General features: G+C 41.4%; 4 protein-coding genes and 1 long non-coding RNA gene across 11 annotated transcripts; 2 read left to right on the top strand and 3 right to left on the bottom strand.

Moving 5' to 3' along the window:
- Positions 1-54,061: 54,061 nt before the first annotated feature.
- Positions 54,062-54,958, bottom strand: LOC119533258 (homeobox protein NANOG-like). Its single transcript, XM_037835332.1, has one exon. The coding sequence runs from the start codon at positions 54,956-54,958 to the stop codon at positions 54,062-54,064; it is 897 nt and encodes a 298-aa protein (XP_037691260.1).
- Positions 54,959-68,678: 13,720 nt separating this feature from the next.
- On the top strand, positions 68,679-81,977 carry LOC119531584. Of its 2 annotated transcripts, none has more exons than XR_005216354.1 (5): positions 68,679-69,042; positions 71,294-71,360; positions 71,930-72,025; positions 77,052-77,121; positions 81,607-81,977. It is a non-coding gene; the product is annotated as an uncharacterized LOC119531584 (long non-coding RNA). The 2 variants fall into 2 exon arrangements; XR_005216355.1 differs by lacking the exon at positions 68,679-69,042 and adding an exon at positions 69,141-69,357.
- Positions 81,978-84,139: 2,162 nt separating this feature from the next.
- CHD2 (chromodomain helicase DNA binding protein 2) lies at positions 84,140-207,201 on the top strand. Of its 2 annotated transcripts, none has more exons than XM_037832959.1 (39): positions 84,140-84,699; positions 85,051-85,183; positions 102,877-103,108; positions 108,763-108,849; positions 110,564-110,625; positions 116,417-116,524; positions 117,526-117,666; positions 119,759-119,892; positions 123,787-124,012; positions 125,358-125,458; positions 126,531-126,575; positions 126,791-126,969; positions 129,097-129,221; positions 131,851-132,067; positions 133,591-133,680; positions 134,545-134,735; positions 144,966-145,154; positions 147,650-147,812; positions 148,126-148,278; positions 150,785-150,856; positions 154,771-154,920; positions 155,714-155,862; positions 157,898-157,994; positions 158,417-158,509; positions 162,536-162,706; positions 163,623-163,798; positions 167,671-167,712; positions 169,017-169,156; positions 178,781-178,919; positions 179,114-179,264; positions 180,397-180,519; positions 181,799-181,927; positions 182,895-183,035; positions 184,571-184,705; positions 189,333-189,511; positions 191,279-191,378; positions 193,561-193,774; positions 200,451-200,697; positions 206,020-207,201. In XM_037832959.1, exons 2-39 carry the CDS (start codon positions 85,122-85,124, stop codon positions 206,351-206,353), a joined length of 5,487 nt encoding a protein of 1,828 aa, XP_037688887.1. In that variant the 5' UTR covers positions 84,140-84,699; positions 85,051-85,121; the 3' UTR covers positions 206,354-207,201. The 2 variants fall into 2 exon arrangements, with proteins under 2 accessions (XP_037688887.1, XP_037688888.1); XM_037832960.1 differs by lacking the exon at positions 84,140-84,699 and adding an exon at positions 97,603-97,741 and having other exon boundaries at positions 84,706-85,183; positions 206,020-206,353.
- LOC119531583 (40S ribosomal protein S4, X isoform-like) lies at positions 152,670-153,542 on the bottom strand. Its single transcript, XM_037832961.1, has one exon. The coding sequence runs from the start codon at positions 153,505-153,507 to the stop codon at positions 152,716-152,718; it is 792 nt and encodes a 263-aa protein (XP_037688889.1). The 5' UTR covers positions 153,508-153,542; the 3' UTR covers positions 152,670-152,715.
- Positions 207,202-221,342: 14,141 nt separating the features above from the next.
- Positions 221,343-265,142, bottom strand: RGMA (repulsive guidance molecule BMP co-receptor a). 5 transcript variants are annotated; one of them, XM_037832955.1, is made up of 4 exons: positions 264,847-265,142; positions 249,372-249,487; positions 231,211-231,725; positions 221,343-223,802 (listed from the first exon to the last, which is right to left on the bottom strand). In XM_037832955.1, the coding sequence occupies exons 1-4, from the start codon at positions 264,858-264,860 to the stop codon at positions 223,122-223,124; spliced, it is 1,326 nt and encodes a 441-aa protein (XP_037688883.1). In that variant the 5' UTR covers positions 264,861-265,142; the 3' UTR covers positions 221,343-223,121. The 5 variants fall into 5 exon arrangements, with proteins under 5 accessions (XP_037688883.1, XP_037688884.1, XP_037688882.1 ...); XM_037832956.1 differs by lacking the exon at positions 264,847-265,142 and adding an exon at positions 250,593-250,728; XM_037832954.1 differs by lacking the exon at positions 264,847-265,142 and adding an exon at positions 249,974-250,169.
- Between the last annotated feature and the right edge of the window lie 23,216 nt (positions 265,143-288,358).

Below are 288,358 nucleotides of genomic sequence, written 5' to 3'. Positions count from 1 at the left end.
GATGTTTACATTGCAAAAACCAGGAGCATCATGTTATTTATTTGATCTTTCAGAAAAGAAAGACAACAGTAAACTACCTCTCAACGTGTAAATCATAAAAGCTTCTACCCTTAAGAAAAGCTTTTTGTACTGAGAAGCAGGAAAACATCTCATAGATTATTGAGTCTACTTAAAAAAAAAAAAGGCTATAAAGTGGATTAAATTTTCTGATGCACGCTAAACCCATCTTAAGTGTTTATACCTAATTTTTCATATGCTATAATCTATCAATATATCTGCCCAAACTGAGGAGTTTTCTTTGCTTCAGAGCCCATTCATTTTTAAATCTGTTGCATTTTCAGTGGGACTTTATTCATTAAGTTTATTCCTTCTGTCCCGTTCCTGGATCCAGTAGCTCTTGGCACCAGAGTCGACATTTGAGTTGCCCCCACCCCCGCCCCCACTCCCACCCCCACATTAGAAATGAGGAAGCCTATTCATTCCAGTGTTATGTATGTGTTAAATTATAGACTGGTCCTGCTCTATGAATTGACTTCGAACTCAAGGAAGATAAAATGGAGACCCGGTTTCACATTTTGGCTTCTCAAGCATCGGGACTTCAGGCAGAAAATGTGCCCTGTGCCTTTAAGAAAAACTCGCGGTAATTTTCCACGGCTGTGCTATGGCTGGGCGCGGCTAAGTGCGCCTGCGCGGCGCGGAGCGCGCCTCCCGTTGCTTAGTTACCATCCCCCCTGTAGCCAGGCTTTTTTGTTTCCAAGATGGCTTCTGGATCTTGTTTTCTGTTTTTGTGCAGCAGGAACAAAGCCAATTGCACAACATTGACCTTAACAGGAAGCAAAAGTTGTAGGACTGGTTTTTAAAGTGTCACTGTCAATATTTGTTTACTATTACAACTTCACAAAAATCCATCAGGTTGTCTAGATGGGAGAAAAATCAGAGGAGTGCCTCAGGGTGTGTAAGCTGGGGTCTTTTGGCTTCAAAGTTGGTGGTACATTCATTGCTTCTTTTAATAAGAATTTCTGGGTTTTCTTGTTAAACTCGCTCAGGAAGAAATCTTTTGAGATTTAAAATTGACCGTGATGCTTAAACTAGAGACCGCATAATTATGCCGCCCTCCATTCGTTACCTTTTCTTTTTATGTGGAGACTGTCCTCTCAGTTAGAGTAATGACAGTCCCTGCTCCTGTCTTCCCCCCTTTGAAAATACTTGTTGATTTTTTTTTTCTTGAAAGACTAGTTTGTAACCAGATCTGATCTTACGATACTATTATTAGATGGTAAATTTTCTGGGGATAGAACTGTTTTATTCATCTTTGCATCCCATAAATGTTTGTGCCTGTAACAAACCTTCAAATAATGTTGCGAATAATATTAACATCTATTGATTTTTACTCTGCCAAGCACTGTGCCAAGAGCTCTAAATGCATTCCCCTCCCTTAATCCTCAAAAGAACACCACGGAGTAGGTACTCCCATTTAATCCCTCATTTTAAAGATAGAGAAACCAAACCAGCCGGAGTTTATAAATTGCCTAACACGCCACAGGTAATAAATGGTAGAATCAGGATTCAAACCCAGACAGTCTGAGGAGAGCCTGTGGTAGGCTGCCATTGTTTACTGCCTCGTTAACTACTACAGGAAGTACATGAGGTCACTTTCAGGGAGGAGTGTGGAAGTTTCCTTGAAATATGCCCTTCTTCGTACCAATTATTAATGGTGGCAGGGCATTTATATGCTTACCATACTCTGAAGTGAAAGATCCAAATCTAGGCGGCAGGATACAGAGTCAACTCTGTCCAGCTCTTCTAATGAAAATGTCTGCTTGTACTCAAATTTTAACCTCACTGGCCCACCCTTTCCACAGACATAATAGCAAGTCAAATAATAGGAAGCCAGGAAAAGTGTATTACCACATGCTGAAGGTTAAATTGTCTATACAAATTTTTACTTCCTGATTTCTTTGAAATTGAATCTTAATTTCTAGCAGATGCTGAATGAGTTTACATGCTTCACCAGATCATGCAAATGTGTCTAAGAACTGCCAATTGGCAACTGGTCTTGATGTTCTTTTGAGTTCAGTCTCGACTCTTTATCCTCCTCCTTCATCTGCACAGCCTGGAGATACCTGACAGGGACGACCTCTTCCTTCCACTAACCTCCTAAGCCTAAGACTGTCACTTCTGGCATCCTACCTTAGCTTCTTCTCCAAGACTTGGACTCCTTGTGGCCTCTGTGTCTTACCATGTATTGATACCACCTTTCTCCACCGTTTTTGCTTGCTTGGTCCAACTAGCAAGACAGCTTAGCTATACCTTCTTTCTGAAATCCTTCCCTGAGTCACCTCCCTGGTCACCCACCCATATCTGATTTGGTCTCCCCTGGGCTAATTTCTCCTATTACAACACAAACAATATATGGGGTGTGTTTTCATGTTTAATATACTAGTCCGTAAACTTCTTGAGAGCAAAGAAATCATTTTCAGTCTTTGTATTCTCAGTACCTCTCAGCAGAATGCATAGAGGAATAGATCTGTGATGTCAAACTGGTGACCACATGGCTAATACGGCCCTCCAAATTATTTTGTTTGGCTCTTTTTTTTTCTTTAACTTGAGGCCACTTATTAAAATCTTGGGTGCTTACATACAAATCAGGATCTTCAGCCACCCTGGGCTTGTTTCCACATGGCAGCAGGTGCCTGGTGTGGAGAAAAGGTGGCCCCACTAGATGGGGACAGGAGCTGGCCACTTTGCCACAGCCCCTGCCACCCCTGTTGCTTCCCCATGGAGGCAAATTATGAGTTGTCATTTATACTGTGTCTATACCATGTTTTTCTTGGGGTACACTATTACTCAGAATCAAAAGAGTGAAAAGACCAAAGCATCTTGCAAGAATAATGAAACAGAGCCTGTTTCTTGGTGGAAATGAAGAATTGCCTCTTTGTTTATTAAGCATGAAAAATGTGTCTGTCTCCATTTCTCTTAAATTCACTTGCTTCACTTATTGCAGTTATCTTTCTGGCCCCTGTAGACAATCTAGGGTAGATACTTAAAAAACTATTGAGAAAGAGAGGAAAGAAGGAAAGTAGGAAGAACAAGTTCAGCAAATGGTTACGATTCTAAACCTTTATAATTCAGTCACTTAAATGGATTTTCCAAGTTACCAGATTTAGCCAATCCTTCAATTTCACCTTGAATATCTCTTCTAACATTTGCTGCATTTTAGTAGGGAATATGTGTGTTATTCAGTTTCCCATAGGTGCTTCCTTAGCAAAAACCAGTGAGATAAGTTGATTTATATGCCATTTGTCCTGAATGAGTCCAAAGACATGGGATGCACAAATGAACTGGTTCCCCTCATGCAGGTAATAGTTTCTCAGAACATTTTCTACAGCACTTTATATATGATAGTGTTTGCTGAATGGAACTGAGAACTGTTTTGCAAAACTTGCAAACAAGAGAAAATTGTTAGTCATGTCACTGTCAATGTTTATATATCAAAATGAGCATTTATCTTTCCTATCTTTCCTTCATAAACACCAGTGAGATAAGTGAGTACTGATGATGCACATGTAAAATAAAAGGATAATGTTGTTCTGTCTCACATAAAAATCAGCCAGGATATAGACTATAGGGTACCTTGATACAGAGAGAAACTAGTGAAGGTAGAATGATAATCTAGTTATGTACAGATATGATAATAAGGGTGAACTTAATGGTATGGGAATGGTCAGCTGTGACTATGGTTCATAACTGGGGTTGTAAGTATCATTTATGCATTGAAAGAGAACATGTTCATAAATGCTTGTTTAAAGGCATGTAACCTACAGAGTAGCACCACAAACCTAAATAAGTGTTAACATGATACACTTATGAGATATGACACTGGTGCAGAGAGTTAACACCAGAGTGGTATATGGAAAAACCACCCATTACATATTATAGACTGTATGTAATAGGAATATCTTACCAACACTATACTAATACTAGGGATGAATCATTAGCAGCTGATAAGAGCTCTGGGATGTTTTATGTTATGATAATTGTTTAAAGTTGAAAGTGATGATGATTGTACAACCAAGTAAAGATAATGTAAGAAACTGTTTATCTTGGGATAGTATATATATTAACTGAAATTAGGAACCCACTAGTTAATAAATTAGTCCCTTGACTTGAGGCTTGCTCTTATGAAACTTGTGGGTGTAAATCAGAGGCTGAGCCTTCCTATAATTATGCCTAAGAGGCACTTCCAGGGAACTTCTTTTGTTGCTCACACATGGCCTTTCTCTCTCTCGGCAAATAAATTCATTGACCTTCCCCCCACTAGGGACATGACTCCCAGGGGAATTAATCTCCCTGGTGACATGGGATGTGACTCCCAGGAACAAGCCTGGCCCTAACAGTGAGGAACTAAAAATACCTACTTGACCAAAAGGGGGAAAAAGACAGGTAACAAACTGATATTACAGTGGCTGAGAGATCCCAAATAGAGTCAAGAGACTATCCTGGAGGTTTCTCTTATGCAAGCTCCAGCTACACATCCCAAATGGCCGCAGTATGCCATGCCCTCACCAAAAGTAGTCCCTAAATACCTAAGTCCCTACCTGAGATTCTATAAAAGATTCACTCACTAAGTTTTATCTCTCAGAAATTTAAATCCACCAGAGTGTTCCTATGCCAAACAAGTCCTAAAACCCAGAGGCAACAGCATTTTTAAGAACAACAATCAGATGCAGCCCTCTTCCCCATACTGTCAACACCGCCCTTTCAATATGAACAAGTTAGGGTGTTCACTGTCTAGACACCCCTGAAGATGCAGAAAGAAATTAAGTGAGAGGAAGTGGTAGCAACAAACAAGATAAGATTTAACAAGGGTATACGAATACTGAAACTTTATATGAAAATATACATATTTTTAGATGCTGGGTGTTGGAATAGCTGGAAGGGGGTAAATGACACGGTAGAACTGTAGCCTACAGCATTCTTTGAAATTTGCTCTGTAGTTAGGCATTGAATTGTGCTTTGAAAGTCTTCAACTTTATGTTTATACCCTATATTGCATAATAAGGAAAGAATTGAAACTGTGGAACTGTAACCCATAACAATTTTTGAAATTACCTATATAACTGCTTGTTGAGCTGTATATCGAAAGTTAACACCTTTATGTGTGTTATATTTTACAATAATGGAAATAGCTGAAGTTGTAGAACTGTAACCCATGACATTCTTTGATATTTGGTCTCTAGCTTCTTGTTAAATCATACTTTGAAAGTTATCACTGTTACTTATATATGTTAAAGTTCATAATAAAATGCATTTTAAAAAATCAGCCAGGGTAACAAAACCATATTAGCTTCAGAAGTCATAAACATTGTTTTTATTTCCAGAGATTTGTTTAGTGGAGCTTTCGTTTTCAAGAAAGGATTTTAAATTATTCCTTTCTCCTAAATTCTCATACTTTACATTTACATTGTGAACAAGAACCCTATCTGGGTTAATGCACTAGACAATCTTTCTGAAAAACCTGAGTGTGCATTGTCCTTTAATGACATTAGTGACGTTAATATCCCTTTCTGCTTCAAGCAAGTGTGACATCATGAAATAAAACTCAAGTCATCTGTCCCCTTCTCCTTGCCTGGGATTTTAAAGTGTTAAATTATAGTGTTTGTTTGTTTGTTTTTCTGGCTAGATTCATCCTTTCCAAACCTGTAAAACTTGGGCAGTGGTTGGGGCTGTGGGTCAATTAGAAAAAGCCTCACAGTTGATCCTGACATCCTCTGTCCTTAATTTCCACTAGTTTTCCTCTTAGGCCCACTTACAGACAACTACAGGTATACAACAAGGATTCTCAAGAGAAAGGCTGCATCATCAGAATCTTCTAGGGCTTTGAGAATTTTACATTTATTAAACTGGTGGTAAACAGACTTCTAGGCAATTGGAAAAAGAACCGCCAGCTATGTAAATTGCCTTTATTTTGCACTTGATAAAAATGGAATGAACCAAATCACCCACAAGAAAGGACTTGAAGCAAAGCTGGAGTCCTGAGACTCTGACTTTGAGCAAAAGTCTCAGTAAGCACGAGGGGAAGGTGGCTGTCTCAATGAGAAATGGAAATAAGGTCCCTCTCTCAGAGATATCCAGAAATTTTAGCTCTAGTCTCTTTTGGAAGACCCAAACCACAGTGCACATAATTGGGTTGTGATTATTATGCTTGTCTCAAGTCACAGTCCTCCAGGTGTTTGAACCACCATGCTTGATTGTGTTGTTGGCACAAGGACCACAAAATCTTTGGTAGTTTGTAGGCTCTCTGGCAAATAGATCTCCATATATGGTATAAAATGGGCTCATTCAGAAAACTACAAATTATTTGTAGTTAGATGTTAGAAACTGAAGCTTTGATTATTGCCATTTCTTAAAGCATGCTGCAATAGTTGTGTCCTGTCTACAAAAACGGAGAAACACTTCATCTTTGCAGGTTTTCATTAGCTTCGGAAAGGGTAATGCAAATATTTTGATACCTGACTTTATTTTAAGGATATTGGCAATCAAAGAAAGATACTTAATTTGCTAAATTATAGCATAGGTTTGAAAGAGAGGGAAGTTTTTTTTTTTTTTTGATGATGATTTCTAATTTGAAATCTGCATGAGTTTCCATCCATGGGACAGAGTAGCCACATAGATCACACAAAACCAGCCAAAGTGAAACAAGTCTCCTATTATCTGCAGAAATGTAAAGGCTACATTTGCTGATTGATATCAATTAAAATAAAGGCACATGCTGCCATTTCATTAAGTGCCCTACTTAATTTCCATGCCCAGTGCCCATTCCCCCTTCTTCAATAACAACTGTCTTTGTCCCTATTCAAAGTCAGCCCTACGTGTAATCCATTCAGGGCCCTTAAGTTGATGAGAAAAACATTTTGCGGCATGTTAACCACCTAGCTTTGAATTAGAATCTGGGACCTGAATTTGCACAGGACTGTTTTCCTTTCCTTTCTATATTTCTTTTTTCCATGTCTTCTTTTTGAATATCTTCCTTTAAACACCTAAAATGTCAGTAAGTAGAAACAAGGGGCCAAAGAAACAAGAGATCATAATGTGTGGTCTATGACATGCTCACAGAAAGGTAGTAAAACATCTGTATAGTTCTGACTCGCAAGCTTTTGGACTGAGATGCGCTTAAGCAAGGCAGATCTCACAGGCCAGGAGTATCAACCAGTCCAGTTTCCCAAGGCCTGTAAAACTCGCTGAAAACAAGGAATGGTGACATACAGGAAACTTTGAGGTGGGAGATAATTAATACATTGCTTTAGAAATAGGGGTGTAGAAAGTTCATACATGGACTAAATTGCATACCTGTCTTAAATTTAACGATGGGAAAAAAATTCCATTTATATAAATCATGGGTGACATAAGTAACAGCTTGTACCATACACTGTCAGACTAGGAGTTTAAAAGAAGTTTGCTTCAAGTTTATAAGACTGTCACACAAGCTATAAATGAAAGGACCCTTAGCTTTAGGCCTCTTTCTGTTTGTAGACAGTAAATTTAAATCCTTTGTCCCTGCAGACCAACACAAAGGCAGTAACCGTGGCTACCATGGCTGCAGAAGAAACACACTCTCCAGATTTCCAGCTCTATATTCAGTTTTAGAAAATGGGTTGTGTTGAAAGGGAAAACACAGTTTTACTTTGCCTCGGTTTTTGACACCAAGCAGCACCCCTCAGACTGTTCAGAGGGGAAACAATAAGTCAGTCCTGCTGTCAGCCCAGGTGGCCCGCGAATTGCAGCCCGGAGGAGGCCGCGTTAAACCTCGTCCCGCGACACAAAGAGGGAAGCCGGGCGGCCCCGGAGCAGGTCTGTGCTCGCAGCCACCGCGAAGCCTGTAACCAAGGCTGCACCTCCGCAGTGCCAGTCCCTGGGGGCCTCTGAGCTGTTTGTCACCGTGTGATTGGCTCGGGAGAGGGGTGGAGAAATGAAAACACTCAGCCCAGGATATATTTAGTTGACGTGCAGCTGGGGAAGTGCTTAAACAAGGGAGCTTTTGTCTTTAGGCTCAAGTGTTTTTCTTAACTCCGCAAGGTTGAAAAACTTAAGCCACGGATGGCTTTTTCTTCCGTTACGTTTTCTCTTCTTTGGGGGAGGTTTTAAATCTGGAATTTTCCGGGATGTGTTGTATGAGAGGAAACTGAACAACTTTGATGCAGAATCGACCCCAAAATTTAAAGCACAAACCTTGCCTGGAAGACACGGTTAAAAAAACCAGATAATTTCTTAACACTATGTGTATAAGTTTGCATTATTGCAATTAATTTTCTGTAGGTTCGAATGGGAAGTTTGGGATTTTGGAATGTTTTTATTTGGACTACTTTATGGAGTTGAGACGTAATTAAGTTTTATAAGCTGACAGAATCCTGTTTCACTTCAGTTGATCCACATTTTCCAGTAATGAAAGGTTTACTTCTGCGCTGATGAGCACAGCTTCTTTGCAACAGATTACTGATGAGCCGTATAATGGATCCTCTTTCCTTCCTCCTCAGAGAATGAGTGAGATCTGCCACCTTGCTACCTTGCTGCAAGGCTCTACAGCAAATATGTAAATGTTATATTTTAGGGGCACATTGTCTACGATTCAGAAATAGCGCAGAGAATATTTTACACGAAAATCCCATTTCCAGCGATGAACCAAGGGCAGAAACTTCTGGACAAGCATCCTGTGGTTTTGATCATACCAGGAAACCAGGCCAACAAAACCCTTTTTAAAAAAATCGCTTGCTAAATTACCAGGTTGCTTACCAGGTTGAAGAAGTTATAAGGGTATAAAAATGGGTCAATGTGATCCATGCCTTTAAAGGGCTTGTAAAGTAAGGAAATTTTCCCTCTTCCAAATATTCAAAGGCTGAAAAGTATTGAAGGTCAAAATCCTCCTCCTACAGATAACGCAGTGGAAGCCAGGGAAATATGTGGTGCCCTGGTTGAGGACCAGGATTTGATGCCCAGGGAGGGTGGCAGGGAGCAGTGGTTAATGGTAAGGGAAGCCAGAGGAAGAGGAAAAGGAGAGACTTTTATGGGCTGTTTTATGGTATTCTTATAAAAGGAATTAATGACATTTTGTCAGAAGACATTCTTGATTTCCTTATTAAAAGAAAAAAAAGAGAAAAGTTTCTTAGAAGTGTTTTGTTTTGTTTTGTTTTACAAACGTGGGAAAGAAATAGAGTATATGAAGGAATTATTTTGAAAGTTTGTATTTTTTGAGGCACTTTTCCAAACATTTTATTTTGAAACTATTAGATTATTTCTAATACTTTATCTACTCATATCTACTCATGAAACAATACTTTTCTAGGCATTTTATTTTTTAATAATTAATTTTTAATTTTTTAATTGTGGTAAAACATACATAACATAAAAAACATTTTAACCATTTTAAATGGACAATTCCTGGATATTAAGTACATTGACAATACCCTATAACTTTTGCCACTATCTATTTCCAGACTGTTTTCATCATCCCGAACCAGAACTTGTACTCATTGAATAATAACTCTCCATTCTTCTGTTCCTCCACCCTGTAAACACTATTCTGCTTTTTGTCTCTATGAAATTTGCTTATTCTAAGTATGTAAAAGAAATAATACAATATTTGTCCTTTTGTGCCAGGCTTATTTCACTCAAAATGATGTCCTCAAGGTTCTTCCATGTTGTAGCATGTACTGGCACTTCACTTATTTTTACAGCTGAATAATATTCCATTGTATGGATATGCAACATTTTTTATCCATTCATCTGTTGATGGACCCCTGGGTTGCTTCCACCCTTTGGCTATTGTGAATAATGTTGTGATGAACATTGAACATTGGTGTACAAATATATGTTGGAGTGCCTGCTTTTATTTATTTTGGGTATATACCTAGAAGTGGAATTGTAGGAGTATGTGGTAATTCTGTTTAACTTTCTGAGGAAACACCAAACTGTTTTCCACAGTGGTTGCACCATTTTGCATTCCCACCAACATTGTAGGAGGGTTCCTATTTCTCCACATCTTCTCCAACATTTATGTTCATTTTTTTTTTTTTAGTAATAGCCATCCTAGTGGGTGTGAAGTGGTGTATTATTGTAGTTTTAATTTGCCTTTAAAAAAAAAAAAATTCAGTTTTATTGAGATATATTCACATATCATAAAATCATCCATGGAGTACATTCAAGTGCTCACAATACCATCTTATAGTTGTTCATTCATCACCCCAATCTATTTTTGAACATTTTCCTTATACCAGAGAGAATCAGAATAAGAATAAAAAATAAAAATAAAAAAAGAACACCCAAATCACCCCCCAATCCCACCCTATTTTTCATTTAGGTTTTGTCCCCATTTTTCTACTCATCCATCCATACACTGGATAAAGGGAGCGTGATCCACAGGGTTTTCACAATCACACTGTCACCCCTTGTAAGCTACATTGTTACACAATCGTCTTCAAGAGTCAAAGCTACTGGGTTGGAGTTTGGTAGTTTCAGGTATTTACTTCTAGCTATTCCAATACATTAAAACCTAAAAAGGTGTTATCTATATAGCACGTAAGAATGTCCACCAGAGTGACCTCTCAACTCCATTTTCCTTTGTTTTTAATGGCTAATGATGTTGAGAATGTTTTCATATACTTATTGGCCATTTGAATATCTTCTTTGTAGAGAAGTCTATTCAAATCATTGGCCCATTTTTTATTTGGGTTGTTTGTCCTTTTTGTGTAGAGTTGTAGGAGTTCTTCATATATTCTGAATATTAAATGCTTATCAGTTAGATGGGTTTCCAAATATTTTCTCCCATTCCATAGGTTGTCTTGTCACTTTCTTGAGAATGTACTTTGATGCATAAAAGTTTTTAATTTTGAAGAAGTTCATTTTATCTATTTTTTCTTTTGTTGCTTGTGCTTTTAGTGTTAAATCTGAAAATCCATTGCCTGCTTAAGTGTCCTGAAATTACTTCCCTATTTGTTTTTTAAGAGTGTAACAGTATTAGCTCTTATATTTAAGTTGTTGATCCACTTCGATTTTAATTTTTGTACATGGTGAGAAGCACAGGACCCCATTCATTCTTTTGCATGTGGATTTCCAGTTGTCCCAGCACCAATTTGTTGAAGAGACTATTCTTTTCCTCTTTGATGGACTTGGCTCCCCTGTTGAAAATCAACTGGCCATACATGTATGGATTTAACTGTGGACTCTCAATTCTTTTCCATTAGACTATGTTTTTCTCCTATGCCACCACATTGTTTTACTTGCAATAACTTTGTAGTAAGTTTTGAAACCAATAAGTATGAGTCCTCCAACTTTCTTCTTCCTTTTCATGATTGTTTTCGCTATTTGGGGCCCCTTGCAAATACATATGAATTTAAGAATCAGCTTTCCCATTTCTGAAAAAAGACTGCTGAATTTTGATAGGACTGCATTGAATATGTAGATCACTTTAGGCAGTATTCACTTCTTAACAATATTGTCTTCCAATCCACGAACACAGGTAGTCTTTCCATTTATTTAGGTCTTCTATAATTTCTTTCAGCAATGTTTTGTAGTTTTCAGTGTATAAGTCTTTCACCTTCTTGGGGTTAAATTTATTCCTAGGGATTTTATTCTTTTAGATGCTATTGTAAATGAAATTGCTTACTTGATTTCCTTTTCAGATTGTTCATTACTAGTGTATAGCAAACCAACCGACTTCCGTGTTATTTCTCTTGTATCCTGCAACTTTGCTGCATTTCTTTTTTATTTCTAATAGCTTCTTTGTGGATTCTTTAGGATTTTCTATATATTGGATTATGTCATCGGAGAATAGGAATAATTTGACTTCTTCCTTTCCAATTTTGATGCCTTTAATTTCTTTCTGTTGCCTGATTGCTCTAGCTAGAACTTCCAGTACAGTGTTGAATAACAGTGGCGACAGTGGACATCCTTGTCTTGTTCCTGATCTTAGGGGGAAAGCTTTCATTCTTTCACCGTTGACTATGATATTTGTTGTGGGTAGTTCCCTTCAATCCCTAATTTTCTGAGTGACTTTATCATGAAAGGATGTTGGATTTACCCAGATGCCTTTTTTGCTTCAATCAAAATGATCATCTGGGTTTTTTCTTCATTCTATTAATGTTGTGTATTACATTGATTGGTTTTCTTATGTTGAACCATTCTTGCATTCCTGGAATAAATCCCACTCTGTCATGGTGTATAATCTTTGTAATATAGTGTTCGATTCGGTTTGCCAGTATTTTAATGAGGATTTTTGCATCTATATTCATAAGGGATATTGTTGTGTAATTTTCTTTTCTTGTGCTGCCTTTATCTGGCTTTGATATCAGGGTAATGCTGACTTCATAGAATGAGTTAGGAAGTAATTCTTCTTCTATTTTTTGGAAGAGTTTGAGAAGAATTGGTGTTAAATCTTTATATGTTTGCTAGAATCCAGCAGTGAAACTATCTTGTCCCTGGACATTTTTTTGTTGGGAGATTTTTAATTACTGATTCAATCTCTTGTGAGATTTTCTATTTCTTCTTGCTTCAGATTAGGTAATTTGTATGTTTCTAAGAATTTGTCCATTTCATCCAGGTTTTCTAATTTGTTAGCATACGCTTGTTCATAGTACCTTCTTCTAATCCTTTTTATTTCTGTAACTTTGGTAGTAATGTCCCTACTTTTATTCCTGATTTTAGTTATTTGTGTCTTTTCTCTTTTTCTTTGTCAGCCTAGCCGGATTTTATTAGTGTTTTCAATAAACCAACTTTTGGTTTTGTTGATTCTCTCTATTGTTTTTCTATTCTGTTTCACTTACCTCTGCTCTAATCCTTACTATTTCCTTCCCTTTTACTAACTTTGAGTAGTTTGGTCTTCTTGTTCTAGTTTCTTTAGGTATGAAGTTATTGATTTGTGATCTTTCTTCTCTTTTAATATAGGCAATTAGAGCTATAAATTTCCCTTGAGGAAATGAAATAAGCTTCAGTGGCAGAGAGATTGCAACAGGAGCCGAGAAATCACTCTGGTGGGCACTCTTATGCACAATATAGACAATCCTTTTTAGGTTCTAATGAATTGGAATAGCTAGCAGTAAATACCTGAAACTATCAAACTATAACCCAGAACCTTTGAATCTTGAATATGATTGTATAAAATTGTAGCTTATGAGGGGTGACAATGTGATTGGGAAAGCCATGTGGATCACACTCCCCTTTGTCCAGTGTATGGATGGATGAGTAGAAAAATGGGGGGAATAAAAGGCACCCAGTGTTCTTTTTTACTTTAATTGTTCTTTTTCACTTTACTTTTTATTCTTATTATTTTTGTGTGTGTGGTAATGAAAATGTTAAAAAATTAATTTTGGTGATAAATGTACAACTATATAATGGTACTGTGAACAACTGAATGTATGCTTTGTATGACTGCATGGTATGTGAATATATCTCAATAGAACTGAATTTAAAAAAAATTTCTCTTGAGTACTGTCTTCACTGCATCCTATAAGTTTTGTTTTATTGTGTTTTTGTTTTCATTTTTCTCGAGATATTTCCTAATTTCCCCTGTGATTTTCTTCTTTGACCCACTGGTTGTTTAATAGTGTGTTGTTTAATTTCCACATATTTGTAAAGTTTCTGGTTTTCCTTCTGTGATTGATTTCTAGTTTTATTCCATTTTGGTCCAAGAAGATACTTTGTATGATTTCAATATTTTAAAATGTATTAAGATTTGACTTGTGGCCTAATATATGGTCTATCCTGGAAAATTTCCCATGTGCTCTTGAGAAGAATGTATTCTGCTGTTGTTGGGTAGAGTGTTCTATATATGGCCATTAGGTCTAAATGGTTAATACTGTTGTTCATGTTACCTATTTCCTTACTGATCTTCTGTTTTGATGTTCTGTCTTTTATTGAAAGCGGTATACTGAAGTCTCCAACTACTGTTGTAGAACTATCTATTTTTTCCTTCAATTTAACATAGAAAGATCATGCTTTTTCATCCAGTCTTCCAATCTCTACCTTTCAATAGAGGAGTTTAGTCTATTGATATTTAAAGTAGTTACTGAGAAGGAAAGATTTACTTCTGCCATTTAGCTATTTGTTTTCTGCATATCATGTATGTTGCTTGTTTGTTAATTACTCCATTTTTGAATTTTGTTGATTTTAGTGGTATAATATTTTGATTCCCTTCCTTCCTTTTCTATTTATTAGTTATTTTCTTAGTGGTTGCCTTTGTAATTAAAATGAACATCTTAAACTAATAAAAACCTATTTCACCAAGTACGAACCCAGTTTCAGTAGTATATCCACTCTCTACTCCTAAATATCGCTGTCCCTCCCTGTTCTGGTTTGCTAATGCTGCTGGAAGGCAAATCACCAGAAATGGATTGGCTTTTATAAAAGGGGTTTATTTGGTTACACAGTTACAGTCGTAAGGCCATAAAGTGTCCAAGGTAAGGCATCAACAATTGGGTACCTTCATTGGAGGATGGCCAATGGTGTCTGGAAAACCTCTGTTAGCTGGGAAGGCACGAGGCTGGTGTCTGCTCCGGAGTTCTGGTTTCAAAATGGCCTTCTCCCAAGACATTCCTCTCTAGGCTTCAGCTTCTCCCCAAAATGTCACTCTCAATTGCTCTTGGGGCATTTGTCCTCTTTTATCTTCTCTAGAGGAAAAGTCTGCTTTCAAAGGCCATCTCCAAAATGTCTCTCTCAGCTTCTGTGCATTCTTCAAAGTGTCCCTCTTGGCTGTAGCAAGCTCGCTCCTTCTGTCTGAGCTTATATAGTGCTCTAGTAAACTAATCAAGGCCCACGCTGAATGGGCAGGGCCACCACTCCGTGGAAACTATCCAGTCAGAGATCTTGCCCACAGCTGAGTGATCACATCTCTATGGAAACATTCAATCAGAAGTCTCCAACCCAATCAACACCAATATGTTTCTTGCCCACACAAGACTGCATCAAAGATAATGGCATTTTGGGGGACATAATACATCCAAATCAGCACACTTCCCCTTTATGTTATTATTGTTTCAGATTACATCTTTATACATTGTCTACCCATTAACATAGATTTAAAATGTTATTGTACACATCTGTCTATTAAGTCATATAGGGCAAGCAAAAGCAGTTATAAGCCAAAAATACAATAATACAGGATTTTATATTTACCTATGTGGTTACCTTTACCAATGTTCTTTATTTCTTTGTATAGCTTCAGTCTACTGTCTAGTGTCCTTTTATTTCAGCCTGAAGGACTTTGTTAAGGATTTCTTGTAGGGAAGGTCTTCTGGTAATAAACTCTTTCAGTTTTTGTTTATCTGTATCTTAATTTCTCCTTCAAAATAAGCCAAAAATAGTACACAGGATTTTATGTTTACCCATGTAGTTGCCTTTACCAATGTTCTTTATTTCTTTGTACATCTTCAATTTACTATCTAGTGTCCTTTTATTTCAGCCTAAAGGACTTCGTTAAGGATTTCTTATAGGGATGATTTTCTGGTAATAAACTCTTTCAGTTTTTATTTATCTGTATCTTAATTTCTCCTTCATTTTTGAAAGATAATTTTGGCAGATATAAAATTCTTGGCTGACAGTTTTTGTAAGGACTTTACCATCCTACTGTCTCCTGGCCTCCATGATTTCTGATGAGAAATCAGCTGTTAATCTTATCGGGGGGGTCCTTGTATGTGACAAGTCTCATCTCTCTTGCTGCTTTCAAAATCTTATTTTTGTCTTTGGAGTTTGACAACTTCACTAGAATGTGTCTTGATGAAGATCCAGTCTGTCCTGGTTGGAGTTCATTGCTATTCTTTGTTGTGTATATTCATGTCTTTCATCAGACTGGGGAGGTTTTCCGCCATATTTCTTCAAATACTTTTTCTGCCTCTTTCTCTCTCCCATGTCCTTCTGGGACTCCAATGATGCGTATGTTGATACACTTGGGGGTGTTCCATACATCCTTTAGGCTCTGTACATTTTTCTTTGTTATTTTTTATTTCTGTTTCTTTCACTGGGTGATTTCAATTCTTCTTGCCTTCAACTTCACCAATCCTTTCTTCTTCCTGTTCAAAGCTGCTATTGAGTCCATCTAATGAATTTTTCATTTCAATTAATCTACTTTGCTGCTCCAAATTTTCTGTTTGGTTCCTTTTTTGTAATTTCCATCTCTTTATTTTGTTCAGACATGTTCCTAGTTTTCTTTTGTTCTTTGTATACAGATTTTTCTAGCTCTTTGAACATATTTAAGGAGGTTGGTAGAAAGTCTTTGAGTAATAGTTCCAATTTCTGAGCTTCTTTGGGTTGGTTGCCGGCAATTGTTTTTTCCAGTGAATGGGCCATACTTTCCTATTTGTGTGATCTGTAATGTTTTGCTGAGAACTGGACATTTGAACATTATGTTTTATAGCTCTGGAAATCTATTTCTTCCACTCCTCTAGGTTCCTAGATTTTTGCTGCTGCTGCTGCTGTTGAGGGCTGGAGCCATCATTTTGTGACTTTCAAACTATTTTTGCTCCCAAATGGGGAATGGAAATAGATAAGAGGAAAGCAATCAGTACTGCTTCTTTAAGATTACTCTGTCACTTTTGTCTGAGGGGGGTTGGAACAATGGCCACCCTCAGAGCTGGTACCCAAGTGATCTGAATTAGCTGATCCAAAGCAGGGATCAGACACACACACACAGATTTTGGAGGACTAGGTCTTTATAGCCCACCCTAGCACCAGCACTGCACTAGGAACCTAGGAACCCAGGCTGCAGTCCCCACTGCTGCTTGCCACAGGGTTGTGGGATGGGGGATGGGGATACTACATGGAGGGTGAAATTCACCAATATTTAATGCATTTTAACACTCTTCCTCCAGCTCTTCCCTGGATGTGTGCAGTGTCCCACTAGACTCTTGGCTCTGTCACTAAGCAGTAGTCCCCTCTTGGGCAAGTCCCTCTCTGGACAAAATTTCCTCTTCATTAAAAATAAAAGTTTGGATTAAGTCCTCATCCAGCTCAAAAACTGCTGTGTGCAGGCACAGTTCTAAGCCTTATGCAACTATTAACTTGATTACATCTCAGAGAAACCCTGTGACATAGGTACCATTATTATGCCCATTTTACAGATAAGTAAACTGACTCAGAGATTAAGTAAACTTTCCCAAAGCCACAAAACCAGTAAATGGCATAGCTGTGATTTAAACACAGGTGGTCTAGCTCCAGATTCCAAGGTCTTACTAAGTGTGCTGGTTTGAATGTACTATGTCCCCCAAAACATCATTATCTTTGATGTAATCTTGTGTGGGCAGATGTATTAGTGTTGATTAGATTGTAATTCTTTAAGTGTTTCCATGGAGATGCGACCCACCCAACTAATGACTCTGATTGGATAGTTTCCATGGAGATGTGACCCCACCCATTTAGGGTGGATCTGAATTAGTTCACTGGAGCACTATATAAGCTCAGACAGAAGGAACGAGCTTGGTACAGCCAAGAGGGACACTTTGAAGAATGCAATTGAACTGAGAGAGGAGCCTCAGTTTACAGAGACATTTTGGAGATGGCCTTTCAAACCAGACTTTTGCTCCGAAGAAGCTAAGAGAGAACAAATGTCCCAAGAGCAACTAAGAGTGACATTTTGAGAAGCTGAAGCCTAGAGAGGAGCGTAGTGGGAGAAAGCCATTTTGAAAGCAGAACTCTGGAGCAGATACCAGCCACATGACTTCCCAGCTAACAGAGGTTTTCCGGACACCATTGGCCATCCTCCAGTGAAGGTACCTGATTGTTGATGCCTTACCATGGACACTTTATGGGCTTAAGACTGTAACTGTGTAACCAAATAAACCCCCTTTATAAAAGCCAATCTGTTTCTGGTGTTTTGCATTCTGGCAGCATTGGCAAACTAGAACACTAAGTCAGGCAATGTTTTTTGAAAGTTCATTTACTCTGTGCTTAATTTTAACAACAACAGATGATATTGTTAGTACTGTCACTCTCTCCCATCCCCACCCCTACTCTCCCTCCTTGTCCCAAGTCCCACATCCAGTCAATGGCAGAATCAGGATGCAAGGCCAAGGAAGCTCGTCTTCATGTTTGTGATCAGGTGTTCCCAGGAGTCAGAGCCCCAGGGAATGTGAGTGCTCACAACCCAACTTGTCCCCAGGGAATCCTGGGAAGGCTGCTCCTTCCCCTCCATCCTCCAACCTGGCTGCCTTTCCCCTCGTTATTTCCTACTCTTTAACCAACCATCTCCAGGTGGCTGAAACCCAGAAATTAGCGCTTCAAATGCCCAATAGAGCCTGCTCTGGGGCACTCAGAAGGACAGCTTGGCTTGGCAGACTAAATGCTGCTACAGGCTGGTTGGACCACCCCCACCCCCCCACCCAAGGAGGGCAGCCACTATCTCATATAAGCTGGTCCCCAACCCTCCAGGATGGTATTGAATAAATTACCTGGGACCCAATGTCGATGAGAAAAGGGAGCTCAAGCAGCCTGAACACTAAGTTCTGAGGCTATTGCATTGAGACTGTGGTTTGCTTCTACTTTTTTTAGGTAGAAAAAAATGTCAATGAGAAAAGGGAGCTCAAGCAGCCTGAACACTAAGTTCTGAGGCTATTGCATTGAGACTGTGGTTTGCTTCTACTTTTTTTAGGTATGTTTATTTTTTCCATAGAAAACGTGTGTGATAAAAAGTCAAAGAAGACAAAAAGTATATTGTATCTAGTGCATATGATTCTTCATTTCACCCCTACCCCAGCCCCAGCTCCAGAGACAGCCTCTTACTGTATATCCAGCCAAAGATATTCTTGCCTATTTAAGCATATAGTTATATTTTTTAATGAAACAAGAGGGCACATACTATACACACTGTTCTGCACCTGCCTTTTGTTTCTAGTTAACAATATATTTGGAAAATTATTCCTTGCTGATACCTGGAGTACTTTCTTGATTTTTAAAGGGTTGCATAGCTGTCCAGTGCAGGTCAGTGCCCTAATTTATCTAACCAGTTCCCTATAAAGGCCATTTAGGTTGTTCTTAATCTGAAGCTCCCAAGTGCCACGTGTAGTGATTTCCTTGTGTCTTTGTGGCAGTGCAGCATAGGCCCCACTGAGATCTCATATATCGTGCCCGTGGGGTGAGGGAGGGGAGTTTACTGCATGCCCTTCCCCAGCCAGCTGGGATTTCCCTGTGGAACTGTAGTCAGAAGACAATTCATATGGCTAAGAGGAGATACAGCTCCAAAAAAGCCTGCAGACGACAGCTCAACCCATTACTGAAGTCTGGAATCTATCGCTCAGCAGCAGCAGCAGCGGCAGTGATGAAAACCCACTGCGAGCTTTTCTAGCATCTCTGGCCAGACGTGCCGCTGCCATCTTTACCCAGCAGGACTTGCCATCCCAGAGTCCAGGCTGGTTCTGTGACTCATATAGCTGGAGGCACTGGTTTATGATACTGGGCAATGGGGACCAACAGAGAGGGAGCAAAGCAGGATGGGATTCTCTGAATTTTGCCCACCAATGGCTGTCTCTCTTGTGAAATGACCTGGGCAACCTAATTCAGCTCAGTTCCTCTTCTTTTCACTGAGAGCAATGCTGTTCGTGAGGCTAATTGTTCCTTCCAGAAAAGCTGACAGCTGAGTGTCTGCCTCTGCTTGACTGGCAGCTCATGGTGAGTCGTTCAGTGATTTCCTTTCCAGAGGAGACGCCCAAACTGTGAAGACTCCACTCCTCACCCACCTAAAAACCCATTGCGCCAGGACTGTGGAAACTTTTCTATATTGAGGCCGTTGTCCCAGCCCGTCCCCACAACAAAAATTCGTTGAAAGTGACAAATAGAAAGCCACTGAGCAGCCCCTCAACATTTTACTATGAAACTTTCCAAATGTACAGAAAAATTGAAAGAATTATGACATGATCACCCATACACCCACCACCCAGATTTTACAATGAACATTTTGCTAGGTTTGCTTTATCACATATCCTACTGTCTATCCAAGCCACTAATTTGTAAGGCTTTTTAAAAGCCTGGCTTAAGCATTCAATTCATTTGCTTCTAAAACTTCAGAATAGGAAACTTAAGACCATGTTTAATAAATACAGAATAATTTAGTTCCATTCCAAATTAGGCTAGTAGGGAGAGAAGAGAGAAAGAAGGTTAGAGGAAAATGGGGAGGAAGGAAAGAGAGGTTGTTCTAGTTTGCTAATGCTACCAAAATGCAAAACACCAGAAATGGATTGGCTTTTATAAAGGGGGTTTATTTGTTTCCACAGTTACAGTCTTAAGGCCATAAAGTGTTGAAGGTAATGCCTCAACAATTAGGTACCTTCACTGGAGGATGGCCAATGGCGTCTGGAAAACCTCTGTTAGCTGGGAAAGGCACATGGCAGGCGTCTGCTCCAAAGTTCTGGTTTCAAAATGGCTTTCTCCCAGGACATTTCTCTCAGGCTGCAGTTCCTCAAAAATGTCACTCTTAGTTGCTCTTGGGGCATTTGTCCTCTCTTAGCTTCTCTGGAGCAAGAGTCTGCTTTCAACAGCTGCCTTCAAACTGTCTCTCATCTGCAGCTACTCTCTCAGCTCCTGTGCATTCTTCAAAGTGTCTCTTTTGGCTGTGGCTCCTCTTCAAAATGTCACTCTCAGCTGCACTGAGTACCTTCTGTTTGTCAGCTCATTTTTATGGCTCCAGTGATTTAATTTAGACCCATCCTGAATGAGTGGGGTAACACCTCCATGGAAATGATCCAATCTGAGTCATCATGCACAGTTGGGTGGGTCACATCTCCAAGGAGACACTCAAAGAATTACAATCTAATCAACACTGATACATCTGCCCACACAAGATTACATCAAAGATAATGGCATTTTGGGGGACATAATACATTCAGACCGGCACAGAGAACAACAGAGGTAAAAGAGGTTGGGGGCCCAACAGGCAGAGGAGGGAGGAGCATGAAGGCACAAGAAAAGTAGAAGTCTTAGGAAGTTTGTAAATGAGTATGGGTAAGGGGCCTGAAAGGCCCTTCACTAGGGGCTGGGACTAGAGGTTTGATACCAGCTAGCAGCTGCTTCATGACTAAGGAAACTCTTGCAGTTCAGACCAGCTCCCAGCACAGAACAAGGCTGATGGTGGCTTCTTTTGAGCCTCCCTTCTGCAGCCAGGAGAGTCACATGCAGTCTTCTGTGGGACTCCCCAGGCAGCTCCCTGTCTGCTTCCTTGCAGGGTTCTCAGAGAGGGGGTCCAGTTCCGTGACAGCTGTATAATGTGGGAGATGTGGAATCGGAACCAGGTGCTGATCTTGAACCCACTTCTGTTACTGCCTGCACATAGGGCTTTGGTTGATTATTTAACTTCTCTGAGCTTCATATTCTCATCCCTAAAATAAGCATATATGCCTCATGGGGTTGTTGGTTATACAAACTGAGATGAACACATCGACAACTGATTCTTGTTATTCATAGTAGTTATATTCTGTAAATGCACTGAACACTGAATTTGCGATATTGAACCATTGCTCCTAGGGGAAATACAGGGTTAGTTCCTCTGAGCCTCTGGTCACATTTTTGTCGATTTATCAGTACATAACCTTGTTTTATGTGTTTTTTCTTTTTAAAGACACATTATTTAATATATATTGTTGATTCATTAACATACTATTAACACACTATGACTCATGTCTGATTGATGCTTAGCCAACACATGTATTTTCTCTGTAAGGCACATTGCAGCCTTCTTGCACTTAGGAACACTAAGACAGCACTTCCTCACTATAGTTGGAAGCATTTTAAGCAGTGAAATCACCAACAAAAAGCACAAAAATATGGAAAACATGGCCCTAACTATACTGTGAAAAGGACACTTGTTTACAGTATGAAAGCTGAAACAAGAAGGCAGAGAGTGGCCTTGTTCAACCTCAGCTGAGAGTGTGTGCACTGGGCAGCTCAAATTTTTTGCAAAAGCACTGTTGGGATTTATTTGGGGTTTACAAAAAAATTTTGGAGAGTAGGCAAATTGGCAAATATGGTATCCAAGAATAATGAGAATAGCTATATGTAATATGGGTGAATTATTGAATGCCAGCTTTCTGCTAGGCATTAAGCTAAACAGCTAAACCACTTCCTCTCATTCCATCCTCATCACAGCCCTAGGAGGGGAATATTATTGGTCTCATTTTAGAAATGTGAAAACTGAAACTCAGGGACGTTAACTTCTGCAGGTGGTACAGCTGGCAAAGTGAAGCCAAGCCCACATGATGTGCTGCCTTCCACCCTATGCCTGGAACGCACCCTATAAAATGGGACCAGTCAGACCTGCTTCAGAGGGTTCTTGCAAGGACAAAGTGAGATAACCCATACTAGGCCCTTGAAAATGATTGTTGAACAAATTAATGAATGACAGTTGTAGACCTCATCAAGTTTTTGTCATATTCTTCAGCTGCTTTCTATAATCATTAATTCATAGAGGCTCCCCTCTGATGGGGATAACCATGGCAAAAAATCTTCCCAATCCTGCACTATACAAATGTCAGGTTTCACGAGCAATTTTCAAGGGAATTCGTAATGTGTGTGTTCTGACCTTACCTGTATCATAGCAGCACTGAAACAATTATGTTTTTTAACTTGTGATCAAACAACACGGCAGTAGGTTATAAATACCTGGATCTAGGGCAAACCCTTCCTTCTCCTGTTTGCTCCAACCTGGCAATGGATTCCTTCTCCAGCATGCCAAGGGCAACCCAACACGCAGGGTGGCCCCAGAGAACACAGCTGGGAGACTTCATCCTCTGTGTCTTTGATAAGGCCTCTAGACAGGCTGATTGCAGAGACAAACTTTAAGCTGCTGTTTTCCACCTTTAGTGATTGACTGTTGGTTTACTCCCCTTCACTTTTCAAACTTGTGAAACAGTAACCCTATGGATTTATCCCTTACTGCAATGAAAAAGACACATAGAATAAAATGAGCTATTACATGTAAAAGTACTTTGAAAGATCCTTTAGCATTTTTTGTAAAAAGAATTTAAAAATCAGTTTATTTGCTTTGCTCAGTTTTATTTGCCTCATTTCTACCTTAGCCAGGTAAGAGGCCACTAACTATATTTTTCACTTTTAATAAGATTCAGGGATGAGAGGCAAGGGAAAGGCAGTAGATGAAGTACAGGGCTTGAAGCCAGGAGTTACGGGTCTTTAGATGCAGCTATGGTCTAAAGATGATTTTAGCAGAGCTCCTGACTGCCCTTGCTGGGGGTGAGATGACAGGGATGACATGGTTGTTTTGGGGACCAAGTGACTGATGCCTAATTTAAGGAAGGTTTAGAATGACCATAGACACCTGGGAAGATTTGGGACCATCATGTTGTCCTCTGTAAAATGAGGAGCTTGATGCTGAATTATATGATGTCTAGGCTCCTTCTAGTGCTGCCATACTAATCAGCACCAAAAAAAGAAATAACTCAGTCCATAAACCTCTGCTTTCAGACAAGACCACACTAAGCCAATACCAAGAGGTATGTGATATCTTGAGAGAGACACTCAGGGGAGACAATTCCAAGGCAAGTGTTTACAATTCACCTCTGTGGCTGTAAACAGCTATACTCAGCTTGGAATCATCATTTTTCCTCTTTTTTTTTGCATGTGTTGATGATTTAAAATATCAGCAAGTCCCTACAGTGTAATTTTTGTGTCACTAAAGACCAGATCTCTTTTCAGCCTTTCATTTCCAGGATAAACTAATCTAGTTTTTTATTATTATTATTATTTTTAGTTTTAAAGGCCTAGACTTTAGTGTGTCATCATGACTGGTTGTAATTTCCATTCCTGTGTATTCAGGATTGATGTAAAGGAGTTAAAAGCTTTTCCATGCCCTTCATTATCTCTTTCCCAAAGGTGAAATTTAACTTACTGTTACAACAACAGTCTTGCAAGTTATGTCCCACATGCTGATTTCCCTTTACACGTTTAGAATGACTGACTGAACCGTAGCTAACAGATGTCCTCTTTGCTGACTTGAAAATTATCATTTGTACCATGGAAAAGAGGGGGACTTTTCGTGGTCAGGTAGACAGAGTTCTAGGCCAGATCTTTGGCTTTGTGCCTTCTGCACCTGTACAATGGGGATGAAAATGCCGCTTTGGGGTTGTAGAGGGGAGGAAATGAGATCACTTCTATAAATGTCAGTTCCCGTCTTTCTCTCTTCCCTTCTTTCCTTCTTATTCTCTGTGAAATGGGAATTTCTTCATACTTCTCCTTTTTCTTTCTTCTTTTCTTCTCCTTTCTTCTTTCTCCTCCACTTCTTCCTTCTTCATTTTTCCTCCCTCTTACCAAGGAAAACATCGCTGAGGCCATAATATATACAGCAAACTATCCCCTTACCCTCAATGGCAAGGCATGGTTTCCTTCTGGATTTAACCTGCTCAGCCACCTTTCCTGACTACCCACCTGAGACTGGCAAGTGGCAATTGGTAATTTGTCATTCGGTGTGCTGGGGTCTAAATGCGTGTGCTACTGTTATCTGCATCTCAACATTCATTTTCTAATTTAATAAATTTTTCTGATTTCCCACCATCTAGGCTTCTATCCAGCAGTTCTGTGGGATTCCTTTCATTAAGGAATTTTATAGCAAAGTCCCCTTCAACCGGCTGGGAGAACTTTAATTGCTCACTATGATTTTTACAGACTTCCATCCTCCCCATTCTTTCCTGAATAGACTTTATTTACACCTTTGCCTCCAATTCTATGTTTTCATACTGGATCGGCGTTTTTTTTCGTCTTTTACCCCAATGGTACCTGGTATATCACTCAACATCAAACCAATTCCTTCTGTGAGTTTCAGAAACAAAAATAGATCCTTTGTTCAAAATCCCTTCATTCCCTTCCTCAAATTTTCCCTCCCTTTGTACCTTGTATCAAAAAGTGGCAGTACCACCCAGGGGAGTGAATCTCCCTGGCAACGTGGAATATGACTCCCGGGGAGGAATGTAGACCTGGCATCGTGGGACGGAGAACATCTTCTTGACCAAAAGGGGGATGTGAAAGGAAATGAAATAAGCTTCAGTGGCAGAGAGATTCCAAAAGGAGCCGAGAGGTCACTCTGGTGGGCACTCTTATGCACACTTTAGACAATCCTTTTTAGGTTCTAAAGAATTGGGGTAGCTGGTGGTGGATACCTGAAACTATCAAACTACAACCCAGAACCCATGAATCTCGAAGACAGTTGTATAAAAATGTAGCTGATGAGGGGTGACAATGGGATTGGGAAAGCCATAAGGACCACACTCCACTCTGTCTAGTTTATGGATGGATGAGTAGAAAAATAGGGGAAGGAAACAAACAGACAAAGGTACCCAGTGTTCTTTTTTACTTCAATTGTTCTTTTTCACTCTAATTATTATTCTTGTTATTTTTGTGTGTGTGCTAATGAAGGTGTCAGGGATTGATTTGGGTGATGAATGTACAACTATGTAATGGTACTGTAAACAATCGAAAGTACGATTTGTTTTGTATGACTGCGTGGTATGTGAATATATCTCAATAAAATGATGATTAAAAAAAAAAAGTGGCAGTACCTTCTGGAACAGTTTTGAACCCTTCTGGAATAGTTTTGAACCGTTCTGGAATAGTTGTGTACCTTCTGGAAGAGTCATAAATTGTCTTATGCTCTACAATATACATAATGCACTTTCTCAAAATCCGAAGTTGCTGGCAGAGCAAAAAGAAACAAATTTTAAATACCCTACAAAAGCTGCACTTCAGGAGTTTCATTTAGTGAAATACACTTCCTCTTGGTAGCTTGCCAACTAATTTCTTTAGCAGACAATGAAATTTTGAAAGTAAATGACTTGGGGGTGGGAGTGACACTGAAGGGAATTGATAGACTAAATCAGATGACGGTTTCAAATGATGTGGTCATTCATTTATGAAACCATAGCAAAGAGATAAATTCACTGGTGAATGCAACATATTACCATCACAACTTTGTTCCCTGTTCCTCACATGGAGAAGAAAAAAGGAAAAAGAAACCTGTACGTTTGAAGATAAATGAATTTTCTGTAAAGTACAAAGTCCTCACAAAGTATATTTGAAAAATCTAATCTCTTACAAATGCACCCAATAGACCCTATGTGAATATTTTTGTGTTTTGTAATAATTAAAACTTTACTTGATATTTAGAGGTCTTTAAATTGATTTAACTTTTAAAGATGGATAAGTGGATCTATGGGAATTAAAAAGTAAGTTTGCAATTGTCTTTCATCAAAGGCTCATAGGTATTGCTAAACTGATTTCCAATGTGCTATTTACTCCCATCAGCACATCACTGTCGTGGGTAGTTTCATTTTTTCCATCTTGCTAATTTGAGAGGTGGAAAATGGAATCTCACCGTTACTTCAGTTTCCATTTCTTTGAATTCATGAGATTGGACTTTTTTTTTTTTTTCCAAATGTTTGCCAGCCATTTATATATTCTGTTTGAGAATTGTCTGATAGAATCCTTTGCACCATCATCTATTGGGACTTTCCTTAATGAATGTTAGGACCTCTTTAGATATTGACTATTAATTTTTTATATAATTAATAAATAGTTTCCCTAATCTAGTGTTAGCCTTTTGAGTTTCCAATTAATTAGTTTATTTTTGGCCCAGAGGTTTTACATTTTTATCTGTTCAGTTCTATCCATTCAGTCATCCACAATTCATTCCATTGCCTTTGAGACTAGAATAACCTACTTATTGTACCTTTTCAAGAACTGTGTAGAGATGGAAGGAAAGTCAAACTTATGCTTATAACTTGGCAACAAGGGAATTTTCTAAGTATATATTTGTAGAGGTGGATTGAGAATTCATTCTACTTTTGGATCTGAGGTGTGTGGATTTAAGAAAACATCTGACCATGTAATATGGTTAAGTGCTAGACACAGCTTTGTTAAAATGAATGTTCACCAATATTTTCCATCATCCGTTTGGTCTTAGCAAATGTCAGTCAAAAGAAATGAAATTTTCCTGTACTTAAGTGAGTCAGGAGGAGAGAGGACTGGGTAAGGTGAGACATGGCATCATAGCATGGGTGCTGGAGACAGACTTTCTGGGTTCAAGTCCTAGCCAACTGCATGACCTTGGGCAAGTTACCTCTCTGTACCTCAGTTTCCTTTGTAAAATGGGGTTGGTAACAGGATCCAATTGATTGGATTGTTGTGAAAAAAAGAGATAATAAATATGAAGTATACAGAAAAGAGAAAGGGAAGGGAAGGGAAGGGAAGGGAAACACCTCTCTAAACCTTCTTGGAAGGACTTTGCCTCTTAGATTCTATTTGTTTCCTATGACTATCATAACAAATTACCATAAACTGGGTGGTTTAGAACAATAGAAATTTATTCTCTATAGTTCTGGATGTTAGAAATCCAAAATCAAAATTTCGGCAGGGCCACAGTCCCTCTGGAGACTCGAGGGGGAGAATCCTTTCTTGACTCTTACAGATTTGGATGGTTCCAGGGATTCCTCTCTTCCTTGCCTACATCACTCCAATCTCTGCTTCCGTCTTCACATGTCCTTCTCTTCTTCTCTCCATGTATCTCCTTTTTGTATCTCTTATAAGGACATTTGTCATTGGATTTAGGGCCCACCTGGATAAACTAGGATCATCTCATCTCAAGATCCTTAAATCAATTACATGTGCAAAGACCCTTTTCCAAATAAGGTCACATTCACAGTTTCCATAAGTTAAGATGTGGACGTATTTTGAGGGGCCACCATTCAACCCACGATAGCTGTGCAATTCCCAAGTGGGAAGCTAATCATCTGAAGTTGTCTGACACCATTATCTTTCTCTTTTTCTCTTTCCATTCTACCCTGAGTGGAAAACTGCTAAGGATTCTGTTTCTAGTCTCTTGGTTACTTCATTGCTAATCCCCAAGTAAAAAAGAACTCATCCTGTTCTCTTGACCACCATTAAGAGAAAGCTTGTCTTCCCATTGGATTGGTTTTTTTCTCCGGTGTCACCCACTCAAGGAGATTCCTATTCTTCTTTTACTTTAAAGGTCCCTCTCTCTACCTGTGCTTCCATGACATTGAAAACTTGTTTGTGAGTATTCACTCCACTGGGTTTTATTAAATATAAGATTTTGTTAGTATTCATCCGTGAGCATAGTCCTTGCTGGAATGTTGCTGTGGCTGGTTGACTGGATATACACATGTACTATTTCAAAACTTGGATTGCAGTGAATTCTATTCTAGGAATTAGGAATAGATCTAATAGGGTATGTGATAGGAGAAATTTTTGAGTGTGGTGGTTAAGCATCTGTTCTCTAGAGGTAGGGAGGCCTGGGTACAAACCTCAGTCTTGGGAGAAAAAGGAAAGGTCTAGGAAAGAGGGAATCTGGAGGCTTTAGTTGGTCAGGGTGGGTTCCAATAAGTCAGAGGAAGAATAAGTGGTCAGATGTGAGAAACTGTGACAGGCTCTTAGGTTCCCAGCTGCTGTAACAAATACCATACATGGTTTGGCTTAACAACAGGAATTTATTGGCTCACAGTTTCAGAGGCTGGAAGACTTGCTCCTCTTGTAGTTGGTAGTGTTCTGGCTGGCCAGCAATCCTTTGGGTTCCTTGGCTTTCCTGTCACATGGCAATGCTCTCACCTTTCTCTTCAGGGTCCTGTTGATTTCCAGCTCCCTGTTCCTCACCCATGGCTTTTATATATATGGCCTTCAGTAATAAGAGTAAGACCCATCTTGATTCAGGGGTCCATACCTTAACTAAAAATAACATCTTCAGAAATTCCTATTTATAGTGGGTTCACATCCACAGGAACGGATTAAGACTAAGACGATGTTTTTCTGAGGTATGTAATTCAACCTACCACAGACGTAGCTGCTCAGATACTGGGAGGAAGAGAGGCAGGAGCTCTGCCATCTTAGCAATGGAGATGGACCTGTGCTGGTAATAAAGGGTAGCTTATATACGAGGATTGCAGTTGAAGGTGCAAAGAACTCATCTGCACTGGGCCTGGTAGTGGGGTGAGCAGAGAGCCCTACTTCTAGGCTACTGTCTAGGTGGGAGAAGTAAACTTGATCCTGCTTCCCTCTCAGCCAGTAGGACAGGTCAGTCTTCCATCTGGTCTTCCAGATCTGTGGGCACAATCATCCTTCATAAACATGAGGACTCTGAAGTTCAGAGAAGCTAGGTTTCTCACTTGCACAATGCCATGTAGTTATGTGAAGATATGTGTACCTCACATGGAGGAATATGTTACTTTATTTTCTTTTATGTGAAGGAAAAGTCCTTGGAAATTGATTCAACTTATGATTTTTAACAGAGAAGTTCTTTTTTTTTTTTTTTGCTTAACAAATACATAAACAGAAGTTCTTATACTTCACAAAAATGATGGCATGAAAATTCAGACACTAAAAATATACTCATCCTATAAAGAAGCCAACAGCTTTCTCAATGAGATCGTTTGAGGGTGTACTTATTTTCCATTTATCCATTCACCAAATGAAGGTGACTAAAGTGCCAGCAGAAAGTGAGGATTGCTGACTTAGAATCACAATGCAGGAATAATCAGAAGTTTCAGAGACCTTCTATGGAGGGGAAACATAAATCCCACACCCAAATTTCTCCCCAGTCTACCCTCAGACTAAACTATGCTTTAAAAATCTTTATCTTAGGAGAGGCTAGGCCTCCCTATGGTTGTGCCTAAGAGCCTCCTCCCGAATGCCTCTTTGTTGCTCAGATGTGGCCCTCTCTCTCTGGCTAAGCCAACTTGAAAGGTGAAATCACTGCCCTCCCCCCTACGTGGGATCAGACACCCAGGGGAGTGAATCTCCCTGGCAACGTGGAATATGACTCCCGGGGAGGAATGTAGACCCGGCATCGTGGGACGGAGAACATCTTCTTGACCAAAAGGGGGATGTGAAAGGAAATGAAATAAGTTTCAGTGGCAGAGAGATTCCAAAAGGAGCCGAGAGGTCACTCTGGTGGGCACTCTTACGCACACTTTAGACAACCCTTTTTAGGTTCTAAAGAATTGGGGTAGCTGGTGGTGGATACCTGCAACTATCAAACTACAACCCAGAACCCATGAATCTCGAAGACAATTGTATAAAAATGTAGCTTATGAGGGGTGACAATGGGATTGGGAAAGCCATAAGGACCACACTCCACTTTGTCTAGTTTAGGGATGGATGAGTAGAAAAATAGGGGAAGGAAACAAACAGACAAAGGTACCCAGTGTTCTTTTTTACTTCAATTGCTCTTTTTCACTCTAATTATTATTCTTGTTATTTTTGTGTGTGTGCTAATGAAGGTGTCAGGGATTGATTTGGGTGATGAATGTACAACTATGTAATGGTACTGTAAACAATCGAAAGTACGATTTGTTTTGTATGACTGCGTGGTATGTGAATATATCTCAATAAAATGAAGATAAAAAAAATCTTTATCTTCATGAGCATTTTCTCAACGAGCTATTTTTAAAGTTATACTGTAATTTCATTTGAATGAGTTTTTTAATTAAGTTTTTAAAAGCCGTGCTGGAGTTTGTTTTAACAGATTGAAAGAATAATTGTCTTTCCATATGTTTGGCATCAGCAGTTGCCCATGAAGATCTCTTTCCCAGATTTCTGAATAGACAAACATTTTTAAAAAATCCATAACTCCACAAGATATAAAAAAGACAACTAACTAAAAGGAAAAGTTTCTTGTTGAAATCTAATTATGGAAAGATTATAGTAACAAAGTAAAGACTGAAGTCCTGCTTTGGAACTTGTTTTGCTTTTGAAACAGCTAATGGTCAATCATAAGTTGAACAAATATAAAAATGCTAAACCAATGATAACTTGAACTATTCAAAACTACTTTGTGAATTTTAGCCTATTTTGTTGTCTTTTAAAAATCCAAGGAAGGAATTTTGTTGACTGGTTTGAGCACTGTTCAGATACAAGAAACAGGTAGTCACTTCAATATTTGTATTTAGGTATTTAATTTATTATCTTAAATTAGGAATAATATTACTGATGATCTTACAGAAAGTAAAAAGACAAATATTTATAGAGCATTTCAAAGCTAATGTATGCCTTTTAAAATTATCTAATTAGATAAATGTACTTGTTCTAAGACATTGTTCGTGAAAATAATTTTCATTACAAATATTTTCTTCATATAATAATTGCTTTTCAGGCTCAAGATAATCTTAGTTGTCATCACTAAAAATGATTGCTAACGTTAGAAAATTTAGATGAAAAGAAAGACCCTTAACTCAATTTTCTTCTTTATAATTTCTCCAGTAACATGGATTAAGTCCTACCCTGATTCAATCTGGTCACCTTTGAATTGGATTTTAGAATTCTATTCACAAATGAGTCTACACCTTAACTGGTAATACCTGTACATCTTCAAAGGGTCCTATTTACAATGGGTTCATACCCACAAGAATGTAGATTAAGATTAAGAACATGCTTTTTGTTGGGATACATGATTCAATTTACTACAAAAACCTAGGCACACAACTGCTAGATCATACGGTAAGCCAATGTTTAGATTTATAAGAACCTGCCAGAGTGTCTTCCAAAGTGGCTGACCATTTTGCATTCCCAGCAGCAATGAATGAGAGTTCCTGTTGCTCCGTATCCTTGTCAACATTTGCTATTATCAGAGATATGGATTTTATTCCTTCTAATAATTATGTAGTGGTATCTAATTGTTGTTTTAATTTGTAATTCTCTAATGACATACATGATGTTGAGCATATTTCATATGCTTATTTGTAATTGTTACCTCTTCTTTGGTGAGGTGTGCAGATATTTTGCCTATTTAAATATTAGGTTGGTTGTTTTCTTACTGTTGAGTGTTAAGAGTTTTTTGTATCTTTTGAAAACAAATCCTTAATCAGATATGTGTTTTGTAAATACTTTCTCCAAGTCTGTATTGTCTTTTCATTTTCTTAACAGTGCCTTTGACAGAGCAGAAGTTTTTAATTTTAATGAAGTACAATTTATCAGTTTTTTCTTTCATGGACCTTGCTTTTGGTGTTGAACTAAGTCATTGACAAACCTGAGTTCACCTAGACTATCACTTATGATTTCTGTTAGAGGGCATATGGTTTTGTGTTTTACATTTAGTCTGTGGTCCATTTTGTGTTAATTTTTGTGAAAGTTGTAAGATCTTTGTTTAGTTTTATATTTTGCACGTGGATGATCGGTTGTTTCTGCACCTTTTGTTGAAAAGACTATCCTTTCTCCATTTAATTGCCTTTGCTCCTTCATCAGATATGTTAGCTAATTTGTGTGGGTCTATTTATGAGCTCTCTATTCTGTTCCTTCCATCTGTTTGCCTGTTCTTTCACCAAAAACAGACTGTCTTGATTATTTGTAGCTTTACAGTAAGATTTGAAGTTGGGTAGTGTCAGTGCTCTGACTTGGTTCTTCTTTATCTTTAAGTTTGTGTTGGCTATTCTTTTGACTTTCCATGTAAACTGTAGAATCTGTTTGTCAATATCCACTAAATAAATTAAAGCCAGGATTTTGATTGACTTGATTTCTATTTCCTTTTAACAGCTGCTTAGTATTGCACTGCATGGAGATACTACAGTTCATTCAACCAATCCCCATTGAGGGATAGTTAGGTTTGTCCAATCTTTTGCTATTACAGATAGTGTGGCAAGGAATAACATTGTACATATGTCATTTGGTATTTTTTACAATGTATCTTTGAGACATATTTCTAGGAATGGAATTGCTATATCCAAAGGCAAATGTATAGGATTTTTTGGTTTTTTTAGCTTTATTGTAGTAGTATATATAGAACATAAAATTTGCCATTTTAACCATTTTTTAAGTCTACAATTTGGTCACATTAATTACATTTACAATGTTTTGCTAATATCAACATCATCCATTTCCAAAACTTTTTCATCACCCCAAACAGAAACTATGTACCTATTAAGCAATAGCTCCCCAGTTGCCCTCTTCCCAGCTCCTGGTAACCTCTAAACTAATTTCTGTCTCTATGAATTTGCTTATTTAGATGTTTTATAGAGGTGAATCATACAATATTTGTCCTTTTGTGTCTGGTTTATTTCACTTAGCATAATGTTTTCAAGATTCATCCATGTTATAGCGTGTATCAGAACTTCATTCTTTTTCATGGCTGAATAATTTTTCATTGTGTGTGTTATATAGGTGTTTTTGCTTGATATTGCCAAAATCCCCTCCAAAGGGGATGTGCGTTTTGCACTAGCAATGTATGATGATGCTTATTTATACAGTCTTGCCAATATTGTATATTGTCAGTCTTCAGGGTTTTGACAATCTGTTAGATGAGAAGTTATGGCTCATTAGAGTTGTATTTTTCATTTCTTTTATTATGAGTTGCTTTGAGCATCTTCTCAAATGTGGATAGGTTGCTTATATTCTCCCCTCCCCTGCCTTCTTGAATTAGAAGTGGGTCCTTTATCTTGTAGACAATTGTATAAAAATGTAGCTTATGATGGGAAACAATGTGATTGGGAAAACCATATGGATCACACTCCCCATTGTCCAGTGTATGGATGGATGAGTAGAATAATGGGGGCAAAAAAAAAAAAAAAAAAAAGGCACCCAGTGTTCTTTTTTACTTTAATTGTTCTTTTTCACTTTAATTTTTATTTTTATTATTTTTGTGTGTGTTGTAATGAAAATGTTCAAAAATTAATTTTGGTGATGAATGCACAATTATGTAATGTTACTGTGATCAACTGAATGTATGCTTTGTATGACTGCATGGTATGTGAATATATCTCAATAAAAATGAATTAAAAAAAAAATGGGCCCTTTAGTAGTTAGCTGGGTGTATTATCCTTGAAACAGAAACATGGCAAGGGGCGTTCCAGTGAAGAACCTGAAGCACAACTTGGTTTTCTAGGAGGTGGTAGCACAAAGTTAGTGTAACGTTAGTCCCAGACCTTCTAAAGTCATTGCAACATCTCTTCCCTACCACTGCTGGGGCAGCTTCCTACCCCGGGGGCTGGTCTTTGTGCATCTATGGTCTTTGTGCATCTCTAGCTTCAGACCCACATGAAAAATCTCTCTGGGTGCCATATCACTGCAGTACCAGTTGGACATCCTCACCTGGTTTTCAATATGGCATAGGCCCAGCATCACAAACAGCTCTTCCATCATAGAAATCACTTCTTCTGTTCTGGTTTTGCTTTGTTTTCACTCAACCTTCTTGTTTTAACTTGGCTCCTTCTCTCTGAAGGCTAAACTGCAGAAACATCACTTCTGTTCTATCATCCACCTCTCATCTCTCTCTTCCCCCATAATAGTAACAGCTAACTTTTTCTTATCACTGTTTCATCCAAGCACTGTTGTAAGGATTTTATATATTTACTCAATTAATCCTCACAGCAACCTGATGAGGTAGGTATTATTATCTCCATTTTAAACATGAGAAAAGGGAGGCACAGAGGTTATTTAACTTCCAAAGGACTTATACATAGTAAGTGGCATAGCCTCAATTCAAAGCCCTGCAGTCTGGCTCCAGACTTAGGCTCTTAACTACTCTGCTATATACCTCTCTTACCAACACAGCCCTTAGCTGCACTGTGTTGTAGACATGATTGCACTGCTCCCAGAATTGGGCTAGTATGAGACTGGACCAGAGCCACTGAAAAAATAGGAACATTATGGAATTATAAATAGTCATCTGCTAACTATTACTCTCCACTTATAGGCACTTCCATATTTCCTGCACAGCCATAATTAAAGTTCACAATAACGACTAAATGAGCCACAAAATCTTGAAGGCCTTCACAAACTCTTAAGAAGCAGATACAATGTCATACAAGAAAGTTTTGGCATATATATATTTTAGTGTGTCACAGATGGACCTTCCTCGTGTGTCTCAGCAAACTTTGGGGGAAAATGTTCTACTTTGGTTGGCTTGACCTTCCACTTCCATCTTCAGCCCTGAACCGTTTTGACTGACTGGCTTGGAGCATTCACCCTCCTAACTTTTCATCTTTGTTGAAAGATTTTTTTTCCCTCAGCCCTAGGCTGTTTGCTCTTGGCAACACAACTTCAGTCCATTGTGGAAGCTACTCAGGACTGTACTTCCTCTATTCTACTTCCCCCTGAAGTATTTAAATATCTACCTCTGCTCTCAGAAACAAAATCCAAACAGGCCTTTCTTGGCTCCAGGGCTCTCTTCCGCTTCCTTCCAGAAAGTCGGGGAATTTTTATTCTGTTGGAGGACAAGTTCATCAGAACCTATCAGTGATCTGCAGCTAAAATGTTTACAAGTACATATTTGAACAAAGAACACTGGGGATCCTCAGTTGTTCTATGATAAGGCTGAGGAGAAAGAAAGGTTGAAGGGTTCCTTTAAGTAGCTTTCTTACCTAAGCTTTATTTTATATAGTATTTGGATGTTAGGTAAATGTGCTACAGCAAATCCCTTTCCCATTTCAATCATTATTTAAATAAATAGACTGAACTGGGAGACTTTTGGTGCAGAAGGGGTTAACATAGCAGCCCTGTGGAATTTCAGTACAACAGCTAAACCGTGCCTGCTGGGAGCTGTAATTCTTACCTAACCCTGCAGTTTTTTATTCCACACTTCTGGCTTTCCCTTCGCTTTCTCTTGTGTCTCCTTACTGAGCAACAATCTTCCTTCCAGCCCTGCCCTTATTTCCTGGACTTTTTATATATATTCCAAATTTTGAGTACACTGGAAAATATTAGCTCCTAGCATTTTACCCTTTCCTTCTTTTTCATAGTTTTACAAAATGTCGAATGTAGCTGGATAATGCCATCAGACTTCACCTTTAAATGCAATCATGTAACACATTATGGATTCTGGTCTCCAAAGACCTGAAGCCTGAAACTGCAGGTTATATAAACTGAGTTCCCTGCTTTACTAGTTCTGTTAATTTTTAAATGCTATACTCTATGCTCAGTATGAAGTATAGCTTATCTTGCAAAGGAAGGCTAATTATCTGTTACATAATTTGCTAGTTTAAGAAAAATTGGGGGCTTATTAGCTAACTTCAGGATTATACAATATACTTATTTTCTCCCTTTTTTATGCATTTTTCTTTTACTGATGAGTGAAAAAGAAAAGGGAGAAAGCAAACAAGTCTGTCAGTCTCATCATTGGTTAGGACAGCTGACAAAATGGGAGAGGTAGGACACCGAGTTTATTGAAAATTCCTGGTGGGATATTAGCAACGGGGAGGGGAAGAGTAAACTGCAAACACTGGACTCTGTTGGGGAGGGGTAGGAACTTGGGAACCTGGGAATGAAAAGGAATCTCAGGTGAGAGGTGTTCCTTCTGCTTGTCCAGGGGTGTGGCCAGGTTCTGGTATCAGGGAGGGAGCCAGATAAGGCTCCTGATTACTGGATGAGTAACCCTTTCTCTACCTGTCGCAGGCTGTCTTTACATCAGTGCTTCTCCTAGTCCCAGTTTGAATCGCTGCTGGTCAACATATTAACTTTAAAAGTATGACTTTTCAAAAAAGGTGTGCTGTAGGAGTACTAATTGCAGCCCTGCTACTCTCAACTGGCATCTACTTCTGCTCACACATGTGCTCACAGCTCAGAAATCCCCTTCTTCAAGAAACTCTTCCATGCAATTTCCACCCACTCTCATCCTTCCAATTCTGGTCCTCATGGAGTGTTCTGGTTTGCTAAAGCTGCCGTTATATAAAATACCAGAAATGGAAGGGTTTCTGTGCCGGTTGTCAGGACAGATTCTCACCTCCACACCCCTGTACTTCTTCTTGAGTCACCTCTCCTTCCTGGATTTTTGCTTCTCTTCTGCCACAGTGCCAAAGCTGCTGGAGAATCTCCTGTCTCAGAGGAAAACCATCTCTGTTGGAGGCTGCCAGGCTCAGGTCTTCTTTGTGTTTGAGTCTGGGGGCACAGAGGCCTGCCTACTCTCAGTGACGGCCCATGACTGCTATGTTGCCATCTGCCATCCCCTGTTCTATGGACAAATGATGAGCAACCAGCTCCATAAGGAGCTGCTGTGGGGATCCTGGGGCTTGTACTTTCTAAACGTGCTCCTCAACATCCTTCCAGCTATGAACTTGGGGACTTCTGTGTGGATGATTCAATCCCCCACTACAGCTGTGAGCTGCCCTCACTCTTCCCTCTGTCCTGTTCTGATGTATCCACCAAATCTCATCACCCTGCTCTGCTCCGGTATCTTGCATGGAATTGGAACCTGCTTCCAAAATGGTTTATTCCTACATCCTCATTGTCTCCACCATCCTGAGCATCAGCTCCAACTCAGGTAGCAGCAAGGCCTTCTCCACCTGCTCCTCCCACCTCATCGTAGTGCCCCTGTTTTTTGGTTCATCCCTTCTCATCATCTAATGCCAGTCTTGGGCTCATCACTGGAGTTGATCTTCTCTGTACAGTGCAGTGTGGTTACTCCCTTAGTGAATCCCCTCATCTAAAGTGCAACTATGAGTATGCACAAATCCACATTCCGTAAGGCAGGCAGCAAATTGGAAACTCCAATGAAGGTGTTTGATGAACTCCCCAGGCAGCAAACTGGGGACTCTGATGAAGATGTTCGATGAATGCCTCAGGAAACTCCTCAGGAAATGCTTCACTGGCTAGCCAAAGAAGAAGTGATGGTCCTCTAACTTTCTTGCTTAAAAGTCTTTAACTGATTGGATTAAATCCAGCTGATCGAATTCTCTCTTTGCAGAAGACACTCCCTTTGTTGATACAACCAGTCACAGCTGCAGCCAACTGACTTATGATTTAATGAACCAGCCTTCTGGTTTATTCACCAGCCACAAATGTCCTTGTGGTAACAGTTAGGCCAGTGCTTGCTTGACCAAACATCTGGGCACCATCACCTGGCCAAGTTGACATATGAACCTAACCATCACAGTTTCTATAAAGGGGATTTGTTAGGTTACAAATTTACAGTTCTAAGGCCATAAAAGTGTCCAAACTAAGCATCAACATGAGGATACCTTCATGAGGAACGGCTGATGGTATCCAGAATAACTCTATCACCTGGGAAGGCATGTGGCTGGCATCAGCTGGTCCTTTGCTCCAGAGTTCTAGTTTCAAAATGGCTTTCTCCAAAATGTCTCTGGGCTTGTATCTCTCTTAGCTTCTCTCTCAGCCTCTGTGCATCCTTTCTTGTTCTCCCAGGGCATTTCTTTCTGAGCATCTGGGGGTCCTCTTTTAGCTTCTCCAAGCAAACTCTGGGCTTCATCTCTTAGCATCTCCAAATGTCCTTCTGTCTCAGCTCTCTTAAGGACTCCAGTGATCTAATTAACATCCACCCTGAATGGGTGGGGGTAACATCTCCATGGAAATAATCTAATCAAAGGTCCCACCCACAGTTGGTTGGTAACATCTCCATGGAAACAACCTAATCAAACAATCCCACCAATAATAAGTCTGCACCCACCAGAGTGGTTCAAAAGAACATAGTTTTTCCTTGGTGTTCCAGTTTGTATATATTGTCCCCCAGAAAAAGCCATGTTCTTTGATGCAATCTTGTGGGGGCAGACATAGTAGTGGGGATTAAGTTGGAACGTTTGGATTAGGTTGTTTCCATGGAAATGTGCCCCACCCAACTGTGGGTGATGACTCTGATTGGATAGTTTCCATGGAGGTGTGACCCCACCCATTCAGAGTGGGTCTGAATTAGTTCACTGGAGCACTATATAAGCTCAGACAGAAGGAGTGAGCTTGCTACAGCCAAGAGGGACACTTTGAAGAATGCACTGGAACTGAGACAGGAGCTTCAGCTTACAGAAACATTTTGGAGATGGTCTTTGAAAGCAGACTTTTGCTCCAGAGAAGCTAAGAGAGGACAAATGCCCCAAGGGCAACTAAGAGTGACATTTTTGAGGAACTGCAGCCTAGAGAGAAATGTCCTGGGAGAAAGCCATTTTGAAACCAGAACTTTGGAGCAGATGCCAGCCTCATGCCTTCCCAGCTAACAGAGGTTTTCCAGACACAATTGGCCATCCTCCAGTGAAGGCACCCAATTGCTGATGTGTTACCTTGGACACTTTATGGCCTTAAGAATGTAACTGTGTAACCAAATAAACCCTCTTTTATAAAAGCCAATCCATCTCTGGTGTTTTGCATTCCAGCAGCATTAGCAAACTAGAACACTTGGGTACACAACAGTCTCAAATCAGCACACAGAGCCATTATTTAGTCCCCAATTTTGATACTTAATCATATTCTGTTTTATATAAGCCACCAATCATTTCATAAATTCTAATCTTGCCACCTGACCTAGATGGCAGATTCTCAAGGGCAAGATTTTTGTCTCCCACTTGTGTTGTATTCTCAGTGCTCCCACACGGTTAGAGGCTGCCTCTGTGGCATGCAATGGAAAGTGGTAAGGCTGAGTGGCCATGGGACACCAGGCAAAAAGGACAGAACACCTGCCTCAAAGGACTCAAAGTCTAACTGGGAGGATAAGCATTACAGCACAGTCTTCGGTTGTAAGCAACAGATAACTACCCTGGTTAGATATCAGAATAGGCACTTACTGGAAAAATAGGAGAGTGCTTACATGATCAATGGGTAATTTGAAGGGCCAGACTTCAAAAGGAGAGGAACTAGGTTTTGCTGGGGATCTTGCAGTCCATCTACTCAGGCATTATTTCTGGGATGAATCAGTCACAGTTCTTTTTAGTGTTTTAAATACTCTGCTCAAGATTCATCTGAGAGCAAACTCCACTTCTGCTATGGCAGAGTAAGCTCCTAACAGAGTAAACCTTCCAGAAATAATAACTATAAATTCTGGGCAAAATACAAAAAACAATCACTCAAAGTTTCTGGAGAGTGAAGAAAAAGTAGGCAGATTTTGGAGGAGAGTCGAAACTTATAGAAAGGGCTGACAGAAAGTGAGTTTCTCCTTTTTGTTGCTTTGGCCTGAGGAAAGGATGCAGTCATGGAATGGTATAGGGTGGTTTTAACTCTAGAAAGAAGCCTGCCATCTTACTGTCCTGAGGAAACTGGGGATGGGTCCCTGGGCAACCACGCCAACAGAAGATGAAGGAGAGGGGCCAGTGAATCTCAGAGGAGAGCGAGCCAGAGAAGGAGAGCCTAAAAGTCTGTGTGTGAACCTTGCCCAATTCTTAGGCTGACTCCTGAACCATGTATGAATGGAGAAGACTCAGAGTATCTTACATCTAAGGCTAAAAAATGGAAGAGAGAGCTGAACTACTGCTCACATAGTGAGTTAGAATTTGCAGTTTGAGTCTTACTAAGGTAATTGTCAGCTAAAAGAAAACCAACACTCTTCAGAGGACTATGACAGAATGACATCATGAAGTCCAGGATACAACCCCCAAATCACTAAACATATGAAGAACCAGGAAAATGTGATCCATTTTCTTGGGAAGAGTAATCAACAGAGACCAACACTGAGGTGGCCCGGATGTTGGAATCTTCAGGCAGGAACTTTAAAGGTGCTATTATAACTACACTCCATTAAGTAAAGGAATTTTACTTGTAATATATGAAAACACAGCAAATCTCATTGGAGAAATATAAAAAAGAATCAGAGGGAATTTTAGAATTGAAATATAATATCTGAAATAAAAAATTCACTGGAGGGGGTTAATAGAGGAATGGAAGTGCAGAGGTAAGAGTCAATTAGCTTGAAGATGTATTAAAAGAAATTATCTAATCTGAAAAAAGAGACCAATTTTTGAAAAATAGAGGAAGTTGTAAGAAAATGTCCAAAGGTTTAACATATAGTTAATTGGAGTCCCCAAAGGAAAGGAGACAGAAAGTGGGGCAGAAAAAAATGTATTTAAGAAATAATGACCGAAAAGTTCTCAAATTTGGTAAAAGCTGTAAATTTATAGAATCAAAGCTCAGTGAGCCCCAAATGGGATAAATATGAAGAAAAACAAGCCTAGGCTTGAGAAAATCTTGAAAGCAGTCAGAGAAAAACAACACATTATACAAAGGGGAATAATCTTTCGAATGATCATATAGTTCTCATCAGAAGCTAAGGAGGCTAAAAAACATATTTGAAATGCTGAAATAAAGATTGAAAAAACAACTGCTAACCTAGAATTCCATATCTAGCAAAAAATATCTGATAAGAATAAAGATGAAATAGAGACATTTTCACATAAAGAATTCATTGCCAGCAGAGCTGCACTATAAGAAATGCAAAAGAAATTTTTTCAGGCTAAAGAGACATGATACCAGAGGGAAATTCAGATCTTCAGGAAGAAATAAAGAGTACTGGAATGGTAAATATCTGGGAAAATGTAAAATACCATTTTTCCTCCTAACTTCTTCAAATGCATATTACTGTTTGAAGCAAAAATTATAACACTGTAGTGTGGGGAGGGTATTGTTAAATGGACCCATATGGTCACAAAGGAGTTCTACATTTTACATGAAATGAAAAGCTAAGGATTTACCTTGTAATCCCTAGAGCAACCATTAACAAATGCAAAGAGGTATAGTACAAAGTCTATAGAAAATTTGAATTAAATACTAAAACATGTTTAATAATCTAAAACAATTAGTAAAGGGGCACAGAGAAAAAAATTGGGGACAAACAAAAAAATTATAAAATGGTGGACCTAAATTCAACCATGTTAATAATTATAGTAAATATTAATGAGACTAAACACTCTAAAAAGCAGATATTATCAGAATGGATCAAAAACCAAGACCAGCTATATGCTGTTTATAAGAGAAATACTTTGAATGTAATCAGACAGATAGACTGAAAATAAATGAATGGAAAAGATATATCAGGCATATAAGGAGGCAGTAGTGGCTATATTAATATCAGATAAAATAGATGTAATAGATGATTTTTCTGCATAAAATTTTTATTTTGGAATAGGTTTTGATTTACAGAAAATTTGCAAAGGCAGTAAAGAGTATTCCCATATATCCTTTACTCGGTTTACCCTATTGTTAACATGTTACATAACCATGGTACATTTGTGAAAACAAAGAAATTAGCACTTGTACATTACCATTAATTAAATTCCAGACCCAATTCAGATTTCTTCAGTTTTTCCACTAATGTCAGGACACAATCTAGGATAGCACATCACATTTTGCTTTTTAGAACATTCAAATATATTATAGTATATATATAATAAATTTATAAAACATAGGTGAAACATTTTAAGCTATATTCAGTATAGATAAATAGTTAGAAAGCCTAGCAGGTGTTTATTAAACATAAATCAGGAAGACTAAAAGATGACAAATATTCATCAGGTACCTAGATACTAAATATTCATTATACCCTAAATATGCATGAGACATAAGAACAAAATATATAAAAGGCAATAAATATTCAGGATACGCTAAATACACATAAGCACTTAATATTCATAAGGCCTTAATCTGGTCATCAATTGATCGTACCCTTCCTGACCCAATATGTCCTCTGTACAAGAAACACAAATAATATCCATGTGGTTAGCAGACAAATTGGCAAGCTATAGCTACGAAGCAGGCATACTAGTCCTTGTGTCTCTCTGACAGAGCAAGTCTGTGTGATTGGTCCAGAGGACCCCCCATCTGCTCTTATCTCAATTCTGGTCCTCATAACCCCACTATCAGTGGGGAAGGGTGATGTGACACAGAGACAGGGCATGTGCACATTGTGTACCACAAGATTTATGTAGTATGGATCTTCCACCCCATTTGCAAGCTTTCCTAAATGTATTAACTTATTTCATCTCTTTCCCCTTGCTTCTCCTTGAGTGTCTGAAATTGATTTTAATAAACTACGTGATTCCAGCATTTTAATTTGACTATGAGCCTTTCTATTCTGTGACCTCTGGGATTGTTTGCATGGTAATGTATAGTCTACCATTACATCAAGGTAATTTCCAACCTGGCAATAAATTTCAAGACAAAGATATTTCACAATGATAAAAGAGTCAATTCATCAGAAAGATATAACAATTATAAATGTGCATGTGTCTATTAATACATTCTCAAAACACATGAAGCAAAAATTGACAGGGAAAAATAGACAATACCTCAATCATAGTTGCAGATTTTTAAACATCCATTCTCAGTAATTGGTATAATAACTAGATTAAAATATTAGCAAAGACCCAGATAATCTGAACAACTCTTAACCGCTTAGACCTAATAGATACTTATAGAACACTATACAAGCAACTATACAATACACATTTTTTTCAAGCATATATGCTACATTCACCAAGATAGACACATATTAGGCCATGAAAAAGTCTCAATGATGTTAAAATAATGGAAATAATACAGATGTGATCACATGGGAGATCACTAACTATATCTATGAAAACTGCAAATTTTTGGAAATTACACAACATCTTCCTAATAATCCTTAGGTCAAAGAAGAAATCATAAGTGAAGTTTAAAATATTTAAATATTTCAAACTGAATGATAATGGATACAACTTATCAAAGATTATGGGATGCATTTAAAGTAGTGGTTACAGGGAAATTTATAGCTTTTGGTGATATTAGAAAAAGAAGAAAGGGTGAAAATTAATAACCTAAGTTTCCGTCTTAAGAGCAATGTAATCATAAGGTAAGTAGAAGGAAGAAAATAAAGATGAAAGCAGGCATTGCAGTAACCAATGAAATAGAAAACAGACAAACAATAGAGAAAGTTAACAAGATCAATTTTGGATCTTTGAGAAGATCAACAAAGTTAATAAATTCCTACCTAGTCTGATCCATACAAAAAAAATTGAGAATACAAATTAAACAGGTGTCATCATTACAGATCCCACAGACTTGAAAAGCATAAAGTTTCAACTAAGAAAAGGGATAAGAGATGGAGGGATAAGTGAGTGGCTAGGCTTGATTCATATGTTGGTGGAGGGTGGGAAACTCTGATGGTCTCTCCAGATAGTCTCTAATAAGGCAGGATAATTTCCCAAAAGTAATATCAGAATGCCAAGTGGCCAAAACTATGAATACCCACTACAGGCATGTAAACCAAGAATTACAATACACTGAGATAAAGTGGTTATAAAAGACATGTACAAAGTGCAGACTTCTGCCAACTGCGCTCTCTTGTACTTGAGCCAGTGGGTGGGAAACAAAGATGGCCTCATGCTGGAGCAAATAGCCTCTGCTTAAAAGGTGGATGTGGAGGTGGGACTGACACAGGTTTTTGGAGTCATAATCCCAAAGTCACCTACACAAAGCATGTTCCCTCATCGATCCTCTTTCATTTCTCAATGAACAGTACACCAGCTTTAAAAAGCAGCAAAAACAAAAATAAAAATTTCAGGGTGAAAAAATATCAACAGAGAAGAAAACAGACAACAGAGCAATTGCAAAGAATTTGTATTAAGTTATGCTGTTATGTAGAGCTTGACAACTTCTCCAAATATTAGGGGGTGTTTTGGAACCCTGGTTCATAAATGTTAAAACAAACAAACTCAAAACAACCCTTCATTGTTTTAAGTAAAGCAAACAACTAAAAACCAGACCTCCCCCAAAGTAAACTCTTACCTTAACTGGTCTTAATTGCTAAGGCAAAAGAAAATATTTAAAATAAATAGCCAGAATCGTTTCTTTCTCTTTCTTTCTTTCTTTCCTTCTTGTTTTTTTTTGAGACACTAGTAAGATGTCACAGATGAATTACCTAATCACACAGGAAACAAATTAATGCTTACAAGAGAAGTTTTGGAAGACTCTTCATTACTGCTTCACAATCCACACTTTATGAACTACTATATATCGAAATATTTAAAAATCAAAAGTATAAAAATTATCATACAAAATATAATGACACTGTGAACAATAAATGGAGTAGGGATTAGCCCATTATTTCCTGTGCACCAGACTTCAGTCTGGAAATAGTTAAACCAGGGCTAAAATAGATCAGCTGAGCTCACCTAGTCATAAAAGCTTTTTAAGGATATGGAGAGATACTGGGGATTACATTCTCAGAGAGGCGGAAGTGGTAGTCATGGACTTGCTCCAAGGCCAGCACCAAAGAGCTGAATAGATGTGGGTATGTAGTAGCCATCCTGGGGCTTCTGAAGGTCACCACCCCAACTGATCTAGGAGATCACAGATCAAGCTGGATTTGCTAATCCCTGCTCAGAGAACAAGCTTGAAGATAAGCTATTGCTAAACTTTATCACTTTTGGGGTATGTAACATAATGTCAATTTATGTGTCCTTTCCTACAATATCCCATTTGAACCGTTGAAAAGAAAAAGGAGCAGATATAATCATCCATATCTTATGACTGAGGAAGTTATTAAGACCAGGATCAGGGAATCCAAGTTCTTGGAACTTGTAAATGGCAGAGCTGAGGTCATAAGCAAAGTTTTTTGGTTCCAGGTGTCCCCTTTTCCAAATTCTACATGTATTACCAGAGAGGTGAGTAAGGCACTTGCCTTAGGCACAAACTATAAACAGCACCATATGCCAACATTCATAGCAGCATTATTCACAATAACCAAAGGGTGAAGGCAACCTGAGTGTCATGAATGGATAAACAAATTGTGATATTGATATGTAATGAATATTCTTCAGCAATAAAAGGAATGAAGTTCTGATAATATGCTACAACATGGAGGAACCTTGAAAACATGCTAAGCCAGCACAAGAGGACAACTATTTTGTGATTCCACTTATATAAGTTATCTAGAATAGATCCATTAACAGAGACAGAAAGTAAATTGGAGGTTACCAGAGGCTGGGGAAAGGGGGATGGGGAGCTATTGCTTAGTGGGTACAGAGTTTCTGTTTGCGATGATGAAAAAGTTCTGGAGGTAGTCAGGACGGTTACACAACATTGTGAATGTACTTAATGCCACTGAATTGTGCACTTAAAAAGTGTTAAAATGGTTTAAGTTTTATGTTGTGTATATTTTACTACAATAAAAAAAGTTAAGGGGTGTCAAAAAATTCGGTAGTCAAGACAAACAGTATTTTAATGTAATAATTGAAAAAGTTAAATGTGAATGCCAAAACATCCATGATGAACGAAATATCAACATTTTAAATACAGACAGGCTGTTTGTTTCACGTCCCTATGTTATCGCGTAGCTGGAAAAGTTGTTTCCAGTGAGCCCGTGGTTCCCAGGCTCGTTCGGCTGTTGCGTCCTTCACCCGGTGGGTTTATGAGGGTTAACGTCGGTCTCTGAACAGGTTGAGCAGCGTGGGGCTTTCTGTACAGTCATGTTTTGAAAATTTCCGCTTGGTTCAAAATATGGGAGACTATTTTCATTGGTGTATAGGAGGCACACATTTTTCCTTTTGCTTCAGGCTTCAACATAGCTTCTCAAGGCACTGTATGCTAGCATTTTTCAGCATGAGATCAGTATGCCATGCACATCAGAATCGCCTGGGTGCTTGTTTACATGGCAGATTTTTGGGCTTAAGTCCAGACCCATAAATCGGGCTGTAGTCATGGGTGGGATCCAGTAGCCCTCCAGTGTTGCAGAGTTCTCCAGGAGATTCTTAGCACACTGATGTTTGAGGATCAATAACTCCTGCTGGATTTTGTGCAAGCTTCTATCATGTCTTGTTCCCCCAGTTTAACTAATTATTTGAATGGAAATTTCTATACTGTGAACTCGGTCGATCTAAATTTTGCAGCAACCATTTTGAGGGGTTAAGCATTTATAAGCATGTCTCTCAGAGCGATTTATGGTATCTTGTACATGGATAATCTGAGTAACTTTAAAGTAGACATGTGTGACTTAAAGTATAAAGTAGGCTTCAGTGAGAAATTATTTTAAAAATAAAATAATAAAATTTTCAAATTTTTACATGCTTGCAAAGTGAATATATTTCCATATTCAATTTTACTGTAAATTTTGTTGTACAGTCATTAAGAAACAGTGGTTTTCAGTTTCCTAACTAATAGTTACAAATATGCTTGTGTTTTAAACTAATTTCAGGGACAAAATGGAAATACCAGCTCTTCTCTTTTTAAAAAGACAATGAGGAGGTCATGTGCCCAAATCTGCTTGTAATCTTCAAAACTGCATATTTTTAGTACAGAAAAAAAAAAGTACTTTTCAAGGTATTACCCTATAAGCTTATTCTTAAGAATTATGGTATATATAAAATTAAACCAATTTATCTTTTTTTACAGGAAACTGCACTACCATCTTTAATAAAACAACCCATTTGTTATTTCATTTATCCATTCGAGTATCGGTCAAGGGAGGCAGTTGGAAGCTACACGAGTGATTTTAAAAAAGATTGATATTAGCTAGTAAGTATTACTCCTACAGCCGGGCACTCTGACATATCCCCCAGTCTTCAAGGTAGCTCTCTAAGGAAGGGAATACTATTAGTCCCCACTTTGCAGATCATGAAACAGAGGCATGGGAAGTTCAGAATCTGACTGGGGTTAGATAGCCAGGGCATGGCTGAATCACAGTTGGACCCCAAGGCTGCTGATGCCAAGGCCCCTGGCCTTTCCTTGCTGCTGTGCTATCTCGAAGGGAAGGGCCCATTCACTCTGCTCCTAGTGCTTATGCCTAGTAAGGAGAAAACACTCGTAAATGAATCACTCCACTGCAAATTGAAAATGGCAAGAGCCCAAGTAAAGTCCAAGGAGTTCTCAGGAGGGAGATACTTCTGGCTGGCTGGGCAGGCATGTTGCATAATGTGCCAGCATTTCAAGTATTTTATCAGAGTGCCAGGGGCAAGATCTATTTTTGACCACTGACCTACAGGGTGTGTCCTACTTTTAAGGAGCTCTAATAAATGGAAACCTATATTTACAACTAAAGCATATGAAATTGTGATGATTTGCTTTGGCTAAATCATGTTGAAGCCCATTTAATATCAAGCTTTCCTAATTTATTTGATAGAATTTGATTTATAGTGGGTGGGTATTTTCATGACAGTCTCTTGGGTAATCTGAATATGGCAAATCTTTAATTAGCTGTTATTTGAGCCTCTTTAAGTATACAGTGGTAAATAATACCTAAATCAAGATCTCTACCTTCAGTAATGCCACAGTCTTTAGTCTTAGGGAGATACAATCCATGAACTCTAATAGATGAATAATAACTTATGATGAGTCCATTGAATAGTAAATAGCATAGCCATTAATGAGTAAAAATTCCAAAGAGGAAAAGCAATCACTTTTGAAGAGTGAAAACAGCAGTTTGCACGAGCAGGTTCTGCAGGATGAGCAAGCTGCAACTAGCTGGAGATGTGTACGGTGCACATTTGAGGGGTGTGGGGAGGGCAGAGAGGTGGCCAGGTGCCAGCTGAATGTTTTGCTGCATTAAGCTGGCAAAGCATCTGTCTTAGATTTGAAAGTGGTCTTAGTGAGGATAGTAGCAAATGGATGAGACTTTCCAGGGAGCCCATCAAGAGTAGCGTCTGGAGTCTATCCAGAGAGGCAGAGAACAGGAAGGCAAGGAAAGATGACTGAGAAAGAAATGTTTGAAGAGGTCGGAAGGAAACAAGGACTGTCAAGAAGGCCCAGGTATTAAGGGCTACAAGAGGGGAGTATTAGGTGCAAAGAAAGGTCAAGAAGAGAAATACTTGTGATTGACAGTCATATTTTTAGAGGGTGAAGCCATTCGATGGCATGGCTTCACAGGACTGCACTGGCCTGTTTGTCTGATACTGTATATGCCCTTGACCCTGCAGTCTGTTGGGCTAATGATAAAATACAACCACATTCTAATGAATCTTAGTAGTGTGTGCCTTAGAATAAAATCTGGAATATCTCTCTGGAAGAACATTTAGGAAACCAGTTATATTAATTGCCTTCAGGGAGCAAGACTGGGTAGATGGGAGCAGAGTTGGGAGACTTTTCACTGTATCCCTTTTGTAACTTTTGAAGTTTGAACCCAGTGTAAACTATAAAAAAAAAAATTTAAAAAAACCACAAAGAATAAAATAGATGTGTGCTGAAAAAATGAATAAAATAGGAACAGATGATTTAAGAGTACAGACTTCCCAGGATGATGCATCAAAAACAACCAAACAAGCAAACACATAATTTTTTTAAAACAGCTTTACTGAGTTTTAAGTGATGCATAATAAACTGCAAGTATGTAGTGTACAATTTGATGTTTTGATATACATATACATTTGTGAAACCACCAACACAATCAAGATAATGGACATATCCATACTCCTAAATTTCCACATACCCCTTTGTAATTTCTCTCTCCACCTCTCCTCCCATTCCCTTCCCCGGAGAGTCAGTGATCTGCTTTGCATTTTCTAGAATTTTATATAAATGGAATCATACATAATCTTTACATAATATTTATTTATATAATCTTTAACCTTTCAGTCAGCAAAATTATTTTGAGATTCATCCACGTTGCATGCTTCAATAGTCATTCCTTTTTATTGCTGAATTGTATTCCATTACATAAATAGATCACTATTCCTTTATCTAGTCACTTTTTGATGAGTATTTGGATTGTTGCCAGTTTGGGGTGATAAAAATAAAGCTGTTATGAACATTTGTGGTATGAATCTTTTTATGGGCATGTGCTTTTTTTTTTCCCCTCTTGAGTACATACCTAGAAGTGATATGACTAGGTCAAACAATAGGTATGTTTAATTTTTTAAGAAACTCCAAAGTGTTTTCCAAAGTGGTTGTACCATTTACATTCCCAAAAGCAGAGTATAGAGTTGCAGCTCCTCCATGTCACCAACACTTGCTATGATCTTTTTAATTCTTGACATTCTAATATATGTATGGAGATATCTCACTGTGCTTTTAATTTGCATTTCCCTAACGACTAATGGTATTGAGGATCTTTTCATGAGCTTATTTGCCATTGCTCTATCTTCTTTGGTGAACTTTCTTTCAAAATCTTTGGCTCAGTTTTTAAAAATTGGCTTGTCTACTTATTGAATATTGAGAGTTCTTTATATATCCTGGATACAAGTCCTTTATCAGATATGGGATTTGCAAATATTTTGTCCCAATCTGTGGCTTGCCTTTTCATTTTCTTCACAGTTTTGAAGAAGAGAAGTTTTAAATTTTTATGAAGTCAATTTATTAATTTTTTTTCAGTTGTGGCTTGTTCTAGTTTGCTAATCCTGCTGGAATGCAAAACACCAGAAATAGATTGGCTTTTATAAAGGGGGGTTATTTGGTTACAAAATTACAGTCTTAAGGCCATAAAGTGTCCAAAGTAAGCCATCAACAATTGGGTACCTTCACTGGAGGATGGCCAATGGTGTCCGGAAAACCTCTGTTAGCTGGGAAGCCACATGGCTGGTGTCTGTTCCCGAGTTCTGGTTTCAAGCTGACTTTCTCCCAGGACGTTCCTCTCTAGGCTGCAGTTCCTCAAAAATGTCACTCTTAGTTGCTTTTGGGGCGTTTGTCCTCTCTTAGCTTCTCCAGAGCAAAAGTCTTCTTTCAACGGCCATCTTCAAACTGTCTCTCATTTGCAGCTCCTGTCTTCTCAGCAACTGTGCATGCTTCAGAGTGTCTCTCTTGGCTGTAGCAAGCTCACTCCTTCCATCTGAGCTTTTATAGGGCTCCAGTGAACTAATCAAGGCCCACACTGAATGGGCAGGGCCACGCCTCCATGGAAATTATCCAGAGTTATCACCTACAGTTGGGTGGGTCACATTTCCATGGAAACATTCAATCAAAGAATCACAATCTAATCAACACTAATATGTCTGCCCACACAAGATTGCATCAAAGATAATGGCGTTTTGGAGAACATAATACATTCAAACTGGCACATGGCTCATGTTCTCTCCTTTCCTGTACCCTACCCTGGTAAATCTTGCCACCTTGCCCACCTTTGACTCCTAGCTCAACTTCTTCAACCCATGAAGATGCTTGGGCTCTCTCTGGATTCCCCTTCCAAGCGGTGAGGCCTGAAAACCCAATCTAAGCAGTAAACTGGGGTAATAGAAATGCTTGCCACATTTGTTTCCTAACTCTCAACATTTATTGTCCTTTGTTGCCTGATGTCTAATGCCTTAAGAACCCTTGTTTCTTGTATTTTGCCTGTTTTTTTTTTTTTTTTTTTTTTTTTTGATGAAAACGTTTTTCCATTTCAATGTTTATTTAAATTAAATAATGACAAAGATGTTAACTGCAGCATTATTTGTAGTGGTAAACAACCAGAACAGAAATAGAAAAAACCCAAATGTCTGTAAAATAGGAAAAGGTCAAATAAGTTGTAGTAATCTGTCTTACATAATACTACACAGCAACTAAACAAAATGAGTCAGATTGAAGTTCATAGAGTTGGAAAGACATCAGTGATATAGTCTTAAATAGGAGAAGTCAGTTGCAGAAAAATATGCATGATTCCATATTTGTATAGGAAACAAAATATGTGTTGTAATTCTACATGTCACATATATACATGAGAGTATCTGGAAATAATATCTCAAAACAACAGTGGATGTTTTATTTTTAAATTTCTGTCATATCTTATTTTAATATTTTACAATTCTCATGCCATTTTAATTTTTTTAAAAAAGTGAATGATAAAGACATACTGAGATTTCAGTTAGGAAGAACTAAAAAGCTTTAACTCTCCCTTGTTCAGCTACCTGAATTTCACTCTTTTCTTCATATCATATTTTGATAGAAGACATTCAGGAAAGAAACTATCTCAACTTGGCTAGAACATGAGAAAAATAGGGAATCAATGTTTTTGAATACAATTGTTATCCTGAATTTTTAAGATTCTTCCAATGAAATACATTCTGACAATACAAGAGGTTGAAGATGTGTGAAAAAAATTACAGAACAAAATGTTTGGTATAATTCTGTTACAAGTTATATATGCATATAAATTCACATACGAAACTACCCATAATATGTATGTAGGAATATTTATTAAACTGTTAGTGTTAATCTCTAAATGGATGTGATTACTAGATTCACTTCTATCATATATTTCTGTATTGTTTACATTTGTTTTTAAGAGCAAGCTTCTTTTAGTTTTGTAATCAGGAAAAGGCTTTTTCTTTTAAAAAATCAAGCCTTTTCTTTGGTTCCTCAAGGACTGTGGGTTTTACTATTTTCTGCCTTACATTTTCACCTTTACTCTAATATCCTCCTATTAGTGCAAGAATGTAGAGTAGGATCCACATTAAACTATAAATGGCTGTTAATTTCCCAAAGCCAACTCATCAGTGAAAACCAGGAACCAACCCACCTTCCTCTTTTCTATCCTTCTTTCTTTTCAATCTTTCCCTTTTTTCCCCCTCTACTTGCTTTCCTTTTCCTTTTTTCTTCTCCAGTATCCAGCATGATACTTTGAAATAAGTATTCAACTATCCTGTCATAGACCTTTATAATCAGCTTCTTTGACATCCTTTAGGTTCAATACATATTATCTTAAGAAGTGGGCAAAGATAGATATCAAAAGAACAGCTTCCCAAATAATCTCAATGATAAAGCAAAAAGGAACTTGGTTAATAGGAAAATGATTTACATTCATCAAGGCTTTGTTCTACTTAAGTATATTTTTTAAATAAAAATAACATTTATCACAATGTATTTTCATTTTGTCTATTTCTATTTGTCTCTTTTCCACTAATTACAAGCTCTTTGAAGGCAGGTACTTTGATCACAAGTGTGACGTACTCAGTATAAGGTTTGTGGAATAAATATACCCAATGCCTTATGCTGAACTTATTCCAAAGCAAAGATAAATAGCAATCAGGGGTCTAAGGAATTTCTGTATGTAGAAGAGCTAAATTTGTAGTTTCACGTTATCATTTCTCAGAAGCTCCTTGGTTCTGGTTTCACTTCATTATGTTAGTTCCAAGAATTAAGTGACATACTATCTTTTCAAAAGCCCTAATTTTATTTCTTTTTTAGAAATTCTTTCCTCACTCATACATTTAAAAATGTATACATAGTAATGGGATATTGATGATGGTAGCACAGTATTGGGAATGTAAATACTATTGGAATTGTACACTTGGGAAGTGAATAAAGCCCAAGGTTTCCATAGAGCAGGCAGGCTGAGTAGTGAAGCAAAGTGCTGCTGGATCAGATCTATTGTGTGGGGCAAGTATTGATGGCGAAAAGGACAGTAAGGATTTAGTGTAGTTCACAGTTGCCTACTTAGGTCCTTTCTAAGGTGAAAACCTAAAAAAAAAAAAAAAGTATTTCAAATAGCCAGTCTCTGATCAAATACTTTTTAACATAGTTCTTTCCAGCAGAGTATAAACTGTGCAGAAATTCAGGCACAGAACCTTTCTTATCATGTGAGAATTCCAATTTGCTGGCCCTTTCCCCCTGTAACTCCCTCTGCCTTCCATTATTTCCCTTTTGTCTTGGCTGCTCTTCATTTTGCCTGTTGGCAAATGCAAGACAAAAGAGCTGTCTTTTGCTTGTCTGCTCCAAATCACCACAAATTTTATTGTATCAATAAAACTGCACACACAAGGAAGAGGGAATAAGTTTGTCCAAGTTTAATCAGCTACCTAGCAATGTGTATTTTTTCTAAGATAGCAATCTCCCCAGTGGCTAAAGGATTTCAGTTATACTTTTGCTCCTACATCGAAAAATGTAACCTAGATGCACATATAATCCAATTTTTACTCACTGAATCACTGAGTGAAATCAGGGCACAGAGAGCCAAAGGTAAAATGGGTATATTTTATTTATCTGTACTTAAAAATTTATAAATCAACCAAACTACTAAAATATTACTATAATGCAGCAAAAACAAAACACCTATCTACAAAGAGTAAAGTAATTAACAAATGAGAAGTAGCAAACAAAGAAGGGATGAAGGAAATCAATGAAGCAGGGTCATGATAGCTTAACAAATCAGTGAAGCCTCCCAATGCCTTAGAATGAGTACTCCATCACACATTTTTATACTTTTACTTCCTATTCTTGAGGCTAGATCCTAAAGATATCCAAACTAATATTATATCTACTTCTCTATAGTCACAAACATCTATCTCATCCTGTATGTTGTCCAAAACAGCCAAGGTCATCTGGCCCATTACTACTGAATTTTTTAAATCTTTGAAATCTCTGATTAGACTCATAACATACCTATACCCACCCCAGTTACCCAATGAATAAAGTCAGACACACAGCTTTCAAAATAATTCTGCAAGGAAAGAACTAATGCAGCCTCTGCCCAGATTGAGCTTGTAGTCTATACCCATCTTCACCCTTATCTTCATACATCTTCAGGCTGGGTATTCATGAAGTAATTTGGGAATAAATCCATGGTGTGTAGGGTACTAAAATATTTAGCAGCTTGCTCTATTACATTATGGTTTTCCCCAGCACTTCCCAAGGTGGCCTCCAAATCACTGGCAGGAGAATTTTGCTGGAATTGGACCTGGAGCTGCAGGGATTCCTCTCCACTGTTCTGGAACTGATTGTTCCAGACTGGGTTATTATTCCAGGCTTGGGTGTACCAGTGCTGGCTGCTCCAGGAATGGCTGCTCCAAATTGGACTGTTCCAAGTCTGATTGCTCCACATGGGGAAGTTACCGGAAGTGTTCGCCAAGCAACCTTGGGGATAGGAAGAGTAGAGTCCTGGGAATTCTGTAGGTGCTGAGCCCTTCTGGATCACACTGTTGCCATTCTTTGACCAGTTGGTGTTTTTCTGCCACTTCTTACATTTCATTCTCTGGTTCTGGAACCAGGTCTTAACCTGTTTGTAGCTGAGGTTCAGAATGTTGGAAAGTTCTTGCATCTGCTGGAGACTGAGGTATTTCTGTTTTTGAAATCTATCATTGAGTATACACAGCTGGGTCTGAGAGAACACGGTTCTGATCTTCTGTTTCTTCACCTGGCCTTCATCTTCCTTCCTCCCTGCGCTCTTCCCTCCAGACATGGGTAGTTTTACTTTGGGACTGGTGGAAGAGTCGGGGCTATCCTGAATAAGCAGATCCACAGAGGAAGGAAGAGGAGAGACTGTCTCTGGCTGGTGCACCTCAGCAGACGACATTTGCAAGGATGCATAGTTTTTTTCAGCCTCATAAATCTCCGGCATTGGTGAAGACTCACGAGAATTGTCTGTTTCAGGGCAAGGCAGGCTTTGGGGAGAAGTTAGATCCACGCTCATGTTGTTGAGCAGAAGGAGGGGGGAGAAAAAATCAAAGGCCTAGTCTGTGAGAATGGCCAAGGTGGGCTTAAAAGACAATTTGGGTGGAAGAACTTAGAGAAATATGAAGATCTACAGATACAAAAGTATTAAAAGGGCAGGATGAAGGGAATCCCCTCTGCAGTAGCAATACCCAAACAGCCCAATGCAGGAAAAGATCTATTTTGCCTGTTTTTAAAATTTGAGTGGGAGTGTAAGTTTGGTCCCATATATTCCATCTTGGCTGGAAGTACAAGTTCCCTTACACTTAGCTTTGAAGTTTAATAAAATTAGACTTTTTTGAGCTAAAGGGAAAGAGTATTTCCAAGAAAAAGAATGCTTAATTTTCCAGTTTGCTAATACTGCCAGAATGCAAAGCACCAGAAATAGATCAGCTTTTATAAAGGGGGTTTATTTGGTTACACAGTTACAATCTTAAGGCCATAACATGTCCAAGGTAAGGCATCAACAATCAGGCACCTTCACTGGAGGAAGGCCAATGGCATCCAGAAAACCTCTGTTAGCTGGGAAGGCAGGTGGCTGGTGTCTACTCTGGAGTTCTAGTTTCGAAACCTCTTTCCCCCAGAACGTTCCTTTCTAGACTGCAGCTCCTCAAAAATGTCACTCTTGGTTGCTCTTGGGGCGTTTGTTCTCTTTTAGTGTCTCTGGAGCAAAAGTCTGCTTTCAAAGGCCGTCTCCATGCTGAATCGGTGGGGCCACACCACTATGGAAATTATCTAATCAGAGTTATCACCTACAGTTGGGTGGGTCGCATCTCCATGGAAACACACAAAGAATTACAACCTAATCGACACTAATATGTCTGTCCACACAAGATGGCATCAAAGATAATGGCATTTTGGGGGACATAATACATTCAAACTTTTATAAAGGGTTACAAAGTTACAGTCTTAAGGCCATAAAAGTGTCCAAGCTAAGGCATCAGCCATAGGGTACCTTCACAGAAGAATGGCCATTGGCATCTGGAAAACCTCTGTTAGCTTGGAAGGCACGTGGCTGGTGTCCACTTGGCTCCAGGTTGCATTTCAAGATGGCGTTCTCCAAAATGTTGCTCTTGGAGCGTTTTGTCCTCTCTTAGCTGCAGCTCCTCTTCAAAATGTCAGTCTCAGTTGCTCTGAGGTCTTTCTGTCTGTGAACTCCTTTATACTGACTCCAGTGATCGAATTAACACCAACCCTGAATGGACGGGGTAACACCTCCATGGAAATTATCCAATGAAATGTTTCATTCACAGTTGATTGAGTCCCATCTCCATGGAAACACTCAATCAAAGGATTCCAATCTAATCAACACTAATAAGTCTGCCCCCACAAGATTGCATCAAAGAACATGGCATTTTAGGGGACATAAACCAGCACTCTAATGAAAACCGTTCTGGCTTCAGGAGAGAAATCTGAGTGATTTCAGTTGCTAACATCATACACAGGAAGAGATACATCTTACCTGAAGTGCCTGATGGATTGCAGAAGGATCCACAAACCCCCAAATTGTATGGAAAAGTTTTCATACATGGTATGTGCATTTTTCTGAAAGGATCTGAAGATAGTATTTGAGATAGTATTAGAGATTAGATAGTATTAGAGATAGTATTAGAGATTAGATAGCATTAGAGTCTCAAAAGTGTCTGTAATGCAAAATGATTATGCACTAAGAAAATCAAATTCCAAATGATATGGGATTTTAGTTCCATGCTGCCATGGAACTAAAAAAAAATAATGCCAGTGAAACTACTAGATAAAACTCACTCTAACTGTGGACAACCAAATGTGGACATGTTAGCTAGTGTTCACATCATTGAAATTACATGACCCAGATTCCCTTTCATTTGGGTCAGACAGATTAGGGAAGGAGAACAGGGCATGTACAAAGTTTTCTAATGGACATCTCTTGTTTTGCTTGCCCAGAATCCATTCCTCCTTTTGGTATCAGCAACTTGACATTTCTTTTGGGGAAGGGGGCACACCCCTTTCACCTCACAGTTTGTGGTTTGGGTGGCGTTTACCCATCCCAGGACTTTTCAGTGATGACCTAGGACTCACTCACTAGGCAAGGACTTCAGGGATAAGCACGTAACCTAGGTCAGGACAATCACTGAAAACTCTGAAGGCTTTTGTGTGTGTGTGCTGGAGTGAATGGATGGTTTTGGAATAAGTCTCGATTTCCCGGTGGTTATCAACACACCACATGGGAAGAGTGTTCCTAAAAGGAGCCACCAGAGAGGAGAGCAGAGCTGAGAGATGGAGAGAGACTTTTATGACTTACTTGTGCCTTTGGATGCAGTCATGCCAGGAAGCTGCCTGATTCTGGGATGTTTTAGTTATATGGACCTATTGATTCTGTTTGTTTTCAAGGCATCTGTAGCTAGCCTTCAAGATGGCCCGTGTCTTAATTTGTTAGGGCTGCCATAACAAAGTAACATGAACAAAGTGGCTTAAAATAACATAAATTTACTGCCCTATGACTCTGGAGGTTAGAAGCCCGAATTGAGGCATTTGGCAGGGCCACATTCCCCCTGAAGTCTGCAGGGCTCTGGTGGTAACTTGCCAGCAATCCATGGCACTCTTCAGCTTGTGGCTAACTCAACGTCTACCTCCATCACATGGCTATCTTCTCCATCTCTCTGTCTGTGTGTCTAAATTTCCTCTCCTTATAAGGACACTAGTCATATTGGACTAGGGCCCACCGTAATCCAATTTGATTTCATCTTGATTAATTACATCTTCCAGGATTCTATTTCCAAGTAGCATCACATTCATGGGACTGGGGGTTAGGACCTGAACATTTATCTTTTTGGGGGGCACAATTCAATCCATAAGAGCCCAAGTGATGTTCCTCTCTGGCATTCATGCCTGTTCTGGTTTGCTAATGCTGCCATTGTACAAAATACCAGAAACGGATTGGCTTTTATAAAGGGGGTTTATCTGGTTACAAATTTACAGTCTGAAGGCCATAAAAATGTCCAAATCAAGGCAGCAATAGGAGTATACCATCAGTGAAGGAAGGCCATTTACATCTGGAGAAATCTCTGTTAGCTGGGAAGGCACGTGGCTGGCATCTGCTGATCCTGGGTTGTGTTGTAGCTCCTCTCTCAGCTCCTGTGCATTCCTCAAAATGTTGCTCTTGGGTTGTTTTGTCCTCTTTTAGCTTCTCTGGAGCAAACACTGGGCTAGCATCTCCAAAATGTCAGTAAAAGTCTGCTTTCAAACAGCCATCTCCAAAATGTCTCTCTTAGCTGCTCTCCAAAATGTCACTCTCAGGTGTTCCAAGGACCTTCTGTTTGTAAGCTCTTTTATAGGACTCCAGTGATTAAATCAAGACCCACCCTGAATGGGTGGGGTCCATATCTCCATGGAAATAATTTAATCAAATGGTTCGCCCATAGTTGATTGAGTCACATCTCTGTGGAACACTCAAAAGAGTCCAACCTAATCAACACTAACACGTCTGCCCCCACGAGATTGCTTTAAAGAATATGGCTTTTCGTGGGACATAATATATCCAGACTAGCACAATGCCCTTCCATGGTTCCCTCTCACAGTGAATAGGGTCACCTGTATAAACAGTAGGATATTGAGGAAATGATGGTGTGTGCCTTCTGAGGCTAGATCACAAAAACATGGGGCTTCTGGATTCCATTTTTGCTCTCTCTTAGATTACCTCTCTGAGGGAAGCCAGACATGATATTGTGAGGACACTCAAGCAGTGCTATGGAGAGGCCTGTGTGGTGAGAACCAAGGCCTCCTGCCAACAGCAACATGAGGGAATCTTCTTGGAAGGGGATCCAAGTCAAGGCTTCAGCTGACTGTGGCTTTGGCCAACATCTTGACTGCAAACTCTTGAGGGACCCTAGGCCAGACCCATCCATCTCAGCTGCTCCTGAATTCCTGACCAACAGAAACTGTGTGAGATAATAAATGTAAATTATTGTTTTAAGCCACTAAGTTTTTTTAAAATTCAATTTTATTGAACTATATTCACATACCATACAATTATCCACAGTGTACAATTGTTCCTAGTACCATCATATAGTTGTGCATTCATCACCACAGTAAATTTTTGAACATTTTCATTACTCCAAAAAAAAAAAAGAATAAAAATAAAAGTAAAAAGAACACCTAAAACATCCCACCACCCCCCATCTCTCCCCCATTATTCGTTTAATTTTTGTCCCTATTTTTCTACTCATCTGTCCATACACTGGATAAAGGGAGTGTGAGCCACAAGGTTTTCACAATCACACAGTCACATAGTATAAGTTACATAGTTATACAATCATCTTCAAGAATCAAGGCTACTGGGTTGCAGTTCAACAGTTTTAGGTATTTCCTTCTAGCTATTCCAATACACTTAAAATTACAGAGGGATATCTATATAGCGCATAAGAATACCCTCCAGAGTGACCTCTCGACTCCATTTGAAATCTCTCAACTACTGAAACATTATTTTGTTTCATTTCTGTTCCTTTTTGGTCAAGAAGTCTTCCTCAGTCCCATGATGCTGGATCCAGGCTCATCCCCGGGAGTCACGTCCTGCATTGCCAGGGAGATTTACACTCCTGGGAGTCATGTCCCACATAGGGGGGCGGGTAGTGAGTTTACCTGCTGAATGGTAAGCCACTAAGTTTTGTGGTGGTTTGTTACACAGCAATAGATAACTAATGCGGTGGGGTTTCTACCATTTGCAGTGGAAAACTGCTAATAAATACCTATCTTACAGTCTTTACTGGAGAGGCTATGGGAATGAATGAAATCCTAGGACTCTTCCCTTCTTGGTGACTGCTGCTGCAACTTCCTACAAGACTGAGTCCTTTATTTCTTGTGGTGCTTTTTCCTTCTATGAGTTCTCACCTAAATGTTCTTCAGTCAGCTGCTTTGGGCTAATGTGGAGGGACAGAAGAACACCGGACAGAAAGTCACCTTGGGCAAAATCAGGGGTTTTGACATTTGCAATAATTCTTAGCTTACTCATCTCATAAGTTTGCTCTTACCTGAACACTATCTATTTCAGAATATAACAAGTTTATCCTTGCCTTATGTCCTTTTTACTAGCTTTTCCCTCCTTTTTGAATTATCATTTTTAAATTAACTCAACAAATATTTATTGAGCTCCTATTATGAACCAAACATTGTAATAGGCATTGAAAATAGTGCCATATGCCTGATGAAGTTTCTGCTTTCTATGTGTCTCATGATAGATGGTTTTATAAATAGCCCTCTGTGCTGGTTTGTATATATTATGTGTCCCAGAAAAGGTCATATTCTTTAATGCAATCTTGTGGGAGCAGATTGATCAATCTTTTTTATTAGGGTGTGACTTCTTGATTGAGTGTTTCCATGGAGCTGTGGCCCCACAGATCAGCATGGGTCTTGATTTGTTTATTGGAGTCCTTTAAGAGACCCATCACAGGCCCAGGGGGCAGCAGCTCAGAGAGACATTTTGGAAACAGCCATTGAAAGCAGACTTTTGCTGACACTTTGGAGATGCTATCCCAGAATTTGCTCCAGAGAAGCTAAGAGAGACAAGCTTAGAGACGTTTTGGAAAAAGCCATTTTGAAACCAGAACCCCGGAGCAGATGTGAGCCACATGCCTTCCCAATTAACAGAGGTTTTTTGGATCTATTGGCCTTTCTTCAGTGAAGGACCCTATTGTTGATGCCTTAGTTTGGACATTTTTATGGCCTTAGGACTGTAAATTTGTAACCAAATTAACCCCCTGTGCTGGTTTGGATGTATTATGTCCCCCAAAACGCCATGTTCTTTGAAGCAATCTTGTGGGGGCTGATGTATTAGTGTTGATTAGATTGGAATTCTCTCATTGTTTCCATGGAGATGTGACTCAATCAACTGTGAGTGAAACGTTTGATTGGATAATTTCCATGGTGGTGTTACCCTGCCCATTCAGGGTGGGTGTTAATTGGATCACTGGAGTGGTATAAAGGAGTTCACAGACAGAAGGATCTCAAAGCAGCTGTGAGTGACATTTTGGAGAGCAACTGAGAGTGACATTTTGGAAGAGCTGCAGCTAAGAGAGGACAAAACACCCCAAGAACAACATTTGGAGAACGCCATTTTGAAACGCAACCTGGGCCAAGCAGATGCCAGCCACGTGCCTTCCCAACTAAAGAGGTTTCTGGATGCCAGTGGCCTTTCTCCAGTGAAGGTACCTGTTGTTGATGCTTTACCTTGGACACTTTATGGCCTTAAGACTGTAACTTTGTAACCAAATAAACAAATCTATTTCTGGTATTTTGCGAAGTGGCAGCATTAGCAAACTGGAATACTTTCTTTGTGGAAATACAACTTCATTACTTCAATTTCACCTGGTTGTATTAGAAGGAATACTAATTCGACAATATAGAAATGTGTCAACTACTAGCCCTGCAATATGCTCCAAAGGGAAAAAAATTCCCATGGGTCAAATTGTGTGCTGGTACATTAAGGGTCTCAGATTTCCATATCAAAAAAATCTGTTTAATTTTGCCTAACTCAACGCTTACCAAATCTGAGTATAGAACCCCATTCTACCTGCACACACACCCCCACCCCAAATTTCTGTTAACATTAATTCTATAGAACACAATAATTTTGGGAGTTGGAGACTTTTGCCAAGGAAATTTACAAAGGCTTAAATAATCCAAAATATTGGATAATCTTGGATAATGTTTTTCAAAGTGAGGTTTGTGGATTTTTAGGGGACATGCATCAATATATTCTTAGTAGTCCACAATTTCTCTGGAGAATTTGGAAATTATGTGATTTAAATTATTTTTTTTCTTTTTTTACTCAAACAACAGAAATGTATTCTCTGACAGACTGGATGTTTTCTTGGACTATTTTTTAACTTTTTATTTTATTATTAAAAATTTTTAAAAATATGAAATGCTCTTACCTATTGAAGACTGTGTAAAGCATATATATATATATATATCCAGGTAAAGAATAATAACAAAATTCACACCCTGTACCCACAACTCAGCTTAAGAAAGTAACAGTACATTTGAAGCCCTCTGGGTACCCCTAAATGATTGTGTCTCCCCACCAGAGGTTACCACACTCCGGACTTTGGGTCAATCATTCCCTTGCTTCTCTTTAATCGTTTTTTGTTTTTTTTTTTTTTTTTTTTTTTTAATTATCTACATAGGTATCCCTGGACAGTTATTTTTAATTTTGAAAAACTGAGTAGCAAGCACACGTCCAGCTGCCTCAGGAAAGGGTAATATGGCCACAGTCAGGTCAAGGCTCCCAGGAGAAGACACACAGAACATCTTCTGAGGTATATAGTCTGATTTTGGCTTCCCTGAGACTTCACCAGAACGTCTTCTAGGCAATATCATGAGTGAATCCTGGGTGTAGCCCCGACAGGATACAGCAGCAGCAGGTACTGGATATGTGGCAGGAACATGGTCAGGGGAGTGAGCTGCTCTGTTTTTATCTGCTTCTAAGCTTACCACCACCTAGGAGTAGATCAAAGCAGAACACTTCTGTGGGGATGAAATAAGTGTCCTCAGCTGATCTGGGCAGTAAAGCTTAGAGGAGAGAGAGGGAATTTAATCAACATACACAATCCAAGATGGGTCTTGCACAGATTAGAATCTCGGTCAGGTTGTCCTAAGTGTTTACGCCTCAGGCGAAAAGGAAGAGACAACTGGAGAAGGCACCTGGGTTCTGATAGCCCTCAACATATTTGGCTGTTGGGCCACACTGCTCCAGCTTGACTGGCTGCCCATCTGGAACACAGCTGTCATCCTGGACTCCCCCTTACCATCCTACCAGAGATTGTTTTAGCCTGCCTTCTGCATTGGATCTCCTCTTTCCTCTCTCCTATGACTTTCTCTTTCTCGGTTTACTCAGTTGTGGCATTCATTCTCCAGTATCTTCTAGAGAAAACATACATGGGAAACACATTTTTTGGAGACCTTGTATAAAAAAGGCCTTTATTCTATCCAAATATTCACTAGATGATTTAGCTAGCTATAAAAATCTAGGTTGAAAATTATTTTCTCTAAGCATTTTGAAAGTATTGCTTCACCATATTCTTGATTCCAGTCGTGCTATTGAGAAGCCTGAACACTTTCTGATTCCTGCTCCTTTGTATGTATGTGATCTTTTTTTTTTCTTTCTCTTGAAGCTTGAAGAATCTTTTCTTTGTCTCTTCTGTTCTGTAATTTCACATGATGGGTCTTGGTGTGGGTCTATACTCAACTTCCCATTTTGTTACTTGATTAGCCTTTTCAAAATAGAAATTATATCTTTCAATTCTAGGAAATTTTCTTTAATTGATGATTTTCTTCTGTTCATTATCTTTGTTTTGTTTTTCTGGAACTTGGATTAGTCAAATGTTGAACCTACCTTATCTGCCATTTAGTTTTCTCTCCTAGTGTCCATCTCTCTCTGTTTTTCTTTATCTTCTCTGAGTTTTCTCCAACTCTGTCATCCCTTTGATTAAGTTTTCCATTCCTGCCATAATGTTTGGGATTTCCAAGAGCTCTTTAGTTTTTTCATTTTTATGTCATTCTTTTCTTATTTCATTGTTACAGCATCATCTCTTTTCTTTTTGAAAATACTGATGATAGCTTGTCAAATTTATTTTTTTGATGTCTTCTCCTTGCATGGCCTGTGTCCCCTCTAAGTTACTTTTTAAGCTTGTTTTGGTTCTTATCTTCCATGTGAAAGGCCTTCTTTGGATGTTTGACATGTTTGGTCACTTGTTTATGATTAAGAGAACAGTCAAAAATCTGTTTGGAAACTCCGAGTGTGAGAGTGGACCTCCCACTTAGCTGGGGTTCTCCCCAAAAAAAGCCCAAGACAAAGACTACCATGGAGGTAATTTATTTGGGGAGTGACCCAAGGAAGCAGGAATGCGAGACAGTGGGAGTGAAAAAAGACAAAGAGAAAGGCAGTAAAAGGATGTGCTACCAAGTTTGCCATGGCTATAGATGATTATTGCCTCATCCTACGGAATCTTCTGACGAGTCACATGAAATATATCTCAGAACTGTCTACTCAGGGGATGAAAGAGGGAAAACCTTCTGTCCACTGTTGGTCAAGGGTGGCCCACAGTCCTTCCCCTCCCTGAATTTCTGGGTTGCAGGTGTCTGCACGCTGTGTGGTTCTGCAGACACACATGGATGTCTGAGAAGCTTTGAGGCAGAAAGCAAGTTTCAGGGCTGAGGTGAGGCTTTGTTCTTCCTGTAGAGCTGTATGGAACTCTATGGAATGGTGGCTGTGGATGCAGAAAGAGATGGGATGAGAGGATAAGATGTACTGCACAAAAGGCATCTCTGCATTCAGCGTGCATACGGGCTCTACTTCCAGTGTGGTTCCTATGCCCTGAACCATGCCTGTCAATCCCCAGATCAGAGACTCTCTCAGGAGGATGTACCTCCAGTCTTCTGCTGGGATTCTCAAATTGCTGTCACTTGGTCTTTCTTATTTTGGCCTCCTCTTCCACCCTAAGTCCGAGTGGACCTTGGTGTTGGCAGTACCTGAGCCTTTTGAGGATTCTCAGTGTAAAGTGGGTCGGACCCCAGATTTCCCAGGTCTGCTAAGAGAGTTACCACTCATCCATCCATTTTCCAGCTTCTAAAATTTTGTTGTTCTTTTCTTCTCTCTTGTTCTTCTTTCCTCTTGGGTTTATGACTAATAAAAAAGAAAAAGGAAAGAAATGGAAAAAGGAAACTTGTTTAGTGGAATTTGTGGAAGGAGCACCATTAGTTGTATGCATCCCATCTGCCCTCTTAACTCGGAACCCGGCCACACATCTATGCATGGCTGCCTCCTTTGCGTCCTTCCTGCTTCAACTTAAATGTCACCTCTTTAGAGAAGCCTTCTCTGACCACCTAACCTGAATTAGACCCCCATTGCCGTAGCACTCATCACTACCTGGAATTGTCTTGTTTATTAATGTGCTTCACTATTTATGGACTTCTCCCTCATTGGACAGCATGCTCCATGAGAACAAGTGCCCCATCTGTTTTGACCCGGCTGCATTCCCAGCTCCAGAAACAGTGCCTGGTACACGGAATGCAAATGTGTTTGGAAATTACAGTTTGAGTATGAAATGAGCTTCGACTCTGCATGTGATGTATCCTCGGGAAAGAGAAATAAACAATTCTGTGAGCGAAGTGGCAGGGCGTATACAGAGACTGTGAAGGGTGGAGCTGGTGTACAAGGCAGGCAGAGGCTCAGGAGCAGGAGGAGAACCTCAGTGATCTGGAAAAGCCTATGCTTGAAAACCTGTGTCCCTGACTTGAATGTTGGTCATCATGCTGCCAGTACAGGGGAGACTCCTCAGGGAGAAGGGGAACATGGAGGAGGGGAAGGAGAGAGAAAAGGAGACCATGCTGGCTTCTCTCTCTCTTCTTTAATGGCTATGGGAAGACAGTAGGGCACGGCAGGAGGAAAACAAACCTGGGAAGCTTCAGGGAAGCAGGCAGGAGAGCCGGAAGCCCTGTTGGAGTTAGGTAAGAACAGGTTGTCCCTTCCCCCTCCCCCATGATATTTTATGCCAGGAATCCATATCATCAATTAGGGACATTTCAGGAGATGTTCACATCCCTCACTGGGTTTTATGCCACATTTATTTCATTAAAAAAACAAAACAAAACAAAAATAGTTACTGTTCTAAATTATAACAAATTCAGACTATACAGAAACTTATAAAGTTAAAAAAAAAGTTACCTTTCTCTCTAATAGTGTGAGCTCTATTTAGCAGATTATTTGAATTTAGTTTTTTTTTTAACTTCCTTTTTGCACTTTTTTTAAGATTAAAAAAGCTAGTACGCCTCACATGGTTTAAAGTTCAAAAGTCATGAGTAGGTATAGAGTGAAAACTGACCTTCCCACCCTGGTCTACCAGCCACCTACTTTCCCTCTTCTGAGGAGTCTAGTGTAAACTAGGCCTTATCTCCTTCTGAAAATATTCTCTGCTCACCCAGGTTTTCTTTTGGACACTATTAAATTGGAATAGGAGTATTCTGAGCACACAGAGGCTTTTCCTCCAAGTGAACCAAGGCTAACTGCTTGGCTCTACATTTTTTTTCTGCTAAAGAAACAGCAGAAATTGGAGCCAGTGTGACTGCAAGGAAGGAGGGATCACTTCTCTGTTCAACTGGCAGATCACTCAGGAAAAAGAACAGTGGCAGGGGTAGGATGTGTCCTGCCAGGTGTCAGGTGCTTTTAATTTAGGCCCGAGAGCTATTCTAGCTTTAAGGAGGCTGTAAGTAGTCTAAAGACATGGTAAAAGAAATCATGGCTGTCATGTGTGATAAGCAACAGGTTCAATGTGGTGGCAAGGGCATTCTCTGAAGAGGAGGTTGTGTGGCTTGTAAGCCTGGGAGAAGCTTACTGCTTGAGGCATGTCTTTATAAAAGGAAGTCACTTCACAGCTGAATTGTGGGGGTCCGCAATCAAAGAGGGAGGCAGGCAAGAGAGCTGTACAGTTCCCAGGTGGCAAGACAAGAGATTGACAGCAACGAAGGTGGGGTGGGGCCCAGGTTTGGAAATTGAGTTAGACTGGATCTGACATTTCCCAATTGGTGGTAAGCTCTTCTGAAGAAGGAACACCTCAATGAAATAGGAGGGGGAGGAGCTGGCAAAGCAGGTAGACCCATGCAACAGAAAATGCAACTAAACTTATTTGGGAAGCGGGCAGGCTTCAAAAAGAAACTGGGAGAGGCAGCAAGTGCCCTGGAGCCAGATTACCTGGGCTCCGTTCTGGCTCCAATACTTCTTAGCAGTGTACACTCAGCAAATTACTTAAACTCCCCGTGCTTCAGTTTCCTAATCTCAACACAGGGATAATAATAGTCTCTCACAGGCGTGTTGTGTGATCCACATAGAGGGCTTAGAACAATGCCTGGCACATAGCTAATTATGCTTTTCAGCCATTAATATTATTATTAACAAAGGCCTTGTTCAGGCCTGTTTTGTTAGCACAGAAGAACATGGTGATGAATCCAGACTGGAAAGGAAGAATCATAGATTTTGGGTAGTGGTAGGAGGGGAAAAAGGGAAGGAAAAGGAAGTGAACAATGGTACAGAAGAAACACACCAGGAAGAATGACGAGAGGTTGCAAGGTGGGGCTATTTCAGAGAAAACAGTCATGTTGCAGTTCAGTGTTCAAAGTTAGACTGTGTAGGGGAATGTCTCTTGGTAATTAAATGGAGAAAATTTGACTTCAGTTAAAGAAGTATTCTACTTGTGCACTTTGAGCCCAAATTATGTTGGCAAGGAGGCGGGGCTAGGTTGCATAGAAGGAACCCAAGAGTTAAAAAAGTCAGAAAACTTGGGTCCCAGTCCTGGCTCTGCCCTAAGTAACTAATGCCATATTGAACCAAGTCAGTTGAAAACTGTGTCCTTTTTAAAAGAAGGGGCCAGAGCTATTTCTCAGGCCCCACCTGCATTGCAAACTCTCTGATTCTAACTCAGGGGAAGGGTCTCAAGAGAATTTAAGTGTTGCTGACATCACCTCCAAACTCCACCCATCCCATCCCCCCTCAAAAAAAAAAATCCGTTAAAATTAAAGACATCTGGTGCTCCTTCCCCTCTCTCCAGGTCCCACATCAACCCATAGCCAAAAGATATACAGATTTCTCAAATGCTGGCAGTGTGAGAGAACCACCTCTTTTTCTTCTATCCATTTCAGGAAAGTTTAGGTTCTCATTTATTCCTAACATCTGCCTAGAGTTGCTTCCAGGTTGAAGGAGGAAGTAATGAAAGAAAGAGATTTGCTTAAAGGAAATAAAAGTACTACATTCACGAAAACTGTTCTAAGAGAGAGTGTGGGATCGGGCCAACCAGGATTACGAGATACTGATTCATTAAGGCCTCAAGATACTGGACATAACAGGCTGTAAAATGTTTATCAGGAACCTCAATTCGGACACTGGGTCAGGAGGATGCGTAGTCAGACCACTAGCCCTGACTGTAACCCTGAAGGAAGGCCTCGTTTTTCAAAGAAAAATCTTGAGGAGTCTGGCAGCTGAGGAGATATGGCTGCTTGCTCCAGGGCTATGGACCAGCTTTCTTGTTTGTCCATCATCCTGTCAATCATTTTTTCTTTCCAAAGGCAAAATCTGAACTCAGAAAACGCCTAATCCTGAGCTTTTTCCAGAGGCGAAGCCCTAAAGTCTAGGGCGCTGTAATAATTTCTGCTTGACCTAGCCACTTCGGGAGGTCCTGGTACCCCCTGGCAGAATCCACACTATAGGGCTCAAGGCAACATCCTCGCACCAAACCCAAAGGTTCCATCGCCCACCAATCGCGGGCCGGGACCCCGCAAGACAGCAGAAACACCTACGGGCAGTGAATGGCACTAAGTTCAGCCAATAGGCGCGGAGGCCGCGGTAGGGGCGGGGTCAAAACTAGCCAGTAGCATCAAACTTGCTGTTGTTGGGAGCGAGGAAGACGCCAGCGAGCGTGCGTGGGGCCGCTCCCGGGAAGGGAAGGCAGGAAGCTCGTGGAACCAATGGCCGTGGCGGGCGGGCGGCGCGCGCTTGCGCGGTGGGGACCGGGGCTGCGGGCGGGAGGCGGGGAGGGTGGGGGAGGGTAGCGGGCTGGAGGGCCGCGGAGCTCCTGCCGCCGCCGCAGCCGCCGCTGCAGCGAAGAGGCCATGTTGTGTGGTGTGTGGGGCGGGGGGAGGAGGAGGAGGGAGTAAAGCCGAGAGAGGAGACGGGAGAGAGACACCGCACATACGGCACAAGATGGCCGGAGAGGCAGCAGCAACCCGAGCTGTCAGGCGATCGGCCGCGGTTGCAGAGCCCGCCGGCCAGCGAGGAGCTGCGCCCGGACCGCCCGCAGGCCCGCGGAAGCGGGGCGGCGGCGGCTGAGGCGAGGCGGGCCGCGCGCCGATGTTGGAGCCCGCGGCAGAGGCGCCCGGGGCAGCCGGGCCCGCGACGCCGAAAGCGCCGCTGCGGCAGCGGCTGCGGTGGCTCCCCGGGGCCTCGACGCCTTGGCCCGGCGCGGGAGGGAAACTCGAGCGGGCAGCTTAGCCCGGCGCTCGGGTGCGGGCGGCCAGGAGAGCCGACGGTCGCGCTTGGACCTGGTGAGTGGCTCCCTGGCGCCTTTTATTGTCCTTTGTCCTTGGGAGGAAAAACAAAATGTCCTTGAGCGCGCGAGCAGGAGGGGGCGGCGGGCCGGGCCTCGCGGGCTAGTTCTCCCGCGCGAGTTTCGCTCCGCGCTGGGGTCCCGGGTCCCGGGGGCACGCGGGGTCGCGTTGTAGACCCCACTGCAGACCCCGTGGGTGCGCGGGGGTCTGCCTCGCCGCGGGGACCCGGACCCGCCGGGAGAGGGGCGGCGGCGGGTGAGCTGAGGCGGGAGCCCAGAGGGGACCGCGCGAGGAGAGCCCCTTTCTGTCCTGGTGAGTTATTTTGATATCAAGGGGGAAAAAAATCTCTCTGAGGTTCTCCAACGGGAAAGCTTTTTGCCCTGTTTTTCGGTGAGATGGGAACTCACCTTCATGGTCGAATTTGAAAGAACAATGGAACCTTGACTACGTTTGAACAAAAATAAAACTTGTTTTTTTTTTTTTTTCCTTTTTGGGTGTTGGCTTTTAACTCTTTCAAAGCCGATTTTGAAAACGGGCAGCAGTGTTATAGATGCGAAGGTATTTGCTGTATATTAAATCTTTTTGATGTTCAGGTTGTCTTTTAAAAATGCGAGTTGGAGGAGGGTTTCTGGTATTTCAAAGATTACGAAGGCAAGTTTACTATAAGACTTTAATGGAGATGGGTTTGAGAATTATGGTGCTAGATTATGACGTTCGATTAAGATAGTTTATTTTACCGAGTAATTACGCCAATATCATTTGACGTCCTGTTTTTCGAATAAGTAATTGTATTATATGTACGTACTTTGTAAAAGACGATGAAGAGCCGTTATCTGTAACTTCTCACACCTAAATGTTAGAACGTACTTGGGTCAGTTTCTAGACTTTTAAAAGTTTAAATTCATTTATTGTTTTTAAAACATTGTGTATTGTCGCAAGCTGTGGTGAACAAAACTTTTACAAGGAAATATTCTAATCTCTTTGTGAAGTTACTTTCTCGTAGTGTAAATATTAAAGTAGTTGTGCTCGATAATGGGCGATGAAGAGAAGCCATATTTGTTGCCTGTAAAAAAATCTAGTGCTTAAAACAGAGCAGCAGTATGTTGAAAGTATAGATCGGATTCCACGGAATTTGCGGTTTTCTGTATTTACGGTTTATGAATTTAAAAAATTGGGGAATTTAAGTTTAATGGTTTGGAGAACAAACCAGAAATGCACCGACCTTTGCGTATTTTAGAATATATTTTGTCTTCCTTTTCATTCTGCGGTGGCTCTTGTGTTGTAAAGGTGCAGCTCTACATAAAAATAGTGTTGGGGAGACTTACGTAGTACTTCTAAAATCAAAATACTGGTTTATTCCGCCATGTTTCTAAGGGTATTTTTGCTAGTAAAATTGTTTTATTTTCCCACTAGCTTTCATGTAGTGCCTAGATGTTGCATCAGTTGCGCAGATCTTGATTTTTTTTTCAGAATCTGTTGTTTAAGTATCAATTTCGGTTTTTCAAGTTAACATTTTTGAAATTTTTGGACACTTAAGTGATTTTAAATGAATATTGTCAATCCAATTTTTTGGAATCACTTTTTGAAGAATGAAATGTAAAATAATTGTGAAATGAATGCAAAGTAATTTTTTACATGGTAAATGGGGGAGGGAAGATGTTTGAAATTGAATAAAGGTCATAGATACTACAAGTTTTAGACTTGCTTAAAAGACAACGCTAATATTGCACTTGGTGAGATCAAATAGCTTGATCTTTAAAATTTAAAGTAACTAGGGGCATTTTAACTTCTCTAATTTCTGGAGGAGGTAATTTTTAATTGCTCATAATTTAAAAGATATTTTTGGGTAATAAAGGAAATTTTAATATTTCAGTTTTTAAAAGTAGAACAGGTTTTCTTCGTTTTGTGTATTGCCTAGCATCAGAAGGGGGGAAAAAAGGAAAACAAAGTCATAGTCTTAAATTTGTCCAAAGATTTGAATATCCTGTGTTGTTTTTGATACCAATGACTTAATCCTAGTGTTTGCCCATGCAACCAAAAGATGAGGAAAACAAAGACTGATAGATGTTAAGATAAGAGATAACTGCAATCTTAAATGGACAGGTAGTATGTGGATGAACCATCTCTTAAATTTGCCCATGGGTCTTGTGTTTGGAGTATCTTTTCCCTTGTTTAATCACAATGAATCTTGGCCAAGAAATGTGTAAAAATAAAAACACTGATAACGTCTTCCCTTTTCTTTTAAAAGGTAACTTAGAAGATTAAAATTAACTTGGTTGCGGATGGTTCTGAACAAAACAGCCCTTATACTTGAGGTAAGATTGGGTAAAATTTTATTATTTTGGTGTAATAACAAGTTTTAATTTTGTTCTTTGATAATGTTTCAAGTAACCAATGGACATTTCTGTATGATTTTTAAAAAGTGTTTATGAGCAGGGGTAAACTAAATATATGAAATAATTTTGCTAAGCGTTTAAAACCTTTTCATTGAATGAAAGAATACTTGCATAACCATTGGAACTTAATTTAGTTGTTTGAATAACTTAAGATAGTAAAGGTCCTTTAAGGCTTTGTTTAATTTTGGGGACACAAAAAGACTAATTATATTTTGAGATAAATCATGAAGCAAAGGTCCGCTTTTTGTTTTAATTCTATAGTGTACCTTGCAAACAATGTTATCTTTAAAATATTTAAATAGATACAATTAATGGAAAATTTGAGCTAATTGCTGTTCATACTAATAGATTTTATGTAAGAACATTTTAAAAATCAGGCATTGAGTATAGATTTTAGTTTTTGCTACATATAGTAAAAAGTTTTAAAGTACTCATTCCTTGTTATTGTCTTGTGAATAAATGTTTAGAGTATTGTTTTTTCCCAAAAGGTGTGCCATTTTGTATGCCATTTTGAAAACCGAGAATGGAGTTTCATCCTTGAGGATGAAGGAGATCTTTGGAAAAGTCTATCTTTTATGTTGTAGGTAAGTAAATATTTTTACACAACATCCGAAATTGTGGATACCAACATTTGAATAGAGAAACATTACTTAAGTTTGTGAAAGAAAAAAAAACACAAAAATTAGAGATTGTTTTCTTTATCTCTAAAAAAAGATGAGGAAAAAAAAAACCCCGTCACATTCCTATCTTCCATCAAAACACCTTTGTATTAAAACAGTTGATGCGTGTAATTTATTTATCTCAAAGCAGTTAGACATTCAGTACTTCCAGTAAAATGGTGCTTCAGGATTTTGGTTAAATCTGTAATAGATGTCACCAGAATTGTATTTCTTTACAATCCGAAGTATACATTCTTTAGCCATTGCTTTGATGAATCAGGTAACATTTTAGAAATGTAATAGTATTTTTGCGTTTGCTTATTTTACAGTTCCTAAATATGAAATATCAATGGCAGACATTTTCGTATTTTAGTTATTCCCTAATAGATTTAGAATATTCATTTTACCTGTTTCCATGAATTTGTTTTTGAAAAGGTACAAAAATGAGTTATCTTCCTGGTAGCTAGAATAATGCATCTAAAGAGACATCTTAATTTGTTGCTCAGCAATTATTTTTAAAGCCTGAAAGAAGGAATTAATTTTTAAGCACAATAGGAATTGGGCCAAATATGCTGTGTATACAATATTTTGTCATATTAAAACTAGAATGAAAAAGTATGCCCAATGATATTTTTAAGGAAATAGTCTTTATTTGTAAGATAACATGGAATCTTGAAATTGATATCAAATCATTATTAGTATGTGATTGACTGGAGGAAATATGTAACATAATGACGGATATGTTGGGAAATTTTAAGATAAGCCAACTAACCAGTTAGTTAAAATGAGGCATGTTTACCTTTGTCCTTTAAGTTTATGTGGAAGCTAAAGTATAATCTTTTATTGGATGGTGTTGGCTTATTCCATTGATTGAAATGGGTAATAAATGTTATTGCCTTTGGTTTAGGTTCTTTTTTCCTTGTAACCCTTTTTGCAGTTTGATGAAATTTGTGTTTATTATAGTGTGGAAAAGAAAACTAAATGTTAGTCTTTTGAACTATTGTGTTTTAAAGATACATACCAAAAAAATTCAAATATCCTTCGTCCCAGATTTCTGTAATACAAATGCCAAGATTAGGATTTTCTCTGTGCAAAGGATAAAATATTTAGGTTGGCATTTAAGTTTGCTTGGCACTGTTATAAAATTGTTAATGGAGTCGCTTAAAACAGAAATTCCTGTGAAGTGTAATGTAAGTATAAATATTATTCAGCAGTAAACGTATAGTGGCCTACCAAAGATATAATTTTAATCCATAAAAAAGGGAGAAAGTTAAAAGGCTGGAGAGCCTGAGAAATGTGAAGTTTTTTTTAATCTTTTTTTATCCCAGTATAAAAACTTCTGAAAAATATAGTAATCTCCAAATTAATCCCCAGTCTAATGGAATTTACCTTTCCTTTACATCAACAACAAAAAGGGGTAGAATAAATCAGAATTTAAAAAGATACACATGTACTTAAGGTTTCATTATACTGCTTCTTACATTAAATGCTTTGATATTTACTGTTTGAGCCAAGTTTGTATTGTGAATAAAACTTTTAATGGACAAAATTGATTGGCCCATTAGGGCAAATTTAAGTGTAGATAATATTTTAAATTACTTCATTTTATTGGGAAGGTCAGTTCATGGTTTACCGTCTTTTTGTGCTTAAGAATCAAAGTGATAAATACTTCTGAGACTTTTTTTTATCCTTAGCATTTTGGATTAATTCTTGAATCAAAAAGTTACTTGATTAAATTGGTGATTTGTTTGATTGCATTTGTCATTCATAATAACTAACTTCAAAAAAATTACTTGATGTGCCACAGAAAGAAGCCATGTGCGTAGTTAATAACCTTTTAGTGAAACATGATGCTTAGAGGCTAGATTATATGAAATTGATAATTTCAAATGTAAATTTTCTTTCAAGTTTAGTTTATTTTTCACAGTTATTTTCTGATTATTTAAAAATTTACGGAATGGAATGGCCTCTGAGATTTTATTCTTTAAGGAGAAGCTTAAGGGGAACATGATAATTTGAAGGCATCTCCATCTTCTGCCTTAATGAAAGCTGTGTGATATAATGGAAAATATAAATGATTAAACAAGTAGGAGACCAAGGTTCTACTTTTGATTAGACCCATAATCTTGACATTTTATTCTCTCTAGACCTTAGTCTCTTGGTTTGTAGAAGGGATTTGGAGTTTCCTGTCTATTATGATGCTGTTCGGCTCTTAAATCATGTGATTTAAAAAAAAATTGTAAGGAGTGTCTAATTCTCTTATACGAATTGGAGAATGGTTTTTGTAATTTTTATATTGTATTTCAGGTATAATTATTTCTGTGGTAAAACTATTGAAATAATATAAGACCTGGGAAGGTAGTTTATCTCACTTACTGATTCTTGGGCACTGCAAATTATTAATAAATACTATAAATAAGACATTGAAAAATTGACCTTAACAAAGCAGTTAAGGTATGAAATTGCCTATAAAGAAAAACTAAGATTTAGATTGCCACAATAAAAGCATAGTTTGTTTTTTGAATAACTATTTTATTAAATATAGCTAATCTTAAGTTTTAGAATATCTTCATGTAACATTTGCATTTGACCATTGAGATTATATGCAAGAGGATTTATAGATTGTATACCTGGTATAATCAGTTTCCTTTAAGAACTTTCTACATTTCGAAAATAAATAACCCTCATTTTACCAGCTACCTTCCCCTTCAAGATTGCATAGCTCACTGCAAAGTTTTATTTTAATGGTCCAATTGGCTATTATTTCTGAATGATACTACTTTTGCAACTTAAATTCTAGTATATGCTGAACCTCATATTACAAGTAAAAGATGAGATTTGCTTGGTTACGTAACATTCAAGTTGTATGTTTCTTAAAATAATTGGTAAAGTTTTGTTTTACACATTGTGTAAAACTAGGAGGGTTTGTGTTTTGGGAACAATTCCCTGGCCTTTTTTGAGCTAAGCCATTTATTTGAAATTATTTCCCAAAAAATGGACTAAAATCTTTAATGTGTGCCATACAATGATCATTTTTATTTAGATTATCAAGCTAGAGATTTTATTTAATTCTAATGGTTTTCTATGACGTCTTGTGGCAAAGGTTTCTCTGTCAATGTTAATGACTAGCACAACCTTATTTTTGAAGAGGATTTCTTAATATTTCGTACTGCCCTCAGATTTTATTCTTAATTTAAATTTAAGAAATTGCTTTAAGGACTTTAAGGTGACAGAGTCAGGTACTCTTAAGAAAGGCACAAACCAGGTTAATGATAATAAAAGAATTGATTAAAGCTATTGTTGCCTAATGGACCAGCAACAGAGAAATTGTTGGTTACATTATACCTATAATTTAGTATTGGTTAAATCAGAAAACAGATACCGTTGCAAAAGATTAAGATTAAAGACAGGTAGGAATATGAACAAAATCATCAAAGTGTGTAGTCTGAGCTCCACTTGAAGGAGAAGTCAACTCTCCTCCCCCAAGAAGGCAAAGTACTATTTTAGACTTGGTAAACCTTGGGGAAGCAAACGGTATGAAATGGTAGGCAAAATTGGTTTCAACTTTTGTAAGATCCAAGTCCTTTTTATGTTTTTGATGGAATCAGAACCCAGAGACATGCACTTGTACTGGTAGGTAGCTTTTTTATGAACATGTTATTAGACCAGTGTGAGGTTATTCCCCTTACAGATTTCTTCCCCCAAATTCCGTAAGTCATTTCTACTTCGTACTGCTGAGGGTTGTATGAATTTCTTTTACTTGGTTGATTTAAGATTTGAGTTTGCTTACAAAATCCTCTTTTATAATGTCAGTTTAAATTTTGAAGCATGAAAGTAAATACTACAGTATTTCTTTTAAACTTGCTTCATTTGTTAACTTGTTGGGAGGATACTTGAGCAGCTTACTTCATTCTTACAGGTAATTTTGAAGTAGATCTTTGTCTTATTTCTTGATTATGATTCATCAAAATGATTAAAGGAATTCAGATTTGGTGAGATGATCAGGAACATGTTCTATAATTTGAAACCCAGCCCTGGAAAGCATTTGGGTAGTTTTAAGTTTAATTTAATAAACCCTATAACTTTAGCTCTGCCTTTTAAAAACCACAAACTGCTACATTTTCATATTGAACTTTTAAACAACTTTTTTGTAGCTCTAAATGCTGTGATTATATTGGGAACAGGGGTGACAGAAAAATATACTGGTATTCACAAGCCATTTAAGATGTGGGAAATATTTTTTTCCAGGTTTAGTTTATGGGGTATTGAAGTCTAGATGGTGAAAAGTATGGATACAATATCTTTGTTAACAAGTATGTATTTTAGAAAGTGTTAGAACTGATTTGTGTTGCTTTAGTTGATTAGATCAACACAATTAGGAAAAGTTTTACCGGTGCCTAAGGTTTCCTTTCTAAACACTATTTTAGAATAGTATTGATTAAAGTACATGATAATGTGAACTCATGGTAAAATTAAGGAGTGAAAGAGAAAAATGGCCTTGCAGGCAGCTGTCTAATGAAAGTTTTAGAAGACAAATGAAAGTTTTAGAAGACATGAACGATTAGAGGAAAGACTAGCTGATGAAATCTCAATTGTTACAGAGTAATGTTGGCTTTGTTAATCAGTGAGTTTTCAGTTCTGGCTGGCTATCACATCCGCCTCGGGATCCCCAGTCTTTTCTTCCTAGGTTGGAGTGCTTGGGATTGAGGCCTATACATGTGTCTACAGTAACTTACTCTATACTCTTACTCCTGTTTTGCCAAATTCAAGATCTGTGTTGGACTTTCCTATTTTCTTCTTGGATTATTATTCATCATAATTATGTGTGTCTTTTGGTCTTCCAGCAAGTGATTTCTGTAAGATGTTGAAGTTTAAATATAAGTCATGACAGTTAATAATCTATTTTTGTCTTTTTCTGTGCATACAATTATGTTCTTTTTGCCCTCTGCAGAAATGTGAATCCTGAGACTGAATTCTCTAAAGGTCCTGTACAAAGTAATAGACGTTGGTGGAAGCATTTTGTAAGTTTAATTTGATTTACATGTATAGTCTTTTTAAATTTTAAATATGACTGACATTTTGAGTAATTGTCAAAATTGTAAAATGGATGGTAGTGAAATTCAAAGCAGTACAAAAATAAAAAGTTGATATGAGTAGATAACTTGTGTAATATATTAGAATTTCGCTTACTAATTTACTTCAAATTATTTTCTGCTTTCTTCGCTTAAACTCAAGGAAAGTTAAAATACAAACAAACTCATCCTAGGGGGCAAATTACTTTCTATTTTTGTAAGTAAAGGTTTATTGCACCATAGCCATTATTGTGGAATTCCTTCAGAATTTCTTTAAATATTGTCTGTGGCAGCTTACAGAGGCAGAGTTGAGCATAGTTGTACCAAAAGGCTGGAAAGCTTAAAATACTACTTTCTGGTCTTTTAATGAAAGCTTGCCAACCCTTGTCTAGATCCATCTCTCTTAATCAACTTTACCTACCTGTACAGAGCTCAGAAGACCTTTGGTTCTCTTTTGGTAACTGAACATACTTATTTCTGAAATTTCCGTAAACTTTAAGCCTAACCAAAAGTTCTCTAGCATGATTGATGCTAGGGAGGGCTTTGATACTTGATGACTAGGTTACTGCTACTGGGGAATAGTTTTTCTAACTCCCAACCTGAGAAATTGTGGGAAAGAGTTGATTGGAAGGCTGTGTAAATGAATTTGGATGAATAGTCAAAAGGACTCATCTATTACAACTTTTTAAGTATGATAATATAATTACATACTAGCTGTTTTATAAGAATAATGCTTTTTGAATCACATTTGGGAATCTAGATTCTAGATAGTATATTTGCCTCTTCATGCCATTTTACCTTCCATGTATAAATGGCTGCTATGGCCTGCAAAATAGTGAAGTTCTCTTTTTGTTTGTTTTGTTTTTTGATGGGAGATGATGAGGGAAAGATGAAAACTTTCCCATTGTAATAAAGTTATTAGTCTCCATGTCTAAGGAGGCTAATTGTTTGGAACATTTTGTGTGCTTAGTTAATACCGTTTGATTGTTGTATAAATGTAGTTAAATATTACTAATGAACTGGTGTTTGGGGTTTAACTGAAAAACAAAGTATGACTGATTGTTAAAACCTAGGTTTTAATGCTTTAAATATTAATTTTTAGATATGTGCTAAAGTCAAAATGCAATAAAAAGTAAACCTGACAAGAAACACAACTCTCATCTCTTAACATGTACATGTAGTCGGGTTTTAAATGGATAGGGACATTCAGGAAGATTTGATTATGAAACCTTAAATAAGATGATTCCTCTTCTTAGTTGGAGCTGATCTTGTTCTCTTAATGATTTGTAGTTAGTTTTTATGTCCGTCTTATTTTGGACCAGTCTTGTTAATGTATATGTGAATTTCAGGGTTTTTTTATGTAAATGTTTTCAAATTTCAAGACCAGTGGAAAGAAGATTGAAATCAAGTCATAAGCACCAAGAACTTTAATTACATGGTGGGAAGAAGGAATTTCTGCTCTAGAATTTAATTTTGTACCCATTTGTCCCTTTGGTTTAAAAAAAGTGGGTTTTAAAATAATATAAATTATAGGAGTTTAATAAATAATGGCTTTATCAGGGCCACCCATGTTTTAAATTAAGAATCACTCATCACATTTCTTTTCCATATTAGTGCCCCTGCTCCCCCCTCCCCCCGTTTTTGGTATGGAAAATGGGACACATTTGCCGAGAAATAGTGGTAATGAGCTTTATTTTAGGGAAGTCTTTAAACTCAATCCAGATGATGCATCACATTTCAACTAAAAATTCATTTTATAATGTCCCAGTGTTTTTGGAATAAATTTATTGAACTGGAATTTAAAGACCTCCATTCTTAATTTTCTGATCTTAAGTTATAGATGTATACAATGTGGGAATTTTAAGAGATAGCTGTTACTCATCACTTTTTTTTCACAAAAGCTTTTACCATTACTTGTGGGAATTGGTATCTTAGGGCAAGCAATTTTCCTTCAAAAGAAAGTATAAACTAGTGAATATCATAATCAAAAATTCCCCAAACCTTTGTATTATGAGCTCGAACCATATATATGAGATACACAAAAGTTCTAGAGCTGCTTGATGATGGAATTATAAAGCAAATCAACACCTCCTCAGTATACCTGCAGTAGGTAATAAGTTTCCAAAGGCCAAATTGGAGTAAGACTTTGCAATTAAAACCCTAGTCAGTTAATTGTAGGATACTGATTGTATTTTGATGCAAGACTTATTCATAACTTTTCAAATTAGAAAGTTTATCTTTAAAAACTGACCCTTTGGGTTCTTCAGAGATTTCCTTACTATTTGAATATAATTATTTTGATTCAGTAAGGTTAATTTGTAGGTTCCCAAGTATTTTGGTTATTTTGCTTTTTTATATATGGTGGAATAGCAGCTAATATTTATTGAGGTCTTTCTCTGTGCCAGGTACTGTTGTTAGGTGCTATAAATGTACTAATTTAATTCTTACTGCTGTCACGTCACATAGGTACTGCTATTACTTCCATTTTACAGATAAAGAACTGGATTTTCCAGGGTCTTAGAATTCATGCCTAATTTTTAATTTTTTAACGTTGCTTATTTGTGCAAATTTAGTTTTTCTAAGAATTTAGAATACTGTGAAAATAATTGGGTTACTTGTAAACCCCTCACTGTTTTTAGGGTCTTTGATGCTTGACTGAGCGCTTATGTTTGTTAATAAATTTGTCACTTTAAGCTCTGCAGGAGTGCAGATTGATCATGACTTCTTTAATATAAGGGTTGTCAGCTTTTTTCTTATAGCATTCTTTTTCTTCATTACTTTTTGACCATTTTTAAAGTATGATGGATGTATGTGGCTGCTAGTATTTGCTAATCTCTGTTACTGCCACAAATGAATGGATTTTATTGAGTAATTTTGAAGTGATTTTAATAATGTCATTAGGTCCCCCCCCCCCCCGTAATGGTTTTAGAAGGACATTTTATGTCTCCTGGGTAAATTTTATCTTTAGTCCTGTGGTACAAGAAGATAAACCACTGAGTTTATCATTTAATGCCATTGAACTGGTTGCAATTCTATATTAATGTATTCTTAGTGTCAGTATTCATCCTAATAATGTTTACATGACCAACTTTATTTAGAAATGGAGCTTTAAAACTTTATTTTAGCTGTATCTTAACAAAAGAGTTTGGGAAGAAATTGATTATAATTAACTGTTTAAGAGGAATGATATTTTTATTTTTAATACACCTGTGTAGAAGTCTATGGCCCTTAATTTTAATGAATGTATTCAAATGGAAGTTATTTTGTCAATATGGGGAATCAGTTATTTAGTTCTCCCTTTAAGGCTGGGGAGAAATTGGCCAAATATGTTAAGGAGAAATAGCTTGGTTTTGATGTTTGTTACTTTGGTTGAGACACTCCTTTTTAGTCAGCTTTTTTTTTAATGTAGGTAGTATAAATATACTTGGTTAACCAAATAGCTGAAGTAGATTTTTGTATTGTATGAGATAAACAAAATATCCTAATGATAGTCTTATGAGACTAGGAAGTTAACCTACTGAGGAAAAATGCCTACATATTTAACTACCTACAAGTTAGGAGGTATTTAAAGAAATTTAGTTGGAGACTTGCAAAATTAATAGAGAAGACTAGGGTTTAAAACTTATAATTCAATCTGGTCATGATGAATCAGGATCATTTATTTACTGGTTAATTACCCGGCTTTCCACTTCTCTCTTCAGATGATCTAAGTAATGGATTTGTTTTTCTATGAAGTACATTTTGATATTTTGGCAATGAGAGTATTTTATTTTGGTTTTATGTAATTTGAAAGCTTATAGCATTTTATGGCAAGTCTCAAGTTAGATTTTCCATTCTTGATCATGTTTTTGTGGTGGCTACATGTTTCCTACATTCTCAGATGTGAAGTTAAAAGATGATGGCACCTATATTGGCCATTTGCATTATCTAAGCAAAATTAATTATCTTTTGTGCTGGAAAACTATGCTTATGATCTACTACTTGGGTTTTATCATTCCTTAAGATTCTTTTCTCCAATTAATTTTTTTTTTTGAAGAAACTTGGAAAGTTTTCTGCAGTGAGATTTAGAATTCTTCACTGTTTCTGTATTTTAGCTTTTTGGTTTTAAATTTTAAATTTCATTTTGCTTTTCATATAGACAGGATAATAATTTCAGTGTTAGCAATTCTAACTTCACTTGTTTATGGATACTAATGTATCTGTTATGGTAGAACTTTGTTACTTGTGTATTCCTTTCCTTGGATCTACCACTGAGAGGTTGTAACTAAGTTATGTGCAGTGCATACAACTTTCATACAAGGCAGAGTTTCATAGCTTAAAGTTGTAAGATTAAAGTTTTGTGCATGGTAAGGGTATCTTCAAAGTGAGTGGATGTTCTTTGTTTAAAGGAATTGGTATTCCAACAGCATTTTTTCTTTTAATTTTTTCATAAAGCACCCAGTCAGCTTGAAGAGCCTCAAATGGATCGTACCACTGAGAAATCAAGATGGCAGTCTACTGTGGGGAATTGAGGAAAATGGATTAATATACCAATGCCGTGATAATATACAACCATGACAGGGTTCTTTTAACATGGATTCCATGAAATGAAGATAATAGGTTTCTTACCCAACACAAATGGACAGTGGACTTAACTTTGTAAAGATTTTTTATATCATTAAAACCAAGTACATTTTTGACACTTGGAGAAGAAAGTTGGCATGTTATAGATGCTAGTTTGTATGCTTGCAATTTCTTACAGTTTGACTTGTATGAGTATGACCTTATGGAATGTTAACTCCAATAAAATTTCTAACACTTTGAAATTTCTCAGTTTGGGTTTTCTTTTTTTTTAACTGAAGTTTCATTAAATGTTCAGTTATAGCCTTGATAACACTTTGACCTTTACAGATGCTCAGCAGTAAAGTGTACCAAATAAAGTTGGTTAAATGAAGTGGAAGTGGAGTGCTGGAATATGTTTTATTTGGTTTAAGATTTGTCTTTGTTCACCAAGTCATGACAATTTATTCATGTTTTGAGATGGTCATTCAGTTGAAATGTTTGTGCTTTCTTGTAACACCTTGCAAAACAACTTAACCAAGGGGTAATAAAAGAATACTTAGTATGCCATGAGAATTCAATGAATTTTTAAAGCTAAATGCCTTTGACCCACAATTTAGGATGAATTAAGTATTTCTCTGTTAACTTTGTTGATGGAAAAGGCCATTTTATCTCTGCTTTTTAATGTAAATAAATGTCTGGCAATAGTTTTCTGACTAAATTGATGCCTTCGGTTTTAATATTAGTGGAAGAGGTGTTGAATTTATAGGGAATAGTCCTTATATTTATGAAAGGACTTAAAATTGTGTGGTATGGTAATGCTTTTAATTCATTTTATGTAAATTTCCCATAGGATTATTTTTTGGTTTTCTTATTCTGTACATTTGGGAATTTAGATTAAATGACTCAAATCATGCCATAGATTATGTTTCAATTTCAAATGCCAGGTGAAGATCATTTTCATTGATTGTAATCATCTAATACCAGTCTCAAAAATTATTAAAAAGGTTTAATGGTCTTTAATTTGATAGACCAAATGGATGGTTGGTTATATTTTCCCATTATAAAAAACAAGTTATAGTTTCAAGTTAAATATTTTTTTTCGATAGAAATTAGTCATACTGCCTTTGTGATTAATGTCAAATACCATTGCATGAATATCTGTGATCAAGGCATTGCAGTATTTGTTCTCATTGATGGAGATGAGGTGTTTAAATTAAAAAGAGGAATTCTGGATTTTGATTTTGGTACAAAAGCTAACCTGTTTGTAGAGTGTACAGAGTTGAGATTGAGTTTTGATAATGGATTTTATATTTACCTGATTTAACATTGTTGCTTTTTTGGGTATGACTTGGATTTCCTCAGTGAGGGAAGGAGAGGTTCTGGCAGGTTATATGTTGAATAAGAAAGGTTGGATTTTGGGGATGTGTGAATATGCTTATATTTAATTTTACTTATTGATTGGGGAGTTTGTTGAAAGGGTGTTGAATAATCGCTTTGGGCGTTAGTAAAGATTTTGTTTCCATAAATCTCATGGTTTTGATATTAAGGAGAACTTGCCCTGGATCACTGTTTTGGTAACTTGCCGTCTGATCTGACCTGTTTTTATTAACTTGCAGTTGTTGAAATAGGTGTATAGTTAGAATTGGATTTGAAATTTGAGGGAAGGGTTGGGATATGTCTGTTCGTTTGATTTTGGGGATGGAGTTTCTTGGATTTGTGTCCATACTCTTGAATTTGAAGAGCTTTTGTCTTGACTGAATCAGTATGGAAGCAACTATATTATGGTTATGAGAATTTTTTGTGGATAGTGTTTCCAAGGTTATTTAATGAGTTAAGGAATTTTGTGGAGAAAAATTGTGAAATTCTTGAATAAAAACTGGTTGCATTAACTTTTGCTCTAATGCAACTGAACACTAGGGAGGCGCTCTTGAGTTGTAAAAGTTACCCCCTTCCATTTGGGATGGAAAATTCCCCTTCAACTTTGTCTTCAGATGGCTTTTCTGCATTGTAAAGAAGTCAAGACTTGAATTTAATTAAAGAAATTTGAGGTTTGCTTTTTTGGGGGGGGTAATTTTACCCATGGAGGGGGTAATTTTTAATAAGATTAGTATTTAGGCTTAGCTGTAGATTCTATAAGAATTATCCCTCTTTCAAAATGGCTTGATAAAACACTACTTCCTGTCCAGAGAGGAAGTTATTTTAGCTCAAGGACTGAAATATTTAGCAGATCTTTAAACAAAAGGAACAAATTACATTTCTCTCTGGCTTAAAAAGGGTGCCTGAGCTAGAGGGGGTTAAGAAGCCCTTCCCCCTCCCCTTGATGGGGTAGTCTGGAGGGGCAGAGAGGTGTGGGGGTGGGGGTCCTGTGGCTCCCTGGGATGGAGGATCTTTTTTTTTTTTTTGGTAGAGATGAAGGGGTGGGCCTATGGTACATCACCTGAGTTGTGGGGTAAATGTAGAGAGTGTCAATCAAAGGCAGAGCTCTCAGAGCTGGGAAGGAGGCTCTAGATGGCGGCTGTGCCTTAGAGAGAGCGCGCTCTGCTCCCTGCCTTCGCCTCACTTTACGCAACTTTCTCTAACTTTCGGGCAACCTCAGGGGGCCCCCACAGCCCCCTACCTCTCCTAGTGACTTGCTGGGGTCGATTCGGACCTTTTTTCGGGAGAAAAGCAGCTTTTAGGAGCTTTCTTTTCGTTCCTTGTTGGAAAGAAGCAGCCGTACTGAGAGCCCAGGTCGTTGTTTTTTCCAGCTTAGAAGCCATGGCGCACCTCCATTTTTGTGCGCTCTCCTAATGGAGGTTTTTTTTCTTCCGGACCTGTTTTAGTATTAATTATTGCTTTTTTTTTTTTGTCAGTTAACATTTTTGAAGATTATTTTATTTTTCGTTTTTTTAACTGAGGATTTTGCTTTTATTTTTATTTTCTTGGGATCTGCTATTTTTCTACTACTAGATAGGACTCTCGCTTTGGACCTACTACATGGATCAGGTAAGTTCACGATCATTAGTGATAATGTTAAAGATTTATATGTTTTAAGTTTGCTTTATTTTCTGTAAATATGAGAAATTCCTGGATGACGCAATAAGATACAGAGATTGTTATTTGTATCCAGTGTGTTACTTTTGAGAAACTTTCCTTATTGATAGTGATGCTTCCACTGTACGGTTTATCCTGTTTTCTTTTTGTTTCTTTTTTGTTTTTTAAGGAAAAAATAGAAATATATATTTTTTTTACCGTTGTCGTATTGTAGCAATATCGTTACATCGTCAGGACTTTGCTCCTGATAATAAAAAACAGCGATAGAAGCCGGGACCTTACCTTTCTTTCAACTTTTGACAGTAAATACCTGGGCACAGGACTTCAAAGCAAACACAGATTTCTCCTCCCCCTTAATATTTAAGAATTAAAAGATGATGAGAAATAAGGACAAAAGCCAAGAGGAGGACAGTTCGCTACACAGCAATGCATCGAGGTATGAGCTATCAACTTTATTCCTTTTTTCTTTTTTTTGGTGGGGGGGGACCTCAGCTTACATTGCTTACCTTGACAGACATGGATTGCTGTCTGTTTTATTTTAAGTATTTTACTAATTTGGATTCTTTTTTTAAAGCATGACCTTGAGATTGCTAATATGCCACACCCTAATTTTTTGGTAGCAATTTATGAAAGTTGAGTTGTGACTTAAGGCCTCTTACAGCAGTCAAAAGGTAAGGTACCTTTATTCAAGGGGCCTTTCCTTTTAAACGATGGCTTTTCTGTCAATACATTTCAGTTTTTAGGTTTTTTGTGCTGCACAAAAATGACCTTGTCTGTTTAGCCATTGCTGCATTGCACCATTTTACATACAAGGCAGATTTTTTCTCTGAAGAATCTAGGATATCCAAACTTGTAACTGAGGGCCATAGAGGAGCCTTGTAGTAGTAAATTATAGTAAATAGACATTTGAGGAAGTTATATGAATGAAAAAATGTACATATTAAAATGAAATTGTCAAAAGTGTCCTCTGACTGAGGTTTCTCAATTCATATTTTTATTTGACTGTATTTCTTTTGATACACTTGACATTTTAGGAAATTTTGATACGATTTCTCAAAACCTTTACTTTGATGGCTACAGTTTCTGTATTTATGAAATCAACCCTGTGATCACAGAAATCCTGGAATTCTGTTCGTATACTTGACTTCTGTTTCTTGTTACTATGATTATATTAATAATTGTATATTTTTACGTTTCACATATTTTAAGGTTTGCATTTGTATGTTTATATGCAGACTGTGCTTGCTCGTTGGTAGATGTAGTGTTTTATCCTCACATTTTAGTTGTAGATGCTTTAAAATTTATTGATTTATTTTGACAGAGTCGTCTGGAGTGGTTTATCTTCTGAAGCTTTTAAATGTACTGTTTGTTCAAATCATGATTTTTTGCACATTTGCTGGAGTACCTTGTTAGTGACCAAGTAATAAAGCTTTTAAGATGATTTTGTTGTATGATTTCTGTAAATTAATTTTTAAAATAATGCATTTCTTGATGTACATTCTTATCAATGATTATAGAACTATAAATCATAAATCATGCAGTTAACAAGGATGTGATTGGTTATGTGATTTTTCTCCATTTTGCTTTTATAATTTTCATAAAGTAATATACTCATTAAGCTAGTGAATTCAAAAGTTTTGAACATAGTTTGCTTATTGCATATGTTGAATTTTATGTTTTATTATGCCTCAAATGATCCTTGATTTTGAAAATGTTTCCAAATTCCTTTGCAAATTGAGTTGCATACAGTTTGAACGACTATCTTTTAAACTGAATTGCCCATGTGTTTACCTAGGTTATATTTTGGATGGAAAACTTCCCTACTAATCCTAAACTGATTTTTCTGGAAAGTAAGGGCCATTTGAAGAAATAGGAATCCCCCAGGTGTATTTAACAAATGATTAAAGATCCGATACCTAAAATTCTTGTTCCCTTGAGAGTATGATTTGCATAATCTTACATGGGTTTTGGCTTTCTTTTGCAAGGTTTGTGGTTAACGTAACTGATCAGGTTATGCTTTCTAATTAAATCAAGGAGTGTTCTCCCCTCCCCCCCAATATTTTTACCTCACCTGGCAAAATACTTGCAAGTTGTCATCCATTTACCTACTGGCAGTGGAATAACAGCTGAACAAGAGGCACATAGGGTACTTGTAAGTTTGTCAACTATACTTTTGTATTATACCTAATGAATGTCCAAAAACACTGAGATACTCCATGAAGAGAAGATGGAGTTACTTTTTTAAATTACTGTTACCATAAATTGCATACTTTAATACGTGTACATAATTATGACATCACTTCCTTTAAAAAATGTAAACCTGAGGGATGTTGATGTTTTACTGTAGGAGATTAATGCGATTTCTAGTGAGCTGTACTTGCTTCATTACTCCATCAGTATTCTCCCAGGAAGGTAGTTTCTATGGCACAAACATAAAAATTATGTTTGTAGCCTGAGCCACAGGAGAGGAAAGGAGTTTGCCGGTCAGATAAACTTTGAGATTACTTTAGGATCTGGAAGGATTTGAGTGTAAATTTAGATAAATCTTATTTTCCTGTTTTTGGAAATAGTGCACTATTATTATTAAGCAATAGTAGTAGTAGTGATTATGTAAGTTTGTATTCTTGTGCTCTTGTAGGTAATGCTTAAGTCTAATATGTTATATTGTGTAAATGATTTCAGAAGAGTGAAAAGTTCACTTCCAGAAAGGTGATTTTTAAAATATTTATGTAAACTTTCTAAATATTTAATGATTTTGTGATGTACAAAGTACATGTAGAAATGTATGCCACACGCTTTTTATCTAAATGAATTGCAGTTTGGGGGGATAACTTCAGTAATATCAAAGGATAGAAACAGAAGAGGAATGTGGAAGGAACCGTGTTCACACAAAGACTTAATGTGTGTTATAGGACCCTACACTTGAAATTTATCCTAAGAACTGAAACAGTTTATTAAGTTCATATTGAAATCGTCTGCTTTTGAGCCAGATTTACTTTGATAACGTGAGGTGCGGTTGAAATCATCTGCTTTTTATCGGCCATTTACCAGTTCTTCTAAGGCTGGGGATGATTAGCAATGGCTTAATGCAGTTGCTTGTGGGCTGTTAAAGCAGAAGTGGCAGCCATTTTATGAGGGTGTTAATTCTTAAGTGGAATTTTTGAGAAGACTGAAAATAAAACGAATTGAAGTCTGAAAAGCAAAATCCTATTTTTATTTGCCTCCATCTCTCCCCTTCTTTGGTGCTCTAGAGCTGGAAAAAAGCAAAGGTTGGTAGTTAGGGCAGGCAGCAGTGCAGCTCCGTGAGCATTGGCATCTTGGTGCAGGTCCAGCTCAGTCACAAAATGGCTGTTCCTTTGTGCCGCAGCGCTGACAGACATACTGCATTGCACTGTGTACTCGCCAAACAGCAGGAAGTTGCCGTGCAGAGTTCAAAGGCCGGCCGGCGCTAGCGCCTACCTCTGATTGGCTGTGCGCGAGCCTGGTAACAGCAGGGTCAACGGCGCCGCTCTCGGGCAGGCCCCGCCCTGTGACGTCAAGCTTCTCGGCTGCTGAGAGGAGGAGCGGCAGTGACGTTGTGCCCTCGGTTTTTTTCTTCGCGTAGCGAATTGGTCGTCTAGGGGGAGGGGAAAAGGGAGAGAACCCTGGTTGGGACTTTCCGATGGGCGGCTTCTTTCCTGACCGCTTTTGCCCTCGGCAGTTCTGTCCGCCCTTTCCCGTGCTATAAACGCTGTGGTGTGTTTCTTTGCCTTTCTGGAAATGGTTTTCTCCTTTAGGAGGGGCATCTGTTTTCCTAGAAAAAGTAAAAGACACTTAACTGGAAGCTTTCAGAAAACTTGGTAGTTTTTACGTTTTTCGCTTTCTAGTGCTTTACCGGTTTTTGTTTTCTTTTCCCCGTTCGGTGTGAAGAGAGAGGTGAATTTAGTTGATTTTGTTACTACTGACCCAAATCGTTTAACTGCCAGGGAATTTTTTTTTATTGAAGCGTCTTAACGGGTGTTACAGCTGTTGGGTAATAACATGGCTCATAAACAAAGGGGAGATTATTTGAACTTGCCCCCGTGCATTTTTACTTGGTACCATACGTTTTCTCATTTGACATTTGATGGAGAAAAACTCAGGTCAGTATGTCCTAAGTGACCTATTTTTAAGATTGACGTTTAAAAAGCTCGTCCAACTAGCTTTCTATAAAATGTTAGGTTAATACCTTTGCTAAAGAACAGTGACTCCCAAAAGTGGTTGACAGGGCAATTACTTGTCGAAATCTTGAGAAACATCTTTTCAGAGCCCCGATACTGGTAGTCTTGTTAGTAAACTCTGCTTTTGTGATTATGCTCATGGTCTGCCTTATTTGGAACCCCCTGCGAGGATTTCTGGTTAAAAAATCAGTTTAACAACGACTAGCTAATAGCTCTGTCACAAGTAGTGAATTTAAACATGAAACCGTGCATTTAAGACACGAAGGAAAGACTTAATGGGTTTCTTTGCTGTATGCTGAAAATTTTTTTTCGAAGATATCGAGTATTTTGGAAGTGGCAAATGAGTAAATGTCACGTAAGCCATAGTTCAGAATTCTTAATTTTTATAGAGGAAAAGACTTCCTAAGTATTGTATAGGTGCTTACCCAGTAAAATTTAAAAGGTAGAATTTATTGCAGTAGTTGATGTTTTAGGTTCTCATTGTCTTAGTTCTTTGGGGAAAATTCTTTGGATAATTTGTGGAAACTGGTAAAGTACCGTTAGACTTCTGTTCATAGAAGTGTTCGTGAAAGATTCCCTAAGTCGTTCTCTTTTGCTCAAATGGTTATTTATAAGCTTTTTTTTCATTATGTTTAAAATAATGTTTTATCGTTGTTAAAATGAGAAAACATTATCATTGTTAAAAAAACAGGCATCCTTGTAGGTTTAAATAGTTGTAGAACTTGAGCTTTGAATATTACTTGTAGTTACTTGAATTACCAACTTCTTGAAGTTCATCTGCAACAAGAGCAAAGGCAATCTCTAGTCCCGCTCCCTTTTTTGTGTATTGAGAGACTGAATTCTGGTCTGTTGTATTAGCGCTTTAGTAATTGGTGAATGCTGGTAGTGGGGTAGAATTAAGTAGTAAGCATTGCAGTCTTGTTCCGGGAGAAGGATATAAAATATTCTCTGTTGAAGGTGTTTTAGCTCACAGTAGATATCTTTACTACCTGGATTATAATGCATATCATGATAGAGCAGTTTTTCTGGGAATTGATTGTATTCCATGTAGAACTGATTAGTTTTTTAAAAGAACCAGTGTTTATTAGGTTTGTTCATTGTGCCTTACCTGCTTTTTTTCAGTGAATGGCAGAAAGTTGCAAGAAAAGGGTGTTGTTGACCTCTATTTTATTTTGGATTCTTGCTATTGAAGCTCTGAAACCTGCAGTTTCCAAATGTAATTTGGCTCTTTTGAGATTATTAGCATGTTTTGTGAAGATTAAATTGAGGAAGGTGGACAGGCATTATTTGATAAGGAGTTTTAGTTGCAAAACTTATAAAACTTGTAGCAAGTTTCTACTGGTGGGTAAAACTGGATGTTTAGGGAGTATCTGAATATCTGAAATTCACAGATTTTATAATCGGTTTACTTTCCCCCTCATGTACAGTAAACCCCTGACAATCCTGAGAGATACCTCCTGGGATTTCCAAACTCATGTAATTTCTGCCATAAAATGCAGTGCAGTAAACTTGTTCATGTCAAAAGTTGAGTGACTGTTCTGTGTGTCATCTTGCTTGCCTAGTAAACTCCTGGCTATGAGCTATCAGTTTTTTTCTGTTTCTTTTAAAGATCTTTTTGTTTTTCCCTTAGAACTCACATTTGGTTTTTTTATGGGGATCTCTTTAACAAAGAAACTTTTTTTTTAAGGTCACAAGTGTTATTTTGTATACAAATGAAAATATGGACTATGTTGATAGGCTTATAACTGGGTGTTTTAGCTGAGTAATTCCCTCCTGCATACCAGCCTGACTGGGCATTGAATTCAGATTTGTACCTCAGCAGATTTGCCAGTTACTGCTTCTTTTGGAACTTTAGGGTTATTACTGTAAAGCTAGAACAACAAATGTTGACAATCTTCAACTGCCCAGGGTCTATGTATGCTTATTTTTTAATCAATAATTTGGTACAGTGAAGGGAAACATTGCTTATAAAGATCTGTTATGATCTTTTTGCTTTAGGCAGTCTAAGTTTTTAATGATACGCTAGATCGAGGGTAGAGACCTTTGTAAAAAGTTCCTGTATTGAAAGCATTTGAGTGCAGCTTCATTAGGTAGAGGACAAAGCTTTTCTTTCTGAAACACGCATTAACCTTAACCTGGTCTCTATGGAGATCCTAGGAGTATTAAAGTCTTTCTTTCATACTGGATTTTCTGAGACAGTACCAATTTAGCATTTTATTAACATTTTTGGTTAAGGGTCACATTTTTGGTATTTCAAAGATGTGCGTATTTCATATTTATGAAGGATATTTTGTACTGAAAAGCTTTTCAGTACCTTTATTGGAGTCCCCATAGTTTGGGGAAAATATGGTCATTCTCATCTTGAGAGAGAATGTTGTAGAAGAGCTCTGGCTAAGGCAGCATTGTAACTATAGTCCTGAGTCTTTATTTTGGATTCAATTCTAGTGAGTTATTTTGTCATTTGTAATATGTTCACCTCAGTGTCTGGCAATAGGTGTATACATAATAGGTACCAGTTCAGCTTTTACTTTAGCACTGAACATTGTTGTTCCCTGTTTACAACTATGAAGTACTTTTTGTTGGACTTCCAGTTTTCTCACTGGATGATGATTGGTATTTATTTACTTGTGTTATGAATATTAAAAACATAATAGAATGCCTCCAAAGTGCTCAGCAAAGAACCTGTCACGCTGAAAATGCTCAGTAAGTAAAAGCTATTAGTAATATTATTTTATTACTTTTGCTTCATCTTACTTTCTCGCCTCTTCCTCTTGAATTTGCTAAGTTCCTTTTTAATAGCCAGGTTGTTCCTTAGGTTGTGATTGGTGTCCTGGCCTACCACAAGAGCCTGTGCGGGCCAGTTAGAGAGAGATTTGATAGAATAATTTCAGGAGACAAGTCCCCTTTGTAGTTAGTTGAAACCTGGTTATGTTTGGCTTTTGATCCTGTCCTGGAATTTTTTTTGGAGAAGAGCAAGTCTTTTGAGGGAGCATATGATTCTTCCTGTAGAACAGCCTCTTGTATGAGTCACAGACCTGCTCTTGGTATTCATTTTGAGTTACATACCTTTTTTCCCCTTCCGGAGCTGGTAATTATTGCCCTGGTTTACCCTTTGCCTCATTTTCTCTCTCAGATTATTGGAATAGAAGGGTGAATAGTAGAATATTGTTATCCATGGTGCAGTGTTTATTGCATATAAATGTAATGCAATAATATTTACAAGCAATGTCTAACTCTCTGTGAGTTGCTTTTAGTAATCAGTCTTTGTCATAGTGATTTAGCATAGTGCCTGAATGCCTGTTTATGGTTCGAGTTGTAAACTCAAGATTGTGTGTTTTTGGTTTCCTCTGCTTTCTCTATTGCCTTTTCATTTTGGCTTATGGGTTAATTGGCTTCCATTTTTCTTATATCAGACCTGGGAGTGCTTCTAAAAATATCAATGTTCAGTCTTACCCTGAAGTTAAGTTTTAAAAGGTCTCCATGTGTTTCCATATGTTTTTGTGTATCTCCATATGTTTCAAATCTTAATATGTAGGACTTTTATGTTCTTTTCTAACTCTCCCATTGCCTGTCCCGTTTTCTTTTTCCTTTTTTTTATTTTTCCCTCAAGCCAATTTTAATAGCAGTTTGAGTTTGAAACTGGAAGCAAAGTTGTGGTGTCATGACAGATCCAGCTTTATGCATAGCTTTAAAACACCCTAAAATGCTGATGGAATTTTTCGACCTTAAGATTTCTGAATCCTGACCTCTCCTTGTCTCCAGTTGGTTTAACAGCTGGTGATCTCTTTTCCTGATTGTAGTGCTCCCCTTAAACCATTATCTAAACCATACCTTCAAAAGTTTTGGTTCCAGATTTATTGATTTTGAATGGAGTTAGAATCTATTCAGAACTCGTTTTCCCTCTAACTGATGGGGGTCTAAACCAAGAACCAAAGCCGTGGACATGGACTTTGCAGTGAGGCAGTTTTTTAGAGTTGTGTTTGTCACCCGTTGGTTGATTGCGAATTGTAACCAGCATTAAAAAAACAAAGGGGCAATAAACAATGATGATAAACCTCACAATGATGATAAACATCTCCGGTATATCATTTGTATGGGTTATTTCTAAGTTTAACATGGCTTCTATGTAATGCTGAAAATCTTTCATTTTGGATTTCATCATGAAGGAAAATTTAAGTGGTGAACATTTTCTAGAAAAATGTCAAAATAGATTTATATTTATGGAATGCTTACTCTGTACGCTGGGCCAGGTACTACTTAAATGGTTTAATTTGCCTTTATTTAATGTGAGGATCTGTATACAGAAATGCTCCTAACCCCCTTACAGGTACCAGTTCATCAGAATCACCCTAACAGAGCTCTCTTATTTTGAAGGAATGTGAATGCTTCCTGGGCTGGATCACAGTTGAGTTGTATGTTTACCAAGAATTGGTAGATAGTTCTCAAATTTGATTATGCTGATTGTACTGGTAATTTTGCATTTTAATTAAATATCAAGTCGATAAAATGACTAAGAGATCGTTTCAATGAAAACTAAGTTGAATGCTTTGGGAAAGACTCAGTAATGGCTAATATGTATAGTGCCTAATATGAGCTTAAAATTTGTTCTAAGTTTGTTAATATATGTTAATTTGTGTAATCCTCAGAACAACTTGATGAAATAGGTATGATTATCGTCCCTGTCTCGAAGATGAGAAAACTGAAGCTTAAGGGTAGTAAATGGTGTAATTGAGATTCAGACACTGGCAGTTTGGCTCAAGGATCGTTCCCTTAACCATCTTGTCAAAAGTTGCCATCAGATTTGGTGGGTAAGAGGAAACTATATAGAAGACAATTTAGAATAATTCTATACTCTGTAGAGAAACCAAAATTGGAAGTGCACTGTGGGTGTGATTTATGCCAGAAACAATTGAGTGACCATATTCAAAAGGCCATGATTTTCATCAAGACTCTGGTTAAAATGTAGTGTCTGAAGTGATTCCTATGGAAGTGGTTTGAGAAACAATGGAAAAAGTGGGTAGATGGGAGATACTGGAGACCTCAGAAGAACTTTGATCTTGTGCAATTTGACTTCATGCTGCAGAAGTACTTTGGATTTTGCAACAGTTCATGAAGATTGTACTTTGCTTTTAATTTGTATTTTTGTTCTAAACTTCGTTGCCAAATATGGCCTTGCATGGGGTTCACTTGGGAAATTTTTAAAAAGGCAGGCCTCATACCTGATTAATTTTAGGATTTATGTGGTGGGATAGCTGAGAAAATCAGAATTAATGCATAGCCAGGGTGGGGAACAATTGTTCGATATACATGCCATCTAGGGAAATCATTCTTGAGTATGGTGATTGTGGAAATCCTTGAATGATTAGTGCCTTCAATCCAGATAAAAGTTCTTTTTTTTTTTTTTTTTTAATTTTTCTAATACTGGGTTTCTATTTTATTTGAAAAATGGAACAAATAACTTAGAAATTAAAGAAAACATTAAAGAACAATATCCATGCATGACACAACAATTTAGATCTTTAAAAAGTTAGGTGATATCTTGCCTTTATCTCTTCTGTATTGTCTGTCTACACGGAGTTAGAAACAACTATATATAAAATAAACTAAGGAGGTCACATTACTATATATAACTTTTATTATTATTAAACACTTATTTAGTGTTTTATTTAGTGTTTAACTGTTATTTGTTATTATTTAGTGTTTAGCTATTATTAAACACTTTTAAAACTATTAAGTTTTTTTAAATTCAGTTTTATTGAGATATATTCACATACCATACAGTCATCCATGGTGTACAATCAACTGTTCACAGTACCATCTTATAGTTGTGCATTCATCACCCCAATCTGTTTTTGAACATCTTCCTTGCACCGGAAAAAATCAGAATAAGAATAAAAAATAAAAATAAAAAAAGAACACCCAAAACACCGCCCCCCATCCCACCCTATTTTTCATTTAGATTTTGTCCCCATTTTTCTACTCATCCATCCATACACTGGATAAGGGGAGTGCGATCCACAAGGTTTTCACAGTCACACTGTCACCCCTCTTGTAAGATTGTTATCCAATCGTCTTTAAGAGTCAAGGCTACTGGATTGGAGTTTGGTGGTTTCAGGTATTTGCTTCTAGCCGTTCCAATATATTAAAACCTAAAATGTATTGTCTGGATAGTGTGTAAGAATGTCTAACAGAGTGACCTCTCAACTCCATTTGAAATCTCTCAGCCATTGAAGCTTCATTTAGCATCCCCCTTTTGGTCAAGAAGATCAGATATAAGTTATTTGACATTAAAATAGAGGCAGTATATAGCTGGCAAGTTGTAATTTTAAGGGAAAGGGGGAGGTCAGGTGCTCCGTTTCCTTTGCTTGATTTAGAAAAAGAGAAAAAGTCTGAATTTTCTGAATTTAGCTTTATGTCCCCACATTTACTTGCTAAGCTTAAGCACCTGGCTTGTTTGTTATACATATTCCCAGGTCTCTTGCCTGTTAGTTCTGGGGTAGTGCCCAGGGATCTGTATATGTAACGATATTAGTTGATTCTTGCAATGAGGCAGGTTTAGGAAATAAGGGTCAGTGGGGCAGGATTTGGATTTCTTCTGTTTCTTTTCAATTTTATGTGTGATTTTGGGCAAGAACCAGAGCCAGTTTCTTCATCTTTGGAATAGGAGTAAGGGATAGTAATTGTTGCTTCTTAGCAAAGTTAGAATTAAATGAAAAATAGTGGTTTCCAATGTGGGGCGATTTTGTCCTCCCCCCAGGGGACATTTGGCAATGTCTGGAGACAGTTCTGGTTGTTAGGACTCGGTGGTGGTGCTACTGGCTTCTAGTGAGTAGAGGCCAAGGATGCTGCTAAAAATCCTTTAAGGCACAGGACGGCCCCCTCCGACAATGAAATTATCTAGTTTAAAATGGCAGTAGTGCTATGATAGAGAAACCCTGTTCTAAAGCATTTAGCAAACTGCTTCCCATAGCGAATGCTGGTTGTTAATTAAGAAAATTGCAGGAAATCCTTGATCGTAGAAAGTTGGGGGCCCTCACCCTTTCTTTTCTGTAACCTGATCCAGGGACCCCAGTTACTTCTGTAGGGACCTCGCACTTCTGAGACTACCAGCATAAATTCCACGTTTTAGCAGCCAGACCTTTTAATCTCCTTTGAACAATAGTGTCGCAAATCTAAACATGACACCTTAAAAGTTACCTAATAAGGAAAGATAAGACTCAAAGGGTGAAAGGAACCCCTGGTCAAACTACTCCATGTTCTGAATGGATATAAATACATCGTTTGAAATGGTTTATTATACCTTTGTTAATGAATTCTAGAGAGAGCTTTTTCCTCTTGTAACTGCTTTTCACTCTTTAGGGATTTACGAAGTCTTCTATATCCTTCCCTGGAGTAGAAAGTTTCCCTTGTCCTTTGTATAATCTGATTAGGATAGGTATTTGCAAATGGTTGCCTAGTTTGTACTTTATCCAGGCTTCTTTCTATAGTGCACTTTCCCCTAATGATACCTATGCCTGGGTTCCTTTTGATGTTTTGTAAACACTCATGTCAGTTGGTTATTGGGAAGCAAAAATAGCATGATAAAGCTAAAGTGACTGCTGCAGGACCTGAGTTGAGAATTTTAGAAACATGTTTAAAGGTAAATTCTTTCTCTTTACTGCTGGATTTCTTAATCTGGATTTAGCCTTCATACCCCTGGAATTGTAAGAAGCGTTTTGTATGCATTTTTTCTTAGCTGCCTTTTTTCTAGGAAGAGGGTCCACAATGTTGCCAGAGGGTTCACTGATTTAAAAAAAAAAAAATGTTTTGAGCCAGTGCTTTCATATGTTAAAGAACCATGGAATCCAAAGAAGGTATGCTCCCCAGAACTGATCATTTCCAGGATATTAGAAACAGCTCTTTTTGTGAGAAATTAACAAAAAGTCAGAGAAAGCCAAGGAATACAACTGAAGTTTTTAAATTAACAATTTAGATTTAGCTAAAATCTTGTTTACCCTTTCTCCCTAGTTAACTTTTATGAACTTAGCTTATAAAAACATTTACTTTCAAAAAAATATATAATTCATCCCTAGACTTAACTGCTGTATTATTTCATATTATGAATAGTTCACATTTTTCCTCTTTTTATAGATAGACATTTAGATTATTCCTCTTGTTTGGTCTTAGCAAACAAACCTCTGAGCAGTTTTATACTTGCCTCTTGTACAAATTTGACAATTTGTCTAGAGTATAGACCCACAAGTCGAATTGCTGGATTCATATGTGTATTTTGAGGTTTACAGGATAATGCCAACTTCTCCCCAAAGTCTCTGCCCGTTTACTTTTTCAATAATGGTAGATGAATATTTTCCATATTTTCTCACCAGCATTTAATATTATCAGACTTTTTAATTTCTGCAAGGCAGATGAGTATAAAATGATCTGTTATCCATTTCCCAAATTACTAGTGCAATTAACAGCTTTTCATAAGTTACTTGTCTTTTACCCTTGATTATAATATAATATAGTTTAATTCTTCAGAATCATGAGATGTGAACCATAGGTTGAGGAGAACTTAAACATGCTGTTCTATTTACTTAAGGAAATACATCCAATAAGAAATTTGGGACCCTGTGGGGATGTGACTTAATTTTATTTGCCTTTCCATCCGCTCAAGACACGGAAGTGACTGAGAAGGAATTCATCGACCTTGGCTGGTTTGATAATCTGTTCAACAGAAGAATCTTTGTATGACAAGGGCAGCAGTGTGACATAGAAGTTAAGAGTGTGGATTCTATAATTCAGAATGTGTGGGGGTGAGTGACTTGCACGCACTTGTCTTTACAGGGTTGTTAAGAAAATTGAATGAGAATTTATTCATTTGCTTCACACAAAAGGGCTACATAAATATTAGCTCTTCTATCATTGATAGACACTTAGCAGATAAGTTTTGTGGAATTCCAGCATAGATGGTTTGCTTTCAGCAACCAAAACACCAAGCAAGTTCTGTCAAGCATTTCAGCCATTTTGTGAATTGTTAGGAAAATAAACACTACCCAAGTGCTGAAATGGCCGCTCTTGGGCAGAACCCACAGGCTTGTTCTCTTAAAGGAGTTGTTGCTGTGCTGCCCTCTTGTGATCACTTTGGAAAAGGCATTTACAGAGTTAAAAATAGAGTAATAACTTGATGCTTGCTTTTGAAGTTCATTTGGGAGAAATACTTAAACCACTTTATTTTTACCTACTTCAGAAAGGATTTTGAAGTGATAAATCCTTTTCATCCACAAGTAGAATAAATGTTTACAAGGAAAGCTTCTCATAAGCATTTATTTTCTATTGCAATCTAATATTTTAGTTTTGACTTGAGACCCTGTCCTTTATTTTTTTCCCTTTCCTTTATTTTTGTACCATATTTCTTTTGTAGCTATTATTTGTTAAATCAAAAACTGTAGGCTTGTTTGCAAATTTTGATTAAGGATTGTTTTTGATGAGGATTCTGTTAATATGGTAGATAATCATTCTTGATGATGCCGCCTTTAATTGCATTATCACTATTACTGCTATTGGAAATCAGGCAGTTTTATTACTTTATTATTTAAGGTGAAAATTTTTAAAGGACTCTACCCCTGCATGACTAACTTGATTTTATCCTTTCTATCAGAGGCTGTGCTTTCCACTCCTCTGTCATTCTAAATAGCATTTCAATCTACAATTTAATACTAATAATATTTTGTATTATAGTTAGTATTAGTTGCTAATCTGCATAATCTTTCATAAAATATCCTGTCCCTTTAGGGAATAGACTGTGCCAATGCCCTAAATATGGAAGTATTTTTAGTTCTAACATTTACTTTTAAAATTCATTGCATTTCCATTTTAACATTTAGGAGCCTGTCCTCCTAGGAGAGGAACACAATTAAGTGAATAATGCCTATATTAAGGCTTTTTGTTTTTGTTTCTGTTGTTTTTTTTTTTTTTAAGCATTTTCCTCCAGAATGTTTTTATTAGTCTAGTAAATCTGATTTGCAGGTTCTAAAAATAATTAACAAACACTTAGCCTCCTTTTATGTTAGACTCATTCACATCTTTAATTTGTCAAGTGTAGGCTTGGTGGAACATTATCCCTTGACTTGGGTTTGACTCTTTTGGTTGGCTTTATTATTAACTATTTAGACATTAAAAAGATTAAGAAGTCATTTGCAGTCACACATAGATATGTGCTGATAGAAGTTGTTTCTGACATAAAAGGTATTACTGTGTGCATTCTTAACATTTCTAAGGATTACTCTCCTACACAAACACAGAAATACCCAACTGCCCAAGAAGGCAGGATATGTGCAAGGATGTTTATATTGTTACAGTGAACAAATTGAAAAGACTTAAATATTCTGTTCAGAAATACAGAAACATGGGTGTGCATCAAGGATATTTATGGCTAGTTATAGTGAACAATTTGAAAACAACTGAAGTCCATTAGTAGAGGAAAGGCTAAATGAAATGTAGTGGATTCATACTATGAGGCAGTTAAAAGGAAATGAGATATTTATACATATACACATAATCTTACAGAATGTTGACATGGGACATTTCTCTGGTATCTGCAAAGATTACTGCTTTGCAGCACAGAACACTAAAAGGATTTCTGTCTAAGACTCGTCTAGTTCTCTGCAGCGGGCTAATCCTGCTCTTTGTGGCTTCCTGGTTCTCTGAGTTGGTAGTTGAAGATTTTCTGTCTTATTTTTTATTAGAATGTTTTATATATCATGGGAATATGTGAGCCATACTGTTGTGGTCCTGTGACAATTTTATCTGGTGGGTGATTGCCAAAATATGATTCCATCCTTAAACTTTTGTCCAGAGTTAAGCACTATAATAATTGAAAAATGAAACCAGTCATTTCACAAGGTAGGCAGTCGTGAATATTCTATTGGAACATCAAAAAAGAAACACATATTTGGCCCTCAAGTTTATTGGAGAGGTAACAGGTGACCAAAGTATTTATATAAGATGGTACAAATGGGAGGCAAAGTAGTGTAGATGTTAACAGCTGGGAGTTTGTAGTCAGTCTTACAGGACAGGTTGAGTGTCATCGTTAAAAGCCAGGAGAGCCAATAGAACACGATAGTTGATGCTGAAACTCTGAAATGAGGCTACCTGTTTCTAATTCCCAGTGATAACAACTGTCAGGACAGGTCAGCATTACAGAAGTTCTGGGTAGACTCTGAGTTTAGAGAAGTAGGAGAGAGCAAAGAGAAGGTGATACCTATGGCTTCAAGAAATTGAGAGGTATCTAGGTTGGCATTTAAGCTGTGGGTGCATGGTTTGGAGGTGAGCAATGCTAGGGCTTACTCTTCTCTACAAGTGGATTCAGTATGGTTGGAATAGTTGGTGAGAGGTGAAGGAAAGTTTAAGTGATGAGTCTAGAGAAATAGAAAGAGGCCAGGTTGTGGCATTGTGAGATTGGATGTTATCAGTGACCATGGCTGGGAGGTATGGGACAGCATGAGCTCCCTAATTTTTCAGGCCTGTCCAAGCATTTAATATTGTCTCTTGCTATGTAAATGCAGTTTCCAAATATGTCCCCCAAATGCCGTTTCCTAGTGTATGCCCTTTTGAAATCTCTTCCTTACAAGGAAATTTTGGGGCTGCCCTTGTACCTTTCTGTATTTGAGCAAATGATAAGAGGCAAAACTAACACATTTCCAGTGAGTGCCATGGATTGTGTAATACTCACAAATGGGTATTGGCTGGGGAGACTTTTGTTTCAGATGGGAAACCTGAGCCTGGATGTAAAATTGTAAAATTTCCAGTGTTTGGGTAGGCTTTGGCATTTACAGAATGTTGTCATTTTGATGCTGTCATTTTGATGCTCTCATGACCCTATGGGATAGATGTCACAAAGGATGGCACAGGCCAAAAGATGTTCAGGGTTATGCCTGAGGTGATCTAGGACTGGAACCCAAGCCGTGGATGCCAGAGCCTATGCTTTATTTTATGCTTCCCAGCCTTCCTTTTTCTTTTTTCTGCTGGTCACAGGTATGGAATAAGTGACTGCAGCATTCCTTAGCTTTTATTTTGTGAAGGGCTAAGGGCTCAGTAATTACAGTGACGTCTTTAAAGTGCTGAGTCACTTGTTATGGTGATGCCTGACTATTTTTGGACATTGTTTAACAGGGATAAGATGTATTTTCTGAGTATAAAGTTTTGGACCCCTGCGGCTTTCAAGCCAGACTCCAGTTGGAATCACTGTGTCCCCATCTACCCCTACTTTCAGCCCCCTTCTAGTTTTGTTACTGGCCAAGTTGCTTAAAACATCTCAGTATTTTCATCCCTCAGATAGGGCAGTAATGCCTAATTGGGTAGTTCTGGGGAATAAACAAAATAATACATATAAAGTACTTAGTGTAATTAGGTGACCAGGAAATTCACACGTTTTTCTCTTTTTTTCTCCCCTTCTCAGGTAGCGAAACCACCCCCTTTACATTTTTCTCCTGGCTTTCTCATTGCACCTGAAGGTCCTTTATACTGTGTAACTTGCTTACTATGGATCACAAGGGATTTTCTGGGTGAATCACAGTTCCCAGTGTATTGCCCTATTCATCCTAGAGATATTTGCCAAGTGGTATGACCCCATTTATAGTTTGGTAGATATGGGGATAGTAAATATCAAGTCTCCCTTCTTTACTCTTTCAGGCTTCATGCCATGAGTCTGTCTCCTGGTTGCTGAACTCGAGGGCTTTTTCATTAAGTTAATGCTACTCTTGGTTCTGGGTTGCCCCTTTGCCTCCCTTCCTTTGCTCTGCCCCCAAAAGATAGTTTTCAGTCAAAAGAATTGAGTGATCTCTCTACCTCTTGCTGATGAGTCCATAAACTAGGTCATTTTGCTTTAAATTATATTCACTCTGACCAGTTTTAAAGAAGGGGGGGAGTGTTGCCTTCTCTGTCTCTGGGATTGATACTCCGTCTCCTCCCAACCTTTTGTTGTTTCTGTGTGGGGTTTAGGATATTATCTACCTGCCTAGGATTCTCTACCCTGAGGGGTGTTGGGAATGTGTGAGGCCAATAGTAGTCTTTATTGGATTAAAGTTCTTAACTGATTCACACTAGAATCAGAGTACCCCCACAGGGATAAGAAGTATTTTCTGAGTTAAAGATGTATACAGCAAACATTTCCCATTTTAACTAGTTTCGGGTATACTGCAATTCATTGGTATTACTTAACATTCACAACATTATGCAACCATCACCACCATCCATTACCAAACAAATTCTGTACCATTAATCATTAACTCATTCCCCACTCCCCAGTCCTGCTTTTATTTTTAATGTTAAGTGTACTCTGTCTGGGACTCACTGGGGGAAATTCCAAGACAGGACATCTGGATTGGGGTTTATGTGAATATATATATTTTAAAAACTCCACAGATAAATTTAGTTTGCCCCTATTGTTGTGAAGCACTGATGGGATAATTGCCTTTAAGTATGCTTTGGTTTCTTTTTGTTTTGGTTCTTTATTTTTGTTGTTGGGTTTTGTTTTTGTCTTGAGAGAGGAGGATAACTTAACAGATAAGACTTAGTGGATTCAGATGGGCCTGGTTTCAAATCCTACTTTTGTCACTTTGGGGGAGTTACTTTACTGAGTTTGTTTCTTCCTCTAAGTGGAGGGAGGCAATAATATCCCCTCAGAGTTATTGTAAAACAACTAAGTGATATAAAGTAGATGGTAGATGGCATCATTTAGACACTCAGGAAATGGTGGCTTTTAGGGATGTTGAGAATGATTTCAATGGCATTATTTGTAATATAAGAATACTAAAGTGAATTTGAAAAGTATGGTCTTACCAAAATTATTATCCTAACTTTTTATACCCCAGGTGTTTTGTTTTTTTTTTTTGACAGATTATTTGGCAGATTTTAAAATATTTTTATTTTTTATTTTTTTTAAACTTAGTCATTCAGCATCTGAAGAGGTATCTGGTTCGGACTCAGGCAGCCAGTCGGAAAGTGAGCAGGGCAGTGATCCAGGAAGTGGACATGGCAGCGAGTCGAATAGCACTTCTGAATCTTCTGAGAGTCCATCGGAATCTGAGAGTGAATCGGCAGGTTCCAAATCCCAGCCAGTCCTTCCAGAAGCCAAAGAGAAGCCAGCCTCTAAGAAGGAACGGATAGCTGATGTGAAGAAGGTATTGACTTTGGTATATAGTACAAATGTACTCTGTGCTAGGACTAGCTAGCGACCTCTATTTTCCTTAGAAAAATCATTAATGTATCTCAATAATACAAACTCCAACCACCTTTTCTAGTAATATACTGTCTGCATATAAATTGGAGTGCTTTCTAATCATGTAACATAGTTAATAATGGAAGACTATAAAGAAAATACTTAGTTACGTGAACCATCAAATTGTAGGGCAAAACGAATTTCTGTAGTGCAAGTCTTTAACTTTTAAAATAGGTAGTTAAAACGATTTCTGTATGCAGAAAATATCAGAGAATCATTGACGTTTACATGTCAATGTGAAGAAGGTATTGACTTTGGTATACAGTACAAATATACTCCGTGCTAGCACTAGCTAGCGACCTCTATTTCCCTTAGAAAAATCATTAATGTATCTCAGTAATAAAAACTCCAACCACCTAGCGAATAACGCTTTTGCGTGACTCGTAGACTGCAGTGCAGTTGTAAAGCTTAGTGATAATCATAATCCAAGAATAAAGACAGGTTTTGTTACATGAATAATGGAAGGGAAATAGTTATCACAGAAAAAAAAAATTATCTGTACCTAGACAGATTCTTTGCTTGATAGAAGAGAGTCTTCCAGCAAAGATCACAAAATGGCAAAAATTAAATTTGAGTAGCGTTTTCTCATTGCCCAAATTTCAAAATGATTCCTTTTGGGGAAAATTAATTACTTGGTCTAATTATGAGAATACAGCTGACTTTTTGAAATTTTATTTTGAGAGAATTAATAGCTTGAATTCTCTGAAAATACAAAAGAAGATACTTCTAAAAATTTTTAAATTAAAAGTCTTAATGAAGTTGAAAGGTGTATGTTAATCATTTTTTAATGAAGCTGTATTCTGAGATAGAACTACATCCTGTGTACTCATGACAGCACAAATGTCTTTAAATTAGCCTCAACAAACCTGAAATTAAAAAATGAAACAAAACTGCTTTTACCTGCTGCAGAATTAGGGTAATCTTAATCTTATTTCAACTTTTCTGTTCCCAGCATAGTCATTGCTTCATGATAATTGACCCTGAGGATCTGATGGGGCTGATGATGATAGTAATGTTAGGGATAGGAAAATGAAGGTAATCCTTGCTAATTAATGCATCACTAGAGAAGTGACCTTTAGATACTCAGGTGTGGCTCCTTGTTACCTTTTCAGGGTTTGAGGGACTTGTCACAAGAGACAATTGCACTGCTGATTTTTTTTTTCAAAAAGACTCTGTATGTAGAAGTTCCACTTAGGGATCTTGGCCTGTGTGTCAAATTCAGGAACTTACCCTGACATGTTGCAGAAAGCTTTGCTCAGTCATATTCAGAGTCCAAGCCTGGCTTTCCTCTGTGTTGATACAAGGGATTTTTTTTTTTTTTTTTTTTAATTAAATTCAGTTTTATTGAAATACATTCACACACCATACAGTCATCCATGGTATACAATCCACTGTCCACAGTATGGTAACATAGTTATGCGTTCATCACCACAATCTATCTCTGAACATTTTCCTTACATCAGGAAGAACCAGAACAAGAATAAAAAATAAAAGTGAAAAAAGAACACCCAAATCATCCCCCCATCCCACCCCATTTGTCCTTTAGTTTTTATCCCCATTTTTCTACTCAACCAATACACTAGATAAAGGGGGTGTGATCCGCAAGGTCTTCCCAATCACACTGTCACCCCTTGTAATCTACATTATTATATAATTGTCTTCAGGAGTCCAGACTGTTGGGTTGGAGTTTGGTAGTTTCAGGTATTTACTTCTAGCTATTCCAATACATTAAAGCCTAAGAGGTGTTATCTATATAATGCATAAGAATGTCCACCAGGGTGACCTCTCGACTCCATTTGAAATCTCTCAGCCACTGAAACTATTTCGTCTCATTTTGCATCCCCCTTTTGGTCAAGAAGATACTCTCAGTCCCACGATGCTGGGTCCACATTTATCCCCGGGAGTCATATTCTGCATTGCCAGGGAGATTTACAACCCTGGGAGTCGGGTCCCACGTAGTGGGGAGGGCAGCGAGTTCACCTATCAAGATGGCTCAGTTAGAGAGAGGGCCACATCTGAACAACAAAGAGGTACTCAGGGGGAGACTCTTAGGCACAATTACGTGCAAGTTTAGACTCTCCTTTGTAGTAACAAGCTTCATAAGGGCAAGTCCCATGATCGAGGGCTCAGCATATCAAACCGCCAGTCCCAATGTTTATACAAGGGATTTTTTAAAAGAAGGTGAAATTGATTGTGGTGATGAATGCACAACTGTATGATGATACCGTGAATAGTTGTATACTTTGAATGATTGTATGGTATGTGAATATATTTCAATTAAAAAAAAAAAAGGTGGCAATACACTTTTGAATGAATTATTAAGAATAATTCTGAAGTATGATTAAAAATAAGTCAGGGTATAACTGTCTTCTTTATAATGGAGCGTTCTTTGATGAAAGAAAACCATGGGGAGAAAATGACTTGTATAGTAGTATTTTTAGAAATAGTCTTAGAAATTGGTTATGATGTTAACGCATTGTTTTTTTTGTTTTTTTTTTTCTGGTACTTGCTTTTATTTGCTTGCTTCAGTTTTGGTGAGACCTGAAATGAGTAAGAATACCAGTAATCTAAATACCAACATAGCATGAACATTGGAATCTCTACATAGACAAATGAACCATTCTTAGTCTTTCATCTGTAGACTTTCATTCTTAGTCTTTCATCTGTAGAGGTTGTTTTATGGGTTTCTAAATCAAGTTGTAAATAAGGGGAAAGAAGATAAACTTGTGACTTTGAAAGAGATTTCCCAGTGCTGTAGCATATGGTAGTGCCACGTACACTCATCTTCCAGAGAACTGAGTTCAAGTTCTGGCTCAGATTATGACCTCATAAAGTGGAGTGAATATATCATCACTTCAGGTTCTTTCCAGCATTACTGACATGTATGTCCTCACTGTCATTGCACTGATGAACCAGGTGTCGGGGAAAGGAATTTCAGTGAAAAATAGGAGATGAAGAGGAAACATTGATGACAAGATACTGATTATTGTTAGTTTTTAAAGCTGTGTTTGTTGTGGTTATGTTTGAAGAGTCCTTTATGAGATGTACATTAAAATGTGATAAAAAGGATTCACTTTAGGATAATAGAGGGGGGCACTGGTGGGGTAGAGATGAAACAAGATTTGCCATCAGTTTATAATTTCAGAGTCAAAGTGGTGGGTCTGGAAGGGAGTCTAGCTACTTTTGTTTGTTTTATAAATTTTCCATGGTAAAAAGATTTTTAAGAACTCAGGCCTAGAATGAGGAAATAAAAGTTGCTTCTATTTCTCAACGCATTGTTTTATAGCTGGCCAATAGAATACAAAGAGAGCATTAGTTTCAGTTACTGTTAAGGAATTAGCTGCACCAAATCAGTAGTGTGAATGTTGTAAGTTGGGAAAGAGAATACATCCCCACCATTAGCATTTCCTTTTGAGTCAGAGACTGAAAATAGGTGGGCTAAGAAGCTGCTGAATTGCAATATTGGTATTCTTATCTAAATCACAGCAAAATACTTGATGGACCATAAATTTGTGAAATTTTACAGAAATCTTAGTTGACTGAGATTTACAAATGTTAACTCTCTGACCGTAAATATTTAACTTAAGAAGATAATGGGTAACTAAGAAAGAAGAGAAAGAATTGATGAGGCTAAATTTCAAGATAAAAGTACAGCTCCAGGCAGAAATATTATAATATACTTTTAAGGTGAAGGTGATCAGTTCCACTTAGTCATGTGTGAGCAACACTTGCATGGACCTGTTGACTCTGGAAGATTACTCAGAATGATGGGACAATGCCTTTAATTATCATTTTCTAAAATGAGAACTAATGAATTTCTTGGTTTTTCTATATATGTGCCCCTTTCACATGGTAGCTTTTGTGGTGGAAGAGTTGAATGATATACCATTAGCCCTCCGAAGTTCAATATGAACACAAGATGGCTTTAGGATAAAAGCCTTGTAGTATTTGCTGTACTAAAGTTCGAATTGTTGAGCTAGAATGTTTGGCTAGTGTTTTTAAAATGATAAAACTATTTGATGTAGTGAAATTTAAATGATTTAGCCACCCCACTTAATAAAAGCTCCACAAAAACCTGTGTTGAGTAAAATAAATAATTTCATAGCTCTTGCCAAGGTCTTAAAAGGGTGGGAGGTGGGGGTTAGTGGATGGGGCTAGAATAAAGCTCTCTCCTTCCTTTTTTCTCTGCCAGATTTATTCAGTGTTTTGCATTTGCTGCCTCCTTCTCCTGTATTTCCTACCACTTGCTTATTATTTCTAACTTCTGGTTTGGGCCTTGTGTTCCTTCCAACTCTGATTCTGAGGCCGTTATGTAATCTCCACCTTTGTAAACTGAGGATATAGGATTCCATGATTATATTGGATTCTAGTTCTAAAATGCTATTCCTGTGGCATCCTGCTTGGTTTCTTTTGAGGTCTTGTTCTTCATTTCACTCCAGCATAGTTTTTTTTAAAGGCACTGTTGATAATGTCCTCCCTTGGCTTAGTGACATTGTGTTTTTCCTGGTCTTCTTTCATCAATTTTGTCTTTTGGGATCTACTTCCCATACTTTTAAATGTGAGTATTCTGCAATTCTTAGCTGGTGGCTTCTCCTCCTTTGTGTACCTCCTGTGTTTCACATTTCTAAATACTTTCATGACGTTAGCTAGCACCTGTGTTTTGACAACAATGCTTTACTTCTAATCTTGGCTTTCAGGCATCTCTTCTGCATGTTTAACTTCTGTTAAACATCTTCATTTGGATGTCCCACAATCTGTTCAGATTGATTTTGCCTATGAGTGATTTTTACTAAATGAACCCACATCCACTTAGCAGTGTTTTCTCTGGGGAGGAGTTTGGGGATTCAAGTTTAATTGTTAGAGGCTGAGAAAGGCAGGGTAGGGGGTTAACTTTTTTTTTCCAATAGGTTTGGTGATTTGAGTCTTTTTATAAGATGGTGTTAATATATTGTTGAGAAAACTTTCTTCCTTAACTAATCCCTCTTTTTAAACTTTTATTTTTTGGACCACTGGTAAAGATTGTTATAAAGGCTAGAGAATAAAATTAGATATACTAGGCAAAGGGTGACAGTGGTTCTCATTTTGAGAACTGCTAGAAATACTTGATCTTCACGTATCTGGGCTGTTATATGACCTGGAACTTGAATATATGAATGCCCTGGTTCATCTAGTTAAACTTGGTGGGACCCTGCATCTCATTTGTGTGTCTCAGGTAGGTCATTGTGCAAAGTTGTAACTCAAAGCTCCAGGAAATTTAAAACTTACCAGTAAATCCTTTTTGTTTTGTGGAAGTAATTACTATCTTACCTTGCCATACTATTCACCTGTAAGTTTATATTTTAGTGATGGGTAAGGAATATACCATATAGTAATGAAGAGGCACTATATACTTTTTAATGTGTTCTAATATATTCCTTGTTAAAAACTAACAAAACCACCCTTTTGACAAATATTTTGTTACTTGAATTCTCTTAAATTTAAATAAGTATGCCTGTGATCAAAATAGTAAATTGGGGTCAAGAAAAATGATTCATGCATGGTCTATTAATTTTACAGATGTGGGAAGAATATCCTGATGTTTATGGGGTTAGGCGGTCAAACCGAAGCAGACAAGAACCATCACGGTTTAATATTAAGGAAGAGGTAAGAAAATAGTTTTCAGGGGCTACTGCCTATCTTACTCCTTATCTTACCTCATCCTTTCCAACTTGTGTGTGTTACCATTAATAAGACAGCTTCAGGCATGTGAGTTTAGTGACTCACATGTCTAGTGAGGCAAGAAGTTAATTTAAAATTAAAAAAACTTACCAGAAAGATCATATAATAGTGAATATTTTTGTACATTATTAGAGCATTATACAGAACTGGCCTTAATTTTTTTCTTTTTAATGAATTTTTCGTCAGGTTTCTCATGGTGAAATTGATGTAGCAAGTTTACTTTAAATCCTGAATCTCTATATCGCCTGTATTTTGTTAAAAGAGTAACTTGCTTGAGAAAAATGACGATGGAAATAGCTTCAGGTTAATTTCTGAGAAGGCTAGAAGAGTATACTTAACCTAAGTAATATATTTTGTCTTTTATGTAATTTCCTTCTCTAGTTTGTTTTTAGTGTGAAATATTGTTGCTTTTAACTAAGATGTGTTTCACACGTAACTACTCTCATCTAATTGTGAGAGATTGAATAGATGTGATGTTTAAAGTTGATACTATGATAATGATGTGCTGTGTTCTCTTGTGTCTATGGAATCAGATTTCTTTCACCTTTCTCAGTTTGGTGTGATATTTGCAGATTCTGTACCTCTTTTAGGTATGTGTACTAGATTCTGAAGAGACATTCTTGTCTCTCAGTGTAATGTCCCCTTTCTGCATTACTTAGGAGAACTTTGGTATTCTTAGCTATATAATACCCTTCTGATGAAAATTAAATATTGATAGCTAAAGGTTAGTGTGTTGTGGGTGGGGTTTTGGTAATTGTACTTTAAAAATTGAATTCACCCTAACATCTGCATTGCATTTGTGATGTTTTGTTCTTAGTGTCCTCTGAACAGGCTTTTTTTCAGCATTCTTTTTCCATAGTATCTAGGACTAGGTTACTTAATCATATTTATTATAACCCATCACATAGTTGTATAAATCTTTTCCTCTGTTGTGTATAAATTAACACATTCTCTGTAGGGTATGAGACTTAAGTGCAATAGGAGTAGTTTGCCATTTTGCTTAATTTTGTGGAAAAAGAGCTATTCATTGTCTGAGACTATAGACTCATGGTGCCATTAGCGGAGCGCTGTTTCTTCATGATTGAATATGGTCTTTAATGATTCCAAAATGAAATACATTCAAAATGAAATACATCAGCAGTCATTGCCTTTAAAGGCATACCAGCTAAATGTTAGGACATTTTCGTTTGGTATTCTAAATAGACTATATTCAGTTTGTTTGCTGCAAGCTACATGTGGCTTTAAAAATTTATATTAATTAAAGTTGAACTAAAATTAAAAATTCTGTTTTCCAGTGACACTAGCCACATGTCAGGTGCTTAATAATCATATATGGCTGGTGGCTAGTGTATTGGATAGTGCAGATACATAACATTTCCATCATTGCAGAAAGAAGTGTTCTAAAAGTCAAACTGAGATAAATATATCCTGGGTTTAGAAATAGCTCAGTAATAGCTGACAGAGATAATTTTTAAAGCAAAAGAGGGTGTGAGTTTCACTAAACAAGTGCTTAGGTTTCTTCCTGTCTGAAAGCTCATTGAGTAATGCTATATGAGTAGATTGTTGGACCAAGAGATAGTGTTGTCCCTAAGAACTGTGAATTAAAGTGTGTAATCACTTTTCCCCCCATTCACTGAAGGCAAGTAGCGGGTCTGAGAGTGGGAGCCCAAAAAGAAGAGGCCAGAGGCAGCTGAAAAAACAGTAAGTCTATCATGGGGGAAATTACTTACTCCGGTAGTTTTCACTTTTTTTTCCCACAGTGAAGCTGTGGAACATGTCATCATTTCTGAGACTGCCTTCATTGTGTCTTTAGTCTACCCCAGGTCTCAGAATTGGCTTCTGTTTCTCTCATTAGCCTGGGTTATTGTACACCTTGAGTGCTGCAGCTAGCAGCTTTTTAAGTCCAAGATTCCCAGTTTAATACATGGAAGGATTCCGCATGTGCAGACTCTTTCTTGGGCAAACCCCACCTTCTGCTTGATTAGCCCAATTAACCCAATTAAATTTTTTCTTAAAAATAGAAATGTGCACAAAAACCAAATGTATGGATAAGTGTTCCAATACTTCTATTCTAGCTAAGTAAGGAAGAATTGTAGATTTGCTCTTTTTTGTTGTTCTTTCTATTTGCATGAAATTTTATAATTTTAGTGTTGTAGTTCATAAACCAGAGAATTTTCATTCTTGGGCTTAAGTGAAATTACTTTATAACATAGATTATACATAATGTTCTTTATTTTCCTAAAGTTATTTAAAAAATACTAATTTGGTAAAATTGAGTTTGTCTTTTGATAAATAATTTTTTAAAAATTTTTTGGAGGGGGTATGGATCTCTTTGACAATGTAAATTCTGGAGACACCCTCTTATAAAAATGTAGATAGTCAAAACTACACAGTTCACGGGATTCTCATGTTAAACAGCTGTCCGTGACCCCTATTTTCTGTCCTAAAATATTAATATCTTCAGTAAGTGTTTGGCCTGAGGCAAGCAATTTTGAGTTTTCAAAAATCATTCCCTCATCTCTAAAATAGGGTTATTAGAAAGTATGCCAAGATTTTGTGGTGCTAAATGTAGATTATTAAAGAACTTGACAGGAAAGTCAAGTATTTATTGTTGTCCTGCCCTGAGTACATTCAATTTCATTTGTTTTAAATATTTACTTAGATTTGGAGGAATAGTAACTAAGCAAACCTTCGTGTCTTGGCATCTTAGAAGGCTTTTATTCTACTTCAGCCCCGTTACTTGGTTGGGAGACGCTATCCCTGCTTTACTTGTTGTATGGCCAAATTGGAGCCTTTCTGAAATGTTGTTCTTGATCACACTTTGGAAAGTCTGTGCACGTTTCTCTTTCCTCCACCATTTGGCTGCATTCTGCTAGTCCCTTGAATGGGATCTAAATGGTGCTATGCTTCAGATCTTTGACTTCCCATTTTAATGGCCTTATCCTTGTGTGCAGAAGCCAGCATTTAATTGGCCACTGTGTGATGTATCAGACTTTGGTGACCAGCTCCTATACTTAATTTCCTTCTCCTATAGTCTGAATTGCTCCCCAAAGTGAGTACCCTAGATAACTTTATGGCCCTTTCCTTGAGTAGTGTCTGTTAGTTTTCTTGTGGGGTAGGCTGTGTCTTCTCTGTAAACCTGCTTCCCTGTTCTGGGCTTTTCTTTACGAACTTGTCAGGAAACTGATGTAGCTCCTTTCTCGCTTGTGTTTTGGGCACTGGGTTAACCTTACTTCCTTCCATTCTTTGGGCAGCTGTGAATACTGTGGACTTACTGGGAGCTCTACTCATGAAGTCCATTTTGATTCCTGAAAGAAGCTTGATCAGAAGAGGTCCTATATCTGCTAGCTCACTCAAGTTGCAAGGCACAGCACTACAGGGCTCTCTATGGTCTGAGCCATCGTAACAGAGCTATTGGATGGATACAGGAATTTCGGAATTGAAAGAGAGATTCACACAAAGAGGATGGAAATTATGAAATTTTAAATTATGAAATAATTTTTAATTATGAAATAATTATGAAATAGCATGGACTGTTTGTTTATTTTGCCAGAACTCCAGATTGTACTCTCGGACTTGAGAGTTTTTTATAAAAGGACCTTTTTTAAAAAAACAACTTTCTTTGGAATTATTTTCAAACTTTAGAAAGTTGCAAGAATAAAAGTAGTACAAAGAACACCTGTGTACTTTACCCCACTTGCACCTGTGGTTTAAATTTTTGCGCCTTCTACTTTATTGTCTCACAGTGTACTCTTTTCACTCTGTTTATATATGCACATATATTTTTTTTCTGAAACATTAGAGAATAAGTTTCATACGTCTTGGACTTTTACCCTTAAATATTTAAGTGTATATTTCCTAAGAATTAAGATATTCTCTTTCATAAGCATAGTACAGTAGTTTCAACTTAGAATTAACATTGCTAAAAAATGTTTGTCTAATTCATATTCCAGTTTTGTCAAGTTGACCCAGTAATGTCTTTTATGACATTTTCCCACCTCCTCTGCAAAATTCAGTGTAGGAGCAGGTATTAAATTTAGTTGCCATATTTCTTTGATCTGGGGCACTTTCACAGCCTTTCTTTGCTTTTATGACATTAATGTTTCTTGAAAAATGCAGTCTTAAAAGGGACTGTGTTCTCTTGAGAATTATAGACTAAGCTCCCCACCTCATCATAAAGTGTATTATAATATGTATTAGCATTTTAAAAGCTTAGAGAAGTTATATAGCCCAGTGGTCCTGCATAATGTTTAAATACTTTTTTTGTACTAGTTGCTAATATTGAGAAATTGAGAGGTAGCGCATAAGAATTTAGATTTCTATCTCCTTTTGACAAAAATCTGTCAGTGCTGGCCCAGATAACAGTGGTGTGGGGCTGTATAGTCTTTATTACTTGAATAGGCCATGAATTCTCTATTTTGCCCCATTTATAGTACTTACCTGGCCCCAGTGGGTGTTTGAGTTTGCAACCCCTGTCATAGTCAAACAAACAAACAAAACCTTGAGTTTAATTGAACCCATCATGCTGTTTTGATATTGAACTCTTTTTTTCATGCACTACTTTTTAATGTCCACATTTGTTTATGTTACATAGAATTTCTGTGGACTCATTATGGTCTCTCACTTATAATGGCTCCAGGAGCCTCTCTGCCAACTGTAATTTTAAAATATCTAGCCATAATCGTGAAGATTTTGTCCTGGGATCATAATTTCTTCCTTTCCACTGTTTTGGGAGTTTATCAGTCTTGACACAATGAAGGGAATCCCTGATAGATGAATTTCCCTTTTCTGTTGGAACTTTTTCATGAAAGGCATCCTCTTTAAAAGTGGCTGTTGCTTATTCTCTCCTTTACTTGTTGTTTAGATTTGATTTGTGCCCCCCTTTAGTTTGCTGAGAACAACCTTTTCCAAAAAAGGAAGAAAAACTACCCAGTTGACTTGCATTCTGATTTTTCATGTCTGTTTTTACATTGCCTTGGGGCCTTAATGGCCAAATTTTGGTATTTTTCTCCCCAGTTCCCAGAATTTTGGCAAAAATTCTGTTGATAGCCGTTAGTCCCTCTTCAGGGCTAGATCTGGCAATTTAAGTCTTCTTTGATATATAAAATATTTTTTACTCAAGATCTCATATCTTAAGACTCCTCTTCATTATGGCCCCATTATAATGTATGGCTTAGTGGAGGAGTCTTTCCCATAAAATTTCCGCTTTTTAAAAAAACCAGTAATCTGGGAGCTGGCACCATTTTAATATTTCAGAACCCTGTAAATAAGCAGGGTAGGAAGTAATCTTTTTGTAACCAATCATTCTTATCACCTCATATCTGCCACAAAATGATTTAGTAATGCTGATTTTGTTCTTGGAAATTAAAATAAATCAAGCTAATTTGAAATAAATATCCATAGAAACCCAACCAGGCCTTTTAAATAAACCTCTGATTGTTCAGATCCTCCCAGAATGTGTAATACTGGTTTTAATTTTTCCTGAATCTTTGATCTTCATTGGGTTATGACTGGGCAAATAGCTTGTCTCACTGGGCTTTTATTTTTCTTCTCTGGATGAGGACTTTGGACAGTTAATTTGTTAAAATTTTTTTCTAGTCTCATGTCTGGAGATTCTAAGACCATCTGATTGGTCACAGTGTTTAAATCTGTGATTTAACTGGAAATTCTAGCCTCAGCATCCATTTTTTCAGTGTTTGCTGTCAGCATAGTTTCCTACACTTGGATTCATTGACCTCATTTGCTGCCCTGGTTTAATTTCTCAATTCCTAGAGGGGTTATAGAAATTAGAATCTAATACTTAACTGTGGATTTTTCTGATGTGCTTTACTTACCCTTGTGTCTTAATTGTTTATTTTCTTTCAAGCTTGTTTCCTGTTAAACTACTATTCTCAAGTGTGACTGTGAGCCCCTTCAGAAGGGTAAACTTTTCTGGACTTGATCCAAGGGAGATTACAGACTCATGCCAGTCTTCCGGTTGCTGGAGATACCTATCTTCTTCCCTCCCTCCCTTTTTGTTCTTTGGATTCTTTAGCAAACATTTTTGTATTAGGTTGTAGGGAAGCAGAATAAGACGGGTGCCCAGAGCATAGTTAGATATAAGGAGGTCTTTGTTTTAAAGAGAGACTAAAGGATATAGTAGCAATATGAACAAGCTTTACTGTCTTACCAGTGTGCTTCCAAAAGCATCCTACCTATCTGGCAGGCTGAAATGACACATTCCTTAGCTGTTTTCTTTATTTAACAAAGGAACATTTCCGTTTGCCTGCTTGTGTGCTAAACTGTTACAAAGATGAGCAACAAAGACTTTCCTTGTCAGGAGGTCACCTATTGGTGGGGAGAGGAATGTGTAAACACACATTGCTGGTCTTATGGAAGATTTGACTTTGTTTTACCCTAGGGTCTTTACAATTCCGGTATAGGATCACTCCTGCAGCTTTTAGGATTGTTCTCATGAGTCTGCAGATCCTCTACCTTCTTACAACATGCTTTGACTATTACTTTGACCCCTTCTTCCATGGAGAATATTGATTTGACTTTTCACAACAGTTTTCTTTAGCATGATCTCATTCTGTATATATTACCCAGAGGCACAATGGTGGTTTGTTTGTTTGTTTACAGAGAAACCTCTGGTATCTGCCTGTAAATTTTTCTGTAGGTTATCTCATGCTCAGTGCATGATCCTTTCTCCCCACAGATGAGAACTGACCTTAGGTCCATGTGATATTTTACTTGGTATTTCAAGTAAGCTTGAAACACTGTTTGGGGGGTAGTAGAACTCCTATAGATGATGACTTTCAAGCCTTCTAAGATCTCAAGGAGCAAAGGAATACCTATCTTATTTTATAATTGTTAAAAACTGCTTCTTTAGCTGAACATATTATCTGATAGGTGGCAGGTTTATCATTAAAAAAGAAGTTTAGGGGCTGTTTCCTAAAATGATATTCTAGAAGATGTTGAAGTATCTAGTGCACTTGTTCTCAAAGAAGTCAGTATCAACTGTGAATTTTTTAAAATTCATATTCTCTCAGGCCCCAACCCAGACTCCTCTGAGAAGTCTGTGTTTTAACTAGCCCCCTAAGTTGTTTTTACACATGTTAAAATTTGAGAACCACTGATCTGGTATATATTATGACTTTGATCTTGTCAAATGACAGTAGTTAAGTCAAAATGGAATACAAAAAATTTAACAAGTTTTTTTTCCCCATAACAAATGATTTAAAACATATGTACATAGTTTTCTTAATAATAGTAATGATAATTGCTATTATTATAATAATAATTATTATACTATTAATAATAATATCTAGGAATAAATATTGTAGTCCAGGATGGATCACACCAAAATTTAATTGGAACTACACTAAATCTCTTTTTAGTATAGTATTTATAATATGCATGTTCTGTGTTTTAGATAGATTGAAATTGGCCTTATCAGATTGTCTGACGAATTCTTACAGAAAAAATCATTATTTCTTGCTTTTGATTGTAGAGAAAAATGGAAACGGGAACGCTCAGAAGATGAACAGGAACAGGGCACCAGTGCAGAGAGTGAGCCAGAGCAAAAAAAAGTGAAAGCCAGAAGACCTGTCCCCCGAAGGTGTGATGTTTTGTATAAGCATATCTGCTTCTGGACCAGCTTAATTTGCTTTAGAGTGAAAAGATGGGATAGTGTTGGAATGAGAGCCTTAATTGATTGTATACATTTTATTGTGATTCTGGGTTGTCAATTTCTGTGGTTGATGTTGTGCCAGCTTACATTTTTAGCAGGTCATTAGATGTCTGGGCTAGTTATATCAGTTGTGGGTGTTTGAAGGGTGTATAGGTCCGATAGTGAATCTTACCACAGCTTACTCCATGGCACACTAGTTACAAGGGGCGAATCCTCCGCTTAAAAAAAATCTTGCTGTTTATTTGGCTAGTGTGCAAGTTCTTTCTGGGAGAACTATTTCTTAAGTTTAAAACTAGTGTGGTTATTTCTTATTCTTTACCTTCTTTGTACAGATGGCAGCATGCTATCATCTTGTTCTGTTTTTTTTTTCCTTCTTTATCTTAGAAATCTGTCCTTATCAGTATATAGCAAACTTTTTTCATTTTTAAATGGCTATATAGAATTAATTGAACTAGTTCCTAGTTGATGAACTTGTAAGGTTCTTCTAATATTTTATTACAATAATGCTGTGGTGAATACTTTATTATGTTTATATGGGTATCTATCTGTAGGATCAATTCCTAAAGGTAAAATTGTTGTAAGTTTAATAGGTATTACCAAATTGCCTCCAAAGAGGTATGCCCAGAAACACTGTACATGTGTGTTTTGGTTAGGCGATCTTGATGAACAGTTGAGGCCCATTGTCCCAGAACCCGCCTTATGGCCTGTGAATGATTGAGGATTATCAGTATCAGAATCACCTTGTGTTCATGTTGAAAATGAAGCTTTCTAGTGAATCAGAATCTTAGAAGTGGGACCCAGGAATATGCATTTCCCCAAGTGACTACTATGTATGCACCATTGTTTTAGGAAATAAGATTGTATAGATTTGAAGTAAACACCAAATGGAAGAGTAAAAACTTTGCCATTTTTACCTGTTCTCATTTTAGAACAGTGCCCAAATCTCGTGTCAAAAAACAACCTAAGACTCAGCGTGGAAAACGAAAGAAGCAAGATTCTTCCGATGATGATGATGATGATGATGAAGCTCCCAAAAGACAAACTCGTCGGAGAGCGGCTAAAAATGTTAGGTAACTTGCACCGTAGACGTTTTTCATTGGTGGGAGGATGTTAGTGTAGTTGGTTAGCCCTCAGATCTGATGAGTCAAAGGTTATTCATTTGAAAGGCACAAATAATGGCCTATGTCCTGAGCTTGAATTTGTAATAAATTTTATCCTTTCTTGCAAAAAGGATAGTGTTGAACCTATGGTAATGTAGAAAGGATGGCAATAACTCATTTTAAGCCTTCCTTTCTATAAACAGAATTGCTCCAAGTTCATGTCCTGTCATTGGTGGCTGAGTGACATTGTCTTCATTTCATAACATTCTTTTCCAGGATTGTATTCTCACTTCTGAATTATTCTTGCTTCTGAATTGTGCTGTGAATCACACCAGTTTTTCTGAGGTCCTACTTATGTATTGATATTTGGGTATAGTAATTTTATTAAACTTACTAATAAGATATGTATAACATTAATATTTTACCTTATAGGAGTCAAAGGAAATTTAATTTTCCTTTAGAGGATATGTACATTTCTTTTGGTCTGCTGAGAGAAACTGAATCCCAAAGATCCTAATAACTTGCCAAATGGCACCCAAGTAATGATCCCAAAGCCCAGGATTAGGCTTTGAAGTATGTGAATGCATAGCTTAGCATTTTTTCTTGCTATAATTGTACTACATCCAGGATTGTGTGACTCCCATACTATTTGTTGTTAATAGATGGTGAAAGATTACATTTTAATATTTTATTACCAGGAAGTACATTTGTTGACATTTTTAACAGTTTGAGATACTTAAATTTCATGTTTTTGTTATTGAGGGATGGAGGCAAAAGGTTGAAAAACATAATCTTAGAAATTCTGCTTCTCTTGCCTAATGAAACAGTAGCAATTTTTTTCTTTCATTATGCATTTTCTTTTTTGTTTCTTTGCTTATGTAATAGTCTGATATTAAAGAATAATAAAAAATAAGGATGTTCCTCACCTGGACTGGTGTTGATGTTGTCACAAACATTGGGACTGGCGGTTTGATGTGCTGAGCCCTCGAGCATGGGACTTGCCCTTATGAAGCTCATTACCACAAAGGAGAGTCTAAACTTGTATGTAATGGTGCCTAAGAGTCTCCCCCTGAGTACCTCTTGTTGCTCAGATGTGGCCCTCTCTCTCTCTAACTGAGCCATCTCGACAGGTGAACTCGCTGCCCTCCCCCCTACGTGGGACCCGACTCCCAGGGGTGTAAATCTCCCTGGCAACACAGAGTATGACTCCCGGGGATGAATGTGGACCCGGCATCGTGGGACTGAGAGTATCTTCTTGACCAAAAGGGGGATGCGAAATGAGACGAAATAGTTTTAGTGGCTGAGAGATTCCAAATGGAGTCGAGAGGTCACTCTGGTGGACATTCTTATGCACTATATAGATAACACCTCTTAGGCTTTAATGTATTGGAATAGCTAGAAGTAAATACCTGAAACTACCAAACTCCAAACCAGCAGTCTGGACTCCTGAAGACAATTATATAATAATGTAGATTACAAGGGGTGACAGTGTGATTGGGAAGACCTTGTGAATCACACCCCCTTTATCTAGTGTATGGATGAGTGGAGGAATGGGGATAAAAACTAAAGGACAAATGGGGTGGGATGGGGGGATGATTTGGGTGTTCTTTTTTCACTTTTATTTTTTATTCTTGTTCTGGTTCTTTCTGATGTAAGGAAAATGTTCAGAGATAGATTGTGGTGATGAACGCATAACTATGTTATCATATTGTGGACAGTGGATTGTATATCATGGATGATTCTATGGTGTGTGAATGTATTTCAATAAAACTGAATTTAATAAAAAAAAAAAAGACCAAAAATAAAATAAAATAAAATAAGGATGTCCTGCTAGTTTTCTGTATCTTGCTTACAGAAAGTACTATAAATAATACTGTAATATTTTGAAATAAGATATAGCCTTTCTGCAGTTATCAGTGAGCATGCATCACTTTTTTAAGTAAAAAGAAAATAAGCTTGGAGCCTACTGAATGAATCTATAAAACAGCATGTTGGAACCAAGAGGTTATGGTTCCTTATTCAGGGGATGTTTCCTATTTAACCAGCATTATTCCTCATGTAGTTATAAAGAAGATGATGACTTTGAGACTGACTCTGATGACCTCATTGAAATGACTGGAGAAGGAGTTGATGAACAGCAAGATAATAGTGAAACTATTGAAAAGGTCTTAGATTCAAGACTGGGAAAGAAAGGAGGTATGTGTCTTTGGGAAGCAGATTACTTTTTATATCTGCTCATTAAGGCCCAGATTTGTTACAACCCTAAGTTTTAGTCCATAGCCATTTGTTGTGGAATGTGTAAGTCTTTTTTCTGAGCCAATCCTCATGTTTCAGAGCTGAAGAAAATGGATCTGTTACTGTTTTAAAAAAGCTGTGATTTAGCAGATACTTGCTTGTTAACATTAGGCATTAAATTTGTTTGATTCCCCTCATGAAAAGTATTAAGCTGGTTAAATATATATTTGGACAATAGTGATAATTTTATATCCAATTGTGGTATCTTTCCATAAAGGAAGTATAAAAATAATACTTATTGACTTTTTCTTTGTCTTTTTTTTTTTTTCATTCCAGCTTCATTATGGTTAAGATAGTCAACTGGGAATTGTGGGTGGGGGTGGGGGAGATATTTAAATTTTTTTACCTTTTTTTTTTTTTTTTTTAAGAATTTTTTCTTAAACTTTTGTTTTGAACTACTTTCAATCTTTCAGGACAGTTGCAAAAATAATACAAGACACAGAGAAATCCAACACATCTGCTATTTTGGTTTGTTAAAGATGCCAGAATGCAAAATACTAGAAATGGATTGGTTTTTACAAAGGGGATTTATTAGTTCATAAATTTACAGTTCGCAGGCCATGAAAATGTCCCAATTAAAGCATCAACAGGACAGTACCTTCTCTGAAGAAAGGCCGATGGCATCTGGGGTTCCTCTGTTACATGGGAAGGCACATGGCCAGGGTCTGCTGGTCTCCTGGGTTTAGCTTCTGGTTCCCATGGCTTTCTCCAAAAGTCTCTGGACTTCTGTCTTAGCTTCTTTCTTAGCTTCTCCTAGGGTCAAAGTCTGAATTAAATATCTTAGTTTCTCTCCACTCTCTCCGAAATGTCTCTGCGTTTATCCTCTCATAAAGGACTCCGGCAAGTGAACCAAGACCTGCCTTGAATGAATTGGTAGGGTCACATCTCCATGGAAACAACCTCATCGAAGGGTCCCACCCGTAATAGGTCTGCCCCCACAAGATTGGATTATAAGAACATGGCTTTTCTGGGGTACATAATGGATTCAAACCCAGCACACCTGTCTTTACAGAGATCCACTAATTTTAACATTTTGAAATATTTGCTGTCTCATTCTATCTGTCCATCTATCTTATTTTCTAACATTTGAGAGTAGGTTGTATACATACTTGAATACATAATGCTTCCATATACATTTGCTGAGATCACAAATACTCACGTAACCACGTTGAGTACAGTTAGCAAGTTCAAGAACTTTAACATTGATATAAGGCTGTTAGCCCATATTCCAGTTTTTTCATGTGCTTTATCCTTTATCCTCCATCATTAGATCCATTCCAGGATCCTGTATTGCATTCAGTTGTCATTATCTCTTTAGTTTTTCTCTGTTTTTAAATTGTGGAAACATATATACAACATAAATCTTCCCATCCCAACTTCTCTCAAGCGTACCATTCAGTGGTAGTAGTCACATATGACAGCTTTAACACTATCCAATACTAAAACTTTCCCTTTACCCCAAATAGAAATCCTACGCTAATTTGCATTAATTTCCTGTTGTCCTTTCTCCCTACTTCTTGTCACCTATACTTAACTTTCGGTCTCTATGAGTTTGCATTCTCTGATAGTTTCTTTGTGGTTCTGTGGGGCTTAAACTTAACTTCCTAAATCTTTAATAATTTTCATTACTTTGATATCAACTTAACTTTAATAGCTTACATAAACCGAATTCCTATACCCTCTGCACCTTTATGTAGCTCTTGTCAGAAATTACTTATTTATACATTATGAATCCCAAACTATTGATTTGTTATTACATTTTATGTATTTGCCTCTTAGATCTTATAGGAATGAAAAATGGAGTTATAAACCCAAAATACCATAGTATCGACATTTCATATTTAACCATGTCATCTTTATTGGAGATCTGTACTTTCTTCATTTGGCTTCAGTCAGTTGTGTAGTCCTTTCTTTTGACCCTGTAGAACTCCTTTTAGCATTTCTTGTAGGGCTGGTGTATTGGTGATGAAGTCCCTCAACTTTTGTTCATCTGGGAATGTCTTAATCTCTCTCTCATTTTTGAAAGTTTTTCTGGATGTAGCATTCTTGTGTGGCAATTTTTTTACTTTGAGTACTTTAAATGTATATAATCTTCCACTGCCTTCTTGTCTCCATGGTTACTGATGAGAAATTGGCACCTACATCATTTTTAGGCTCTCTTGTATGTGACACATTGCTTCTCTCTTGTGGCTTTCAGAATTCTCTTTTTTTAAAATGCAATTTTATTGAGATACATTTGTACACTTACAATCCATCTGAAGTATACAGTCCATGACTCACATTATCATCACATAGTTGCACATTCATCACCCTGATCAATTTTAGATCATGATCAATCTTTGGCATATGACAGTCAGTATTGTCTGCCCTTTTCTCTGTTTCAGTTTTCCTTCTGAGACTCCTACAATGTTTATATGGGTACACTTGATGGTGTCCCACAAGTTCCTCAGGCTCTGTTCACTTTTGTTCATTCTTTCTTCTTTCTGCTTCTCAAGACTGGATGGTTTCAGTTGTCTTATTGTCAAGTTCATTGATTCTTTTTTCTGCCTGCTTCAATCTGCTGTTGAACCCCTCTCAGGAATTGAAATTTCTGTTAATGCGGTCTTAGTTCTGTTCAGTTCCTTTTTATAATTTCCATCTCTCTACTGATAATCTGTTTGTGGTCATCTGTCTTATTCCTGATTTCCTTTAGTTCTTTGTCCATGCTTGCTTTCCTTTAGCTCTTTGAGCATATTTAGGCCCATTTAAAAAAGTCTTCGTCTGAATATTCCAGGTCTGCTCTTCTTCATTGATGATTTCTAATGCTTTAATCTTCTCATTTGCCTGAACCATCACTTTTTGTTTCTTTGTATGTTTTGTAATCTTTGGTTGAAACCTTGGCATTTTGATGTTTTAGTGTGTTATTGCTGGAATTTAGACTCGAGGTGTCTGTTCCTTAAGCTTGTATCCAGTTATGACAGAGCTTTCCTTATGCCAGGTGCTAATCAAAAATATTTAAAGAAAAAAGAAAAGAGTGGAAAAAAGAAAACACCTTTCCCTGTCTTTGCAGATTGACCTGTGTGAGTGCTCTCTTTCAGAGTTTTTTCATCGAGTGAGTTTTGGGAATAGCTCCAGACCAAAGTGAAGGTGCCTCCCTGGTGCTTTGGTGCTTTTTAGGCACGAATTTTGTCTTGAGTATGCTTGTTTGATTCTAGTAATTCCCCCATTTACATGGTTTCTGAAAGTCCCCTCTTCTCTAAAAAACTGTTTCCTCATGGTCCCAGGCATTGTACTGTATGTCCTGTAGCCAACAATCCCTAGCCCTTGGCAGCCACTTCACTGCTCTTCCACAGTGTTCTCTAGGAGAGCCTGTGAACTGCCTTCTACTTGCAGGGCAAGTTCTGGGACAGTGAGTCCCTCGGGCCACCATCAGGGATACTTGGGCCTGACATACATGCTCCCAGTATGTGCACAAGAGTTACTCTGTTTGCTTCAAAACTGGGACCAGGGATCTGCACTTAAGAAGATGGTCTAGCTCTGTGTTGAGCTGGTGAGGGATGGAGGAGGGGCCAGCCAGGGCCATAAAATTCTACTGCTTTTAAGTAGCTGTTTCCTTGTTTTGGCATTAGTCTTTTTACTGCAGTTGTTTAACTGGTTTTTGGAGCTTTGAGAAAGATATTTCTGCCAGTTCTTGGGGTTGTTCAGAGCTTCTAGAGATGCACAGATCCTTAAAACTTTTGAATCAGCCTTCTTGGGAAGTTTTTCAATGCCTGGTTTAATATACTCTTTTTAAAGTTCAACTGCATCTTTTTGCAGCCACTGGAGCTTCGACTACTGTATATGCCATTGAAGCTAATGGAGATCCTAGTGGCGACTTTGACACTGAAAAGGATGAAGGTGAAATCCAGTACCTCATCAAATGGAAGGGTTGGTCTTACATCCACAGCACATGGGAGAGTGAAGAATCCTTACAGCAGCAGAAAGTGAAGGGCCTAAAAAAACTAGAGAACTTCAAGAAGAAAGAGGATGAAATCAAACAATGGTACCTTTTCTGTCATGGATTAAAGAAATATGTTTGCATTCTGAGGGAAGGAAAGGTTTTTAAATCATGCATGGAGACCACTGCTAATCTAGGATCTCTAATTTTGCCTTGATCATTTGAATATGGAGCCCTTTTATAATTCTATTTTTATGAGATTGTGACATGAAGACACTATGTGTTTTTGCATAGAGCCACCAAGTTTTTGGAGTTTAATCATGATGTGCTTTTGGAGCACTTTTCACACATTGTCACTTAAATCATAACAGTGCAGTTATGACATTTGTACTGTTGTTACCCATATTTTATAGTTGGGTGAACTGAGGCACAAAGAGTGCTTGTGAGACACTCTGCAAGTGAAACTAGTATTTTAGTTCTGGTATCTGAGTTCAGAACCCTTGCTCTCAAAACACTTTTTATTTTGCTGTGGTAATTTTGTGGGTGTGTGTGTGGGGGGCTTAGATGTGAGGAATTAAATGTTGCAGAACTTCCTTGGGTGATGATACACTTAAAAGAAATCTTGGTTTTACACAATTTGCAGAAGTGATATGAAGGAAATAATTAGAAAAATTCTAAAACTGTAAGAGTCCATTTTGTTTTTAGTTTACCTACTACCTTGACTATGTCGGGTTGCATATAAGAAATATGCAGCGCTACAGCACATAGAAATCTGAATTGAGCAGTAAGAGGTATTTAGTCCAGCCCTGAAGACATAGCTGTCAGTATAACATGTTCAGGTTCTTTTGTGTTAGGAATAGGACAGAGAGATTCTGATTTCAATTTTATTACTATGCACAATATAAATGACTAAATTACCTATTTTCTTTTACTCAGAAACAAATATGTACCCTTAAGTCAGGGAAAGTTTGTAAAGCAATTAGAAATTTAAAATCCTTAGAAGAATAGTAATATCTAGTCTCAAACTGTTGCTATTTTCCTTTAAAAATTTTTGGTACTAGGAGTAACTAGTTTTCCAGAAAAGCCACAATCAATCCCAAAACCTATACACTTATGAATAGAAGTCTGTTTCCTTTAAATCTGTAGTACACTTGTTGCCCTAATCTCTTTTGATATATGAATTGATCACAGGGAATAGTTAATTTTAAGTTTCTTTTTAGATGGGCCCCATTGAAGAGGCAAACAACTTGGGTAATTATGGTTGTAAGGCTTTCAGTGTTTTTAAAAAGTGTATAGTTTTTGTAAAATCTCTGACCTAAAAGACTGGTAAAAGACTTCTAAAAGGGATGGATGGAAATTTCATTTCCTACCTTTAAATTTTGCTTTGATATATGTGTACGGCTCCCCAAACCTAATTAGTGTGTACTTTTTTGGGGGTCTGCCTTTTCAGGTTAGGGAAAGTTTCTCCTGAAGATGTGGAATATTTCAACTGCCAACAAGAGCTGGCCTCAGAGTTGAACAAACAGTATCAGATAGTAGAAAGGATTATAGGTAAGTATAGGGAAACTTATTTTTGTGGTGTTTTAACTTGGAATAATGGCTCTTGGTTTTAAGAATGTAAATTACAAAAAAAAAATCACAGGTTTATTTTTTGAGAATAGGCCAGTTGTATAGATACATGCTGAAGGAAAAGCCAGCAAGTTTTGCTGTTGGATTTGGATATAGGGAATGAAAGAAATTGTCAAGGATGATACCAAAGTATATGGCCTTAGCAAATAGTGGCTTAGAGGTTCCATTTTCTGAAATAGAAAATCAAGGGAAGAGTTGATTTTTGGAGTGCAAATCAAGAGTGCTCAGTTCGATATTTCTAAGTTTGGTATACATTTTTTTGGTCTTCTAAATGCAGAATATTGTAAAGATAGTAGTATCTGAGTCTGGAGTTCAGAAGTCTTGCTCTGGGCCAGTGATTTAAATACAAGAGCTATCAGAATGTAAATAGCATTTAAAGCATAAGATTTAATGTGATCACCAGAAGTAGAGTATATACATGGTGAAAAGGGGAAGACTGGGGGCCTTCCAACTTTTTAAAATCAGAGGAGGAGAAACCAAAGAGACAGAGAAAGAGCAGCCAATGAGAGCTGAGAGAGAGGTATGTTGGAAACCATGTGATCCAAATGACTTGAGAAGGAGGAAGTGATAATCGTCAAATATGATGAGGACTGAGACTTGGTCTTTACATTTGGCAGCAGATAGGGCACCAGTGAGATGGACCAGTGGAGTGGTGGGGATGCAGGCCTGATTAGATTGGGTTCAAGAAAGAATGAGAGGGGAGTAGATAGTGACAGTAGTATGAACAGCTCTTCTGGGGAGTTTTTTGGCAAAGGGGAACAGATTAATGGAGTGGTAGATAAAGGAGGATGTGAAAACTGGCATTTTTTTTTTTTTTTTAAGATGCAAGATAGAAGAGTATATTTAGATAAGAGTGTATTTGTATGTATATATGTATGCTGAATGGGTATGATCTGGTATTTTTATTCATAGAACCTAAAAAATTTAACTTTTTCTTGGTGATGGTGATTACTTTTTTTTTTTTTTTTTTTCGTCTTACCTTGTATTTATTTAGCTGTGAAAACAAGTAAATCTGCATTGGGTCAAACAGATTTTCCAGGTAAGCAGGATATCTTGTCTATAAATGTTGTTAGTTCATGCTTTGCAAAGTGTTTACAGTTTTGCCATATAGTGTTCTGTTGTTTATACATAAAACACAGTGTCATAGAAGTCATAAAGAAGAAAAATCTCATTTATAAAAGCAAAACAGTATGTTACTCACTCTGCTCCTCTAATTGTCAGTGGTTGATCTATACATCTTTATATATGAAATAGCTCACAGTCGGAAGCCTGCACCTTCAAATGAACCTGAGTATCTATGCAAATGGATGGGACTGCCTTATTCAGAGTGTAGTTGGGAAGATGAAGCCCTGATTGGAAAGAAATTCCAGAGCTGCATTGACAGTTTCCACAGTAGGAACAACTCAAAAACCATCCCAACAAGAGAATGCAAGGTGTGTTGATTGCTTTTTTCCAGGGGAAAGATACACTAATATCAAGGCATGGTTATTTAGATACTGGGAAAAAAAAAGCATTACAAAAGTAAATGATGAGTCCCTTTTTCAAGTGAAAGATGACTTAACCTTGACATTAAAGAAAAAACAGCAGAAGGAGAGGATGAATTGTGTAATGTCTTTGCTGACCTCTTTAATCTTATAGCTTATAGAATTAGAAATAGATTGTGAAGAATACATGAAAGGATTTAAGCACTTTATTAAAGAGAAGTACAGGAAAGGGGGGTGTCAACCAAATTCTGTGAACCTTGGTGTATAGGTTGTATAAATCCCTATCCAACTCTGGCTCTTATTCCATCGGTAAAGTAGTGTGCTTGATTCTTCAGAGTAATAAAAGTAAATGTAAAGCATGGGTTCTGTCTCTGAGAAGTTGACATTCTAGTTAGTGGCACTAAATCTATCTGTGAAAAGCAGTGTGAAACTGAGAGTCCAGTGAGTGTCACAGAGAATACGTGGTTAGAGAAGTATAGAGGTGGAAGTCATTGAGCTCCAGTGGTCATTGAAAGTTTTTTAAAAGGGTAAGCTATAGTGTTTGAACAGGCCTTGGCCCTTGATGAATTGATTGGTGCTGGGTGGACAGACAAGAGGGGTCCCAGGGGATTGTTCTCCCATGAGAGATGTGAAGAGAAAGATTTTTTTTTAAATAGTGCAGTACCTATACTACCAGATCCTGGGGTTGGAGAAGAGGTGATGTTGGTTAGTGCATTTAGTCCAAAGTGTTTATGTCTTGAAGCGATGAAGGAGGAAGGGTATTTTTTTTTTTTTTTTAATTTTATTAAATTCAGTTTTATTGAAATACATTCGCACACCATACAGTCATCCATGGTATACAGTCCACTGTCCACAGTATGATAATATAGTTACGTGTTCATCACCACAATCTATCTCTGAACATTTTCCTTACAGAGGAAGGGTATTTTGACTTCATCTTACGTGTATGAGGATGCCTTTTTTTTTTTTTCCCCTACTGATTAGAGCAGCAAGTTGAAAGCAGTATTTTATTTAGAAAGCTTCATCTGATGGCAGTGTGTAGGACACTTTGGAGTAAGCAATTACTAAAGCCAGAAAGTCTAGCCAGTAGGATGTCATAAAAGTTAATGAATGAAGAATTAGTTGAGGGCAAGGGAAATAGCAGTGGGGTGGAAGGATCAAATGGGAGAATCATTATGGGGAAGGTTTGGCAGGAGAGGACAGCTGATTTTTGGATGGTGAGAGGAATCAGATTTCGTTCATTCCCAGGTGGTTTCATAGAGGAGAGCTGAGAGATCCATCAATAACGTTATCAGAAACAGTTAGGACTTCTCATAGTAGGGTCCACAGAACATTAATCTTGAGAGAAATGCTCCCTGAAAAAAAAAAAAAGACTTTTGTGGCAAAATAACTTTGGGAAGCAGCCTTGAATAAATTTCTTCCGTAAATTCTCAATAAATACATACAAGCATGTTAGACTTTGAGAAGTCATGAGTAAAGGAATTTGTGTAACTTTTTAATCCACTGTTTCCCAAGCTTATTTGGCCACAGAATCTACATTTTGTGCTAACTATAGAGACATGGCTTTTCTAGAATGCTATTCTAGAAACTTGTCTAGATGAAAACTGTATTCTTTCCTTGGGAATCCAAACTTACTAAGGTAGGTGGGCTGCATTTCAGAATTTACAGGTCCTATCATGACAAAGTACTTAGCATTTAGCATATGGTGGACTTTCCCAGTTTGTTTGGTACTATTTAGAATAAGAAAACATAAAAATAGCCCTGCACTGTGAAAGCAGGAGACTCTCATTCCCATATAGTAGAGGTGATTTAGTAAAACTTAGTGCTTTTTAATGCCTTTCACAAGCATATTTTAGGAAAGGAACAAGTTAGCTAAAAAATTTTGTATCTTGGAATGAAATCGGGCTTTTGGGAACATAGGCCATGATGAAAAAGGTGGGGTGGAGGATGGTGATTCAGATGTGAAGTTTAAATTTTTATGCTTTGGTGCAGACCACATGAATTATGGCTAGCATTTCAACATTGGAGCAGGAAAAGAGTTTTCAGACTTGGGCTTTGTTACTTTTTGTTTTTTAGGCTCTAAAGCAGAGACCACGATTTGTGGCTTTAAAGAAACAGCCAGCATATTTAGGAGGGGAGAATCTGGAGCTCCGAGATTACCAGCTAGAAGGTCTCAACTGGCTTGCTCATTCTTGGTGCAAGTAGGTAGAAAAATATGCTTGAAAACTTCTTTAAGGTTTCTATTTCCTTTATTATAACATACAAAGAATTACTTTTTCTGTATGTTGCAGATATAAAAAAGATCATTTGATCATAAGGGAAATCCCTTCTGGGAGTTTTTATGCATGTGCCAATATTGCTTTATTCTAAAGTAATGTTAATTAGTTATTTTGGGATAATATGTCACAACCAGAAATCTGTTACAATATGTTATTCATGAATGTAATAGCGAGTTAATTTTTTCAAATCTTCTGTTAGAAATGGTTATTCTCAGAAAAAAAGAAAATGTGTGCGTGTGTGTGTGTATGTGTGTTTTAGCATTTGTTTTTTCTCTAGATCAGGGAAACCTTCAACTTAATTTTTGTGGCATTGGTGTAGAGTGTGATTTTTTTCTTTCCCCCCACCTGAGCTTGCTATACAGGCTATCCCATTTAGAATAAAGTCTCTGAAGATTGAATCTGTGAAAAGTGTCTTTGCTCTTGTAATGAGAACACCTTAATCTCACCAAAGAAACCCTCAAAACAGTACGGACAGTGCTAGAACTTGAGTTTTAACTGTGCTTTGGGCAGTACTTGTAACTTTTATTCACCAGACTCATCTCCAAATTTGAGTAGTCCTTTGCTGTACTTTGTGCTGGAGAATTATCTAGGCCCTGAGAATTTAACAGTGAACCCAAGACAGACATGATTTCCCTGTTCTCATGGAGCTTACACTGTGCGAAATACCTTTAATGCCACAGATTCCTTCACATGGATACTCTTAATTGCTTCAATATTTTATAGCAAAGCAAAAATCTTTATTTCAGAAATAAACTGCAGCCTCAATGGAGAAAAGATGGTTTCTTTTAAGAGAGATAAATTTACAATGACTGTTTCCCAAGCGAGCCACCTACTATTCTCTTTCTTGTAAAATCTAGTATAACATTCTATTACCAAACTTAGAGGTATTAAAGAACTATAGTTTGAATACCTGAGAATGTGGGTTTCATGTACTATTTTAAATTTTTGAAAACTATTTTCCTTTCAGAGAATAGCGTGACTTTATTTTCCTATGGAATAGTTTTAAAGCTAGTTAGAACCTCAAACCCTCTTAATTTTCAGTTGAGGGCTCTTAGGAGCCAGAGGTATTGTATATCTTTTCCAAGGTTTCATGTGTGTTCCTTGGGCTGCATTTTTTACTTTAAATGGACCAACTCAAAATCAACTGAAAAATTCAGGCCTGAGCAGTTTTGAGGCCCTGAATTCAGGAACATTACGTTTAGTAATGTGCTGTTTTGATACGGTTTCAGAAAAGCAGGTGAATCAGTTCAGATAGACTTTACTCTGTATATGTTGATAGTGCCAGTTTGCTAGGAAGGGGAAATATTGGAGGAAGATTAAACCTATTTTCTCCTGAGTGTGGAAAGGTGAGAATAAGAAATTATTCAAAGGACTACATTATAACTGAACAGAATATAAAATTAGGTGTACCTGCAATTTATAGAAATTAGGCTTCATTTCTCCCTTTTCCCAGTGAATTCTACTTTGTTCTTTTTTGTGCTTTTACCCTGTTTAACTAACTATTCTGTGGAACACAGTGTATTTTTAAAAAATTGTCTTCTTGGTGAATTGTCTTGTTTTTCTGATCAGTTTACTTTAACTTATACTGTTACTTTTAGTTCCCTCTGATTCACTGATTAAACATGTATTATAGATGGGTTAGCTTTTAGTGCCCTGCTTTTCAACAGCCTTCTAATAATACATTTTCATCTTTATATTGCTGCTCTCATATATGTGTTCTTAATTTCTTGCCAAATGCGCTATTTTTAAATTTCCTGAATATACTTTCCTAGCTTGGCCATTTCTTCCTATTTTTTTCTTATATTTAGAGAATCCTTTCTTCTTCTTATCCTGTTAAAATCCAGCTTATCTCTTAGAGCAGTGATTCTCAAAAAGTGTGGTCTAAGGATCACCTGCATCAGAATCTCTAATAGTACTTGTTCAAATTCAGATTCCTGAGCCCTTTCCCAGGTACTCTAATTCAGTTTTTGGGCAGGTTTTAGAAATCTGATCTGCGTCCTACTATTTTAAGACTGTAGTGTATTTAAAACTGGTCCTGTATACCTTCAGCATCTAGGCTTCAGGAGCAGTGTATGTAGCATTAAAGAATCCAGTGGTATGTAGTAGAATGATGTGGGTAATTTGAGCAAAGGCACATGACTCTGAGGTTATAGTGTTCACCAGCAGTGGATTTAGCCATGTCTGCCCATACTTTCTGTACTGAAGGAACTCAAGGTCATGTGCTTGTCTACATTAATATAACAAAACGTGGATTCTCTGTTCTAAGGGATAGATGTAAAATTCCTAAATGCAAGATAAGGAACACAGTCTGACCAGGCTTTTGTGATTACCAAAATCTTGATTATTTTAGATTCCTTGCATTTTGCTATTCATAGCTTTTATTTTCTTATGTAGGAGGCTTATGTATTTGCAGATAAGAGATTGTAGTTGAGGCTCACAATTGATGGCTAGTCCAACTGACGTTGTGAGGCATTTGTGTCATTGGTATATGTGCACTTAATGTTTTTTCTTTGGTAGGGAACTAATTTTTTTTTTTCTTTTCTTTTCGCAGAAGTAACAGTGTAATCCTTGCCGATGAAATGGGCCTAGGGAAGACCATCCAGACCATATCATTCCTCTCCTACCTGTTTCACCAACACCAGCTGTATGGTCCCTTTCTTATAGTCGTCCCTTTATCTACCCTCACTTCATGGCAGAGGGAGTTTGAAATCTGGGCACCAGAGATTAACGTAGTGGTTTACATAGGTGACCTGATGAGCAGAAATACGGTGTGTAAACAAAAAGGGTTGGGATAGAATATGTGTTGTAAATGTATTTTGGAAATTGACCTAAAGCCTTTATACTCTATAGTAAAATTACAATTCTGACACAATTTCTGACACTGTGCTGTGTCCTGATCTTGAGAGATTTATGTATCACAGAAATGCAAGTCACACATTCTTTAAAACATTTGCTTATTATTTAAAGAACAGCAGCAGCACTGCTTGACTGAGAATCTCTACTAGCTGGATTACAGTAATAAGTTTTTCTTCTCTGTGTCTTATGTAGTTGGAAGACCACTTTATTTATAAAGATTAAGAGTTAATGCCCAGTGGAGCATTAATATTTTTGCTCATTGAGCAGAGTTATACTATTGAAAATAATTGAGTTCTTAGAATTTGTTTAATTAGCTTAACTTGCAAGAAAATGAACCATTTAAAGACTGCAGAAATGAGAATTATTTGTCTATTATCAAACTGACTTGGACATCATGAATTTAGCTTAAATTTATCTTTGCTTAGCAGGTCTTTTCTTGATAATGACTTTTAGTACTTACTCTGTGCCAGGTCCTGTGCTGAGTGCTTTATGTGTATTACCTAGAGTGCTCATCATAGTCTTTAAAGTAGATGGTTTTCTTCTAATTGACCCAGGGAGTCTAATACCTGTTCCCAGACCAGTTAGGATGTGGCATAGCTGGGATTGAGACAGAGGTCTGTCTGGTCCCAGAGCTTTGCCCTTTCCCTGTTGCATGTTTTAATAAACTTGTAGGAGATTGCTTATAATAAAAGCCAAGCCGTCTGTAATCCTCAAACATTTGAGATACATGTTAGAATAATTTATTTTTATGTTAATTCAAATTTATTTTTATTACATATTTTCATTAAAATTATCTAACTTAAACTCTGGTAGGTTTAAGCATATAGTAGTTCCCTAGCCTTGTGAATCCATTTTTTAATCTTTACAAAAAGAAAAAAAAGAAATCCTCCCTAGACTATGCAAAATAGCTTCCAGGCAGTACTTACAAAGGTGAAGGCCAACTGAAAACTCTGTGGAAAATTGTGAAGTCAGAGTTTTCTTGGGTGACACTTTTCTGCTCTATAGTTAATGTAGGTTCTGAGTGAGTCAGAAGTTGGAATTTGTTCTGTTTGTTAATGAAAGTATTAACCTACCTGAAGAGTAACAGAATTATATTTCCTTAAGGAAATTCTCCTCTGGGAGATGCCTAGATTAGTCCAAGTTGCCAGGGTTTAATTGCTGAAGAAATGCATTTTTTTGTCAAATGCATCTCAGGGGTCCAATTTATTTAACTTCTGGCAGTCAAGTTGCTGCTGCTCAAGTTGTTGCTGCTGCTGCTTAATTCTCTTATTCTGTATTTTGGTTCCTTAAGTCAATTTAGAATGTATAAGATATTCATGAAATTCTAATCAGATTTTTAAAAATTGGCATGTTTCTCTAGCATTTATCAAGACTAGCTGGTGATAAAGGGAGGTAAAAGTAAAAATTGTGTCTTAATTACCATTTTCTCTTATAGATAAGGGAATATGAATGGATTCATTCTCAAACCAAAAGGCTGAGGTTCAATGCACTTATAACAACATATGAGATCCTCTTAAAAGACAAGGTATGCAACTGGTGGCTAAAAGATACCTTATAAAATGTGACTTGTCCAAATGGTTGGGTCAGTTCCTCCCACTTGCCGTGTTGTTGTTTTTCCTTTATTTAAAAAACAAGAAATTGCAAGGAAAAAAAAAAAAAAAGAATATTAAGCTTTTAAATAAAAAAACAGAACCTTAAATTTGAAGGGGACTTTAGGTCACCTAACCCAGTTGCCCAGTTGACTTAGGGTGAAATGGTATTGAGACCAGTAGTTTACCTGAGGTTATAGCAAGTCATTGGAAATAAGGGCTTGAATGCCATCTCAGGCATTTCTTCTTGTTACGACATGAAAGTATTTTCCAGAACAGATGATGTCAGAACAGATGATCTCTGAGGAGGAAAGAAAAATGAAGCTCTTTAAATATCACCTTTTCACAGTTACTAAGATATGCGGTAGGTAGATCCATTGGTAATAGAAGTACAAACAGGAGTTCAATTTGATGGTTCTTGTTAATATACTTCAGGGTTGGGGCCTACAATAGGCAAGAGAAAATTCGTAATTAGGATAGAATTCAAAATCTCGTGTTTTGGTTTTTGTTTTCTTTTTGCCCAGCATACCAATTTTTGTGGGCTGGCTTTGGGACATGCAGAAATACTTAATTTAAAAGACCCACCTATCTATAGCTGTAGATGCTGATATTCCTTTTTTGTAGACACCAATCTGGCCATTAATAGAATAAATAGAAAAGTCCTAATGTGAAGAATAAATGTGTCCATTTATACCTCTGTGATGGGATTTGTACAGAGTTAACTAACACTTGAAACACCTGAAAGCACTTTTGGGTTCCCGTCTGACTTGGTGGCTCGTTCTGTTTTGTTTTTACTTTAGACTGTGCTGGGCAGTATTAACTGGGCCTTTCTGGGAGTGGATGAAGCCCATCGGTTGAAGAATGATGACTCTTTATTGTATAAAACCCTGATTGATTTCAAGTCCAACCATAGGCTCCTGATTACGGGGACCCCTCTTCAGAATTCCCTCAAAGAGCTCTGGTCCTTGCTGCACTTTATTATGCCGGAGAAGTAAGCTCCTTCCTGTGTGTTTCAAAAGATGCTAGAATGTCTGAAATGCCAATGCTTTTTAACTTTCTTACTAGATCTTAGAGAAAACAGTTGGCATGGTTTGGGGAAGACAGAACATTAAACTGAGGCAGGATGAAAAGTAATCAGTGTTCCATAATAAATGATCAAAGGCACATAAATCAGCCTGTTAATGAGAAAAGCATATTGTCTACAAAAGTTTGAATCAGATGATGCATTTGGGAAATAATTGTTCAATAGGGAACATCAGACTTCCTCACTGTGGTTATAAGATAGCCATTACAATTGAAGTATACATTGTATACAATCTGACAAGCATTAAAAAAAGTCTTAAATCTGAATCATTGATTACAGAAGCACCAGCTTTAGGTCTTATTCAATTCTTTAACAAATTAAAGAACTGTAGTATGTCTTTATTTACTGTTTGCAAAGATTTTTGTGGGAGAGATGGTACACACATCTCATAAAGCTTGAAATCATCCAGTGGTGTTCCATGATACTTAGAATAAAATCTAAACATGGCCCTAATTTGGAAGATGTTACTCATTCTGGACCCTTGGCAGTACCCTGACTCATCTCTTACTACTGTCTCCATCACTCATCATGCTTCGGCCGTTTGGCCATCTTTCTGTCCCTTAAACATAGCAAGCATCTAGAATGCTCTCCCGAACTTCACATGGCCGACCACGTCTTAATATTTTTATCTCAGTTCATATGACCACTTTCTTTAAGAGATCTTTTCAGACTGCCTTATCTAAAGTAGCCCATTAGATACGCTTATTATCCCCACTGGGTTTTAGTACCTATTTTGTTTTCTTCATTTATTTCCTCATTTGTCTCCTGTCATTGAATTAAGCATTTGAAAATAGTAAGGATCTTTTTTATTTTATTCATTGCTGGTTCCACAGTGCCTAGAATTGTACCCGGCCTGCAGTAGACAACTCAATTGGTAATTGTTGAATCAATAAATAAATGCACCACAACCTTTTTTTTTTTTTTTTTTTTTTAATTCTCAAAAGGTTTGAGTGCTTACTATGTGCCATACACTGCAGGGCATTTTGGACAGCCTACTGTTCATGTGTTTCCAGGAAATTGTCCATTTCCTCTAAATTGTTCAGTTTCTTGGTATAGTTTTTCTTAGTATCCTCTTATGATTTTTTTTTTATTTCTTCAGGATCCATAGTAATTATTCCATTCTCACTTCCGATTCTGTTTGTTCTGTCTTCTCTCTTTTTGACTTTGTCAGTGTAGCTAAGGGTCTTGCTGATAATTCTCTAGCCTGTTCAGTTATTCAATTAGGTCTTTGGTTTTAGCCCTTTCTTGCGTTTTGATATATGCATTTAGAGCTATAAATTTCTCTCTCAGCACCGCTTTCGCTGCATCCCGTAGGTTTGATATGTTGTTTTCTCATTTTTATTCGTCTCTAGATATTTGTGAAAGATCTGGTTCTTTGGTGGTTATTGATCTCTAGTTGCATTCCATTATAGTCAGAGAATGTGCTTTAAGTAATTTTACTCTTTTAAAATTTGTTAAGGATTGTATGGTATATGAATAAATCTTAATAAAAAAAATTTATTAAGGCTTTTTTTGTGTCCCAGCATGTGATCTATCCTGGAGACCACTCCATGGGCAGTAAAGAAGAATGTATATCCTGGTATTTTGGGATGTAATGATCTGTATATGTCTGTTAAGTCCAGTTCATTTATTGTATTGTTTAGGTTCTCAATTTCCTTATTGGTCCTCTCTCTAGTTCTGTCTCTATATAAGAGAGTGGTGTATTGAATTCTCCAACTATTACTGTAGATGTGTCTATTGTTACCTTCAGTTTAGCCAGTGTTTGTCTCATGTACTTCGGAGCTCCTTGATTGGGTGCATAAACATTTACGATTATTATTTCTTGGTGAATTGTCCATTTTATCAATATATAGTGTCCTTTGTCTCCTATGACATCTTTGCATTTAAAGTCTATTTTGTCTGATATTAGTATAGCTACTCCTGCTTTCTTTTGGTTGCAGCTTGCTTAGAATATTTTTTTCTATCCTTTCACTTTCAGTCTCTGTGTCACAGGATCTAAGATGAGTCTCTTGTAAACAGGATATTGAAGGGTCATACTTTTTAATCCATTCTACCAGTCTGTATTTTTTAATTGGAGAGTTTAATCCATTCACATTTAAAGTTATTACTGTGAAAGGAGTTTTTGAACCAGTCATCTTATCCTTTGGTTTTTAGTTGTAATATCTATTTTTTCCCTCTCTCTCCTTTTTTTCTTTAAGTTGCTCTTACTAATACTCTTCAGTTCTGTGCCCTTCTCCTGATCTCTCTCTCCTTTCTTTTTTTCTCAGCTGGTAGAGCTCCCTCTAGTATTTTGTGCAGGGCAGGTCTCTTGTTAACAAATTCTCTCAGCATTTGTTTGTGAAATTTTTAAACTCCCTCAATTTTGAAGGAGTGCTTTGCTGGATAATTCTTGACTGGCAGTTTTTCTCTTTCAGAATATTAAATGTGTCATACCATTGCCTTCTCACCTCCATGGTGCCCGCTGAGCACTTAGTCTTATGTCTCTGAATGAGTTTATTTGGATTTATTCTATTTGGAGTTCTTTGGGCATCTTTGATTTGCATATTTATGTTGTTTAGTAGGGTTGCGAAATTTTCTGTCCCCCCCCCCCCCCCCAACTATGTCTCGAAACACTCTTCCTAGCCCTTTACTCTTCTCTTTCTGGGATACGAATGATTCTTAAATTTGTTTGCTTCATGCTGTCCATCATTTCCCTGAGGTCCATTTCAAATTTTTTGTCTTTTTTCACCATTTGTTCTTTATTTTGCTCACATTCAATTGTGCTGACCTCAAGTTCACTTCTCCTTTCTTCTGCTTCTTCAAGTCTGCTATTTTGTGTGTCTAGTATATTTTTAGTTTGAGCCACAGTGTCTTTTATTTCCATAAGGTCTGCTAATTTTTAAGTTTACTCTTTCAAATTTTTCTTTATGTTCCTCTACAGTCTCTTGGATGTCCTTTATGTCTTTAGCCATCTCGTTGAAGTTGTTTTGGAGATTTGTGTGTACTTCTTTAATTGCTCCAAATTTTGTGACTCTTCTGGCTTTTTAATTTGTTCATTTGGCTTGTCCATGTCTTCTAGATTCTTCAACTGCTTTATGCTTTTCTGTTGGCTTTGGGGCATTTGCTTGTCTTGATAAGGTTATTTTTGGGAATACAGGATTATTTGAGCATTTATGTATAATTTGGCAGAGCTACAGCTTGCTGGAGTGCAGTTTCCCTATCCTAATAGCAGGTAGCATTCTTGAGCCTCTCTTTACTCTCAAGCCAGCCTTCCTTGAACTTCTCTTGGGCAGAGTCTAAACTGAGTGGGGAACCAATCAGTGCACCAGTTCTCTGTGTGTACTGGGCATTGCTTGCCCTGAGGGTGCCATGTGGGCCCTGTGTGTTTGGCAGGGAGTCCACTAAAGGTCACTCTCCAGATCAAACGTGCCCTGGTCCCTGCCTGCCATTACTTGTGAGTTTCTGGGGTGTGGGAGGGGCTCCTGATGCATCCGTATGGTGCCGTCTCCTGTCCGTGCTTCTTTCCGGTACCGCCCAGACTTCTGTGTCAGGACAGTAAATTCTCCCTTCTGGGTTCCCTCTTGGGAACTCCTGGCCATATAAATGTGTTGGATCATGTCCCCAGCTAACTGCCAAGGTGGGTGCACGGAAGTGGAGAGCCGTTGCTCCTTCCCTTGCCCAGTGTCTGTCTCTCTGTTACCATCCCCGGAAGGCGGTCATGGCCTGAACAAACTCACCCTGTCCCTCGCGGCACCATCTGTCTGCATTTCTGCCTGCATCCCCACCACATACTGTAGGGGTCCCTTCATGGCCGGTTACACCTCATAACCACAGTCCCAGGTGTCCTCTGGCCCCGTCTAGTTTCTTTCATAGAGGAGAAGCCCATTCTACCTCACCTACTCTGCCATTTTCCTGGACATCTCTAGGTTTATTTTTTTTTAATCATATTTTTTATTGTAGGATGTAACATGTATATGTAAAAGTGATAACTTTCCAAGTGCAATTTAACAAGTAGTTAGCAAATTTAAAAAAATATTATAGGTTACAATTCCACAGTTTCAGTTATTTCCTTATTATGAAATATAGCATATATACAAAAAGGTAACAGCTTTCAAAGTATGACTTAACAAGGAGAGATATAGGAAATTTCCAAAGTTATGAATTATAGTACTATAGTTTTAGTCATTTCCTTATTGTGAAATATAACATATATATGAAAAGGTATAGTTTTCAAATTACAATTTAGCAGGTACCTATAGAACAAATTTCAAAGGATGATATGGGTTACAGTTCCACCATTTCAGTTCTTTCCTTCTAACTATTCTAATACCCAAGCAACTAAGAAAAAGAAAACTATATAAAGATTCGTTATTTATAATGCTTTGTTAAATTCCATATTGTCTACTGCTACTCCTTCCTCTAGTTTAATCACTTTCTCAATCTTCAGGGATGTTGAGACAGTAACCACCCCAACCTGTTCGTGTTGAAAACGGGTGTCAACTTTATGAGCAAAGGAAACTTATCTAGTTGATGTTCTGGAGTTGCCTCTGAGTTTTGGGACTTAGCTGGCAAAGGAACAGTCTGCAGGATTTAAGTTTCTCATGAATAAACGTAGTGAGTGAAACTTTTATAGAGTCTCAGATAGGTATCTGGGTATTCTTTAAAGTTTTCGGGACTGCCGTTGATTTGGGCTTATCATATTGTGGTCATTTGGCTTATCTAGGTGAAGCTTGCATAGGAATAACCTCCAGGACAACCTCTTGACTCTATTTGAATTCTCTTAGCCACTAAAACCTTACTTAGTTTCCTTTCTTTTCCCCCTTTGGATCAAAAAGTCATTCTCAATCCCTCAATGCCAGGGTCAGGCTCATTCCCGGAATCCATGTCCCACGTGGCCAGGAAGTAGGCCCATTTTTAAAACGTCTTTGTCAGAATGTCAGTTTTGCTTCTCCTCATTTATGGTTTCTAATGCTTTAATCTTCTCCTTTGCCTGTGCCATCACTTTGTTTCTTTGTGTGTTTATAATTTTTTGTTGAAACCTGTCCATTTTATATTGTAATATGTTATTGCTGAAATTTAGACCCTGAGTTGTCTGTTCCTTAAGTTGTATCCAGCTGGCAGTATGACACAGCTTTCCTTAAATGCCAGGGGTTAACAGAAAAACAAAAAAGAAAAGAAAGAAAACACCTTTCCCAGTCTTTGCAGACTGACCTGTGCTAGGGTTCTCCTTCAGATCTTACCATACAGTGACTTTGGAGAATAGCTCCAAGCTATTCTCCAGGATGGAGCCCCAAAGGGTCTCACTCTGCCATTTTGATCAGGGCATGGCCTTAACCTTTATTTTTGAAGGAAAGGTTAAGAATCTTCAGGATACAGGTAGAGAAACTTGGAAACACACTCTGACTATGCTGTCCTCTCTACCATTGTGACCGTTAACAGTCTTAAACTGGTTTTCTGGTCACTGTAGTGTTCTTCTGGGAGAGGAGACCCCTCAGCATTCCTTTCTCTGCCTTTTTTAGAGCAGGGTTTCTCAACCACAGCACTATTAACATTTTTGGTTGGATAATTCTGTTGTGGTGAGCCCTTCTGTGCATTTTTAGGATGTGTTACATTATGAGCCAGTGGCACCCACCCTGCTGTGACAAACAAAAATGTTGTTAGACATTGCTAAATGTTCCTTGGGGTCAAAAATCACCTCTGGTTGAAGACTACTATGTTAGAGGGCTTCTGGTGTGTTCCCATGTTGCTGGTTCCCCTATCTTCCTCCACTCTACCCCACCTCCTCATTAGTTTTTTGGCAGTTCTATTTGCTGCTTGCATAAATCCTTTGTCACTTCTTCTTACATAGATGTCTAGGAGTCATCAATAGTAATCACTCTCCTGAGTTTGGACCAGTTTCCTCTTTCTCTCTTTTCTTTAAACCTTCTTTAAACATTATGTAACAGATGCCCTACTCATGACTTCTTAGCAGAAGTTGGGTGTTTTTATTAAGTGTATTTTCCAAAGACATCGGTAATGTAAAGCAGATAATGTCAAAAGTTAATTAATGGGGGTTATCAATTATGAGTTTTTAATCTTAGTATCTGAAATTTCATGTATATTACTTCATAAGTTTTTATAGTGCTTTCCTACATTTGTCTTGTTACAGTGGAAATATTTAGTACTCCCTCCCCCCAATACTGCTCATAAAAATATGCTGACTTAGAGAAATGATAAAAACGTATCCCACTTTGCACAGTTAACAAGAAGATGGCCCAAGACTCTCAATATCAGGTCTTATATGACCAAGACTATTGTTCTTGGAACTTCAGATTCTGAAATAAAAAGTACCTCCTTTATAACCCCATGGAGATGAGGTATATCCTACATAGTAGGATTCATGGTACAATATGAGAACAATTGATTACAATGTGATTACTATTGTACAATGGTACAATGTGTTTGATGTTTGCTAAAGAATGGGGCCGAGTTTCTACCAATGATTACTTGTCTAGGGTTTGCTGTTGTGTACTTGACTGCTGGAGTGGATGGATAGGGTTTGGCTCCTAAATAGTTGTGATTTTTTGCTGCTATTAAACAACTGCGTCATTCCATCCATCATGAGCTACATTTTGGAAATGTCTTATGTATTCAGCTTTTATGATTGACGAGAGGAACTTTTTTTTTTTTTTAAGTAAATTCAGGTTTTTTGAGATATATTCACATACCATACAATCAGCCATGGTATACAATCAGCTGTTCATAGTACCATGATATAGTTGTACATTCATCATCCCAATCTATTTTTGAACATTTTCGTTACACCAGAAAGAATAAGAATAAAAAATAAAGGTAAAAAAGAACACCCAAATCATCCCCCCCATCCCACCCTGTTTTTCATTTAGTTTTTCTCTCCATTTTTCTACTCATCCGTCCATACACTGGATAAAGGGAGTGGGATCCATAAGGTTTTCACAGTCACACTGTCACTCCTTATAATCTACATTGTTATACAATTGACGAAACGAACTTTTAATTACTTTTTCTAGTAGGTGAGATCATTTGCATAATGTCATGCAAAGTTTTCTTTATGGTCAGTTGAATTCCTTATGGAATGACAGATTGGAATCAGATGCATTGGCTTTTTTTGTGGAAGAAAACTTTTCCCTTTGAACAGCTTTTAAAGTGTTGTCATTTTCAAACATTTAAAGAAAACATTGTTTTTTTCCCAAATATACATATATAAAAAGGAAACCCATTAGTTAAAGGTGTTAAGAATCCCTTATTCCTGCCTTAGCTTGCTACGTGGATGATTAATAGCCTGTGAAGTGTTTTCCCATCCTTAGCGGCAGTCTCTGAGGTACCTTACGGACTATAGAACATCTGATTTGATCATCTTGAAGGAATGGTATTGGAAAGAAGAGATTTATATTTGGTCAGATCCTTTTGTTTTTGGAAGTTAGTCCTCTTTTTAACCAACTGAAATACTGTTTCCTCAGTTCAGAGTCTATTCAAGTACCTTTCCTGCGATTTGTTTTGTATGTACTGTTTGCAAAGAAGATACGGCAAGATTGAAGAATTCAGCTTTACAAGGATAATCATATACAAATGTGTACTTCATACCCATCCCACAAAGTAACTCAGTTTGATAAAGCATATTTCAGAGCTCTTGCCTCTTAGTATTGGAATGTCTTTTAACTTTTTCTAGATCAATTTCTGATTTTTCTTTGTATCTTTCCTTTCACATACTTGTCATAGTGTGCCTTCTAGCATACCATTTCACTTGGATTTTTGTTTGTTTGTTTGTTATTCCTCACTAGAGTAAACTTCTGTTTTTCAAAAATCCAAGCTTTGGAAAATTTAGATAATAAAAATCGTTTATACTTTTGTGAGAGACATGTTAAGCACAGAAGTTGATAGCAGGGATATAGCTAAAATAATCATTCTGTCGGCTGTGGTGTGGCACTGTAAATTTAGTACTATTATTTTATACCTTTTGCATATGTAGTATGATGAATTGATAATTTTCTGTTGCAGGAATCAGAAAAACTATCTTACAGGACTTGATCGTAAATATTTTATGCTTTTAGGCTATACAGTTTTTGTTGCAACTACCCATTTCTCCTGTTGAAGAGTAAAAGCAGCCAGAGGCCATTCGTAAATGATTGTATGATATATATGTTTCTTTACATACATACATTGAGGAAATGTATGTGTCTGTAAAGAAATAGTATCTTATTTTTAACTCTTTTAATATGGTAATTGTTCTGGTTTGCTAATGCTGCCTTTTCGCAAAACACCAGAAATGGATTGGCTTTTATAAAGGGGTTTTATTTGGTTACAGAGTTATAGTCTTTTGGCCATAAAGTGTGCAACGTAAGGCGTCAACAGTCAGGTACCTTCACTGGAGGATGGCCGTGGCGTCCGGAAAACCTCTGTTAGCTCAGAAAGTACGTGGCTGGCGTTTGCTCCAGGGATCTGGTTTCAAAATGGCTTTCTCCCAGGATGCTCCTCTGTAGGCTGAAGCTCCTCAAAAATGTAACTCTTAGTTGCTCTTGGGGTGTTTGTCCACTGTTAGCTTCTCTGGAGCAAAAGTCTGCTTTCAAAGACCATCTCCAAAATGTCTCTGTAAGCTGCAGCTTCTCTCTCAGCTCCTGTGTGTTCTTCAAAGAGTCCCTCTTGGCTGTAGCAAGCTAACTCCTTCTGTCTGAGCTTATATAGTGCTCTAGTAAACTAAGCAAAGCCCATGCTGAAGGGCAGGGCAACACCTCCATGGAAATTATCTAGTCAGAGTTACCACCTACAGTTGGGTGGGTTGCATCTCCATGGAAAGAAACACTCAAAGAATTACAATCTAATCAACACTAATACATCTGCCCACACAAGATTGCATCAAAGATGATGGCATTTGGGGGGACATAATACATTCAAACTGGCACAGTAATAGTTAATTTACTAAGTTAAGTAAATTATAACAGTCTTTTGAAATTGTCTCTCAGGTATTCAGAAAATAGCCTGATATCTTCACAGTTCTTACTGATTTTTCTAGTTGCCTCACACATTTTGCATGGGGAATACCATCCATATGATTTAGGGAGTTCAGTTTACATTGCTCCTCTTGATCCTTATTCTTTAATTCCTCATTTTATTTTGTTGTCTTTGGAGTCATTCGCTTAGCAGCAAAACAGTGTGACAAAATACAGTTTACCTTAGGATTATCAGGCTGTAGGTTTTAATGATATTTTTAGATCTTTACTGCAAAAGATCGTTATGCCCACTTCCTGAAGCGGATTGTTTCAGGCATTATTAACAGGTGTACTAAGGCAGATGTTGACCCACCTAGGAGTACCTGATGAGATGCTTGGCAATTTCTGACTTTGGAAATTATAGTTGACTCTGTTGATGCAGTTATTACCTGTTGGCAGCACTGGTGTGTGCTGTCTGATGTTCTCTCTCACCAGAGAGCATATGCCTTGAGGTTTACATAGCTCTAGATATGTTGGGACACTCCTGTTGTTATTCTGGGACTTGACCAGCCTCAGCAGAGCAGGCCATCTGGTGTTAAAGCGCAGCCTGTGGGGTAGTGATCAGGTTACGGGTTCTAACCTGAAAGTTAAGCTCTCACCTACTGAGTTTCAGTGTGTGCACAAAAAAAAACCTGGTGCTTCATTGGCTTCCTAGTGGCAAGACGCATTGTATTTTTCTTAATCCTTATGACACAAATTTCCTTCTTTTTTTTATTTTTGAAAGAAATTTCATCATAATGTCCTTTTCTGGATTTCTGCCACAGATCTTTTACTCAAGCATAGATGGTTGAATTCAAATTTATACATTAGAAAGTTTTATTTATAGACTTTAGGCAGAGTTATCGTGGGTGTTTAAATTCACTAATAAATTTTGTGTCCTAAAATCTAGTATAAAATTTGTATTTCTTTTTTTTTTAACCTTACCTGGGCTTTAGTCTTGTTTTCTTTGTTTATAATGCGTTAATTTTTAAAATCTATGAACAGTGAAGAATATTGATGGAAATTATGGAGCTAACTTTTGTCTTTGAGTAGTGACACTTGTAATAATGCTGTTCTTTCACCTTTGAAAGAAATTTTAATTGTAAAAATGTATTTTTCCTTTATTCGCTAAATAGTACTGAACAATTTCATTCTTGAACTGTTTCATCCTTAGGTTTGAGTTCTGGGAAGATTTTGAAGAAGACCATGGGAAAGGAAGAGAGAATGGTTACCAGAGTCTTCATAAGGTACTGGAGCCTTTCCTTCTCCGGAGAGTAAAAAAGGATGTAGAGAAATCCCTTCCTGCCAAAGTGGAACAGATTCTCAGGGTGGAGATGTCGGCCCTTCAGAAACAGTATTACAAGTAAGTTAGTTTTTGGCTGTTAGGCCTGAATGGAAGGTCATTAGGTACAAAATTGAGAAAAATAATACCTGTCTCTTTTTTCAATGAAGCCTCAGCTCAGAATTAAGTAGGAATTTATTAAGGGTCAGAAAAAGGAGGTTTTATTATTTTAATTTTTTTATTTGGGTGACGTTTTGCAGTGGTCTGAAGTATACATTAATTCTTAGTTGTAATCCTTCTAACAAGCAGGCATATTTCACTTATTCATATATTTCTTCTTTGCTACTCATTCAATCATTTATTAATCATCAGTATGTGAGGCTTTCTTCTAGCTACATGTTCTTCTGAGACCTGTATTTCCTAAACATTGTAGACAAGTCTAGAGTCTTGTTTAGACTCAGATTCAGTGGGAATATTTCGTAGAATACAACAATGTATCCTTTAATAGGGGATTGTCTCTCTTCTTGTTCCACTAATTGCCTAGTTCCACTCACTCATTAGGGATTGAAAAATGGTCATATTCAAATTTTATCAATCCTTTGTTTATTACTTAGAATACTTACATGAAAAGAAATATCCCATATGAGCTAAAGAACAATTCATATAGGAAAGGCAGAATAAATGCTTGATTGGTTTTTATTTTTGCCATTTTCCAAAGGAAAAAAACAGGTTATCTAGGTTCCTCCAAAGATTTTGACTAATGAGATTTATTTTGGTGTAATTTAAAATTATTTGTGTTTCATTCTGTTGCAGTTGAAATCTGTATACCCATGCTCTAATTGTCCCATTTTTAGCCAGTGGAATCTTACTCAAATTGTTTCTGAGTTCTTTTGACATAATCCCAGTATTTGCCAGCTTCTTTCCTGCCTGCAGTAATGAAATGTTCTAGATTCATGTTATACATTTCCTGCCCCAGAACTAGAGTCAGCTATTTATCTAAGAAGCTCTGGATACCATTTTACTGGGAAATGGTATTTGGAAACAACATACTGGCACTAGGAGTGTTCTTTGCTGCTGGGGTAGACTTTATTTACAGTCCTTTTAATCAGACAGAGTTAGGAAATTTGTTTGTTTTTAAAGATCATCATGAATTCTTTCCAATTAAATAGGACCACAGAGGTTTTTGTTGACCTTATCTATCTCATACCCACACCAAAAATCCCAGTTCTCAACTAACCAACCTAATTCACACTGTATACTCAACAGTCTTAGAATAGCAGTGCCAGTACCACCACCAGCAATATGAAAAACAAAAAAGATTATTATTTTTAATTTTTTCAGTGTTTCTTTTAAGGTATATCCCAGTAGAAATTGACACGAGTCTTAAAGTTCTTGGGATAGTTTCTCTTGTGTGTTGTTAGACCACCAACTGGATACATGGGTACATTTATTTCATTTTAGTTTTGATTTTTTTATGGGTTGCTTTATTTAATTTTGTTCTACAATCATTTAAAGTATTTATAAAGTTCCAGAGTCGAAGCTATAAAACCTGATATGTTCAAAGAAGTCTACTCCATTCTAGTGCCTCTTTGCCTATAGATAATTATTACTATTTTAAAATTTTTAATGCTAATCCTTCCTTTATTTTTTAATTTTTAAATGTCAGCAAATACATTTTACCTTTTTTATTGCCTCCCTTCTGTTGTATAAATGGTAGCATAGTATATACAATTTTAACTACTATTTTTCTCTAATGAGTTGTGCTGAAGAATACTGCATAGTAGTTTATGGAGCTATTCCTTATTTCTTTTTATGCCCTTTTGGATATGTGATGTAATTAATGTGACCAGTTACCTGTTGGTAGACATTTGGCTTTTTTCATATACTTTGCTGCAGTGAAAAATCCTCAAGCATTCCAGTTGGGTAGAGATTCCTAAAAGTGTAATTGCTGAGAGAAGTGTAGAGAAATTCCACTATTCAGAAAAAAGCATTGTTAATTTTGGGGGTTTATGGTTAAAGCTTGTACATGGACAGGCATGAATATGTACATATTTAACCTCCCCTCTTTCCAAATTTGAGTATAAAACATACTTAAGCCATGAGATTTTACTATATGAAGTACTCTGCTACAGCATTTTAAATGGGTGCATATCTTCTGCTTTATGGTTTATCTTTATCTACTTATCTCCTGTTATTGAACAGCTTATTTCCAATTTTATGCCCAATAAAATTTATTTTATTTTATAATCAGTAAAGACAGTCCTTCAGTGAAAATCCTCATCTTACATGTATGTGTATATATTTGTTGTTTTGTTTCTTTTAATATTCCTGTGAACCATGGTGCTCACGAGTTTGAAATACCCAGTAGAATGATTAAGTTGCTGAATCCAATTGCATCTATGAAGGATCCTAGTTAGGTGGCAAGAGATGCAAAATAAAACAACCCTCCCTCCTTTTTAAAACTTCTTCAGTTCTTTTTTTTCCCAGAGATACTAATTTATCGTACAGTCTTCTGCTGCTACCTCAGCTCTCTCTTTCTTTGAACTTAATGATATTAATATAATTTTTATTTGTAGATGGATTCTAACTCGGAATTACAAGGCTCTTGCCAAAGGAACAAGAGGCAGTACTTCTGGTTTCCTTAATATTGTGATGGAGCTGAAAAAATGCTGTAACCACTGCTATCTTATTAAACCCCCTGAAGAAAATGAAAGGGAAAATGGACAGGAAATTCTTCTGGTGCGTAGTTACTTTGTTCATAATTATTTCCTGAAAAACAATTTATATAGATGCTTTTAATCAGAATGCTCTCTTTCCTCCTTGATGTGACTCTTTAAGGAGCACCAAAAAGCTTTAAGAATAGGTGAGAAAAGTTAAATAACTATGAAAACTGTAGAAAGTACAGTGGTACAGATACCAAGTAAAATGAGCATTTCAGGAATTGCTAGTCAGATTGTGGTAAAGGTGACTTAAAATACGGACACTTGGAGATTAAGGGCAAATTGAAGTATGGGTTTGAACTTAATAATTGGAATGTCCTTTAAATCTTCAGTCTCTGATCAGGAGCAGTGGGAAGCTGATTCTATTAGATAAACTGTTAACAAGACTTCGAGAAAGGGGGAACAGAGTCCTTATCTTCTCCCAGATGGTGAGAATGTTGGATATCTTGGCTGAATACCTGACCATTAAGCACTATCCTTTCCAGGTAAGAATTCTCAGTAATCCTAGCCTCTCTCTCTTGCTGGGTTGTATGCGTCACTTGCTAAAGTATCCTAAAGTAGAAAACAAGTTTTCTTGCTTGAAAAAAATTGACTTCAAGGTTCTAACAGGGTTTTAATTTTTATAAAAAATTATTTAATAATTTTTATTTGTGTGGCTTTAGGCTATACTCCAGTGAAAATGGTCGTATGAGGATCATTTTTTTTTTTAATTAGAGAAAGGAAAAGTGGACAAGAGAAAGCTATGTTAGATGATGTCTTATAGCTCCAAACATGGTAAAGGTAGAAAGAGAAGAAGTATGAATCCGATTCTAGAAGCCCAAACCCTGGAAGGAAAGAAAAAGGGAGGTGACAGTGTTGTAAATTCTCCCTAGAGGAAGTTGCCCCCTGGCTGTGAGGCTGGGAAAGCAGTAGAACAGTGGACTTGAAACCTTTCTGGACCCTGGAGCAGCTGGTGATGGCTTCCTCTCTTTTCTTTGGAATTACTGCTCTTTTTCATATTCACTCAGTTATCTCCTCAGTTATGAGTAAAAAGAGTTTCTTTAACATAGTGAAATTTTTCTTGGTGTTAGATTATGGGAAAGTTATCTCTGATCTGTTTATACACATGTAGCAATGTACCTTGACTCTTGCAGTGCTTTGATTTTAGATTAATTTTTTTTAAACTTTGAATGACTAGATGGCCTACCAACTCAGAATTATGCTGAGACATGGAGTCATTGATTATCTCCTAAGAAGGCCAAGCTTTTTTAAGACTCAGTAACAGATGGTTTTTTGTAATATCCTGAAGGGCGTTGTTAGATCCACTGTACCTTGTGTGGTCTTTTCAGTAGCCATCTTGGAATATAGTTTAACATTCTCTCTAGGGAATCAGGAACTAGAGTCCATACAGGTCTATCAAGCCTAGTCAGTTACTTTTAGGTATTGACTTAGTGCTCATATTAGCGAGGATAATAAAAGGAGGGTATTTAGTTATCTGCTTTCGAATGTAGACTATAGTATTAGTCAGGGTTCTCTAGGGAAACAGAACCAACAGGATATATCTGTAAATAGTATGAGATTTTATCTAAGTGTCTCACACAACTGGGGGATGCGCAAGTCCAAATTCCTAGGCAGGCTCCAAGCTCGCACTCTGAGGAAGGTCTTCAGTGAATTCCCCAGGAGAGGCTAGCTGGCTGGCTGAAGCAGAGACGAAAGTTCTTTCTTCTGACTGCTGAAGCTCTCCCCTCCTTCTTAAAAGCCCTCACCTGATTAAACATCTCTCCTTAGGGAAGATACTCCCCTTAGCCGATGGCCATGTAAGATGTAATCAGCCATAGATGCCATTAGCCTACTGATGATTTAAGTCCATGAAATGTCCTTGCAGCAGCAGATAGGCCAGTACTTACTTGACCCTACAGCTAGGCACTATCACCTGGCCAAGTTGACACATGAACTTAACCATCACAACTATGAACCTGCCATTTGGGCATTTCTTTGGTTTAAAAGTTCTGAGTTGGTAGTCACTGAGAAAGAAGACAGGAGATTCCTATATGATTCACCTTGTTTTCAAGCGGCCATGGGTCTGGTGGGCAGAGCTTTTGGGTGGGGCACTGCAGGGCCTAAAGACTCTGCTGCCAGCCAGTCATTGATCATTGGCCATTGATACCTCTCAGGGCAGTTTTGCTTTCTGTAAAATGAGTTGTTTTACTCATCTCAAGTGTTTATTGTGAGAGGAAGAAATGTAAAATAATTTTGAAGAGTGAGGAATGTTTTATATGTACAGCATCCAGCAGTCATTCTTCCATGTTTGTTTTACCTAGTATATGTTTTATTTATGGTGACATTGTTTTGTTCCTAGAACTGGCATATATTCTAATAAAAGAATTGTATGCCACTAGTAAATGCCAGAGGCTTTCTTGAAGATGCTGGTTGATTAGAATTCCCTAATATACTTTGCTCTGATTTTAGAGTGCAATCTTTGGAAAAGGTGGGATATATGATTGATTAATCTTAACATTTTCAATTTTGTGATAAAATGTTTCCTAACTAAATTATGTAAATAATGTTGTTTTGTTTGTGTATCACATAATAATCCTGATACTTGTAGCCATATTAGCTATGAAGCGTCAGTTTTCTGCAGGTGTTCACTGTTAGGTAACTACCAGTATTATTTTTCCTAAAACCTCCTCAGGTCTTACTGTGATAGAAGCAAACAAAGCCTCTAAGTAAAAGTTGGGTTGCCATTTTTCTCCTTATAGGTCCTGGCAACCATTCTGATCCTTGGAAAATCCTGACATCCCTTTGAATCAGAAGCTTCTGACCTTGAGTCTGTAATTGGAGAGCTTGGGTCAGTCAAATAGGCTGTGCTGCTTAAGCCCAACCTTTTGACAGCCCAGTGCATTCCAGTTATTTTTACTCAGTGTGGGTGATAAAAGGTTGTGAGTCTTGTGTTCTATTCTGAGTGTAGCTGATCTTCCTATCTTATGATTTTCTTGTGGTTTATTTTTATAGCGCCTGGATGGTTCCATCAAGGGAGAAATCCGAAAACAGGCACTGGACCACTTCAATGCAGATGGGTCTGAGGTACACCATGCATGGCTTTGTTATTTGGGCAGCTTGGGCTCTGTATCAAGGGGAAAGCCATTCCAGCTTAATGTATTCTGTTTCAGAAACAGTTTATAGTGCGGCTTTCTTGCCTTGAAAGGAATGAAAAATCCCTAAAGTAGAAGACAGCTGTTAATTTGTCATTCCAGAAAAGCTTATGCATGCTTATTTTATCTCCTCTGGTCTGGAGTAATGAAAGAATAGTTCTGATGTCAACTGTATGTTCTCTGGTGGCTTCTGGATAACAGATTTTGGGGTCTGTGAGAGCATCAAGGAAGGAAGGGTTGGCCAGTAAGATTAATTTAGACGTGTATAACATCAGAAGGGTCTGATCTGTACTTTTTTGGTAACTAAGTCTTGAAAAGTATTTTCCGTATCTCAAATTCATTGGGCTTTGGTATAATGTGACTTAATGTTCTTGCTTTGGCTACCAGCAATGTTTTTTAATTAATAGATTTCCAGTTTGGTTTTGGGCATTATAAGATGTTTTGCTTTTTGAGCATGTACAGAAGAGCTACTTGAGACAAATTAGGAACTGTTAACATTGTAGTTTCTGTGTATCAAGCTATTAAATGCCATGGGATTTGAGAGAAGTGAGGGAGAAGAGATCTGGTGTAGGTAAAACTGTAACAATGTGTAAAGGAAACATTGGAGAGAGCCAGAAGTAAAACTAGTAGTGATTTGAAAAGAATGTTGGAATGTCTGCAACCTGGACTATTATTTTGGGTAGACTTAGGTTTCTACTTTCTGAAGAGCTTTAAAAATTAATATCTGTGTATGTTAACTTTAGAGTCATGTATAGGCCTAGTTATACTATGATATTCTGGCTACTTCTGTAGCCTAAAATTTTGCTTCTCCCTGAAGAGCTCTGAGCATTAATCTGTTTGGAACCAAGGTTCTGAATTGTTCAGGATAAGAGGAATAGAATTACTAAAAGCGTTGATCATCATCTAATTCCCATGCCTCCTTTTCCTCCTCCTCCAGTAATTTCAATATCTACTTAATAATAATGCTGTGAGGATTAAATGTGATAACATAAATTGCTTAGCATCATTGCCTTGATACCTACTTAACACTCAATAAATGTTAGCGTTTTTTATTATTTAGTATTTGTTAAAACTGATTGTGGAACTTACTCTTAGTTTAAGAAAATTGTGAGTTTAATGTTACATATGCTTTTTCTCAGAAAAAAGCTAAAATTTACTTTTTGTATAGTTCTCCATACATTCCCTCACTCCCCGAAAAAAACACACACCCGGTAATGGCTATATATGGAATACCGTTTCCACCATATTTTGCGAATCTGGATTATTTTTTTAAAAATTAAATTAAAAAATTAAATACTTTATCTTTGAAGAAAAATATTATATGCTTATTTAGAAAGTTTGGAAAGTTGTGAAAAGTATGAAGAAGAAAAATTATATATAAACCCCCTAAAGACAACTTGCTGTTGTTTTGTGGGTGTGTTTCCATTTGTACTGGATGGAACTATTAATTTATTTATATACTTATGGTTGAGATCATGCTGCATATAGTTTTGTGGTTTCCTTTCATTCAAAATTATACTCTGAGCATTTTTCCCATGTCATTACAAATTTTTCAAAATTTTAATTTATAATATTTTCTCGTCACTATACCATTATTTAAACATTTTATTGTTAGATGTTTAGTTTAAGAAGCTATGAACATATAAAGAATAGTTTTGATACGTTTTGCTGATATACTTTTCCCAAACAATTTTTTTTTTTTTTTTTTTTTAATAATCACCCAGAAGGCAATTAATCATGCTTTATTATTAACCACGAAGAGTTCTCCATCCATTTCACCTAAAGATCATTTCACCCACTGCTCTGTTTGGCAGCCAGTCTCTTGTCTCTCTCTTCAGCAATTGTGAGGCGGATACCTTTTCCTCGGGGAAGAGAAATCCATGGCTTGTTGCCTTTGCCAATAACAAAAATGTTGGAAAGCCGGGTGGCAAAGCTGTTGCCATTGGCATCTTTCACATGAACCACATCAAAAGAGCCAGGATGCCTCTCTCTGTTGGTGATCACACCAATTCTTCCCAGATTAGCACCTCCAGTCACCATACACAGATTACCAGTATCGAACTTTATGAAATCGGTAATCTTGCCCGTCTCCAAATGAATTTGAATGGTGTCATTCACCTTGATGAGGGGATCAGGGTAGCGGATGGTACGGGCATCATGGGTCACCAGATGAGGGATTCCTTTTGTGCCTACAAAGATCTTCCTCACTTTGCACAACTTGTACTTGGCCTCCTCAGGTGTAATACGATGAACAGCAAAGCGACCCTTGGTATCATAAACCAGACGGAAATTCTCTCCAGTCTTGTCAATGCTGATGACATCCATAAAACCAGCAGGATAAGTTATATCAGTTCGGACCTTGCCATCAATCTTTATGAACCGCTGCATACAGATTTTCTTTACTTCATCTCCTGTCAGGGCATACTTAAGTCTGTTCCTTAAGAAGATGATGAGAGGGAGACATTCTCTCAGCTTATGGGGACCAGTGGATGGACGAGGAGCAAACACACCAGTCAGTTTGTCCAGCATCCAATGCTTTGGAGCTGCTACACGCTTCAAATGCTTCTTTGGACCACGAGCCATGGTTGCGCTAGGCACGGAAAGAGACTCCCAAACAATTTATATTCATACTATTTATGGACAGATGTTCACATTTTATCTGACTCACCCTTAGGAGTATTGAGTTTTTAACCTCTGTCAGTTTGATAATGGACAAAAATAACATCTTTATCAAACATAATGTTTGATAAAGAGTGGTGTGAAAAATTGCTTATATAACCATTCAGCTTTAGGTTTCTCATCTTAAAGTGCCCCTGTTTACCTGCAGACTTCTCCAGGGTCCATTTCAGAGTGTGTTTTTGCTTGGATTCTTACCTAAAAGATCACATAATAGGCATCTAGACACACTTGTTAATCAGTTGTTTATTAGGAATTGTTTAAAGTCCTTGTGAAAGCACTATCTCCATTTTTATTTCTGTAGCATAATGCTTTTGAATGTGACTATTGGAGTGTGGAGACCTTTTCATTTAATCTATGTCTGGATATTAAATACACCTTTTTATCAAGATTAATTCAAAATTACCAGTTTTTACGTGCCACTTCTGTGCCAGGAAGGTGTCAGGCCTATGACATACATTATCAAATTCTCTGAAAATAGAAATCCTGTTGGCTTTTTTTTTTTTCCCTCATGTAGTTCATTCTCTTCTTCTTGCCCCTATTCTTTCCTGGCGTTCAGACATAGGCATGCACTGTGCCTGCCCAGTCTCTGTTCACATTGCTGTGGGAACTGGATCTCTTAACATGAGGTTTTTCAGCCAAACCTGCTCTGGCTTTCTTTTTGCATGTTCTGTGTTGAGTGAGGAACCTGTGCTTCTTGGCCATTTCAGCATATAATCTGTTTACTGCAGTGTTTCGTTGTAACAAATGGATCAACATTTACATAGAAAAGTATCCTTGTTTATACTGACTACCTTACATGGTATAATCCCCCTTTACCCTGAAAATAAATGTCCAGGTAACTTGTGGAATGATCCCCTTATAATTAAGTTTGTCTGTTTCTTGTTAACTTCTTGCATAATAGTTTTAGCCAGGAGATTGATTTTTTTTCACTCCTGGTGCTTTACCAGATTCTACTCTACTCCTTAGTTCACAGCACTCTTTCCTCTTAATCAAATAAAAATCCACTGTCATCAAGTCCCTGGCATTCTTTTAGCCTTCATAAAGTTTGTCCATCATATCTCACTTTTCTTCACACCTGCAGGGGTTTCCAGGTATAAGGGCTTATTGGACTGTGAAACTGTTTCTGAGAAGGCCACTGCATAAAGTAGTATATTGCATTGTGTACAGGACTTCTGTTTCCTGCTCTCGACACGGGCTGGTGGCCTGGGAATCAATTTGGCTTCAGCGGACACAGTTGTCATCTTTGACTCTGACTGGAATCCCCAGAATGACTTGCAGGCACAAGCCCGGGCCCATAGAATTGGTCAGAAGAAGCAGGTCAGTAGGGGGAAGCTTCTAGATATGGCTTATCTGTAGGGGGAGGAGAAGAAGAGAAACTTAACTCTTACAAGGTTGTTTCTAAAATGCTTTCTGCCCCTTTTTGCTTTCATTTCCCCAACGATAGATTTCTGTTTGTTAACTTGTATGTCTTTAGGCCTAAGATGAATCTCTTAGGATCTTTTCTTTCTCTGGTTTGAACAGATAAGTACACTGCTAGTGACTATGAATTTACCCCAAATTGATGAATAGACTTATTATAACTGAACTTCTCTGTTTAATATGGAGAAGTTGTTAAATATTCTAGCATTGTTTGGGATGGTCTATTTTTACTATACTCGACAGTATTAGCTGTGAGGTTATGTTAGAAAAGTTCACAGTTTTGTTTTTTGTTTTTTTTTTCCATATATGAATCTGAAAGTCTGCTCTAGTGTTTGGTAACTCATAAGTTTCAAACGCAGCCAAAGATTCAGTTTTTGGTGAAACTGTCTATCAGTGAAACTGATTATTCTTAAATATCTATTCTCGATCTATTCTTTAAAAAAAAAATTTATCTTTAGAACAGGGCTGCAATTACTAGTCCTTTAGAGACAGTTTTATTTAACAAGGTAACCTGTTGTGGGTAGTAAAATATATTACATCTTTTTAAGCTTGCCTGCCTGGATGATGGCTAACATCATTTATAGCAGTAGAAAAGAAACCTTTTTTATTTTCCCCTCTTGGATTTAGACAGGGTAACTTTTTTTTTTTTTTTTTTTAATCAGGCATAAGCATAACATTTCTTTTACTGCAGGTAAATATTTACCGTTTGGTTACAAAGGGGACAGTGGAGGAAGAGATCATAGAACGGGCCAAAAAGAAGATGGTATTGGACCATCTGGTGATTCAGCGCATGGATACCACTGGCCGGACAGTCCTGGAAAACAATTCTGGAAGATCCAAGTAAGTAATGGAAAGATGGGGTAGGCAGGTGGGATCAAGTTGATTTTACATCAACATTTGATACAATTTGTTTTTCCAGTTGGATTCTCTACAATAGACATTAGTCCATTAATTACCTGAAAAAAAAAAAAAAAAGGCCAGTCCGTAACCACAGGAAGATGGCATTTTCTTTTTCTTATTTTCTCATTTTGTTCCTCATCAGCCCTCTGCTTACATGCTGTCCCTCTTTCTTTCTTGCCCCTCTTCCTTGCCTTTTCCTTTTAGCTCTACATGTGACATATGACATAGCTGCAGCTATGGGAGCTCTGTGCTCTCTGTTTGGCTTTCATCCTGGCCTAGTGTTCTTTTGACTGTTCAATAGTGAGAATCCACCTGTTGCTGAGTTGGCAGCAGTTTTGTTTTCTTGCTATTGGTAAAAATGTTTGTATGGAGATTCACAGCTTTGTAATTGAAAAGTCTCATTCGAACAGTGTTTAGGAAGACAGATATGTACATAGAATTGAGCGAACCATGTGTTTCACTCAGTTTCCAAAACTAAGGTACTTAGGTGATTCACACCTTTCTAATTGAAACTTTCATGTAAACAGCGTTTAGGAAGCCAGGAAATTGCATGGAAGTGAATGACCTGATCGTTTCAGTTTCCTAAATTAAGAAACATATGTGAATCACAGCTGTCTTTATGTGTGTATATATATATATATTTTTTTTTTTCCCAAAGCTTTATGTATTTGTTTTATGACACAGTAATTAAAATGTTTGGTATCAAACTGATGACAAGCACTATTTTGTTGAAAAGGTCTTGCATTTACAAAGAAAAATCTTTAAAACCCCAAGGTGCTGGGCCGCAAACCAATATCAGACTTTTATGAAAAACAATTTATATTGGGAAAAAAACCTAATGGGATATCATTTCAAATCACAGCCCACTTGAATTAATCAATCAGAAGACAATAACTCAAAATATTTCAGAAAAGAAACAAAACAGTATATATATATAAAAAATATATATATATATATATTTGAATTTTATTCTAGAATTAAAGGTATGATTGGAATATTAATATAATATCTATGGGGATAGCTTTTAGTCAGTTTCAAAATCATGTAGGTGAGAAGCAATTTTAGTGTCATTGTTTCTTAAATAATTTCTCCATCTGCAAAAAATATTCTGCTGAAGTATATTCCTTTGCTAATTTCTACACTAAATGTTAGATTGTACTTGGATATACCAAGCAATGTCTTTTCCTATTACAGACCATAGTCAGCCAGCATATGAAGTTTTACATTTTCTAACTTGGCTTACAAAAGTGTTTAAGAAAGCAATAATCCCTTCTTCACATTACATCTTTCTAATTGAAAGTTTCATGTGAACAGTGTTTAGTGTGCCAGATAATTGCTTAGAAGTGAGTGAACCATGTATTTCCTTCAGTTTCCTCAACTATAGAAACAAAAGTTTATAAAAGGAAAGTAGTGAACTTTTTAGATGGCTTTAGGAGAAAGAACAACAATTTCTTTTCTAGAATTCAAATTTTGACAGATTGTTGAGTGTCTTTTCCTATGGCGGTTCTATAGCCTTTTAAAGATGAATTCAAGTTAGTCCTCCCCAAATAGAATTTTTTCAGCTAATGTTCCACTCAAGAAGAACCTAGATAAGAAAAGCTTGTTTCTTTTGTTTGGAAGTGAGGGAGTTGAAAATTCCTACTGAACAATACCTTTCTTAGTCAATGCACAAAGTGAACGTTGAGTACAGCTCTCATCTCTCATGTTGGCTGATTATCTTTCTTGGTTAGTTGTGTAATAGATGAGCCAACGGGAAAATAATTGGTTTTAACCTTGTCTTGTGAAATGACAGGGTTTATCACTACAGACTTATCTCTGGATAAAAAAATGAAGTATTCAGGACATCATTTTTCTTGGGGAAGAATTTATATTTTGACCAATACTTTGATCAAAAGAAGGTACATATTTGGAAGTAGAACTCCTTAGAGGTGATTTAACATTTCTAAGAGATTGCAACTACATTTTACTTCTGCAGTTCAAATCCTTTTAATAAAGAAGAGCTGACAGCAATTTTGAAATTTGGAGCAGAGGATCTCTTCAAAGAACTTGAAGGGGAGGAGTCAGAGCCTCAGGTAAATACCAATAAGGAAAAAATGGGTTTTGGAAAGTATCATCTGTGAGTATCTAAATTTTTCTGGATAGCAAATTCTGAATCTCTTAAAGGCTCTTATGAATAAAGAGTAATTACTGGAAGGATGTAGTTGTTTTTTTAACTATATTTTATTTTATTAAATAGGAAAGAATAAGTAAAGTATATGAGGATTCTGTCTTTTTTTATTCCAGTTTTATTTATTTTCCTGTGTTTTCTGAAATTTTACTTTGTCATTTGTATAAAAATAATTTGAAACTTTATATATAAAAGATATATAATGGAGACTATAAAAGAAAATGGAATATCAGAAAAGAGAGCTAGTTTATTTGTACCAACCATTTTCAGTGAACGCTGATCACTTATTGCCTTTTCACCATATTTTTGTTGCTTTTGATCTTTTAGGAAATGGATATAGATGAAATTTTGCGCTTGGCTGAAACCAGAGAGAATGAAGTGTCAACAAGTGCAACAGATGAGCTTTTGTCACAATTTAAGGTATGAAAATTTTTGTAGGAGAGGGCCCTCAGCATTGAAACATTAATAAATAATAACTAATCTCTGAGCAGTCTTTTTTTTTTAACTTTTTTTATTATGAAATAACTTTAAACTTACGGGAAAGTTGCAAAAATTATATAAAAACAATGCATGGAATTCCAACCTCCTACCACCCAGATACCCAGATTTACCAGGTTTTAGCATTTTGCCACATTTGTTATATCATTATATCCCTCTATTTATCTATTTTCTAAACATTTGGGAGTAGGTTACCGACATCATGCTCTTCTAACATTTAACACTTTCATGTACATTTTCTAAGAACAAGTACACTCATGTAACCACATTAAGTACAGCTATCAGGTTCAAGAAATTTAACATTGACATGAAGCATACAGTCTATAGTCCAATTTTTTCAGTTGTCCTAATGATGTCCAAATAATGGACATTTTTTGCTCCATTTTTAGTTCCAGTCTAGGATCATGTATTGCATTTAATTGTTGTTGTCTCTTTAGTTTCCCTCCCTCCCTCTCTGTTTTTAAATTGTGGTAACATATATACACCATAAAATTTCCCATCTCATCCCCAGCTAAGCATATGATTCAATGGCATTAATCACATTCACAGTGTTGTTGCTTCCATCCTTTCGTCCATTACCAAAACCTGTCACCCCAAACAGTTCGTAAGTGCTTTCTTTATGTTAGGTACTCTGCTTTTCCCTTTACCTGAATAGACTTATATCCTAAATATTCTTCTTTGAGTTGCAAGTACACTGTGAGTATAAATGCTACAGTTCTGCCCATGAAGGTAACCACTGGTCATTCTGCCCAGAGTTAATTATGTAGTAGAAAAGAAGTTGGTAAAGAGGACTGAGAAGTGGAGTAGGTGGCAAGCCAGGATAGTGCTGCTCTCCTGGAAGTGAGGAGGGCTGTGTGGGAGAGACTTTAATAGAATCACTTGCCAAAGCGAGGTCAAAAAGGTTTAATGAAAACACAAGGTGATAATTAGGAAACTATTGGTGACTTGGAAGGAATGGTTTCATTTTCTTTTTTTGTAGGGAGATAAAGGGTGGTCATTGGTTTCTGATGTAATAGAAATTTAAATGGCAGCAGGACTGAATGCAGAAGAACACCAGGTGAATAGGAGGTGGCAAAACTGTATGTATAGACAGGGAAAGTAATTCTTGGAGATGAAAAGGCCAAGCAAAGCAAGGTTTTGAAAGTTGTTACCATGTATCTGGGTGGAGAAAAGAACTTTAGACTTGGGAGATATTGAAGGTGCTAAGGAAAGGAGGAAAATTTGAAGGCACATTGCCCTAGAGGAGACTGGAGAGGGATATGTTGACATGTTCAAGTCTTAATCTTTGTTCCTGTGGGTATGAAGCCATTTGTAAATAGAACCTTTTGAAGATATTATTATTAGTTAAGGTGTAGCCAAACTTTATCAGGGTGGGTCTTAATCCATATGACTGGAGGCTTTAAAAAGAGAGGAAATTTGGGTGCAGTCAGTCAGAAGAAGCCAGAGAAGAAAGAGAAATAACCCTGTCGTGGAGAACTGCCATCACCAGAACACCACTGATCCCAGAAAAAAGCATAGCTTTGTCAACATCTTGATTTTGGATTTCTGGCTTTCAAAACTGTGAAACAGTAATGGTTGTTGTTGAAGGCAACCCATTGTGTGGTATTTGTCATAGCAGCTCTGGAGAACTAAAATGGTATATAATTAGATGTAAAGGTGGAGGAATAGACTTTTGAAAGAAAAACGGAAGTACACATTAGGAAAGAGGAGGTGGAGAGGAATGGTGTTTGAGTCAGTTGGTAACTTTAATTGCTACTAAAGTAAGTGAAGTGTTTGTTGTGGTAGAAAAGGTTTAGTAGAACAGCCCTGGATGATGGTGGGAGTTATGCTGAGGAATTTGACAGGGAGTTGGCTGAATTTAAATAATATGGCTTTGCAGTGGAACAGTCAGTGGGGTCAAATAATATTCTCCAGCAATACATGATCTCTGAGAAATTAGATCAATTGGCAGTCCCACCTGGGATTGGCTTGGGAGGCATAGGAGAGTCTATCATTAGAATGCAGGGAAAAGTGGGTGAAGTGTTTGGAAGGAAGAGCAGTATTATGTGACGAGGTCTGAGGATGGCCATGCGTGGAAGTTGTTTGATTGGGAGGACGAGGAAGGTGTTGAATGGGTCAAAAGAGCTAGAGGATCAGTGTTAATGTATCTGAGGATGCAGAGGGTGGAATGGAGAAGGACAAAGGTGAATTATTAATGTTTCAAGTGGATTCTATTTGTATGATTACTGCTTCCTTCTTAGTAATCTTCATAATGGTGTCTTGGTAAGGATATTTTATGATTATTTATGTATAAAAACTTCTAGGTATTATAGGTTAATGAAAAGTGGTCAGCAAATTAGTGGTCACTCTTGACTTTCTAAAGCCCTTTTGGCCTTTATGCTTTAGCACCTGTGCAAGTATTTAATCAATGGTAGGTGCTGCTTACCTTAGGGGCTCTTTATTTGTAGAGTTCTTGAACTGAACCACCTTTATTTAAAAACAAACAAACAAACAAACAAAATACTGATTTAACTTGGAAACACAACAAACGTTTTTTGAGATAATTTAAGATGATCATTTTCTTAATAATAACCATTGTTTGTGTAACTCTTAACTGGATTTCAAGCACTGTTTTATGTTTTATATATAGATAATATATATATAAGCTAAGTAGTTTATTTAATTTGACAGTGACTATTATTATGTAGTCGATGTTATTATTTTCATTTACAGATGAGGAAACTGAGGCACAGGGAGCCTAAGTAAATTTCCTAAGGTCACACACAAGTGGTGGAGATGTGATTACATCATAAAATGGCAGGTGGTCTGCCCTCCAGATTCTGGCCCTTAATCACTACACTGTTTTTGGAAAAGTTGAGTTCCCACCTGCATGTAGTACTAACATACATGCATATTTGTGTCATTTTTATCTGGCTGTTATAAAAATCAGACTGAAAGTAATTACAAACAGTGCGTAATTGATTAGATGATTCATTTTATAAAACAGAAAAATATTATGTTTTCAAACTCAGGGATTACAACTCTGATTTGTCTTGGAGTTTTAAAAAATTGTCCTCATGAAGATCACATTTCCTTATTGAAAATTAAAGAGTTAGCTTTGACCAAATTTCATCAAGTTCTGACTTGACTTCTCATCAGCTCCAAAAGCCTTTTGTAGCCTTTTGGCTAGGTGGGAATGAATATAAAGAGTGTGGAGCCCAGGCCTGGGGCCTGCCCACCACTGCTTGGAGGTTGTCCAGCGTTGGTGGATATATCTGTGTAGTCATAGTCTGGGTCTTTGAAATGCAGATGGTTTTCTTTCTGGGATACATTTTGTTTTAGTACATTTATTCAGATATTAAATAATATTTGATATGAAATGCAGAATATTCTACTTCTTAAAAATTTTCTGCTTTTTATGTTCTCATTTTCATTCCTAAGACTACAGAGCCTTTTGGAACATATGAACTTATTACATTACCTTTTGCTTTTATACTTTTGGTAGAAATGAATATGGCAACTAGTTGGCTAAAAGATAGCAAGTATTTTGAGTTAATGCATTTTTTTCAAATGTGCTCTGTTTAATTGTGGTTTATAATTTATGGAAATGTGAATTCCTCCTGGATTAGAATGGGGTATTTGGCCTTTTTAAAATCTAAATAAAATTTTCCAGTTAGTATCATGTTTATTAGAAAACATGTAATTTAATAATAAGACTCAAGACAATTTATATTGTTCTTTTTCTCTACTTTTTAGTAAAATTGCTGGTGAACTTGAAGTTTTAGCAAGTTAATTTGGGGTGGATTAGTAGAAAATTATCTACTTAAGTAATAACACAAGAATCTTATTTTTCATGTTGCTTAATCATACTTATATTTTATAAACACTAAATGAACTGGTATGTTTACAGATGGTGCTAAGGAAATTGGGAAATGTAAGTCAGACATTGGATTGTCCTTTTGTTTTAAGGTTGCCAATTTTGCAACGATGGAAGATGAGGAAGAGCTGGACGAGCGTCCTCACAAGGATTGGGATGAAATCATTCCAGAAGAGCAAAGGAAAAAAGTAGAGGAGGAAGAGCGGCAGAAGGAGCTGGAAGAAATTTATATGCTGCCTCGAATTCGGAGTTCCACTAAAAAGGTGATTGAAATGAAAGAAATGAAAGTGCTTCTTATGTGATGAAAGCTATGGAAATGCTGCATATTCAAGGAAGAGGCCTTGTGTTGCTGTTCTGGAGGGCTCCAGGACAGTGATCCTGTAGGAAACCTTGCAGAGGAAAATGGAAAAGTGCACAGGTCCCACGAGCACACCCAGGAGACATTTGGTCTTTGCAGATTGACTGTTGGTGAAATGGCTGAACTGAATCTGAATTTGATGGAAGCTTTAATTTTGCCTTTGAGATTGGAACCAGTAATACTAATAATTTGATACTAATAGGCACTGCCTTCTACCTTCAGAGTCAAACTTTTTGTGTTCGTAGTACTTGTTATAAATGCTTAGTAAAAGATTATATAATAACTATAAACAAGGAACAAACACAGCTTACAAAAGTTGTCACATGGACTGTCTAATTTGATTTTTGCAACAACATTGAAATAGATAGAACAAGTTTTGTTGTTACCCAGTTTGTTAGCGATAACAGACTCAGATTTGTCCAAGACCATAGTAAATTAGTATTAGCTATTAGCTACCATTTATTGAGCGCTTACTATGTTCCTGGCATAATTCTAAGTGCTTTTACATTTGTTGAAAACTGTTTTAGATACTGTTATCCTCTTTTTATACATAAAGCAAAGGCACAAAGAAGTGGAGTTAGTTGGCCAAGGAAGTAAATACGAACCTAGAATCCACATATTCTTATCCCAGTTCACTTACTCCATTACAGTACATCTTTGTTCATTACATGCTATTTCCCCTTTATTTGTTAAAGGAAAACCGTTGTGTGTTATAATGGGGAGTTCTGAGTACCAAAGAATTAAGGTGGGCTTCTCTTAGTCTCTAGGTCTATAGGTCTCTTGGACTTGGCATTTGCTACAGTGTGACTTTTCTTTTTTAGGCTCAGACAAATGACAGTGACTCTGACACTGAGTCTAAGAGGCAGGCTCAGAGGTCGTCTGCCTCTGAGAGTGAGACAGATGACTCTGATGATGACAAGAAGCCAAAACGTAGAGGGCGCCCCCGAAGTGTGCGGAAAGACCTTGTGGAAGGATTTACTGATGCAGAGATCCGAAGGTTGGTGGCGACTGATGTTTGGACTGGATTCCTAGCAGTTAGGACAGGGTAGGCAGAGGCTAACACCTACAAAAAAGGCAAGAGAAGCTGAGTCATTCCCCAAATCTCCAGGATGCTTTTTCCTTCTCTAAGGTTTTCCTCAGTTCAGATCTCTCTTGTTTGTTGCTCATCTCTTCTTATTCTCGTTTGTTCTTTGTTTTTCAGAACGTTTGCACAAAGAAAGTTCAGCTAGAGTAAAAGAGACAATTGAGATAAATTTGGGCTGACATACATACAAACATTTATAACAAAATACAATTATAAGAGATTAAAATCATACAGATAAGGCTACCCTCACAACCACCCCACCTCAGTCCACTCAGCAGAGTTAGGGCCAATATCAGTTTGATTTGGTTCAATAGTGGTATACAAAACATACATTGTTCTTCAGCTTGCTTTTTTCACTTAGTCAGTTTTAGACAGTACTTATTACACATTTGTTAGTGTATGGTTCATACCCTTTTGCCTGCCCTGCATCCCTGCTAGAGGGATCTAAAATTGCTGTTTTCATACCATTTCCTCACCTAGTTCTATGTTTTTGTTTTTGTTTTTTTGTTTTTTTGAAGCCTGAAGAAAATAGAAAGTGTGAAAGTAGTTAACTTTGTGGCCCAGTCCATTTTATAATTATATCAAATATTCCTTTAACGTCAATATATTTGAAACCTTGAAATTTTTATTTCCCCCTACGTTACATCTGTTGTTCTTTCTTTGTTTAATTTATTATGGAAAAATATATAGACAAATATTGACAGAATAGAATGACACCTCTCCTCTCACTGCTTATCACTCAGTCTTAACAATTTTCAGTTTTCGGCCAATCTTGTTTCATATATACTTTGCCTCCTATCTACACCTACCCCCAGGATTAGAAGAAAGTGTATTCTGCTGTTGTTTGACGTGTTCTGCTGTTGTTTGGAGTGTTCGATGGGTATTTGTTAGGTCTAGTTGGTTTAGTGATATTCAAGCCTTCTGTTTCCTTGCTGAACTTCTGCCTAGTTGTTTTATCCATTATTGACAGTGGGATGTTGAAGTTTCCAACTATTATTGATGACTTCTCCATCTTTTCCCTTCAATTCTGTCAGTTTTTGGTTCAGGTACTTTGGGGCTCTATCATTAGGTCCATATATTTTATAATTATGTCTTCCTGATGGTTTAATCCTTTTTAGCATCATAAAACGTGTGTCTTAAAGTCTAAATTTGTCTTAAAGTCTAATTTGTCTGGTATTTGTATAGCCAGTCCAACTCTATTTTGGGGATTGGTTGGTATCTTTTTCTATCCATTCTTTTTCTTTCTCTTCTTTTTTTTTTTTATAATTCAATTTTATTAGATGCAGTCATACAAAGCGTGTACAATTGATTGTTCACAGTACCATCATAAAGTTGTGCGTCCGTCACCAGAATCAATTTTTGAACCTTTTCATTACCACACACAAAAAAGTAATAAGAATAAACATTAAAGTGAAAAAGAACAATTAAAATAAAAAAGAACACTGGTTGCCTTTTTTTTTTTGCCCCCATGTTTTCTCATCCATCCATTCTCTTTCACCATCTTTTTGCCTCTGAATCTAACTTGTGTCTCTTGTAGGCAGCATATAGCTGGATCATATTTTCTTTTTAATGTATTCTTGCCAAACTCTTCCTTTGACTGAAGTATTTAATGCATTTATTTTTGATGTAATGTAATATAATTTAATGCAATTACATTTACATTAAAATTACAAATAAGGTAGGATTTACACCTGCATCTTATTTGTTTTTTGTATGTCTTTTGAATTTTTTTCCTTTATTCTTCCATCACTGCCTTCTTGTTGTTTCTCATACTGTGGTTTTAAAGTATTCTTAATGGTTGCCCTTGAAATTACAAAAGACATCTTTAACTTAAAACCATTTAGTTTGGATTAATACCATGTTAATTTCAATGGTGTACAAAAACTGCTCCAATATAGCTCTGTTTCCTCCCCACCTTCTTTATGCTATTGTCATACAAATTATATGTGCACATTTTATAAACCCACGAACACAGTTTTATAATTATGGTTTTGTGCAGTTGTCGTTTTAGATAGATCGGAGAAGTAAAGAGCTGCAAACAAAAATACAGTTATGTACTGTCTTTACATTAACTTACAAGCCCTTTACGAGTGCTTTTTATTTATTCATGTGGATCTGAGTTACTACTGTCTAGTGTCCTTCATTTCTCTCTGACTGATACTCTTCAGTATTTCTTTTAGGGAAGGACTGACAGCTGGCGCTGAATTCTCTTGGTGTTTGTTTATCTGAGAATGTCTTAATTTGTCCTTCATTTCTGTGGGATAGCTTTGCTGGATATAAAATGCTTGGTTGACAGTCATTTTATTTCTGTACTTTGAATATGTCACATTTCTTGTGACCTCCCTGGGTTCTGATGAGTGGTCAGCCTTTAATCTTATTGAGTATGACTTGCTTTTCTCTTTCTGCTTTCAAGATTCTGTCTTTGTCTTTTGATAGTGTGAATATGATGTGAATAGGCATGGATCTCTACATTTATCCTCCTTGGAATTTGTTAAGCTTCTTTGATTTGCAGATTAATGTTTTTCATCAGATTTGGGACATTTGGGGCCATTATGTCTAAAAATATCCTCTCTGTTCTCCTTCTGGGATTCCTATTATGTGTATGGTGTTACATTTGATGGTATTCTGCATCAGTTTTTGTTCAGCTTTTGTTAGCCCCAGCTAGTAATATCTCAGGCAGTTGTGATGTTAAACATTTGCTGCTGATTGTTTTTGACCAATGAACCTCTTGACATACAGTAAGCTCTGAATCAGTTCAAATAAGGACAAGCCTTGGGAAAGGAGCTTTTCAGTGAGGTATTAGAAGGGACAGATATTCACAGTTCTCTAGGGTTGGGGCTGTTGGGGAAACTCCAAACTGGTTTATCCCTCCTCGAATGGCTACTGTGCTGCTGTTTGCACAGTACTGTATTTGCAAAGGTGTTGGTTTTCAAGGCTGTTTGGAGTTGAGAAGAGATGGGAATAAGGCAAGTTAAACAGAAAACTAGCTGTTCTTAATGAAGTTCAGCTGCTTTTCTTGAATAAATGCTTTTCAGATTGCTGCAAACATTTGGTTAATTGCCAGAGTATTGACAAAATTAATTTTGATCATTTTTGTTAGTGTTCTTATTGCTTTTATAGAGGAATGGATTTTTATAGGTTCTTACTCTGTTATTTTGGAAATACTTTCCCCTTCAGTATTATTTATGCCAGAGCTTTCCAAAGCCTCTTTTTTTTTCATAGTGCCTTTTTTAAATGCAATTTTATTGAGATACATTCACATACCGTACAGTCACTCATAATGTACAGTCTGTTGTTCACAGTATCATCATATAATTGTTCATTCATCATCACAATCTCTGTTTTGAACATTTCCATTACTCCAAGAAATAAAAATGAAAATAAGAATAAAAATGAAAATGAAAGTATGAAAGAACACCCTAAAACATCTCTTACCCCTCTCCCCTATTATTCATTTACTTTTATGTCCCCCTTTTTTGTACTCATCTGTCCATACACCAGATAAAGGGAGTGTGAGTCCACAATGTTTTCATAATCACAGTCACACCGTATAAGCTATATAGTTGTGTAATTGTGTTCCGAAGCCTCTTAATGAATATCTTATTTCCCAGTTGACCCATTTCAGAGACATATAATATTCATTCATGCAGTCACTATTGCAAAGATTGGACCCAGTCTATTTTTGGCAGTTTATGTGTCTCTTATGTCATCACTGGATATATTGTCATCAACACAGCTGATGTTGCTCCCTGTTTTTTAATGTATTTTATTGGTCATATTCTTAGGTTCATCAAGGCATATAAGAAGTTTGGTCTTCCTCTTGAACGGTAAGCTCAATATTAATTTCTTATTAGCCTCTTTTATACTTCTATTATGTAATTTTTTATTTTTTTGGTAATATTTTCCATTTATTCCTAATGCCAGGAAGACTCGCCAACCCCCCTCCCCCCGGAAACCTTTTTTTACAGACATTTAATAATTGGGTGCCAACATGTACATGTTGGAGGAGTGACAAAGATGATAAGGAATTTTACCTTAGTGGGGGAGATGAAGCAAATACATTCAAAACTATAGTATAAAGAAATAGTTGTCAGAAAAGATGTTCAGATAACTCGGAGGAATAAATGTAGTTACTGTTTATATTCCAGTTCTTAGATTTAGTAATGTGCAGGGTAAGGGCTTTTTGTGATTTTATCTTCTGTTAACTTAATAGGGCTGTCATGAGGATTAAATGCAAAGAGCTTATAATGCTTTGCCAAAAATAACTTTCGAAAAAGGTTAGCTGTTGTTATTATTCTACAGGTGTTCACAAAATGAATCCAGAAGTTGGATTTTAACAGAAGCCTCTATTTCAATTAGTTTGGCATTTTTCTTTGTACAAAGTCAGCAGTCCACCCTCTAAATAATAATACCAACTTGAAGAAAATATCAGGTTCCCTTCTCTTACTGCTGATTAACTTTTGGTGTTAATGCAAACTCTCAGCCTTTGTGTTTGTTTTGGCCTGTCCATTTTGAAGAGGATATAAAGTGAGATGTAAGCCACAGAGAAACTAGGAAAGTCAGGTGCATCTTTCTGGCACTGTTACTGACCTCCCAAGGGTAGAATGCCTGTTTCTGAGCCAGTTAAAATAAAAACCAACATGGTATAGAAAACTGGACCTGGGACCTTTTGGTGGCCAGATTTCTAGACATTAAGGCCTTCACGCGCTCTGTATGACTTGGAGATCAACAAAACATATTGTAGAAGTAACTGCTTTGCTTCCAGGAAGATGGCAATGGAGAGAAAGGAGGATGAGCACAAAGAAGCAAACTAGTGCAAAAAAGTCTTCAGGCACTTTACTGGCTACCATTATCAAAAATTCATTAATTTTATAAAGTTAGTTGAGCCCTTTCCCCTGTACTGGTTGCTCTATTTTGTGGAATATTTGAAGTACATATCTTTTTGATGTAAAAGGAATACTTTAGCCTTTAGTCACTGTTCTTGTTAGAGCCTTGGAATGACCAGTAAAGGAAAGCTGAGAAAAGTGTCTTTGTAGAAGCAAGCATAGATGAGACCTGGTGGTTTATCTTTTGTGATATTAAATAACTTGGCAAAGGGCCTTGAAGTGTCTCCATATTTATCCTTCCTCAGGCTGGAGTGCATTGCACGAGATGCTGAGCTGGTGGATAAATCTGTGGCAGATCTGAAACGTCTGGGTGAACTGATTCACAACAGCTGCGTGTCAGCAATGCAGGAATATGAAGAACAGCTGAAAGAAACTGCCAGCGAGGGTAAGTCAAGTCTGCTTTCAGTGATTCTCCAAAACCTGGTGCTTGTGTGCTGGGATTTCTATTGCTAAAGGGTTTTTTTTAGAGAAACAGACTTGTGTTTCATGCATCTCTAATGCTTTGAGGTGTGTATTCTGACCTTCCTTTATGTGAGCTCATTGTTGTAAAATCTCAAAGATCTATTCACAAATAAAGTTGATTTGCAGAAGGTGTAGAGTGAAGATAAAATGAAATGATTTCTTTTAAAAGTTTAAATTGGGTTGAATAATATAAAGAGGTGAGTGGGCAAAGTCAAGTAGATACATCTGTATTTGGACTGCAGATGAGAGGGGCATTGTGGACCATAAGCATCACTAATAATCTTGGATATTGATACACATATTGCTATGTTGTGATATACTTAAAGGATCTGGAGAATTAATTGGAGTAAATATTATATTGGATGAATATTGTAAACATTTACAGTGAGGTTTTCATGGGACTAAATTTGTTGTAATTGGATTTGACCTGTAGTGTGTTTTCTCTCACCAGAATGTGTTTCTGCCTGTCCTATGTGGTTTCTCTCTGAAAATGGGAGGTGTGGAGATGCTTGTGAAGAGAGAGCTCTGAAGTAGTTATTGATAAAGGACACCCTCATAGTGAACCTCAAACGGGGATGTTGTCATTTCAGTTCACAGGGCTATGGTTTATCTGTGCCGTTTTCCCCATACTCTTGTCAGTCTTCACTATGCTAAGTAAGTCTGTTCTAAGGAGGCTCTTTTGAGTTGTGGTTTAAGGGTTCAGGCTCTGGAGGCAGCCAATTACCTGAAATCTTGGTTCTGCCCTTTCCTGGCTACAGGACCTTGGGCAAGTTATATCCCTTCAACAGTCTCATTTGCAAAATGAAGTGAGAGTTACCTACCTTAGAGGGTTAGGATGGTTGATTGAATATGACCATGCATGTAAAGTGCTTAGCATGGTGTCTGGCTTGCAGTGTTAGCTTTTATTAAGTAATGAATGATGTGAGTACTCATTCTCTGGAATTATCTTTTTAAAGACTTTATTGAAGTTTATAGAATTAAAAAACGTTTGGATCTAGTCACAACTTTTAAAAAATATGTTTTCTTTTTTTTGTGAAAGAAACTTAAGTAACAAGTGGTTTGGGCAATGACCTCACTATAACATTTTACAAGCACCCTGATAACACCCAAAGTAAACTTTAGTTTACAATGCTTTTCTTCTTACTACTTTGAATAAGTAATGCATTCATATGGCTCAAAAATGGAAAACACATAACTATTGTTTCTGATCTTTTTCCAGAAATTTAAAAATAATTATTGTTTTGTGAAACACATGATTCACAAAATGTATAGTCTTCCTCCTTAATACAATGCAGTGCAACATGCTGATCTGCACCTTACATTTTCCGTCTCACTGTATATTTTGTAGATATTTTCTTACAACATTCTTCCCAACACCCCTCTATTTTCTATCCATGTTTACATTTTGGATCTGGCTGGTTGCTTCCTCCTGGTGTTATTTAACTTGTTTCCCCTATACCTGTATTTCCTGTAAACTGGTATTTAGTTGTATTCTGAGTCTAGGCTGAGATTTCCAAGTCAAATGTAAGATTATTGATATCTCTTTGTCTTTGTTCCTAAAGATGGAAACCTAATTAATTATTTTCTTTATCCAACCTTTGGATACATATGTATCCAATATATATATAAATTTTCAAATAACACCATCAACGTTACTGTTAAAAACAAGACTCGAGAATGTGAAGTTCTATTTCTTTGCATTTCTTTTAGTTTTTTGAATACATACCACTAGCAATATGCAGTCAAAATAGTTGTGTTTTACAATCATTTGAAGTCATTCCTTCCCCTGCATGGTTATGCCACCAACTTAATAAATGGTCAGGTTTATTAGTTTTTTGTTTATTTTCAGTTTTTAAGACTTGCTTTTCTCTTTTTGTTTTAATTTTTTTTTTTAATATGTAAATATATGGTCCAAAGTCAAAACTTTAAAACAGGGTACATTTGGAGGCTCTTGCTTTCTTCCTTGTCCCCCAACCTTGTTCTTTTCCTCCGCCAAAGGTAACCATTTCTGTAAGTTTTGGGTGTATCCTTCCACTGTTTCTTTTACAAAAATGAAAACTCTTTGTGTGTGTGTGTGTGTGTGTGTATTTCCCCTTTTTCTTAGAAGGTAAAACTGTGTTCTCCGTTCTGTACCTCGTTATTTTCGTACCTGAAGATCACTCCATATCATGTAATAGAGGCCATCCTTCCTCCTTTTACAAATGCTCAGGATTCCGCTGTGTTCACCGATGTGGTTATTTATTCATAACTTACTGTCCCCTAGTAATGGATATTTGGGATTTTTCAGTCTTTTGCCATCACAAATAAATCCGCAATGAATAAATAGCCTAATGAATATGCCATTTTGCCATTTCCTATCCTGCCAGCATGTCTTTGTTGATACAGTTCTAAAAGCAGGAATTGCTGGGTTATGGAGAAAAAGCATATATAATTTGGTTAGGCATTGTCAGATTCTCCTCTGTAAGTCTGGTACCACCACCAGCAATGTATGTTGTTACCTGTTTCTAAGTCTCACGAACAGAATGCATTGTCAAATGTTTAGATTTTTTGACATTCTGAGAGGGGAGAAATGGTATTTCAGTTTTGTTTTGATGAGCAAGGTTATGCATCTTTTCTAAGGGCCCTTTGCATTTTGTTTTCTGTGAACTGTCTATTCATATTTTTTTTGCCCATTTTTTATTGAGCTACTAGTCTTTTTCTTAGTTTTTTTGGAGCTCTTGATATGATTTTATGTGAATTTTATCCTGTAGTCGGTCATTTGTCTTTTTACTTTGTGGTTTTTTTATGCAGGGAATTAAAAAAAAAAATTAGAGTCCAGTTTATCAGTCTCTTAACCTATTGCTTATGGTTGAATCAGTTAGAAACACTATGCTTCTAGGATATAAAGGAATTCACCTGTGAATTTTTTTTCTCCTTGTACCTCTATGATTTCATTTTTTACTTTTAGATCTCTGATTCACTTGGACTTCATTCTATTTTAGCCACTTTTATCTTTTTTATATAGCAGTTTTATTTGTCTTAACACCACTTGTTAAAAATGACTCATTCTTTTCCAAATCCCCACTGATTGTTTTTCTTTTTTATTTTACCTTTATAATTTTATGTGATAATCATTGTTCTAGTTTGCTAATGCTGCTCAAATGCAAAACACCAGAGATGGATTGGCTTTTATAAAAAGGGGGTTTATTTGGCTACACAGTTACAGTCTTAAGGCCATAAAGTGTCCAGGGTAACACATCAGTAATCGGGTACCTTCACTGGAGGATGGCCAATAGCGTCCAGAAAACCTCTGTTAGCTGGGAAGGCATGTGGCTGGCGTCTGCTCCAAAGTTCCGGTTTCAAAATGGCTTTCTCCCAGGATGTTCCTCTCTAGGCTGCAGTTCCTCAAAAATGTCACTTTTAGTTGCACTTGGGATATTTGTCCTCTTGCAGCTTTTCTGGAGCAAGAGTCTGCTTTCAACGGGCATCTTTCAACGTGGGGCCCCTGGAATTAAAAGTCCTCTCCATGCAGCGGTCCAGTGAAACCACCCGCTCGCCCGGACGCCTCTCCAGCTCCCCTTCTCCTCGCCTGCAAAGTAAGGGCCGCCTCTCCCTCGCCGCCCCGCGGAGCCGCCCCTCCCTCGCCGCTCCACGTCTGGAGCCGCCCCTCCCACGCCGCTCCGCGCCCGGGCCGCTCTTCCTTTCCCGCGTTAACCTAACTTTTACCCCCGACTACCTTTCGTCTTCTCTTCCTATATCCCCCACATTCCTCCTAACACTCTTCCTCCAGTAGCTTTCCCTCTTCCCCTCCATTACTTTGCTGTGGTCCTCTGTGTCTTTGTTTCGTTGTTTAGCGTGGTGTGCCTCTTTGCAACCGCCCCCCCCCCCAAACTGCTCTCACTACTGGAGGCTCCTGCCTTCCATTCTCACCATCTCCTTCGGCCTCGCTGCCACAGTTTACCTCATTTTCTTTACTCAATAATCAACCCCCCTTTTTTCTCTTTTCTCACTCCGCTATGGGTAATCGTCTATCTGCACGCCAAGCACCCCAAGTTCGCGCTCTGGCGGGTCTCCTAGACACACATCGCTGTAAAGTGTCTGTCCGGCAGCTGCAGGTATACTGGGACCTCCTGCTGCCCTTTAACCCATGGCTCACCACTTGCCGTCTTTGGGACCCTGTTACTTATGATCGCCTTATTGATCGGGTCACCAACGCCATGGAACATGAGAGCAAGCGCTTCCCTCCCGGCTTGCTCCCCACCTTAATAACCGTCCGCTCCTGCCTTCAAGGCTCCCTCCCCCCTGATCGAGGCCCCATTAAATCCAAGGAGGCCCTATCAACCCAGCCAACAGATTCAGACAGCGATACTAATGTAGACCACGATTCGGACACAGAATCCTTAGTCGAGCAAATTAACAACGCGCTCGAAGTCGCCCCCCTAAAACAAAGCAATACTAAGCCTCGCCAAGATGGCGAACTTCCTCCTTCTTCTACCATCGAGGGGAGGAAGTGCTCCGGCGATGACGTCAGCCCTAAGCTGGGCCGGAAACCGCATGCGCTTTACCCCGCCCTTTCACAGGGCGGAGTTAGTCCGCCATCTTATGCCTTGGGCCCCACCCTTTCACAGGGCGGAGCTAGTCCACCATCCTATGCCTTAGCCACTCCCACCGCGCCGCCGTCTTGCGACGCTTGGGGCCTCCCACTTCCGCCTCCCCCTCCGGCGAGCTCCCCCTCGGAGCCGCTACCGGCAGCTGCCGCCGCTCCTCCCACCCTGCCGACTAACAACCCCTGGCTGCCTTCTACACCTCAAGGCAACCCTTGGGGCAACGCTCCCCCTACCCCCACTCCCGCGCCAAGCCCTCTGCAAGCGCGTCCTCCTTTCTCTCGTGCCTTTCGCTGCTTTCCTCTTAACCTTACCCCCACACCACAGAAACCGTATGACTGGTATCCCATTGACTCTAATACTATTAAGCAGCTTCGCAGGGCCGTCAAGGAGGACGGGTTGGGTAGCCCATACGCTTCCCAAATACTGCAGGATCTCGGCATGGACTTTTGCATCCCCCAAGACTGGGCCTCGCTTGCCCGTTCCATTCTTAACCCCGGCCAGTTTATTGATTGGCGTGCTCACTTCCAGGCGGAAGCAGCTAAGCAAAGTGAGCAAGACGCAGCCACTGGAGTCTATCATCCCCCCGAAGCCTATTTAGGCACGGGAGCATTTCTAAATGCGTCTGCTTATATTAATGTCCCTGCCACCTTCTGGACTATCCTCAGAGGCATCGCCTTACGCGCGTTTGCCAACTGCTCTGCCCGTCGACCTGACAGCTTTACCAAGCTCCTCCAGGAGCCAAACGAACCTTTCGCCACCTTCGTATCCAGAGTCGAAGAAACCTGCGCTAGAAAAGTTAGCAACCCCCAAGCCCAGCTAGCTCTCACCCGAGAACTCATTCTAGAAGGGGCTAACCCCCTCTGTAAGCAAGCCATTCTCCCCTTGAGGGAAAAAAGTCTAGATGACTGGGTTCTCGCCTGCAGCGCCTTTGACCCAGCTGCCGCGTCCCTAGCCCAGGCTGTCTCTGGCGCTGTCACTGCCGCCTTAGCCGCCACCACCGGTTGTTTTAAGTGCGGGCAGAGCGGTCATTTTGCCCGGGAGTGCCCCAATGCAGAAGTCAACCGCCCGTCTTTCATGCAGCGTAATGGGCGCCCCCCTCCCACTCCTTGCCCACGCTGCCAGCGTGGCTATCACTGGGCGCGAGATTGCAAGAGCAGCCCCAGAGATCTTAGCAAGGATAGCTTAAAAAACCACTGCTATCCCTGGTGCCCTGATAGCAGTCAGCGCCAGGGCACTGAGCAAGCTTTAAACTCCAAACGGGGCAAGCCTCAGCCCCACCCCTAAGAGGCAGCGTGCCGGCCGGTTCTAATAAAACTAATCACTTCACCGGCAGTAAAACGCTTCTCTGGACAGTCCCTATCACCCCAGAAAAGCCTACTCGTAAGTTAAGAATAGAGGGGCAATGGTACACGGGCACGCTCGATTCAGGGGCAGAGGTCTCTTGCATGCCCGCTCAGTATGCCACCATGTGCATGGTTCTCGATGGTCCCTCAGTAGTGGGAGCCACCGGTACCTCTACTTCTCTTCAGGCCATGAGACCCATTAAGTGGGAGGATGAAGAGGGCCACTCAGGCACCTTCCGCCCGTTATTTCTACACACCATAGACCAAATTTTATGGGGCCGTGACATCCTCGCCGCCTCTGGGGCAGTGCTTACCACGCAGCCCCCCCAATAATGTGCGCCACTGCTCGTTTAACACCTCCAGCGCCCGTTCCTCTGCAGTGGGATACTGAGGAACCTATATGGGTAGAGCAGTGGCCCCTTCCCACGCACAAATTAGTTGCACTCCAAGCCCTTGTATACCTTACCTTAAAGTGGGCCCCTACAGGGTGCAAACTCCCTACAGTTAACTGGCTCGGCCAAGAAAGTGAGGGATCCTGCACACATCTTAATCTTACAGTGCAGCTCCCCACTGATCCCTCCTGGTTACTCGGTCAAACTTGGGGCTTCAGAATCTATGAGAAAGGAGCCGACCGAGGATCACTTATTCTCATAAAAAAGGAGGCTGTAAGCCAACCATGCCAAAATACTGCATTAAAAACACCCTCTGGCATAGGTCCCAACCAAGTCCTTAACCCCCTTTTTCCACAGCCTTCCAGCCGCACCTCAAGTACAAGCAGCGCATCCGGAAACCGCACCTCAGCTACAAACAGCGCATCGCCAACCCCACCACCCCAACCTTTTCTGCCCCCCTCTCGTTACTCCTCTCCCCTCCTCGGCCTTATCCAAGCAGCCTTCACCTCAGTGAATTCCTCCAACCCTAATCTTACCTCCTCTTGTTGGCTTTGCCTCTCCACTTCCTCCCCCCTGTATGAGCCAGTTGCCTCCAACCTCTCCTTTTCAGAAAACACAGAGGACAGCCCCTCGGAATGTAATTGGAATACCTCTGCCGTCCCCCTAACCTTTCATTCAGTCTCCTTTACAGGAAAGTGCATCCGCCCTCGCTCAAGTAACTCTCCCAACCTCACAGCTTGCGCCGACTACTCATCTCCCAGCAGCTCTGCAAAATTTCTCATTCCTCATAACTCCTCTCAATGGCTCTGCTCCTCTACAGGACTTACCCCCTGCCTTAACGTGCAAACCCTCAATACAACTAATGAAACTTGCCTCCTAATTGTCCTTATCCCTAGGGTCCTATACCACAGCGAGGAAGACTTCTTCCTCCGCCTGGAAAGAACTGCAGCCCCTGCTCCACTGCAAAAGCGAGAGCCCATCACCGTCCTCACGATTGCCTCCCTCCTAGGTCTTGCAGGCGCTGGCACCGGAATCGCTGCATTAGCCAGTCAAGGCTCCGCCCTAACTCACCTCCGGGCGGCTGTTGACGAGGACATTCGTCACCTACAAAACGCTATTTCCCATCTTAAAAATTCTGTCAATTCCCTCTCTGAGGTAGTGCTCCAAGGCTGTAGCTCCTCTTCAAAACATCACTCACAGCTGCACTGCACTGAGTTCCTTCTCTTTGAGTCAGCTCATTTATATGGCTCCACTGATCAAGGCCCACCCTGAATGGGGCCACGCCTCCATGCAAATATCCCATCAGTTATCATCTACAGTTGGGTGGGGCGCATCTCCATGCAAACAACCTAATCCAAACATTCCAACTTAATCCCCACTATTATGTCTGCCCCACAAGATTGCATCAAAGAATATGGCTTTCTCTGGGGGACATAATACATTCAAACCGGCACAGTCATCTACCAGATTTTCATCCACATTGACTGCCTGTAGGTTTTTGAAAGTGGTGTCAGGTACACAGGACCCAATATATAAAGCCTATGTGGGGAATCTTCATCCTTGTTACGTTTTCTGGGCAACCTACATGGATATGACTTGGGACATTCCTTAGTCTTTTGGCCCAGACAGCTTTGTTAAGCCTGGTGTTGATGCGCACCCCTCGTGTTCCATCTCCTTCATGGCATATTTCTGGATTTCTTTTGAGTTCTCAAGGGGCATCCTTCTTGAAGCCCACTCCGTGGATGTGCTTGTGAATGTTGATGATGTACTGCTTGGTTCCCACCTCGCTGACGGCAGAATGGCCCTTCTTCTTGTTGTCTCCCTTATAATGCTGGGGCCAGGTTGGAAAAGAAAACTGTGAAGGATTGTGAGAGAGCCTTTCTAAGAGCTGAATAATCCATTTATAGATATACTGTAATTGATTCCTTAGTCTCCTAGTGATAGACTTTAGCATTCCAGTCTTTTGCTTTACAGTCTTGTAGTAAGTAAGCTTGTATGCATGCCATTTTGCATGTGCGAATATATCCATTAGAATAAATACCCAGAATTGGAATTGGCAGATATTATCAAATTTTGCAGTTCACACTCTCACCAGCAGTGTAGGAGAATGTCTCTTTCCACTTAGTTTTACCCACAAAATGTTCTCAAACTTTTGAATTTTCCCTACTTGATAGGTTAAAAATGGCTTGTATGTGGTTATAATTTGCATTTCTCTTTTGAGTGAGGTGGAGCGTTTTTCATATGTCTGGGAACCATGTGTATTTCCTTTTCTGTGAATTGTCTCTTCTATCCTTTGCCCATTTTTGTTTTGAAACTTTTCTATTTTACAGATGAGTGAGGAATCAGAGACTCACTTCTCATACCTAGAAGTGAGGGGTTAAAGGGAGAGGGGGTAGTTTGTGCAGATTTGGGAATAAATTCCGGGTTTCTGATTTGCAGAGCAGTGCTTTTTGCATTTTGCCACGTTCTCTTCCAGCTGTCATCAGTGCTGTTGGGATAGAATTTGTAAGTGAACAGCTAGTGGATTAGATAAGAATCCCTAAATAGCTGTTTACAAAAATTGTTTATAAGATGGGGCATTTCATTTAGTTGAATATTAAAAACAAATCCTTTCTCAGTCTCTGAGCCATCTTTCCTCTCACAAGTGGCATTATCTTGTGGATTGCAACTTTGACTCTTAGGTTAGCATGACTAAGTTTCATTTCTTCTTCCTGGATAATTTTGATTTGAAACTTAGGCTAGGGTATCTTTTTCATGCCATCCTTTTTCATCATTTCACATGTGTTAGATATTGATTTGATCTCTTTTTTAATAGAGATGTTGTGAACATCAAGTAATGGTTCATTTTTAAAACCCTTGAGTTTTTTGATGTCTGCTAATGTAATGGTTAGGAATACAAAAGAAAAAATGTCAGCATTAATAGTACACTTTTAGAACCCTATTTAGTATATTAATTTTAGTACCAAAATATTATAAAACAAACAAGTTTAAAATACAGTTAGAAACATCAGTGGATTAAAAGAATTCTAAATCTTAAAAAATCTAATTGTTCAGAGGTTATCTACAAATACGAAGAAAATATTTTCTTTTATAAATTATATCTTTGAAGTAACAATAAGCTGGGGATATATGTTGAGGAAATACAGAGTTCAGAGTTCGGTAATATATTTTTTGTGGAACTTTTGTGAACTTTCATTTTATCTAATGTGAAATTGATGTACCTCAGGGAAAGGACCAGGGAAAAGGAGAGGCCCAACAATCAAGATATCTGGTGTTCAGGTTAATGTAAAATCCATTATCCAACATGAGGAAGAGTTTGAGATGCTCCATAAATCTATCCCTGTGGACCCTGAAGAAAAAAAAAAGTGAGTGTATTATGTGCATATGTGTGGGTGGGTTTTCCCATAAGAAAACAGATTTGAAGTTAATTATATAGTGCTTTCATTGTCTTTTCTTTAACATGTCAGAACACTTTGTCCATGGTTAAGCGAATTTGTGTTCGTTTCCGTATCAGAAAGGCCCCCCTTCTGATGTTCTTCTGGTTTTAAAATCCTTTTAGATACTGCTTAACCTGTCGTGTCAAAGCTGCACATTTTGATGTAGAGTGGGGAGTGGAAGACGATTCTCGCCTGTTGCTGGGAATTTATGAACATGGTTATGGAAATTGGGAGTTAATTAAAACAGATCCAGAGCTTAAATTAACTGACAAAGTAAGTAACTTTGTGATACTAGAGATTTCTAGAAGATTTGTTGTACAGTATCTTCATATTGGTTAATCATTTTTAACTGTTTTTGGTGGAAAACAAATTGGAAATTAGTACAATATTAAATTCCTGGGATTTCTTGATCCTTGGAAACATTACCATCTCTAATGGGCTGTGGCAGTTTCATAGATGAAGATCAAGGGGGAAACAATAGGTGAAATTTTTGGGAAACTGCAGGAAGAGGAATCTTAAAATTCTGATTTTATAATAGGCCAAATCTCATTACAACAAATGCCAGGGTAGACTTTTTAATAATAAAAACATTTCTTGGCCATAATTGTTGGCCCTCTGTTTAAATTTGAACTGTCATTTCATTTGTACTTGGAAAGAAAGAATGAGCCATACCTTGGTATTTTTGTAATGGATTGAAACATTGGCTGCACTTCTCCCACAAAATTGAGCCTCCCACCCAATCAATTGCAAATCAGACTTACCGAATAAGGATATAGTTAGAGCTGTAAGTGAGGAAAGATGACAGGTTCAAATCTTAGTAGGATTCATTCCATCTTGTGCTCCTGGCAGGGATTTTCCTGGCATCTCTGATAGTGCTGACCCCATGTGGGTTTTTAGAGGGTGATAGCACCCTGCCAAAAGCACTGAAATCAATTCCAGCCTGGAATGAGAGGCCCAGTTATGATAGCAGGGAACAGATCATGTCCTGGCATAGCTCAGTGCTCTCCAGCAATGCTCTAAGAAGCATTTTAAATCTAAAATGAAGCTTTAACCTAGCTCCAGGGATTCCCTGCTCCTGGAAGGAGGAAATCCACGACGGCTGGGATGCTCTAGCAGATGAAGTCAACAAGCCCCTCCTACCTGAGTTGTTCTACCCTGTTAACAGCACAGGTAGGAGCCAGTGGGAGAGCTGGATTTCTCCATCCCATTTTGTAAAATGAGAACGGCTCATAAGGGATTTTTCAGTGATTGGGAGCCATGGACATGAGATAGGATCTGAGGCTTTATATCTTGGGTGGTTGGGGAGGGAAAGAACTGTGCTCAGAACTTTGTTGTCGCTGTTTATGCTGATCCACTAACTTGGATGTGGGTGGTGGCGGGTGCTTCTCTCCCTTTCCTGTTGAAGATTCTGCCTGTGGAGACAGATAAAAAGCCTCAGGGGAAGCAGCTGCAGACCCGAGCGGACTATTTGCTGAAGCTGCTCAGGAAGGGTCTGGAGAAGAAAGGGTCCATGAAAGGTGGGGAAGAGGTGAGTGTGACTGCCATGTGGGCATTCTTCAGGGGGCTGAGGCTCTGTCCTGTAGAGTTAGGTGGGAAAAGAGATGCCCACTCCAGGCACTACACGGTGTTAGGCATCTTCTGATGGTCAGGAGTTGCCTTTGAGGTTCCAGTAATGATTGTTTTGATTGATAATAGAAATTTTCATTTAATAATTGACCTAAAAGTCTTGGTAACTTTTATAAAAACCTGTTCTCCTCATATATTGCTTCAAAGTAGTTTTCATTTCCTTTCAGTGCCAGTAATCCAGATGTACTGTTCCTTTTTCTTTAAGCTACTTCCTCAATTTTGGAACATGGTTCTGGTTACTATATTGAATACCACTGGTTTGCCCATTATATCCAACTCTGGATTACTTGTAATAATGGGTCCCAGGAATAAAATAATTGGAATCCACGGTTAATTCAGAAACTGGACTTCTGTTATTATGCACCTTAATTGCCCAGTGAAAACTACCAACTAAGTTGATTAACTCATTTGAGCTTTATCTTCTTTTATTCCCACAACTTATCATTTCATTATGAAACACTCAAAATTCGGGTCTGGAAAGATGGGTAGTCACAGGAGATAATAGTTGCAGCTTGCATCAACAGCCTGTGTGTATGCATGTTCCTCAAGTGCTCTTATAGCTATGCTATTTGCATTTATTTCCCTTTATTATAAGCAAAGCAAATTATATAAAATAAAAAAAACTCACCATAATCCTCATGTGTCCTTTTTTAAATTACTGTATTTATATTTGACTGTGTAGATATTCAAACCCTATTTTTACATATAACTTACTTCCAGGTTTTTTATGTTACTATTATTGCTGGCATGACTATATGTATTTTTGTACATATGACATTCTTCTGTCCTTTGATTTTTATCTTTATGGTAAATTCCCCCAGAATGCAATCCATAGGTTCAAGGATATTGTTATTTTTATATAGTATATGAAAAAATTTAAACTGTGTGTGAGGGAGATGTATATGGGAACTCTGTACTTTCTGCATGCTTTTTCTGTAAACCTACAACTTTTGCAATTAAAAACACAGAAATATATTTGAGTACATTTGCATCCACGTGTTTAAGGACTACACAGTTCCTTATTTTTCAGGGACAATTGGTTGCACTCCTTTGATTTCCCCTGACTTTTCTTGTGTGTATTAGAAGGCTGTTTTCTGCTTCAAAGAATCAGAACATTATGTGGTCATGCTTTTTGGAGACTTGATTTATTGTTTTATCCATCATTTTCCTTCCCTTTCTAGGTCAAATTAAAGAAGCGGAAGCCTCGAATAAAGAAAGAGAACAAAGCACCCAGGCTGAAAGATGAACATGGAATTGAGTTTTCATCTCCTAGACACTCAGATAATCCATCTGAAGAGGGGGAAGTAAAGGTATGGGACAGGATTTCAATTGAGGGCTGTTTTTTTTTTAGCTGCATCTATTCCGCCACCTGATACAGTGTGACATAATTTAAAACATTTGAAATGTTTATATATGGAGAGTGCATAAAATGAAAATAAAATATATATGTCTTTGTTTTACCTATCAGAGAGGAATACAGTTGTTCTTTTAAGTCAGCAATTGCAAATTCATAGATAATGGAAGTAAATGAAGGGAACCACATGAGTTTTAATGATAAATGGCCATTGCCTGTCAGCCTCATTGTTGGGAATGACAGGGAGTGGTTGGGACTGTGGTTAATCAGAGAGCTCACACTTAAAGGGGGCAGCTGCTATGCAGCTCAGTTAATTTTTGGACCAAACAAAACTCATCTGTGGGTGGGTTTGGCCCAAGGGCTGCCAGCTTGTAACCTCTGGTCTAGGCAAAGTGAAAAAGTAAGTTGTTATCACTCAATTATATTTTGTGTTTTATTGAGTGACAACTTTTGGAATTTTATATTGTTTACTCTGAAAGGGTAATTATTAGTACTTTGAGACTAGCTCCAAGAGGAGCAGTAGGAGGTACAGCACTAGCATGGATTTGAGTCATACAGGCATGAATTCAAATACTAGCAACCCTACCAATTACCAGTTGATTTTTTACAAATATAATCTCTTTGGTCCTTAATTTTTTCCATTTATAGAATGGAAATGCTAATGTCTATGTCAGAGTGTTGCTATAAGAATGGAACAGGGGATATAAGTAAAGAGCACCTGCCTTTACAGGGTTAACTAATTATTGCTCAAGATTTTAGAATTGTGTGAGTGCTTTTAAGGTATGTGCTTGAAAAAAAAGCTTCTAAGTATAGATGCACTGATGAACCATCTGGGGGCAGTGTTGCTTTTTCTAGAAAGGAAACCAGTAAATCTATACTTTGTGACAAAAGCGCATAACCCTGGGAACCTATTTGTTTTTTAGGATGATGGCTTAGAAAAAAGCCCAACGAAAAAGAAACAGAAGAAGAAAGAGAACAAGGAGAATAAGGAAAAACAAATGAGTTCTAGGAAAGACAAAGAAGGGGACAAAGAAAGGAAGAAGTCAAAAGATAAGAAAGAGAAGGTATTGATATCATTTTACTTACTAAGATATCCACAGGTTTCCAAATTCCCTTTTAGGATTTGGAAATAGAATGGGGTTTGAGGTCCCTGAAACAGTTGTCTTTAAAGTATTTATCTAAGAAACAAGGGTGGGGCTGCAGGAGGGATGCCTCCTCCTCTTTCAGAGAGAGGGGAACATGCAACTTTGGGATGTTCTTTAATATAGAAGGTCTTGATCTTTCATTACATATTTCAGAGGGCATGTTTGAATGAGATTGGACAGGTGAGGGAAATCTGGTAACTACCTGAAACATTTCTTCAGATTCATGGTAGAAGAGCATAATCTATAGATCAGTTTGAATGTTTGAAAGGTTTAGGATTTAAAACAATTGAGAGTTAAGCTTTCATAGTAGAAATGGATGAAAAGCCCTGCTATTAATCTTTACATCAGGGTTTTATGAAGTTTATTCTAAACTACAGAATTCTGGTACAGTGTTGCACAGATACTTGCCAACTTCTGAAAAAAAAATTTAACAAATAATTCTTAACATTATTAATACATAAAACCAAAAAAAGCTGCATATGATTTCACCATCTAAAAATAACTAGATTGACATTGGAGGCAATGTAAATCTCTAATTTTGAAATTGCTATCAAATTTTTGGTGTTCTCAACTGGACTGTGACAAATTGTCTTTGTATTTCTACACCCACAAAAGGATATTCTTTTTTTAAAGTGAAATGTTTAAAAATTTAAAGTACAAAGAACAATTTAACAAACATCCATTTATCCCCTACCCACATACTATGGCTGTTACTAACATTTTTATGTTGAATTTTTGACTAGTGTGTTTTGTGTTTTGTGGACATATTACTGATACTGTTGAAGCTCGCCTTTGTTACTATCCCTGATTTCATTACTCTTCCATCCTTTTTTCTCCTCTCCAGAGATAGGCTTTTTTGAGTTGGTTTGAGGCTTTGGCATCTGTGTTTTTATACTTATACTACATAGTATATAACCATTCACAAGGACAATATTGTTTTATGTTTTTAAATGTTCATACATAAAGTCATATCTATATGTTTGTGTAACCCTTCAGTACATTTTTGAGATTTGTTCATGTTGATTAATGTTACATTTGTCGTTTACAATAATTTAGTTAATACACATTCCTAGATCATAAGGTATGAACATTTATAAGCTATTAATAAAAGTTGCTGCATGAAATTCCATAAGAGTTCTACCAGTTTACAACGTTAGTCACTAGATGACATTTTTTATGCATTTTGTGGATGGCATAATAGAAGCCCAAAATAGCACTGATGAAGATTAAGTTAAAATTGAGTACATTTAGATAGAAATGGAAGTGATGTTTGATTTAGTTATTAATCATGTAGGTTTGGCTTCTTGACGTCTTAGAAGACTTTATTTTACCTTTTTTATAAACTGAGGCCCATCATATTTACTCACTATAGTGATGTGACATAGTTAAGAAGTCCAGATTGCAAGGAAGCGTTGCACAAATGATGATGACTACGTCTAACTCTTTTTTAAAAGCCTAAAGGTGGTGACGCCAAATCTTCAAGTAAATCAAAGCAGTCTCAGGGTCCTGTCCATATTACAGCAGGAAGTGAACCTGTCCCCATTGGAGAGGATGAAGATGACGATTTGGACCAGGAGACGTTCAGCATAGTAAGTTCTGGAATTGAGGGATGCCGGTGTCTGCTGCCATAGTGCTTGTTGTGGCTCTGCCTTTCATAGGTCTAGCCACACAGCCTCAGTTTATCCATGAATAAGTTCATTACTTTGGAAATAAATTGCTTCTAATTTTTGAAGACCTTATTCTCTGGAACATGCTAGCAGGAATAGCTTTTCTTTCTTGCTGTCTAGTGAGGAAGTTTAGGGAATGGATTTCTTGCCTTGTGTTTTTCCAGTTGGAAAGACTGCAGGGGCCCTCAGAGGCATTTTTCTAGTTTAAAACAGAAGGGTTCATTTAGCTAACGTTTATTGAATACTTTTTGCCAGCCTCTGGAGTTACCCTGTTGAACAGATACTGTCTCTTTTGTCGTAATTTTACACTTGAGTAGGGTTGATAAATAACTGCACAAATCGTGTTTTTGATACTGGGATGGGATTATGCAGAGAGAGATCTGATGCATTTGAAGATACCAGGATAAGGGCATTTAACCTCTTGAGGCGGTGTCTGGGAAGGCCTGCATAGGGAAGTGATATCTGAGTTGGGCTCTGAAAGAAGAGCCGAAGGTAACGGGAAGAGAAGAGGGAAGAGCATGCCAAGACAAGACAACAGCACACAAAGAGGCTATGTGGCAGGAGTGAATCTGCTGCATTTGAAGAGCTTACAAGGCCCCTGTGGCTAGATAACCCTGAGCAAGAGCAGCACAGCATGCGATGAGCCTGGGCTTCTTTACTGTAGAAACACGGGCTGAGTGGGTTAGAGCTTCGGTGGATGCATCATAAAGACCTTACCTATGCCATGTAATGGGGCTAAGAGCTAAGACACGGTCAAGGACATTATCTGTTTCCTCTTGTGAGACTGGGAACATGAGGAGGAGGGAATGTATAGACCATGTCTTGCATGGGATTGGATGCAGGCCAGTATGTTCTTAGGGTCCCTTGGCCCCCTACTGGAGCTGCACATGTACTTCATTGTGTTGCTCTCACTGATTGCCTTCCCTACCTCACACCTGTCTTGTTGCTTTCTCTCTCCAGCCTTCCATATATCACAGTTGAACAGCTAATTCTGTCTCAGAGAATCATCTTCTTCTTGATCTCAAAATATTCTTGCCCTGTGTCAGCAAAAGATAGAATTTTGACCCCTTCCTGTAAGGCAACTGTCTTCTTTCTCTTGACTACTTTCTCTTTGTTCTCAAAAATCAGTATTCATATGTGTGTATATATAGATATTTTTCTTCAAACTTATCTGATTTTTCTTAAATCTCTTTAGTTTTCTGCCTGTGAGCTCTCTGAGAGGGAGTACTGTCATGTAAAATACATTAGGTGCTATAGAAGTATATGAATAAATGAGGATAATAAGTGAATAAATTCATTACACAGCAATCTGTGATATATTTCCTGGTTTTTCCTTAGCCCAGTGTTTAGAAGATAAATTAATAACTGATGTTTCTATAGCATTTTACCATTTAAAAAAATGCTTTCATGTATAGGCTCATTTAATCTTGTTTTTATATTATGAAATCTTATTTTTTAAATACAGAAAATTTTCGGGAATATAATAGACACTGATAGAGATAACATGAAGTTTTGTCAGATTTGATTTTTTTTTTTTAAGACTCAATAAAATGGAAGTTCCTGGTATTCCTCACCCTAAACCCATTTCTTACCTCCTCAGAAGTAACTGCCATTCTGAATTCAGTTACCATTCCCATGCATGGTTTTAGAGTCTTACTGATTGAGTCTATAAAGATAATAATAGCTCACAGAAACAGCCAAGCATTGTTTGTATGCTTTATGTGTATTTTCTCCACAATGTACCTATGAGGTAGGTAATTATCTCCATTTTACGTATTAAAAAACAAGGTCAAGAGAGGTTAAATAACTTACCTATGTCACATAGAGAAAAGATTTGATCCAGGCAATTGAGCATGAGAGCTTGGGTTCTTAACCATTATGCTACCTGGACTCCTATTTATTTATAAGCAGTATATAATATTGTTGTTCATGGTTTAAAACTGTATAAAAAATGGTGCAGTGTTTGTATCCTCAACCTTTTTTTCGTCCACCAACATGTATGTTTTTGCAGTTTAGCCATGTTGCTTCATGTTATTCTGTTTTACAACTTCCACAATTTATTCTTTCTCCTGTTGATGGCTAATTGGTTTTTCCAAATGTTTTCTTTTAGAAATTATGTTGCAGTGAAATTTTTGTAAATTTTCTTGTACACATATGTAAGAGCTTTTCTAGGTGTATAGCTGGAGCAGAAATGCTGGGTCATCTTTGGGTATGCACGTCTACTACTTATTAGATATTGTTGAATTAGTCTTAGGAGTGATCGTATAGATTTACACACCTAGCAGTGAAAGAGAATTCTGGTTGTTTACCAGCCTCTCAAACACTTGGCAATTTCTGACTTCTTTATTTTTGCCAGTTTGAGGGGTCTGAAATACTAACTGGCTATATAATGGATAATTTATTTTCATATTTATTGGGCATTCATTCTTCCCAATGAGCAGTGAAATTGCCTGTTCATATTCTTTGCGTATTTGGGGTAATATGCCTTTTCTTACTTTTTTTAAAGAAATTCTTTGTACATTCTTGTTTTAGTTTCCTAGGCTGCTCAGGCAAATACCCTGAAATGGGTTGGCTTAAACAATGGGAATTTATTAGCTTATGGTTTAAGGCGAAAAGAAAGTCCAAATCAAGGCAATGCTTTCTCCCCGAAGACTGTACTCTGTCACATGGCAAGGTATATGGTGGCATCTCCTGGTCTCTCCTTTCTCTTCTGGATCTGCTTCTTGCTTCCTGTGGCTTTCTCTCTCTGTGTCTGAATTTCATTCTGTTGTAAAAGATCCCAGTAATAGACTTAAGTTCCATCCTGATTGAGGTGGGCTACACCTTAACTGAGGTAGCCTTATCGGAAGGTCTACTTAGGATGGGTTCACACCCACAGGAATGGATCCAATTTAAGAACATGTTTTTTGGGGTACCTAGAGCCTCAAACCACCTCAATTCTTGATACCAAGCTTTTATCTGTTACATTCATCACAAATATCTTCCAATATATGGGTGTGTCTTTTTATTCTGTCTGTTTTTTTAAATTGCAGAACAGCTCTGAAAAATGCACAGATCATTAAGTGTGTGTAGAAGGTGAATTATTACAGAGCAAAGGGAAGTTTGTAGGGTTTTCATTATTGTAAAATTTCTTTATTCCAAAGCAATCATATATCTTAGTTGATCTTGCTGGGTTTGTTTGACAAGCGTATCTTCAGTTCTGAGAAATTTTCTTGAATTGTTTTATGTTAATTTCATTCCCAATAAGTGCTTGGCTCTATGTAATGCTTTGATTTGGGATATTGGATTCTGGCTCTCTAATTTTATTATCTTTTACTATTTTCCATGTCTTCTTTTTAGTTTACTTTCTGGAAGGTTCCTTCAACCTCATCTCCCGTTATTTCTTTTGAGTTTTTCATTTCTTTTGTCATGTTGTTATTTACAAGATCTTTTCCCCTCCATGGTTCTCAGAATGTTTTTTATACTTCTTTTTAATTTGTCTTCTGTTCATGTTAGATACTTTCCTCAAATGACTTGGTAATCCTTGGTTCTGCTCATCATATTTAGGAGTCAGGGAGTGAAAATCTGATTGGAGGCTCTGAGCATGTGCGTTCGCTTGATCTACTTTGAGGGTTTTCCCTGTAGGTGATTGGGCTGGATTGCTTCATTGAGAAACTTCCAGTAGATAGCATCGTTTGGTTTTGGTTTTGTAATCCTGTTTGCAGTATAGTAGCCTTGTCCCTCAACTGTGCCTGTGTAGGCCAGTTCAGACACCTTTCTTTTCCAGAGAATAAATCTCTGTATCTTTTGCTTAGTGGAGTTGGAGATCTCTGGGTATTTATTATAAATCTGAGTATCTGCTACTTCTTAAGCAGTCTTGAAACAAATCCTTATTTTAGCCCTCACCCCTACTACTAGAGCTACCTGGCCTGTTAGGAATTTTTCAGTATAAATCAGGCTGTTTTCTCAGCTCTAGTAAGCATTTTCCCGGCTATCAGTATTTTATTGCTGTAGTTTTTTGTCTCTCATTTCCTTTCCTTGTATGTTTATCCCTTTTAAAGAGAATCCCTTTACTATTTTAGTGGTTGTTGGGGAGGGAGAGAAAAAGTGTTTTGTGTTCAGCCTACTGTCTTTATCTAGAAGCCTTTCTCTTTCTTATGAGGCTAAAGGATTTGTAAGTATTTTATTTTGCAGTTTTAGACACTTTATAGTGGGAAGGTTTCAGATTAGGGCTGCCTTTTGCTCCTCATTTGATCTTAATGGCCTTATGAGGTATTATCATGCCCTTCTTTAGCTGAGGAAATAGCATTTCACAGTGCTAAAGTAAGTAGTAAAAGGTCATCCGTAGACCTCTAAGAGATGGTGTTGAGGCCTGCACTTCAGGTTTTTCTGAATCTAACATTTATTTCTCTTCCACTGGCTTCACCCATTCCTCCTCTAGTGATTCTATGACATGAGATTGGACTATCCTTTAGATATCTGATGTGGGAATTTAGGGCACAGTAAACAAAGGAGAAGATTTCTTTTGCTGCAGAGGTTTTTATGTCTGTACTCTTTTGCCCTGTTCCAGTGTAAGGAGAGGATGAGGCCAGTGAAAAAGGCACTGAAACAGCTGGACAAACCAGACAAGGGACTCAGTGTACAAGAACAGCTGGAGCACACCCGCAACTGCCTGCTGAAAATTGGAGACCGGATAGCAGAGTGCCTTAAAGCCTATTCAGACCAGGAGCATGTCAAACTGTGGAGGAGGTAACGGATCTTGGCCTGGAATTTGCCTGGTTTGATTTGACAGTTGGGTGGGATCTGTTTTTATTTCATGTCCACCTAATGAATTTTTTTCCCCACCAAAGCCAGCTCTTGGCAACATACCTGCAGGATTCAACATGTTTTTTCTCTAAAAGGCCATGCTTCTGAATTGATTTTGAATGGATTTGATGATGTCATTAATTTGTTTTATCAGAGAAAGATAGTGATAAGGAATTTGTTGGCCTGTTCTTGGAATAAAGACTTGCTCTTTTAAAGTAGTCTCACAATTTTATATGTCAGTTGATACTCATACATCGTATGGGGATATGTTTTAGTTCCCAGCCAACACATGAAGCAAAACAAAAGTTAAAACCTGTCAGAACTAGGAGTTGTCTGTTCTCATCCCCTTTTCATAATTAGGAATGCTAGTAGTATTTTGATTGGTTCAGTTAATCCAGAACTTTAGTTTCTATGGCATTGTGGCTCAAAAATTGATTTATATTTATATTCACTTTTGATATTTTAAGAATGCATGACTGGAATTTCTAGAAGAAACATTAAGTCTCTTTCCATAATCCACAGTTTTCTTGAATTTTTATACTTAATGGTTAATGTAATTATCTTTGTAATATACCCTTTTTCAGTGACGGGGTTTTGAGTTAAAAGTGGATTTAAAAAAAAAAAAACAAAACCACAAACTTCTGCAATGGTGGTATCCATAGCATGCTTCACACTTAAAAAAAAAAGATTTAATCTCTGAAATATCACTTCTCTTCCTCTTAACACTATTACCAGCCCTGTATCTAGCCCATCTGGCTTTCTTTTTACTTGATTTAATTCCACTTAGAAGAGAACAAAAAGTCTTCCCACTACATAGATCAATGAAGCTAGGCTTCCTGCTAAATACTCAGAGCTGTCTGTGTTTAAATGCACTGGTTGCTGTGCTCTTGACTAGCAGTAGTCCTTGCCCCTTAAGAGTTCTGAATATGGTAGAGGACTCCCAAGAAACTGTCCATCGTGAAGTGGAAATGCAGGACATAGTATAGTGGGAGAGGGCATGCAGAAGAATAACAAGGGAAGGAAGGCATCTTAGAGGTAGGTATACATTTGAGCTAAGCATAGAATAGCAGGGTGGAATTGCTTAGATGAAGGCAGACATTTTCAAGCTTTATCAAAGTTCTAAAAGTGGGACATTGTGGGAACTGGGGGGTTTTAGGGTTTAAAAGTGAGTTTGATTAGAAGACCGAAGCCCTATTGCAGAAGGCCTCAGAAAGGAAGGGTAAATGGCTGTGCACTGATGAAGCAGGTAATAATTAATTAGGAAGCCAAGGTGGGTGTTCAGGTAGTAACGTGACATGGGGAAATGGCTGTGCTGAGGTGACTGATCATACATGGATTCCCTTCCTGGGAGATGGTGGTAATGATGGAATGTGGGCCAGAGTCCAGAAAGTGGGGAAGGTAGAGTAAAACTTTTAGGACTGGAGTGTTAGAAATTGTTTGACCCTGGATACCACAGATACAGATTAGAGAAGTTTTTAGCTGTGAGAACAGAACCCTAGACTCCAGACCCCTCACAGCCAAACTCTGTTGACAGTAGCATGTAAAGATTCATTATTGATGCAAAGCCTGGGAAGAATATTTCGGTAACTTAATTTCTGTACTTGGAGAGTATTGTATGGCAAAATTCAATAGCTTGCCATCCATAAAGTGAATACATAATTAATTTTCTTAATTCTGTAATTTACCAGAGCTGTTATTTCTTTTTTTAAGGAACCTATGGATTTTTGTTTCCAAGTTTACAGAATTTGATGCTCGAAAACTGCATAAGTTATACAAGATGGCTCATAAGAAAAGATCTCAAGAAGAGGAGGTAAAGTACAAATTTAATCTTAGTTCAAACAAATAAATAAAAACCAATCCCACAGAACAATTCCTTAATTATTGTTTTTCCATGGGGGAGCCATTATAGAAAAGTAGGTTACTGATGATAGACCGGTCACTGGTCTTCTATCCTTCCTTTACAGATGGAGGCACAGGGCCAAGGGGGTGTAAAGGAACCTACCACAGGTCACAGTGTGTGGGCAGCAGCCTTACGGCTGCAGTGGGCTCTTTCACTGTATCACCTGTACAGTTCTCAATATGCTATCCTAGTAGTCAAGTTAACAGTAAGTCCAGGGGATTAAAATAACCAATTTATTAGAAGCAGTGTTAAACTTCTGATAATGGATCATTACCCTGTGTTCTTATGTCCTGGAATCATTTATTCCTCAGGTCTTTTCTTCTTCCATATACACATGTCTTAACGGTAGTTTATAAGTGTGGCTTCTGATAGAGGACAAGGTTGTAGGCAGTAAATACTATTCCTTTTCTTTTCTGGGCCTTGTACTTGTGGTCCTTCTAGTGTTTGTAAGTAGAGTCTCAGCTGCTTGCATAAAGGGCAAGCAGAATAAGGTGCCCAGAAGGTCTGTCCCCTTCTTTGGGTCAGGGTGATGGGGATGGAAGTGAATTGGCTGGTGCTGCAGAGGGAGTGCTCCTTGTGTAAGCATACCCATACCAGCCGATCTGTTGACTTGTCCTCTGAGCCCTACGCACATCAGCCATTTGGTGCCAATCTCTTAAAATTAAATACCTCCTCCACTAGCATGTCAGCTCCGTGTAGGAAAGCATGTTATGTCTCTTATCCACTGCTGTATCCTCAGCGCCGAGAACGGTGCTGGACACAGGGCAGGTGCTTTCTCAGTGTTTGTTGCATGAGGCTGTGCTATGCCCAGCTCTGTGCTGGGCTGTGAAGTAGTACCCTCAAATAATTTATGATTTAATTATACTTGAAAGAATATGCTTTGATACACTAATACTGCTAAATGTTACTGCAAATTTTAAGCATTATAAAAATAGTCAGGAAAGGCCCCCAGGAGGAGTAAAATATTAGGAAAGGCCTTCAGGAGGGAGTGAAAGTTAGGAGGAGGGTTTGAAGTTGGACACATAACTGTAAGGGGCTTTATTAATCTATGTATCAGAAGTTAATGTAAGTCGAATAGCAACACTAGTGCTCCTACTAGTGGGGCTATACATTGTAGTAACCTTTCTGGAGGACACTTCGGCCAATCTGTCAAAAGACAAAAACATGCCATTCCATGTCTGTGGATTTATTTTAAGGAAATAATTAAATATTTATGAACATGGTTTATAATGAAAATGAGCTGAATGTCTAAGAATAAGAAACAGGATAAATAAATTATGATGTAGCCATACCAAGGAATACTATTCAACCGTTAAATATATTTATTGTAGAAATAAGTATTTACATGGGAAGATTTTTCACAATATAATAAGTGAAAATGTCAAGAATATTTAATATTTTGTTTAAAAAACATATATATGGGTAAACATACCAAAAAAACTTGGAAAGATATAGACCAAATTCTTAATAGTTCCTTATCCCTTTGTGGTTAGATTCAGGCTTACTTTGCATATCTTGTCTTTTTACTTACTGTATTTTCTGATGTTTTTATATCAGACATATGACTTGTGTAATAAAGAAGTGATGTTATTCAAACAGATATTTAGCTTAATGACTGGCTTTGGAACTAGTTCCTACTGGGCTAGTAAGGAGGTTTTTTTTCCTAATTAGTAGGAGAAATTGGTAGTCCTGGTTTTGCATAGGTTTTTTTTTCCTAATTAGGAAAAATTGGTAGTCCTGGTTTTGCATAGCTCAGGATGATTCTCTGAGAATGCTAACAGCCTGGACAGCTGTTCCATACCCTCTGTAGGGACATCTGGCAGTTGGTGTGTGTGTGTTCTTACAGATTCTGATAAGTGGAAGTTTTCTTGGTGTGTCCTGATAAGTAAGAGTCAGCAGATGGATCACTATTAGTCTGGTCATGCTGTGAGTGCTTACTGAAATTGATGAGCATTTTTGGTAAGGAGGTAGTAAATGGCAGGTTAGAAGTCAAGAGGGAAATACTTGGAGATGATGATCTTTATTCCGCTCTTAGGAATCAGGCTGGGGATCTTGAGATTATTTGATTATTTGGTTTCCTTTTACACTACAGGAGCAAAAGAAGAAAGATGACGTAATGAGTGGGAAAAAAACGTTTCGACCAGAAGCCTCAGGCTCAAGCCGGGATTCCCTGATGTCTCAGTCCCATACCCCACACAACCTTCACCCTCAGAAACCACATTTGCCTGCCTCCCATGGCCCACAGATGCATGGACACCCAAGAGATAACTACAGTCACCCCAACAAAAGACACTTTAGTAACGCAGGTAAGTCATTAAGTGGAGTTTTAAAAAGAGGTGCCAAAAGAAGAATCATTTCATTTTCTAAAGACAGCATTGGACTTTTGTACTTTATTCTTTTCCAGCACGTTATCCTCTTACTGACTTAAAGCATGAATTAAAGATCCCAAAGACTGTTATTTCACCTTTAGGTTGAAAAGAACATAGCCACCATAAATGAAGAAGCAAGAGGCAATTGATGGACTAAGGGGGAAAGTTTACGTTGTATATGACAGTTAAATGGTTAAAACTGCTTATGTTGAAAGCTCCATTGTAAATTGTTAACAAAAGGGTAACCAAATAGAACAATGGGCAAAGGTTAGGAAAAGGGAATTCATACAGAAGAGGAAATTCCAGAGGCCAATATGAGAACATGATCAACCTTGTTGCTAGAGAAATATTAATTAAAGCAACAATATATTAACCGATTTTTTTTACCCATTCAGATCAGCAAAAATTAAAAGGGAGAAATACATGCCAATTTGTCAGTGTGTGGAGTGCCATCTTTTTTTTTTTTTTTTTAATCATTACAGTTTATGTATTTTAGATCCTATAGGAAGTAAATAGTGGAGTTACAAATAAAAAATACAGTAGCATTGGTATTTATATTTACCATGTGATCTTTACTGGTAATCTTTATTTCTTCAGGTAGTTTCAGTCAATTGTTTAGTGTCCCTTCCTTTCAGCCTGCTCAACTCCCTTTAGCTTTTCTTATAGGACTGATCTACTGGTGGTGAAATCCCTCAGCTTTTGATTATCTGGGAATGTTTTCATCTCCCCCTCATTTTTACCCTCCAGGTGTTTGTGATTTCTCTAAGTCTCTGACGGTTATTGACTTCTATTTGTATTCCATTGTGGTCAGAGAATGTGCTTTGAACAAAATCCTTTGTTTGTTTGTTTTTAATTTATTGAGGCTTGTTTTTATGTCCCAGCATATGGTCCATTCTGGAGAAAGATCCGTGATCACTAGAGAAGAATGTGTGTCCCAGTGATCTGGGATGTAATGTTCTATATATGTCTGTTAAAATTCTCTCTCTCTCTCTCTCCTTTCTTTGTTTCTCTGTCGGTAGAGCTCCCTTTAGTACCTGAAGTAGGGCAGGTCTTTTATTAGCAAAATCTCTCAGCATTTGTTTGTGAAAAATTTAAGCTCTCCCTCAAATTTGAAGGAGAGTTTTGCTGGATAAAGTATTCTTGGTTGGAAATTTTTCCTTCTCTCCAGAATTTTAAATATGTCATGCCACTGCCTTCTTGCCTCCATGGTGGCCGCTGAGTAGTCACTACTTAGTCTTATGTTGTTTCCTTTGTATCTGGTGAATTGCTTTTCTCTTGCTGCTTTCAGAACTTGCTCCTTTTCTTCAGTATTTGACAGTCTGATCAGAATATGTCTTGGAGTGGGTTCATTTGGATTTATTCTATTTGGGGTTTGCTGGGCATTTATGCTTTGTGTATTTATATTGTGTAGAAGGTTTGGGAAGTTTTCCCCAACAATTTTTTTGAATACTCTTTCTAGACCTTTACCCTTCTCTTCCCCTTCTGGGACACCAATGAGTCTTAAATTTGGACGTTTTATTTTATCTGTTGTATCTCTGAGATCCATTTTGATTTTTTCAATTTTTTTCCCCATTCTTTCTTTTGTTCTTTCATTTTCCGTTCTTTGGTCCTCGAGGAGGCTGAGTTGTTGTTCAGCTTCCTCTAATCTTGTATTATGAGTGTCCAGAGTCTTTTTAATTTGGCCTACAGTTTCTTTTATTTCCATAAGGTCTTCTGTTTTTTTATTTACTCTTGCAGGTTCTTCTTTGTGCTATTCTAGGGTCTTCTTTATGTCCTTTGTATCCTGTGCCATGCTCTTCTTCATGTCCTTTATATCCTGTGCCATGCTCTTGTTGCCTGTCGGTAGTTCTTTGATTAATTGTTCCAAATACTGTGTGTCTTCTGATCTTTTGATTTGGGTGTTTGGGTTTGGGTTCTCCATATTGCCTGGTTTTATCATATGCTTTAAGATTTTCTCTTGTTTTTGGCCTCTTGGCATTTGCTTTACTTGATCCCTAATTTATCAGAACTGCAACTTGGTGGCATACACTTTCTCTAACTAACCAGAAGATGGCGTCCGTGAGTCACCTATTCCCCTCAAGTCATTTCTCCCCAACTTTGTCTTTGTGGTGTGTGGGGGTCTGATTCTTGTGGGGTCCAATTGGTGCACCAAGTTTGGGTATGTTGTTGGTGCTGTCTGCCCTGAATGTGGGGCATGTGTCTGAGTGGTTAGGGAGGCAGGGCAGCTTTAATAATCAAACCTCCCAGGTGTTCCTGGAGATTTAAGGCTGATGCAAGGGTCTAAACCTTCATTTCAGTCTTTCTGCAGATTGTCTCTGCCCTGACGCACAAGTCCTTGGTATTCACATAGGGTCCCTGGGGTTTCCAAGCGGGTCCCCCTTCCCAGCTGTGCTCTTCCAGGACCTCTGCTGAGGGAGGGCTGTGCCACGTCACAAGTGCACGCCAGCCCTCCAGGGAAGCCCTGGGTTGCCGGGCCTCGCAGGGGCATTCCCAACCCGCGTCAAAGATGGTTGAATGGGATGCGTTAACGTCCCCCTTTTCGCACAGCTCTGCTCTCCCATCTCCGGGACAATCAGCTGTGGGTGCACTAAAGGCCACTGTACATGGCTGATATTCTGGCGTGTGTGCGGTGCTGTGGGAAAGACTCCCGTTGCACTGGATTTCTTGGCGTGGCTCTGGGCTGTGGGTCTGGCCCGGGCAGGAGCGTCCCTTGCCCACTGGGGGGATGGCTGCAAGGAATGTGGTTTTTTTTCTCCTTTTGGCTCCCCTCTGCTCACCTGGTCTCAAGGCAATCAGTAGTGGGTGTGGGAAGGGGGATCCTCCACGCCAGACACTGAGGCGTTAGCCCAGCTCGCTCCCACCGTGCTTCAGTGCACGGCTCTCCCTGTCGTATCTGTAGCCACTCCCGGGCTTTTTTTTTTTTTTTGGAGAACTAGTCCATCTCCAAATGCCACCCCACTGTTTCCCCACACTGCAGCGTGGCTGCTGGACTTTCAGCCGGCTTACTCACTTGTTTCAGAATGCAGGCTCCTGGTTTCACCAAATGCATGTTCCCTGTGGATTTAGCAGACCTTGTCCGGCTGGTGTAGCACTGGCAGTGGTGTTCTGGGTCACTTTCTGGTTTTTATCTAGTATTTTTCACAGAGGTGTTTTTTTGCCCTGTCTCACCTAGTCGCCATCTTAGGTTCTTCTGCGCCATCATCTTTTGAGAAAATAATCTGAGTTGTTGAAATAACATATGCCCTGTAACACGATAATCCCATTTCTGGGAGTTTGTCCTATAGAAATAACACATACATGTATGAGGATGCTGTTCCAGCCTTTTAAGGGCAAAAAGTTGAAAATAACTTGAGTGTCTATTAATAGGGGAATGGTTAAATAAACAACAAGACATTTGTACTCTATAATACTATCAGTTATTAAAAAGAATGCATTGGTTCTATAGATAAAAAATTTGGAGGGAAAAATAGCCAAAACAAAATCTTTATGTGTATATATCTGTTTGAATGATGTTTGTATAGCATAAAGATGTGAAAACATATGTCACCATTAATAAAGATTAATTACCTCAGGATGGTAGGAATGGAAGGGAGATTGGAAGAATAACTTTTAAATATCATCCATTGCTTCACTGGTTACAATGAGCATGAGTTACTTTAAAAGATAAGAATAAGAAGAAGAAAAAGAAAGAAGCATGTAGAATAAAACCTAAAAAGTTTGTATTATATAGAAACATAGTGTAAGTTTTATTTTATAAGGAGTCACATATCCCATAATAATCAAAATGAAGTATACACTCCTTTCTAAACTTGATTTCTAGAATTTCCAGTCTTGTGGTAAAATTCTCAAGCGTAAAAAAAAATCTTTTCCTCTCAAATATATTAATTATAATTATTTAAAAGTCCTTTTCTGCTCATTCCAATATTTGAATTATTGTGAATCATTTTCTCTTGTATGTTATTTCCTCTCGGTTTTCAGTCCTAGACACCTGTCTTCTGGCTTACCTAGTTATTTTTGTTAAACAGGAGACACTTTTAAAAATTGTAGAAGCTTCAGATGGTGTTACCTTCCCTCACAGAGGATTCCCCCTGTCCTTCTGGGGGCATAGTGTGGGATGTGATATCTTAAGCTTCTGGTTCACCCCTGTCTTGAGGGCTTGGCTCTTTGGAGTACTCAGCTGAAAGTCTGGTACATTCATTGGGCCCCTTGCTTGGCAGGTCTTGAATTCTAATGTTTGCTTTCCACAGCAACACGGTACTGCCCAAAAACTGCTCTGCTTTTCAGTCTTTTCATCTTAGCATTTTAGCCTCCTGCTCTCTGCAGATTCAGAATTCAGGAGATGTCCTAAGGGAAACCTGGTCATGTGTTTGAAGTCCCTCAGGTCTCTAGTATTCTAGCCTAGATAGACCACCAAAAGCTCTGTGGGTTTCTCTTTCTCCAGCAGTGCTCCCTGGGAGAAGCCCATATTCTCAGCCTCTTGCCCATGCTCAGAGCCCACATATGTCGCCAGTGGCTTACCTCTGAGATTTTTTCTCCTCTTTGGAATCTTAGTCATTCTAGTCCTGGTTGCTTCCACTGCTCTTTCATACCTTTAAACAGATTATTTTTGTTTGTCTAGCTTTTCTCGATGTTCTTGGCAGGAGTGCAATTCTGCTGCCAGCTATACTAAACTACTTGGAAGCAGAAGTTCCATGCCTTCTAATCTTAAAAATCTTCAGTAGCTCACAATGAACTGATGACCATTTTATTGAGGTACATGACTGTACACAGTGACTCTGGAAATGTTTCCATGTTCTTAGCCATGTAATTGTTTAACTTTTGCTGACTTTTTCCTAGTACTAGATTGGGTTTGTGTTCTTTATGTGATGTCATTGATTTTACATTTTGAATTTTTTAAAAGAACTCTTCTTGCTATTAAGCTAACTGCAGTCTTTTATGTAAGCCTTGCATTCCTTACTCATAGAAGAGGCCAATAATTTCCCAATAGTTTCTAACCTGTGACCTACCTCATGGTAGGATTAAGAAGAAAAAAGCACTGGTCACTTACTCTGGAAATAAATGACTTGGTTTGTGGTTTAATCATCTCTATTATACCATAGACTTTGACACCCTATTAGAAATGTTACTTTCCATTTCATTGGAAGCCAACTTCAAATGATCCTTTCATGTTGTGAAGGTGTCTTTTTTAGTTGTTTATTAATTCTTAGGTTGAATGGTCAGACGTTTTTTGTTTTATTTTTTTACTACTTTGTCTTCTGGTCTGATTTACTCTGGATCAGCAATGAACTTAAATTATAATGTACTTACAATGTACAGCTGATCTGTACATTATATTAATGGTATGAGTTTCTCAGTTGCACAACTTCCTTGATATTGTCCTTTGGCTTGGTAGAAAAATGTTAGAAGGCTAGTGAAATGAGTAGAGGAATATTTATTTGGTGACATGTCTTTGGTCTTAATATAATTGTAGATAGAAGACAGATTTCTCATGAAGCCACATAATTCCTTGTGGTTCAGCCTCTGTGTTCACGTGTGAGGGCTGCCGTAACAAATCATCACAAACTGGATAGCTTAAAATAACATTTATTCTTTCGCAGTTCTGGACACCAGAAGTCCAAAATGAAGGTTTTGGCAGGGTTGTTTCCTTCTGGAGGCGCTGAGGGAGAATCCATTCCTTCACTCTCTCTGGCTTCTGGTGGCTGCCAGCAGTTCTTGGTGTTCTATGGCTTGTAGCTGCATCACTTTGATCTCTGCCTCCCTCTTTAGGAGACCTTCTCTTTTGTGACTCTGTGTCTCAAATCTCCAATTGCCTTTCTTTTAAAAGCACACCTGTCTTTGAAGTTAGGGCCTGCCCTAAATCCCAGATGATCTCTTATCAAGATCCTTGATTATATCTGCGGAGACCTTATTTTCAGATAAGGTCACATACACATATATTTAGACATATATATTTGATGTATCTTCAACCCACTACAGCCTCCCTGGACTTCTTTCCTGGTTCAAATAAGTGAGATTCTTCTTCTCAGGGGAATAGTGAGGTTGCAGAAGCTAAAATGGATTTCAGTTTGGCCTTATCTATAACTGAGTGATAATCCAAATCTGGTGTAAATGATTACTTTTTACAGGAGGGTGTCCGTTTTCTTGGTTGCGGGTGGGTAGAACCAGCAGGAATAGCCTGGAAATATTTTCAGAGACCAGGTACAGTTTAAAGTACCTGCAGGTAAATAAACTCCAGTTGTGTAAATGGAGGCTATTATCTTGCAGCCACAGAACTCAGCACTGTCCTTTTCCTAGTTACTATTTGATTTTGGTTTTTGAGTGCAATCTCATTTTAAAGGCCTGCCCCAGATTAGAAGAAGGTGAGCAGGTATAGAAAAGGAAGAGCAACAGTCCTTGAAAGATTTTGGGAGAGAGGTGGGTGAATTTTCCTTTGGAGGAAAGAGTGTTAGGACTCACATTGCTAGTTTATTACTGGAAGTGAACCAGCAGCAACAAGACCAAGAAGGAAAAATTCAATGTCTGTGAGATATGTCAGCTTTTCAGTTTAAACTTTACTGGAAGTGAAATTCTGCCACTTCTTGGAGTCATGAGCTCATTCTTTCTTTTCCTGCAGATCGAGGAGACTGGCAGAGGGAAAGAAAGTTCAACTATGGTGGCGGCAACAGCAGTGTGCCATGGGGCAGCGACAGACACCATCAATATGAGCAGCACTGGTACAAAGACCACCATTATGGGGACCGGCGACATATGGATGCCCACCGTTCTGGGAGCTATCGACCCAATAATCTGTCCAGAAAGAGACCTTATGAGCAGTATAGCAGCGACCGGGACCACCGGGGACACAGAGATTATTATGACAGGTATGCAGCAGGCCCTGAGACTCTGGATGCTGATCTCTTCAGGAGAGAGAGGTGACATACTCATTAATGAACTTATTTACAAGTGCTTATTGACTGTCTTATGTCCAAACACAGTCCCTTGTGGCTAGGCTTACCAAGTCAGAAGAGGTGTCTCTGGTCCAGGCATCTTCAGACTGTTGGAGCTGACACTAGTGCTGAGTGGATGGTTTAGAGCAGGGCTTTTTGAGTTTTCCTGGGATGAGGAGTTTTTCCTGAGGGCTGAGGAAGAAGAGAACTGGTGATGCTTAATCTGGGCCCTGAGAGAAGAGGCAGCTAAGCAGAGAGGAATGGAATAGGCACGCCAGGGCCAGATGGAATAAGTAGGCACCCAGGAGGAGGTGCCCAGAAGATAAACAGGTTGGATTGGGGGGTGGGGGTGAGGCTTCACTGCCAGGTTATAGGGTTTTGTTGTTGTTGTTTTTCTCCAGGTGGTAGGTTTTAATATTTATCCTTTAGCCCATAGGGAGCCGTTATTTTGTGGTTTCATCATTTCACCTGTGCAGGAATAGTATTTTTTTGCCTTCTACCAAGGCAGTGGTACAAGTGGGGGCCATAAAATAATGGAGTAGCAGCCAGAATTACTAAGCTCTGCACTGGACTCTCAGCCATACCACGTAGCAATGGGTACCAGCCTGTAAACCCTGCCCATCAAGAGCCCACAATTTAGGGCTCAATGCCTTTCAAAGTTATACCCTCACTACAACTACACAGTTTCATCAGCAGTATGACAAATCAGGGTTTGCTTTGAACTATGAGAAGGCAAATGCAGAAGGTCTAAAGAGGTTTTAGCTGTACTTCTTAATTTCTGAATTTGGCTGTATTTTAATCTCATAGTAGCTTTGGTTTTTCCTAGGCTAAAGACATGTTTTGTTTGGATTGTGCCATGGGAGAATTTCATATAAACATCTCAGTGTCCTGCTTTCTTTTTGAAAGATCTAGTAACACCCAGCTGCATTAGCAGAGCAGCTGCCTCCATTAGAGGGGTCTGCACCCCTCACTCTGTTCACTTCTACATTGCCTCATCTGGCTCCAGTGGGCTTTTGTTTCTGACTGCTGCCCTAGGCTCATGAGTGTTGGTGCAGATTCTGGGATAATGTGAGGGGAATGGGGCTGCTCTCCATGGTGGGGTTGGCCCTGATGGGAGGTGGCAGCCTCGCCACAGAAGCTTGTAAATGAGGGCAGGGACCATTGTCTGTTCTTTACTGCTGGTTCTCCAGCCCAGTGCCTTGTACTCAGTAGTTACCTGATGAAAATATTTAACTGAAAAGCAGGTCAGATAGGTTCTAAAGTGTATGACAATATCAGCTTTTTCTTTTTTAGGTCAAAGGGAAAAGGAAAGACTTTGAATAGAGTCACCTAATGGAGTTAAACCTCGTTTGAGTCTTTATGCTGAATGTGGTTCATTCTTTCTCGCCTCTTCTTACTAGAGGATACAACACTTAAAAGATTCTCTGTCTGTCTCTCTTCTTTTTTTAAACTAATAAAACCTCAGTCCAGTGTCCCACTATGTCCTCTGAGTCATAGTTTTCTCACCGGTTAACTGAGAGTAATTAAACCTAGCCTATGTGGTGGTTGAAGGATTGAAAGAAAAAATGGAAAGTGCTCTCAAAGAACTAGACAAATGCTAGTAGTCATATTGTTCTCAGCATTGGGAGAACGCGTTCCAGCCTTGCCTTTTCTGGTTGTCTTCAACCTACTTCCAGGTCCCAGGCTAGTAACTCCCCTGGGCTTGTAGAACCCAGAACTGCCAGTGGAGATTTTGAAGGCCAATTAAGACAGTCTCTGAGATCTAAGTGACTTATCCAAAATCTCATTTCGTTCTTAGGAACCATGTTTCCTAATCTTCTAATCCAATTCCCTCTCTTTTGTTCAAGGCAAAACTCATGTGTCCTCCTTTAATAACAAATTTCAATGTTGAATGTCTTTTTTAAAAGTATTTTTAAAAGTATTTTTCCTCTTCTACCCGAGAGTCTCTGGAAATGGGCCCCTGTGAAGAGGAAATAATGGCCTTGTTCTCATACTGCTGCCTCAGGCCACCAGAGGCTGATTTTACACTGTAGCTTCTATAGGGTCTGAAGGGATTTACATTAATTGGGTCTTATTTTTGTTAGTCTATTATAATGAGAGGGAAAATATTCATCTGTAATTTCTACCCTCCTGTAATTTCTACAGTCTACAACTGTAAAGATGGGTATCTACAGACAAAAAGAACATAGAAAAATGAAAGTAGCATGTTTTCTTTTTATTAAGAAGCATATATAACATGAGCTTTTTAAGAAACAGTTGATTCCAATATATTGTATTTATTGAAAGTGTACAATTAAAGTTTTGACATATGTACGCACTTGTGAAACCATCCAACTACAATTAAGATAGTGAACATATCCATCATCCCCAAAGTTTCCTTTTGCTTCTATGTAATCCCTCCCTTTTACTTCTCCCCCACCCCCATTTCCCCTCCTCCAATCTCTAGGTAAGCACTAATCTGCTTCCCCACCCCTCACCCTATGGTTTACTTTAGAAGTTTTAGGTTTTACATTCAGGTCTTTGAGTCAGCTTTTGGATATGGTGTGAGTTAGAACTGAAGTTTATTTGTGGGTGTGTATGGATAGCTAATTTTTCCAGCACCATTTCTTGAAAAGGCGTTCTTTTTTTGTGCTAAAAGGCCTTCTTTGCACCTTTGTAGTGGGTGTATTTCTGGACTCCATTCTGTTCCATTGACCTATTTGTCTACCTTGACACCAATACAAATTGTTTGGATTAGTATAACTTTATACTGAAAGCTTTTTATTGAAATCAGGTAGTGTTGGACCTCCAGTTTTGTTCTTTTACAAAGTTGTTTTGGCAATTCTAGGTCCTGAATCTTCTAGTTCAGGAATAAGGTGTATTTTGCTGATTATTTAGGTCTTTAATTTCTCTCAGCTGTGTTTTGTAGTTTACAATGTACAGGTTTTTTATATCTTTTATCAGATTTATCACCAACTATTTTTATATTTTTTGATGTTCTTGTATATGATATTGTTTCTAGTTGTTCATTGCTGGTATATAGAAAAGCGTTTGACTTTCATACGTTGATCTTGAATCCTATAACCTTGATAAACTCACTTATTCTGGTAGCATTTTTTGTAGATGCCATCAGATTGTCTGCATAGATGATATTATTTGCAAATAGAAACAATTTTACTTTCCTTTCTAATCTGGATGTCTTTAATTTCTTTTCTTGCAATATTACACTGGCCAGAACCTCCAGTACAACATTGTGGTAAGAGCAGACATCTTTGCGTCATTCTTGATCACAGGGGGAAAGTATTTTGTCTTTCACCATGATATTTGTTGTACTTTGTTTTGTAGATTCTTTATTTACCCAGATCTCCTTGAATCTTGAGGTTTTGTCCCTCTGGCTGGTGGAAACAGTATTTCCAGCCCTGTGTGACCAACCACAGGGCATTGTTAACTTCTAATGCGGGTTCTTTCCCTGGCCTTGTGTAGTTTTCTCACATGTACACCTTGATCATTATTAATGGAACAAGCAGATGTTGGAATTTCTTCTCTTGCACTCCATCCTGTCAACTTTAGCTGCCTTGGTCTCTCCTGGATTCTCACCCCAGGGAGTCTGCTGGGCTCCTCCTCCCTGTGGTTCCCTCTCTGTGTGCTGTGGCCTGGAAACTGTCTTAACACAGTGAACTGGAGCAAACATAAGACTCATCTCATTTTGTTTTCCAACCCTTAGGGATCATTGTTCTTCACTGGCTAATGGCTGGTTTCTTGAAAATGATTGTTCCATATATTTTTCCATTTTTGGTTGTTTCAAGAGGAAAGGTAAATCCAATCCCTGATATACTTCACCTTGATTTAAACCTGAAGACACCAATTCTCTTTTTTTTCCACTTTAAAAAAAAAAGTGAAGTACGCATAACATACGATTAACCATTTTAAAGTGTACAGTTCAGTGGGTTTAGTACATTCACAGTGTTGTGCAGTTCACCACCTCTCTCTGATTTCAAAGCTTTTTCATCACCCCAGAACACCCCATACCTAAAGTAACCATCCTCTGTTTCCTCCTCTCCCCTGCCCCTGGCAGCTTTCTGGTTTGCTTTCTGTCTGTATGAATTTACTTATTCTGGATACGTCATATAAAAGGAATCATACAATATGTGACTTTTTGTGTCTGGCTTCCTTTACTTAGTATAGTCTTTTCAAGGTTCGTTCGAGTTGTACCCTGTACTAGTACTTTATTCCTTTTTATGGCTGAATGATATTCTATCGTATAGGTGTACCCCAATTTGTTTATACATTCTTCCGTTGATGGACATTTGGGTTGTTTCTACCTTTTGGTGATTATGAATAATGCTCTATAAGGATTTGTGTACAAATTTCTGCATGGACATATGTTTTCATTTCTCTTAGCCATATACCTAGGAGCAGGATTGCTGGGTCATTTGGTAATTCTGTGTTTATTGTTTTGAGGAACCGCCAAACTGTTTTCTAAAGTAACTGCCCCATTTTACATTTCTTCTGACAGTTTCTCCACATCCTTGCCAATACTTGTTATTTTCCATTTAATATTTAAAAAATTATAACCTTACTAATGTGTTTGAAGTGGTATGTCATTGTGGTTTTGGTTTGCATTTCTCTAATGACTGATGATGTTGAGCCTCTTTTCATGTGCATGTTGGCTATTTGTATCCCTTCTTTGGAGAAATGTCTATTTAAATTCTTTGTCCATTTTTAGATTGGGTTGTTTGGCTTTTTGTTGTTGAGTTGTACTAATTCTCTTTTAATATCTTAATGAGCAGGTTACATGGTCCTGCCTAAAAATCTTAGTATTCTTCAGATTGAATGGATTTTAAAAACAATTTAATTAACCCTTCTCTTATTGTTGAATATTTAGGTTGAGAGTGGCTTTTGCTGTTGTTACTAATAACAAAATAATTTCTCTGGGTTTTTTTATCCTGGGCTAGGTCAACAAATATGAAAATATTTATAGATCTTGCCAGTTTTTCCCTGAAGGGAGTATGAATTTACAAAGCCATCAGTAATTCAAGGGTGTGCTTGTTTCATTGCAGACTTGATGAGTCTTATGTCATTTCATAGGCTGTGTTTTGCCAATGGGTATAAAATGTCCCTTCATTATTTTTCAATTGCTAGTACTGGAAGCATCTGTCCATGGATCTGTTGGAAGAGTCCCTGCGTATGAGTGCCTAGGAAGAGCCACTGTGCAGTGGAGAAGTGAATGGGGGTCTAGCTTTGGTTTTTCAGCTAACTCTTGGGTCTCTGTTTCAGGCACCACCATGACTCCAAGCGGCGGAGATCTGATGAATTTAGGCCTCAAAATTACCACCAGCAGGATTTCCGACGAATGTCTGATCATCGTCCCCCTATGGGCTACCATGGCCAGGGACCCTCAGACCATTACCGCTCTTTCCACACAGACAAATTGGGGGAATATAAGCAGCCCCTGCCCCCACTGCACCCAGCAGTCTCAGATCCTCGCTCGCCGCCTTCTCAGAAATCTCCTCATGATTCCAAGTCTCCCCTGGATCATAGGTCTCCTTTGGAGAGATCGCTAGAACAGAAAAACAACCCAGATTATAACTGGAATGTTCGGAAAACATAAAGGAAAGCTCGGAAAGGGGGAGAACAAGAGTCATCAAGCACTTGGAGATTTTCGGTCTGATCCAACAGTAGCCAGTTACCTACACCAGTGACTGGAGTTCCTGAACATGCTGCTGCTGTCGACCTACTGGCTGAAGGGGCACTTCTAGAGTGGGAGGGCTTTGTTTGGTTCAGGTTTGATTTGGGTCGCCGCTCCTGCACATTGGCACCTCCATCCCATTCCCGTCTAGTTCTAGCCTCTCGCTTTGATGGGTGCTAGTAGGAAGAGGCGACTTTTTTGTGTACCAGTTTTAAGGGTCTGTATTTCCCCAGTGAAGGAAGAAGGAAGAGTCATGAATGTTTCCTTGCCAGGGGCAGTGTGTTCCCTGGATCCTTGACCTGGTTGGATGGATGCTTGGATGAAGGCTGCCAGGACTTAATGGACAGGGTGTGATTTGATTCACTATTTCATGATGAATGCTGCTGATGGGAATTGGGGAGCGGGGAGTGGGGACGATTGGTTAGGTTTCTGCATCATAGGACTTGAAGTGGGGGGGAGCAGGTATACCCCTCAAATGTGTTCTCGGGAGAAATGATACACTTGGGTCTCATTATGTGAAACCTATGAGATGGGGAGGATAAAGAGAGGGAAACAGCTTCTACAGTGGCCTCTTCCCTACCAACACTAATTATTTTCCCCACACTGTCTATGTACATTTCAAGGATTTAGTCTTTCTAGTGGGCCTCCTTTTCTCCCTGTGCCAGGGAAAGTAGGGTCTCTCTGGCTGACTTTGAGTACCGCGAGTTAGGTGACCTTGAAGTCAGCATAGGTCTTACTTCGTTGGAGAATGGGCAGAGGGAGGAGGGTATAGGGTGGGGGGGAGAGTGGGGTTGTGTGGTGGGGGACTAGAATCCCTGAGGACTTCTGGTTCCTGTGGTGAGAAGTACAACTGAGGGCCTGGAAAGGAGGAGGAGCAGAGCAGGCCTGCTGAGCAGCCTGTGATTGGCAAGCAGAGTCAGGGCACTAGTGTAGACAGTGAACAGGGTTTCCAGTGTGGGGATTTGATGGTGCCAGCAAGTGGGCAAAGCTTTCAGTATTGTAGGTCAACATTTGCAGCTGCATTTTAGTTCCCTTTGCACAGCTTGAAGAACTAGATTACACAGAATCACACATCTCCTGATATTTATATGATCAGATGAAAATAAGTTACCTCTGGTAATTGTATTCAATTTCTTTTAGAATAAGATCAAGTGTAAACCTAAGTTAAACTTTTTTCCAAGATAGTAAGTATCCAAGGACAGGGTGACTGAGCTATGGACAGTAAGAATCATACTAGAGTTGAATTGATTTGGGACTAGGAGGCAGGTGGTTTGTGTGGATTAAACAGGCAGAAGGGGTTTTCCTAAAGAACTTGAATTTCAGTTTACTGATGCTGGGGCCTTCGGTTTTATTCATTTTAAATTATAGCTTGCCAGTATTTTTAAAGTATCCTGAGGCCTTTCTTAGGTGGGGATAGAACGGACTTGACTATATGGTGTGCCTATGTCTTAAATGTATGCCTGCCAAGTACAAATGTCCAAGCTCAGAGCTGGTGAAAACCCTTCCATCAGGCATACACAGGGTTAGATGCTGTGCACTAACTTGTGGGGACTTCATTAAACCTTTGTCACTTATTTTCTGATATTCTAGACAGCACCTTTAATGCCTTTGCCAAGAAATTCCTGACTCCTATCACCCTGGTAAAGCAGATGTGACTTTGGTGGGCATGGCTCCTTGCTGCACAAGCATAATATTATGGGGGGCCAGCCAGTGCTGAATTTCCAGGTGAGAGTTGGGGTCCTCACAGCTTGTGTTGGGAGCTCAGTGGGCCCACCACCTTCTTATTTTACTCCTTATGGTACTTGGGGTTGTTCACCCTGGCCTTGTACCACCCATGCCCTGGAGCAAAGCCCAAGTAACTGCATAGGTGTCATCTTCCCTTGAGCATTTATGGGTGCTCAGTGGGAGAAGGTAGGAAATTATTTCTCTGTTTTGGCCACAAAGTGATAAGGAAACCACGGTAAATTTAGTTTTTCGCTGGTAATATTGACACTACCCTATGTTTGTCTTGCCCTAGCCAAAGAGAAAGTTTAGGTTGGCTTGCTGGGTCCTGGATTGGTGTGAGGGGGAAGAGGGGTTGAGCCCTAGCACAGTTCCCCTGAGAAGCCAGGTCATGTCCTCTTGGAGGAAGTCTCCTTTTAGAGGTAGGTGGAGTCATCGGAGGCCATGCATTTCAGTGCTCATCAAGGTTTTTTTTTTTTTTTTTTTATCTAAAGTTGATAGGAGATGTGAGTTATGTCCAAAGATGTCTCATCATGAGGAAGAAGGAGCTCCTTTTGTTCACATTCAGGACTTGAAGTGCCATATGATGTAGCAAAAGGCAATATTGGCCAGATCAGTGTTAAATTGATTCTAAAATTACAGTATGCCCATGACAACATCCATTTAAGGTGTTGAAGTATGTTTGAAGAGTGGGTTGGGAGAAAGGAGGCATCTCCTCATTGATTTAAATCAGTATGAAAATTATATGCTTTAATCAAAACAGATTTGCACAGGTAGAAGTTCTCTCACTTGTGGATGGGAGAAGCTGCTGCAGGAATCTTCACAGGTGGTATTCCATGGAGCCTAGCTTTGAAAGGTTTGATTGTTGGGTAGAAATAGATGGGATTGAGGAAGAGGGGAGTTAACATCACCTAAAACCTGAACATAAACAAGGATTAGCTCGATGCACTGCAGCCCTAAAAAAGGATAATGTGAAACCCCAGCCAGTCAGTGCAGTCTTTGAGTGACATACTGGAGTGAAATGGGCAGGCTCTCCACAGAGCTAGTTCTAACTGCCCCTTGGTTCACTCTCCTTTTAGTCATTCCATAAGCCCTTTGATGGGAAACACGAACACTTCACACGTTGTGCTGCAGACATTTGAGCCTGGTGTCCGAACACTGTATCAGGATGGGTGGTGCAAACATGATTCAGCTATGAATTCACACTATGACACTGCAATCCTCCAGACCAAAACCCGCTTGTCAGCAGGAGCGGTGGCCGTGTGCCCAGCACCAGTGGTCTCCTGGCTTGGCTGAGAGCTGCTGGGTCCCGGCGAGGAGAGCCATGTCAAGGGTCCAGGCTGCTTTAGTCCATCTGTTCCCCACTCATTGGGGGACAGATGGTTTTTCTTTATTGTAAAATTGTGGACTTTTAAAACCTGTTGACTAAACAGTAATTAATTTATATTTGTGAAATGCCACTGTCCTAGTGATTTCTGATGTAAATAATGTTGTTTATATAGTATGTATTAAATTTTCCTACATTGTAAAACTGCTGTACTTTTGACTCTTGTATATTAAAAAGTGTTCCTAAGGATTTCTAGAATTGGGCTTAACATGTTGCATTGCATTTGGTGTGAACTGTGTGACTGCAGGTGCTGCATCGGCTCCTTTCCCTCTTGGTTGCTGGATTTTTTGACAGTTTATGAACTGGAGCCTTCTACAATGGCATTTTTTGCTTCCCAACACCAGTTGTGTCCATGCATCCAGGACAGGTTTCTAAGATTTTACCACATACTTCAGTAGCCATCCCTGAGGCTCGCCAGTTCCCTGGCCCGAGCCACTCCAGTCTACCCCACAGCCCTGAATTTTCATGAGATGACCTTGAATTGAAGCCAGCAGCTGAGCAGGACTGCTCTCGATTTTCCCTGGTGCTAGTCCTGCTGGGTATGATTGTGGGGAGCCCGGGAAGGGTGTGTTTGAAGTCCTGAGCCTGCCCAAGTGGGGGCACTGCAGCCCTTCTCCCAAGAGGAAATAAAAACGTCTTGTCTGCCAGCCTGCAGCTTGGAAGGTAATTCAACAGTTGGGTTATATATTCTTGGGACGAGAAAGCATTTTAGAGTGGAAACACTGACACAAATGTCAACTAGCAGTTTGGCACAGGGCAGGCTCAGCCTCTGCGAGGCCCAGACAGAGGAAGGGTGGCCACAGCCTGCGGGCAGAGGTCCCAGACTGGACAGGTGTGGGAGACGTTTGCCCAGGTGCCTGGGTTTTCATGAATACTTTCATGTGACCTTGAAAGCAAACTCTTAAATCTTGAGACCAAGTAAGCCAAGGTGTCTTCTCCGAGTGGAGTGGTTAGCTTCTGCATCTCTGCACAGCAATTCCGCTCGAGGAGAGGTCAGCTCACGGGGCTGGCACGCAGGGCCTTGTTGGGCCCTGCACAGCCCTGGCACATGCCTGGAAGGAGGCCAGGCTTTTTAGTGCATGTAGTTCTTGAGGGAAAGACAAAGAAGGGCTGAGGGCTATTCTTGCAGATCAGGGAATGCAACTCAAAATCGTGTTGCAGCTCACAGCTTGGCTGGAACAACTTATTTTAAGAACAAGTGCTGCAATAATCAGCGTATTATGATTTTCAATCACAGCAAGGCTTCTAAACTGCTGCCAAAATGCCTGCCTTTTACTGGAAGAAGCAGGGGGCCCGGCCCCTCCTTTCTCCCTGGCGGGGTCTCGCATGCTGGCTTCAAGGCAAGTCCTCCTCAGTGAGCGCCAACAGAAAGGTCACTTGCTAAAACAAAGCCCTGCCGTTCACCAGACCAGAGTTCCAACCTGTGGCTCTTAAAGGAGCAGCACTAGGTTTGCCATGGGTGGGAGTGGGGGTATGGAATTAAAGCTCCTGTGCCAGTGCTTACATCTCTTAGATGGCTGGAATCCCATCCCAGGCCCAGGTTGCCTCCCTGCCCCTTGGATTTGTTGCATTCTGTCAAAGTGGGGAAGAGATGCAGCTGAACTAAAGAATCGACTTCTGATCCTGTAGAAACATGAGTGCCCTGTGGTGCCTGCCTCCGTGGCTGCCCATGGGACCCTACCTTAGGCTGAATGCCTTGGGGTCTCCTGGTCGGCATTGTGGCCATGTAATCTGGAGGGGTGACACACATGGACAGGCCACTTGGTTTTGCATCTGACCATACTGTTATCCAGCTTCACGTGGAAACATAGACACGTCCATGACCTACAGGCTTCTTACCTCTAAAATGGGCAGAATAATACCTGTTTCAGGGCTTCAGCTAGTGGCTGAAGGGTTAGCACACAGGACCTTCCTCTTAAATTCTTTCATGTCCTAAGACGGGGTCATTGTTTCTACTGAACCCTCATTTACCAGGCACCCTGGATGCCCTCAACGCTGGACAGGAAAGTCAGCGGGTTGCCCCCTTGGTCCCTGCTTGCGTGCAGATCACCTTTCTACCTTCATTTGTAAAAGAAGGAGGTAGCTTCTGGGGTTAATGGGGATCTGAAGTTGCAGACATGGACAGTGGAAAAACTGGGTGCCCGGAAGGAGACAGCATTCAGCCCCCAGCTGGGGAGGGGGTGGAGCAGAGGGCAGCTGGAGAGGGTGGGCGAGCCCTAGGCTGGCACTGGCCTCCAGGACCCAGTGGCGCTCAGCTGAGAGCCTGCCAGATGGCAGAGCTGCTTTTCTGCCTTGCTCACCAGAGGCCCAGGGTCAACAGCTTCTGCAAAGCCGCAGCTGGCTCCTGCGGAGGCTAGGCCCCCAGAAGAACGCCTGGCAGGAAATGAACCATCCAAACCTGAAGCCCACAGTCTGAAGGGTGGAGACACAGCTGGGACTAGACAGCTAGGAGAAGCAGGTTTGCCCGCCACTGTGGACCAGGCCCTGTTCCAAGAGCTGGGGAGACACATGGTTGCTGAGCCAGAAGGAGGAGGCTCCTGCCCTCTTGGAGCTGACATTCTAGTTGTGGGGGTGGTGGGCAGACAGGCCCTTTCAAAAGCAAACACCTGGAGACAAAAGTTCCAGGACATGAGTGCCAGGAGATGGGCTAAGTGGGCCCGAGCACTGACAGCCAAGCCCCGTGGAGGGGTCAAGAGGGCTTGTCCCAATGGGAGGGGCAGGGGTCTGGGTGGTGGGCAGATCTGGGTTGGAAGCCAGGCTCTACCCTGAGCTAACTTCCTCTGGTACATTCGTTACCTCCCTAATGCGGTGAGTGGGGCTGCCGAGTGGGCCATATGATGGGCTTGGCACCTGTCATCGTTATCTAAGGAGGCCACTCTTGCCACCTCAGCGGGGCCGTGTGTGTTTTGGGATCAGCTCCTGCTCTGCGAAGCTGGGACTTGAGGGCCTCTGAGTGAGTGTGCTTCTAGAGCTGTCCTGCAGAGGGCTGCAGAACACCACAAAGTCTGCCTGGGGCCAGCTCCTAAACTGCGCCCGGCATGGTGGCTGGTTGGCGTTCATTCTCCCACCATCAGGCTGCTCCCCTTGGCTGCAGACCCCATGGTGAAGGCTCAGCCTGAGGCCTGATTTCCTTCTCACTGCCACCCTCTCTACGCCCCAGATGACATGGGGCCACCTTGTCCTTCCAGGATGAGGAGGAGGAGAGGGGTAGAAGCTGCAGGAGGAAGCTGGCCTCCCTGCCTCCTGGAAGCCCCTCCTCAGGGCCGCCCCCTCATCACCTTTGCCTCCAGCTACAGTTGAGGAGTGCAAGGTGTCTTGCCCCTCAGGGATTCAGCCTTCCTCCCTTCCTACTTCCTTGTGGCATCAGAGGATGGTGGGCGCTGAGCCACAGGCCATTTGCATCACTCTGCTGCTCCCTTCCCCCATGGTAACATGAAGGTTCTTAGGTTTGGCCCCAAGGCTTTCCACCACCTGCCTCTACGATCACTTTAAGTGTCTCTTTCCTTGAGCCCTGTGCTCAGCCAGCCAAGCTGTTCAGGCACCCCCCAATATTTGAAGCAGACCCCTGCCTCTAGGCTACTGTCCCTTTTCCGCCTCTATTACCTCTCCCACCGCTGCCTCCGTCTACCTGCTGAGCACCTATCTGTTTGTCTTCAAGATTCAGTTCGAGCATGGTTGGCCCTGAGCAGCCCTTTCCGATGCTGCTTTCTCTGTGTCCACTCCTGTCCATCCCTTTGCTGTGCCCACAGATGCTACTGGAGTTCTGGTACCCTCTGACACTTCCACATTTTCAGATCTGTCTCCCCCACCAGATGGGGGAGCTTCTCACTGATGGGGATCAGGTTTGTTCAGTTCTGTAGCTCTGACTCCAATCTGTACTGAGCCCTGGTGGGGGCTGGGAAAGATCCCCTGGACCTCACTCCTTCTTGGTCCCTGGGTGTCCTGGGCCCTGGCTGGAGAGCAGCCTTCAGGGCAGCAGCTGGGCTGGGAGCTCTTTCTTCAGAGGAATTGGGGTGTGCTACCTGCCCTGGAGGCTGAATCAGGCTGGGGTCTCAGGCCACCCTGACCAGAGAAATTTTGAAGTAGTTAGTGGCCGGTGGCTCCCTGCTGCTTCCAGTGTTAACCCTTTATTTTTGGTTTATGGGGAGGTCCGGGTGCCTTAGAAATGGAGCTGGAAGGGTGGTAAGGTTCTGGGGCTCTATCAGCAGCTGTTTCCTCACCATCCTACCACCCTGGATGGGTGCACGGGGGGCTGGCAAAAGAGGGACAGGATGTCCAGCAAGAAGACCTGGGGCCCTGATGGCCAGCAGCGCTGAGTGCAGGGACCCTGGGAGGGATTGTTCTCTGGCAAGTCTGACTGCAGCCCTGCCCGCTTGGCGTCCTCATCTGTAAACATGGGGGGCAGCACCTCCTACCTGATGGGGAGCATGCCGGTTTGGATGTATTGTGTCCCCCCATATGCCATGTTCTTTAATAAAATCTTGTGGGAGCAGACGTATTAGTGTTGATTGGGTTGGAACCTTTTGATTGAGTGTCTCCATGAAGATGTGACTCAATCAGCTGTGGGCGAGACCTTTGATTGGATAATTTCCATGGAGGTGTTACCCCACCCATTCAGGGTGGGTCTAAATTAAATCACTGGAGCTATATAAAAGAGCTGACAAACAGAAGGCACTTAGTGCTGCAACCAAGAGAGACACTTTGCAAAACATACAGGAACTGAGGGAAGAGCTGGAACACAACCTGGGATCAGCAGACACTGGCCATGTGCCTTCCCAGTTAACAGGTTTTCCAGACGCAGTTGGCCTTCCTGCGATGAACGTATACTTGTGTTGATGCCTTCATTTTGGCATTTTCATGGCCTTCAGACTGTAACTGTGTAACCAAATAAACCCCTTCTATAAAAGCCAATCCATTTCTAGTATTTTGCATAGCAGCAGCATTAGCAAACTGGAACAAGGAGCATGCCCGGTTAGGGTTAGCCGTCCTTATTGTGGCTCCAGTGGGGCCTGGCCAAGTCCTGGTAACCTGTGCTGAGGTCAGGCCCAGGCCCCTGCCTCCCTGCCCCCGGAGAGGCTGGTCTTTGACAAGGCCCCCAAGGGCCTCCTTGGCTCCCTTTGGGGTCTCCTCTTCCCACATTGTTCTGGGACCCTGTGGCCCCAGCCCACCACCAAAGGGCCTTGTCCTCTCAACCCACCCTCCATCACTCTGTCTCTGTGCCCACCTGCCCCAGAGTCTTGCCCCCCTTCACCTTCTCTCTGAGTTGCAAATATTAGTCAACCTAATTCCCACCTGAATGTGCACTCGTTCGATATTTCCCCAAATTGGGGCCTACAGATGTATTGTGGGGACAGGGGTCCCAGGCGTCGCTGGATGGATTTTTTTTTAATTTTATATCTTCCTTTCAATGAACATATTTTTTAATCAATTTAAGCAAATCCTGAATCATTCGGGAGGAAAGGAGAAAGGAAGGAATTGTGTACTCTAGGGTTGCCTGGGGGAAAGAGGTCCGTGCTACATCAACCCAGGTGGTCCGATGGACACATGCCATGGGCTCCACGGGGTCTGAAGAGGGAAATGCAGAGGGAATGGGGTTGCCGCTGGCCCGTGATAACAGAGGACCCGGGCCTTGGCCATCCCCACCTTCGCCACATCTAAGCATCTGCCAAACAACATCCTCCAGCACTTTGGTGCTATTAATTCGTGTTTTATTGGGTTTGTAGTTTTGTTTTAGTTTAATTAGTAAATGCGTCTGGATTTTACAGTTGAAAGGAGGTATAATCTCAAGGAGGTTATACCTAGCCTCATGAATAACAAAACTAATAATAAAACTAATTCACACCTGCACTGCAAGGCCTGGAAAAATATCGGTCCTTAGAAGAAGTTTGTGCATTATTTAAGCCTGGGAAACCCTGAGGTGGTCATGACCTTGACCTGCTGAGGGTTCCTGTGTGCCAGGCCTGCTGCTTTGCGGTATTTTCTCATTCAGTCCTCACGCTAATCCTCGGAGGTAGGTTTGATCTCATTAGTCAATTGACGAGCCGAAGGCCCAGACACACGAGGTAACTTGCCCAAGATCACACAGCAGTAGGAGGTGGTGGAGCTCAGATCCCAGCCCAGCTCCGCCCAATTCTAAAGGCCAGGCTTGTCCCTCCTCTATTCAATGACTTCTTCTACCGCTACCCCAGTGCCCTTGCACCCATGTGCTCCTGCTTAGTTCTCACCACCACCCTGTGATTAAGTCCTAGCACTATCCCCAGTTTGTCGATGAGGGAAATGAGGTTCAGACCCCGCAAGTGACTGGCTCCCGGTCAGGGAACAAGCAAGTGAGCTCTGTGGGGCCAGGGCTGTGCTGCTCACCTCTGTCTCCTGCTCCCGGGCACCCCGCGCCCTGCTCTGTGGTGTTTTCCTCCTCTGGCTCACCCTACATCTCGCTTGTTCAACATCTCTCTCTCACCACCAGGATGTGATCTATTGGGATCGACCAACAGCCGCTCTGGGCCTGAGCCATGATCGGGCCTCGTTAGACGTTTGCTGAATGAATGAACATGTTGGTCTAGATAGTTTCTTGCCACAGTGGGGAAGGTGCTACATGTTTGTTGAAGGGAAGAGGGGATGGAGAGAGAACGGAAGGGAGGAGTCTCCTTGAAAAGTTAGACCAAGAAAATCAACATCCCATGGGGAGAAGATCGAGGGATCAGTCAGTGATCACTAGCAAACAGGGAAAGAATGTGTCAACTCAAGAAGTCGTCCTGCCCTGCTCTAGCCCTGCAGACCTTGGCTTTTGGTCCCTGGTGGTCAGTGTCCCCTTGCTGGGAGAGCGGCTTGCTGGACCCTGCTCAGTGAGCCCCTCGGATGGAGCCCGGGGCTTCCCAGCCACCTGACCTCTAAGAAGGTGTGGATTGAAGCGGGCTCCATCCACCATGAGATATCAGCATTTGGGTCAAGAACTTGGCAGAGTGCCGGGCACATGGCAGATATCTAGAAAATGTAGCTGTCACACCATCGGCTGGGGTGTCTCCAGTCTCCAGGAGTAGAGGAGTGAGGCCCATCAACAGCAGCTGGAGCATGATATTCCTGGTTTGCTGAAGGCTTGTCCCCCATCTAGGAGAGCCAATGACCACCTCTGGACCATGCTGACCAGCCAAGGACCCACTGTCACCCCCATGCCATCTCCTTCTTGGATTCAGGCCCTGCAGGCTTCAGAGCTGGGGGACACAGTTGTCCTGCCTGACTCTCTCTCCCATCCTTTTCTTCTTCATCGTCCTGGGTTTGAATCCCCCAACCACCAAACCTCCAGGTAGAGGCCTGGCCCACTCCCTGCTGAGGGTGGGCCTGAGGGTGGAGTGGGTGTGGTGGAGTGAGCGGTGTAACCTTAGGCAGGTCAGTTAAACCTTCTGAGTCTCAGTCCATTCGTCTGGAAACTGGGGCAAGGCCACCTGGCTTCTGGTGCTGTTATGTGACTCGTAAAAGCAATTGCAAGACTCAGAGGCAGGTTCCGACGGAAGGCCCGTTTTTATTTCTCTAGGAGGTAGAAGCATTTGCCAGAAGACAGTGAAGGAGGCAGCTAATGCAATGGGTTGGGACTAGAGTCCACCTGGTGGCAGTGGGCGGTGGGCGGGAAACTGCCACCTGTGAAGTGGGTGGTGGCAGCAGGGGCCTGGCTACTGGGCTACACACTTCCCATTTAATACTCACGATAGCTGAGAGAGGGAGGTATTCCCATTATTCCCTTCTCACAGTTGGGATAACCGAGGCCAAGAATGGTGAAAACTCACTCCATGTTGCCCAGCCAGTAGGTGATGCTGGGATGCTCTTTCCTCTGTCCCTGGCCATCTAGACCCACCAAGAACAAGGCCACTAGCCAAGGGGAGTCAAGGCTTGGCCTTGGGCAGCGTGGAGCTGGCTCAGTGGACCAAGATCTTGCATTGCTTCCTTGGGGTGGGGGAAGGGTGGTCTTTGGCGACTACTGCTTGCCCCATTTCCAACCCTTCTCCTAATCCTTTTAACATCTTGCTCCTAGTATGTCCCCTCCCACCCCACCAAGCCGCCATAACAAACTGCGCAAGCTCCCATTCCCTAGTAACTGTTGAAGCTGGATTTGTTGGATAAGTGGAGTGCAGAGTGAGCTCAAGACTAATTCCCCAGGCCACGCCCACCCACCAGACCATTTCCAAGCATTATCTTCACTCTTCCCCTGCAGATCTGCTTGGCTAGGTTCACTTTGCTTTGGCTAATATTAGGATGACCTGGGCCTGGTGAGGACTCTGATTCGTGGGGGAGGTGGTGGGAGTAGGGGGGAGATGGAGGGAGCGAGGGAGCGGGGAGAGGGGGAGATGCAGGTTTGGGTTCAAAGGTGGAAGCAACGAGCCGTCCAGGGCTTCCCTGGGCAAGGACAATGTCATGCTAGGGGACGTGGCCGCCGTGGCCTCCAGAGGCTGGTCTGCCTTGGATCCTGTCCAATTCCAGAAACATCCCCACCCCTACCGTCAACAGGCTTTGCACACTGGCTGCCCACGACGGTCTCTTAATTAAGTCCATTCTGCTGGGACTCTCTAAGAGTGTTGGTTTCTGTTCCTCTGACTTTTGTGTTCTCATAATCACCCCACGTCTCAAGCAGGAAATCGTTAAATGGTCAAAAGTGCTGAAAAGCCCAGAAGGATGGGGCAGGTAGCTGAGGGGAAGCTATTGAAACAGGTCCTTGGCCCCACAGATTTGGGAGGGGAAGGCTTCCCATTGGGGTGAGGGGAGGGCCTCAGACTCCTGACTGGGGCACTGGGGGATGGGCGTTCCACTGACCCCTGGCCCGAAAACCAAGTTTCTTCTGAATCAAGAGCGCTTCACCTGCTTCAACAGTTTGGCAAGTAACACCAATCAGACTAGAGAGGTGATCACTGGGTGTTAATCTCAGAGATTGGCACAGGGGAAAGGACACTGAACAAAACACGGTCCCTACCCTACCCTCTCCTACAAATATGGGAAGCTTGAGCCTATCTCTAGTTCCTGTCAGTCAGTCTTGGAGCCATTGTTGGCAGAAAATGGCGAACCAGTCGCTGTCCCCTGAGTAGGAGGTAGTTGCTGCCCGTGGGGATTCGCTCAAGGAATGAATCGATGAACTTGGACAGCCCCATTCCGTGTGACCTGGTGGGATGTGGGGAGAGAAGGGGACGGAGCTGGCCCTTCTTGAGAGCATGGTTTGCTCCGTGCTTTCTTTTTATATTCTCTCATCATTTCTCGTACCAGGTTTCTCACACACCCTGCTGTAGGAACCACCTTCATTTTGCACGTGAGGAAACCGAGGTTCCCGATCACCCAGCTATCCAGCGGCAGGGTCAGGAGCTGTGTCTGAATCTTCCTAGCTGCAGATCCTGCAGGGTCTCCACCACCTGCTGGCTGCATCCAGTCATTGGGGAACTAAGCCCCAGCTTCCTTTTTAATTTTCTCTTTTCTTTTTAATTTTAGCATCGTTTTCTTCATCAGGATCAGAGGCAAGGATGCAGGGGAATCTGTTTGATCACTGCTGTATGCCCCCCGCACAATTCCTGGCATGTACAACTCATCATTTAATATTTATTGAATAAATAAACAAATACATACAATTGCAAAGGGAAGGGAAAGCCATTTTTGCCAGCTTCCTCACTCTGTACCAGGGCCTGTATGTGAGGCAATTTATGAGCATTAGCTCACTGGGTTTCCAAAATGACCTTGAGAGGTAGATACTCATAATTCCATTTTACAAATAAGGAATCTAAGGCTCAAAAAACCCAAGCGAGACCACACAGCTAGTGATGGGCAGAGTCTGCCCAGATGCCAGGTCTGCCTGCTGCTCAAATCCTGGGCCATTCTCCATCCCATACTGCTCTCTGGCACGACTCTGACAGACACAGTGCTCTTGCCTGGCTCGAACTGGTCTCTGCTAAAGTTTTCTGGTTATTATTTTCATCCCAGAATATGCCCCCTTCATTATAAATGACTCTCATTCATTTGCTTCAATGGTCCTTTCTCTCCTGTGTCTTTCCATCCTTGCAAATCCTGGTTTGCCAAACAAGAACTCCAAGAGTTTTTTTTTTAATCACACTTCACCAAGTAAGTTGGGATGGAGCAGCGAGAAACGGTGCCTGCGTCCTCATGTGTGAAGGCATTTACCTCCCGGCTCACTGGCCCGAACGAAGCTGGCAGGGAGGAGACTTTGCTCCAAACCCAGCCCGCAGTGCAAGATGAAGCTGCTTCCCGGGAATCATTCCGCCCAAGACGGCTGTGTTCCATATTCATGACGAAATGCAAATTTCCATGTTCATGATGGCAACTAGTAGCATGGTACTTGGAAAAGAATTCCAGCTGGTTAAATGTAGGGTTCTGAAAAAATTCCAAACCGAGACTATTTGCTGGCAAGTGCCCGTAGTGTTTTCATCTGCTGGTGAACTAGAGACATTTTTCCCTCCAGCGTGCCCTGGCTTCTCAATGATCTAGTCTTCCGTGCTGGCCGGGTGCCAACGGCTCTGCGGCCTCGGCGGTGCCTCCCCTGTGTTCCTTCTTTATTTCTTCCTGGTTCCTGCTGAGAACAAGAGTCAAGCTGGCACTGATGGTTTGGGCAACTGGGCAAGATCGGGGGTATGTTCCAGCCCGTCTGTCCTCCCCAGCCAGTCTGTCCCCTCCAGTCAGGTTCCTTGTCCCCATCCCCTAGACTGCCCCGTTTTCTCTGGGAACCTGAACCAAGTCCTAAGAAGCTCCCCTTCAAGCACTGGCCTCCCTGTTTAGCTGGGATTGGGGGAAAGGCTCATTCTTTGGATCCTGCCCCTTGCTAGCCTTCCCAATCACCTCCTTCCCAAGCCACTACGGTCTACGCAGCCCTTTCCTCTCTCCCCCCACTCGCCGTCTCACTCACAGCTCCTCTTGCTTTGGGATGATGATGACAATGCTAACACTGGATGCAGACTGTGTGCCAGGCCTTGTTCCAAGTATTCTACAGGACTTAACCCGTGGAATCTTCCAACAGTCCTATGCGATAGGCACTCCCCATTTTACAGAGGCGGGCAGGAATGACGGCCCAGAGAGGGTCAGTGTGGTTGGCTTAGTGCACAGCTATTCTGCCTCACGGCATTTAGTGCTAGGGGCTGGGTCCTTGGGGCAAAACAGACCTAGATGCACATCTCAGCCCTGCTCTTGCTAATGAACTCTGGGCAACTCGAACCTCTCTGAGCCTCGGTTTCTGCAACTGTCAAATGGGGATGAATTTGTTCCTGACTCACTGGATGGTTTTTCAGGATGAAAACCCAGTGATAAACCTGACCCCAAGCAAGCCTCAGTCCTTGTCCCACTCTTGTGGTGGGTGGTGGCCCCTCCGGAGTGCCGCTGCCCTGCTCTGGCCCATGGGAGGAGGAGGGGAGGATGGCAGCGACTGCCTCACAGCTGGGGCTCTCAGATGGACAGCTGTGGCTGAGATGGAGCGACTGTGGATCTCAGTCTGGCCCATCCAGCCTTGTCAGTGGCACTCAGCGTCCCTCGGCCATGTGGCCTTTGTGCTCCATGACTGTGTTCCAGCTTTGACAGAGCAAGGAGAGGAAATGGACCCACCTAGCCCCAAAGACAGGTTATCATAGAAAATATAATTTCAGAGAAGCAGGGGGTTTGGGAATTCCATCAGCACACCCAACACACACATGCACAGCACCCAGAGATATGCACCCACAGACACTTGCACGCCACCCACCCACATGCACACACAGACGTACACGCGGTGAGGAGACCCCCCCCCCCACCAGGGGGCCAAAGCCGGTCCAGAAAATAAACTCCAAGACATTGTTCAAAAAAAGAAGTAACAAAACAAAAACTCAAACTTTACTTGCATTTAGCCGTTAATAAATAATTTACAGTATGTACATGCGGTGACGCTCCACGCAGATCAGAGACGTAAGATGCAGTGAGGGCTGCCCACTGCCAAGCAGAACGCGATCAAACACAACCAAAATAAAGTGCTTCACTTTTCACTTCCAACACAGGGGCGGTCTAAGAACCAGCAGGACGGGCCGGGGCCTGCCTCCCCTCTCGCCCGCAGCCCACCGGGTTTTGGCGGAGAGCGCAGGACCTCCAGGGGGAGTGGGGAGACACAGGGTCCGCAGCCTCCTGGGCCAGTGTATGCGAGGTCCCCGGGGGCTTCAGACAGGCTGCCCGGGGGGTAACAGTGCAGGGGCTTCAGGGAAAACTGCCTTCGAGGGGGGAGCCCATCCCTGTGATGGTCCCCGGGGCTCAGGGGACAGCAGCAGAGCCGGCTGCTTTCAGGGCTCCCGATGGCAAACGTGGCCCTGGCTGTGCAGCCCCAGGACTTAAGGAAAGGGGTTTCTGTCCATGAGTGGGGGGGAGGAGACCCTGCCAGGGATGTGTAGGGCACAGAGGCCTTCTAGACCCTTCTAGACCCTGCTCCTCTCCCCAGGATCCAGGTGAGGGTGACGGGTGGGGAGGGAGGCTGCCACTGCAGCCTGGTGCTCCGGGGGGAGCAAGGTGGGGGGTGAAAGCAGAGGATCAGGGCAGGCCAGCCAGCCCCGTCCACCGTGTCCCCTGCTCATGCCGCACGGCCCCAGCTCCCCTGCCCAGGGCTCCTGCCCTCTGCTGGAGAAGGGACAGAAACCAGCAGGTCTCTTCTCTGTTTAAACATTTAGAACCAAGGATGCAGCTTCTTATGTACAGTGAGGGGCAGGCGGGGAAGGGGCCCGAGGAGGGCATATGAGCTTGCTGGGGTGGGTTTGCCTGTGTGCACCACCCCTCCCAGTGGGAGGTGCTCTGGGTGGACCTGGGCCCCGAGGCAGCCAGGGTGGACGTGGTTGGGGTCCCCTCGGCCGGCCAGCAGGTCCCAGGCAGGAAGGCACCAGGGGTGGGGTGGGGCACGGGCCCAGCCTTTTGGCCGACAGATTCTGCAGATTTGCTAACAGTGCTGAGGGGGTGTCCCAAATCCCAAAGGGAAAGAGGGAGGGTTACGGATGTGCTGCCTGGGGAAGGGGCCTTCCCTGATGCCTCAGCCCTGCTCTGCACCCCCTTCCTGCCCTGCCCCAGAGGCCGCGGCTCAGTGGGGGCAGCGCTCCCTCCAGCTCGGGGTGCGAGTGTGCGAGCGAGCATGTGCGTGCGGCGGGCAGCCCGGCCTGTTTCAGTGCATTTCAAGGAGGAGCGGGCCGGGGTGGGGTGGGGTCAAGGGAGGGCTGGACATTGACAGCTCCCAGTGTCTCTGTCCCCCTGGGGGGAGGCGAGGGGACCCTCGGCCTGAGGGGCTCTGATTTGCACATTCACACTGCAGGGGCTGGGGGGTGGAGGGGAGCTGCTCTCCCTCTCACACAATTCTACTGTCACAAACACCACACTGTACCAGTCACCACAACCTTGTCACGTGTACGAGAGAGGGGTCGGGGACTGTCCCATGCCCCCAAGCCCTTGCCAGCAGGCAGGTCCAACGTAACATCCAGCAGGCCCACTGGTTGAGCGGCTGCCTCCGCTCCCCAAGCTCTGCTGATCGGCTGCCGTCCCGGCTCACCGAGCAACCTGGGCAGGACAGACAGACCTTCCGCCTCTCTCTCCGTCCTGGGCGGTGGCTGCCTACAAGAACACAGGGAGCAGGGTGAGGAGGAAGAGGAGGAGGGTGCCCAGAAGGGGCCGGGGGGCCGGGGGCAGGCCCGTGGCAGCAGCCCGGCCGGGCAGCTCCCGAGTCCTCTCGTACAGGTGCAGCTTATCCTTGTCGGAGTGCAGCGTTTTGACATCCTCCAGCGCGTAGTAGGCGGCCAGCGTGAAGTTCACGTCCCCCGTGGTGAGGAGGTCGAACACGCAGGCCTGGTAGTACAGGTCCTCCACGGGCAGCTTCTCCTTGCACTTGGCCACGGCCGTCTCGTAGGGGAAGGCCTCGGGCAGCGTGGGTGCGGGGCTGGCGGCGGTGCGGAAGGCCCGGACGTCGATCTGCTGGCTGAGGGGGCAGCCGTGCAGGCAGAGGTAGAGGCCCTGGCTGTCCCGCTCCTCCACGGCGTGGACCACCTCCTCCGGCATGCGGACCGCGAAGGTCAGGTAGCGGCCCACCTGGCGCACCACGATGGTGGTGCCCACATACTTGGCCTGGATCTCCACGTGCTGGCCCGACACCTTCTCCGTGATCTTCAGGCTGTTGGCCCCGTGCTTGTCCCCGCCGTTCTTGGAGCCGTCGGCAAAGGCAGCCGGGAGCTCATCCGTCTCCGCCTGGTACACCTTCTGCTCCACGCACTCCTGGAAGTTCTTGAAGATGATGGTGAGCTGCGGGGGGTGGGGTAAGGGGGCAGAGGAGAGGGCGTTAGGCAGGTCAGCGGATGCTTCCGGGCTCCTCCGTAGGGGCAGGGAGGGCCCGGTCTCTTCTTTCAGATGCTTTGATGGGGACCAGTTTTGGTCATAGTTCACTAGCAGCATTATGTACTTAGTGTTTTTCATTAAAACATCTTGTCTTTTTCACTTACAAAAAAATTACTTGGATCACTACTCTCAATAGGAAACCAGCCTCATTTACTATATAAAAGTGAACCACAACAATAAAAGCTTAGCTAATTAAAATAAAAAACACAGATCACTAGTCCTTGGTGTAGGCTGAACAATGGCTCCCAAAGATATCAGGTCCCTGGAACCTGTAAATATGTGACCTTAAATGGCAAAAGGGTCTTGGCAGATGAGATCAAACTGAAGATTTTGAGATAGGAGATTATTCTGGATTTAGGGTGGGTCCTAAATGCAATCACCAGTGTCCTTACAAGAGGAAGGAAGCGGGAGGTTTGATGCAGAAGAGAAGGTGATGTGATAATGATGGAGAAAGAAACCGGAGTGACGCAGCCACGAGCCAAGGGACACAGCTGCTCCCCTGCAGCCTCTCTCCAAAAGGACCCAGATGGGAGCCTCCTAAGACTCGCTTTATCCTTCCAGCCTCCAGAACGTTAAGAGAACAAGTTGCTCTTGTTTTAAGTCACTTGGATGGTGGTGGTTTGTTTCAGCAGCAACGGGACACGAATCTGCAAATCACCGGCCATCCTCTTGCACACCACTGTGCTCCCTGCAGTGCAGCAGTGCTCCCCAAAAAAGGACTGCAAGCAGCTGTCTGAACACAATAGCGGGTGGAATGAAGGAAGTGAACACTCAAAGAATGAGAGGGCAAAATCCTTGCAGCGTGCAGAGGCCGTTGTGGCAGAGCTGTCACCATTAAAAAAAAAAACAGTTCCCTGGGCTGGGCCTTGGAGGAGGAGAGTGGGGGTAAATAAGGGAGAGGTGGACAGAGGCTGCAGGCTGAACACACAGCCCTGGTAGGAGCTAGGGCAGGTGGCTGAGCTTCGGGGGAGCAGCAGAATGACTGTCCTCATGGGGACCACAGACACAGGGGCCCGCACTGCCAGGTACTGCATTTATCACCTCTAGTCTTTATGTGCCTTATTCCTGACAAAGAAACTCAGGCTCAGAGAGGTAAAGTGACTTGCCCAAGGTCACACAGGCAGCAAGAGGCAGAGCTAGGATTAATCCCTTGGTTTCTAGCCCCTGGGCTCTTTCGTCCCTGAGCCCACAGGGTTGGGATGCTCACCAGAAGGACCGGAGAAAAGCAGCCTGGGGAGAGAGCGTATAACTCTCCCCCCATCATCCTGGGTGAAGTGGAAAAGCTGGCTGCTCTTTCTTACATAACCCTAACTAGGAATACTATATACATTGGAGACATGAGTGAAACTGGCAGCAAAGCAACAGCTCCTCTCCCCTCTTTCCCTCCTGGGTACCAGCTGTTCTGCCACTGATACTCCGGGTGCCTCTAAGGCCACTGCCCCACTGGATCAAGGGCAGCTGGAACCGAGACTCCCAGTCTGAAGCCGGGGTGCAGAGGGGGCGCCCAGGCCTTCTGGGACCCCCTGCTGAACCCCTAACCCCGATACCTGCACTGCCTTAGCACAGGCCGGGACACTCTTCCCAGGCCTTGTATCCCTCGATCTTAGCACCAAGCCCCAGCCCCATGGCCTCTGCAGGCCGAAGCTCCTCTCTCCACCTGGGTGAGAAAGGCAGAGGAAGGGCCTGGCGGCTCGCTGACCAGGGCTCCCTGAGGGAGAGCCCCACCCTGCCCTCCTCGGGAAGGGGAAGGGGTTGCTGATGACTCGGATGGTCTGAGCGAGGCCGACTTCTTGGCCTGGGTGCCTGAAGGCGGCCTGGGCTGGCTCTGGGGGTGGAAGGCACTGCTGGGAAGTGCCAGGGACTTTCTGGCCTAACAGTGGGTGTGTGGCCAGGGCACGCCCCAGAGGTGCTAGGAATCAGGAGACAAAAAATAGCTCTGATGTGCAAAGGGCAGGCATGGAGAGCAGGGAAGGAGCTCGGCTCAGGCTGGAGAGTCAGCTGGCTTTGAATGGTCCGGGGCAGGGTCCAGGGATGCCAGCTAGCACCTGGCTGTACTTCAGGAGTGGTGGGGGGCACCGACAGCAAGAGCCCCGACCTCCAGGGACACAGGAGGCCGAAGGTGCAGCCAGGCAGGGAGTGGCCTCAGCACTCTGGAAAGGGGTGGGGAGGGCTGCAGAAAGTCCCAGCTCAAGCAAGCCAACAGGGTCCCCCCAGGCCGCTGTAAAGCTAAGGGATGAATGGAGGGTGCCCAGGGGTCTGAGGGAGGGCCTGGGGCCTTCAGAAAGACGAGGAAAGCAGAAAAGACCCCTAGCCAGGGCTTCCCAGGAAAATCTCCCTCCTCACCTGTTAGTTAGGAAGGCAGGGTGGGAGGCACTCAGCAAGGGCACCCCCTCCTCCATAAAAAACATTAGAAATTGTATTTTGCAACTGTGCAGATGTAAAGACCAACATAATCCACCTTGCATTATATTAATTGTTTTTCTTCTGAGTTTAAAGGGAATGAAAACATTTCCGTGGGCCCTGAGAGGTCTCCCTGGCGGCCACGTGGATGGACAAGCCGCCCCGGTCTGGGGGTTACGATGGGGACCCACCTCCCTGCAACAAGGAGGAGCTGGTTCTCTGAAGTGAAGGTCAGGGAGGCTCTGCCTAAACTGGGGGCCCCTGCCCCGAGGCTGAGAGGCTCTGGCTCTGATTGGGTTTCCTCATCTCCCTCCCTCCTCCAAGGGCACCCCGCACAGGCCTGCTCCTGGGAAGGGTGCACTTCCCGTTTGCAGTTGGGCAGAAAGACAGCTACAGCCCCTACCTACCTGGAACCCCAAGTCTTGAACCACATGAAATTGCCGCTATTCTGCAGTCCCCGACCTATAAAAGAGGCAACTTCATATGGTATAACCTCTTGTTTTTTTCTCCTTCATTCCATCCAGCAGCTCCCCTAACTCCTGAGGTGGAGGCTGGGGGGTGGGCCAAGCTAGGGTGGTCCTGGAGGTGGGTGGTCCTGGCATGCGGGGACTGGGGATGGGATGAGGGACTCCGGTGTCCCTGCCCTGGTGTTCAGGGCCACACAGACACCGGGAAACAGGAAAGGCTGGTTTCGGCGCTAACCGCCATGGCTCCCGGAGACAGGCTTCTGGAAGGCTGACAGGTTGCCTGACTTTTCTTGGCACCCGTGCCAGGGAATCAACCACAAGTCTCGGCACGAAGGGGGCCTGTCGAAAGCCAGGACGGCTCGCTGCCAACACATCCACAGGCCCGGCTGCCGCTCCTGCCTCAGCGGCCCCTTCCCTGCGGGCTCCCGCCAGCCAACACGGGCCCCTGCAGGGCTGGCATGGCGCAGAGTCGGGGCTCGGCAGCAGCTTCTGACTGCACCCCGTGGTGGGGCCAGCTCCCGTCCTGGGGGCCGGAGATGCAGGAGGGAGCAAAACGGCTCAAAACCCCTGTGCTCACAGAGAGCCATGCTGAGAGGTGCCACAGACGAGGTGGACGACTGATTCAGTGTGGCAGGATGGGAACTGGTTTGGGGAAAAGTAAGGGGGAAGCAGGGACAGGGGCCTGGAGGCAGAGAACCCCGAATGCCTCTGTTTTCTGAGCCTCAGTCTCCTTGTCTTGTCAAGCCGGGTGCTGCCAGCCCCACCTGCCCCACAGCACCGCTGGGAGGGGGAGGCAGAGCAGGGGGACGGGCACACACCAGGCGGCGTTACTGGGTGTCTCTCCCCCTTCCCCTGGAAATGCACTGAGCGTGCCCAGTCCCATGGGGGAGCAGGAAGCTGGGCCAGTGTCAGCCTGGGCCGGAAAACACTTGATACGGCTCATCCACAGGACAGCAGGAAGGGCTGGGCTGGGCGACGCTAACCTGAAGGGGGGCTGAGGGCCCCCGGGCCACCTCCAGGAGCTTCCTCACAAGAAGGTAAAGCTGGTGGCTGCCAGGCTGCGAGCTCAAGGGTAAAGGCCAGGCAGGAACTGGACCCAGTCTGGGGAGCAAGGGGATGGGCAGCCCCATGCCATTGACCCCCACAGGCAGGCAGAGCGGGAGAGGAGGGGAGATGGGAGTGAGTTCAAGTGAGCAAGTGAGGAGTCTGGCTGGTCAGAGGCTCTGTTTGTGTGTGAATGTGTGAGTGTGTGAGTGTGTGTGTGTGTGCGTGTGTGTGTGTGTGTGTGTTCTGACAATAGCCACAGGGGCTCCATCACCTTGGGGGTAAAGCCCCTTGGTCTGCCGAGCCCTCCCACATCCTTGCATGCCTGGAGGCTCTGTGGCTGCCCCCTCCTGCCTGTCACCAGAGAATTTCCCCTGTTCTGCAGGGTGAGCTCAGAGTAGAAGGACATCTGGGTAGAGCTGGGGTCCCACAGGCCCACAGTGTCCTGCTACCTCAGTGCTACCCAAAAAGCACCCTTTTGCTGGCCTTTGTCCTCCACAAGCCCAGGAGCTGCTGGAAGTGTGTGTGTGCACACAGGGGTGGGGGGTGACCTGGCACAGAGGCTGGCACAAAACAAGAATCCGGGGAATCTTGTTGAATCTGTGAGTGGATGAATGGGTACACCCGAGTGGTGGAGACCTAAAGAAACAGGCCGGGCAGGCCAAGGCCGCTGGCACCCAGCACCCAGCAGTCCTCACCCTGGGAGCCCAAGGCGCGAGTCTGGCCTGAGTTCTGAGCCTGGATCTGCAAACACACTGACCCCAGGACTGTCTGACTTCAAGCAGGCGTCCCCCCCCCCCCATCTTGCTCCTGGTTAATGGGAATAACAAGCTTTCAGTCCACTGAGAAGTACAAAGGTGGTCCACGGCCAGAGCAGGAAGGGACTGGAACAGACAAGCTCTGCCCACACACCCCCTTCCGGAAAACCCCATGCTGGGGTGGGGAGGGGGTTTCGCCCAGCTATGCTCCAAGGATGGTTCTGCTGTCCACTGTTTCCCAAAAATGTTGGTCAAGTAAATGAATGAAACATTAAGAATTTATGAATGAATGATTCATCTGGATTTGGACAACATCACTGGGTTCAAGGTTCAGCAGGGACCGAGGGGTGGTGTCCAGGTGTTCTAAGCCTAGGAATATCGCCCCAGCCTGCAGGCCCCAAGAGTGTGCTGCCTAAATTGTGGCCAGGCTCTTACTCTGTCCTGTGACCCCAGGGGTGCTCTGTGCCCTGTGACCCCAGTCCCGCCTCAATAGGGCAGCAACCCACCCTTGCTGCTCGGCAAACCACAGCTCTTCACGGATCCCTGACTTGGCTCTGTTATCACCCTCAGCACTCACACAGCCTGGGTTGTAAGGCACAGGCTGCCAGTCATCCACATCCCCGGACCTCCCTGTGCCCAGGTCTGTTGCTGGATTTAGAAGCTGCAGCCTCAGGCTCTGGGGAGGGAGAGTGGTGGGCAGGTGACGGTGCTGTAGGGAAGGAGGCTGGGTACTTGCAGCAGGCACCCCCCTCAGCCTGCAGAGGGCTGGGAGCAGAGCAGGACGGAGAGCCTGCTGGCCACGTTGTGGCCCTGGGCAGCCTGTAAAAGGCATCTGAGGGGCAAAATCCCTGCTCGTTTCCTCCTAAGCTGGAGGGCCAGGGAAGAACCCTCCCTGGACGACATGCACAGACCACGGGACAGATGGAAGTGGCTGGGAATCGAGCATCTTCTTGGCTGCCAAGTCACCTCTCAGTGTCCTCTGGGGCATGGAGGGATGGGGAGAAACAGAAACGCCCTTGTGGGCCAGGCTGGCGCTTCCCAGCAGCTGCCTCCCACGGCGTGTGTCCCAGGAAAACAAGCCCCCTGCTGCTCTGGCTGTGGGTGGTCCACACTGCCCATCTGCCCACCCAGAAAGGCCAGTGGGCTGTGGGGGGTGGGCTGGAGGGCAGATGTGTCCTCGCCGCCTGGTCTCTGGAAGTGACTAGGGGGAGGGGCCCTGGGTGGACCAGGAGGCCCCACCGCCTGGGTCCCGGGACACGTTGTGGCTGCCTCCTGCTGTGGCCCCATGGGCAGGGGTTGGGTCCTGTTGCCCAGATGCCAAAGCCTCCTTAGGTCAGAAAAGGACAGGCTCTCAGCAGCATGTGGGGTCCCAGAGCCAAACTGAAGGTGAGACATTGCCAGGTTCTGGCTCGAACCCTCGCTCAGCGTTACTGGCTGGCTCTGGGCAGGTCTTTGACTCTTGGTGCTGCAGAATTCTTACCTGTCGGATGGAGTTGTTCCAGCAGCTGCATCCCAGGCTGCATGGGGGACCTGGAAGTGCTCCAGGAAGATGCCCCTTTGTCCTTGCTACTTCCCATCTTCTCCCAACTCCCAGACCCACCTGGCTCTCTCTGCTTTGGGGCTGTGGCCTCTCAAGTGTCCAGGGGGTGCAGAGACATAAAGAGCCTCCTGCAGCCTTGGGCTCTGACTGGACCAGAGTTCCCATACCTGCCCGGAGGCAGTCTCTGGGGGCTTTAAAAGATACCCCACGCCAGACCCCACCCCAATCCAAAATCTGGTTTCTAGCCAGTCTGGAGTGGGGCCCAGAATCACTACATCCTAAAAATTGCCCCAAGTTTGAAATGTGCAGCCAGCAATCGGAATCCCAGGGTGGGGTGGTGCATCCGAGCCTGGCATTTGCTCCAACTAGATGGCAAGCTCCTTGAGGGAGACCCCAGAGTTCTTCCTAGATCTGTTGTGGGGGCAAGACAAGAAACATTCCCAACTTTTGAAAATGAGTGCTCTGGTGAGGGTTTCTAAGAGCTCCTTCCCTGCCCTTCTTCTTCTTCTTTTTTTTTTACTATAACCCCAGCAAGAAATCTAGTCTACATGTGGACCCAGTGTACAGACACACAAAATCTTGGTTCTGCCCTAACTCCTTTTAAAAACTCATTTAAAAAAAAATGTTACTCATGAGCTTTGAGACCTTAGTGACAACCACAAATGCCACAGTGAGAATGATGGTTTTAACACAGCTCACAGGAACTAAAGCTCCTAAAACAACATTCCCCCTTTCTACATGCAATGCGTTCATATTGTCTTTCTGTGCTATGCCGTGCTGTGCTACGCTATCCTCCTCTATCCTGCCAAAACAAAATTAAATATATGTACGCATACGTGCTGTTTTTGATGCCAGAATACTGACTTCACAATCCTCTAATGGACTGCATCCAGCATGGAAAACATCACTCCAGGTAAAGGTGGTCGCAGGTTGGCCTGCCTCATGACACAGCCTCTCCAGAACATTCCCTTCAAAATCATTTGCCCATTCAGTGAGGCATAAGAGTGCAGTGGCAGCAGGAGGCGCCTGGGGGCCATGCCAGGGCCCTTGGATGGCAGCGGCTGGGGGCGCGCTCTGCAGGATGCCCACCCTCACCCCGCCCTTACCTTGCTAGTGGCGGTGGCGGCGGAGCCGGGCCGCACGGGCGTGTTGGTGACCTGCACGTTCAGGTAATTATTGTCGATGAGCGGCCAGGCGCCCTGCACCTTGCAGGTCTGGAAGCGGTCTGTGAAAGTCCGGAGGTGCGGGTCCCCGAAGAGGCCGCAGTGCGTGTAGTTGGGAGGGGCGGCGTGCCGGTGGAAGCTCTTCTCGTAGTGGCAGGTCTCGGGGCTGTCGGAGCGCTCCTGGCTGTCCCCGGCGGGCGGGAGCGTGCGCAGGCGCGGCTGCGAGGTGGGGCCATCCCTGGAGCAGTTGTGCTGGCCCATGAGGTCTTCTATGCCATGGACGGCCGAGTGGTAGGCCAGGTCGCCCCGGCAGGTGCGGGCGGTGCGCCGCGTGCAGTGCGCGTAGGCGCGCAGGGCCGTGCAGAACTCGGGGGCGTCGTCTGAGGCCAGGTAGTGGCCGCCGGCCGTGGCGCTCCAGAAGTCAGAGTTACACTTGAGGATCTTGCACGGGGAGGTGGCTGTGGAGAAAGGAACAAACGGGCTGTTAGGGCTGGACCCGGCCCGGAGGCTGCACAGCGACGCCCCTTCTAGAAGGGCACCCTCTGTCTACAATGCACGTTTGCACAGCGGTGGGGGAACTTGCAAGCAGGTGGCAGCGGGTTTCCAGTGGATGGGGAGCCTCACTCTAATTTGCACAAAGGTGCCGAAAGGGCCAGCGGCTGCCCCTCTCACAGCTCCCAATCTGCATGGAAGAGGGGCCTGCAGGTTTCTGGGGCAGTAGGACCCAGGAAGATCCCAAACCCGCCTTGGGCCCCTGAGAGCTGTTTATACTTTGATGGCCATCCCCAGAGATTTTGGAAAAACCAACAGAAATCTAGCAAGCAAGTTAAGCCCCTAAATTAAGTTTGCAACCCTAGTTCTGCCACTGTGTGACCCTCTGTGCCTCGTGATAGTCATCTGGAAACTGGGATGGTAACAGCACCACTGTTGAGTGTTATATGATTTAGCATGTGTGAAGGGCCTAGGAGGCTGCGTGGCATAAAGCGAAGGCTCGGCGAATGTTGGCTATTATGATTATTATATTACAATAGCTTTATTATTTTGATGATTATATTACTACTGGTCACAGAGGGGCTGGTCCCAGTCACCTCGTCTGCAAAGCAAGTGCTGCTTCCCTCTAAATCATCAGGTCACTGAAGCTCCCTCCCTCTCTTCCCTGCTCGGGAAAGCAAGTTGGAAAGCAACTGAAAATGATAGCCTTGTATCTGCCGGAATTTATGTTTTGTTTTGAAGTCACTCAGAGCTTTGACACCTTGGTGACAATTAGCCACAAATAACCATGATGAGAACCGTGGCTTTAACACACCCAGACCTTGCACCTGGACATGGGGAACCTGCCCTTTCCTGGCCTTCCAGATTCTTCCACCCGGCCCCCAGTGGCCACACATGGCCAGGCACGCAGAATAAGGGATCCGTAAAGGGGAAGGGGCCACTGATCCAGCCCTCCTGGCTGGGCCACTTATTTGGCTCAGGGCTTGGAAAAAAGTCAGTTTGCTTCTCCAGTGCCAGCTTTTTATCAAAGTTGAGGTAAGTGTAAAACCAGGGACAGAGATATTTGAAGGACGACTAACAAGAGACAACTAGAGCACACAACAGCCCCTGCAGCTGCCCCTGTGAGCCAACCACTGTGTTGTGGGGTCCAATGCTGAGAGGACCCTGGGGAGTGCACCCGCCTCCGCAGGAGGAAGCCGGGGCTCAGGGGCTCAGGCGACCTGCCCAAGTCACCCAGCTGCGCACCGAGGAAGCAGGCCTGAGTGAGCCTTGTTCTGAAATTCAGGCTTTCCCCGTATCTGTCTGCATTTTCCCAAATGCAACCGGGGTTTGTGACACTGCTGGCAAAAGGAGTGTCAGGTGGTATCTGGGTGAACATCTTTATTTATTTAAATATACATTAGAAAAAAAGAGATTCGATGGAAATGCTACACATTTTCCTTTTTACTGACTTCATGTAAATGGAAGAAGTGAGCTGACTTAAAGAAACAGATTAGGTAAGGGTAATGAGACGGCGACAGCTGGGAGGGGCCCACATGGCGGACGTGGGGAGACCTCCCGCTGGCCTCCCTCACCCAGCACGGGCTCCCTGGGGCAGGCCTCCCCTGTGAGTGCTGGCTTCACGACGGGGATGCCCCAGGGCCCAGCCTATGTGTGGGCTGCCGCAGGAGTGTGGCCTGTGGAGGGCAGCAGCCCGCCAGGGGTGGGGGTCTGTGCAGGATAACACTGCGGAGAAACGTGCACCACTCGCTGGGGGGTGGGGGGATCAACCCGCGTCTCCCGGTCCTGCAGCCTCTGCACAAATGCACGTTCCCGCAGCCTCATTCCCTGCAGGAGCAGTGCGTGCTGGCCCGCCAGGGTTATGGAAATATGGATATCAGAGAAAATCGCTTGAGAGGGACCCCGGCCGTGTGCTAGTCGGCCACCTCGGTTCTGCCGCCATCCCTGCACCCGCCAGCCACGGGAATCCCGTCCCTGCCCGGATTGGGGTCCTCCTTCCACCCTTGCATGCCCAAGGAAGAAAAGGACACCATCTGCCTCTCTTTAAACTGGGCTCCCGCCCCCCAATCAGGGGCTGCCCCTGCCTCCCCACGCGGACGGGTGCGAGTGACCGTGGGGCGGGCACAGCTCCTTGCAGCAGCCCCCAGCGGCCTCAGTGACCAGGCCTGCATCTCAGCGGCGGAAGTGAGGCTCCCAGAGTGTCCAGTTCTTGCCTAGGAGCCTAGTGTAGCCCGAGGGACCCCAAGCCCTTGGCAGCTGTAACTCCCAGACCAACCTTAAGAACGTCCACGAGCCCCTCCACCAGCTGCTCGGTGGTGAGGGCAGACGGCCTCGGGTGAGCCTCAGCCTCTCTCTGAGGAGCCCCCTGTGCCCCGAGAGCTCCCCATCAGCCAGGAGGCCTGTGGACCTGGTGCGACGCCATCGCCCAGGGTGGAGCTTGCAGGGCCGGCAGGGGGCTGGAGGGCAGGGGTCAGGGCGGGTGCACGGGGCAGGGCCTATCTGCACACATACGCGCAGTATTCCACTCCAGACCCCCATTTGTGTTTCTGTTCCCGGATGAGGCCAACTTCACAGGTTCTTAACACCTGTGGATCTTTACATTCTTGAAAACTGGGCCCTGAGCAGCCCCAGCTATAGCAGTCTGAAATGCATGATCGAAACCCCATCTTTGAGCAGCAAGGCTCTAAGGGTTCAGATTTGTTTTTTTCCCCTTTTCCTTTTTTTTTCTTGACAGTCACAAAGAGGCAAAGTTAGAATCTACTGGAGCCCAGTCAGTCTGGAGTGTGTATGTCTCCAGGAGGTTAATGGGGGCTCCCTCTGGGGCAGGAAGGGGGCTGGTGGTGAAGGGTTAGAGGAGGTGGGGGGCTGCAGGCAGAGTGGATGGTGAGAGGGTGATAGCAGGGACATGTGCTTTTCATGGCTATGGTGTTTTCCTGTCCCTACTATCACACTCTCACCAGGGACATCCAGCTGTCCCCTTGTCAACCCTGAGAGGCCAAGGAGACCCAGGCCCTCCCCAGGCTGTTGACCCTTGGAGACAAGACCCTTTCATCTCTCCATTCCATGGGCCCCTTTCCGAGCCCACAGGTAGGAACAAGGCCACCTATCAGAGCAAGTATGGCAGGCAACAGAAGTTATTCTTCTAATGGCCCTGCACCCCAGAGCTCAGGGGCTCCCCCTCTGCACCCCAGAGCTCAAGGCCCCCCTGTCACCCATCCCCTCTGCGGCCTCCACATGGGGACAGGCCCCTCCCTCCACTGATTCCCTCTGTCCTGTGATCCCATTTGTCAGGAATGTTTTCAATGTCATCACCCAGAAAATGAAGCTGTTGGAAGACACTGGCCACACAGAGGGCAGCTGTGTGGGGTGACAGGAAGGGCAGGCCCTGGAGGGAGGGAACCTGGCTCAAAGTCCCTCTCTATCACTTCCTAGTAGTAGTGGGAACTTGGGCAAATCTCTTGTCCACTCTGCCTCAGTTTCCTTTTTCCATAAAATTGAGACAGAAGCACCTGCCTTGAAAGCATGCCGAGGATTCAGTGAGGAGATGTACATGGTGTGCCTGAGACCCAGTGGGCGTGCAACAAAAAGGGAGCCCAACAAAGGCCTCAGAGAGAGACAGACGCTCATAACCAGTGAGGTCAGAGGTTGGAAGTCACAGGCAGGGCACAGGGCAGGGAGGGTGGGTGAGAGCCAGCCCCTCCCATCTGCCTCCTCCCTGGTGATGCTGGAGCCCAGGGACGGTCCCACCACCCTCCTTCCCAGGTGAAGGCCCTGGCTGGCCCTCCGAGGGCTGAGTGGGTCCTCTTTTCCACCTTGGTTCAGATCAGCTGCCTCTGGGTAGCTTCTTCAATGCACCAACCACTAAACCCACCCACAGGCACCCCTCAACCCCCAGCATCCCCAGAATCTATTTGGGACCATGACTTCCTGGGGGCTACACATCCCATGGGCACACACACGGCCTTCTGCTCTCTCTTCTCCCTTTCCTGAGCCCTCCCAAGCCTCTTTTCTAGAAGCTGCTGGTGTCCATGGAGATGTGGGCCAAGGCTCATTCAATTGCATGTACTCCATTTTCACCAGGGGTGACCCAGGCCTGGGACGGTCCCCTGGTCTCTTCATTCAGACGGAAAGATCGAGGCAGGGCAGACAGAGACCGCTCACCCTAGCAGCCTGGCTGACCACATCTCTGTGCCCTTTCTCCTGCACCATGCAACCCCAAGGCCCCCCTGAGCCAGGGCCACCCAACCTCAGCTGGGCCTTCCTGCACACCACACCCAAAGCCCGGCCCGGGGCACTTCCATGCCTACCTGCCTAGATCCCTTCTTCCCCTCAGTTTTCAAGACACCCCCCAGATGCCTCATCCACCTAGACCATTTCTGGGAGAGAGCAGAATCAGAAACTCTGGGTCCTAAAGCACAATTTCAGCAAGTTCCCCTTAGCCCTGGTCAATGAGTAGATGAACAGACCTCTAAACCCTGGCTGTGCTGGGCTTATCTGTGTTCCGTATGATAAAGAAAAATGAGTTCACTTGTAATCTCCCCACCCAGAGAGAGGACTGTCGTGAATTCAGCATCCACCAGCAGCAGGTGATAGGCACTCAAAAGCATGCGCTCTGGTATCAGAGCCCCAGCTCTGCCACTCCATAGCTGTGTGACCCTGGGCATATCCACTAACCTCTCTGAGCAAGATGTCACTCTCTGCGGCATGAAATGGAAGGTACCTACACACAGGAGTGCTGAGCGGACAAAAGGAGCTGAGGCAAACAAAGCACTGAGAGCGTGGTAAGGAAGCTCAGTGAAAGCCGGTTTTGAGCTGCTTTGTTCCATTAAATAGCAATATACAGCAGGCTCGCATTTAACTAATAGATAGTGTGTGTGGAGCACTTAGTACATGCCAAACACTTTACTTGTGTCTCCTTACACCCTTATCAGAGACCATGACTTTGTTTATTACACCTATTCAACAATTAGAGAAACTGAGGCCTAAAAGCATTAAGTAGAGTGCCCATGTGTCTGGACACCAGGCCGAACCTAGGTGCTGTGAGTGACACACAGATGAGCAAAGACACGAGTTCTGCCATTGTGGGGCTTATTGTGGAAGGGGCTGATGGTGTGGGAAAGTGGATCTGGGGCCTTGCACATGGGCCAGAACTTGCCTCCAAAAAAGGAATACTGATAAGAAGGCCTGGTTGTCACTAGGCCCTGGGCAGGTTACAAATTGCTTTAACATCAGCTCCTCATTACTACTATGAGTAGATGGGCAGGAATTTTTCTTTTCATTTTACAGATGCAAAAACAGAGGCCCAAGGGGTTGGAGTGGGCCAGGATCTCACAACCACAGAGCTGGGACGCGAACAACACTGGTCTCAGGGCCACTTCTAGGGTTATCAAAGTGCATTTGCCACACTTTGCTCTTTGGGACATTGGCTGAGAATGATCCAGTTCCTGCAACCCCCAAAGGTGTATGAGGTTTCTGTTCCCATGTCTGGTTCTGATGTGCAGTACAGCCCCAGCAAACCGTATGTTCTCAGGGTGGTGACCAAGCGCCAAATCGTTTCTGAGCCCTCCCTGCAGAAATTGCCACCTGGAGCCCACCAGGAGCAGGAACTGCTGCAGACTGACCCGTCTCTGAGTTCCTGCCCCCCAGCCGGTCTCCCCAGCTGCCCCAAACACTCAGGGGACTCTGAGCCAGCCTTTCCAATCTTCCTAAGAATTTAAGAAGAAGCCTGAACAGATATTTACACATTGATGTTCACAACAGCATTATTCACAATAGCCAAAAGGTAGAAGCAACCGAAGTGTACCACGACAGATGAAAAAATAAACAAAATAGGGTATATACACATGTTTTAGGTTCCCGGCTGCTAAAACAAATGCTGTACAATAGGTTGGCTTAACAACAGGAATTTATTGGCTCAGGGTTTCAGAGCCCAGAAGGCTTGTTTCTTCTTGGGAGGAGGGGTGTGTATATTTGGCTGGCCGGCAATCTTTGGGGTTCCTTGGCTTTTCCATCACGTGGCTATGCTCATGACAGCATTCTCCCCTTTCTCTCCTGGGTTCTTTTGACTTGCAGCTTCTGGCTGCTCCCTGTGGTTTCTTTTTCTCCCTGTCTGAGTTTCACTCTGTTTATAAAGGCTTTCCAGTCATCTGGATTAAACGCCAACTTGATTCAGTTGGGCCACACCTCACCTGAAGTAACATCTTCCAGAGACCCTATTTACAGTGGGTCCCCACCCACAGGACCAGGGGGTGGGACCTGAACATGACTTTTGGGGGGAACAGGATTTACTCCCCAACAACGTACAACGGAATATTATTCAGCCATAAAAAGAAATGAAGTCCTGATGCATGCAACAACAAGGATGAACCCTTAAGACATTATGTTGAGTGCAACAAGCTGGACACAAAAGGACAAATACTGTATGATAGCACTTAGAGGAAATAATTAGAATATGCAAATTCATAGACGCAGAGATTAGACTACAGATTACCAGGGGCAGGGGCAGGGGATGGGGAGTCAATGTGTCATTGGTACAGTTTCTGTTTGGGGGGTTTGGTAATGGATGGTGGTGACAGTAGCACAATGCTGTGAATGTAATTAACAGCACTGAACTGTATAAATGAAAGTGGTTAAAATGGGAAATTTTATGTTGTATGTATGTTATCACAAGAAAAAATTTTTTTTTCTTTTTTTTTTTAAAGGAGGAAGCCCAAGCACTGCTGTCACAGATGGAGAAGCTGAAGTGGGGGGTGGCTTACAAGAGGCCATGACTGCGGACAGAGTTGGCACCAGAACTGAAGGCACTTGTCTGCCTCTGTCATCCCTGCTGGAGGTGACGTGGCTCTCTTGGCCCTGTCTGCCTAAAGGGGGTGTATATGGGGCCCTCATTTCTCGGGAACCCCAGGAAGGAGCTCTGCAGAGGTCAAGGCTGGTCAGTCTCCGAGGGGTGGGGAGCTGAGGGGTCCCGTGCCCCGATGTTGTCACCCCCCTACTTCCGTGCCTACTCCACTAACTCACTGCCTGCGGGCCCCCAGAGGTCACCCGAATGTAACCTGGCCCAGCATCAAAAGGAAAAGCCCCTCCTCGGCTGTGGCGTCACCTGCCAAAGAGATCTCAGAGGGGTTGATTTTTATGCGCTATTTCTTAAAACACACACACACATACACATATACATGCAATACCTTAATTCCAGGCAATAAACTTTGGACTTTTCTGACGTGAGTGTCCAAGGAGGGAAGGAAGGAAGGAAGGAGAGGAAAGTTTCAGTTTGAAACAGATCTTACTGCACTTGAACAAGCAGCAAGAGGAAGCCAGCTTTTCAGAGCAAGCCACCTCCATGCTTTTAGCTGTGATGGGGGCAGCCGACTTCCCAGGAGAGTGGGAGCTGACTGTCCGTGCTCAGGAACAACAGAAGGAAAATGGCCCTGCTAGCCTCAGGTCACATGTTCACTGTTCCAAAACAGCCAAATATGCTCGGGGCCTGGGAATCAAAGAACCTGATGGGAAGTTAAGAAGTTTCCCCAAGCTTCCAATTCTATCTTCTCCTGTCCTTGGACCAGGCTGCTGTTGGGGCCTCGCCTAACCCTTGGTATCTGGGGCTTCACCTCACAGACACCCCCAGGAAATTGCAAAGATGTCCACACAGAACTTTATGCTCCTTAGAAGGAAGGAACTGAGATGAGGTTTCACGTCTGCTGAGAGGTGTGCTTTGACCCAGGCCTCCTGAGGTCTAGAACTTTGAGGACCAGCTGCTGTGGGACCAACAGGAAAATCCAGTGGCCTGGCCCAGGAATCACCATCGGGAATTTCCTCCAGGTTCGCCTCCACTCCGAGCCCCATGAGGCAGGGACTTGGTTCAAGGGGGTGGAACCCAAGAGATGCATGGAGGACACAGAGTGGGCTCCCAAGCCTTGGCCATCATCCCACCCATTTCCTCCTCACTCCTGGAATTCGGGCTGGAGCTCACTGCTCCTCTGTGCAATCTGCTCTATCAGGAGCCCTAATGAGCACTTGCATCTTGAGGAGTGCCGTGGAACTTGAGAACCTGGGATCCGAGGGACACCAGGCATCACTGATCCCCACCTCCAGCAGGCCCCCACAGTAGGAAATCTCCCCACAGCACCCCTGCCAGGTGGGCATCCAGTCTCTCTTGCCACGGGAACTCTTCCAGGACAGGACTGGACCCTCCACTTCAGACAGCTCCAGCTGTGGACACAGATCCACTTCCCTGGGCTTTCCCACGGGGCCTCGTCTAGAACCATTCAGAGAAGGCTAGAATACAACTGCTCTTCAAATACCAAAGACACGAGGTCCGTGTTGCCATCTTCGACCTCGTCCCCCAGCTACTCCCTTCTGTGGTCCCCAGTGCACTGGCTGTGTCATGTGACAAAGCCTATCCAGCTTGGGTTCCTTCAGGAGGGGGCAACTTACACTCACCTTCCCCGTCTGCCCACGAGAGTCCCTGAGAGCCATGACCTCTCATTTTCATTCTGGAATCCTCTGACTCCCACACCCCACATTCAAAGCATCTTAGGAGATGGGAGACCTTTTTAACCCCCACCTGGCACCCAACTGGATGTCCAAACGTCACACTCCTGAGCTTGCACGTGCCCTGAGCTGAGGGGTTGTAAGTGTGTGTATATAATATTTCACTCTTTCGGGGAGGTGGGCTCCAGACTGCTTTCCTGGTGGGCTGAGGCAAGGCAGAGAGGGGTCTTGCAGCCAACCCTGCCTGATATCATCCTTTTCCTTTAAATAGCAACCTAGTGCCTCTGGAAAACAGAAAGAGGAGGGTAGGGGAGCTTGGAGCACCACCTGCGCCAACCCAGGCAGGATGAAAATATTTATGCAGCAGTGCAGCCTTAGCTGCTTGCGGGGACCGCCTCTGAAATGTTAATCAAGCCCAATCTTTCAGAATAATAGCCTGATTATTACTGCCTGGTTTGCATAACAAAGAAGCCCAATAAAACTTATTTCGCTATGCAGGCAAAAGGGATGTGAATGGCAGGCCCCTAAGAAAGGAGTGTTAGGAATGCGGTGAGCCAAGGCAGAGCCTGAACCCGGGGAATAAAGACAATGCAATTTGCCACGGAGAAAAGCCCAATAGACCAATAAATTACCCGTGTGCAAAGGGATTAGATCAGGTTTCAGCTGCCCTGTGGGAGGGGGTGTGGGTGAGGGATGGGGTGAGCCGGGAGGGAGAAAACCTGCCTCCTCTTAAAGGGGTAAGGCTCCTTTGGAACACAAGCCCCAAGGCTAAGTCAACTTTGCCCACCTCTGGCTTGCAGGAAGCTGCCTACGTTGGCTCATGGGCTGAAAGTTGTGGACTCTCCTGCATGCCGGGCCCTGTGCTAGATGCGGTACCCGGATGACGCCCTGGTTAGTCTTTGCACTCCCTGAACTGATAAGAGTCAGCCCTGCAGACTTCTGGATGCAAAGATGGTTTGCACTTAACACTGAACAGCAAACAACCACCAGCACTTTACGAGTGGAGGCGACGGGAGGGCATTGGGGAAGTGGCATCTTAACCAGGCCTTGGAGGACAGGTAGGATTTGACAGGTGACATGAAAGGGGCAGATAGTGTAGCCAAGGGGGCAAAGATCCGGAGGCAGGCAAGCACAGCGGGCCTCCAGAACAACTGACATTAGCTGGAGGCCAAGTGCAGGTTGGCAGGAATGTAGCCAGGCATTTGGGGCCATGACGGCTTTGAATGCCAGCTGTGCTGTGAAGCAATCGTCGCTCAGCTTCAAACCGCTTTCCTATCCTCTGCTCTGGGAGGTGGGGTGGCGAGCTGGGACTTTGCAAGCTGCATCTATTTCTCCCTTATCAGCGAGCCCCGTTAGTTTCTGCCATAAGGGGGCACTAGACAGAGCCGGGAAGGCTGGCGGTGGGAGGACAATGTCCAAAGGCTCTTTCCATCACCACTACTCCCCTGAAGCAGCGGCTGGTGCCAGACTCCAGCATCTTTGCAGAAAATGCTCCCAGAAGTACCTCCACCAGCTGGGCAGTGCCCTCTCCCCAGAGATCTGGGTCCCCCATTTACTGAGCCCCTTCTCCAAAACCCTCTTCTGTTGTTCCCCCAGCCCGAGGGGTGGAACCTGCTTCCTGCAATTACCTGTGTGCCTCAATGGTCCCTCTTGGCGTCTTCATTCCTCCTCCACCACCCATTGAACAATTTCCTGTATCAGGTGCTCTCTGTAGAAATGGTTTCTGTTTTCCTGACTGGACCCTACCTGCCTGTCAGCTTAAGAATTTCAGAATTTATTCAGTTATTGTGGCACGACCCTGACTATTTTTCAGTAAGTACACAGCAGGAGCAGGTCACTATTTTAGGAAGTGGTGTAACTTGAGGGCGGATGAGGGCTTCCATTAATAGAGGCAGATGGAGGAAACGGAGGGAGAGCAGCTTACAAGAGCGATCGCTCCAGAGCCCCTGTGAGGAACCCAGCATTGAAGCCTGAGACCCCCCAACCATCCCTTGTCCCACCCCCTCACTACCCACCCACCCTGGACAGCAGATGCTGGATTCTCCTCTTAGCTTCTTTTCAGGTCCTGGAGGAGGGAAAGGAAGGGAGCACCAAGGCAGGAGGGACAACCTCCTCTCACCCCACAGCAGTAACCTGCTCCCTGTCCCTGTCCCTGTCCCTCGCCCCCAGCCCTGAATCCAGGAGGGAGCCGGGAACAGACAGAGACAATATTTAGCAAACTCTGCTCTGGGCAGTATTCTGGAGTCTCTTAGTTAAGAGATGCCTGAGGCTGTCTGTCTGTGTCACCTCTGCAGGAATTTCACTCAACCACCCTGGTGTAAACATCCAAGTGTTTGGCATCCAATACCAAAAGCAACGCATCCAGTCGATGGACTAGATTTTTTGCCAGGTGCAGCAGACCCTACTTACCTAACCTACAAGCAGCCAGAACTGATCACCTTTCCTGAAAGGTGTTGCTTCCCCAATCCAGCCTAAAAAGCCCAGGGAACAAACCTAGCCCATGATTCAAATGTATCTCCCTCCCCTTAGATCCACTGGGAATTTTCCAGGGGGCTTTCTCCAGGAACTGGCCTACGAAAGAATGCAAGGCAAGAGTGTTAACTGACCGGGAAGGGGATGGAGTGGAAGGTTAAATCACTGCCTCCTGGAGTGTGGGCAGAGGGTACCGAAAGCCACCTAGCAAGCAGAGGCAGGAGGCACGGCCCCATGCATCCTGCCAGCTAGAGCTCCTCTGGTGATGCCACCCCCTCCCCTGGGAGGATTCCCAGATGCTGCCGTGTCCCAGCTTCCACACATGCCAAGTCACTGCAAGAAACCACCAGTGCCAAGGAAAAGGGCACACCTCAGCTTTCTACAGACGCTACCCTCCCCCAGCTCCCCCTGGGGCCTGTGTGGGGCCAAATCAACAGCAAGCAGGAAAGGACACTGAAGAGGGCAGCCCACAGTGGACCACGGCTGGGTGCAGGATTCCATGCTAATACACAGTGTCTTAGGGCAGAGAGCTGGCCTGCTCTGGGTTCTACAAGGTTGTAGGCAGAGCTGCCACTTTTCAGATGTAAATGAAGCTTCCAGGTGGGCAATGTTCACTTAGTCTTCCTGTTTTGAGGCATAAAACTTTTCTGCTAAAGTCTAGGACACCCTTCCGAGACGGTCATTTTCCACCCTGGCTCTGCCTTCAGCAGCCCTGGGCTCATCAGCTTGGCCAGCCCAGGTCAAGATTCGATTGAAGTGGCTTTTCTCCCTCACCACCATCCTCAGAAAGGCCTTCCTCCTCCACCTTCCTCCTGCAGTGGGAGGGCAAATGCATGTCAGCCGGGCACACACCCAGCTGGCACACATATGTGTGTGAGCCTGTGTTCATGGGACATTCCTCAGTATGAGGAGCCATAATGGGCTGCTCTCTGCAGGGACCTGGGAGCAGGAGGGCCACTTTAAAGGCGCCTTGGTATTCTGACTGCTCGGGTGAAATGGTGCACAAAATGAATAAGTAAGCAAAACCCAATGGGCATAAATCTGGCTTGGAAAAATTTGCACAATTACAGTCTTGCCAACTTGTCTTCCCAACCTGTGACTGGGTGGCGTCTCCCTTTAGAAAGCTAAGCCAAGGGATGGCTAGGGAGCAGAGAAGGCCTTTGAGAGGAGGCAAAAAAAGCTGGAATATATGGTCATTCTCCATTCTGCCATCCCATCATACCTCCAAAGTTCATTTCTTCTTTTTATCCTCCCCCAAGTCTTATATAATGTACACAGAAAATTTAATGTCTGTGTTTATCCACAGAGGGGAAAAGGGCAGTGACTGGGTTTCACACGTGGTTCTGCAGTGTAACTGAGCTATGTAACGTTAGCAGCCTCTCTGACCCTCTGTTTCCTCATCAAATGGGAATGATAATCCTCATAGAGATGTGATGAGCTCATGAGGTGCTTTAAATACATGAGATGATGTATTTAAAGCATTTAGCAGAACTTCTGGTATGCAATGGCCATTCAGTAAACGGATGACTTTACCAATTACTCTCCTTCAAAATGTCATACTTTGGAGAGAACAATATCAAGGTATTATTATCTTAGAGGACTTCATGAAATGTCAATTAACAATATGTATCTATGAAAGGTTGGATTTCAGGTTATTTATATTTCCTTATTAATCCATTTTGGCTTTAGATTTTAAAATGAGCATGATTTTTATAACCAAAAAATATTATTTTGGAATAAAATGGGGTACCCGGGGGAAAAAGAAACCTTTGTACAATGAGCACCAAACCAAATCAAACCAAAACACAATAAAAACAAGGGTCCTGTTGTGCCAGGCACGCTTGGTGGATGGGGAGGAGAGGGGTATTAAAAAGAGGCAGAAAATGAGGTTCCTCCTCTTACAAACGGAACCAGTGATTTAAAAGAGGACAAAACCCCAAGACCCACGAAGCCATGGGACCAGAGGACAGGCTGGCATCAGCAGCCAAAGCGACAGTGCCAAAGACACCAGTGGGACAGCAGAGCTGCTGGCTGCGAGTCTGCATCGCACCCCAAGAGGCAGGCAGCTCTGAGCCCGGGCCTTGATCAAGATGGTGGGTGGCGGGCATTCCACTCTAAACTAGGGACCCACGGGTAGGTGCTGGTGAAGTGTGGGGAGGACAGGAGTGACCTGGGGCCACGGAAATGTGGCCTGAGAGGCGGGTGGGGCCAGAGAGCTTTTCCCTTCTGGATGCTCCAAAGAGGGTCCCGAGGAGCTCCAGGTTCCAGAGCGGGAGTTTTAGAGTGTGCACTTGGCAGCAGAGTGTGTGGGGGGAGAGGGCAGGTCCTGGGGCTGCTCGGCTGCTGCAGTCACAGGAAGGAGGGAAGGAGACAGGAGGGACTCCCAGCCCAGTCCCAGGAGAGGGGACCACATGGAGAGAAGACTTCACGATTCTGGGTGGGGGTGGGGGTGGGGGCTGTAGGGTGGGGAGCAGGGCCCCTGATGAGTCGACGGACAGGAGGGGAAGAAAGCAGGGTGAGCAATTGCTCTGGTGGGCCTGGTGGGTCTTTATTTTCAGTTTTCAAACTAGTTAAGTTCCAGACAAACCAGGATGAGTTGGGTCATACTAGAAGAACAAACAGGGTTTTCAATTTTAGGCAGGTTGAATTTAGCCAGTGTCATCTGATCGGCACTCAACCAAATCCACATCTGCTCCAACTCGAGACTTTGCACATTTCACCCCAAACAGCATTTTTGGCAGGAATCAACTCTCTCTCCAACATGGAAACTGGTCCCCTCCTACCTCCACAGGGTCCCAGGATCCCTCTTCTCTGTCTCGCAGAGTATTCTTATCTGAGAGCAGGAACTTATGGATCACCTCTCCCCTCACATGTCCTTTGCACTGGGTAACTGCTAGCAACTTCTCCGACCTTGCAGGGAGGTTTCTCCTTCAAAGCAGAAGACCTTACTCCCCAGCACACCCTTGGGGCTTAAGGGGCCACCCACCGGTAGGGATTTCACACATCTGCTCTCCCAGGTTGCTGAGGCTCTGCTCAGTCAGCTCCCTGCAGAGCCCCTGGCGTGCACACAGCAGGACCACAGTCTGGCTCCACCATTATCTGGCTCTTGCAACTGGGCAACATTTCGTTCTCTCTTTGCAACACAAAGTCCTACTGGGGGAGCAATGAGGTGGAGAGCAGCGTGACTTTCTCACACATTTCTGGAGAGCTGCTCTGATTGCAAAAGTCTCCTTTCTCTAATGACACAGATGTATACTTGGACACCACCAAAGGGGCTGGTCTCCCCAACCTTACTTTCCCCACCGAGGATGAGGACTACCATTTCTAAAGCAACTGCAGTTTAAAAGTACAGGGAACGAAACAAGGAGAAAAGAAAGGCTACAGGACAACCACCCTCAGAACAAGTGGTCCTCAAACTTGAGCAGGCACTGGACTCCCCTGTAGGGCCGGTTGAAACAGACTGCTAGGTTCCAGAATTTGTAGTTCTAACAAGTTCCCAGGGGAATACACATTGAGCTAGCATACAGCATCAACATGCAGCTAACAGGAAGCATGTCCACATGTCTGAAACATGTATCTTTGATGGACTGCTCTAATTAATCTGTTTTAATAAGTCATGATGGGTTAAAAGTTTAAAAAGTATCTACTGAGTATATTTTGAAGAGGATGCTACTTCTGGAAGGCTCTTCTGAGATGCCGTTTCTGGACTTCCCCTCCAGGGTAGACGTGACCACTTCTGTCTGCTTGTCCTCTGTACCCACAGACACCCTTGCAGCCCCGTGGTCTTTTCTCTTGACCAGAAAAGGCTGGCTGGGGGCAGATGCTGAACCTGGCTGAGATGTGGACCCTGAATGCTGCCACTGAGTAAGGGGGCTGGACAGGTTGAAGGAGTAAATAAAAACACTCTCAAAAAACATAAATGCTCTCAGTCCAGGAGAGGTTAAGGCCTCTTTTTCCACAGAACTATGTCCAATTTAATTTGCACCCCTATGGGTTTACTCCTGGCAGTCACTCAAGTTTACTTGCATGGAACAAATCTTGTCTTTCACGCGGCTTCACAGCTTCCACCTGACTTCAGTGGAAGAGCAGCCACACAGGGTCCCTGATGGTGTGTCACTGGGCTTCACACTCACAAGTGCTTTTTTTTTCTTTCTCTTGCTCTAACTCCCATCCCTGTCTTCTTTGCTCTGTACCAGGGACCTGTAGGTTCTGTGACATTATTCCAAAGGGGCTCCTCTCCTGGGCCAACATGTCAAAGAATATGACAGTCTACCTCTTCGTTGTGGAAACTGCCCATTTCATCTCTTAAGAAACTGTCTTTTGACCCAGGCTTCTGGAGACCCAAGCCTTGGATCCCCCAGTTTATTTAGTTGGGGATGCTGGAAGCTCAGTTTTCAGTCAGGTGGGCATTTGTGACTAAATGCAGCTGTCAAGGCCTCAAATTAGAAGAAACATTAGCCAGTTGGCAGGAGAGTCCAGCAGCTATCTGCTCTATCTGCCAGGTTTTAGTTACCAGCCTCCACGCCAAAAAGAAATGGGTTTCTTGGAAACAAAAGTGATGGAATTTGGGTTGTGAATTATATAACTCACCAGCGTTCCTCAGACTATGCTGAGATACTTTAAAATAAAATTTAAAAAATGTTTTTAAAATGGAGAAGAGAATTGAGAAAAAAAAAACGAAACAAAAATACCCAGCCCTTCCAGCTCCAGCCTACCTCTAGTACCTTCTGCCAGCCCTTCCTCTCCTCTCTCTCCAGCCCAAGAAGTTAACAAGTGCTGCCACTTTAAGAGCGGTAAGGTGTTGTTTTAATCGCCTCTAAGCCCCCCTTCTCAATTTCAGCTTGGAGCTGAGATCACATCCCCCACAGCAGCCAAGGGACAAAAGCCATTTATCAACCCATCTGATAAAACTTCCAATGGGCTGGATCTTTATCTGGAACAAACCTAGGTGAACACAAACTGCAAACTCCTGCTTCTCTAAAAGGAGGGTTTCTTTTTAAAGAAGAGTGTGGTTTTTATTTTATTGTTTTAATTATTGGGAGGGAACTAAATTCAGCCTTTAGGCCAGACCTTTCCGTGGGAGGGAAAGTGCCTTTTAAAAGGAGTGGATGGGGGGTGCAGGGCGAGAAGGACGCCGTGCTGTTGACCGACTGTGGAGGTTTTATCAATCCAGGGCAAAGGGGCACGGTCGCACTGCCATCTTGCCCTTGGCCGGGGACTCCCCGGTGGAGTCCGGGGCTGAGGAGCAGGTTGCGGCTCTCCGGGACGCCCCTGGGGCGCGCAAGCTGCGGAGTGAGCCAGGCGCACGGGCGGGCGCTGGGGACCCAGGGATTGGGCTGGGAAGAGAGGTAAACTGATCAATCTCCCCCTACCGCTGCCTGCCGGGTCTGCGCTCTGGGAGCCCCAACTCGCAGCCAGGCCGAGCCCGGACTGCCCAGTTCTGCCAGTTCCTTGAAACCCAGTTGGCTGCAGAGCAAAACAAAACAACCCAATTCGAGTCTAACTCAAGTCTCTTCTTGCAAAGCCTGGGTGTGCGCGGGGGCTGCGGATCAGGGTCCAGCTGCAGTGCGAAAGCCCGGGCCGTGCCCCATCAAGCCTGAATTTTTGCAAAAGGACACCTCTGAACCCTGCAACACAATGGAAACCGCCGGGAAATCGCGCCTTGCCACGGGAACCATTTGGCCCGTGACACTGTGTTTATTTGTATTTTTAGCAAGAGAAAAATGGGTATAAAGGGTTTAACTGGCGTTCCCAGGCTCTAAGCAGCATATGGCAAAAATGAAATAAAGTTTTACGAAACATTATAAAGAAAACAGACCAGGGATTTAAGTTTCGTGCTTCCCCCCTCCCCCCGAAGGGGGGAAAAAAAAGTAAAGAAACTGGAGCGTTTGGGAAGGAACAAATGCTTCTCTGTGGAGTTGGTCTCCCTTCCCCCAACAAAAACAAGAGGTCCGGGCTCCGAGGAATTTGAAAGCAGCGATCTGCCAAAAACATTGTGAAAAACTATGGGGGATTCATTGGAAACAGATGGGCTTTTTCAGCTTTAATTCTGAAATTCTCTCCCTTTCTGACACAATAAAAACAAACGGGGCGACGCAAAATGTTATCAAACGGGAATACGGGCGCATTGGAGCCGGGCGCGTGGGCATCCCCGCGTGGACAAACGCGTGGGAGCAGGACGGGGTCCCCGAGGATCTGGCGTTTGGGACTCCGCAAGGACCTCAGGGACGCCCCCGGCTCCACCCCGGGCATCGGCAGGTTTGCAAACTGAAGAGCTGGAGAAAGTGACCCAGCACCGAGTCCGTGCCGGCCCTTTTCCTCCTCCAGCAGGGCGCCTTCCTGGCACCCCTTTTCTCAGAAGGAGGCAGAGGGAAGGGAGGCGCCCCCGGCCCCTGCGATCTTCCCGCCCGGCTCCTCCTCGCTGCAGCCCGGACAGGGTCCCTTCTCGGGTCCCCACGGGCATCCATCGCTCCTCTGCGGGGCGCGGGAGAAACAAAGACCCGTGGAAATGGGAGAGAAGGGCCCGAGAGGAGTCGGCAAACTTCAGCCCCGACTCGCCCGCCGACATGTAGCCCAGTGCTGCGGGAGGCCCGGGGGAGCGGGTCCGTAGCGCCCGAGCGGCCGTCCCGCCGGCCAGGGGGACAGCGTCTTACCTGCGGGAAAGCTGCAGAGAAGGAAGGCGAGGGTCGGCCAGAATCCCAGGGCTGAAGGTCCTGCCCTTCTCCCCATACCCATCCATCCAGCTCGGCCTGTTACCACTAGCCTCTCCCTGGAAGAAGAGTTTAGGAGAAGAAAAGAAGAAAATAAATCACGCTGCGGAGAAAGGGCAGCTTGGCTCCGCCGGCGGGAGCAGCGAGCCGGGAGGCTCGGTTCACCTCGGCCGCGGGCGCCCCGCGCGCCCCGCCCCCCTGCGCGCCCCTCCCCCGCCATCCATCACTCGGTTCCCTGCCAATGTCTACGCGGCCCCGCCTCCTCGCGCTCCGGTTTCAGCGCGGCCCGCTGGGGGAGGTGGCCGGGCGAGGACACAGGCCGTCCCACCTCGGGAATCCCGGGAGTTGGGGGCGCGCTCCGGCTCCCCTGCCCCAGCGCCGTCTCCATGCCGCGGGCGCCCACCCAGAAAAGGCCCAGTCTCCCGGGACGGGCAGGCCGCGGAGCGCAAAGGGCGGTAGCGCGTCCCCCAACCCTCCCCGCACACACGCAGTCCAATTAGAAATTTTGCTCGGAGAAGATCCCCAGCCCCTCTTTCCAACCGGACCGACGTCCCGCAGCCGCCACCGACACCTCCTGGCTCAACTCTCTCACTCGGATGTGTCCCCGGCACTGTCCCCAGGCTGAAAAATCCGCTTCCGAGTTGCCCGGGGCTGGGCGAGATGGCCCGCTGGATCTCCGCCACCAATGCGCCTCAGGGGTGCCTCCCGGCGTGACCCCGGGCCACCCACCCCGGCACCCCGCCTGGGCTCGGACTGCCTCCAGCATCCTCGCCGAGCACCTCCCTGCTTCCCGAGGACTTGCCCCCTCGGGACCTGCGGGCCTGACCGCGCGGCCGGAGGCCAGAGCTGCCACCCTGGGGGAGGTGTAAACGCGGCGGTCCCCGCGGCGCGCAGGGCCTTACCATCTGGCGCTGCACTAGCGAGGGCCGCAAGGCCCTTCCCGGGACCGTATTAGGGTGGTGACCTCTCCTAACTCGGTCGCTTATTTTTCCAACACAGAAAAGTCTCCTTCCCATGGTTTCCTAGGCCCTGCAGCTCTCTGACTGTGGTTGGTGGATTGCAGGGACTGGTAACTTCCTGAGAAACATCTTTGGGATAAAATACAAATATGCTAAAGCAAGTGTTTTTAGTCAAACCAATTCCTCTCTTGCCCCCCTCACCTACCCATCTGGTTTCTTGGGGGTAAAAATTCTGGATTTTTATCCAATTTAGATGTTTCTCTTCAGCAGGATCGCAGCCCTCACTTGCCGAAGGCCACACAGGCTGCCGTGCTGGCTCTGCATTCAGGGATCCGCCTGCAAGAAGGGGGAGTGTGGGAGGCGCAGGCTTTAGGGGTAGGGGAAGAAGGCCCTGCCTGCGAAGTGAGAACTCCGTGCAGCAGGACTTTGCCTCCATCAGCAAGTATGCACTGGGGCAACAGGAAGTGCTGTTTCCTCAGTCAAAACGCCATGGGGCAACTGTTGCATTTACAGTTGGGGTGCTGCTGCATTCCCCTCAAAAGACTTAGGTCTAAGAACAACAAGCTTAAATCTTATCCCCCCAAACAAAGATTCATTTTAGGCACAGGTTTGCAAAATGCTACAAGACAGTCCAGTGAAAACCCATCCCCTCTCAAAATCCAGGTCTCAAAGGGGCATTCACTTCAAGATTGGCAGTCCTTGGGCCAGACTCTCAATTTATTCTGCAGAATCCCAGGACAACAGCCCATTCCAGCAGCACCCCTGGCCCCCTGAAGCACATGCCAAGAAAAATCACTGCCAGGCACCCCAGCGGCCTCTCCACCTTTGAGGCCTACCAGTTAACACCATTTATTGGACTCTGCCTTTCACAAGCTGGTTCTAAAGCCCCTTGCTAATGAGAGAGACTGGGCCCACCAGCACTCCTAGCAGCCAGGACAGTAAGTGACTACCACCACCATGTCTGCCGCTTCTCCAGGTCAGAGATGATGGCTCAGGGCCCCGAGAAGCCTGGATTCTTCCGGCACTGCTCTGGCCTAAGAATGGACTTTTGTTTGGCAGGACTTTAACCTCTACCCCTCAGTTTCATCATCTGGAAGGAATGGTATGGTCACCTCAGGACTGCACTGAATACAACTGAGGAGCTGCACTGGGTTACAGGAGTCCCTGGCGCCCCTGCTAGGAGACTGGCCGCCATTGTGGGGAGAGATCCAAGTCTCATGGCAAATAAATACTTTGGGAAAGGGATGGAAAGTGGCTTTTTTTCCTCTCACGAGGAGACTATGTGTTAACTGAGGCCGCATTTGGACATCCCTAAAGTGGGGATTTGGCCATTATACAGTTTAGACTATCAGGAAGAATCCAGCCCCCAAAAGAGCAGTATGGGGTTGTGCTCACCTCGAGAAATCTGTCTATACTGGCCAAGCCAACCTGCTTACTGACAACTTGCCAACTCTCCACAGGAATAAGATTCTTAAAATGCTGGGCTTTGAAACACAGGTCTCCACTGGCCATAGGAACGCCCATAATGTGTAACTGATTTCAAATGAACAGCCCCGGAGAGTCAGACCACCCAGGCTTTCTCCCCGAGGGTGCAGCTCAGGCCTGATGGCAGAGCCTTTCTTCTGCTGGTCCTGGCTTCCTCTCCCCCAGCCCGCTTATGGAGGCTCCTCCCCCATCTTTCCCCTCCACCTTCTGGATAGGGGTGGTGGGCTTCCATAGTCAAGGCCCTGGAAGGAAGGTTCTACAGAATTCTGCAGCCCTCCCACTGGCAATGTTTGGCAGAAATTCCAGCTTTGCCAGCCTCTGGGTATGAACACCTGTTCCCAAATTTAGGGCCCCGAGTTATCGGTCAATAAACATTTATTTAGCACCTACCGCATGCCCCTCCCACCCCCCAACACACTGTGCCAGTCACTGGGGCAATGAAGAAATAAATAAGATGGCCCCTGTCTTTGAATTGCTGGTAGAAACAGCTAACGGGAAGATGAGTGGTAAAGGAGAGGTCAGGAGTGAATGACTAACTGTCCTGTGGGGGCTTTGCCAAAAGGTCACCTTTACGAAGTGTCTTGCAGGATTCACTTATGGAAATAAATGACAGCAATAATGGCTAATATCTTACTGGCTAAGCATGTTACATTCTGAGACACTTAACACTAACGTGGGTTCTCTTACTGTCCTCATTTTTCATTTGAGGAAACTGAGGCTGAGAGAGCTTAAACACTCCCCCGTCACTGGCTAATAAGTGGCAGAGCTGTGCACTCCAAACCCTGTGCTTGGCGTGCTAGGTGCAAGTCATTCCAACGAGGGTGAGCAAGGCCATGCTGGGCTAACGTCAAGACAAGATGGGTAAATTGGCCATCGTTTCAATAAAGCACAGCACAGACCCTGATGGGGGAGGCACCATGCACAGGCACCAGTCTGAGGTGAGTGGTGCAGAGGGATGTTTTCCCAGTGTGGAGTGTGTAAGGGGAAGGTGGTGGGCAAGGGAGGGAGTGCAGACAGGGAAAGGAGTCCAGGTAGAATGAACACCAAGTGCAACCATGCACAAACGTATGGCCTGCCTGGGGATCTGCAAACCCTTGAGCATGGCTCCAGGAGAGAGGGTTGAGGCTGGAAGGAAAGGGAGCTGAAGAAAGTTTAAAGGGCCAGCACATGCTCAGCTAGGAGGTGGATTTTTAGCACCTGGAAGGGAGTCCTACCCTCCAAGGCCTCAAAAAGCAGAGGGATTTATTCTTTTGGGAGACCAGTGTGAAGCTTAATCTGAATCTCTGGGGGTGGGGCCTGGGCATCTGCATTTTCCATGCTTCTGCAGGTCACTAATATGTAGGGAACTGCTAGGTTCACAAAGTTCTATCAATCTCCTTCCCGTGCTCTCCTCCCCCCATCAATCCCTGGCTGCTCACAGGACCCAGGTCAAGTCCATCAGTTTATCCCACTGGGCTTAAAGTCAAGGCAAAATAGATAATTTAACAATCCCTTCCAATAAAGCAGTGACTGGCACATGACCCAAGCTGGACCAATCAGCGGCTTCCCTGAGACTACTGCTGCTGGGGAGCCTGCTGATTCCTACACAGAACAAGTTTAGGGGTAGCAATCCGGTGGGAAGGTGAGTGGTTTTGAGTGCTGAGGGTTGAAGTTGCACTTGCAAAGCTGGCATATTGTTTTTATGTAGATTGTACTGTATCTGGAGGGTCCTGAGGAACCTGATGGAGATTTTCAGGGCTAACCCTCCACAAGCCACCCTTCGGCATGGAACTCTCCCGGCACCTCTTCTTTAGCTCCTTTGAGCTATACCAGTACCTGTTCCAGCTACGTGAGCCAACAAAATTCTTTAGTTTCCTTAAACTAGTTTGATTTAGAGTTCTCTCATTTGCACTAACAGATCCTTGACTAATATGGAGGAAGCTAATGGGCCAGCACTGGTGCCAAGAAGTAATTCTGCTGACCTCAGCCGTGTAGGGATATGGTGCCAAATGGCTCTTAATCCATTATTCGTTTATTGACCAAGACTTTGGCAAAATTTCTTGAGCAACTCCCAGCCCCCATCAGTTGCTATACCATGTCCTGAGGAACTGAATTGCTTAAATCTACAACTCCAACCGTGAACCAATCCTTCTTTTAAATTCATCCCACAAATTCCTCTTTCAAACTTCAAGGGCTACCCTAAGGTCTGGGTGTCCAGATTTGATGAATCAGTCCTTGTTCACCCTCTCGATAACCTTCAAGGTTTTATAGCCTTTGATCATATCACCTTTCTGGCTTCATTTTTCCACCCTGCAGCCCTAAAAGAACAAAGCCCAGCCTCTCGTGGAAGCCTTCTGTCTGGGTGACTACTTTCTCATCCTTCCACAGTTCCGAGATCCTTTTCTGGATGGGAAGGTAATAGAGCTGCCAGGTTTGGGAATAGCCTGGATAGACTATTTTTGGCTTAGTTGCCAACACCATTTTTGAAAACATTTCAGCATTTTCTGAACACTTGGTTCTGCACAGACTTCAGCGAACAAATATTTTGCAAAGACCCCAAGATCCTTTTTTAAGGCTGTAAACAGACAGGGCAGAGTCTATTTTCTTGTAATTTGGATTATGTTCTCCTAAATGCATTAATTTAGGCTTGCCCCTGAGAAAGCTTAATGAGCATTTTCTTGCTTGTCCTGCAGTTAATCACCATTTGTTTGCCCCCTTCTCTCTGCAGAGCCTTCATTTCATCGGCAGGCATTCTCTTCTTCAGATAATCTATGCAAATTTAAACTAAGTCTGAGTGCACCAGCCATCCTTGGGGATCCCCACTGTTTATAATTATTCATCTAGAAAAGTACCTAGTTTATCCTAGTTTTTGTTTCCTGTCTCTAAGGACAATTCCAATCTGTGATGATCCCCACTCCCCACATTCTGGGGTGACTTCATGTTAGAAATGACCTTTGGGGTGGAATTTGTCAGAAGGAATTTTGGAAGTCTAAACATAACTCATCCCTCGGTTTCTCTCTAGTCTCCAGGCCTGTTTCTGCCTCCTCAAAGAATGCTAATAGATTGGTCTGATTTCATGTTCTCTTTTCAGAAAGTACGCTGCATTTGGTCCCATTATTTGAGACTTTAAATCATGCTTAATAGGATTAATCTATTATTTTAGAATATAACCCACCAAAGTGGCTATGAAAAGTGACACTTGCTAGGTGGGTGGGTGAGGCACAGTGTGGAAACCTTGGGGTCCAGGCCCTGTGTGGAAGGACATTTGTATATTTTAGCCACAAGGACAAATTAGCAACCCTTAATTATGACGCCCCCCCCCCCCCCAGGTGGTCTCTGGGATGGATGGCCATAGAACTTCCTTGACCTATCTGTTTCCAAGACAAGGTAGGAGCAGGCCTCCCCGGGAGTCTTCCTACAAAGCACTTGTGAATCTTGCTTTCCCACCTTGGCAATAAAAACCTCTTTGATGTGGATTTCCTTGATTCTTACAGGTTGCACCTTGGATCCTTTCCCAGCCCCATGGTCCTCTATTTGTGTTTAGGAATCTGGGAACTTTCATGGCTGGGAGGACCAGCTTGGCCTGAGTGCCGCTTTCAGAACCTTCCAGAAGCACATCCCTGCTGATAGGCACGGATATATTCATTGTTCATTGTTCTGGGAAGACGTAAAAGGAAACTTTTTTTTTCTTTTAAAGAAAATCTTCAAAGAACACATTTTCTGGGCTTTCAGTTTCCTTCCATGTAGAATCAAATTAAAAAAAAAAACAACAACACTGAAACAGTAATTATGCACATGTTAATAAAATCAGTTTCCTGTTAAATGAAGTCAGGTCACTCTCCCTGGAGGCGATCACTGTTAACAGTTTCTTGTGTATTTTTCTAGACATTTCTATGTGTACATAAGCACATATAAAATGTGTGTCTCTCTCTAGCAGCTTCCTTTGCTAGTGCACTGACTGTTGTCTCCCCAGTGGACACTTCCTACTTTACTTTTCCTCTCAGGCAAATAGTCTTGGGGACTCCCCCACCACAGCAGGAGCTAAATGGTCTAAGAACTGGATTTGCTGACCAAGGGGGAAGTATAGATGTATGAACCAACAGAATTAACTATAAAACATTCCATGTGAGGGATGCCAAGTGCCTTCTAACAGCTACATAATCTCCTCTTCTCCTCTTGGACTCCAAAGCCCATTTAAAGATGCTTATTCTGTCCCTTCTCATTTGGAAGGCAGACAACTCACATTTCCCCCCTCTTCCCTGCAGAAGGTAAGTAAGTACCTGACCTGAGATCACCGAACTGGCTTGGGGCCAGCGTGGGGTGTGGGCAGGTCTGGGTGCCTCTGTCGTCTCTGACGGGCTCACAAGCTCCTCCCCAGGCACTGAGTTTCCCTCTTCCTCCACTAACCCCCTGCATCGTACAATGCAGGCGTTCTTCTTTCTCACTCATTCTCTTGCTCTGAACAGCAACTAGGGATCCCTTTCTGGTTCCCTTGTTCTAGTCTTCCTGATGATCTGCCAACAGTTTCCAGGCCCACTTTTCTATGGATTTATACCCTTTTCATATCTGTCCTTCTTGACCTCGAGCTCTTCACTAAGCTCCTGCAGCAGCCTTGTTTTTGTCTGTAGATACTTCCCCTTTCTTCCTCCTGGGATTACATGCAATCTCATATATGAAAGCCCCCCCTCCACTTTCCTCATGAGCCTCTTATCCCAGACTCCAGGGTGTACCTACTATCTGGTCTATAAGCTTGCAAATTCTTCTACCTACAAAGCCTGGTATCCATCTGGGCACATTGTAAGAGAGAAATAAGCAATTGCCAATGGCTTAGTTGTCTGTGTTGAGGTCAAGACTTTTAAGAATCTTCAGTGAATGTGAGAAAAGAGAGATCTGGGATTTGGGGCTGGTCCCACCCCTAGCTGTATGGCCTGGGCAGGTTCTCCTATCTCTGTACCCTCAGCTTCTCAATCCGCAGAATCATGGGCCTGGCTGCCTGAGGGGGTTTCCCAGCCCCACAGTTCCATGTTTCCAGGGATCCTGTGACCTGGTGTTGGGTTTTGGATCTAACTGGCCTGGCCCACACCTGACTCTGAGCAGCCATTCTGGGGCCGCATCTGTAATGCTTCTGAAGTCCCCATGAGAAAATGTTACTGAGCAAGCGTGAAATGTTATTTGAAGAGTGATGTTGTTATGTTTTAGAATGCCAGCATAAAAATTCTTGAGTAACAGCTCCTAACAATACTACTGTAAACCTGAAACCACACCTCAAAAGCATGTTACCACCTTGCCATTTTAAAACAGCTTCAGGTACCCACATAAAGCACCTACCAGGTTTCTGTGATACACCACCGACTATGCAGCGTCTGCCTCTCACCATTCCAGTAAGTTCTTGGGAGGGGAACCAGCTTGGAATCGTTTATCCACCAAATGGCACTGTTAGAACAGACAGTGAGTCTGGGTCTCTCTCTCAACACAGCAGAAGGCTGGAGTATTTGGATTAGTGAACACTTTTGGGGCCAAATGCAAATACCATAGACATTTAGCAAGAGAAGGAGATAACCAAGTTATTCATCAAATTCAAAATTGTTTAGAACGGCTAATGCAAGGCTGAAACAGAGAAGATCCCCAGCTGATGGGAAGTGAGGGAGAGTGCTAATTCAGAACAAACGTGCCCTTTTATGACATTCTCTTCTACCACCATCATTTTTTTAAAAAATGTGTTGGAGGTCAAGGGAATTTTTTCACTTCCACATTAGAGAGGCAGTACAGCATACTGGCTAAAAACATGCACTCTGGATGACACAGGCTCTCTAAGCCTTGGTGATTTTGTCTGTAAAATGGGAATACACTTGTAACTCCCTCAGAGGGTTGTCGTGAGGATTAAATGAGTTAATGCAATAATAAACCATTAAGAACAGATGACTGGCATGGAGTGGGTGCTAAAAAATAAGTTGCTAATGTGAGTTTAATGTCATGGATAAGATTGTTCTTTGAAGAGTTCATGATGCACCAGACCCTCTGCTAAGAGCCTCCATATTTGTGGGAAACAGGAGGAAAACTGCAGAATTCCCCAAGGACTCCTAGGTAACTCTGACTTCTGCATGGGTTCAAAGTGCATTATCAGTTAACACTCAAATCATGTTGAGCACCCAGGAGAAGAGAAGCTCTCTGATACAACTCTGAAGTCCCCTCAACAAGCCTACGTGATGGGCACAGCCATCTCCATTTCATAAATGTGGAGACTGAGACTCAGGGAGGTTAAGTGACTTATCCAAGGCCACCAAGAATGTAAATGGCAGGGCAGAGGCTCAAACCCAGGGTTTGGGATGCCAAGTTCAGTGTTTTTTTTCACTAAACTACAGCTGTTTCTCATTTTCACCCGGGGTTTCCTTTTTTTCTGTCAACCAAATAATATGCCCCATATGTATAATGATGGATGTGCTGGTTTGGATATGTTATGTTCTCCAGAAAGCCATGTTTTTTAATGCAATCTTGTGGGGGCAGATTTATTAGTCTTTTGATTAGGGTAGAAACTTTTGATTGAGTGTTTCCATGGAGATGTGACTCAATCAACTGTGGGTGATAACTTTAATTAAATTATTTCCTTGGAGGGGTGGACCCATTCAGGGTGGGTCTTGATTAGTTCACTGGCATATGAAGAGAGCTCAAGAGCCAACACAGAGGCTAATGCTTGGAGATGCTTGGAGATGCAGACAGAAGGACCTCTGGAGATGCTAAGCTAAGAGATGAAGTCCTGGGTTTGTCCTGGAGAAGCTAAGAGAGGACCTCCAGATGCTTACAGAGAAATGCCTTGGGAGAAAGAAACAAGGATGCACAAGGGCTGAGAGAGAGAAGCTAAGACAGATGCCCAGAGACATTTTGGATGAAGCCATTTTGAATACAACCCGGGAGCAAAGGACCAACAGACGCCAGCCATGTGCCTTCCCAGCTGCCAGAGTGTTCCAGACACCATCCGCCTTTCTTTAGTAAAGGTATCCTCTTGTTGATGCCTTAGTTTGGACACTTCTGTGGCCTTAGAACTGTAACTCTGTAACCTAATAAATCCACTTTATAAAATCCAATCCATTTCTGGTATTTTGCATAATGGGAACATTAGCAAACCGGAACAATAGATCATGCATTAAAAATGGAAATATGTGTAGAGATATACTGTTTTCCAGGAATAAACAAAAAATGTAAAATTATTTCCCTGGAAACCCACTCTTCCCTTAAAAACTTAGGCAGTTGAAACAATTAGATGATAGGATTCATTTTCTTTCTTTTGGATGGTAAATGATATTTTTTAGTTCAAGTATTTAGAAAGTTCCTAGCTGGGCTAAACAGCTTGTGAATGATAGCTAATTATTACACAACAGGGAGAGTTTGGGTAAATCTATCTACAATATCAGATCATTGCAGTCACTCTCACCAGCCATTTAGAGCACTTCTCAACTTCAAGGCCAGTTGGGCTTCTGCCCCTATAGACTGACCACTGTCTGGGAAAGGGAGGGGTTGGGTACCACCTTGACTAGGGCTTGGCTTGCCCCTCTTAACTCTTGGCCCATGCTCAGGAGAGTGATATGTTCCTACCAGGCCCAGAGTCCAATAGACCTCATCAACAGCATCTGTTGCCACATGAAGAAATCAGATGGCTGGAGTTCAGGGATCTCCTTTCTCAAATGCTCCCAGCAGAGAAAAACAGAAGCAATGCAAAACTCTTGCAGCATGGAAGAGCCTTTTCATCTAGCGTTTCCTTGCCATATGATCTTGAGATACTCAAAGACACAATGCCAAGGACACTAAGGAAAGCATTTTGAAATCAGTATTCTGAAACCTGAATATCCAACTGTATTTTGGCTGCACTGACTGATGTATAACAAATTAAGTGGGACCTCCATGAATCCTATGTTCTGGGGCAAAAATGACCTGTCCAAACTTAGCAGTGAGGGCTGTGATCAGCAGGGCTACAGCTGTGAGGGGAAGCTATTATGAACCTGGAAATTTCTACAGGTGAGCCTGGCCTCTGAGCTCAGCAGTTCTTTTCGCTCTGCCTCCCTGGTAGAAATGGAAGCCCATCTAAGAAAATGCAATAGCATAAAAAAATCTGTTTATTATTCATACTCCATCTCCTTCCATAAAGGAGATTAATTAAATGTAAATGAAAGTACATCATACACCAAAACTTCCAAATGAAAGTTATTCTTCTCAAGATACAACTGCTTTGAGTAAACCCTGCAATTTCTATGATTCTATGAATGAAATATATATATCTGGGGGCTCTTCTGGCAACTAGACTTAACCCAGTGTGGAAGAAACAAGCATCCCAAGGATGTGCTCCTGGGAGAACAATCTATTCCTCAGGATGCCACTGAAAGGAGCTAAAAATGCACCCAGACTGCAAGTTTCTAAGTAAGATGATCCAGTATTGCCCAGCAGACGATTTTGACCAAGCATATTTGACAGCCAGAATTTGAACAGGTAATGGCATCTCTGCCAGAGAAAACCAACCAGCAAGTGGAAGCACAACATTGTGAATGTAATGACAGCACTGGAAAAAACATAGGTTTACAGGAGCGTGAATTCTAAAGCAGAGTCTACATTGTAGCTGACAATGGTTGTGACATGACAAATGTGTAGGAGGCTGTTTCTACTTAGTTAAGTTGTATTTAAGTTTGGGTCTTGGTGGAGGTTAAGGTGGGACACAATGGGAAACCGAGGCCAAAATGCATGAGAAAAGATAGTTACTCACCGGTTCCAGCAAGAGAGGGGTCCATGGGGAGTGCAATCTGCTTGGGAGCTCATAGGTGATGTGGGTCGTGACTACAGATATGGGTTTGAACTCTGAGGAGTCTACGCTCCAGGGGTGAAAAACTGTTCACTAACTGGGCCATGGGTCAGTGTTGGGGCAAGCAGCTTAGCCAAAGTAAGATGGATGTCGAGGCAGCACGTATAAGTTTTGATAGTCATGACAGAGGATAAGCTTCCATGGGTAAGTTTCCACCTAATCTTTTTTTTTTTTTAAGTTATTACCAAGGAAGACATGCTTCAAAACAGCTATCGAGGAGAACAATTGTTAGCATCATCTTCAAGAAGAAAAGGATGCTAAGAATAAAGTAAAGGAATTGAAACTCTTCCTGAGGGCTTAGGAGGAATATCTCTGTTTATAAGGATGGAAGAAAGAAGAGTATTATTAGGAAAGAGGGCAAATTGTTGCTGTCAGCCATGGCAAACTACTGCAAAGACCTCAGTTCTAAGATTCCACAGTCCCCTGGGCTACTAAATGGCACTTGAGGTACAAAAGGTAATTCCAAAAATTGTGTCCTCTCCTAAAGATGTCTGAGCTGCCACTTGGGAGCAGGGGGTGCCTGCCACTGCTGTCAGGAGTTTAGGAAGATGAAAAATGAAGCAAGGAGAAGCTCAGTGGATGGTAACTACTAAATAATGTTCCAAAGAGACAGAAGTAAATGAACTTCAGGGCTTTTTCACTCAGATCCTTTGCTGATATCTGCTTACCCCATGCAGGACACAGAATCCACTAGAATTGGTCTTTTTTTTTTTTTTTTTTTTTTTAAACCAGATTATTGACTGAATCTTTTGTTTTCAAATTTTTGCCTGATTTTCAGACTTGGCAAATCCAGATTATCTGGATCCCTGGAAGTTCTGCACCTTGTAGCACTGCTTTCAACAAACAATTGAAAAGCAAGAAGTAAACTCGACCAGTGATTCTGTAATTAACTCTCTGCATAAACTGTGTTTGCTATATTTTCATGCTTTACTGCAGTTAATCTGGATATAAAAATTTCATAGGTACATGGGACAGTTTTATGGTCATCAATTAACCGTGACTTTAAATTTTTGAAATGGGGCTATAAAATATATTTGTATATATTTTTTTCTATTTCTGTTCAAATTTCAAAATTTCTTCTTCCTTCTGCTCTTAGAATTTTAAAGTTTCACACCTCACTAGGCATCCCTGCCTCCCAACCCCTAGGCTCAAATACAACACAGCTTTTGCTACTCACAAGACAGACCTGGCTAAGAAACTGGGCATCTTTTTAAGTTTTGTTCTTTTGTCACTGAAGAGGCTGACTTCCACCTGCCTTTATAAGTATAGTTCTTAATATTTTCTACTGTCCTGTTCATTGCATCTTCATAACTCTGTTGGTAAGGTAAGGTAGGCTGAAATTGAGCTGTCATTCAGTCAAAATAAGAAAAAGAAGAGCCTGTCATTTGAATGGGGTGTACACCTGACAGGTAGGAAATCTTGAAGCTTCCTTTCTTCAGATTAAATTTATGTTCAGTCAAGTTTGTGGAATGAATGAATGATGAATGTTGCCTGAACAGCAAAGCCATTCTCCTAAAGGGCCACAGGAACACCCCAAACACTTAAAAGTTATTTTAACTGACCTTTGCGATAGGATAGGTCAAGTTCTAGAACAATTAGCTTTAAAAGGGTAGTGGCTTTTCATGTCACAGATCTAACAGACTGCAATTAGCCCACACTGGTTTCCAGTAATTCCTGTTGTTTGTTTTTGCTTAGTTCCCCTTGGGAATGTCTTGTCATTTCCCCTGGATGGCAGACTTCTGGAGGGATCAGTGCCCATGTCCCCTTACATGTCGTACACTGCCTGCTTTAAGGGAGACCAATTTTTGCCACCCTGCTTTGTAAAACCATGTGCATGAACTGAATTCCGTTGGTCGTAGGCTGTAGGGGAAAAAATCACTTCAGGCCAGCAGAACCTTGGCTATGCCACTTCTTTGGACATCAGTTCCTTCTGAGAAATGGAAACAACAGCCCCTGTTCCTGCTGGCTTCCCAGGAGCCGTGAAAATCCCTGGGAGAGTGGCTCTAAAGCTCCCTGTCCCAACATCAGGGATGCTCCCACCTACCCATTTCATTTGGCATCTCCTCGTCTAAGATTCCCTGTATTGGCCCCACATGGTGCTCTGAAGGGCCAGGTCAAGGGATCTCGTTAAATAAGAGCGTCCCTGGCCTCTGTGCATTGTAATGACACGTTGGGGAGAAACAGTGCATGCCTTATGAGAGGTATGTAAAGACAGAAAGCAGACGAGGTTTCTTAGCATAAGTCAGAGACGCCCTGTTTGACAAGACACCAAATTCCTGTGATACCCCTTTCGTCACAGATCTAGTTATTTAATAAACACTTGCAAATGGAAAGATAGTTTGAGGCAGCATAGGGAGTGAGGGGGAACAAGCCTCTCACCATCCCACACGTCCATTCTGAGTGTAAGCACCTGTCTGTCACCTGGCCGGGAAATGATGGGAGCAGGACACTTGAGAAAAGGCTACCGGACCCTTACTCACCACCACCATGGCTTAGGAGCATCACAAGGGCGGCAAGCAGCACACCACGACGGAACCAACACAAGGAAGCAACATGCCTTTCAGCACAGGGAGAACCCAGCTCATTGCTAACATTCTTTGGCCTGGAAGGTGGCAGCAAAAACCTGCCCACAGAGAATATAGAGCTGGGTGGATGGGTGAGTGCCCCACCCAGAGCCTTTGTCCATGCCTGCTGCAACCCAGCAAAGCATGCACAGTTCTACACTGGAGATCACCTTCCTTATAACAGGAGCTTGCTTGAAACCTGATGTGGTAGTGCGACAGCAGAAAACCCCTTCCTTGTCTCTGCAAAAAATGCTATTTTCAACTAGCCCATGTAGGCTATGTTTTCTTCTCGCACAGATTGTCAAGAGCCCCCTTGCCAACTCTCCTTCAGCTGCCCTTCAGGTCACAGCCAATCTCTTTTCTAGGGGTCATGGCTCAAGATTCACCTGAAAAATCACCTGTCTGTGGTGGACAGGAGGAAAGCAAGGTCCGTGCATAAGTTTATCAGATCTCTGCAACGGATGCCCTTGGAAGGGACATCTTCTGGCAGGGAATATGTTATGTTATGTTTTTGCAGGAGGATACTAAAGGCAGATGCAGAAGCTGATGGTGTTCTTTGAAGTGACAGAGGCACTCAGTGTGAGCCTCAGTTCTGCTTTAAGTCCGGCGTGCTGAGCTGTGGATACACAGAACTGCTTTACCCTCTTTGAGAAAACCCAACCTCTGTGCTCACCATTTCCGCTAGATGGCGCTATTTTCCCTAATCCGTCCCCAAGACACTCAATTTATAAAATAAATACAATTCAACGCCTTTTGAAACCACACCACGTAATAACAGCTCGCAGGCTCCCATTAAAATCTCAATTTGGAGGAACTGATTCTACCTCCGAGCAAATCTAATGCAATTACGTAAACAGGCTGCGTTCAAGGATTGCATCCGAGCGTCCCCCCACGTCGGCCCTCCCAGTAAATACACCTGTCCCCCTGCCCCGACCGGCTCTCTGGGATGAGCGACGGCGCGAGCCAGGCTCGGAGTTGTCGTGCCCTTCCTGCTTGTCCTCTCAGGAACGCCTGGGCCGCTCGGGAATCTCATCCATTCGCTCTCAACCAAAGCGCCGCACCTCCATGCCTCCCGGAGGGCCCAGGCAGAGCGCCGCTCGGACCAGAGCCGGGACGCTGAGCCGCGCCGAAGCCCCCGGGGACAGGCGCTCTCTCCACGGTCGGGTAGCTGGTCGCGCAGCCCGGCGCGGTGCGTGAGGCGGGAGCCCGGGCGACGCGGGCCAATGGGGGCTCCCGGAGGGGCCGCGGGTGGCTGCCTCTGCCCGCGGCTCCGCCAGGGAGAGGGAGCTCCCAGGCGACACGCAGTAGAAGGGACGTGCGCCGGTCCACCCAAACACGCGCGCTGCTGGCTGCCTGGGAGACAGCATTTTAGGAAAAAAGAGCAAATACCAAACCACAAAAACTTTTCTGCCAAGAGCTAAGGCGGTCGAGGCGCAGCAGAGTTCCAAATCTTGGCAAGATGAGACCCAGACAAGACGCGGGGCTGGGGAGAACCAAAGCAGTGCCGCGCGCGGCCCCAGCAAGTGTCGGCAGCGCCTCGGGGATGTCAGCAAGCCCTGTCCTCCCAGCTCCCGGCCCGTGCTTACCTTGGCGGCTGCATGAGCCCTTACGGCCCGCGGGGGGTAGCGCTGGCGGGGCTGCAGGCGAAGAGGAGGTGGTCCGGGGGCGCCGCTCGTCGGCCCCGGGGCAAGGTGGGAGGGCTCGGCTGGCGCTCGCCCCTGCCGCCCTGGTCCGCTCAGCAGCGGCCGGGGGCGCGCCGTCTGCTCCCGAGCTGCATGCCTGCGAGCGCCTGGAGGAGCCGGGCCGGGAATGAACAGCCAGTACTTCCCCGGCCCAGCGGCTCCGGCGGCGCAGCCCGCGCTCGGGAGACAGCTGCAGAGCCGCGCGGTGTCGCGAGCTAGGTTTGCGCGCCGAGGGGAGGGGGCGGGCCGGGCGCCTGGGGCGCGGGCGGGGGGCGAGCGCGGGCGGGGCTGGAGGGGAGGGGGGCGGGAGATAGGGTGGGGGTGCAGGCTGGGATTGCCCCGCCCCTCCGCGGCCCCACCCTCTCACATCAGTACCAGCGATGGAGGGGGGTGGGGGGTGCGCCCGCCGGAAAGTCCAGACTTTCCTTAAGCGTGTGGGTTACGGAGCGCGGTCTGCAAGTGGAGCGATTCCCCCCGCGCTTCCAACTTTCGGAATCTTCTGCGGGGAAGCGGCTGAGAGCTCGTTTTCCCCTTCTACTGCATGGTGGTCAAGAGGGAGTCACTCTGAGGTTTCTAGAGAGGGCAGCCACCTCCAGGGGAAGCGCTGCTGCGATCTGCGGAGAAGCACCTTTGTTCTATTGAGATGTTATTTTTGTTTAAGATTTTTCTTTAAAAAATATTAATGCATATGTATTAAATGTGTAATACACGAATACGTTCTTGCGTGCAATTTTGCACAACACGAGAGTAGAGCAAAAAGAAAGCCACATCGCACCCCCTCCTCGTCGCACTCGCTCCCCAGAGGTAACCTCTGGACAGAGTGTGCTCCGCAGCGGTTCTTTCCAGCCCTTGTTCTGCGCATTTACATGCACAAGCACACACTGCAAGCGGATTCTGATCGGCTTTTCAAAAGAATGTTTCAGTATGCAGCGCATGCACACAGTGGCGAGGGCATGGTCACCGCAACCGCGTTAAATCCCCAGAAGTCTCCGGAGCCCACGAGAGGGACCCCTGGTTATTACAATCTGTGAACAGCCAAGAGTCACCCAATAGCCCTGTGCAGCTCTGAAACCCCCTGCTGGGGCGTGAAGTCAGTCTGGACTCACAGCTCACGCCACATTAGCACTGCACCCTTACAGAAACTTGCCAGTGCATTTTAGGCAAGGTTATATGACGTTCCCATTCTTCCAGTAGGAAGTCTTGAATTTTGATATGATGAGAACCCTTTGGACTTGAAAAATGAAAAAGTATCACAGGCATTAAAACATGATCATTATTTATGCTTGTGGTCTTGAGGGATGTGGTTTTAATTCAATATTCTGGGTTTTATTGACCAAGTATTTTGGGATAATCTATAAGTGGGATATAAATAAAATCCATGTGATTTAGCTGGAAGGGAATGGGCATTGGGTTCACTGGTTGCTAGTTCTGGCTCTGTCTATAATTAGCTCTGACCTTGGGCAAGACCTTGGGCCTCAGTTTCCTCATCTATGAATGGAGGAATCGTACCATTTGCATGTGTTGTGTGTCGCCCTAACATTTGGCCAACATCCCATTCTTTCCCTGTTGATCATTCATAGCTCATCCTTCAGATAGCACCCCCACCACCACCACCGTGTGACTCTCCTGGAACTCCTGCCTTGCCTTCCTGAGGTGGATCTCACTCTGTAATTATGCATTCATCATGGGGACCCCTCCTTCAGTGTCACCTCTGCCACTACATTGCTAAGCACATGAGGGCAGGAACCAGAGATGCCTGGTGTCCCCATTACATCCCCAGAACTTAGCACAGTGCCTAGCACCTAGTAGACCTGCTACAAGGATCTCTGAAGGACTAATGCCCAGATAATAGATTGCTTTCTGCTTTTCCAAACTGTGTGGCATTTTCAGAAGATCTATAGGTGGAAACACCTATTTTTAAAACAAAGCATTTGGAAAGTGCCCAGCAGGGTTTTCCTCTCTTGGGGTACAAACAGCCCACTATCTAGGGTGAGGACAGACAACTTTTATCTCAACCACAAGGCTTTGGAGGAGTCCAGCAGCTATCTACCTCGAGTGTAGGCGCCCACGGAGAAGACAACGAATACTAATGCTTCTCATTAAGTATTCGATTAACTTGGAGCCATGCAAGGCAGTTGGAATAAACACATGAGCCCTCAGAGTTAAATGAGGCCATGGGATGTGTTTAGGGTGCAAATTAACAAATGATGTGCCTTCAACCAGAAATCTAGAAACATTCCTAGTAGAAAGCTCCGGGGAATGCTTGTCTTTCCTTACTGCAAAGGGCCTGGATTCCTTAAGAATATGAACAGGAAACAGGCTAACTTTGGTTCAAGAGTTTGGTAGTTTTTTTAAAGTCAAGGTGGGGGAGTGAACGTCTAGTGCAGTTCAAGACTAACATCTACAATACTTTCTCGTCTAATGTTCAGAATTGCCAAGGGAGAGTTTAAAACCTGGCCTGACATTTTTAAAGGAAAGCAGAAGGAGAGCTGGGGTTTCTTCCCCTTCTTGGCCATGTTTCCTCCCCTTTGTGGGAGGGACATGCTCTCTCACCTCAGTCTCCCGATGCAGCTTCACTGCCACTTCCCGGAAACCCTCGTAAATGCCAAGCACTTCAGTGCTGCAGAGAAGGATGCTGTGGTGGTGGGGCCTGGCAGGGCTGCGCTCTGGTGTGGGCAGGTCCTCCAGGGACACGCCACACCCGGCACAGGGAAAGCCGGTGCTACGGGGGTGTGGAGCAATTCGCTGTCTTTGTCTACTTTTCAAATGAGGGTGGTGCCTGCTGGGTGAGATTGCCTAAAAAAATCCTGGAGTCCTGATGAAACTGATGCAGGATTTCTTCCCAGCTGACAAAACAATGGGAGTGTGAACTGGGGTGACCGTTCATAGGGCTGGCGCTCAGGGCCGTCCCTTTGGACTGCAGTACCTGAACGCCCATGAGGTGCCACCCCACTAAGTTTTTCTGAGTTTATTCAGATTCAAATGTAAAAGGGCAGCGTGGAGGGGAAAGCAGGTCAGGAAATCTCAAGGGAGCCTATTAAAGAAGAGGGACTGACTGTCATACCCTTGGCTTCACCGATTGGGTGGGAATGGGTGCGGGGTGGTACCTGCTTTGCATAGACCAGAAGAAGCTGTGTTTCCCTGCAGGCTGGATGCCTTCTAGAAGCATCCTGCTCTAATAAAATAAACCCAAAATATTTTGTGTCGGCACTTATTCTATGTCAGGCCCTGTATTCCTGTGGCGGTCACTGACTTGAGAAACACAGCCTCTGCCCTTAAGGCACTTATAGTCCAAAAGGGGAAGGAAAAGAAGAGCAAATAAACTTTGGCAGCTGGTTGGGAGGAGGTGTCTTAGCAGCTCCATTATCTTCATCAGCATCCCCTGCTCCTATATGCACTTTTTTTAAAAATGCAATTTTATTGATATATATTCACATAACATATAATCCTTCAAAGTGCACAGTTGTTCATAGTTGTGCTATATGCATTTTTAATAAAACATGTTGCCTGTGCACATGCAGCTTCAAGGCCGGCCTCCCTGCCTTCCTTTCCAACCAGGCTGCTGCTCAGAAGCTCCTGTAGACATTCCGGAGTTGGTATTGCAAGGTAGAGGGAGTCAAGCGGCAGAAGGAAAGTGCAAGTAAAATGTCACAAGACTTAGAAGACAGGCAGGTTTATTGCTAGTTGGGAGGATTAAGAAAGTCTTTATGAAAGGGTGTCACTTGAGATGGTCTTTGATGAATGGATTTGATTTTACTGGGTGGGTGTTAGGGAAGGAGGGAGAGTATTCCAGGCAGGGAATTGCACAAACAAAGGCATGGAGATGGTGAAAGGTGGGCATGTTCAATTAGGAGTGATTAAGTCTAATTGGAATGTGTGCACTGGAGAAGGGAGAAGTAAGGGAGAAGGGAAGCTAGGGCTGTATTGTGGAGCACTTGGGTTTCAGGGTGAGCAATAGGGAGCCATTGAAGGTGATTGAGCAGAGGAGTATGCAAGTGAAGTTGCGTTTTAGTAGGGTAATGGAAGTTGGAAGAGGTGAAAGAGCAGCTAGGAGATTTTTCTATGAATCTTGACAAGATTTAACAAGAGCATGACACAGGGTATTAAGAAAGCACTGGAAAGAATAGAGCCAATGGGACATTCAAATGATTTGCAGAGGGGGGAAAGGGATGACTCTCAAAGTGACCGAGGTGGTACGTGCTCATTACAGAGACTGGGAAGTCACGAGGAGAAGCTGGGTAGTGATGGGGGTAGATGGCGATTGGACCGATCAGCCTAACCTCAGTATGGCAGGGAACCCCAAAACCATACTGAGACAGTCACCTCCTTTTTCTTATGGATGTTTTAAGCTTAAAACCAAGAGCCTGCATCCATGAGCAGAAAAGAATTACCTAATGAAGTCAAGATGTTTCTCTGTAGCCTTCTTTTCAAAGGCCAGTTGATTGCAACCTAATGGTAAGGACCATACTCAAGCCAAAAAGTTTTTAAAAATTAAAAAAATTTTCTTTTTGGTTAAATAAGTTGTGCTGGTTTGTATATATTATGTCCCCCAGAAAAAGCCATATTCTTGGATGCAATCTTCTGGGGAAGATGTATTAGTGTTGATTAGGTTGGAAACTTTTGATTGAGTGTTTCCATGGAGATGTGACCCTGCCCATTCAGAGCGGGTCTTGATTAGTTCACTGGAGTCCTATAAAAAGAGCTCACAAACAGGGACCTCAGAGTAACTAAGAGGGACATTTTGGAGTAGCTGCAGCTGAGAGACACATTTTGAAGATGGCTGTTGGAAGCTGACAGCTGACATTTTGGAGGAAGCCATTTTGAAACCAGGATTCCGGAGCAGATGCCAGCCACGTGCCTTCCCAGCTAACAGAGATTTTCCTTCCGGACGCCATTGGTCATCCTTCAGTGAAGGTACCCTATTGTTGAGGCCTTACCTTGGACACTTTATGGTCTTAAGACTGTAACTTTGTAACCAAATATACCCCCTTTATAAAAGCCAATCCATTCCTGGTGTTTTGCATAATGGCAGCATTAGAAACTGGAACATACATAAACCATCAGCCTTAGGAATAGAAAGCAAAGAACACATTTCTTCATTGTTACTTTGTGAACTTAGAATACAGTTACCAGAAAGCAGACTTGTCTGCAAGGCTTTGACTGTGCGATTTGCTGGCTGGTTTAGACCATGGGAATAGTTGGAGGGTTTGAGCAACCACAGTTGCAGGAGAATAGCTGGGATGTGGTCAGCAAGCATATCCACAGCCCCCACAGCAGCACCCACAGAAACCCTGTCCTTGGCAATTGAGAAACTGTAGGGCCAGCTGGCACGCTGCACTCCCTCATGGTGACTTGGCAGGGTGGGCCAGGCGGTCTTGGGGAGGATCTGTCGGGTTTTGTTTTGCTACCGTTTACTGAGCTCCTTCTCTGCCAGCATGTACTATACATGTTATATACTATGTATAGTCTTCACAACCAGCCTGCGGGGTAGGTATGATTAGTCACATTTTATAGGAACCTGAGGTTCAAAGAAGTTAAGTGAGTTGATTAGCAAGTGGTGGCATTCGGATTGGAACCATATCCATCTCAGTCCAAAGCCAGGGCATTTTTCACTAAGCATCTGGGCCATTTTCCTTATTGTCCTTTTTCCAGCTTCTACTGCTAGGCTTAAACTAGAGTTTGGATCAGCAGAATGAGTTTCCGATAAGGGCTGCCACTGCAGTTCTCCCTTCTCCTTCCCGGAGCTGACAGCCCCTCCTCCCACGGGACTGAGCCTGGCAGGGAGGGGCGCGGGTCCCCTGGCCGCAAAAACTTACAGATTTCGCTGATCTCAGCAGTTCCACGTTTTCATGAGTGTTGTATGAAGTATGCCCAAAGTCAGATTGCTCTGTGGTGTACAGTCCACGCAGTTCCTGGCTTTCTACCTACTTTCCTGGAGGAGTAACTAAAACATACAGCTCACCAGTCTGCCATCTTGCCCCTAGGCTTAAACTAGAAACACCTAAATCCTCACTCTGGGGAGCAAACTTGTGCCCCACTTTCCAAGGGACTAGCATAGTACAGACATAGCACTGTCACTTCCAGTTAAGTGCACCCAGGGGCTCTGGAGGGCCTGGTCAGTCTCAGGGACCCAGGAAAGCTCACGGAGACATTGGATCCCCTTAAGTATTTGGATGACAGTCCTAGGAAGTGAATCAGTCACACTTGCTTCTGGGGATCTTAAGTTGGTCCCCCAGTTTGGGCCCTTTGGGAAAGAGCTCACTGGCTGACATTAACTGATTCTCATACCTCATGCATGGAGGTCTTATTGTTCTTGGTTTCCAACCAAAACAGGGTTGACAGGTTCTCCTTGGAGAGCACCAAGCACTGAATTTAGTCCATAGATGAGACAAATTCTGCCATAGATAGAAGTGGGGGAGACTTAGGAGTCTACCCCCTGTCCAGGGGTGCTGATTATGGAGAGTCAATTATTTTTTGATGAAAGAGGCCACTGGTATTTAAAAATATATAGATCATGTTGAGGTATTGTATCAGTTAGGATAAGGCTGGGCTGCTGTAACAAAAAATCTCCAAAATGATATGACTTAAAGAATATGGTTTACACAACTCTCACGTAATAGTCTAGGGTGAGTTTTCCAGGCTGATCGGGAGACTCAGCTGCATGTGGCCATTCAGGGATTCAGGTTTCTTTCAAGACATTGTTCCACTATCCTCCAAAGCCTTATTGCAATCTGCATGACTGAAGTTGGGCTGTTGCCAATCTGGGGTGCAGCCTGCAGGAAGAGCCAAGAGTATGGAGGAGGCATGACCTCTTCTTGCATCATCACGTCCTCTCATATTTCACTGGGGATAAATCACATGTCCTCATTTAACTGCAAAGAGATGCTGGGAAATTAGTGCAGTTGGGCAACATGGGCCTAGCTACAATTCCATTACTATGGAGGAAGGGGCTTAGGTTCTTGTGGACAACTAGCAGTATTTATTTGGTGGAGAACTAAAAGTTGGGCTCATCTTGTTGAGCTAGCATGGCACAGAGGAGAGAGGACGACTCTGGATCCTGAAGACTGGAGTTTGAATCCCTGCTCTGCCACTCTGAACTGGGCCAATTGCCTCACTGAGTTTGCTTGCTTCAACTGCTGTGCCCTTCTTAAAGGACTGGGAGGATTATACTACAGCAGGGGTTCGATAGCCTCACTCAGAGTTGCAAGAACTGAAAACCAGCTTGAGTTAGCTTAAGGAAAGTGAGATTTAGTCCAAAGTCCATGTCATTCCATAGAACCCAAAGGAAGGAATTATAGATGAACCTCCATAGGAAAGGATCAGAGTTGGAGCTGGAGGCACCGAGAGGAACAGGAGGGAAGAGAAGGGCATCCATTAGCGGGTACTGTTGGTACTAAGTCCAGTGTAAACCTGTGTCCCTTTCTTACCATCTCCACCTCCCACCCTCGTCCAAAACACCACCAAGTCTTGCTGGGACCCCTGTAGCAACCCCACTGACTGGTCTCTTAGCCTCCTCCCTGTGCTCTCAAATCCATTTTTTTTTCACACAGAGAGCCAGAGTGAACTTCAGAAACATCTGTGAGATCATGTCTCTGTTTTGACTCCTGTGATATCTTCCCACATGCCCACAGAGTAAAATTCTAGCCCCATACCCTGGCTCACTGGGTGTCATATGATCTGGTCCCTGTTCCTTCTCTGACCATATCTACCCCTCTGCTCCTCTTTCACTTTGCTTTAGCCACATGGTCCAGCTGTTTTCTAAGCATCATTTAAAATTCGCTCCTGCCTCAGGGCCTTTGCACTAGCAATTTCCTCTGCCTGGTATGCTCTCATGACTTTCTCCTAGTTATTCAGCTCTCAGTATAAAATGTCAGAAAGTCCTCTCTCCATCATGTCATGCTACTTTAATCCTCTGCATAGTGATAGTTTCCTCACTAATTTTTTTGTTTATTGTTGCCCAATCCCCAGACCCCATCACCCCAATAAATGCAATCTCTTCATCTTTGATGTATCCCTTATGCTTGTAATATTTGTTGAATGAAATAAGTAAATTAAAAAAAAAAAACATATGCATGTTTATTGTTTGTAATCCTTTTAAAACAGCACAATATATTTTGAACGCTTTTTTACTTCAATAAATACATCACTACCATATCATTCAAGCTTATACTATTCCATTGTTTAGATATACCATAACTGATTTAAATAACTTCTGACTGTTGGATGTTTAGTGAACATCTTTTTATAGGGACATCTTCACACATTCTTCATTATTTCCTAGAATCCATTTCCACAGGTGAAATAATCAGGTCAAAGGCTATGCATGTTTTGAGGTTTAATGGGTACAGCAAAAGTGACTTCCCAGAAAACTGTAATTGTTCCTACTTCCTTCTCCAATGTGTGAGAGCACCACTTGCCCCAGACCTTAGGAAACAAAGAGTATCATATTTTTTATTTTGACATTTTGATGGCTAAAAATGATATTTCATTGTATCAATTTGCATTTTAAAAATTACTAATGACGTTGAACATTTTTCTCTTTGTTATTGATCATTTGTGTTTCCTCCTTTCTTCTTTTACAGATTACCTGTTCAGCCCCTTGGTCCCTTCCAAACTGAGCGATTCCTCTCCACGTGTTATTTCTTGATTGTCGGTTTCCTCTTTCATCCTCAGAGGCCTGAATCCAGGTGGGAGAACATTTGCAGGAATGAGGGAAATCGATTCTTCCCATGCACTCCCAGCCCCCAGGAGGCCCTCTCCTTCCTTCCCATTAGAATACAAACTGGACAGGGAGATGCTTGGGAACATGTGTAGGAAGAAAAGTCAACTGGGACTAAGAGGCTGGGTCTTAGACAAACCCTGTCACGGGTGCATCCCCCTTTCAAAAGCTTTCAGTCCCTTACAAATTGCTTCTGAATGGCAATGAGGATCTCTCACCTGGCACAAAGCCATAGCAACAGCATCTTTATCAGAACCAAGGCAACAATTTCTCCATTCTGCAGGCCTGTTGATTAGATGGGCATTCAGCAAATCCCAAAACCCTTGCAGACTCTTTGGGATCTAGAGAGGCCTTCCTGGGTCTTTGCAGAACATTTGGAGTGATTTAGACCTTATAATAAAATACAAGGCAATGGTGCTTTTGCTACAACTGCTACCAGAGCTGGCCATACCACAGCCCTTAGGCCAAGCCTCTGTCACCACTGACATGTAATCAAGAGCTACAGATTAAACTGAATGTGGAAATTCACATTTAGGAGGTAGTTAACAATGGTTAAATTATAAGAATGATGTTTTTGTCATTAGTCTTATTTTTCTGCTATTCTATCTCCAAAGAGAGTTGACTCATTCTCATATATACTTACTGGAAAAGCTCACCAGAAAATTGGGGCTCTCAGATGCACTGATTTTTACTGAGACAAGATGTAGATGCAGGTGAGGTTCCCACACACAGCCAAGGGAGGGGGCTGTTGGGAAGGGCTCCTCAAACAGTGGTCAGCTTTCCAGAAAGCTCCCTGTTGTCAACTAAAGGCTGCTCTTTAGCCTGTGTATGAGTGAGTGCACATGTGTATTGTGTGAATTAAAGCATTCTTTCTTAAAAGAAATGATGGTGATAATAGAAAGTGGTTGTTTAAAAACATCCTTTCTTGGCAAAATAAAAAGCTGGCAAATGCATATTTGTCTCCCCATTTTTTTTCCTTATCTGTGCAATGCCCAAATCATTGGGTCTACCACTTTCAGTGATAAGGCCTCCATCATAACTGTGGCTGTCATGTTCTGTTTTAATGGGAAGCTTGGGGCACAATCTGCAGTAAGCTGCAAAGGACAGAAACCCAGTTCAGTTCCAAGGCTGGGAAGGCCCTTTCCTTACCTGCAGTGGGAACTAGGGATCTCCTGGTATCACCCCAAGAGGGAGGCAATGCTGTCAAGTTCAGGCCGGACTTCCATAGGCCATGGGGCTGGGACATCCGTGGAGGGATGGGCTCTACTCAGCTCCTGGGAGAACCTGCCTGGGCATCTTGTGAATCCTTGGGATCCAGGGACCCACTGGCCTGAGACAATCCTGGAAGGAAAACAGAGGAGGAAAAAGCAAGGGCAGCATCTCCTCAATGACTACTCCTCCACCCCACCCCCACCCCCACCCCTGGACCTTTTTTGGATTAGCCTCATTTTAGGAATCTTGCGGCCTCCAGGGAAATTATTTAAGGGACCAAGTTCATACAGCGGAAGTTAACTTGCTTGTTTTTAAATAACCAGGGATTGGACAGTGGGTTTTTAATTTTAGAAAACTCCAAAAATAAGGTACAAAAGAGAAATACAAGTAAAAGAAGCCGCACCGTTTTCCCTCTTGTTGGAAAAATGCGTGGTGTTGCTTTCTGAAACGTAATCAATTAAATAGACAATTAAATAGAGCTATGGCAAACCGTGGTGGGTCTGCTAACTTCTCACTGTCATTGTCTTTGGTAATTTTGAGTGCAGGAGAGTCTAGAGGGATTACTGGAGATAAAGGGCCAGTCTCATATTCCTGGGAGAACAATCCCCGCCTCGATTTGCAGTAAGATCTTGGATTTGACTTATAACTTCTTTGTCACAAAGAAGCAGTGATTGCAATTCGGGTAATAGAACAGATCAAGCTCGCTTCTGCTTTCCTTCTCTTCCTCCCTCCTCTCTCTGTTTCTCCAAAGGATAATCTCAATTTCTTTGGAATTACATTTAAACAGCAATCTTATGAACTCTGAGCGGCCAGGTTGGAATCCACCTGCACCAGCGAGATTCCTGCGCGCTGCGTCTAATTCATCGACAGGCGAGGCTGCGAGGTTCCCCGTCGTCTGCGTTTCGGCCCATCCTGGTGGCGGCGCTTCTTTTCGGGCTGCATCCCCATGGTGGAGGGTCGGGGTAGAGGGGCCTGGGAAGGGCTTAGGAAGTGTAATTAAAAAATCTTCTTAAAGGCTGCAAACACTACCCCACAGCTGCGCTGGGAGTGCCGGGACGACAGGCGCCTGGCAGCTCGGACGCAGCTGGCGCTGTTTCCCCGGGAGGGCCGGGGGCCCAGCAACCAGCTCCCCGCCGGGGGTCCGAGCGGCCCGTGCATTTCTGCGAGGGGGTGGGTTGGGAGAAGGATTCTCGAGTTCAAAGGGAAGGCTTGCGGCCACCTGTCACCGGGAGGTGGGATTGGTGGGGAGGCTGGGGGGGGGGGCAGGGCGGGGAGGGAAGGGACTTTCCAGAATGAGAGCTGGGGTGAGGTGGGCCTTCTGCGAAGTGACAATCAGGGGACCTGAAATTGGGCACTTCCTGGCGGTGAAGATCTCTTGTCCCTGATAAGAACCGACAGCCGAAATCCACTGCGGCTTCTAAGTGATTAAACACGATGCCTACTTTGACACCAGTTTAGTGCTTTTATTATCAGATAGAAAAATATTCATGACGAAAAAAGTCTATAATTAAAAAAATTTAAATGCGTTTGTAAAATCATAATCGAAGCTGCATACAATTGAAAAACAGAGTTACTGTGTGGAAGGCTTGTTGTTTTCTATGGAAAATGCTTGGTCTGTGTGTGGCTGGATGGGTCTCTACGGCAATCTCCAGACAACCCCAATCCATGGCTTACAAGTAGGATCCAACAGACTAGAGGTTTAAAAATTCAGCTCCTTCACTCCCCTACATAATGGAATCACTGAGCTTCCGAATCCATGTCTTCAGCCCAGATGCATCCCTGGGTTTGAACACTCATATTCAAATGCTTGTTGGCTGCATGGATGTCTTGCAGGCAAAACAGAAACCTTTCCAGAACCAAATTCTTCCCCAGCTCAGTGAGAAACCTGGAAGTCATTCTGGGTTCCTTCCTCTCCCTCAGCAGTGCCTCTGCCTGTCTCACTGGTCACCACATTTGGCCTACTTTACTTCCTAAGGCATTTCTGGAATCTCCCCACCCCCACGCCTCTTCATCCCATCACTGTCTTGGCCTGGCTGGAGTCCTTAAGGCTCCGCGTCAGGGACTATTCAAACCACCCTGCCCCGCCTCAACCCACCTAGTGACCTTTTTGAAGTGCCCAATATGCATACGGCTCCCCAGCTTAAAACTCCTCCGAATGAAAAGATGCTCAACATCAGTACCGGTTAAGGAAATGCAAGTCAAAATCACAACTATGCACCGATCAGAATGGTTAAAACAAAACATAAAAATAAACTGTGACAATAGCAAATGCTGATGAAGTTGCAGAGACATACATACATACAAACCCTGCCGGTGGGAATGTAAAATGGTATAGACTATCTGGAAAAAGAGTGTGGCAGTTTCTTAAAAGACTAACCATGTGACTACCATGCGACACAGCAATTGCACTCCTGGGCATTTAACCCAGAGAAATGAAAACTTACATTCACACAAAAACCTGCACACATGTTCACAGCAACTTTATTCATAATAGCCTGAAACTGTACTTCAATAACTCAGATTCCTTCAGTGGGTGAATGGCTAAACTTACTGTGGCTCACACATAGCACAGAATGTTACTCAGCAATAAAAAGGTATGAACTATTGATACATACAAGACGTTGGATGAATCTCCAAGAAATTATGCTGAGCAGAAAAAGCCAAACCCCAAAGGTATGTGTGTGTGTCTGTGTGTGATTCCATTTATATAACATTCTTGAAATGAAAAATTTCAGAAACAGAGGACCGATTAGTGGGGTGGGGTGGGAGGGAGGTGGGTGTGGTCATAAAAGAGAAGCAGGAGGGCTCCTAGTGGTTTTGGAAGGGTGGAGTAGCTTGACTGTGGTGGTGGGTACATGAACCTACATGGATGATAAAATTGTGTAGAACTTAATGCACACACACAACACACACACACAGACACACAAGTACAAGTAAAACTGGGTGAATCCAAATAAGATGGGTAGGTTGTATTAACACCAATATCCTGGTTGTGATTTTGTATTAGACTTTTGCAAAATACTGTCATTGGGGGAAAATGGGTAAACTGTACAAGGGATCTCTCTGTAATTTCTTATAACTGCATGCAAATCTACAATTATCTCAATTTTAAAAATTTATTATTTTTTAAAAATATATACAGAATATTAGGTCAATAGGTGCTAGTGAAAAAAAAAAAAGAAATGATAAAAAACATACTCAAGGTAAAGAATGTTTAAGACCAGTTTTACCTACTTAATAATTTTGACTTCAAGAAAGCCTAACCAATAAATAAACACAGATAAAATAAAGAAACTCTCTGGATTTTTTTTTTTTAACCCACCAAGCAAAATCATCATTTTTTAAAATTTGATAATAGATATCCTCCTGAACTCCTCACCATCCCAGGGAAAATTCTGGCAGTACACTTGCTGTGGCACAACTTACTGGCTGGCACTCCTGTCCGCCCTGCCTTGCCTTGTTGAGGTGCTCTCTTTGTTGGGACACCCCACTTCTCTTGGCCTCGCACATTCAGTCTGAGGGCCCCTTCCAAAGCCCTGGGAAGGTGCCGAGCATCGTGTTCACATGGTGAAGATTTTTTGTAAATTTGCACAAGATAGTGGATCTGCAATTGGGAGTCATCACGGGCATTTTCTTTCCTTGCCTTCCTACTGCCTCCACCGTGCCTAAAGTCATTGATTGCTTTGAGATTTTGCTTCTGTTACATATTTTCTGTTCAGGTTTGCCAGGCCTGGATTTTTCTTTTGAGAGTTTAAGTGTCAGCAGAATGTCTGCCCATTATGAAGCTGTTCAGGCCTTGCAATGTGGATGCAATGGCATATCGAGGACTCTGAAGTATATTTTTGAAGACTTGGAAGAGGAGCCTGAATGTAAATGAGAGGCAAAATGCTTATTCAAAAAGTTGATAAAGATTGAATATGCATTTTTCTTGGAATTTGGAATATTTCAGAACATTTTAAAAAAAGACATGAGAAATTACAGCCTCATACTTTGGATGTGTAAGACAAGGGAAGTTATTTTCTTATCTTTAATTCAGGTAAACTTAACTGGACCATGAACAGAAAGTGAGAAAAATAGACAATGAAATCAATAGAAACCACCTGACATAAAAAAAAAAATTCACTACAACCTTTTTGTTAGATATTCAAAAGCTGAAATTCATTAAGAGAAAGAGAAAAATTTCTAATAGAAGTCATGAATAAGCCCTTGAATTTTTGATAAACCAGTTAATTAAGAGGAGTGAATTATATGAATATGTTGGGAAATGATTTAAATTTCTTGCTGATTTGCCACAAAATACTGGCATCGACATGATAAAAGACACATCACAATGAGGGACTGGCTAATGAGTTTCATCCTTCAAAGAATTTGAAGACTATTAAGATTAGTCACTGAATCAAAAAACATGAAATGCCCTGAAATCTTACAGTCCACATAAATCTTGAGAGTTTTTCCCAGTTTTCGCAACAATCCTAACAATTTACATGACCAACCCAGACATTAGTTTGAAAGTAGAAAAAATTCTTTCCCAACTAAGTACTAAAATCAAATTTATACCAACAATGTCAGAAGAATGACTGAATTATTATTCTAATTTATCTGCAGAAAATTTTACGACATCATAGAAAAAGGCAATCAAAGAGTGTGTGGGACATGTGTGCAGGGGTATAAAAAGCATTATAGAGGTGAGTCAGGCAGGTCATAAAACATTTTTCTGAATTACGTAAGTAGTAGTTGATCAACTTTTTAAAATTTGCAATTTGTTGGGATTTTTTCCTTATTCTAAGTCAATACTCAGTTTTGTATCAAATTTTGTACTGATAATTTTGTATTTTTAAGAGGGCCCCCAGATTTTATTAGCTTCGGGCCCCACAAAATCTGGTTCTCCCCTTCCTCTCCTAGCTGTGTAACTCTCAGGCACAATCTAAAACTCCTGTCTAGCATTGCCCTTCCTAATACATAAAAAAAAGTATCTTTGTTTACGCTTTTATCTCCCCTACCAGAAACTGGAGCATAATGGACAAGGACACGTACTCAGGTTCAAATCCTAGCAACCTGACCTGGTAGCTTTGTGACCTTGGGAAAACTACTTCTGTTCCCTTTGCCTCAATATTCCCATCTGTAAAAGAGGAATAAAAATGGCATATCCCTTCGAGTGTTGTTGTGAGGACAAAATGAGGTCCTTTGCATAAAATGTGTAGAAAAATGCCTGGTAGGTGTTCCCAGCACTTAGCAAGGTATCTGCCAGAAAGCCTGGCATACGGTGTACATAAAGGTTGGATTGATTTGAGTTTGTGGCCTGATTGGAAAGAGGGGCTGAAACACATGGTTTAATAAGGTATGACCTTCAGTAAATGCATTTATGTGTCTGGTCCTGGGTGTCCTTTACGTAAAACAGTGGATTCCTCATGGTTTGAAAATTCTATGATGCAAAATAATATGCAATTTTATTACCCAATAGAATGAGCATTTGGTGAAGCTCAAACATTGTAATTCCCTTGACAAGTGCTGGATTTTTTGCTCTTGACTCTCTGCTTCTTCAAATATTTCTGTAAGCAAGCAGGATATAAATAGTAACGCATCCCAACTCTAGACTTGGTGATTACAAGTTCACAGTCATCTTATTAACAGTTGTCAGTCTTCAACATCTTTATTTTCCTCCTCTTTAGCAGTATCCCTAGCATCAGCCTGTAGGAGTGAGTTGGGAGGTAGGCACTCAGTCGCGTCAACTCTATTCCGAAGAGGAATATCACGTATTCCCTCATTCATCTAGTCAGTAATGACTTATTAGGATTGACATACATATAGAGCATTATGCAGAACATTGGACATGGCTGTACAATATAAAGTGTGGTTCTCGCCCTCTTGGAACTTAATGTGTAATTGGAAAGTGCGATGGACTCACGGTGGTTCTCTGAAAACGCCCCTTAGCGTCTTACTAAGCCACAAGGTTGTAAGGGGTAACAGGAGCTCAGAGACACACCGTAGGTTTGGTTGGACAAAGGGCTCCCTTTCTGAGAACTGCAAAGTCTAAATTCCAATGGCTGCAAGATAAGAAGGCTAGCAAAGTGGTACAAAAAAACTGGAACTTTCTTTTTTTCCTGGATGCTTGATGGCACCACATCTTCAAATCCTGTGGCTTTAAACATTTTCACCTGTTTATTGCTTTGATGGGGTACAAACATCTTGGGACTGCTTTGGAGAGGAAAGATGGGAAACAAAGAGTAAGATGTGAGGAGGAGAGGACAGACATTACCACGTCAGAAAGACCTTGTTTTAAATCTTGGCTTTGACATTATCTGGGTGACTGTGGGCAATTTACGCAACTTCTCCGAACTCTCATTTTCTTATTTGTTAAGTGGAGATAATCTTTCTTGGAGGGGTTGGCATGAGGCTTGAATAAGCTGACGCTTACAAAATACCAAGCACAGGGCCTTGAGCTCATGAGGCGGGAGTGTAATAAATGTCAGTGAGCTTGTTATATCTCCCCTCATCTCCCTTGCACCTGCCCTTCACTTAGAGACAGTAAAAGTCTGCCCTGCATTTTAAAACCAAACACAAGCCATACTCACTGTTTCCAAACTGCAGATGGCACCTTTCCAGTAGAGAAGAGAGCCCACCTCTGATGGATGTGGCTCCTCTCACACTTTGAACGTCTCCTCCTCAACAGAACTTTTCTTTTTATTTTTCTTTTCCTGTTTAAAATTATTATTATTATTATTTTTATCTAGTATCTCTTGGTGTCGGATGTCACTCAAAGGTCATGCAGGAGAGTCACCACAGGCTTACAGTACAGCCAATGACAGAGCTGCTAAGTCTTTGGGATTGGAGATCTGAGCCTGAATCCCAGTGTATGAGCTGCGTCTGCCTCTCAGTTTCTGTTTTTGGAAACAGGATAATCAAACCTATCTTGTTCAGACAGTTGGAGATGATGTGAAAAAAGGTGGGATTTGGGGCAAGGAAAACTTAGAAAATGAAGTGTGATTTGAGCCCAAACCTTTTGGCTTTGATGAAACCATCACCACCCGGTTACAAAGAAAGCACGAAGATCACGAGCTCCTGTGAGCAGCAACTTGTTCAAGGACCTAGATCCTTGTTTTCTCAAACCTGGTCTGGCACTCAAATGCGCTGGACACTTGTTAAAAACAGTTTCCCAGATCTCACTCCAGAGCTACTGAGACAATCTCATGAGGTGAGACTTGCAAATATGTCTTTTTATAAAAGCTACCCATGTTATTCTAATGCAGTGAGCCTGGGAACTTAAAATCGAGACTCCATCTCCATCCCAAATGCTTATTTTCTATTCTTTTGCCCCTAGCTTCCCCTGCGCCCTTCCCGGCATTCACCATCTCAAGAGGCCCATTTGGACAAGGATTTGGCTGAAATTGGGAGGCACCCAACATTCCTTGAAGGGCAGCAGAAGGGTTCAGCTGGAAGAGCTGGGGGAGGGGTTTCCTCGCAAGCCATAACCGCCCCCTCTGCTGCCTTTTGCATCCTCTCTGCAACTCAGTGTCACCTTGGAGAACAACAGGGGCGATGCTTGGAGGAGGTAACTCCCTCAGGTTTCTAAGATCACACTTACCCATCAATAAGGAGGCCCGGCCTTTTCTCCAGCACTGAACTTAGCTCCTACATCAAGTAAACCAGGACTATAGCCTGGGGGTGGGAGTCCCCATCCTCACTTCCTTGGAAGGTTAGGGGAAAACAGGAGCTTGTATCTTCCCCCTGGGAGACAAAACTTGGCAGCTGTGGGTGGTGAAAGGTCAAGAAGGGAAAAAAGGCAAAACTCCCAGAGACCTGCTGCTGGCTGGGGTCAGAGCTACCCCTTCCTGCCAGCTTCTCACTGCTGCCGATGAGAAATGTTGCCCTTGAATCAAGACAGTGGTTAAACAGCTCTAAATAATTAATCATACTCTTGAACTGGTGTTCTCCACCTCCGTATGCCTTTCTGGTTGCTTTTGCTTGTCTTTTTCTCCTTTTAATTCAAAGGTAGTATTAATAATTTATGAACCTCCATGTGGTCACATTTACCCAGGCTCACACTCGTAGGGAGGGAGGGTCCCTCCTGCCCCCTCCAAGTGGAAATCAATACCGGGAAAGAAAAGCTTCCAACGTCAAGCTGTCTCTTTCCTGTTCTTGGAACAGAAATGAGAGTCAAATCTATGTATAGAGCCTTGGCCTGACTCAAACGCAAGGGCTTTTCATTTGGCTCAGCAACTTTGACAGGAGCTGTGTCCCCAAAGACTTTAAACAGAGAAATAATACATTCCGTTACAAAGAGCACTGAGGGAGGGAAATTAGGAAGTGGAAATTATTCAGCCAGGACTCCAAAGAGGGGAGAGCAAAGAAATGGAAGGAAGTCAGTTCCGGGAGGCAGAGCTGCTGGTGGAGAAGGCTCTGGAATGGTCGGGGTCCTTGTTACTTCCGTAGGTGGCCCCAGGGAATGGGAAAGCAAAGCAGACATAAATCAGGGCTGGGGAGCTCTTGTGAACATTCTAGGATGAAGGACATTCTAAAGAAAACCAGAGAGTGATGGTGTGTACAGAATGCCACCATTTACAAAATATCTGTGGGAACGCGGATGGCAAAATTATATGGAATTGCTCTGAGAAGGGAAACAGGTTTGGGACAGAGGGGGAAGATTCACTTTTTTCGAGTATGTCTCTGAATTATAAAATTGTGTGTCATTTGCCTATATTACTTACCTAAAAAACAGTAAACAGGTAGTTACAGGACCATACAATTTGGGGGCAGATTAAGAATGGTACATGTGTGGTAAACAAAAAGAAATCGGAAATGTATTATATTGAGAGAGGGTATTTTTCCTGGTTTGTAAATGTATTTATAAGTCTCAGAGATATAAAAAATAGTTCAATTAGGCTGAACCATATAAAGTTGCTATATTTGTAGATAAAAAAGGGTTGCATATCAGCAATTTCATATGATTTAACCCAGGGTTTCTCAAGCTTGGCACCACTGAGTTTTTTTTGTTTTCTTTTTTTTAACCACTGACATTTTGATAATTCTTTGCTGTGCTGTGGGAGACTTTCCCGTGTGCTGTAGGATGTTTAGCAGCATCCGTGGCCTCTACCCACCAGATGCCAGCAATACCTCCCCAGTCATGGCAAACTTTTGATTTGTTTTATGTCTCCACCAGGATTGGCTGTAAATGTGCGGGGACCAGTGCAAAATGAAAACGCAGTCTCTTGTCCAGAAATTGTTAAGAATTTCAAGATGTGACAGCAGAGCATTAAACCAAGCGTGGGGCCCTTCTAAGCACAGTGCCTTCTCTGACTGCACAACTTACACATCCATGAAGCCAACCCTGGTCTGCAGACATTGCTCAATGTCCCCTGGGGGGGCAAAATTGCCCCCCGTGAACAATCACTGGTTTAATCTAATGCATTTAGATCTGCATGTGTATATGCTCAGAGTCACAGAGAACATGCATCTCTTTTTTTTGAAAAATAAAATTGCGTGAAATCTTGAAAAATGCTTCAGCAGGATGTCAAATACCAGAAAGTTGGGCAAGCAGCCAAAATCTGGCCCACTGTCAGTTTTTGTAAATAAAGTTTTGTGGGTAAACAGCCATGCTCATTTGTTCATATATTACCTATGGTTGTATTTTTAAATAAGATCACCTTCTGATGTACTGGTGGTCAGAACGTCATCATATTAGGAGGGGCAGATACAATTCCAACCATCATAGGGTGCTTGCAGAGTGGACAGGCAGCTGGGGTGAAAGGAATCTGGGACTACTGTCCTCTGTAGACCCTGCCCCACATGTGTTAGGTAGCAGGTGGATTCCCAAGGAAGAGGTGCGGTAGTTCCTTTTTGCGTTCAGCTTCCTAGCTCTCGGTTGCTACCCAGAAGGTACATGAGAGAAAATTACCAGGATGCAAGATGTTTGAGTGCTAAAAGAGTTTTAGGGTGGGCAAAAGGTAGGATCCGGTTTATTTTATCCAAACAAGTTCATTTCATTCCTAATTTTCATTTTTACTTGTTGTCTTTATTCCTTCTTTTTTCATTTTAATAAAAATACTAAATTTCTTGGGGGGAGTGTTTGGTGAAAGCAGTTGAAAGAAAGGAGGTTTTATGGAAATGCAAGTAGTTTTTGCATGAGTAATAATAATGATGATGATGATAGGTTTCCTGCCAGGGTCTTCTCAGTGGGATAGTATTTGCAAATTAAACACTCTGTAAAATATTCAGCCCCTTGCCACAGTCTCGGTTCATTTGCATAATCCCCCTGCCTGGGGTTCCTGGGTGAGCGATTCACTAATTAATTATTAAATTCCTGCCTGTACAACGTGAACGAGATAATGAAATTCCAGCAGGTCCCAAGAAAAGCCGGAGCTGGGTCTTTTGGAGTAAGGCCCAGTGGGTTTTACTGGGTACTTCTCCCAGCTCAGGGTCCCTTTCTCTGCAGCTCCACACGGGACTAGTGGTGGATTTGGCGGGGGCTGAAGTAGCCTCACCTTCCCGCAACCCAGGATTCCACAATGCTGGTCCCAGCCCCACACCACACACAGCTCGGCCACCGAGGAATCGCCCGTGGCCTGGCTGGTGTGGCTTTATGAGGACATTTTCAAGCCCATCCTAGGCTGGGTTTATGGACAGCCCCTCAGGTTCATAGCTATTCCCCTATTGCCTCAGTTTTGGGTGTGTTTTTCCATGTGGCCAAAGATCACTTTTGTTCCCTAGTCATTTAGTGAGCACTTTGAAAGCCACTTTAGAATTGTTTTTCCTTTTTTTTGGATAAACTCATGACACCCTTTCTGCAGCTCTGGGAATAAAAGCCCTTGCGTGAAGGGTGAGTAGACTTCTTGGGACTGAGGCAGATGGGTTGGCTGGGTGCAGATTTGGCCCTGCCAAGTGGCTTGCTCAAGGGGAAGCTGGGGTTTCTGAGGCCACGATTATGTCCAGATTGTTCTCATTGTTTGGGGGCCATGTCTCTGGGTGGAGTTTTTGTAATTAGAAACCAGCATTTACTCGTCAATATTGTCTTTTTTTTTTCTTTGTACTATTGTATGATCTCGTTTCTATGAAATACCTGTAATGAGGAAACTTCATAGAGACAGACAGTAGATTACAGGTTACCAGCAGCCATGGTGGCGGGGAAGGGAGCAGTGGAGGGTGTGGGGAAGGGGGAGTTATTGCTTGATGGGTGCAGAGTTTCTGTTTGAGACGATGAAAAAGTTGAGGGAATGGATGCTAGTGATGGAAGGACAATATTGTGAATAGAATTAATGCCAATGAATTGTATACTTGAAAGTGGTTAAAATGAGAAATTTTGAGTTGACAATTTGGCACTACAAGTAAAAATATATATATATATATATTTCTGTATATATAATATAAAAATGAAAAAACAGTTCTATCTTCCACCCCAATTTTCCACCTCTCTTTCCAAGAGATAACTAATGTTTCCAATTTCTTGAGCATCTTTGGAGAGCGATTTTAGGCATAAACAGGTCTCTGAATTTGTGCGCTTTCCCCACATAAACGGTATCGCATGCTACATGTAGATGATAACTCTTCAGGAGACTTCCTGAGTTCCCATGCTTTCTCTCCATCCTTATTGCAATTATTCAATCCATTGTTGAAGAGCACAGGCCTGTTACTTTGTAGAACATCACTCAGTTTTGCTTCTCTGGTGTTTCCTTTTGATTAAATTAAGCACAAGCACTTTTGGCAGTAATACTACAGAAGGGATAGTGTGTCTTTTCTAGATGCTTCATATGAGGAGGCTCCTCATGTCAGCCTGCGTTATTGTTGGGAAAGTGAATTTCCAGCACTTGGTTAAGGTGGAGTCTGTCAAGTTTCTCCATTGCAGATTTACCAGTTTTCATTTGTAATTCATAAATAATCCATGGGTAGATTATTTGAGGTAATCCATATCTTGTTCTTCATAAAACAACATACATTGGTGTTTTTTGCCTGAATCAATTGTTCCTGTGATGATTACACAATGGTATGTATTCATTTTATTTTCACTCATCTCAAGCTCTGCTGAACTCTAGATCTGGGCTGGATCAGGAGCACTGTGGAGAGCCTCTTGGACCTTTCTCTGCCTCCTGAAGTTTTGCTTACCATTTCCAGAAGGCTTAACTTGCAGTCTTGGAGGAAGGGTGCATTCCCAGGAAGAGTGAGAAATACGTGGGGCTCAGGATGATGACATCCGATACACTGAACTAGTTTCTGTGTTTCCTCATTCTGGTTCCAGAGAAATGAAACAGTTGCTAGTGAGGCTGGTGATATTTTGTGTCGCTTCCATGCCTTGAACTCTCTCATCTCAGAGATTTTGCTCCTTGTCTTATATTTGTTCTACACTTGCACCAGGTTCTCTTTTTCTCTGGATATGGGATCTAGATCTTCAAGTTTGAAACCAAATTTGGACTCTTGACTCTGGAGCCCCAATTTCTTTAGCAAGTCATTCTCAGAAATCAATCCCAGAGTGAGGGATGTTCTTGAATGCCTTGATGAGAGTGCATGATTGGGAATAGGTATGGGAGGTATGGCATGCTCTGGCTTCTCTATCTGTCTGTAGGGGGTCTTGCCTGTGGGCATGGCTTGATTCTAAGGTCTGCTTGGGTTCTGTTCTTCTCCAGAATGAGCGTCTAGCTCTTCAATTCTGAAGCCAAATCTGGATTCTAGACTCTTCAGTGTTAATTTTTAAGCAAGGTTTTGTTTGGTAGCATAACCCAGGTAAGGTTTTTGGTTGAAAATGTCAATGAGGATTTTCAGCTGATCCACTGTGAGTCTGGTGTGACTGTGCCTTTGATGTGTAGTGATGATCTCTTCATGGGGAGGGGTGAAGCAAATTCTGGTCTGCTTGGGTCTGCAGGTTGAGGCTGGGCAGTGGGGAACGGGAGGTGAGGAAGAGTGTTTGCAGAGTTGTTCTGGGCCACATGGAAAGAGATTCCTGGCTGTTCAAACATGTGACTGACTAGGAGTCAATGTTGCCTTTGGATATACCAAAAAGAATTGGTGATAAAATTGCTGAATTTTGCGATTTCCTCTGGGTCATCTATTTCGGTGCCTCTCAAACTTAGCTGCACTCACAAATCACGGAGAGATTTTATTAACATGCTGATCCTGATTCAGTGAGTCTGACATGGGTCTGCATTTTTGCATTCTTGAGAAACTCCCAGATGCTGCAGATGTTGCTGGTCCATGGACCATCTTTTGGGTAGGTCCAGGTTGTAAATAGTTGTAAATAGGGAAGAAATCAGACTTGTAACTGAAAAGGAAGATGCAAGATGCTACACTTGGGTATTTAATTAATGACACGATTATCTGTGATTAGAGCAGAATCAGTGTTAAACTTGCTCTTCTGCTTATTATTCTTATTTTAAAATTTCAACTAGGCCTATTTTGAAATTCAGAAGTCGATTGAGAACTGAGCCTATTGTTGACCTGATGCAGTCACAAGCTCTGCTTTCTTCCCAGCTGGGCAAGACCTTCAGGAACATTTTGGAATGT

Source organism: Choloepus didactylus, chromosome 4, assembly GCF_015220235.1.
Source record: "Choloepus didactylus isolate mChoDid1 chromosome 4, mChoDid1.pri, whole genome shotgun sequence".
Lineage (NCBI taxonomy): Eukaryota > Metazoa > Chordata > Mammalia > Pilosa > Megalonychidae > Choloepus > Choloepus didactylus.
This window is presented reverse-complemented; position numbering and strand designations above follow the sequence as displayed.

What these genes read in the sequence shown, in the direction of transcription:
- RGMA (XM_037832955.1), bottom strand. An exon ending in TCTCTGCAGCTTTCCCGCAG is followed by an intron (nt 231,726 to 249,371) that starts GTAAGACGCTGT and finishes CTTTCTCCACAG; the next exon opens with CCACCTCCCCGTGCAAGATC. An exon ending in CCGCCACCGCCACTAGCAAG is followed by an intron (nt 223,803 to 231,210) that starts GTAAGGGCGGGG and finishes CACCCCCCGCAG; the next exon opens with CTCACCATCATCTTCAAGAA.
- LOC119533258 (XM_037835332.1), bottom strand. Translation starts at nt 54,958, where the DNA reads ATGAGCGTGGATCTAACTTCTCCCCAAAGCCTGCCTTGCCCTGAAACA.
- CHD2 (XM_037832959.1), top strand. Translation starts at nt 85,122, where the DNA reads ATGATGAGAAATAAGGACAAAAGCCAAGAGGAGGACAGTTCGCTACAC. An exon ending in TCCCAACAAGAGAATGCAAG is followed by an intron (nt 126,970 to 129,096) that starts GTGTGTTGATTG and finishes TTTGTTTTTTAG; the next exon opens with GCTCTAAAGCAGAGACCACG. An exon ending in GAAAGAAACTGCCAGCGAGG is followed by an intron (nt 169,157 to 178,780) that starts GTAAGTCAAGTC and finishes GATGTACCTCAG; the next exon opens with GGAAAGGACCAGGGAAAAGG.
- LOC119531583 (XM_037832961.1), bottom strand. Translation starts at nt 153,507, where the DNA reads ATGGCTCGTGGTCCAAAGAAGCATTTGAAGCGTGTAGCAGCTCCAAAG.